This window comes from Rhinichthys klamathensis, unplaced genomic scaffold (assembly GCF_029890125.1).
Source record: "Rhinichthys klamathensis goyatoka isolate OS25496 unplaced genomic scaffold, OSU_Roscu_1.1 h1tg000303l_1, whole genome shotgun sequence".
Taxonomy (NCBI): Eukaryota; Metazoa; Chordata; class Actinopteri; order Cypriniformes; family Leuciscidae; genus Rhinichthys; species Rhinichthys klamathensis.
Window position 1 is genome coordinate 3,164,336 of NW_026606822.1, and position 288,358 is coordinate 3,452,693.

General features: G+C 38.2%; 17 protein-coding genes, 1 long non-coding RNA gene and 1 pseudogene across 30 annotated transcripts; 12 read left to right on the plus strand and 7 right to left on the minus strand.

Moving 5' to 3' along the window:
• Positions 1-8,633: 8,633 nt before the first annotated feature.
• Positions 8,634-11,808, minus strand: oser1 (oxidative stress responsive serine-rich 1). 2 transcript variants are annotated; one of them, XM_056270519.1, is made up of 5 exons: positions 11,678-11,808; positions 11,471-11,586; positions 10,956-11,061; positions 10,727-10,837; positions 8,634-9,776 (listed from the first exon to the last, which is right to left on the minus strand). In XM_056270519.1, exons 3-5 carry the CDS (start codon positions 11,039-11,041, stop codon positions 9,089-9,091), a joined length of 885 nt encoding a protein of 294 aa, XP_056126494.1. In that variant the 5' UTR covers positions 11,042-11,061; positions 11,471-11,586; positions 11,678-11,808; the 3' UTR covers positions 8,634-9,088. The 2 variants fall into 2 exon arrangements, with proteins under 2 accessions (XP_056126494.1, XP_056126493.1); XM_056270518.1 differs by having other exon boundaries at positions 11,471-11,791.
• A 9,383-nt stretch (positions 11,809-21,191) lies between these two features.
• rbpjl (recombination signal binding protein for immunoglobulin kappa J region-like) lies at positions 21,192-38,293 on the minus strand. The gene is made up of 12 exons (XM_056270507.1): positions 38,101-38,293; positions 35,977-36,046; positions 34,019-34,153; positions 33,253-33,323; positions 33,061-33,176; positions 31,455-31,629; positions 30,531-30,668; positions 28,660-28,772; positions 26,134-26,274; positions 25,887-26,042; positions 24,931-25,034; positions 21,192-21,716 (listed from the first exon to the last, which is right to left on the minus strand). The coding sequence occupies exons 1-12, from the start codon at positions 38,132-38,134 to the stop codon at positions 21,443-21,445; spliced, it is 1,527 nt and encodes a 508-aa protein (XP_056126482.1). The 5' UTR covers positions 38,135-38,293; the 3' UTR covers positions 21,192-21,442.
• Positions 35,800-59,184, plus strand: matn4 (matrilin 4). 7 transcript variants are annotated; one of them, XM_056270500.1, is made up of 19 exons: positions 35,802-35,981; positions 40,602-40,718; positions 41,644-42,207; positions 43,335-43,457; positions 43,547-43,669; positions 44,880-45,002; positions 45,286-45,408; positions 46,141-46,263; positions 46,720-46,842; positions 48,007-48,129; positions 48,439-48,561; positions 48,843-48,965; positions 50,028-50,150; positions 50,651-50,773; positions 53,957-54,079; positions 54,623-55,036; positions 55,784-55,936; positions 56,200-56,302; positions 58,760-59,184. In XM_056270500.1, the coding sequence occupies exons 2-19, from the start codon at positions 40,646-40,648 to the stop codon at positions 58,818-58,820; spliced, it is 2,844 nt and encodes a 947-aa protein (XP_056126475.1). In that variant the 5' UTR covers positions 35,802-35,981; positions 40,602-40,645; the 3' UTR covers positions 58,821-59,184. The 7 variants fall into 7 exon arrangements, with proteins under 7 accessions (XP_056126478.1, XP_056126476.1, XP_056126477.1 ...); XM_056270503.1 differs by lacking the exon at positions 50,028-50,150 and having other exon boundaries at positions 35,800-35,981; XM_056270501.1 differs by lacking the exon at positions 46,141-46,263 and having other exon boundaries at positions 35,801-35,981.
• Positions 59,185-62,129: 2,945 nt separating this feature from the next.
• Positions 62,130-63,128, plus strand: LOC130104040 (odorant receptor 131-2-like). The gene has a single exon (XM_056270426.1). It carries the CDS (start codon positions 62,145-62,147, stop codon positions 63,126-63,128), a length of 984 nt encoding a protein of 327 aa, XP_056126401.1. The 5' UTR covers positions 62,130-62,144.
• Positions 63,129-66,204: 3,076 nt separating this feature from the next.
• Positions 66,205-67,304, plus strand: LOC130104121 (odorant receptor 131-2-like). The gene has a single exon (XM_056270538.1). It carries the CDS (start codon positions 66,213-66,215, stop codon positions 67,161-67,163), a length of 951 nt encoding a protein of 316 aa, XP_056126513.1. The 5' UTR covers positions 66,205-66,212; the 3' UTR covers positions 67,164-67,304.
• A 3,684-nt stretch (positions 67,305-70,988) lies between these two features.
• LOC130104041 (odorant receptor 131-2-like) lies at positions 70,989-72,834 on the plus strand. Its single transcript, XM_056270427.1, has 2 exons — positions 70,989-71,249; positions 72,115-72,834. The coding sequence occupies exons 1-2, from the start codon at positions 70,989-70,991 to the stop codon at positions 72,832-72,834; spliced, it is 981 nt and encodes a 326-aa protein (XP_056126402.1).
• Positions 72,835-77,849: 5,015 nt separating this feature from the next.
• Positions 77,850-79,100, plus strand: LOC130104116 (odorant receptor 131-2-like). Its single transcript, XM_056270535.1, has one exon. It carries the CDS (start codon positions 77,886-77,888, stop codon positions 78,933-78,935), a length of 1,050 nt encoding a protein of 349 aa, XP_056126510.1. The 5' UTR covers positions 77,850-77,885; the 3' UTR covers positions 78,936-79,100.
• Positions 79,101-83,814: 4,714 nt separating this feature from the next.
• LOC130104042 (odorant receptor 131-2-like) lies at positions 83,815-84,922 on the plus strand. Its single transcript, XM_056270429.1, has one exon. The coding sequence runs from the start codon at positions 83,987-83,989 to the stop codon at positions 84,920-84,922; it is 936 nt and encodes a 311-aa protein (XP_056126404.1). The 5' UTR covers positions 83,815-83,986.
• Positions 84,923-88,830: 3,908 nt separating this feature from the next.
• On the plus strand, positions 88,831-89,811 carry LOC130104043 (odorant receptor 131-2-like). Its single transcript, XM_056270430.1, has one exon. The coding sequence runs from the start codon at positions 88,831-88,833 to the stop codon at positions 89,809-89,811; it is 981 nt and encodes a 326-aa protein (XP_056126405.1).
• A 4,245-nt stretch (positions 89,812-94,056) lies between these two features.
• LOC130104044 (odorant receptor 131-2-like) lies at positions 94,057-96,483 on the plus strand. The gene is made up of 4 exons (XM_056270431.1): positions 94,057-94,095; positions 94,179-95,120; positions 96,138-96,262; positions 96,304-96,483. The coding sequence occupies exons 2-4, from the start codon at positions 94,196-94,198 to the stop codon at positions 96,481-96,483; spliced, it is 1,230 nt and encodes a 409-aa protein (XP_056126406.1). The 5' UTR covers positions 94,057-94,095; positions 94,179-94,195.
• A 1,678-nt stretch (positions 96,484-98,161) lies between these two features.
• LOC130104119 (uncharacterized) lies at positions 98,162-98,796 on the plus strand. Its single transcript, XR_008809435.1, has 4 exons — positions 98,162-98,303; positions 98,375-98,437; positions 98,513-98,665; positions 98,750-98,796. It is a non-coding gene; the product is annotated as an uncharacterized LOC130104119 (long non-coding RNA).
• A 1,369-nt stretch (positions 98,797-100,165) lies between these two features.
• LOC130104045 (odorant receptor 131-2-like) lies at positions 100,166-101,088 on the plus strand (annotated as a pseudogene).
• A 7,345-nt stretch (positions 101,089-108,433) lies between these two features.
• Positions 108,434-109,381, plus strand: LOC130104046 (odorant receptor 131-2-like). Its single transcript, XM_056270432.1, has one exon. The coding sequence runs from the start codon at positions 108,458-108,460 to the stop codon at positions 109,379-109,381; it is 924 nt and encodes a 307-aa protein (XP_056126407.1). The 5' UTR covers positions 108,434-108,457.
• Positions 109,382-110,632: 1,251 nt separating this feature from the next.
• uba7 (ubiquitin-like modifier activating enzyme 7) lies at positions 110,633-164,296 on the plus strand. The gene is made up of 25 exons (XM_056270529.1): positions 110,633-110,801; positions 111,121-111,168; positions 111,929-112,097; positions 112,664-112,798; positions 112,911-113,017; positions 113,106-113,196; positions 113,629-113,761; positions 113,864-113,961; positions 114,113-114,274; positions 115,076-115,240; positions 115,834-115,944; positions 116,065-116,145; positions 117,160-117,315; positions 117,512-117,677; positions 117,817-118,013; positions 118,561-118,625; positions 119,867-120,062; positions 122,089-122,163; positions 122,826-123,024; positions 123,121-123,212; positions 126,034-126,126; positions 126,438-126,629; positions 162,033-162,134; positions 162,559-162,650; positions 163,854-164,296. Exons 2-25 carry the CDS (start codon positions 111,125-111,127, stop codon positions 163,978-163,980), a joined length of 3,048 nt encoding a protein of 1,015 aa, XP_056126504.1. The 5' UTR covers positions 110,633-110,801; positions 111,121-111,124; the 3' UTR covers positions 163,981-164,296.
• Positions 164,297-165,813: 1,517 nt separating this feature from the next.
• inka1b (inka box actin regulator 1b) lies at positions 165,814-168,818 on the minus strand. The gene is made up of 3 exons (XM_056270536.1): positions 168,721-168,818; positions 168,576-168,634; positions 165,814-166,778 (listed from the first exon to the last, which is right to left on the minus strand). The coding sequence occupies exons 2-3, from the start codon at positions 168,576-168,578 to the stop codon at positions 165,903-165,905; spliced, it is 879 nt and encodes a 292-aa protein (XP_056126511.1). The 5' UTR covers positions 168,579-168,634; positions 168,721-168,818; the 3' UTR covers positions 165,814-165,902.
• An 894-nt stretch (positions 168,819-169,712) lies between these two features.
• On the minus strand, positions 169,713-218,099 carry gnai2b (guanine nucleotide binding protein (G protein), alpha inhibiting activity polypeptide 2b). The gene is made up of 9 exons (XM_056270534.1): positions 217,438-218,099; positions 183,068-183,110; positions 180,040-180,181; positions 179,517-179,677; positions 174,512-174,640; positions 173,208-173,337; positions 172,137-172,290; positions 171,726-171,941; positions 169,713-170,577 (listed from the first exon to the last, which is right to left on the minus strand). The coding sequence occupies exons 1-8, from the start codon at positions 217,553-217,555 to the stop codon at positions 171,751-171,753; spliced, it is 1,068 nt and encodes a 355-aa protein (XP_056126509.1). The 5' UTR covers positions 217,556-218,099; the 3' UTR covers positions 169,713-170,577; positions 171,726-171,750.
• A 3,499-nt stretch (positions 218,100-221,598) lies between these two features.
• On the minus strand, positions 221,599-248,294 carry slc38a3b (solute carrier family 38 member 3b). 3 transcript variants are annotated; one of them, XM_056270533.1, is made up of 17 exons: positions 248,127-248,294; positions 237,849-238,002; positions 236,952-236,972; positions 236,767-236,848; positions 236,492-236,607; positions 232,845-232,918; positions 232,177-232,269; positions 231,373-231,454; positions 228,373-228,455; positions 227,860-227,918; positions 226,611-226,784; positions 225,697-225,776; positions 225,501-225,601; positions 224,855-224,979; positions 223,605-223,749; positions 222,731-222,834; positions 221,599-221,742 (listed from the first exon to the last, which is right to left on the minus strand). In XM_056270533.1, the coding sequence occupies exons 2-17, from the start codon at positions 237,950-237,952 to the stop codon at positions 221,638-221,640; spliced, it is 1,548 nt and encodes a 515-aa protein (XP_056126508.1). In that variant the 5' UTR covers positions 237,953-238,002; positions 248,127-248,294; the 3' UTR covers positions 221,599-221,637. The 3 variants fall into 3 exon arrangements, with proteins under 3 accessions (XP_056126508.1, XP_056126505.1, XP_056126506.1); XM_056270530.1 differs by lacking the exon at positions 248,127-248,294 and adding an exon at positions 240,681-240,741; XM_056270531.1 differs by lacking the exons at positions 236,952-236,972; positions 248,127-248,294 and adding an exon at positions 240,681-240,741.
• Positions 248,295-263,190: 14,896 nt separating this feature from the next.
• On the minus strand, positions 263,191-267,284 carry LOC130104097 (protein rolling stone). The gene is made up of 4 exons (XM_056270510.1): positions 267,211-267,284; positions 266,806-266,901; positions 266,315-266,537; positions 263,191-263,847 (listed from the first exon to the last, which is right to left on the minus strand). Exons 2-4 carry the CDS (start codon positions 266,899-266,901, stop codon positions 263,216-263,218), a joined length of 951 nt encoding a protein of 316 aa, XP_056126485.1. The 5' UTR covers positions 267,211-267,284; the 3' UTR covers positions 263,191-263,215.
• A 5,528-nt stretch (positions 267,285-272,812) lies between these two features.
• Positions 272,813-284,615, minus strand: rbm5 (RNA binding motif protein 5). 4 transcript variants are annotated; one of them, XM_056270347.1, is made up of 25 exons: positions 284,449-284,615; positions 283,748-283,785; positions 282,242-282,434; positions 282,008-282,163; positions 280,556-280,625; positions 279,894-279,967; positions 279,073-279,156; positions 278,276-278,336; positions 277,740-277,805; positions 277,396-277,556; positions 277,133-277,230; positions 276,940-277,027; positions 276,781-276,849; positions 276,605-276,674; positions 276,356-276,435; positions 275,322-275,433; positions 275,123-275,214; positions 274,871-275,035; positions 274,562-274,702; positions 274,408-274,476; positions 274,147-274,320; positions 273,971-274,045; positions 273,765-273,865; positions 273,527-273,656; positions 272,813-273,211 (listed from the first exon to the last, which is right to left on the minus strand). In XM_056270347.1, the coding sequence occupies exons 2-25, from the start codon at positions 283,762-283,764 to the stop codon at positions 273,086-273,088; spliced, it is 2,472 nt and encodes an 823-aa protein (XP_056126322.1). In that variant the 5' UTR covers positions 283,765-283,785; positions 284,449-284,615; the 3' UTR covers positions 272,813-273,085. The 4 variants fall into 4 exon arrangements, with proteins under 4 accessions (XP_056126322.1, XP_056126321.1, XP_056126320.1 ...); XM_056270346.1 differs by having other exon boundaries at positions 274,408-274,479; XM_056270345.1 differs by having other exon boundaries at positions 283,724-283,785.
• Positions 284,616-288,358: the final 3,743 nt, after the last annotated feature.

Genomic DNA, 288,358 nt, shown 5'->3' on the forward strand with positions numbered 1-288,358 from the left:
CAATGACACAATAGCTTGTTTTCATATGACGTCACGCCACTGCGTTGCCATGGCGCGAAATGCAAATGGAGGGCAGGAAGTGATTTGCTGTATTTAGAAAGCACTATAACAAACTCAAAATGCCTATGTTTTGCGTCGTTTATGGTTACTTAAATCGATCAAACCACGAGGAGTTTTTATCGTGTACCAAAAGTTGTTGTTCATAAAGGGGGAAAATTAAAGAAATTGACCGAAAAACTCCGGAAAAACGGCTTGCAAACCTACGTCTGCGGTCGGGAGGAGCCGAATGGGAAAATGCCCGTTTGTGCAGTGATCACTTCGTCAATGGTGAGTTAATACAACTTAAGTGGCTATGTTTGTGTAACGTGTAACATTTACGAACTTTGTAAAGTCAAAGTATGTCTGTAAGACGAGGTAGTTGCTGATATCTACCGCCTCGATGGCAGGAAAATCTTTCAATTCAGTTGAAAATCGCTCCTCTTCATAACGTAAGGATCACGTCCAACATATGTTTGATTTTTTGTTTACATCTTTCTCTTGTAATAGCGTGTAAAGTAGTACAGTACGGACTTTCCTCCATCTCGTCCATTGCGCTCTTCACTCCCCTGCCCTCCATCTGAATTCCGCGCGTCATCATAATCACGTGACTGAAACCCAGCTATTCACGTTTAGAAGATATAAGCATTCAAAACTGGCAGTCTCTCACTTCCGCCAACATGTATCAATGATTTTGATGACATCACTCTGCACTCAGATTTTCTGTCCAATCAAATGCTCTCTAGAATCTAAAGCGTCCCGCCCCCTACATTATAGCCTACATAGCTGCGACTGAAATCGGTCACTTGATCACACATTTACTATTTCCCATATGGTGAATGGCACATAGTGCACTATATAGGAGATAGGGAACGATTCGGACGGTGGAAATATGCTTTCCATTGGGGCGAATGAAGTCTGGTTTACACAGCTCCGGTCCAGAGACACGACAGCACAGAGCGGATCATATGACCGAGTCGACACAGACCACAAAACGTATCAGACCCATTTGAATTCTGCACAGAATGCTGTATTTTAAAGCGATGGATGAGATAGATTAGAAGGAGAAACGTCAGAGATTAGGAGGAAACTGGAGCTTTGCCGAGCTCAACGGCTCTGGACGAGCTGTGATATATAAACTAAACGCTATTGGCTATTTTTAAAAAGGGGAGGAGCTGCTCGATATGTCCCGCCCTGTCTTCTTGAAATTATGTGAACATAACGCTCCACATTTCAAGGCACATCAATTATTTCCTTCAAAATATTTGAAACCCTTCAAAACATATTTTTTTTCCAGATAAAAAAAAATCCCGCAATTAAAACAATGCCTTTGTTTTCTATTCATATCATTTACAATGAAGTTCCAATTTAACCGTTTACGGCACTTTGTTATTCTTCTAGTCATGCTAATTCAGAAGCCACAAACAAGGAAGTGTGAAAAAGGCTAATCGGAAGTCTCGCACATTCAATAAAAAAAGCTTAGTTCCGCATTGCAAAATAAGGTGGATATGTTTCTATGCATTTCTAATTAGGGGGTTTGAGTCTGTGATAATGTGGACATCTGAGGTACAATCAATCGTTCAGATGTTGCTATTTTTTCCTTTGAATTGAGAGAAATGTACTCTTATAAGAGTCAAGAGCTTTAAATGTATTTAATGAGAAATGTTTTTTGACATTGAAAACGGGTCTGAGTCTTTGCAAATCAAGTGTTTCTGACCTTGAAGAAGTTGATACTGATGTTTTGGTCTGCCAGGCAGAACTCGAGTAGATAAGCGATGATGACACTTAAAAAAGGAGCCAGCATCTACCAGCACTGATCTGCAGTCCTGATCATGAAGAAGAAGTGGTTGATGCAATCAATGTTCTGCTAAGCTTCACTGCATATAGCCTCACCTCATCAGTCAGTGAACACAGATTTGTGTTGACTTTACACGTTTCCTCTCACATTAGAAGATAGTTTAGAAAGTAATCAGAACGACTTTATCTTTGATCATAAGCCAGATGAATGCCATCAGCACTCTCATTTGCAAATGAATTGCTGTTAATTAGAACAGAATATGTTAATTCACCTTTTTAATATGCATTCGATTGAAGATCAAAATCAACCAGTGCTTTCATCTGTATTTCATATGCTTATGAAACCTGTAATGGAGTCTTATACATCTAATAATATAGGAACATAATGCATTTTTACATATTTATTTAAAATGGGTTTAAAGATGCCACATGCTCAAATGGAAAGTAATTTAAAGGTATACAGAATAAATAAGGGATTGATTTATGTTACATAAAATGACTATTTTAACCCCCTTTTTGTGTCTGTTGAAACTAAATATGATCAAATATATGTATTTGAAAGATATAAGGACAACAAAATAGATTATTGAGTGTTTTGTTGGCATTATGTTTTAACATTTACTATTAAATATTTAATATATTTGTCTAATATTACAAATGGAATATGAAGATGGGACAATTAAAGTATTTTATTTCAAATGTAGATGAAAAAAGATAAAATGACTGATTACGATTTTTTTTTTGCATAACTCAAACGCGTGTAGTCCTCAAATACTCAAATTGTTGCTTTAATCAGTGATAAAAAGGTCTATTTCGATTAAAAATTATGAGGTAAAAATAAGAACATTTTGCAAAGATGAATTGTTCATCAATAAGATCTATCATGCATTTACAAAATAGATGTGAATTTTCATTTCATAAGAGCTGTAATGCCAATGCAAATGGTTAATATCTAATACGTTATTTTAGATCTATACAATATCATGAGATTTGTTGATGATATTATTATGAACATGCCAGGGTGTTCTATATACATAGAAATATAAAAGCCATGTGATCCATCTTACAAAAAAAGAAAGAAGAATTTGAACATTTCCCAAAATCCAGCTAAAGCAGATAAAAAGGAAAAATGAGAAATAAGTGGTTGAACCCTTCAAAAACACATACCGACTCATCAGAGCGATCTAGAAGGGGTGAGATCTGGATCTTTCCAGTCTCACTCAGCTCTGCTGACCTTTGACCCCCAGTTGCTAGGATCATGCCCCTATGAGGGTGGCTGTGGGTTGAGTGGCGACAGAACCGCGCTGGAGCTGTGCCGTTCTAAACACTTCCATATGACCGTTGGGAAACGGTCATTTCCCTACACCATGGGAAAAAGTAGCTCGGGTCAAAAAGTCCATCTAAACATTGTAAAATGTCTCTTTATATTATTAGTAGGTCTTGCTAAGAAAAGCATCACTGTTACTCGTGCTTACATAGTTAATTCAAAACCCCTAAGTATTCAATTTTGGTGCATAATCTTTTCCACACGGACGTATATTTTCCCCCTACACTTCAATCAAATGTTTCCATAGCATTGCCATATATAAAAGTGGAAATCTGAAAATTAGCCTGCATGTGTTAGAAGATAGTTAGAATCTCATCATCAGGCAATCTGTGCAGCCACCTTTAAAAAAAAGAACGTATTGTATTACATGAAATAAGTCTCCCGAGGGGACGCAACCCCACCAGGATGAACAATGGCGTTCCCTCTCCTGAGCCCGTGATTGAATGAGCCGAGGATTCAAGTACAAGCATTCCAGCGTACAAAAGGAGCAGAGCCAGGAGGGCCGGGAATGAGGGACCGCAGGTGAGGAGACAAGTCTCGACAAAACCAGCACAGTAGCACTACAGGAACCAGTCCGGGCACAAACAGCAGCACTTTTAACCTATAAAGCTTCCTCTATATGATTTGATACGCAAACTAAGCTTTTAAATTATCAACATGATCAAAACTTTGCTGAAAACTTCTATGCTTTCTGTTGACTGACTGATAGTTTTTTAGCAAGTTAAAGGCCTTTTTACAGTGGGCGAGAGAGCTCAACGCGATGCAACTGAAGAAAACACATGCAAATAGAAAAAAACACCCGCAAATTAAGAAAACATCTTTATCAGTTTCACAACACACGTGTGCTCCAAATACTCACAACACAACCAAACACAGAAACACGCTGCAAATAACACAGGACACAATGGAAATGTTTCCAGGGGACCCCAATAAGTGAGGAACCCGGCTGGGACGTGCTTACAGCTCAAAAGTCTACTTTATTTTATTTAAAATTTTTCTTTTTGCAAAACATACAGAGATGACATTTTATGACATACAACTTTGTATACAATATACAAAATGTATTAACAATATGTTCAATGTCATCAGAACACATCTTGAGAAAAGAACAATGAGCTGAAAACTAAAATAAATATTTCTGTGTTTGGTTGTGTTGTGAGTATTTGGAGCACACGTGTGTTGTGAAACTGATGAAGATGTTTTCTTAATTTGCGGGTGTTCTTCAGTTGCAGCGCGTTGAGCTCTCTCGGCCACCGTAGAATTGTAAAAATGTCCACCTTCAGGTCGTGGTTAGTAAGACTTACTAAGACATATTACTGAGAGACATAGAGTGCATTTTATACAAGTACTGTTATACAGATCTCATGAGTAATAATGAGATAAAGAGAATAAAATATCTTGTAAATAATATCTGCACCAAATTGAATATTTTTGCTCAGTAAAACTGAGGGGTTTGTTATGGAAGCTTGTTTCCGCCACAGAATGAAAAATAAAAAAGGTAATTGCGAATTTTTATCTCAATTTTGACTTTTTTTCTCACAATTGCGAGTTTACATCTCGCAATTCTGACTTTATTTCTCACAATTGCGAGACATAAAGTCAGAATTGCGAGATATAAAGTCAGAATTGATTTATATAAAGTCGCAATTGCGTGTTATAAAGTCAGAATTGCGAGATATAAAGTCAGAATTGATTGATATTAAGTCGCAATTGCGTGTTATAAAGTCAGAAATGCATAATATAAAGTCGAAATTGCGTGTTGTAAAGTCAGAATTGTGAGATATAAACTATTCTGAGAGGAAAAAAGTTAGTCTTTTATTTTTCCTTAGAATTGGCCTGATAACTGAGATGGTCCTCACTGCAGAACACGAAATACAGGGGAGGAGTTGGATCCAGATCCAACTCCTCCCACCTTACGTATATCTAAACCTACCCATCTCCGCCCCCTGATCTCTAACCCCACCCCTAATCCTACTCATCTCCACCCCCTGATTTCTAACCCCACCCCTAGTCCTACCCATCTCCACCCCTTAGATCTGGATCCAACTCCTCCCACCTTACGTATATCTAAACCTACCCATCTCTGCCCCCTGATCCCTAACCCCACCCCTAATCCTACCTATCTCCGCCCCCTGATCTCTAACCCCACCCCTAATCCTACTCATCTCCACCCCCTGATCTCTAACCCCACCCCTAATCCTACCCATCTCCACCCCTTAGATCTGGATCCAACTCCTCCCACCTTACGTATATCTAATCCTACCCATCTCCGCCCCCTGATCCCTAACCCCACCCCTAATCCTACTCATCTCCACCCCCTGATCTCTAACCCCACCCCTAATCCTACCCATCTCCACCCCTTAGATCTGGATCCAACTCCTCCCACCTTACGTATATCTAACCCTACCCATCTCCGCCCCCTGATCCCTAACCCCACCCCTAATCCTACCCATCTCCGCCCCCTGATCTCTAACCCCACCCCTAATCCTACTCATCTCCACCCCCTGAGAAAAGATGTCAGAATTTTGAGATATTAACTCGCAATTATGTGTTATAAAGTCAGAATTGCGAGATGTAAACTCGCAATTGTGAGAAAAAAAGTCAGAATTGTGAGATCAAAAGTAAAAACTGCAGTCTGTTTTTCTCGCAATTGCGACTTTATTTCTCAGAATTGCGACTATATCTCGCAATTGGGACTTTATTTCTCACAATTCTGACTTCATATCGCGCAATTGTGAGATAAAAAGTCGCAATTATTTTTTTTATTCAGTGGCGGAAACAAGCTTCCAGTTTGTGCCCCATTTTCTTACTAAATAATTTTTTTATATATAGATTTACGCTTTTAAATTAATAGTTAAATTCTATCAAATTGAATTGAATAATCCTTACATATTATTCATATTATGAATAAAGAATAAATGAGTAAAAAACCTAACGCTTCAAAAAACATTTAGTTTAAATCTTAATGGAACAAGGGAATGGACCGTTTGATTTGTATAGGTTACAAAATGTTTTATTAAGCTCTAGGTTTTTTTTTTTTTTACTAAATAATAATAATGAAAATAATAACGGCAATAATTTGAAAATAAACTGTCTCCTCTAGAGTTTCAGAACCTAAAATAGTCTCAATTTTTATTTTACCGAGACTCAAAAGTCAGAGACCCCAGTATGAACTCAAACATTTCTCCCAAACCATCGGAGCAGCTGCTGTCCACACTCATTTTATAGCTCTGGACTCTTAATAACAAGCGATTCATTCGTCTCCATTTTAATTTCTCTTTAAGCATTTTAATAGAAACATCTGAGACAAAGTTGATGAGCTCTGAGCGAGAGACAACCTCAGAGCAATTTCAGACAAACCAACAACAAACACACCACAACACAAGCAGTGGCACATGTTCTCCCAGCACAATTCCCTGTGTTTCTTCAATCTGGTTGACAAAAGGCTTGATTATTAGGCAAACTGGTTAGCTGGGAAGCTTTTGTTCACTGGCAACATCCAACAGACTCTTTTGTGTGTTTCCATAGCTTTTCTTGGTATGCTTTGATGAGGTTCCCCCTTTGTAAAAAATCCATACAACCTTACAAGTCATTCTCACAGGAGCAGAGAGAGAATTGAAACTATTAAAGCAGAAAAATGTGGATAGTTGAATAAGATTTAGACTTGCATCTAAATACAAAGCAAACATTACAGATAAGTGAGAGATGACTTCTGCCGTGACAGTGAACACATGTTATGATAATGGAGTATCTGTGACGTGGTTGAAACACAATGTATGCTTCACTGGAATGCCCTTTAGGGCGTCTCACCCACTGACAGGAACAGTCACCTGACCGGCCCATGTGCGCAGGGCTAGGGGAAGTAAACACTGGGAACATTCTGGAACAAGTCAATCTATTTACATGGATATTTATTTTCCCTCGCTCTTGTGCTTTCTGTACGTTTACATCTGATAGAAAGAAGAAGATTGTGTAAATCTGAGTTGGTGACCCCGTAACCACCATAAACAGTGAATATGCAGATTATTACTTGACTTTAATTGTGAATTTGACACTTAATAATTCAACAATAGGCTATTGCTGATTTGACTGCACTGACACTATTGGATGAGAACAGAACTGAACTGAACTGGACGATGACATCACTGTTTTCTGCAGAACTGCTTTCTAGATAAAATGAATAATTTAATAATTGATGATTTTCAATGGAACTGAACCAACACTGAGCTGACTTCAGCTCTATTGTAAAAAGCGCTATAGAAATAAAGGTGACTTGACTGTAATGGGGGTTTGAATGGTTGAATATTAATATAATTATCCTACCTTTGGTCTGCCCATCCTTGAGTTGGTTTGGTTACATCGAAACTTGAGGCCCATCAAGACCAAATCCTGTCAATTCAAAAAACAGAAAGACCTAAAATAGAAAATGCTCCATTTATTGCAGAATTTCCCATCAATTTGAAATTGACTACGGAGAAGCTGAGATCCAGATCGAGATTGAACATAATTTTTGTTTCGAGACCCAGTCCCAGACGGGGGAAAAAAGCACATTTATGTGGTCTTAAGATCGAGACTCCATGCAACTCCACATTAAGAAAATAGAAACAGAATCGGTTCATGGAATGTTATGCAGATGTTGTGGTTTGTGTGATGTTTGAGATATCTTTATGTGATTAAGTGAGATCTCCGTTAACCATTTCAGTTTCATTTTGTGTCAAAAAGTAAAACAATGAGCTCCTATCAGCTACTAAACATGTAATTTCATATTATATATTATTAATATGCATGTTGTTGATATTTGAAATCACTGTATGGTCTCTAATGGCTCACAAAATAAAGTTTAAAAACAACTACTTACCGAGTTAAGCAGAAGCTGTGTGTGTGGAGTGAAAGTGAACGAATGGTCCAGTGTCTCCCCCTAGTGTCCATTACAGGAAGATGATTACAATTACGTCAGAAAATTACTCTTTTTTTGAGGATTACACAATCATAGAGTACTAGTTCAATTGTTGAACTAATTGCAAACTGTTTTCTTGCATTAAGAAAAAAAAGAGTACTAGTTACACACTGGATTATCATTCCAGTTTACTTCAGAACAAATGTGTTGTTTTAAAGAGGAAGCCCCTCTCCATGTAACAGCTATCTTTATGTAGTCAAAATAAAGGTTATTTGCATAATGAGCCCATGTTCTTTTACATTATATCCTTTCAATTGTTATAATGCATCATGTTATTTTTACGATAAACTTTTATTCATTTTAATTAATTTTTTTTTAAAGTCATGTATGGGTGAAGACAGCAAAGTAGTGCCAAGGCTTAAAATTGTTTTGACTAAAATTCGACTAGCAATTTATTACTTAAAATACATACAGCAATATAATTGATTATTTCTTTCCTACAGAAATAAAACACCTTGATAACTCAGCCACAAAAGCAGCAGTAAGATACAAAGCAAGATGTCCAAGACAACAAAGTCATGAACAATCCCCAAAATGCGGTTTTATTGAAAATTAAGATGACATCACAGCCTCGGTCACGGTGAACAGAATTATCACATGGCAATGGCATTGTGGAAGTTTGCATATATCAGTGAAATCAAACCTGCAGTCTCTGGGATAGACCTTTGGCAACTTTAAAATGTAAACCAAACATAACAGTTATCAAGAAAAATCAAACAAAAACAAAGGAAAGTTAGCAGTAAATCACAGAATGAGTCATGCTCCCATGATTCTTAGTCAGCACGTGTTGTCCGGATGTTCTGGAGAAAGAACAAACATCATAAATCCTCCATACAAGTAGAACTGCATTTAGATAACATCTTCATTACTATTTTTTATTATTCTTTTTAAATAAATCAATGGTTTTTTCTTAAAAGTACCCATTATCCATCTTTAATGATACTTCAATTTGCTTCGTTAAATTTCATTTTTCAGGTGTACATCATCTCGGCCATGTGCGACATCTTCTTGGGGATGTAAAGGTAATATTCCATGTATCCGGAAAGGTCCTCTATTGTGATGTCATCCACGTAGGCGCGGGCCTGTTCGGAACAAGACCGAGGGGAGCTGGAAGTTCCGTTATTACTCCCAATGGAAGTTCTGCTGTTCGGAAGTTCACATTCGGAGATCACGTCACGAAGGCCGGTGAATGAGTAAACCTCGACCCCCTGCCAACCGGGACACTGGCATTCTCGTTGCCCACACGGGCACTGACCGGCTTCCTGCAACTTGGACAGAGTTTTAAAGTCAGGCGGAACAGCCTTACCTTCGCCCGCCTCCTGAGATCCCGGCCCACATCCTAAAGCGGGCCTGTTTTCGGGAGAGCTCTCGTCATCCGACGGCTTTCTCGGACTGAGGGGCGGCTCCTGACCCTTAGGATAAGGGAGATGGGTTTCATACCCAACGACCCCGAATACAGTGGAGCACGGGGCAGAGAACGCCACTTCTTTCTTGACGCCGCTGGTGTCGTCGGGCTCTGGCGGGGTCTTGTGTTTCAGGTGTCCAGGAGGAGGGGACATTTTGCTGCAGTAGGTAAACTTCGGAGGATGAAGGATCGGAGATTTTGATCGTCTGCGTCGCTGGCTTCTCACAATTCCTCTGGACGACTTTCTCGTGCATCTATAGCAAAAAACAAAGGTGAAAACATATTTTTACTGGTATATTTTTGCTATTATTTCTTTAACCCTGTAAAGCCTACTGTATCAAATTCGATACACGAATTTCAAAGGTCTCTAAATAATTAGCATGATCATAACATTGCTGAAAAACTGTTGCACATGATCTACTACATGCCTTCTGCCCTTATTGTTTGCAAGTAAAAGGCCTTTTAGTATAATTGTAAAAAACCCTTTAAGGTTGTGTTTTACTTGACTTTCTGCTGTGAAATCTTTACATATTCTCATAAATTAAGCACAAGAATACCCTAATATATTATTAGCAATATTTCAAGATAAAAACTTATGTAGATTTACATAACTATCCATACATTGTTAAAAAAAAATTTTTTTAAATGAATGAAACGTGATGCATCAGGCATTTGAGTAACGTTTATTCGTTCATCTCTCAATCGTCATTGTACTGCACTCATTGTATGTTTTGCCTCACAGTTAAAATGACAGAGCTTTGATTATAAAACCAAGCATTTAAAAATCATCTTACTAAAGACATTCTATTGGGAGATATAGAGAGACAATGGATATTTGCATGCTTTTTATGCAAGTAATTTGTAATACAGTTATAAAAATCTTATAGATCTACATTACAAGTTATCAGAATTTCATCTTAACATCTGCACCAAATTGCATATATATGCTCAGTTTGGGCCTCTGAGTAAAATTGATGTTTTTTCTTCCTTGAATACGAGTTCAGTATTCTCAGTATATACTATATATGAGACATATAAATGCCTGATGTATCAAATATGATATCCAAACCTTTATCTTTAGATTTTTAAATAAAATATCATCTTAAGTTTCAATAAACACTATTTTAAAAAACAAAAATTCAAACTGATCATTCATATATCAGGCTTTTTAGGGTTAAATAGGGAATCTTAAAGGGGTTCCTACCCAAGCCAGTTATCTTTCGAGGAGGTCATCTTGGATTTGGCTCCGTCCGGACTGCCTCGAACAACCAATCTGGAAGCCAAAGACTCCGAGACGCGGACTGTGTTTGTGGAACTGGAAAGAAAAACGTGCAATTATTCGCAGAGTACAAAAACCCTCTCTGGCTAAATAGTGAGCATCCACTTCACTTGTCGGACAATCTGGAGCTGAAACAAATGAAAAGGCAACAAACCTTTCAGCATCCACACGCAGTTTCTTAAAAGCGGTCTGCAGGGTCTCCTCCTCACACTCCTTTTCTACTTTCTCCACAGCAGCCATAATGTTAGACAGCCTTAAAACTGAAACCAAAACCATAGAGAATAATACAAGTGAGCAGTTATTATGACAAACCCAAATACTTATATTAGTAGATCTCAATCACATAAACACCCTATTTTAACACACTCGGGTACTTTTAACCATTTACAAAGGTTATAAAAAACCATATTATAAAATATTGACTTTTTTTTCTTTTTTTTTAAATACACTACAACATTGTAATTTCCTTTAACACTAATATTTTTTACCACACTGCAGTAACTTAGTTGACAGGTTTTGTCTCGTGTTATGAAACGCTGATAACATACACAATTCGCATAATGAAGTTTAGCTTAGCATCGAGTCCATCAAGGTGGCGCGGTTTACATTGTCAATTTTGCTTGAACAAAATACATCAACAAAAATGGACCATTAGAGAAATATACTCACGGCCAAAGGACCAAAGCCCGTGTAAAGCCTAGACATATAGGAGCTTGTTTCTCCTGTTATGAGGGTCTGTGTGCTCACAAAGCTAACGTTAGCCAGTCAGCCTGCAGAAACGATATCTGTGAAAAAACTCGCTTTAAATCGACCGATAACAGGCTGTCGTCGGGCATAACTTGACCTAGATACTACGTAAATGTAGTAACTACTCACAATAATTGGAAGTAATCAATAAAGCATACACAATATTCTAGATTTTTCTCTCGCTAGTCTCTTGTTTACACTCAACCCAAGAGTGACTCTGCAACAACGCAGCTCTTGATGACGTAGTACACGTACGCACAAACGTCAGTAGATTACGAAAATGGTCATAGAAGCTTCTCGGGTTGTGCCTTTTTTTTTTGTTAAAGTATGCAATAACATATCTAATATATAAAGTGCAATAATAAAATATGTATGTGCAATAATATAAAGATATTTTTTATAAAGATATACCTGAACCATGACCACTTTCTACACGGCTATCTCAGCCATTATTGTGTTTCTATAATCAAAGCAGTGCGCATTGCTGACTGGTGTCCTCTTGTGGTGATCAAGTGAACTGTCTCAAGGCCTTCATATGGGCTCCTTGCAAAGCCTGCTTGCAGTTGAACAGGAAGCTTTGAGTTGTAAAGAAGCCAGACACAAAGTGTATCATAAAGCTGGAATTTATAGCAAGGTTGCCATGGAAGAACCACTTGTACTACTGTACAAAAAAACATTACCAGATGCAAAGCACATTAAAGCCAGATCCCTGAGGAATGGAAAAAGTTTGGTGAGCTCTTGTTTACTCTTTTCCACACATGTGCAGGAGTTTATGTTTGGAGAAAGCCATAGGAAGCCCTAAAACCCCAATGTCTGCTAAACGTGTCAGGTGTGGGCCGGATCTCACATGCAGACCAAGTGTTGCGCTTGTGGCACAAATACTTTACGTTAAAAAAAAAGAAGGAAAAAAAGAAGCATTTTATCATCCACTTTCCTCATCCTTCTATTCATGATTGGGTTTGATCTTGCAGAAACATAATAATATCTGAAGGGAAATGAGCTGTGAAATTCCCAGCATGTTCAAGCATTTAAATTGTAATTCTGGCAAATGCCAAGACTTTTAGGCCTGGTTTCATTTCACAGACAGGTCTTAAGCCAGGATTAAGCCTTATGTAGTACAATTAGGACATTTAAGTATAGCTTTTATAAACGTGTCATAGAAAAAAGAGGGAATATATATATATATACACGGTACACACACACACACACACACACACACACACACACACATATATACATGTATATATTATAGATCTACATATATTATATCATTCTCTATACTTTGGTCTGTTCAAGAAAAATGTACGCAATTTTATATTTGTAATATTTTATAGTTTATTTGAAAGCATTAAAAGACCAGGTTCATGTCTATCCTTCTATTGTTCAACTGGTGGAGGTTGATATGGGATTTATAAAAGTAACTTAAAGTAATAAGTAATCCAATACTTTAGGGAGAGTAATTAGTACAGCAATCTAATTACACTGTTGAAGATGTAAGTAGTAGCTAGCAATTAATGACTTTTTTAGAGTAACTTATCCAACACTGTGGTTAATATTAGTGTTAGACTGAAAGAACTGGACGACTCCGTTTCTCAAAAGCATGTAAAGCCTAAGTAGATTGTAGAACCACTGGCTCCAATGGTCTCTATGATCAACTTAGCTCAATATGCTTTTGAGAAACGCAGCCCTGATTGATACAATTTGATTATGTGCTTTTTTTTTTGTTTACTCTGCCAATAATATAATGATCGTGTCCGTTTAATAGATTTTGGACAATGCTGCAGTTTCTGGCTATGGCCTACAGATGGCGCTGTAGTGTAGGCCTATGTGTGTGCTTGTGAAGAGCAATGTTTAAATAAAAGAGCCTTTTGCAATCTGTCATGTGTTGAAAAGACGGTCTGTTCTCTGCAGTAATCAGGAACGAGGTTCCTCCTAATAAAAAAAAATTCCTCATCTTATTGAATTTTACCCCACATATCATATTACATTGTTAAACACAAACAGGTATTCTGAGCTTCACAATTACAGCTGATGGAGGACAGTTTATCCGAGCTTGAAAGATTGAAGCCCAAACAGTAGCACTGAAAGCACAGTGATGGGTAATAATGAAGTGTTTAGAGGTTATCTTTCTGTTTAGTCATTTCCACTAGGCCAGGCAAAGACAAACGCTGCATTGTTGAGCTCTTGAGGTTCTTTGAGGAGCCTTCATTCTAGTCCAAATGCTTGTGAAAACAAACGTATAAGCTTTATAAACCATCATTTCTCAATTTATAGAAATGTCAAAGCATGGTGCATATTACAGGCCTCTATTCATTAACACAATGGCAGCCTTTTCTTCCAGCACTTTCACTCTGGCGCCCGTGTGATGGGCTTGCAACGGAGGAGGGATTTTACGCAGCTTTCTTTAAAATCATCAGATTTCAGCTCTCTCATGAGGTTTTTATGGATGTTGAGGTTGTGTGCTGAACGTAAAGGCTTTCCTGCCCACATACTGTAGATTTGAGATTGCTGCTTAAAGACTTATTGATAGTTCAATAATTCTAATGAAAATTCTGTCATTAATTACTCGCCCTCATGTTGTTCCAAACCTTTAAGACTTTCTTTCATCTCAATCAATTTCGACTCAATCACTTTGAATAAAACCCTAAATTAAATCTGTTCATCATTTACATTTAAACATTGATCAGCGAACATAAACAGAAGCTCAACCAAACCTGCTTGACTCGTGAGAACAAACCTCATTGGTTCTTGCAGAAGCTCAAACGTGCTGCGTAACACGAGAACAAACCTCATTGGTTCTTGCAGAAGCTCAAACGTTAACACGAGAACAAACCTCATTGGTTCTTGCGGAAGCTCAAACGTGCTGCGTAACACGAGAACAAACCTCATTGGTTCTTGCAGAAGCTCAAACGTGATGCGTAACACGAGAACAAACCTCATTGGTTCTTGCGGAAGCTCAAACGTGCTGCGTAACACGAGAACAAACCTCATTGGTTCTTGCAGAAGCTCAAACGTGCTGCGTAACACATGAGAATTAACCAGATTTCATCAAAAAGATCTTTATTTGGGTTCCAATAATGATTGAAAGTCTTACGGGTTTGGAACAACGTGAGAGTAGACAGAATTTTCATTTTTGGCTGAACTATCCTTTTAAGAGTCTTGCTGTGGGGTAATTGCTAAGGTGTTCTGGATGGTTGCTAGGTTGTTTGTGGTTGCTAGGGTGTTCTGGGCATTTGTCACGACGTTGCTAGGTGATTGCTAGGGTGTTCTGGATGGTTGCTATAGGGTATTCTGAGTGTTTGTCAAAAGAACCGAACTTCAAGCCCATTTTTAGGGCTCACGTCCCTCCTTCATTGTAAGTTTTTCACCTGTTTTTTTTTTTTTTTTTTTTGTCTGACTTGACAGTAGGAAAACATAATTTTGATTGTTTGTAAAAGTAATAGCACACCTCTCCTTCAACAATATCATACATTTCCAATGTGCCAAGTTCCCTAAGCTTATATGAGCAACAGTGATGTGTGCTTCAGCAAGCACACTAATGAAATGAAATGTAACCCCCAGACACTATTTGGCTGGGTTAGTAGGTTTCCGTCTTTTATCTGGGTGTCTGATGATTCTCAGTTTCTGCATACCTAAATAATTAGGATTTATTAAATAATTTAATTTATAGAATAATAGCTGAGGAAGGTTATGAAAACACCGAAGTAAGATTGTGACTTAACTGCCTTAAATGGACAATTTCAGTGCAAGCGTTCTGCACTAGCTGGAATATTCAGTTATATTATTTTTGGCTATAAGGGGGTATGGGAAATAAACATTAAATGAAAGATTACGTTTTACAAGCTTGTCCTGGGCATAGTCACAATTCACTTGTGACTCTTTATGCTTGGTTCCAAAGTGAATAATATTGATGGTCATGCTTTTCAGATAACAGGAATGGGAAAATATTCACTCTTGGTCCATCCTCTAAAGCTTGAGATCCATATTGTGCGGGTTGGCGGAAAAAGTTACTTTATGAGAGTCGCCAATCCATATTTGTGTGTGTGTGTGTATACATACATATATATATATATATATATAAAATTAACCACCCTGTTTATGTATTTATTAGTGCTGTCCAATCGATTAATCGCCTCTAACATAAAAGACTGTATTGTGTGTGTGTGTGTGTGTGTGTGTGTATGTATGGATGTAAATATGGATGCATATATTTTATATTTATATAAACACATATATTATATTTACAAACTTTTGTTAGATGTGATTAATCACGATTAATCAATTTGACAGCATTAGTATTTATTATCCTCCATTTTTGTCTTGTTTTTTTTGTCTTGATGTTGTAATGTTGTGTCTGCGTCCTCTTGTTTGAGCAAAAAGACAATATTTCATTATTAACTGAAAATCCTGCCCTATGCAAGCTATAAAAAAACATTTAAAGTGTAGTGCTTAGTGTAAAAAAATTGGGTTTTATGTGTCTTGCTGTAAATAAACTAGTTTAATATTTTGCTGCATTTGATAAAATCAAAGATATGTGCTATTATCAAGACAGAAGCAGTAGTAGTTTTATAATAATACAATAGACAAAATATCATACCCTATCTTTTGTAGGAGCAATAATAATGATGCTTGCTTTGTGTTTGATGGCTACATTAATCTGTATAGTTTAAATAATGGAGTATTTTCACTATTCTGTGCTAGAACAAAGCAGTTGATGGTGGAATGTCCTCCAACCCTTCAAACAAGTGGCTCCTGAGAGCCCACACACCCACAGCTGCCGGTCAGGCCTACGCGTACACACTGCTGTACATGTGAGTGCACACGCTGGGCTGGGGTCTGAGCAGAAAGGCTTATTGACTCTGAAAGGAAACCTGCTTCCTGAGAGGAAAGAGATTCCCACAGGAATACCAGCATACTGCCGCAAAGAGGAGGTGCAAGGAAAGGAGAGCCATGCTGAGAGATGAGGTTCTGCTCTGGACTAATAGATGTTTCTCCCTTGAAATCTCATTTCAACCCACAGGAAAGGAAAATCACAAATGGCATCTCATATCTTGTTTCTGCCTGATAGAGTAGCCCCTAAATGTATTTGGACACTTACCAGAAATGATCAGACCAAGTCTGCAATCAGAAGTCAGACAACTCTCATCAAATTCTTCCAAGATATCCACATTCATTTGAATATCTTTACCCTTTTTTTGTACACTCTTAAAAATAAAGGTCCCAAAACGAGTTTTTTTTTTTTTTTACCATTGAAGATCCATTTTTGGTTCCCCAAAGAACCTTTAAGTAAACTTTTCTTATAAAAGGACTTTAGTGTAAAGTACCATTTAATAATCTAAGGAACCCTTTTCCACTATAAAGAACCTTTTGTGCAATTGAAAGGTTCCACTGATATTAAAGGTTCTTCATGGATGCCAATAAAGAACCTTTATTTTTAAGAGTGATGTCAACAGTTGTCTCATTTATGTTTATTTCTTCACATACATTTTTAGAAAAAAATATCTGAGACTTCGTTGATACTTAAATGAGATCTCAAAAGAGCAGACTCTTGTCATGATTACATGGGAATGCTGGTGTTTACACCATATGCTCTTTAACAAAACTTGGATGCTGGAAATATTCTCAATTTGCATGAACAAAGCGGTGTTCTTTACAAAGTTCTGGGCTTTCCGCCCATGTTTTTGATCCAATTGGATTTAAGACATTCTGACAACATGGAACATTTGTGGGATTGCTGTAGGGAGCGATTCAGTTCCGGATGGCGGAAGGATGCGAGGTCAGCTGGTTCCCCTTCAAGTCAGGCATCATTACAAACGTCCTGCGGAGGCAGAGGGGCTTTCTAGAATGGACCGTTTCCAGGTTCTCATGCAGTCAGAACAAAAAGAGACTCCATCTCACACTTAGACCCTCTTTACACCTGCTGTTAAGATGCATTTTGATCGATCGCAAGTTTACGAGGGAGACACATACCCGTTCACACCTGGTGTTTTAATCCGTCTTTGTGCACTTTCAACCACTTCTGTCCTGATTTCTTCAAGGAGGGCGGGTAATTGTATGGGTTTTTCAGATCTTTCCATCTAATGGACAAAATAAGCGCTCACAATTTACATATGAAAATGACTGTAGACGACGGAGAAACACAGAGAGCATCAGCTTTCATTTCTGCTCTGACAGACGCAAGACGAACACTGTGAGTGTGTGTTAGAAAACAGGAATGGTGAGAGAACATTGTGATTGGTACGTTTTTCATCTTCAAACTAAACTTGGGTCTCCAGCCGACAAAGTTTAAATCCCGTCTGGCTGGCGCGCATTAGGTCAGTAGACGGAGAGAAGACTGTCTTTTGTGGCTGTTTGAACGCATTCGACCACATGAGCGTTTACACTACAAAAGCAATCCTGTTGAATGCGTTTTCGACAACCTCTGGAAGTGGAGGAAAGTGAACAAACTCAAAACGTTTTAGACCTCGCTTACACCTCGACCTAAACGCATCTTAATACCAGGAGTAAACAGGGCCTTAGAGAGACATGTGATGTCAAATAAATGCAATTACTAAAAAGCAAACATTAATTCAGTATCCTCTAAAAGTCTTTAAAGTGTGCATTGAAATCACACCATAACCTTTGAAGGCTTTCTCTAAGTTTTCTCCATCTTGTTGGTCTGGCAAATTCTGCCTCATTCTTTGCCTCATTCTTTGCTGTCTAGTCACGTAGTCTGTTTGAAAAATCTGGCAAACATCTGGAATCGGTCACTACATTTGCTAGGGTGTCATGTCAACAAGTAGTATGTTATAGTGAACAGCATGTGGGTCATACATACCAGTCATGCTGATAATTGAAGATAATACTGAATGTATCATATTGAGTTATTCACAGTCAGTCTGCTAATAAAGTAGGGTCATTAACTCGTAATATGTCCTAGCAGGTGCACAAGAATGAGTTATGAATGGGTTAGTTCTTGAGAAAAGTTGCTTTTAATAGACATTGAAGGGATAGTTCACCCAAAAATGTAATTACTCACCCTCCTGTCGTTCCAAACTCGACTTTCGTTCATCTTCGGAACACAAATTAAGATTTTTTTATTTTATTAATCTGAGTGATTTCTTTCCCTCCATTGACAGATACGTAACTACTACGTTGACACTTCAAAAAGTTCAAAAAGAGATCATAAATCTAATCCGTATATATCCAGATTTTCTGAAGAGATATGATTGCTTTATATGATGAACAGATTGAATTTAGGCTTTTATTCTTAATTTGTTTCATTTTTGGGTGAACTAACCCTTTAAAAGCCATAAGAGGCTGTGCATTACAGTGATTTTACAGCAGTACAATGGTAATATCACGGTAACACACAGACTTGAGTGGCTTTTTGAACTTACAAAATTTTGTGGTTTTGTAACACTTTACAATAAGGTTTCATTAGTTACCATGAACTAACAATGAACAATACTTCAACAGCATTTATTAATCTTAGTCAATGTTAGTTAATTCCAACATTTACTAATACATATTTAAGATCATTGCTCCAGTCTTCAGTATCCCATGATCCTTCAGATATCATTCTTATATGCTGATTTGCTGCTGAAGACACATTTCTGATTATTATCAATGATGAAAACCATTTTTCAGGATACTCTGATGAATAGAAAATTGAAAAGAACACCATTGATTTGAAATAGAAATGTTTTGTAATATTATAAATGTCTTTATGGTCACTTTTTAAATATTATTTTGTATGTAGTACTTCACTTCAAAAAATACTTAGGCTGAAATTAGGCTGACTTTCAAGTCTGAACTATCCGTTGCACATGTTTTGCTTTTGAGCAATGTTCAGGAAGAAAAAATATAGAGGAAAAATTCTATGTTGTCAAACATGGCAAATCCTTCAAAGCATTTATAATAATCCATTTCTTACCATAGCAAAGGGTTTGATCTATTCCAAATCTGTCCACTCCGCTGTACTCTACCTTGACGCACTAATTGGCTCACATTTGGCCCCTGAACACACAAGTCCTTCGGAAACAATGAGTACAAACATATTTTTCATACTTCTCCCATCTTCTCTGCCCAGGCACCGGCCTCTCAGACCTTAAAGGGCCCTTCTCAGAGCTGTAAATGAGCTGTCAATCACAGGCTAGATCATTTCACTGATTGGAGCAGAAGGCCGATCGGGGTGGAATGATGGGAGAGTGGTGATATATTAGACAAATGCTTGGCCAAAATAAAGGGACAGAGGTTTCTTTATGCTCCGAGCATAAGGAGACTGTTGATGCGCCACGTACACATGCCCGAAGTTTAAGTTTAAGCCACTCAGAGAGTTTCATTTCAAGCAGGAAGCAAAAGCTGAAAGAAATGTCCTTTTTATGGTATTGAATACTATCCGTCCTGTTACATAAGAGGTGTGAAGAACGGATACAGATAGAAGAATAGGTCCCTTCATATCTCTTGTCTCAGAGCGGAATGGATTGATGTGAAAATAAATTCCAGGGGCCCGTTGGCAATGGTGGACACATGACAAAGATTAGTTGATGTGCCGGTCCCTCTCACGCATATTTTCTTTAGTAATTAGGAGGAAACGAGCCAAAGACCTCTAAGACCCCTAAAAAATATGCGCAGACACGGTTTCACACTTTTCAACACAATTTATAGAGTATGTTCTAAGCTTTCATCCTTTGAAGATGATCTTGGATGTGGTAGTGATGCTGTAGAATAGCCGCTTTGTGTAAAGTTATGTGCTGTGTTGTGTAAAAGATATCAGCAGCAGAGTAAGTCGAGATAGACGACATAATAACATCAAATACAGAACTACATCATTGTTTTTTAGATACTGTATGAGCAATTCTGATCTAATTACTCATCAAAATATGTTTTGTTATAGCTTAAAGTGTCGGGGTCCAAAACCCTGTACACAGTCACAAATTAACAAGTATAATCAAATGTAAAATTGATAAATATTTAGACCCATTTTAAAAGTTATTTTTAAAATGCACTGCCCGGGAAGAAAAGAAAAAGTTGCTGTTTGGATTTAAATAAGCAGTCTATGACTGGATCATTATTGCAGTCGTTATTATGTTTCTACCATGTTATAACAGTAACAGTTCTTCTAACCCTAATTGATAGAGTGTGTAGCTTTTCATTTCTTAAACACCCATGTAGGAATACTCATCATGGCCATATTCCAGGATGACATTGTCAAGATGCATCAGGCTCAAACTGTGAAAGAATGGTTAAGAGGAGGAGAATGAAGAATCATTTTCAGTCCAGACCTTAAAATTCATTGAAAGTGTTTGGGATCTGCTGGAGAGACTTTACAGAGTGCTGGACTCTTGCACTGATGCACTTCTTGATTAAAATAACATAATTTCTCTTATACATCTCATACTTGACGAATTGTACATTCATATACACTACCGTTCCAAGGTCTGGGGGTTAGTGTTTTAAAAAAAAGAAAGAAATGAATACTTAAATTAATCAAAAGAACGGCATTTATTTGAAACCGAAATCGTTTGTTACATTACAAATGTCTTTACTGTCAAGGCATAGAGAACATAAAGGTTTGCTAAAGTGAATTTAAACTATTGCTACAACACACTCTGACATACGCATCCATTGACCGATGAGAAATTCACAGATGTCGTGAAGCTAATGAACTCTATTCCAACTCTATTTCAGACTGACTAGGCTCTCTCCACAGCCTCAATCCATGGATGTTGTGCATTCATACATGTCAAACGCTCCATCAGAGCGGTCTCTAGTGTGTAAGCTCCCTAAAGCACCATGTGATTCCATGCTGGGAGAGTTTTTCTTGTTAGCGCTAGTGTTAACAAGAGAGTAGAGTAATCTGACATAAATATTCGCCTGGATTAATCCTTGGTTCAAAGTGTGTGTGTGTTCTCAGCTCTGCATAAATAGGTGAAAGTTCATCCGAGTGAACTCCTGGTGTATGGTGTCTATGAGCGAGTCCGAGTCTGCGGTTCTCTCCGCTGTGGCGTTTGCTTGAGAGGGGGCGCTGTGTTCTGGTGTGTAAGTAAACGAGTATGAACTCCTGTAGATCAGCCCGTCAAATCGGATCAGAGATAAGGGCACTGTGATTGGTTGTCTCATCCATCTCCACTCGCCACTCAATATAGACACATCAGGAACGACACTCAGCAAAGACCTAGAGGACCTGAGATGGACAAAGTGTCATATTTACATGTTTACTTTGATTAAAATAATCTTCCATTGTGCATTCTGTAAACATATATAGTTATTTAGATAAAAAAAAAAATTTAATTTTTTTTTTAGTTTATTTATTTCAAGTTAATAATTTTAGTGCTCCAACTTATTTCAGTTTATTGCCAAGGCATACAATTTTAATAATATTTATATTTTATTTTATTTAAGATTTATTTCAATTAAAATAGTTTTAGTTAACAATAATAACTATATATTTTGAGTGCAATCACTGTCAAACTTTGAAGTATTAAATGTTTTCCTCCTGAAACTTAAGATGAAGGAAGTTACACCTCACTGATTTGCAGATTTGCGGATCACCCGCTGACCTTCCTGACACTCGACTACAGCTCTAAGAACCTCCCTACAAGGACCTGAGAGAGACCATCATTCCCCTCCAGCCTGCTGAGACAGGAATGTCACACCCCGGCATCCCTGGAGCCTTGGCAAGGTGGACACAACAAACTAAAATGATTGCACAGGGAAAAGTCTAGTATGAGTAGGAAGTTAGTTTTTTGTCTTGCTATGAACCCTCATGCACCTGTGCTGTATTATTTACTACATAGTGACTAATTTCAATTTATAAAATAGATGATAATTCTAAAATAGTTAATGATTGGATGAGCCATGTTCAAAGCCATATAAAATAGTTGCATGCCTGTATCTGCACATGAGTTTATTTCAGTACTAATGTGGCATGTTTTTTTTTTTTAAAAGACATGGAGTGCAAAACCATTGGTTCATCAATGCTGAGTCAGACATCTCCACTTCAGTATTACATACGCCAAACTTTGCAGGTCTATCTTCTAAGGGGTTTGTGCATATACTATTTTTAACAGGACTAAAACAGTATTATTTTTTGATAATAAAAACATTTAACTCTAATATGTCAACAAAAAGAAACGATAATTTTGAACATAGCTTCATCCAATGTTCAGATTTCTGCTCTGTAAATGCATGCAGATTAGTGCAGATTTAATTAGACAATGCCTCATTTACATTTAAACATAACATTTAAGAAAACTTGCAATGCAAAACAATTATCTTGTTCAAATGCGGTGCCTTGCCTTGAAGATTTCAGCCAATGACCTGCAATATTTAGTGAAAACTGAGATAATTACTCCAAATTGTTTATTGAAAACTGTTGTCTTTATTACTTTGCTGTTGCATTGATTTATAAAGGAATAAGCCACCATGGGCAGTGTTTTAAACTGTACACCATGTTTTAAGCACTTAAGCCCCGTTCACACTACACGCGACTTTGTCGCTGCAAGTCGCCAGGCGCTGGCGATGAGATCGCTAGTGGGCGTTCCCACTACTGGTTGACTAGTATGACATCCAAAAGACAGCGAATCAGCTTTCTTGCCATCCATCACTGCAGGCCCAGGGGCTGAGGAGAAGGATCACGTGCGCTCCACTCCTATTGGTTGTCGCTCGCGAAAATCGCTCTTCATTTGCATAAAGTTAAAAATTTCTCAACTTTGTCGCGTCGCTAGACACGCCCCATCTAGTCGCCAACGGTCGCCGGAAGTCGCCCGCTCACCATTGAAATGAATGGTATCGCGTTGCTTGGTCGCGTGTAGTGTGAACGGGGCTTTAGATACCCCTTTACTGTGATAAACTCACTGTATTTATGACCTCAAGTGGTTTATACTGTTTTGGTACAGAAACTAACCTCCAATTAGCACGATATAACAAACATCAACCACATTCTGTAACATCCTGTTGTTTCAGTGTGTATAACTTCCTTCCAAGTGACATTAGTGCTTTATGATAAATGATGAGATCTGTGCTTTGTAGAGGAACACTTCAGACCCTAAACTTGTGTTACACAGGACCTTCTGTGTTTTACAAGCACATGAGGTCATAAACTGAAAAGGGTAGCACATTCACAAAGCATGTCGTATTCTAACTCAAATAGCCTAACTAAGTTTTCCTGTTTTTATGTTCTGTTTGAACAGTTTTGAGGAGTAATGGTGAGGTTTCATTAGGTAACTACATTAGTTAACAAAAACTAATAATGAACTGCACCTCTAGAGCATTAACTAATCTGTTAATGTTAATTTCAACATTTACTAATATTGAAATTAAAAGTTGTATTTTTTAAGTAAGGATAATGTACATCCAGCCGGTTGTTATCTCAGAATAAACCCAGCGGAGGGGACTCGCATCAGCCTGAAGGGGTTTATTCTGACATAACAACCAGCTGGATGTACATTATCCCGCTTATTATACAGCTACTTGCCACATAAGTAAATAATTAGACACAAAATAATGTGGAGTCAAAGTATTTTATTAAAAATAAAAAAAATAATTGGAGTCAAAGTATTTTATTAGCTCTTTAAACGCAAAGCTTCCGCGGATAAAGCAGTTGCAGTGTGGCAAGTTCAAACTAGACGGACATTCAAGGGATCCGGTAAAGTCCTACCACTTATTACACGCCATTTAACCACTCAAGTAATTATGGGGATAAGAGATATTGATTTTAGATTAAACCGTTTTAAAATCGTTCCTGTTTGTATCTTATAATCCAACGGTGTACAAAACAATCGCAAAATAGCAGCAGCTGCTTTTGAATGAGACGAGAGAGCGAGTCTGCGATACTGGATGACTCACAAAATATTGATTTGAATGAGTTTTAATATTTGTTTAGTTCACCAAACGCAAAACTTCCATGAAGAAAAACCGCTCCTAGTAAGCGTATAGCGCTGCTGACTTCAGTGACCCGGATGAGCCTGTGTTCTCTGTTTTCAGCGGTTGTTATCGGGGAATAACATACAGCTGGATGGCGCGATTGACCAATCAGAATCAAGTATTCCACAGAGCTGTGTATTAACATTAGTTAATGCACTGTGAAGTAACATGAACAACTGTATTTTCTTATTAACAAAAATGAACAAATACAGTAACAAATGTATTGCTCATGGTTAGTTCATGTTAGTTAATACATTAACTAATGTTAACAAATGAAACCTTATTGTAAAGTGTTACCGGAATAACAAATAAAAGTAGCAGCAATCTTACCAGCTAAATTGTGTGACAGTAGCTTAGCTGTTTACATAGTGTAGACTTATAAATAAAGATCTTATGCTTTCAAAGCTAGCTCACTATTGCTAGCCTCTCTGCCTACCCTACCTTTAATCCAGCTATTTCTGATAAATTCTTACCTGAACATGGTCTCTGCCTCCATGTCACCGAACCAGACCTTTAAGTGTGGACTGAAGTTTTCTCCGTGAAGCTCCAACATGGCCACATGTCCCCCTCCGTTTAGCTAAATCACAAAAACACTTGTTAGTGTTGTTTAGGTAAGTAACCATATTTTCTTGAATGTACAGCTTATATTTATAGTTTGATATTACATTACACTCTTAGAAAGAACTCGTAAACATTTGATCACTAGAAATAAAAGTATTATGCAATCGTTTAAGACATGTCTCCTGCTATAGAACCTTTTTGGCATAAATACACTACCGTTCAAAAGTTTGGGGTCAGTGAGAATTGTATTTTTATTTTTTGGAGGAAAGAAATCAATACTTTTATTTATCAAGGACAGTAAAGACATTTATAATGTTACAAAAGATTCTATTTCAAACAAATGCTGTTCTTTTGAACTTCCTATTCATCAAAGAATCCTAAAAAAAAAAAAAAAAAAAACTGTACAACTGACAGACCAACAACTGTTTCAACATTGATAATAATAATAAATGTTTCTTGAGCATCAAATCCTCATATTATACTGATTTGTGAAGGATCATTTGACACTGAAGACACTGACACTGGTGATGCTGAAAATTCAGCTTTGATCACAGGAATAAATTACACTTTACTATATATTCACACAGAAAACAGCTGATTTACACTGGAATAATATTTAATACTATAACTGATTTTTGTTGTATTTTTAATCAAATAAGCGCAGCCATGGTTAGCAGAAGAGAATTCTTTTAAAAGTATTTAAAATCGTACCGACCCCAAACTTTTGAACGGTAGTGTAGTTTTATATAGAACCCCAGTGAACACTAAAGACTAAAGTGAACAATTCGATTTTTCTCTTGAATTAACTTTTAAAATTGAGTTGAAGAGGTGTAATGAAGAAACATTTATTGAGTGCTTGATTTCTGACCTCTAGTCCACTGATCGCAGGCACAGGGCTGATGGTGGTCGGGTGACCGGCTAGACTCTCACTGAAGGTGTATTCAACCACCTCTGTTCCAATGATGGCCCAACAGGATCCATCATTCAACAACACCTTATTACTTTCCTTAGGACACGGAGAGGCCTACAAGTTTGGAATCACATGAGGGTAAGTAAATGCCTTTTCATTGTGGGGTGAACTATTCTTTTAATTAAATGTCATGGCCTGTGTTCACCTCGAACTGTATGATTTTCTCATTGGACAGGCAGAGGTACATGTGGTTGCTGTCTCTGAACTGGAAAGCACATTTATGAAGCTGAGAGACGGGCTCATCCACGTCTAGACATGCATGCTGCTTGTTCACCTTACGTATTACCTGCAAAGAAAGAAAAGCGCATCAGGTAGCTATTCACACAGCTGAACGGTTTCCTACATTTGACATGACTTTAATAGAGCAACAGTGATCCTCAACCTTTTCTCATTCTTGCTTCTGAAAGTTTTAGTTTTGTAAAAAAAAAAATTCAGTTTAAAAAGAAATCTTATACGTATGGCTTGGACATATTTAATCATAAGAGATCATGGTAGTTCTCTTTATATGGTTTTGTTAAAAAGCAATTGTTCTGTAAAGAAAAAGAATGAGATGTTACTTCCATTTTTAATTCGATTTTTTTGGCTCACCAAGGCCGTATTTATTTAATCAAAAATACAGCAAAAAACAGTAATATTGTGAAATATTATTACAATTTAAAATAACTGTTTTCTTTTTTAATATAATTTAAAATCTAATTTATTTCTGTGATGCAAATCTGAAATTTCAGCATCATTACTCCAGTCTTCAATGTCACATGATCAAATCATTCTAATATGCTGATTTGCTGCTCAATTATCAATTATTATCGGTGCTCAATTATAAATAATGGTTCTTATTTTTATCAATGTTGAAAAACATTTTTGCTGCTTAATATTTTTGTGGAAACCATGATACATTTTCATCTGGATTCTTTGATGAATAGAAAGTTCAAAAGAACAGCATTGATTTTAAATCAGAAAATCTGTGCCCTTGTTAAATAATAGTATTATTATTTTTTTAACAGTAGTATATTTTAAACCGTTGTTATCCTGATCTCCACAACAACAACAACAAAAAATTAAGCAACAACTGTTTTCATCACTGATAATAAGGAATATTTCTTAAACACTAAATCAGCATATTACAATGATTTCTGAAGGATCATGTGATGCTGAAGACTGGAGTAATGATGCTGAAAATTCAGTTTTGCATCACAAGAATAAATTTAAATTTTCATTATGAAAACAGAAAACAGTTATTTTAAATTGTAAATAATATTTCAAAATATTTCTGTTTTTACTGTATTCTTGGACTTGGTGAGCCTTTTGGCTTATTTAAAAAACATTAAATAAAGGTTCTTTATTTCCATTCCACAAAAGGTTCTTTATAGTGGAAAAGGGTTCTTTAGGCTATTAAAAAAAATTGTTCTTCACATTATTTTAAAAACTGTTCACTGAAAGGTTCTTTGGGGAACCAAAAATGGTTCTCCTATGGCATCATTGTGATTGAAACCTTTATTTTTAAGAGTATAATTGTTTAAAGTCCTCTTCATTTCGTCTCAGAAATCTGATATGAGCAGACCAAAAAAAAAAGATGATTCATCGCCCTTCTATCATGCAACACTGCACCTGGTCTCATTCGACCGGCCCCCGCAACACCTGTGTGCTGCACAATATGCCTGACTGTTCACTCCTCCAAAACTGCAGCTTGGGGATCACAAATCCTGCTGCATGAGGGCTTCAAATACACCCTTGCAAACCAAAACAAACCAGTCAGCAATTTCAAACAACTAAAACAACATTGTGAAGGTCTATTCTGTTTGCTAGTCTGCTAAATGTGGTATTAAACGTTGTCCTTGGCATTTTGATCAAGTGCTTTATCAGCAAATTGTGGCGCAGGCTGGTAGCAGACCAGCTTCCCAAAAACACCACATGGATGGAAATTTGTACAGAACAGACTTCAGAGACATGGGTGAAAAAAAAATATAGATTAAAAATACACAGAACATTCAGATTCAATCCAACAAGGTTTTTAAAATAAAAAAATGCATGGTTTTATTTACACTTTGTTAGCATGCAGTAGAGCACCAATACATTCCAGTAAGATTTTGTTACTGAAAAATAAACACTGGGAAACTGATTAAAATATCTAATCAGATATGTGCAATAGCACCTAACAGAATTGTAAAATTACCTAGATTTTTATATTGTCTGACCTGTACAATACTTGTAGCCATAATGCCAAGTGGCAGCAAGGCTTTTGCACTTAATATTCAGTAATATTATTGATTTGATTGAAATTAAACTATTGAGAACCAAACTTGAATTGAGCTGGAAGAGGACACCAGTTTTATAGCTGAATCAACTGTTATTGAACCATATCGAATCAACACTGAACTGACTCAGAAGTGAAAAACAACACTATTGTCTTCTGTAGTGCTCCTTATAGCTGAATTGAACTTATTTCATTATTTAATTAACAGTTATTGAACTGACCTGAATCAACTCTGAACTGACTTGAGCTGAATAATGATACTATTGTCTTTTTCTAGAGCTGCTTTACAATAGAATTGAATTTTGTTTGCATCATTGATCATTTTCTTGTTTATCACTGCTTTTTTTTAATATAAATTGCTACATAAAAAAAGGTGACGACATGTAATGGAAAGAAAAACGTTATATACTTGCATACCATTGGTGGCAGCGCCACTCCTGAGTCAGTGCATACCAGCTGAACCACACAGCCGTAACAGATGTAGCTGTCACACATGGTGTATTCACTATGAATCGCTTGCATCTCCTCCACTAGGAACAGAGTTGAAACAGAGTGAGTATTAGGGTATAGCTCTGTAGGGGGCGAGAGAGAAAATTAGACCTTACTCAGACCAGGATTTGGCCTTGGGCGCTGTACAGGGGTTAAACCCATTTATGCTACATTTATACCAGCTGCTGAACACATGCTGCTGACATTTACAATTTAAGCTTTTACAATTTCTATTCTTTGGGTGAAGTGTCGTATTCTGGAAAACTGATTTTACTCTCGAATGCAGCGAGGCATTAAGCATTTGTAAGAGTTTATTTACTTATTCACGCTGGACGTCCAGCACCGAGTTTTGTCCAGTTGTTTCTAGACTTGTTTGGGTTTCTTGTGTTTATTTAGCTACTGTGGTGAAGGGTGAATTTGTCCTAACAACATACACTGGGTCTGTGTATACGCATGGGTGAACCCGGGCTAAAGGAAATACTTCCGCAAAAAGGGTTTCCCATGTCATTAGAAGGTGCAGAGTAAGTTGTTATAATAATACTGTTAGGTGTGTAGTACATGCGCCAATTTTTTGAGAAGTCTCTGCATCATTTGCATGCAATTATTACTAAATGAGTCCCAATGTTGGTAACCTTGTTAACATATGAATGGTATAGCCCCATATAATTTTTGTTGTTGTAAACATTTTTTTAATTTTTGAGTTTAAGAAACAAATGGCGAAAAATAATGTGAAATGATATGTCATATAAAGAGGACACCAGGACTCAGTTAATAATAAAATGAAAACAAGAGTCTATAACCAAAACAATGTTGTTGTTGTTGTTTTTTTACATTTTTATATTCAGTATACCAGTCCATTTTGGGTTCCAGGCTATTTTTTTCTATATAATTTTTCCTCTGTAAAACAGATATGAGAATAATGTTGGAAAAATATGTTTAGAAACTGTTTGTATTTTGTATGCATCCAAATATGCACAAAGACTTTTACAAAGATTCTCAACTATGGTATGAAAGATATTAGAGAATGATATGATAAACTATTTTACTTAACACAATATATGTGTAAACCTTTTTACAGTCTATGGTGTAAACATGGTCAAAAATGGGTTTTTCCATTATATACAATGGTGTTCTTTTGGGCAACATGTAAATAAGTAAAGTAGCAGCTATAAAAATGAGAGTAATAACTTGGCAACATTTTCATTATATCTTATATTTCAAACAAATGTTGAAATGAAAAATGTCTTCCCTATTCACTTATTATGTCACTCTAAAATGCCTGATGCCTATGCTGTGAGTCCTGGTGTTGTTTACATATTCTGATTTCAAACCCTGCTAAAGTTGTCCTGATATGTTAATTTACGACAAACAATATGAAAATTAGTCAGATAATTACATGATTATAATTACAAAATATCATCATATTCCCGTAAGAGTGCTGAATTTAGTCATTCAGTCAATGTCAATCATATCTCTGAAAAGACCTAAATGTGCTCTTTACAAGACATCCAGACTTAAAACTGTGGCTCATATGGTCTCAAAGAAATTTGCTAAAATATGGGGAGGAAAAAACTCCATTGCTGGCTCTCAGGAGTATATAAAAGACCATTAACCCAAGGTTCACAAACATGTAGTGTAAAATCTTGACATGATTCATTACTAACCAGTGTGAAAAATGAACCCTGTGAGCAATTTCATGTGTGGTCAATAAACATTGTTTTATTCAGTTATGTGTATGAAGGACTGAGATAATAATGGATTAAAGTAGAATAAAAGAGACAAAGCATTGCATCTCAAACCTAAAGTGACAGTGAATGCCGTCCATCGTCTCGCGCTGGCGACAAAAGCCCCGTCTTCCACCGCCAGGTAACGTGTACTGACTGTCTGTGACCGCAAGCGGTTAAATAACGACACTTTTGAGCCTGAGGAAATACACACTGCAGAAACAAACACACATTTGTACAAAAACTAAAACTATGGGCAAACAAAAGAAACACCATAATATTTAAACACTCACTGACATATATGCATACACATTCATACTGACAGGAAGAAAGCAAACACAAATGACTGATATACTTTGACTAATGCCAGTCTGTTCTTTTTCTAGAACTTTGTCTCATTGTCTGTCTCTCCCACAAGACGGTGAGGAATTCATCGTCACTTGACTGCTGCTCTCAGATGTCAAGCGCCTCTTTCTTCCCCGTAGAACCTCTCTGTGGATCCAATAGTCAATGTCAACAGCAGCTGCCCTCTTAGTGTGTGCTTTAGGATCAAAAGGTTAGAGGTCAAATGTCTGACTTCTGTGGCAATGGCTGCTGGGTGACACTATTTAGCGGCTTGACCTCACTTCTCATACATGAAGACACAGCAACACAAACTTACAGGGGTTCGGTTTCTACACCGGATGACCCTTTTATGTAACGGCACTTAGTCAGTGTAGACGTCATATTTGATTTGATCCAAATGAGGGATAGATCAACAGTCCATTCAATAGGTTGTACTGTTTTGTATTGTCATGTCAACTGTTTAGTTAACAACACAAAACAAAAAATTATAATTTGGGGAAAAAACATGGGAAACTGTGGGCTGTGAAAATTAGTCATGACTTATAACCTTAAAACTGTAAAACTGAATTTCAGTGGACTGAATGTCTATCGATTGCATCAAATTAAATATAGACTTTCAGAATTGCACACAAATACACACATGCACAGACTCACGGTCAGCATTCTTCATGGACTGTCTCTTCTGTGATGGTTTGGAGATGACTTTAATGAGTCTGCTGTTAAACATGCCGATTTCTTGCCCTCCGCTGTGAAACAGGTGTAGAAGCAGGCGGAAGTGCTTTCGTTTGTCAGTATCTGAGATATACAAGGTTTTAGCGCAGGCAAACATCTGAAAGATAGAATGAAATAGACACAAATGAGTCAGTTGTTAACGTTTTCAAAAGTTCAAAAGCTTGGACTTGAAAATAAAAGAAGTCTCTTATGCTCATCAAGGCTGCATTTATTTAATAACATTTTTTGTAAAACTGTAATATTGTGAAATATTATAATTAAATTATAATTTTTTTAAATGTAATTTATTCCTGAATTTTTAGCATCATTATTCGAGTCTTCAGTGTCACATGATTCTTCAGAAATCATTCTAATATGCAAATGTGTTGCTCAAGAAACATTTCTTCTTCTTATCTATGGTGAAACTGCTTAACATTTTTGTGGAAAATGTCATTCATTTCACCCCAGAATTCTTTGCTGAATAAAAAAATCAAGAAAACAGCATTTATTATAAAAATAAATATTTTGTAACATTATACATCTTTACTGACTTCAGTCTTTACTGATCAAATTAATGCATCCATGCTGAATAAAAGTTTTAATTTCTTACTGAGCCCAAACTTTTGAAAAGTAGTGTAACTGTCAGATGTATATACAGTCTTAGAAGAAATACTGTAAAATGTCAGTTCATATTTAGGTCTCCGACTTTTGGTAGCAGACTTTGATTTCTTGGCAAATCTGAACACAGTTTGAGACATTTTTAGTAGAGCAACAGCGCAGCGCTACGTCAGAACGTAGGCTCACTATTGGCCAGCATCACAATCATGACCAGCGTCGGCCAATAGTGAGCCTTTGTTCTGACGTAGCGCTGCGCTGTTACACAACGTGAACTCACTCAGAAGCCCACATAGAAGAAAACGAATAGTTGAATAAAGTGGTTATTTTGGGGGGGTTTTTGCACACAAAAAGTATTCTCGTCGCTTGATAAACTTAAGGTTGAGCCACTGTAGTCACTCGGACTATTTTAACAATGTTTTTACTTACTTTCTGGGCTGGCAGGTTTCAATTACAATAGAAGCATATGAAGGAGTGAGACAGCTCTCAGATTTAATCAAAAATATCTTAATTTGTGTTCCGAAGATGAACGAAAGTCTTACGGGGTTGGAACGACATGAGGGAGAGTAATTACTGACAGAATTTTCATTTTTGGGTGAACTGTCCCTTTAAGAGGAGGCACGTGGGAGTTTTCCACAGAATACAAATCTGAGAACTCAAATAACCATTTAATCTCATTGCTGTTTTTGGAGAGATATTAAAGAGATCTTGTTTATGATTATTATTTCCTGTGGGCAGGAATAAAGCAACTAAAAGATCAAGCCCATATTCTTTGTTCATCCAACTGCTCTTCTTACATAAACCTAGTGGTAATCCAGGTAGAATAAACATATGATCCCAGCTCCAAATCTCTCTGTACACACAGGAGTCATGTTCTCTCATAAGCCTGACAGACTCTCTCCTCTTTGATCGCGGTGTTTTGCCAATGTCTCACCCTCTTGTCTGTCTGCTCCTCAAAGCTCAGCTTGAAACTGTCTGTCCGTGGATCAGTGGAGCTGTCCAGACCCATGTAACCGAAAAGCTGACAACTGGACTCACCTAGACCTGATGCTGAGTGAATATAAATGGGAAAAAATTAGAGTGAATTACAATGGTAAGAATGAAGATGCTCTCACAGGCCACTGACCTTTAAGCTGCTCCTGTCTGAGTTTCCATCCGTGTCCAGTGAGGTACACACAAGGAGGGGGGCAGAAAAACCTATGGAAACACACAAACCATTATTTTTGGAATGAGACATGAAGAAAGAGGTGTGCAATAGTCTTACTTTCTGTAAATTATGTTCCTGTGAGTGATAAAATAACCTGCTGGAAAAATGGCTAAAACAACCATTTGGAACATGGTAGATGGTTTCTAGCTAGGCATAATCTCGTCCAAGCTGGTTAGTCAATCTTTATCAAGCTAGACAGAACTGGTAGACCATCTTGAACCATGAACAAACCAGCTTCCATGTTCCAAAAAAACAGTTTATGCTGCGATGTGATTTGTCCAGCAAAGATTTGGTTTAGACATTTTCCCAAAAGCTAAACCAGCTGATTTTCAGTACATTGTGTGTGTGTGTGTGTGTATGCTGGTAAACCCTGCATAATGTGGACAAAATGTCCCCACAAAGATGGTAATATCTAAAATTCTTGGAGACATTATTTGGTCCCCATGAGGAAAACAGCTTATAAATCCTACTAAGTCATGTTTTTTTTTAAAATGCAGAACGTTTTCTGTGATGGGTAGGTTTAGGGTTAGTGTAGGGGGATAGAATATACAGTTTGTACAGTATAAAATTCACTAGGTCTATGGAAAGTCCCCATAAAACATGAAAACGTGTGTCTGTGTGTGTGTGCATGCATGTATATTTCACTTTTTGAACATGTTAATGCACAGATGTAAATCATTTTTACCTTTTCTCATTCCCATAAGACTTCTGGGCCACTTTGGCATGCAAGATGATCACTGATTGGTCAGGTCTGAATTGAAGGTATTGCCTCACTGAATCTCTGGTTACTTTTTGCAACATGGAGAAATTTTGTTCCTCCCTAGTGATGCACAAAAATATTTCTTTTAAACTGGCATCCTCTCCAAAGTAAACTATCTGTGCTCTTCTCAAATATCCTATCATCTAGGTCTTTATTTTGTGACACAATTTAAACATTAAAATTAATGTAGAAAATTGGGGCATTAACAGCCTTTTTGGCTGTCCTTGACGTTTGTGGTTAGTTTTGCTGAGCTTTCTGACATTAACCACAGCAACAAGCAGTCTGTGATTCAGTAATAGATATTATAAAGTTTTATATACACTGAAATAAATAGTGGGTTGGATGTGTAGACAGTGATGCAGAGACAATAAGAGGACAGACCATGCCACTTTCCAATCATTTTTGAAAAAGAACGTTGTTTTATAGAGCTAGAAAATTTGATACACATATTTGGGGAAATATATTATATATAAAATAAATCCTTTTATCATAGTTTCCCTTTTAAATCATTTTAGGCACAGGAGAAGATTCTTATAATGCTTGTTTTATTAAAACTTTTAGAAAGCATCTTTCATGATCCACACAGGAATAAAAAAGTATCATGGGATAGGATACATGAGTATGTAAATGACAGGTTTTTCATTTTTCAGGTGGACTATTAAGCAATTTGCTCTCCATGTACATTTCTGATGAAATACGATGAGGCCCATAACACTTAATTAACTAAGTTAATATTTAACTTTGATTAATTGTTTCATATGATCTATTTGCAGTTATTCATTTCACTTTTAAGTATCTCGTTTTATTACTCGAAATGGTTTATTTAATTAATATTATGGGAATCTCCTGCCCTAATTTTGTTCAGTATTTTTAACAGTGCATACTTTTCTGATTAGGAGCCCAATGATATAACTGTGGTATTTCCCAGCAGAGTTAAATGTTTTTATTGAAATCTCACATTATTCCCCAGGCTTCGAATGTTTCAGTCTGTCTGCCTGGGTTTTATATTTGAGGCATTCCCAAGAGGATTTGGGGTCAAAGGCAGTAATGTTAGGCTACCTCCTACTTTGAGCGCATTTAGGATGGAGGTCAAATTGGATCCCTGTGTTTGGCTGATATTTTTAAAGAGTGTTGGTAACCACTGATTTCCATAGAAAAGAGGGGAAAAAACTATGAAAGTCAATGGGGACCAGAAACTGTTTGGTTACCAACATTCTACAACATATATTATTTTGTGTTCAACACAAAAAAGAAAAATTAATACAGGCTTGAAACAACTTGAGGGTGAGTGAATGATGACAGAATTTTCATTTTTGGGTGAACTATCCCTTTAAACGACCAGTTAAAGTAGGCCTATCTAAAACACACTTTCCTTTCGTAGCTATAACTGCACTCTAAGATCTTAAACGTTATTTGTCGACTACCCTAATACAGGCACTATTAATGTTTCATAGAACGAATAAGAAAATAGCATCACTGTAAATGAAGTTCAAACTGATAAAGTCAGCTCTGTGTTCACAAATGGCACTTCAAGAGCTCGTGCATCAATCGTGGACTAAAGCAGAACCGCAAGGAATTTCTGAAGGCTCACTAAAAGAAAGCTAATGTTCTCTATCCTGCAGCAAGCAACCCCCCAAAGAAATCCTGCCTGCTCTTCCCATTTCGGACGGGGGTGGGATCTACATTTCAAACGTTCTCTGCAGATTTAATACCTGGCCAATGTCCTGACTGTTCACTCTATCCCCGAATAATCGCCTGGAGAGGTTACTACTGACCTTAAGGAACGGCTTGACACTTTTAATAGGCTTCCTGAACCACTTCAGCGTCGTATTTTTGGATACCGTTGCACACTTCTACAGTAGAGTTTGTACCTGTGAGATTACCTGAGGTGAGTGAAGCACGCGTCTGATGTGTACAGGTGAGGGGCTTCAGTAGAGTCCACGATGGCCAACCCTGGAGAATTAAGAGGAAAATATCGTTGTTTCTTGTTTTTTTACTAGTTTTATTGAGTTGTAAATTAAGCAAAACTACTGAAACTGTTTGTTTAATGACATAGAGACTGACCTTCTTAAAAAAAAAATGTATTACTTATTAGCAGTTTTGAAATGGTTAAACCTATTCAATGTGTGCAACATGCTTAGCTGAGCAATATTTTCGTGCTATTTTTTAAACGGTGCTTTCAGGCTAAACGTCTTCTGCAATTTTCCCTGAGGAAAAAATATTGTTTTATTTAATTAGGCTTTATAATAATAAAAAATACTGCATTTTGAATACACCAACGTTCACGTATAATTTCAATCGATCTCAAATAAGTTAAATGTTTGTATGTAAGTTTTGAGAATGATGACATAGCTACTTGGAAATAAATAAATAATTGTCGCGATATTTAAAAAATACACTCGATTTGTTGAATATATATATAAAATCTAAATGTTATGTGACCCATTTTTCAAGATAATTGTATTGTTATGGTCGCATCTCGTGCTCCTTTTATACCTGCGAAAAGTGAATTTGTTTAAAATAGCATATTAACATACTATTCATACTATTTCTGCAGTATGTAGGCCTATGCTGTGTGTGCACTAACTGTTCTGTATCCATTAAATATGATAGTTTGCAATATAAAAGCGCACTGTGGAATACTGACCTCCCACAATACAATGTTCTCAAATTAGCCTACGATTTCCAAGTATTAGGTCTTTGCAGGAGAGTAATATTTCTGTCAAAGCTGTTAACTGTAAATTTCAACCCATTATTTGTAATCTAAACACAGTTGAATATAAATTGCAACATTTATTTAATGATTGATTGATTGATGACCTGAATCGTTGAATTAAACATGCAACATTAATGGAGTTGACTAATGTTTGAAACTTTTATTCTTGTATATTTTATTCTGTTAAACATAATATTAAAGCAACTGTGACCGTAAATAGTAGCCTATACTGTGCAGTAAGTACTCCATTCTGAACACAACACAGCCAAGAGCTGAACGAATCTAAATATAGATCAGCATGTAACAGACTTTGTCTCAAAACCTAGTGTGCTGTCAAGCTAAACAGCATTTCCACAATGCTGTCTAGATAGGCAGCTCCCTTGGTTTTGGGACACCATCACATGCTTTAGGTGCGCAGTGGTTGGCTGGAGGCGAAACCGCTATTAGTAGCAAAGCATCACATCTGCTTTCAATCCTGCTTTAACAAGAAGCTGCTGTTAGTTAATCTAACTGTGAAGCTGTCAGTCAATCTGCTGCCAAAGAAACCATGCTTGTCATTTTCCTCCATTTGCCCTCTTCCTCTAATGCTCCTGTCTTCTCTCTCACTGCCTCACACTGGGTTTTTCTTTGGTCTGTCTGAGAGAAATGTTTACACTGTGAGGCTTTAACCCATGTAGATCCCTTTGGGCTAGAGCTGGGATCTGGGAAGCAGTCTTCCAAAGATATACTCAGCACACTGAAAGAAATGTGCTGTCACTCTTCTTTTTTTTTACTGTCTGTCACCTTTTCTCACTCCTCTACCATGTTGGGAGGCACTGTCAATCTCTCAAGACTTTTTTTTTTTTTTTTTTATGCTCAGAGATTGCTGAAACGGAAACCTATGATAGGGTCATATTTCACACCAGAATCAAACTTATACTACTTAAATAATATAAAGCATATTTTTGGTACCATTAAGTTTAAGACAGTTTTTAACAATGAAGAACATTTCCCCCACCATGGGGTTTTGTACTGCCTTTAATTTATACTGATATATGATTTATGCTCAGAATTATTTGTTAATTAATTATTTTTAATAATAATAAATATTATTTACAGTAATATAAATACAAATATTATTAATTTTCTTAAAATAATGTCCACCATTGTTAACAAGCATGTTTCTCTTTTAATGTTTTATTTATTTTTAATTAAATAAATAAAAATATTATATAATATAATTTTTTTTATTTTTATTTTTATTTTTTTTGTTTACAAGAATGTCCACCGTTAACATATTTCCCACACTGACCTGTTTCTCTGTCTCCTTTCCTTTGGTCTTGCATGACGCTCAGGTGTACAACAGCCGTTTTGAAATCTTCATAAAGTCCTCTACAGTGCCAGACACTCCACTGTTGTTCATGCTTCCAGGTTTTACTTTATTCTCTCCTTTCGCAATGTGACGACAGTGTAACTGTCAGAGCTCTGTTGTAAGAAGACTTCTCCATCTCCAATTCCAATAACTGTGTTATCAGCCTTATAGGAGTATTTGTAAATCTATATAGATGTTTGTTTTTAGAGATAGTCACCTGTACTCAGGTGCTGAATTCTCACGCCTCCCTCCACGTGGCAAGCAGTTACTGATACAAGTGAACATAGAATGAGCCGTAAAGTCCAAATAGAAATAAATGTGGCTGACATTTATTGCTGATTATGTTGTGGAGAGAAAGCATGGACACCAAACCATCTGGCTTTCCAGTTACAACCAACAAGCAAACAGGATTCATATTGAAAAGGATAAGTGATTTTACACAACTTGGTAGTCACATGGAATTTGCATTATTTCCAGATGCAGGGCCTAACATTTTTAAATATGGGGGGTGTGTGTTCATTAAACCAGCAAACCCCTTTTACAAGGTCCTGCATGTTCTTCAAAGCCAGTTTAATGGAAACATTTGCAAAGTCAAAATTTTAAATCAGTACATGCAAATGGACTGGAATAACTGCACCTCTTTATATGTCTGCTATGCTGTGTGTAGTTAAAGATGACATGGGCTGCCATCCAAAAGTCATGGTGCTATATTCTCTGTAAACATTAAATAACCACTTCAATCTTCTGAATTTATTGGCTCTCTGCCAGCATGATGTGTGTGACCATACAGTGCTGAAATAATCAAAGCTGAGTTAAGGGTCTCCGCAGCTCGTACACACACACTCAAAGCCTATAATGACCACATATAGCACAGAAGGCTTCATTGTATTTGCACACAGGGGGCTGATGTCTGACGTTTACCTGGATGCCACTGAAACCGACAGTTATGTGCAGAGTCTTAATCAAGGCTTGGAGAAACCACAAACCAGCACTGGTCATAGAGGTCACTCTATTTCATGCTTAGAGTAGTATATAGACATGCATGTGCAATATCTTTTCCCGTCTATGTCTTTTTGAAAAATGTATGTCATTATTTACTCGCACACATGTTATTTCAAAACTGTATGATTTTATCTTCCAGATTGACCAAAAATGACCATAAAGATGCATGTTTGAATATGTAATCTGTAGAAGCAGTGTACATTTTTCTAGCACCAATGTTAACAAATGAGAGCGTTCACATCGGAAGCGTGACGGACACTACTGTTGAAATGTTTGATGTCGGTAATTTTAGAAGGTTTTTGAAAGAAGTCTCTTATCCTCACCAAGGCTAAAAAAATATACAGTAAAAACGGTAATATTGTGAAATGTTATTATAAACTTAAATATGTGTTTTTTATTTGAATATATTTTACAATGTTCCTGTGATGGCAAATCTGAATATTCTGCATCATTACTTCAGTCTTCAGTGTCTCATGAGCCTTCAGAAATAATTCTAATATGCTGATTTGCGGCTTAAGATTTAAAAAATATATATATTTTTAATGTTGAAATCAGTTGTGCCTCTTAATATTTTTGTGGAAAATGTGATACATTTTACAGGATTCTTTCTTTTGTAACAATATAAATGTTTTTACTGTCACTTTTGATCAGTTTAAAGTGTCCTTGCGGAAAAAAAACGTATTTAAAAAAGGGTAGCTCTTTATTTTACAGTCCTGTTCCGCATGTACATACTATGTACTTATAGTTATTACAATAACTGGGTAATAACTAGGTACCAACCCTGAACCTATCCCTAAACCTAACCTTAACCCGTGTAGTTATTACCAGTACGGTAACTACACTGTAAGTACACATACTGTAAAATCAAGTGTAGCCAAAAGGGTAGGTAAATGATGACAGAATTTAAAATTTTGTATTAAATCTTTCTGTAAGCATATCAGCTTCAACTCTGCAAATTGTACTGCTGAAAATCCTGTTTTTAATTGAATAGATAGGAATGCAGCACAGCAGTAATCTGTCTGGCTGTTTTATCTGCTGGGTTCAGAGACTGTAAAATTCATGCCAAACCATGCATGACACACTCTAGTGATACCATGACCACTGATAGTGATAACCCTTATCAGGCCCTTGGAGAGGTAGATCCCTTTGCGAAAGTCAAAGTGACTGACAGCACTCTGTTTACAGCGCCAGTGTCCCAGATGCAGTTATTTTCCAGCAATTGCTTCACACAGCGTTTGAACTCTGCCTGTGGTGATGTGATTGGCCCAAAAGTCTATTAACTCTTCCATGTTAACAGTCTGTTTAGAAGTGCTGCTGTGGACCATCTGTTTGGTGTCGCCGGTTTATTGCAAGCTCAGACTGGAATGTATGGCTGCCTTTAAAGCACAGATTTCCCTTGACCTGCAATTTTTCTGTTTCTTTCTCTTCTCCACCTACAGCCAGTGGGATTTTTACGGCGAGATTGGGCCTTTGTCGACGAAACATGACACGTGTGTTGGTGTATGTTGGTGTGCTAATAGCCATAATGGCTGCAACAGAAGCAAGACCTAAATCAGGTTGGTTGAACCGCCGTTATAACACTAATAAATCAATCTTGACAGTAACAGCGGTAGACACTACCTCAGAGTCTGTTTATTACACTAAGCATTTAGTGGTGGCACAATTGTGTTGGTATTGGCAAATCAGATGGCCATTGTAGAGCATGTTTTTTTTTATCAGCTAGATCTGTGGTTCTCAAATGATTCAGGATCCAGATTTTACATGCAAAGATAAACCAAAATGTATGTATTACATGAACTGCATCGGCTCAGTATGCAAAATTAATATTAACATGAGGTTTGGCTGAAAAGTAAAATGGACTGCATAATATTGTCTTTTATAATTTGAGTGTTTGGTTTCTAAATGCCTCTTAAATTCTCTTCAATGCTCTTAGCAGCCATTAATTCACCTAACAAAGCATGTTTATCCTTGCTTTGATGGTGAACCTTTATTTAATGTATACCAGATCTTTTATTTCTGTTCATTTCTTTTTCTTTGTTCATGGTTACCAAGGAGCAGGTCAACCATCTTCCTAATTTGACTACTAAATGACAGATTAATTTGGACCTGAAAAGAGTTTGATTAGACAACATTTAATGTCAGCAGTCAAAGTGTTTCCTACTCCCTTTTAAAATGTATTACAAAAGTCATTAAAACCATTTTGGGGTTCCCTAAAGAATCTTTCAGTGATCAGTTCTTATAAGAACCATTTTTTTTTTCCCTAAGTGTCAAGAATATTTTAGTAATCCATAGAATCTTTTTTCCACTATAAAGAACCTTTTTTGAACCACTGGGAAGGTTCTATGGATGGTAAAGGTTCTTCATGGAACCATCAATGCCAATAAAGAACCTTGTACATGTACTTGCTTTCTCATACTCACTTTAAACAGTGTCAATATTGTCCTATTGTGGTTTTTAATTCTATTTCCCCACATTTTACAGCTGAACCAAAGTGCAAATCTGGTCCGGTTGACCTTGTGTTCATCATCGACGGCTCTCGCAGTGTTCGCCCCCATGAGTTTGAGACTATGCGCAAGTTCATGATTGACATCATCCATGAGATGGACATTGGCCTGGAAGCTACAAGAGTTGGTGTGGTCCAATACTCCAGCCAGGTCCAGAACGTCTTCTCCCTCAAAGCCTTCAGCAAGCCAGCGCAGATGGTCAAAGCTATCAATGAGATCATTCCATTGGCACAGGGCACAATGACCGGCCTGGCCATCCGCTACGCCATGAATGTAGCCTTCTCTGCCGAGGAAGGCGCCCGTCCCAACGTTCCCCACGTAGCTGTTATCGTGACGGATGGTCGCCCTCAGGACCGCGTGGCTGAAGTGGCAGCTGCTGCGAGAGAGTCTGGGATTGAGATCTACGCCATTGGTGTCGCCAGGGCCGATATGACATCACTGCGAGCAATGGCATCACCACCGTTTGAGGATCACGTGTTCCTCGTGGAGAGCTTTGACCTTATTCACCAGTTTGGGCTTCAGTTCCAAGACAAGCTTTGTGGTAAAGTGTTTCTCCATGTGATATAGGCTCAAAAACCACATTGAATGAATCTAGACATTTGTGTTGAACTTTTTAACTTTTCGGATTCTTTTCTACCTCAAACCTCAGCTCAAAGTTGCATGTTTTCCTTCGCAATAACAAAAGATATACAGTACTGTTTGAAAGTTTCGGGTTGGCACAAATTTGAAAGCTCTTGAAAGAAGTTTATTATGCTCACTAAGGCTGCATTTATTTGATCAAAAATGCATTATTATTACTACATTTTATTACAATTAAACATGTCATTTATTTATGTGACTTATTTGAAAATCTTTTGGGTAACAATTTAATTTAGTGTCCAATTCTCACTATTAACTAGTTGCTTATAAGAATGCATATTACAAGGATATTGGTTGTTAATTGGTACTCATAAAGCACATATGAATGCCTTATTCTGCTTGAGTTTATTCTACATCCCTTAATCCACCCCATACCTAAACTTAACAACTACCTTACTAACTATTAATAAACAGCAATTAGGAGTTTATTAAGGCAAAAGTCATAGTTAATAGTTAGTTAATAGTGAGGATTGAACCCTAATCTAAAGTGTGACCATCTGTCACACTTTAGATTAGTTTTATTATTATTATTTTTCTGTCACGCCAAAGTTTTATTATTATTATTATTATTATTATTATTATTATTATACATTTCTTTTAAAAAAAGTATTACTGACCCCAAACTTTTAAATGGTACTGTATACATTTAAGATACATCGTGAAATAAAATATATTTAAATATAAAAATAAATAAATTCTTAATTTTTTATTCTTTATTGTTATTTTTTTCAACAAAAATTGACTAAAGATAGTGGATTTTAAGGAATTGATTAGTTTAAAGGAAATTTTTGTCAAAAGTCAAAACATTGGTCGTGAACATTGGTTCACATTGTCCTTTTGATCTTTAAATCAGTCCCACCTTTAATTGTTTTCTCGTTGAATATCCTAATTCAACAAGGATTCAAATGCTTAAATCTTATGCTGACTTTAAGCATATGAATGCTGTTGCTTTTTTTGCCCTGTGATTGTGACCACTATGATATAGTTTTTCCTGCTTTCGCAGTTCTCATATATGCATTGAATTTGCAGGGATGGACTTGTGTCTGGAGTCAGATCATGGCTGTGAGCACATCTGTGAGAGTTCGCCTGGTTCCTACCACTGTCTGTGTCTGCCTGGATACACACTCAATGAGGACGGCAAGACCTGCACGCGTGTGTACCCTTACAAATTACACATCACAGAAGTATGACATATTTATCATTCCAGTGGTGCTCAACAGGTGTGTGTTTGCTTCTTGCAGCCATTGATTTATGTGCTGAAGGGAAGCATGATTGTCAGCAGATTTGTATCGCTTCCCCTGGGTCATTCACATGCGACTGTAACACGGGATACACACTCAACGACGACAAGAGAACTTGCACAAGTTAGTGATGCACGTGCTTGATGATATTTTTTGTGTTTACGAGCTGCTTTTGTTGTTGTACAGTTTGAGATGACTAGTGAAAATCCTTCTATTTTTATAGTTTAAAAAATAATGATTACAAATTATATCTGCGTAACAATTTGAGTGAATTGTAAAATCTACATAAACTTCTATTTTAGTAGACTATACAGACATGGGTTACGTTCGGAATAGCATACTACCATACTATTCATACTATTTAAGCAGTATTATGTATACTGAATACAGAATGCAAATTTTGTGTATGCATGGAATATCTGGACTGCATTCACTAAAGTGTGCAGTATATAATATATACTGCACAGTACTATATAATATATAATGCACAGTATATAGCATGCAGTGTGTGTACACTAGTATTCCATTCCGAACATCAGCCGAAGGAACATCATACTAAATGTACACCTCTTCTGCAGGTATGCAAGTACAGTATGCTTGCTTACTTGTATACTTAAATCCAAACTTAAAGATCCCAAGAAATCACAGAGTGAATTTCTCTCCTGTATAAACATATTTTCCTATTGAAACTCCTGTTATTGTAGTATTTTTTTAAGTACTGTTTACTATATAAAAAATTGGCTTTTTATTTTAGTTTAAGTTTTAGTAATTTTGTTATGTGATTTTTGTCATTTAGTAGTTTATTTAAAAATATATATATATTTCTATTTAGCTTTAATTTATATTTATTTCAGTTTTAGTAATTTTAGTACTTTAACTGCCAAAGCAACATATCTAATTTTAAGTTTTACATCTAATATTATATTTTATTTAAACTTTATTTTAATTAACAAAAACATGTTTTTATAGTTTGTGGTTAAATTTTTTTTTTTTACAGTACATGTACTAACAGTGTACTTACAGTGTAGTTACCCAAGAAAGTACTGTTTATATAAGGTAACTACATGGGGTTAGGTTTAGGGATTGGTTCAGGGTAAGCACCTAGTTATAACCCAGTTTATTGTAATTACTATAAGTACATAGCATGTACATGTGGAACAGGAATGTAAAATAAAATACTACCGTACTATTTTAGTTATAGTTAACAACACTGAATGAAGCAGGAAGTACACTAGCCTATCGAAACGAATAGACATGGACTAAAATCCAGAAAGCATGGGGTCTTTAACACCTGATTACTCAGACTTCTCTCACTGTTCTCTGCCCGTTCCAGTGATCGACTACTGCTCGTTTGGGAATGATAGCTGTGAGCACCAGTGTGTGAGTGTCCTCAACGGTTTTAATTGTCGCTGTCACGAAGGATACTCACTCAACGATGACCTGAAAACCTGCACAAGTTAGTGAGAGCAACCAGGACACACATAGTTCCTCCCTGCACTTACAACACTTTTTTAAAATGAGTATGCAGTATACAGTATATGCTGTGTAGTATGCAGTATGTGACTCATTAGTATTCTGCACTGCATATTAATATAGTGCAGGTGATTAAAGAGAAACTGACGTTTGTTGGATGTTTGCATAGTAGCTCTGTGCTAGTATAGCCAAATGCAAACTTAGAGATGAATCTTGCCTCTGTTTTCTCATCACCAAAGTTTCATGCTTTTGTATGCTTGTTCCAGTGATCGACTACTGTTCATTTGGGAATGATAGCTGTGAGCACGAGTGTGTGAGCGTGCTTCAGAGCTTTTATTGCCAATGCCGTGAAGGATACTCACTCAATGAGGATGAAACAACGTGCACAAGTCAGTGAGGGCACACACAATTCACATATGAACGTTTTATATACCCACAACACCACAAGCCTATAATCACATGCTAGACATAGACATTATCCTAACTAACATTTTTTCAAGCACATGGAACAGTCTCTAATGCAAAGAGAACGTTTGCAATGTCATCACAGCTTCCGCATGGCTGCTATAAAGCACACGCTTTATACTTATCTATCCATTTCCTTCTGTTACCAGCTGGAACAAAAACAAAGTGTTTTAGTGTTTTAGCTTCTGGTTCTACACAGACTTTATAGTAAACAGTAAAAACTGCCAAACAATCTAGTGCTGCTTATAAGCAGTATGGAGAAGCTAATTGATTAGCCTATTATCTTAGCAAGCTACAATCAAGTTACTTTTTGTTAGCTGTGCTACAGGCTACTATCAAAAAGTAGCAAACTAAATTAAGGCTATTCTTGACAAAAAAGTAGTTATCTGGACTGGAACAAAATGTGTTCACTGCAAATGCTACACTGCAACTTGTAGGCAAAAGTAGCTTGTTACTGGAAAAGCACAACTGTTTTACAGGCAGCTAAGCTAAGTTATCTCTGAAGCTAGTTATTCTCCAGCACCTCTCAAGAGACACATGCACATCGTTTTTGCAGCTTAACTATTCTGAAACACAGCTTGTATGTTTACTTTGATGTGGTTTATTTGCTCTTCCTGCTTTGCCAAAGCTTTCTAACTCTTCTCTGCCCGTTCCAGTGATCGATTACTGCTCATTTGGGAATGATAGCTGCGAGCACGAGTGTGTGAGTGTCCTCAACGGCTTTCACTGCCATTGTAACGATGGATACTCACTCAACGATGACATGAAGACCTGTACAAGTTAGTGAAGGCCATCATCAGTTTTTAAATTCATGGAATCAACGGAATTCCTTCAAAATCTGTTTTCCTTCTATTTTTCTTAATTGTCTATCATTAGTATTGGGGCAACCCATTGCTAAATTGCAAAGATGTTAGATTGAACACCAACAGATGTGGATCCCAAAGGGTCTAAGGATCTAATATGCTTCCTCTCACTGTTGTCTGTTCTTTCTCAAAGCACTTACAGCTTCTGTGAGGGATTTTAGATGGGATTATATATAAAAGTCCCCAATGTGAGCATGTGATGACCAAATCAAGATCATTGATAGACACTTAATAAACATTTAGAAGGAAACTTAAGTTAGAGCATTTAAACGCTGTAAATCACAAGTTATATATGAGATTATTTTGAAAATTGACCACATTCGGCACTGAATGTCATATAATTGTATTCTAATCCATCTAATCCATATTTAGTGATCGATTACTGCTCATTTGGGAATGATAGCTGCGAGCACGAGTGTGTGAGTGTCCTCAAAGGCTTTCACTGCCGCTGTAATGATGGATACACACTCAATGATGACAAGAAGACCTGCACAAGTTAGTGAAGGCAGAATATCATTCTGCTCACAATCTACCTTCCTTAAAGGGATACTCCACCCAAAAATGAAAATTCTGTCATCATTTACTTACCCTCAAGTTGTTGGAAACCCGTATGAGTTTCTTTCTTCTGCTGAACACAAAGGAAGATATTTTGAAGAACGATTGTAACTTTGACTTCCATAGTATTTTTTTTTTCTACTATGGAAGTCAATGGTGCCAAACAACTGTTTTTTGGGTGGAGTATCCCTTTAAGAATCAATTCCCTTCCATTTTTTGTCAATTGTTTAGCATCAATATTTCAGCCATTGATTGGTAACCTTGTAAGAGCTTTTCAAACAAGTGGCGTTTTTCCAGTTTGAACACTTGGTACATTCAAGTCATGTTGGAAAGATCACATTCACGAGTTTAACGCACACGAACTTCACCACAAAGTCATAATTACGAGTGGGGGAAACTGGATTTTCTTTAAGCCCTGAGATTCCAAGTTAGGGGCATGTCAGTGAGAGTCTGTATCTGTATTAATGGTAAATTTGAAACAAATTTGTTTGATTATTGAAAATATTTGTTTTCATTTATAATAAAATCTACGTTGCATGGACAAAATATGATAGTATTGTACAGTTACGGTAGAATATATAATGATTTGTACAATTTACAGGCCATTCAAAAATTTAATAAAAACATAAAGTAAAAACACACACAATGCACATTTTATGCATCATTTTGTAGATTTAGAGTTTAAAAACAAATCTTGTTGAATGTTATGCAGAAGAGGTGCATTGCCATTTTGTTCCAACCAAAGCTATTTGAGATCACCTGACGTTGTAATTACGACTCATAAATACAAACTTCCCAGGAGGACTTGAACGCACTGACTGTTCAAACAGAGATGCTCTTTAGATTGGAAAAAAATCCTTTACTTTTTCTATGTTGATTGAGACCAAAACGTTTCTTTTTAATGCACCATTTGTAGTGGACTTATTTACGCTTTCTAATAATTCATGGTAGACAATTGAGAAATATTGTGAAACATTCGGAAGAAACTTTCCTTTGAAATACCCAAATGCTGAAAAAATGTTAATTAGGGATTCATTAAATATTTACTATATTCTGCACAGCATGTAATATCCTTGAATTCTAATCCATCTAATCCATATTTAGTGATCGATTACTGCTCGTTTGGGAATGATAGCTGCGAGCACGAGTGTGTGAGTGTCCTCAAAGGCTTTCACTGCCGCTGTAATGATGGATACACACTCAACGATGACAAGAAGACCTGCACAAGTTAGTGAAGGCTCACAATCCATTTATACATTCACTCGTCTAATTTCCTCGCTTTTTCCTCAGTTGTTTAGCATTAATATTTGGGCCATCCATCGCTAAACTTATAATACCTTCTCAGAATGAAGTGTTTCCAATGTTCAAGCAAGGGTTTCCAAATTGATCTCCAACAGACTTGGTCACAAAAAGAGCTGTGGTTTTATCTGTTATAATCTAATCATGATTTAAAGAACTGCGGAAATTTTGTTTAATTAAAAGAGACATGTTTATCCTGTTTGGCCAATTCCCTAAATCCATCTAATCCATATTTAGTGATCGATTACTGCTCATTTGGGAATGATAGCTGCGAGCACGAGTGTGTGAGTGTCCTCAAAGGCTTTCACTGCCGCTGTAATGATGGATACTCACTCAACGCTGACAAGAAGACCTGCACAAGTTAGTAAAGGCCTCATGATTCAAATCCACACACACAGCCCAATTTGATACTTAAGTACAAAACCAAAATATTTCATATCTTTTATGATTCCAGTAAGTCCATGCTTAACTCCAAATCCATAAAACAAGCACATCTCAGTAGAAAAATAAATGTAATAAAAAATTCAAGTTTCCTTTCTATGCTTCTTCCTCTTACAAAACATTTTGCTCTTTGCCAACTACTTTGGCTGCTCGTCTTACTCCATATTTTGAGCTTCTCTGCTTCTTTCTGCCCGTTCCAGTGATCGATTACTGCTCATTTGGGAATGATAGCTGCGAGCACGAGTGTGTGAGTGTCCTCAAAGGCTTTCACTGCATTTGTAACGATGGATACTCACTCAACGATGACAAGAAGACCTGCACAAGTTAGTGAGGGCAACATATCATACATGTATACTATTAATTAGAAATAAAATGAGATATACACTACCATTCAAAAGTTTGGGGTCAAGTAAGATTTTTTTTTGTTGTTGAAAGATATTAGCACTTTTATTCAGTAAACATGTACTCAATCGATCAAATATGACAATATTTGTTACAAAAAAATCTATCTCTATTTCCACAAAAATATTAAGCAGCATATTAAGTGATTTGTGAAGGATCATGTGACACTGAAGACTGGAGTAATGATGCTGAAAAATTCAGCTTTGTCATCACAGGAATACATTACATTTTAAAATATATTCAAACTGAAATTTTGTTTAAATTGTAATATTATTTCACAATATTCCTGTTTTTTATCAAATAAATGCAGCATTGGTGACCATAAAAGACTTCTTTCAAAAATGTCCCAAATTTTTGAACAGAAGTGTAAATCTGAAATAATTGGGAGATAAAGTTGCAATTGTAAAAAGTCAAGTCACAAAGTTATTATTTATGTTATTTTTTATTTTATGAGGCAGCAATTGGCTTCCACAGGGTTTGCTGGTAAAAAGCAACCAGTACCAAAACAGGAATTAACAGCAGGGACAAAACAATCAATCAATCAATAAAACATTGCAAGGACAACAAAACAACCATAAACACATATGTTACATTAAGCCAGGTTTCACAGACAGGGCTTGGAGTAGGCCATAGTTAAATTAGGACATTTAAGTAGCTTTTATAAACGTGCCTTAGAAAAAAAACATTACTGATGTGCATCTTCAGACAAAACAATGACACTGACATATTTTAAGATATATCAGTGCAAGTTTGCTTTCAGTTAAACCAGCTAATGCATCCATTTTAGTCTGGGACTAGCTTAAGCCTGGTCTGTGAGACCGGGCAAATGAGCTTTAGCTGTTAAAAGTCTACTTCTTAAGCATTTAACAACAACTTAAAAACAGTAACTTATGGGTGCTTATCTGTGCATACAACTTGTGTATTGCTTGCAGTGTTCTCTGCTTTTGTAAAGTGTGTTTCTTGCCATCCTCTTCCTGTTCCAGTGATCGATTACTGCTCATTTGGGAATGATAGCTGCGAGCATGAGTGTGTGAGTGTCCTCAAAGGCTTTAACTGCCGTTGTAAGGACGGATACACTCTCAATGATGACAAGAAGACCTGCACAAGTTAGTGAGAGTAACTGGTCCACACGATCACTGTTCCAGATCTATGCACACAAAACTAACACAATGCTAATCATGCATGAATTCTCTGTTTAACTTGGCAACAGGCTGCGTAAATCGTGTAGCTCTCATAATGTTGTTTTTTCTTGCCGTAATAATTTCTTAAAATGGACAGCTACCTCATGAACTTGCATGTTTTGTTTTTTAGTCACAACAGGGGGTGCTGTTTATAAAATATTTAGTTCTAATTATGATTTTTTCAGAATCATTAAAATATAATATTTAATACCTTTTTGAAGCAATTGACTTCTGATGGTAGTTAGTTTTGCATGACAGATTTTAAGGAGATATTCTCTACCCTATGCCATTTAAGTATAAATCTTTGCTTATTCTTATGGGGGGGAAATGCTTGCATTATGATCAGACCCCTCAAGGAAAGTCATTTCCAATTTAGTGGATATTTTGCTCACTAAAACACTATTTCCTTTGTTTTTATCTCTTAGTGATCGATTACTGTTCATTTGGGAATCACAGTTGTGATCATCACTGTGTTGGTGTGCTCAATGGTTTCTACTGTCGCTGCAATGAGGGATACACTCTTCAGGAGAACGGAAAGACCTGCCAGTGTATGTATCAAGCACCGCACTGATCCTGTTATATTGACTGCATTAAAGTGGCTTATAGGAGTCCCATTATGCCTTTTTCATGTTCAACTTTCTTTAGTGTGTAATGCTGCTGTTTGAGCATGAAAAAGGTCTGCAAAGTTACAAAGCACAAAGTTACTCCAAAGGAAGTTATTCTCTGAAACGCCTCTTTAGTCGTTCAGTATTCCTAATAGTAAACACTGTATTCCTAATTTAAATAATTCCCACCCAAAGCATATGCAAAAAAAGGGGCGAGGCCTCGTTGATTTGCTTTAGTTAGCCGACCAATCAGAACACACTGTGCAATAGTTGCGAGGTGTGTTGAGACTTATTATTCATTATGATGACATTTCCAAAACACGCTCGAAGTGGCTGACCACTGAGCACACTGCATGTTTTGGAAGGAGGGGCTTCGTAGAGACTGGAACTAAATATTAAGCGTAGCGTCAGTTCTGGCAGGTCACGTTAGTCAACTCGCATCAGCTGACTCTCAGCTGATCCACGTCTACCTTTAGGAATACGACGCCTATCACTGTATACATATACACTCACCTAAAGAATTATTAGGAACACCTGTTCAATTTCTCATTAATGCAATTATCTAATCAACCAATCACATGGCAGTTGCTTCAATGCATTTAGGGGTGTGGTCCTGGTCAAGACAATCTCCTGAACTCCAAACTGAATGTCAGAATGGGAAAGAAAGGTGATTTAAGCAATTTTGAGCGTGGCATGGTTGTTGGTGCCAGACGGGCCGGTCTGAGTATTTCACAATCTGCTCAGTTACTGGGATTTTCACGCACAACCATTTCTAGGGTTTACAAAGAATGGTGTGAAAAGGGAAAAACATCCAGTATGCGGCAGTCCTGTGGGCGAAAATGCCTTGTTGATGCTAGAGGTCAGAGGAGAATGGGCCGACTGATTCAAGCTGATAGAAGAGCAACTTTGACTGAAATAACCACTCGTTACAACCGAGGTATGCAGCAAAGCATTTGTGAAGCAACAACACGCACAACCTTGAGGCGGATGGGCTACAACAGCAGAAGACCCCACCGGGTACCACTCATCTCCACTACAAATAGGAAAAAGAGGCTACAATTTGCAAGAGCTCACCAAAATTGGACAGTTGAAGACTGGAAAAATGTTGCCTGGTCTGATGAGTCTCGATTTCTGTTGAGACATTCAGATGGTAGAGTCAGAATTTGGCGTAAACAGAATGAGAACATGGATCCATCATGCCTTGTTACCACTGTGCAGGCTGGTGGTGGTGGTGTAATGGTGTGGGGGATGTTTTCTTGGCACACTTTAGGCCCCTTAGTGCCAATTGGGCATCGTTTAAATGCCACGGCCTACCTGAGCATTGTTTCTGACCATGTCCATCCCTTTATGGCCACCATGTACCCATCCTCTGATGGCTACTTCCAGCAGGATAATGCACCATGTCACAAAGCTCGAATCATTTCAAATTGGTTTCTTGAACATGACGATGAGTTCACTGTACTAAAATGGCCCCCACAGTCACCAGATCTCAACCCAATAGAGCATCTTTGGGATGTGGTGGAACGGGAGCTTCGTGCCCTGGATGTGCATCCCACAAATCTCCATCAACTGCAAGATGCTATCCTATCAATATGGGCCAACATTTCTAAAGAATGCTTTCAGCACCTTGTTGAATCAATGCCACGTAGAATTAAGGCAGTTCTGAAGGCGAAAGGGGGTCAAACACAGTAATAGTATGGTGTTCCTAATAATCCTTTAGGTGAGTGTATAAGCTCCTTCAGTATTATCAGCAGCTATCGCGTTTCTCAGGAGCCAATTACCCTCCTCCATCCCCAGCTCCTCCTGTCAGTCAGGATTTGGCATTCTGATTCCCCCTGAATCTGACTAAAATTCTCTAATTATGTTGTACATTATAATTAATAATGATATCTGCATATATTCATGTTGGTTCTGTTCTGTTTACCCTACGGGGGGTTATTGCTGCTCTTATCCATGCTAGGCTGCATGGATGCGTGGGGAGTTCTTGCCCAGAACAGAACCATACCGCCAATCCAAACTGTATGCTAACTGTCAATCGTATTTGACGATAGTGGTCCTGACAGAAAAAGCGTTACTGACAGACTGGGAAGAGAGGTGCTGCAACAATGTAAAATATGTGAAAACTAATGTGTGTTTTGAACATTCAAGTATGAAAACCTATTCTAGTAGAGCCCAAAAACAAAATCAAGACTTTGAAAAAGAGCATAATATGTCCCCTTAAAGAAGTTTTGGTATTAATATACTTTCTCTTTTCCCAGTGTAATGCACAGAAACAGCTGTTAGTAGGTTTTCCCAAAAAAATTGCAAAAAATAATAGTAGGTCTAAGCAGTGGTAGAATTAGCTTAGTACATATTAATGTCTATATTTTATTGGTTACAACAACAGCATGCTTTTCAAAAGCAAAACATTTACTTTTCTAACTATCATTCAAGCTTTTTTTGCTTTCACAACATTTGAGTTAAGATAAGATTTATTGACCTTCCGTGATTATCAGATTAATCCACCTCATAAATATAATCTGTTCCCAAACTGCGCTCAAATTGCTCAACACTGTATGGTTAGCTTTAAAACTGTTCAAAATCAGCTGGCAAGGAAGTGAAGCGCCCCCTCTTTAAGCCTGATGGCCTTCCCAGACCTTGGCCTTGAACAGCTGGAAAGGCCAAAAATATCAAGTGTGTCGTTTATCACTTTTTAAGTTTACCTAAAGGCTCTGGACATTTGCTTTAAAGGGTCCAGTCATCTTTTCACCAGATTTCCTCTCTGTCTGCTAACAATGTCATATTTTTATTGTTTTTAATTTTGAATAAGTGTCAAAAACATTTCTTAAAATTATGCATGTATATGCATTTATGCGTTAAATATGCATTCACTCTTTAGTGTCACATGATCCTTCAGAAATCATTCTAATATGCTGATTTGCTGCTCAAGAAACATTTCTTATTATTATCAATGTTGAAAACAGTTGTGCTGCTTAATATTTTGTGGAAACCAAAATATGAATGTCTTTGCGGCCACTGTTGATCAATTTAATGCATCCTTGCTGAAGAAAAGTATTCATTTCTTACTTTCCCTAAATGATTTCGATGTGGTTTAAGACACGCTCTTCATTTTTATGTCTTCTGCAGCGGATAACCTATGCAACACAGTCGAACATGGTTGTGAACACCAGTGTGTGAGCACTCCGGGATCATACCACTGCATATGTCCTGAGGGCCATGTGCTTCAGGACGACGGCAAGACCTGCGGAAGTAAGGAACGCTTTCATTCAGACGACCCATATTACAGATGAGATTGTCCTAAACATTAGTTTAAAAGGGGAAATGCCTAAAGCTGAATTCCTAAAGCTGGAAGAATTTCTATTTGCAATGTATAGATTGGTGTCTGCAAGAACTGCATGCTTTGTTGTTAAAGGTGAAGTATGTAATTTGTTCAGTGTTGAAATACTTTCTTTTATCTCAGTTTAATTTTCAGAGATCACTTTAATTAAGGAAGCTGTATTACCATTAGTATTACTATTGCTCATACTTTTATGAAAACCAACGTATTTGTTTCTAAACCGAGGCTAAATATTAAACTTTGCACATTTCACCAATGAGTTTTGCACAGGGAAGCACCTGGTAGAATATGAAAAATTATTTTTGCAGTTATATTTTGTGGCACAACAATTTTACACAATAAAGACACTTTAAGACACCTTTATAAATCTAAGAAAGTCCCACTTTCTCTGCTTAGCATTACAAATATTTGTCACAGTTCAGAAATACATGTTTTGTTTCTTTGTCCTCTTCAAGCCTGTCGATCCTCCAACATTGACCTAGTCCTCCTCATCGATGGTTCCAAGAGTGTGCGGCCACAGAATTTCGAGCTTGTCAAGCAGTTTGTCAACCAGGTGGTGGATCAGCTGGACGTCTCCCCTAAAGGAACACGCGTGGGTCTCGTCCAGTACTCAAGCCGAGTGCGGACAGAGTTCACGCTCAGCATGTATCAGACAAAAGAAGAGATCAAAAAGGCTGTGATGAATGTGGAATACATGGAGAAGGGAACCATGACAGGCTTGGCTCTCAAACACATGGTGGAGAACAGCTTCACCGAGGCTGATGGAGCTCGTCCTGCTGGGAAGAACATCCCACGGGTCGGCCTGGTCTTTACGGATGGCCGCTCACAGGATGATATTCAAGAGTGGGCCAAGAAGGCCAAGGAAGCAGGTATTATTATTTAGTTAATTATTTTTTATTACAAACACTTTAGAATATTTTTTGTACACAAATTGTAGTTAAAGAATTTATCTTTTATATTAAAAATATTACTTAATTTTTCTTTATTTGTTTACTTCGAAAAAATCACATTTTAGTCTAGTCTAGCTAACATTTAGTTTTTTTGTTGTTGTTGTTTTTGTAAATATTATAATCTTTTATATATTTTTAAATGTTTCATATTTTGTATTTATTTCTAGAACAGATTATAACAAAATAAACAAATTAGATAAATTATTTTTTAATGTAATCAGAAATGTTTAAAATATTTGAATATATATATATAATATATATATAAATGTCCTTTATCAAACTTGAAAAAAAGTCACATTTAGTCTAGTTTAGCTTTTTAAACATTAAGGTTTTTTTTGTAAATATTATATTCATTTATATATTTTGATATATTTTAGATTATTTATTTTTAGGACAGATTGCAAGATATTTTTTTGATCAGATATGTCTCTAATTGTCAAAAACAATTGCGAACCTCCTATAAAATTAATAAAGATATACATTTTGACAAAAATTTACTGTCAAAAAAGCTTAAGCTTAAAGCATAAGCATCTTCTCACTTACCATTTTATTGAAAAATAAAAAATTATATATATATATTTTTTTTTTGCTTAATTTATACCATTTTTTACTCATTTCATGAAAGGTCTGTCCGTTGGAACATTGGATTTGTCTTGTGTGTTTCAGGCATCACCATGTATGCTGTTGGTGTGGGTAAAGCAGTGGAGGATGAGCTGAGAGAGATTGCCTCTGAGCCTGTGGAAAAACACTTCTTCTACAGCGCCGACTTCACTGCCATCAGCCAGATCGCAGAGAACCTCAAACTCAATGTCTGCGCAGGTGCGTGTGAAACACTGAGAATACACACACACATAGATCTGTATTAGATGTTGTTCTTTAGCACCATCTAGAGCCTGATACACACACACACACACACATGCATTATTTACCTAAGAAGGTGTCAATGAGTATCCTATACATACTGTATATTCATTATAAAAAGCATTTCCCTCGCATCTGCATTTCTGCCAATGCAAATGCAAAATTGAGGGAAATTCTTTTCATAATGAAGATTGGTTATTTCATTCTCACACATTTTTCAGCTGAGAGTCAAGGAGAGATCGAGGTGAAGAACCCCTGCGCTTGTGAAAGTCTTGTGGAGTTCCAACAGGTTACGATGTCCACCCTAGACCAGCTCACCCAGAAACATATCCTTTATATATTTATTACAAATCCTTTAAACAATATGCTTTCTTTTCAGCACATGCAACTACACCACACAACTCCTACACAACCTTAACCCTGTTTATTAAGGCCAGCATCATTTCTACTATTTTGAAAAACCCCTAACCTTTAGAATGATTTCTGAAGGATCATGTGACACTGAAGACTGATGCTGAAAATTCAGCTTTGATCTCAGGAATAAATCACATTTTCAAATATATTAAAATAGAAAACAGTTATTTTAAATTAATAATATTCCACTAATATTTACAGTGTTTTTCCATCAAATAAATGCAGCTTTGGTGAGAATAATTGGTGAAAACATAAACATTTTTGCAGACCCCAAACTTTTGACCGCTAGTGTATAACTAGTGGATTTACGCATTATTACAACCAGCTAAAGTGTTTAACAGAAGCCCCTCTGTACGGAGAGAGTCTAGATTGTGTCTGTCCGTCAGATCTGTTCCAGACTGGCCCCTCTGCTTTGGCTCCTGACATAAACCTCTGTGACCACACGCTTCAATGGCTCTTTGTTTCAGATCTCTCACTCAGCATCATTTATCCAAGCTCAAAAGAGCCCTTGTCCGTGTCTGAGGCCAGAAACAGATGTTTCTCAACTACTAGATGCAGATGCACGTCTCCGCTGGATCCATTTAACTAGAATTTGATGAGATTACTAAGGAAGGATGATGCTTCATGGCTCTCATCACAGTTAGATTTTGCTGATAGATGTCCTTCACAGTTGGATGTAGTGGTTTGCATGCTTGCTTTGATACTTTGAGCTTTGTTGCTCTCAAGTGATACCGTTCCCAATCTAATTCCCACATCTTCTCATCGTCTGTCTTTTCTCTCTACTGCATCTATAAATTAAAGTGGCAGAGAGGCCATAAGGCCACTGAACACCGGCAGTGTTGTTTCCAGAAGCATTTTTTCGATTTATTTCTCCCATAGGTCTTTGTTAAAGCGTTATAGGACATGAACCAAGCCAATTAGTTATGAGGTGAATCATAACATCACAAACTTTAATTGGAAGCAAGAAAGTATTTTAAAATCGGACCAAAAATACAAGACTGTGTAGTAGGTGAGTAGTTGGGAGTTGGTGGAGCTAAAGAGCTCATAGGCATGTTTTGCTTTTTGTGACGCTGTGATTGGTGGTATTTTCTGTACAGCATCATGGGTAATGTAGTTTTTCACCACAAATTCTTCTGTCAAGCAAGATTATTTAAAAAGAATAAGTTAAATTAAAATAATGCAAACAGAAGCAAATGTGCATGCTGGCAAAATCAGAATGGGCACATGGGCTGATTACGAGCTACAGGCCAAACAAGTGAAAAATGTCAAATTTGGTCGAATTTTAGGTTTTCACAAAAATTAGTTCATTAAGCCCTCGTGTAGTGATCCCAATGCTCCAAATAGCAATTAAGCATCTAAAAGTATCTATATTTGAAGAGTTCAGATGCAAAAGCCTTTAAGTGCCATTTGAAATTTTCTTCTAGAATGATAATTTTTATCAAGCTTGTATATTTAAGTTCAGTAATTTCACTTAAATGGCAATGAAGATTACCTATTAATTGTCATTTAAGTAAAATTACTGAACTTAAATATACAAGCTTGATAAAAATTATCATTCTAGAAGAAAATTTCAAATGGCACTTAGAGGCTTTTGCATCTGAACTCTTCATTTGTATGTTTTCTGAGAGGTGTACCTTCCTAAATCATTAATAATTGCACTACTCTCTTCTCTCAGCATTCCAACTTTGTGAATATTCATAGCGAATTCTATATGGCATGAGTCTGAACCAATGAAATGTGATTTTCAAATCAAAGCTGATATAAAAAAAAAATAGCTTGTTGCTAATGGTATGGTATCATGGAAGCATCCATCCTCTGAAAACACGAAAAGTAATTTTCAAGCTTTTATTTTAATTTTTCATCAATATATCCCTGTTTTGTAATGGATATGGATGATAGTGAGAGTACTCAATAGATGGCTAATGCTTTAAATGCACTGCTTTCTGAGAATCTTGTCAGAGCAATTGACATGCAACATTTTGCTCAACTTAATGACTACTTCAGTGATAATGTGCCACCACCAAAACAAGATGATTGTGGACATTAATGTGGGAAATCTTGAACAATGGTTGGGCATGGACACAATATGAAACTGTCACGACTGTATTAAAATGAACCTTGCTAGCTGTGCTTCTAAGGAAAAACACCCAGGATGTCCAAACAAGTGATTAGAAACCACCTAGAACACATTAGACTTGTATCAGCAAGTTTTTGCACTGGCAAACATCTCTCACATCTTAAGAAAATGTAAAAAAAAAAAAAAAGAGTTTGAAAAAATGTAACGCCTTCAACAGCCATGCAGAAAGGTAAGATGCTAAGTATGATTATATGATCATTTATTATAGTATATTGCCTTAACTGTATGTCACTGTCAGCTATGACCAAGCGATTGGAAGTGCTGGAGAACCAGTTGCTCACAAGAAAATGAAAGAGCACGTCACACAACCGTCTGGAGGAGGAAGGGGCCCGCTGGGGGTCAAGGGCCCTACAATCAAAAGATCTACAGGTGTAGATGTCTGAGGCATGAGGCCAAATCATTCTGCTGCCATGTTTGGACATGGCTAATGTTGTTCCCTATTTATACATGATCTGTATTGTATGGTTTATAGAGAGGTATGTATTTATGGCAAATTTGATATTAGCATTTATACACTAAAAAGGGAAATTAAGTTTTTGGTACCACTCTGAGATATTGTCATCATTATCATGTTTGCATCTGTTTTTTATCGGCACCAAATTTGTGTGGATCTATAAAACCTTCCGTTTATGCACATGTATATTACAAAAAACAACAACAATTAGTTACAAATGACACTCTTAGAATCATTAGTTTTCAGACAAAATACTGATACCAAAAGAGAGAGACACAATAAGCCAAATGAAGCACTCACTCCATTTTACCAAAGCTGTTTCCCATCAATGTTGTGTCAGAGGAACATGTCTGATATTTGTTAATTGTTTAACTGGACTGCAAACAGATTTTTGACTCAAGAATGGCCTGAATGGTTTGTTAACACTAAAATGAGATTTATGTAAACAGGGTAGTGTGTACAAGTGCCCCTTAAGATTGCAGTTTTTTTTAATATTATTGTTCTTATTGAAATGTAATTTACACATACAGAATCCAGTTAAGATACCTCAGAGTACTCTGGCCTCAGGTTTTTATGTTGCAAAAAGGCCCCATTATAAGGCTCTTATATGTGAATTCTTGTATGTTTTTGGATATTTCCTAATAACACTCTTTTTTAAAACAATTAAAGCGTGTGTGTATTTACTCTTTCACATTGGGAAATAAAAAAGGTATAAAGATGTCTTAGGAAAGAACAAGTTTCATAACTTATATATATATATAAATGTTAAATAATAACCTGGTTATATCGGGATATCAAAAGATGTCAAAAGTCTCAATAGAAGCAACCAAATCAAACCACTTTCACAAATACATTTTGAAACTTCACAAACACAGCACCACTAGTCTTTTTTCAGAAATATTTTTCTTGTAAAGTAAACTTGTGTTATCTATCTTTAAAATAAATGTCACTTGTTTTGACATGTTATGTAGCATTAAAGTGTTTTTAAGGGTGGATTCATTGTCACAATGTTTTATAGGACACTATTAAATAGGATAAAGTTTATTATTACTAGATATGACATGCATCCTCAATTTTTTCAGACTTCCTGATTGATGAACATTTACATCAGAGCCTTAGCATTAACATCTCAAAACAGGATCTCTCTTGATGCCAACAGACCTTTAAACATCTAAAACAATCTCTGTTATTATGTTCCATGATCTTTTCTGCATCTCCCTATAGACGTGTTAATCACTCCCAGGAATACAAGCTTCAGAACAACAAGTGTTCCTGACTGCTCTGACCTTCTGCCTGCGGATCTCAAGGGCGTGAGACGCTCGAGTCTCTCCTGCCATCGCTCTGGCTCAGACTAGACTCGGTGGAGGTTGTGAAATGTCAGAGATTCCCGCTAGTCTCAGTGGAAGCGTTAATTACCCCAAACACACTGCAGCTCAGACGCTGAAAGGACAAATGTCTTGTTATCCCAACAATGCTCCCTTCTGTGAATGATTGGCTGTTTTAGGAACACAAACACATGCTGAGGGAAAGGTCACAGGTTTCCAGAAAGGCTCGAGTTAATTGTTTGTTTTTTAACAGCCGTGTGATATGAAGATGATGTGAAGACACGATGATGCAACTTTACAGCCTCATTGGGATATTCACTAATATGTATTTAACTGATGATAAGACTATATCACAATCATGGATTTGGCTAAACCTGTCAAAGCCAAAAACAAAATAAATCCAATGATATTTCATATTATCATTTATATCATTAAAATTTGCATTTCTTTGAAGGCAAATAAGAAAATGCATAAAAAGACAAGACAAATAAGACCATGCATAATTAGCAGGGATGTTCTTTGTTGCATTCATTATTTATTTTAATTATGATTTATTTATTGTTTCAGTAGTGATAATAGATAGTTAGGTCTACTGGATAGATAGAGGTTACATTGATTTTAAGTTTAGGTGTTTTTATCTATAAAACTACAATAAAAGAAAGGTTCAAATGTCATGTTGGTCTGGATGTTACACTCTAAAAATGCTGGGTTTAAAAATGCATTTTTAGAGTGTAATATCACACCCTAAATTGATCAAAATGCATATTAAAGATTTGAGGAAATAAAGATCTTTAAGGTCTTTATCATGGTGCTTTCTTTGCCACATCAAATGTACTTTTTCTTTATTATTTTTCATATGGCCAAAGGATATTTGCAGCATATTGTGACAAAAGGAGCTTGATTATTAGGTTATCCATATACTCTTCGATTCTGATTCAATCTGTCAATCTGTATAGTGCAGTCACCATCAGCTCAGTGAGGCCTATTGGCTTTCAGTTTAATCAATATTTGCACAGACAGGCTGCAAACTCAAAAGTGCACTGAGATGAAAATGTGTTTGCATGCCGCATCACTATTAAACAAAATAAAACTTTAAAATGTGAAATATGATATTTAATGTTTGCATTTTGAAACCTTGATAAAGAGTGTGATCATTATTCTCTATAATTAGAGACTTATTGTCGCATTTTATTTTCAGTGTTGCTTGCAAACATTGGTCTTGAATATACAGCTACTTTTGAATGGCTGTCGGTGGAGAAAGATGTTTTTTTGTAGCACAATGGTGCAATCACAGAACTTGGAAGAAGAAAAAATGGGCAAAATTTGTACCTTTAGGGGTACAACAGCTTATCACTGGGACAGGAGGAGGACAACTTTGCACCTTATGCAGCCCTTAAAGGGGCATTTGAGTAATATTAAGATAATAAGGTACAAAGATGTCCTTTTAAAAGTACTCTCAAGCATTTTCAAGTCAAAAGTTTGTCCTGAGGTCATGCCATTTTGCTTTAAAATAATTATTTGCTTTAACTCTTCTGACGTCACATGAGGTTAGTCATGCGCAGAGACCATCCTCTATTACCAAGACGAGCATCACTTGATATAAAATGAGACTCCTTTTCGTCAGACTGCTTTATGACAGGCTGGGAAGTCTGCAGAGGTATTACAGTAAAAACATCTGAGCTTTATTTGACTTTTTGATCAATTTAATGTTAATTTGCTGATGCAATTGAATTTTATTTTGAGAAAAACATTGTTCTATAGACATTCTATATCTTGATGCACAATGTTTAACCTTTCGTGTTGTCTATTTTTTCCAGAAAGTTGTGTTATTAAAAGATGAATGTTTCACTGGTGGGTAACATCACCCAACCCAAGATTTTGCGGGACAGCTTTGGCACAGCGGTGGCTAAGAATGTGATAGTGGTTAGTTTGTGCATCTCCATCAACTACATCAACGGCACTCTCATCCACACCTTCATCAAGCACGAGATCTTCAACGGAAACCCTCGGTACATTCTCTTCATTCACATGGTGTTCAACGACATGATTCAGCTGATGATTTCAGTCCTTCTTCATGTGTTGAGCTACATTGTGTTTACCATCAATGTCTCTTTCTGCTGTGTTCTATTGATGAGCGCTATATTCACAACGCTCAACACACCGCTGAACCTGGCCGCCATGGCTATAGAGCGCTACATCGCTATCTGCAACCCTTTGCGTCATGCTCAGATCTGCACCGTACCTAAAACATACATCCTTATCGGCCTAATCTGGAGCCTGAATGCCATCCAGGCTCTACCAGACCTGTTCGTCCTGTTGGGTACACAACCGCGAAGCTTCTTCTACAGCAACATCTTCTGCTACAGAGATTATCTGTTCAATAACCCATATATGATAGAGAAGAGAAAATTTGTGTATATCATTTACCTGGCATTTGTTGGGCTGACTATAGTGTATACTTACATAAAGATCATGTTTGTTGCAAAGGCCACAAGCTTGGATGCCGGCAAAGCTCGAAGTACCATCATCCTACATGGGATCCAGCTTCTGATGTGCTTGCTAACGTTTGTCGGGCCCTTCCTGGACAATCTGCTGCCGGGAATGTTTCCTATGCATATTCTGGAGATGAGATTTTTTAATTATTTAGTCATCCAGATAATGCCCAGGTTTGTCAGTCCTATTGTGTATGGCTTGAGAGATCAAACATTTTGTAAGTACCTGAAAAGATACTTACTGTGTACAATGTTTGAGGTGAGGAGTACAATAAAAACTCCCCAACCCAAAAGGAATTTGGCGAAAGTTTCCGATAAATCCATATGAAGAATCACTAAATCGCAATATTGTAAAAAAAAGCAACATTTGTGAATTAATCTGATTTAGACATGTGTGGATGAAAATAATAAATATATACTGGTCTACATATGCAGTGATTACTGATTAAAGCATATAAAAAGCAAATGATAATTTGAGTGTATGCATGGCAGCTGTATGTGGCACTTTACAGACATAAAAATTGTCAATGGTAAAAGTCCCTTTATGAAAAAGAAAACACACATATAATACATGTCTAAATCTGCAGTGTTTCATCTATATAAATGTTTCATTCACGGTAACTGCCTTTCACAAAGCTCTTACTATAAAACTTTTTCTTTGCATCTCTTCTCGTTCAGTTGAATACATTTGTCTAATATTTAATGCATCTGAACTTAATGGTTAATCAATGAATCATTTGGTACAGATTTCTATAGATATTGATTCTATAGACAGTTTCTGTACAACTTGTTTACAATTTCCGATATGGATAACTAAATGTAATGAATTCTTTTTACATAAGTGATTTATAATAACCAGGAAACAGTCGATGACTGTGTAACATCAGATTGATCAAAGATGCATCAGGGGAGACAAATACATCAAATACAGCATTTTACATAACGGCATAGATATTCCACATTACTGTAACTCACACATATAATGTTCAGCTCCAGTATAGATTCAGTCATATGCCACAGTGTATTTACTGTATTGGCAGCAAACTCTGTTCTAGCACAAAACCTCATAGCAGTTTCATAACCTCATCACAACTTTTGATAGATACTATTACAAACATTATGGATTCAATTACATAAGTTAATGTAAGTGTATTTTCTAATGTGGCAACTGTAGCCTGTATTACTGTAATTATTTCAGTAATAATTAATTATTACTGAAATATTGATTTGAAAAAGGTGATTTGAAAAATGTATCTTGCATTGTTTGCTGTTGAATGAACTGATTGTTAAAAGTACTAAATTGAAAGAAGATCATACTGTTGTGTTTCCGTGATTAAACCAAAGTACCAAAGCGAATAAAAAACTGCAATAATCTGTAATTCTCTCATCACATATCAGATCACATAATGTTTTTTGTTTTTTTTCATTAATATGATCTGTAATGTTGGTTACACCAGATGACAACAAAAACATTACTGACCTATCCTTGCTGATATTACCTCCATTTGTGTGTGTTATATGTCAAAGGTTTTTTTGAAGGATCATGTGACACTGAAGACTGGAGTAATGGCTGATGAAAATTCAGCTTTGCATCACAGGAATAAATTATATTTGAAGTATATTAAAACAGAAAACAATTATTTTAAGTTTTACAATTTCACAATATTACTGCTTTCTGATCAAATGGATGCAGGCATGATGAGCATATGAGACTTTCAAAAACATTCAAAATTGTAATGTTTCCAAACTTTTGACAGATAGATATAGAAAAATGGCCTATTATTGTCACAGTACAGAAGGAATCAACACAGGTCAGTAGCGGAACGCAGATGTTTTATTTGCAGGAACTGGAAGCGTGAGCAGGAGAGTGAGAAGGTTGAGTATAACTGCAGTCAGGTAACTTAGCTGGATGGTAACAGGGATCTCGATGTGATTAAAGATGGCTGAACGAGCTAAAGGAGAGTGACTGACGACTGAACTGTGGTGTGGATGGTGACTGCTAATAGGGTGCGATATCTAGCGTGATTGCTCCCAGGTACGGGTGATGGTGGAGTGTGTGCAGGTGGTGAGCAGGGAGGATTCTGGGAAGTGTAGTGCGCACAGAGGTGATGGACTGGTGACTGAGGATGTGACAATTATAAGGCCATTTTTCCATGGCCTCCAAATTGTTCTACTCCTCTGATTAACCTTTGTCTATATATGGAGGCAAAAATGGCCTTTTCCATATGAAGTGCAGTAGATTCAGATGTGTATTTATATCTGGCTTGATCCTGCTGTAGAATAAACCATGATGAATTACTGAAAGAACCGTCTGAATTCTTCCAATATACATTTTTCTACGCCTTTGTGTTTTCCCCCTTTATTTCCCCCAGTGACATAGGGCCTAACTGATGTCATCATCTACAATCAGAGTGTGTGAGCATTTAAAAAGCTGCCATGTCTTCACCGGTGCTGGTGCTTGCCAGACAGGGGCGAGTGCTGGACAAGGGTGAGTACTGGGGTCTGACTAGTTACCTTTGCAGGTCTTTTTTCCATTCATTCGCTCTATTTCTATTCATTCATTCTGTGCTAACTATGAATGATATGCTACTGACATCTTGACTGAATAGTGATTTATTCTACATAGTTACATTACATGTAGCAGATTTCTGCTACTTAGTTGATGGTTTTTATCTACATCATAAACCCAAAATACAAAATCATACAAATTCTTTGCTTAAAGGACCTGGAAGCATGCAGAATTTAGCTGATTTATGCATAATTCATTATTTGTGTCTTATACAAGAATGTTATAGGAATATTTTCTTCTTCTGCTTTTTAAAAACATGTGATAACATTAATATTGAATGTTTTAATGCTATATGTTTTTCAGTGGTTTATTTGGTGCACCACCATTCATGTGTGTTCTAGATATGATCAAATATGTATCTTGAATGCATGTCACTTTGGATTAAAGCATCAACCAACTGAAAAATGTATGTATAAAACCCCCAAACAATACATTGAAATATTAACTGTTGTTCTTAAACTCCTTAATTTTTTTTAAATGTATTTATTTATATTTAAAAATATAAATATTTATACGTAAAACCCCCTAAATATATTAAAATATGAATGGTTGTTAATTAAAAAAAATATATATATATTTAAAAATACTAATATATTTGTATTTATAAATTATGTAAACCCCCAAATAATATCTTGAAATATTAATCATTGTTTAATTTTTTTTATTTATATTTAAAAATTTAAATATATTTGTATTTCTAAATATAAATATGTATGTCTAAAACCCCACAAACAATATCTTGAAATATTAAAAGTTGTTAAAAAATGCTTTACCTTTTTTTTATGATTGGCAATCTTATCATGCACTTATGTTTTTTTTTTTTTTTTTAGACTCGAGCCCTGAATGATGAATTCAACAGTGGGCCAACAACTCCTCGTGCGAGACACGTTCACTGCGGCCTTCATGAAGAACTTCATCGTGGTCCTGGTGTGGTTCCTCCTCAGCTACATCAACGGCAGCGTAGTGGCCACGTTCTTCAGACACCAAGTCTTTTACGAGGACCCTCGCTATATTCTCTTCATACATATGGTCATTAATGACGCAGTGCAGCTCACTGTAACCATTGCTCTGTTTGTGGTCAGTTACGCCTTGTACACTATCACTGTAGGAGTGTGTTGTTTCTTTATCCTGGTGGCAGTGTTCACCACCCGCAGCACACCTGTGAACCTGGCCGGCATGGCCCTCGAGCGCTACATCGCCATCTGCCATCCTCTACGCCATGCCCAGATCTGCACCGTGCGCCGTGCCTACATGCTCATAGGGGCCATTTGGTTCGTATCTGTGGTTCCTGACATCACTGACCTATTCGTGACCTTAGCCACAGAACCTCTGAGTTTCTTCCAAACCGCTGTTTTTTGTCTCAGGCCGAATGTGTTCAAAGACCCGGTGCTGCTGTATAAGCGGCAGGCGTTCGATGGGATTTATTTCTCTCTGGTGTTCCTCACGCTGCTGTGCACGTATCTGCGGGTCGTGTTCGCGGCTCGTGCGCTCTCCACCGAGAGAACGTCCGCCAAGCGGGCCACCAACACCATCTTGCTCCACGGGGTGCAGTTGCTCATGTGCCTGCTCTCTTACGTGTCTCCCAGTGTGGAGGGCGTTTTACACATCATCTTCCCGGGACGCATCCTAGAAATCCGCTTTGCCAACTATCTAATTGTCTATATTTTGCCACGCTTTTTGAGTCCAATCATATATGGAGTACGGGATAAAAAGTTCCGCAAGTATCTAAAGAGGTATTTTGTGTGTGGTCGCCCTGTAGACACAAGAGTAGAATGCAAAGGTGAAGAAGATTAAATGGATGGTTAGTTTTCTAATATTACAATGTGCCAAGGGTTTGGAATCTGATATGTGACACATTGTGTTTCTGTCTTGGCAAATGTTTAGTTTTAAATGATTCCCCATGTATTGTTTAGCAATTCCCAGATATTCAGAAAATGTTCACTCCTAATTATTTTGAATAAATCTGAGCTTTATGTATACATTTATTTATATATTATAATAAGACATGCATATAGACCATCATTGTTTTTAAAGTGTCGATTTGTGATATTGTTTTATTTATTTATTTGTTTGTTTAATGGTAGCCTAAAATGGTAACATAATATTAACAGTTTTTATTCATGTCAAAAATATTATTTAGCATCACTGAGTCACTCTAAATACATGAATGTATACCAACAAAACACATTTTTATTTTTAAATCAGGTGGAATAGTTTAAGGTAACAACTGCAGGTTACCACTTTTTAAAGTGTCTCATTGGTTTTATCTTATATTCTACAAATAGAATATTAAATGTTAAAAAAACTAACTTTTTCACTTTAAGACTAGCAATAGCAAGCTAGCTTTAAAAACATAAGATCCCAGACTCTTTTCACCATCTCCAAAGCCACACCTCCTTCAAAACACATGAACACGTACAGCAGGGAGCAAACAAAAGAGTCACGAAAGACGGCGTTAAACTTTCTCATGTCTCAAAGCACATAACATTACAATAATAATGAACATAAACACCTTAAAGAGCACTGACCTGTACCACCTGACTGCTGCAGATTCATTTTGCCGTTGATAGTGTAAATTCAAGTCACAAACCGCTCCGAGTAACGTCACAGGTTTCCATCTCTTCCAAATGACAGTAGTTATGGTGTGAGCGCAGCATAAGCTGTTGTTTTGGTTCAGGAACTGTAAAAGGCGGCTGCTGTTTCGTTTGTGGTGCTCGGTGACTGACGTCTGTCTAACTCTGCAGAGCATGAAACACGCTGATGACGTGTGATGTCTGCGCTAGCAGGTGCGCGGAGGAATGAATGCAATGATTGGATGAACAGTTTATGGTCCTACGCCTTCCACAGAAGATATATATACATATATACACTCACCGGCCACTTTATTAGGTACCCCATGCTAGTAACGGGTTGGACCCCCTTTTGCCTTCAGAACTGCCTCAATTCTTCGTGGCATAGATTCAACAAGGTGCTGGAAGCATTCCTCAGGGAGTTTGGTCCATATTGACATGATGGCATCACACAGTTGCCGCAGATTTGTCGGCTGCACATCCATGATGCGAATCTCCCGTTCCACCACATCCCAAAGATGCTCTATTGGGTTGAGATCTGGTGACTGTGGAGGCCATTTTAGTACAGTGAACTCATTGTCATGTTCAAGAAACCAATTTGAAATGATTAGAGCTTTGTGACATGGTGGAAGTAGCCATCAGAGGATGGGTACATGGTGGCCATAAAGGGATGGACATGGTCAGAAACAATGCTCAGGTAGGCCGTGGCATTTAAACGATGCCCAATTGGCACTAAGGGGCCCAAAGTGTGCCAGGAAAACATCCCCCACACCATTACACCACCACCACCAGCCTGCACAGTGGTAACAAGGCATGATGGTTCCATGTTCTCATTCTGTTTACGCCAAATTCTGACTCTAACATCTGAATGTCTCAACAGAAATCGAGACTCATCAGACCAGGCAACATTTTTCCAGTCTTCAACTGTTCAATTTTGGTGAGCTCTTGCAAATTGTAGCCTCTTTTTCCTATTTGTAGTGGAGATGAGTGGTACCCGGTGGAGTCTTCTGCTGTTGTAGCCCATCCGCCTCAAGGTTGTGCGTGTTGTGGCTTCACAAATGCTTTGCTGCATACCTCGGTTGTAACGAGTGGTTATTTCAGTCACTGTTGCCCTTCTATCAGCTCGAACCAATCTGGCCATTCTCCTCTGACCTCTGGCATCAACAAGGCATTTCCGCCCACAGAACTGCCGCTCACTGGATGTTTTTTCTTTTTCGGACCATTCTCTGTAAACCCTAGAGATGGTTGTGCGTGAAAATCCCAGTAGATTAGCAGTTTCTGAAATACTCAGACCAGCCCTTCTGGCACCAACAATCATGCCACGTTCAAAGTCACTCAAATCACCTTTCTTCCCCATACTGATGCTTGGTTTGAACTGCAGGAGATTGTCTTGACCATGTCTACATGCCTAAATGCACTGAGTTGCCGCCATGTGATTGGCTGCTTAGAAATTAAGTGTTAAAGAGCAGTTGGACAGGTGTACCTAATAAAGTGGCCGGTGAGTGTATATATATATATATTCAGACCTATTAACTTAGTGATTGCTATCAGGATGTGAAGAGACTTTCAATCAGCATAACAAAAAAATTTTATGGAACAAATTGCCTACCCTGCCTTTAACTAAGCAAAACAATTCATTTTCTTTGTTTTGTACGTCACGTTAGAAAATTGTGGCCTATATGGAAGGAAGACATTATGGCCTTTACAAGAACCAACCTGATCTCATTAGAATTTGTAAGATTTTGTTAGAATTTTAATACAAACTTGTATGAAAACATATGATTTGGAGGCAAGACGTTGCACAGACTCAAACTCAGACTCAGATCTCACTTTTTCCAATTAAGATCGCTATCTTTTTTTTTTTTTACTTTTGCAGAGTTTGAGAGAGTGATACATGCATTTGACTACTGCAATTCTCTTTATATTGGAATAAGTAAATCTAATATTAATAGTCTACAATTGACCGGCTCCCAGAAATTTGACTTTTTGTATTTAAAGCTCTGACCGGATCGGTACCTCAATACCTCTCTGACCTTCTTAATCCAAATACATCTGCTAGATTTCTGAGGTTGTCTGATCTGAGCAAAGTTAACCCTTCCAAGATCCAGACTAAGATTGAGGGGTGATCGTGCCCCATTTCCATTGCTGGGCCAAAACTGTGGAATAGTCTCCCGGTTTCTCTCAGATTAGTTTGATCAAAATCTGAATGTCAATCAAGGTTAAAAAATATTTTACCCAGGCTTATAACTGCTCTCATAGTCTAAGAGTCTAAGTCTCTTATCAATGTTTTAATTTCTTTTCACTCTTTCTTGTGCTTTATAGTGTTTATGCACTTTTAATGTTTTGATGTCTATTTTAGTATGGCTGTAGGCACAGTGGTCAACTACTGTGCTTTATAAATAAAAACTTTGATTTGGCAGACAAAAAAAATCATATTTAAAAGCTAACTTAACTTGTGTTGGTTTACACCTCTGTTTACATCCTTTTACCCCTGCATGGGAAAAACAAACCAGTGCTATGGAGTAAAATGTCAAACCCCTGAAGAGTTTTCAGGGCATTCTCCAATCAACCACCTTCATCTATATCACATCCATATATGTATACAGTATATAAGATTCAACACAGACTGGGACTGTCAGGGAAGGGCAGGGGGCATTTTAGGTGAGAGGGGACTTGACTAACCAACATCGCTTTACTCTAGTTAGCATTCTTAAAATGAAGCAATTTGGATAATACCTATTACACTGGGATATATTTTGCCACAAGACTGGTTAATGACATTCATTCTTTCAGGAAACAAAAACATGTCTATTATGTGTTCTTATTTAATTGTGCAGCAGTAGCTCTAGCAATAGAAATGTGTTTTTTTGTTGTTGGTACTTGCTTATAAGGTACTAGTAAATCATTATCATGCATGTCTTTTAATATGGCTTTTTCTGTATTTAGCTTTACTTACTGATTAAAAGATGCAGAATGTATAGCCTATAATATTGAGTTGCACACATGCACTGTGTCTATAATATGTGCTTTATCATGTCAGGTTGAGAACATGAACTCCAGTGCTGTCTCAGAGTACGGTAACTCTACTTTACTCCTTCTGAATGTCATACCGCGAGACAGCTTCAGCGCTGCTCTCACTAAAAACATCGTGGCCATGCTTGTATGGCTGGCGCTCAGTGGCCTTAATTGCAGTATGGTGTCCACTTTCCGCAAGCACAGTTTCTTCTATGAAGATCCACGTTATATCATGTTTATCTGCATGGTCATTAATGATGCCGTACAACTGACACTGGTAACCGCCTTGTATGTGGTAAGTATTAAGATTAAATATGTGGCCAAAAATGAGTTAAAAGACACTTAAGCTACACTTATAAATGCCGGAATGTCATTGCATTGGAAGCAAAATCAAAGCTTGTATTTTGTTTAGCCAGTTTAAAGTATGCTGCCATTCAAATGAGTCACTTATACTCACCAAGCCTGAATTTATGGTCAAAAATATTGTGAATATTCTGAAGTTTATTCCAATTTAAAATTAATGTTTTTTATTTGAATATATTGTAAAATGTATTGTATTCCAATGATGCAAAGCTGAATTTTAAAGTCTTCAGTGTCACATGATTCTTCAGAAATCATTCTAATATGCTGATTTGCTGATCAAGAAATATTTATTATTATTGTTATTATCAATGTTGCGCTATAAACCATGAAGCCTTTTTTTCCAGGATTCTTTGATGAATTGAAAGTTCAAAAGAACGGCATTTTTGTAACATTATAAATGTCTTTACTGATATCAATTGAATGCATTGTTGCAGAATAAAAGTATTAATTTCTTTCCAAAAAAATCCATAATTACCCAAACTTTTGAACACTATAGTGTAAGTGTTTTTTAAAAAAGCAATAAAATTCTATAAAATGAATATACCCTGTCTAACTTGTGAAATAATTATTTTGTTTTGATATTGTCTGTTTTTAGAAAGCTAAATACAAATGTTCATTTTACTTTTTTTTTTGGTTTAAGTTTACTTACTAATGAAGAAAATCAAGTTGAAACTCTGAAAACTCTGAGTAGAAGTTTAATGGATGAAAACTAAGATGCTTAAACATAATGAGTGTATAAAGAAACAATGTCAGTGTCTAATATGTATGTTGTTTGTGGCCCTTTCCTCCTGTTGTAGGTGAGTTATGCCTTCTCAAAGATCTTGGTGTCTGCCTGCTGCCCGCTGGTCATGACCGCTGTGACGACCACCCGCTCCACACCGCTCATCCTGGCCGGCATGGCCCTGGAGCGCTACATCTCCATCTGCTTCCCGCTCCACTACAGCCACATCTGCACAGTCACACGCACCGTGTGGATCATCGGGGGGATCTTCCTCCTGAGCTTCACTCCTCCGCTCACCGATCTTCTCATCACTGTCGCCAAAGAACCACCACTCTTCTTCCAAACGTCCATTTTCTGCGATCAATCGCTCCTATTCCGAGACCGCTCGATCTATTACAAGAACTGCGCGTTTGATAGTGTGTATTTCTCTTTTGTCTTCTTGTCTTTACTTTATACGTACTGTAAGATCGTGTTGACGGCCCGTGCGGTCTCCACTGACCAGGTGTTGGCCAAGAAGGCCCGTAACACAGTCCTGCTCCATGGGGTTCAGCTGCTATTGTGCATGTTGGCGTTTGTCGTGCCGTCCATGCAGGCTCAGCTCATACAACTGTTTCCGATGTATAGCCTAGAGATACGCTATGTTAATTTTCTTCTGGTCTACATCATTCCACGATTTCTCAGTCCAATGATATATGGATTCAGGGATGAGAAGTTTCGCAAGTATTGGCTCAGATTCTTTATCTCTAAAGCACAGAGAGTCAAACCAGTCAGCCATTTCTCTCAAAAGCTTGGATGATATTCCATGAATGATTTGTGGGTGACGCCGATTTCTGGATGGAGTTCATGTGTAGGAGACATTTTAACATCCAACAGGACATTAGAAGCAAGGGCTGATATTATTGAAAGGACATTATTTTTCAGTGGAACAAATACATATAATCATGCACTGAAGTAATGAAAAATAACTGTTTGAAAAGAAAACAAACTGTTAATCATGTTCCCTGCACATTGTGTAACTGTTGAACAAAGTTTTGGCACCATCAACATTTGATTTGAAGATTTGAATATATAAGGAAAACATTTCACGGGTAGTTAACACCATGTCCATAAATTCTCGATTTTAATGCAATATAGGCCTATATGCATTTGTACCTGTATATGAGCAAATTATATTGCTATTTTAGTTGCTACAAGGTGAACGTGATTTCACCAAGTACAACATCATTGTTGATCCTGAAACAACATTCCAATCAACCAATCAGATTTAAGGGACAAAGTTTACAGTTTATGTCAAGTTTAGGCTCACAACCAAGGTTATAGGTGCTTCTACATCAGTGTTATTCACTTATCATTTCCGTCTGGTTTTATGGAGAACTTATGGGTAGGGTTTTAATACAGGAATGTTGTTCCTGAAACAATATATGTTAATCCAGGAACATCTTATTTGGCAAAATCAAGTGTTGGCATTGTCTTGTATAAAAGTCTTCATGTAAGTTTTTTTTACCATTTACTTAAATAGTCTTGCAGTGTAACAAATTCATTTTAAAACTACAATATTCCATGTAGTTTCTCAAGTAGTATGAGGTTACTCACATTACATTTAGATTTATGCATTTATCCAAAGCGACTTACAATAGAGTTACAAAAGCAATCATCAATGAGCCAAAAATACTCGTAATTCAAAATACAGGTCACGTGCACATTACTAAACCAACTACATGAACGCAAAAAATACATAGACAGGGCATGCATCTTGATTAATCTCACATCATCTTAAAGAAGCTCATTAATTCAGCCCAAATCCTCCGTTGTGCAGTTTGCCCTTGTGAGAGCACAGCAATTGCATTATCATTAGTATATATAGGGTATCATACATTGCTTTGAGGTTAGGGGCCAGGAATACGGAAGGTTTGTTTATGCATTCTTTGTCTTGAAATTTGTAAAGTTTTACCACTGTCTTACAAAATGTGAATGTATTTTCTCTTCATCTTTAAATTATTAATTGTGCTTTTATAATTCTTACGTATTATTATCTATACTTCAAGTGAGCTAGTACAACTTTATACTGATAATTGAATTGTTAGTGAGTTTTGAGACTTTACAACTATATGTCAGTGTACTTAAATAAGTAGTTTAGCCACCAGAATTCTTCAGCTATTGGGATCATAACAATGAACAGCACCATTCCAGTGAATCAGTTTTATGACATGTTCATCCAACGCTATCTCACGACCAATTCGTCCGAATTTGACGAGTGATTAAAAGATGGCTAATTCGTACGAATTCGTACGACCTCACTCGTACGAATTTGTACGATTTGTCTAAACCCACGTGATGGGTAGGTTTAGGGGCGGGGTCAGGGGTAGGTCATTCGTACGAATTCATACGAATTGGGCAACTCGTCAAATATGTACGATTTAGCAAAAATCGTACGAGTGAGGTCGTACGAATTGTTACGAATTAGCCATCTTTTAATCACTCGTCAAATTCGGACGAATTAGTCGTGAGATCGGGTTGGTTCATCAAGAATTTCATGGCCATTGAGCGTTACATTACCATTTGCAAACCCCTACATCACTCACAAATATGTACAGTTCAGAGGACCTACATGCTCGTCAGCAGAGGCAGCTCTGAGTGATATATTCATTGCATTATCAAATCGACCAGCAAGCTTTTTTCAACTGCCATTTTATGCCACATGTTTATGGGATCAAAATCCCGCCAAATGTATTGCGGCCACGGATCAAAAAATAATAAGCGTGATTCAAAAATGTAAAAACACATGTAAAAATATATTGCACAAACTGAAAAAAATAATGCAAAATTGTCAGAAAAGCAAACAACGTGGTCACGGGTCAAAATATAATAAGCGTGAATCAAAAAATAACAAGCATGAATAAAAACTTTAAACACATTAAAAACTATTTTGCACGACACTTAAATTTATGTTCATGTTTTTCGCTCTTCTTTCCGTGTTCTGCGTTTGCTCTTCCAAATGTTGCAGTTCGAGTTTCATGTAAATTAGGGCGGGCTTAAGCGTCACCATTGGTCCACTAGTTCTAGATTGACAGCTCCTCCTCTAGCCAATCAATCGAAGAGGGGAGTTGACGTCACTCCAATGTGACTCACGCTACTGACCTTTGCGCTCATGCGGAAGCGTCGAGTATAAACAATGCTTTACGTTTTAACCAGCTCAGCCACAGTAACAGCTCATATTAGCCAGCTAAACTTTTACTACCCTGTTAGAAAAAATATGTAGTTGGATAGTTTCATGTGGTTCTTCTCCCTCGCTGTATCATGGGTTTGCTATGTGGGGAGAAATGTGTTGGTTACGTTCGTGAGACAATCAGCTGATTACTATTATTATATTATAAAGACCCTTTTATTAAGACCCTTGATCCTCACCTGACTATGGCTTTGTAAACTTTATCCATGATGTGGTTTATAATGGACTGTGGTACAGAAACTTGGCTTACTCTGGCTATTCTCTGCTGTCTCAGACGACGATATGTTTGTCCCGTTTTAGGAACTGCAGCTTCTTCGAAAGGGAGTGTGAGCAGTGGGCTGAGCCGTTAGTGCAACTCGCAACCGAACCACTAGATGCCGCTAAAATCTACACACTGCACCTTTAAACTTTGAGGGATGGGAGTACCCACCCCCATCTACCAGTGGCGGCTGGTGGGTTTTAAAGGGGTGATTGATTATGATTTTACTTTCCTAACATTAGTTAGTGTGTAATGTTGCTGTTTAAGCATAAACATCTGCAAAGTTACAAAACTCAAAGTTGAAAGCAAAGGGAGATATTTGACAAAAATCACTTTTTAAGGACTACAACAAATGACTGATTGGGACTACAAGACATTCCTCCAGGGTTAGTGACATCACAAACCCTAAACTTTACATAAACCCCACCTCGCAACAAAGGACTCTATATGGCCGAGCTGTTGAAGCTCCACCCTGTGTGCCTGCCGGGAGCAGCAGCTCATTTGCATTTAAAGAGCCCACACATAAAACAATGCATTTTTGCTCACCCTCAAAAAAGGACAATTTTAATATGCTATAAAAATGATCTGTGGGGTATTTTTAACTAAACTTGCAGATACACGCAGATATATCCAACTTAGGCATGTGGTCTTCCTTCATTTTTAATTTGTAGCTGTTGTTTGAATGGTAGTTTAGTAAATTAGTTTGCGATCAAATATTCAATATCTACTCTGCATAATTACATCAGCGGTAGCAGTTCAAACTAATATCACGTAATTTACGTCTCGTCGATGATTGGTTGATATACCAAGGGAAGCTATAGCCTCCTCTACCATGTTACTTTTCTCAACACTCCTAATCGCTGAAATGAAATACTCGATGGTGATTGGCAATTTTCCAGAAAAAATTCCAGCTATGGATTTGCCTCCCCCTACCTTTCTCTATCCCCTCAGACTCGCGGTTCGCAGATTTGGCACATTCGGGCAGAGCGCGGTGGTTACACTTACAGAGGTGAAATGACTAACAATAAATACATTCTGAGACATGAAATTAATAACTGGGAATTTTATTAACATTAAATCATCCTTCAAAATTTTGGGTTGGCTGGGCCTCCCTTGCCTCCCCTGATGAGCCGCCACCGCCATCTACAACGTCACCGAGGCTCGCCCCAGCAATCAAATCGCTCAGCTTAACCGTTAGTCACAGACTCAAGTGTCTTATATCGTCCTTGGTCCAAGACGAACAAAACGCACGTTGGTGGAATTTTGGGGTATTTTGAACTTTTTGAAAAACCTACTTTTGTGAAATAGTCCTGGAGTTTTCGCCTGACCGGAACCAAACCAGCGCAGAAAGATTCTCTGGAGTCTGGTTGTTAATAATTATCAAAGTAACAAAAAATAATTTATTCACATCCACGATTGGATGCCGAAGTGGTCAAGGCCACTTTTATTAAAATGGCTATCACGCTTGAACAGAATGAGCTAATTTCACAAAACTCGATACACCTATGTACAGGCACAGTCTGTGGTCGCGTGGAAAAGGATACGGCGACTGGCCACTTGGTGGCGCTATAAAATGAACAAACAAACACGAAAACGGTTATAGCTAAACAACAGTCAGGTGCAAGGTGCAGTTTTTGTCCAAAGTGCCGTGATTGTCTATGAGGACATTTGTGGATCTCGAAAAATACTGCCGCCGTCAGCCAATGAAGTTTGAGCACATATCGGACAAGGTTAACGGAGGCCAATCGGAACGAAACTTGGTGGGCCTGTTTGACTCATGGACATAAAGGTCTGTGCAAAATTTGAAAGAAATTGGCCAGCAGGTGGCGCTATAGGGTTTTAAGCCTCATTTGTCACACTGTTTCACACATACACACAATTTATATCATATGTTAGAATTTCCTCGTTCTGAACAACTTTGACTCAAAAGCCACGACTCTCGATCAAATCGTAAGTTAAATATTTGAGATTATTTAAAAAACCTACTTTTCACCTTTAATTTCACTGTATTCCTGTTTTATGCCTGTCTCAATATTACCAGCGTGCTCGCTCTTTCTCCCTCTCCCTCTCCCTTTCCCTCTCCCTCTCCCTCTCCCTCCCCACTCCCTTTCTTACTCCTTCACTGTCTCCTCTTCCTCATCTAAAGTATTTAAACTTGTCAGTTTTTACATCTCGAAGCAAATCAGTCGACCATGCAAGGTGGGAAGGTAAGCGCTCTATGTTTAACACATATTTAATATATATAATATGTTGTGTTCATGTGTTGCTAATAGCTTCTCACTCTTAAATATTCTGTTAAAAGTGTATTTATTTAATTTTCAGATCAGATGACACAGATGGAAAATATTCATCTTACTGCTTGATGGACAGAAAGTTGGGGACATCATTTGGAGGGAAAAAAACAACAACCAAAAAGCCAAGAAAAAATATTTTCACACATAAGAGTCACAGACCTTCATGCCAGTGCAAAAGAATAATGAATTCTACAATGTTTCAGTACACCACAGAAGACAGATATGCAGAAGCTTTTGCAAAAAATTTCACCACTGTTCTTGTCGGGCTCATAGTCAACTGCGTCAATGGAATAATTGTTTTCACGTTCTTCAAGAGTTCAATTTTCTACAATGATCCAAGATATATATTATATATTCACATGGTCATCAATGATATGCTCATGGTTTTTTTCAGTGTAAGTCTTGTTGTGATGGCTTATGCATGGCCAAAGGTTCCTGTCCCGTTCTGCATTACACTGCTAATAATAGCCTCAACAACTCATAAGAACACTCCTCTGACTTTGGCCGGTATGGCCGTTGAGCGTTACATCGCAATCTGCAAACCATTGCATCATCATCAGATTTGCACAGTGCGCAGGACATACATCCTTATCTCTCTGATTTGGGGTGTAGGAGTTTTACCTGGATTGGCTGACTTGATTCTCCTTTCAATTGTTCGTCCTTTATCTGTTTTTACAACAAGTAGTCTCTGTAGTACAACTAATGTGTATAGCACACCATACCATGAAGACCAAAGCAAAATTACACATGGGCTTTATACATCTGTTGTGTGGGTAATTCTTGTATTCACATATTGTCGAGTGCTTATTGCGGCCAGAAGAGCCTCCGCTGATAAATCCTCAGCAAAAAAGGCCCAAAACACCATCCTGTTACATGGAGTACAGCTTCTGCTCTGTATGTTGTCCATCATTACTCCTATCATAGACAAGATTTATAGCCAACTTGTACCTACTCTACGGTCAAAAATCACCTTTTTCAATTATCTTCTTACAAACTTATTACCAAGACTACTTAGCCCCCTCATTTATGGTGTTCGAGATAAACAATTTTTTAAATACATGAAAGGACTTTTTTCATGTAGGTTACTTAATGTAAAAGTTGAATCAACTAAGCAGTGAGCTAAAAAGGTATCATCATATAAGCATAATTAGTAATTATTTTATTATTCTCCCTATGCAAAATATATTTTTAATATGTGCTTTTCTCTTAGTTATTTTCTTATTCTGATTTTGTAATTATAACTTCTTGGCCAAGTGGAATTTAGAGAAAAAGTGTTAAGGAATATTAAGAATTATGTTTGTAGCATTTAAAAAACTGTTGTACGTTTTACAAATAAACACATGCATTGAATTCAAATACAGACTTATGTTTTATGGAATATATCACAATTGTGAAATTACATTTCTTAATGGCTTTATTTCTTATTTTACTGTATAGCTTTTTTTTTGGATTTCATTTGAAAAGTCAATACAGGCTAATTTTCTTCTCTGTAACTCTTACAACATAAATAAAAATGCCAAAAAACACTTTTTATTCATTTTATTTTTGTATGCACACTGTACATATGCTTTAATAGCCTGATTAAATACACAATTTGTATACACTGTGTCTTCCCAACATTATGGTGCCAACATTTTGTACAAAAATACATTAACTTGTCAAAGTTTCATATGAGGACAAAAATTATTCTTGTAAAATAATTAAGAATCATAATGTGCTGTGAAGACTCACCCAACATTTTCCCAAAATGTTTATTCGACAATTGATAATTGGAAAATAATATGCTTAATTCTTCTTGCTCAAATTTTTTTCTCATTTACCTTAGGAAATTTAAACCCAAACATAAGCTTTATATGGAAGTGTAGATTGTTCATTGTATTGTTCATTGTTTCAGTTTTGCTCAGAAAGTTGATGTGGCTGTGGCTATGTGGGGAGCAGGAGGAGGTCGAGGGACGTGAGAGAACGACGCGAGGCCGGTGGCATGGTTAATGATGAAGGACACCTGTGAGACGCACGCACCGGTCTCGTATCTCTCACGGAGGAGCGGAAGCATAAAGGAGGAGCGACGCCAGTGAAGATCAAGAGAGGAACAGGCCTGATTTTATGTTGTGTTGTTTTATGATGTGTGGCGGCAGTCGACCGTGAGGGACTGTCGTCTTTACTTTCGTTTTTGTATTTGTTTATTATTAAAATTGTTGAACGTTCGCCGGTTCCGCCTCCTTCTTCCCATAACATCTGAACCTCCTCCTGCTCGCCACAGGCTATATCTTATTGGACTTTTATCATTTTGATTCATACTTAAATTTACAATAACTGATCTGTATTGCATGCTCTACAAAAATCATATCCTTTGTATTTCTATATCAGGTGACACATCTTTGGGATATTTTAACATAAAATTATTTGATTGTATTGAATTAAAAACCCAAAAATGCAGTGGGTCCACCAGACCCACGAACACTGGCTGAATAACAAAAATATGAACACCACACAAGGGTTAAATGAAAGTGGATGTCAAGTGAATGAATGTAAATAAAATTAAAAAAACTGCCATGGTTTTCTGTCACAAATTGACCAAATGCACTCAACCCACTTGCAACCTTGGGGCGTGACCTCTAGTCTTCCTTCAAGACAGACTTACCATACAATGAAGGTCACTTCAGGTGCCTTTTCTGCTGAATATTTATGTACAGCTGAGGACTGTACATAATGTCAATGTTTTCGTATGTGAAGAATACATCCTATAGATTTACCGGAGGTAGTACAACATAGAGAAGTCTCTGTGGAGTGCTTCACCTAAGGGGGAGAAACTAACAACCACAGTGACTGGTGACGGAACGAAGCTCTGTCCAAGGGAAGACACAGGGTTCAAGCCAGGGAACCGAACAGTGGACAATACACATATGGGACCACCATTAGGGAGTCACTACATATGGAGCACTAACCCAAGGGCTCACCTGAAAGGGGTATATATCAAAGCTAATGGGTCTGGTGAGTAGTTCCTCGTCAAAAACTCATCTACCAAAATGTGCTTAAATGATGCAAGGTTGGTCCAAGGTTCAACATTATAGGAAACTTTAACTTGAAACTAAACGTGCATGATATCGCCTTAGCGAAGGGAAAGGCGCTGATGTAAGAACTACACCCTCCCAGTCGTCTGAGTTCCCAGAACACTGGACGGAACTGGTTCCATGCGTCGATTATTAAATATTGCAAAAGTGTTGGGTGTAACCCAGCCTGCAGCTTTAAAGATGTCTACTAGTGAGGCACCGTTCGCTAAAGCCGAAAAAGCAGCGACAACTCTGGTGGAGTGAGCCCTCTTTCCTAAGGGAAATGGTAAGCCTTGAGAAGCCAGGAGAAATGCATCCACAATCCAGCGGCCCATTCTTTGTTTAGAGACAGCCTTTACCTTCTGCTGTTCTCCAAAGCAGACAAAGAGCTGGTCTGATCTTCTAAAGCTATCCAGATAAATGCGCAAAGTGCGCGCTGGACAACAGAGATAGGGCTGGTTCTCCCTTATCAGGAGGGAATGCTTGCAAGGTTATCACTTGATCCCTGAAAGGGGTAGTGTGAACCTTAGGCACATAGCCGCGCTGGGGTCTCAGGATCACGTGACAATATACCAGTCTGAACTCAAGGCTTGTATCATCAACAGAGAGGGCTTGAAGGTCCCCCACCCTCTTGACCGAAGTGAGCGCAGTCAGGAGGGTCGTCTTCATAGAGAGGGCACTGAGCTTGACTGACTGTAAGGGCTCAAATGGATCTTTCTGTAAGGCCTGTAAGACCACTAAGAGATCCCAAGAGGGGACAAGGTGTGGCCCTTGGAGGATTCAACCTCAGAGCACCTTATAGGAACCTAATAATTAGGTTGTGTTTTCCCACTGACCTGCCATCAACGTGTTGTGATTGGCTGCTATAGCAGCCACAAACACCTTCAAGGTGGAGGCGGATAGGTGTCTCGCATCCCCGTTAGGTTCAGCCAAAGGTGTCGTTCCTAGACCACCAAAGTGGATATTGCCCTTGGTGTTTCGGGACGCAACGGTTTCCAGCAAGCTCATGCCTCAGGCACAAGACATTGCGTCAGTGCATCTGAGTCAGTCCCTTGACATTACGTCGTTGGGACTCTCGCATCCTCTGAGGAGGGAAATAGACGAATCAGCAGAGTTGTTCCCTGCCAGTTTGCTTCAGCTGACTACTTGAAGAACACCAGAGGCCAGTCTTGAGAGGCTATGTCGACGATTGGCAAACGGATGGTGGTTCGGCATCGAGATGTCATCCTCGCCATTATGAAAAAGTTAGGGTGAAGGCTGAATGCCAAGAAGAGTGTGCTTTCTCCAGCACAGAGAACCACTTTTCTAGGTGTGGTGTGGGACTCAACGTCAATGCAGGCACGTCTGTCTCCTGCTCGTATTGATTTGATTCTCACTGCCATAAACAAGATAAAGCTAGGCCAGTCACTCACTGCCAAACAGTTTCCGAGACTGTTGGGTCTGATGGTAGCTGTGTCCAAAGTGATATCTTTTGGCCTGCTGTACAAGAGACCCTTGCAGTGGTGGCTTAAGACCAAGGGGGTTTTCCCAGAGGGAAACCCACTCCACATGATGATATGGAGGAAGCCTTGGTTCTTGTCCCAACGTCCCATGTTAGGAGCCCATTGTCATTGCTTCATGCTAATGACAGATGCTTCCCTCAAGGGCTGGGGAGCGGTTATGGAAGTCCACTCAGCTCAGGGTCTTTGGAGGAGTCATCATCTCTAATGGCACATAAATTGCCTGGAAATGATGGCTGTCTTCACAGCATTGAAGCATTTCCTCCCAGACCTGAGAGGCCATCATGTGCTTGTTCGCACAGACAACACATCAGTGGTCTCATATATAAAGCATTAGTGGTTATGTGTCTGTGCCGCTATGCAAATTGGCAGATCCTCCTGTGGTCCCAAGGAAAACGGTATACATTCTAGGGTACCAAAACTTATGAGCAGACATCCTGTCCAGGCAGGGGCTGAGGCCCGGGGAATGGAGACTTCACTGCGAGGTGGTGAAGTGTATATGGGAGTTTTTTGGCCAAGCGTAAGTGGATCTGTCCGCATCTAAGGATATGACAAACCCAGCTCTCTTGGGGATGGATGTTATGGTACAGACATGGCTGAGGCTACGTCTGTACGCTTTCCCCCCGAATGCTCTGGAACCTGTGGGTTTGGCCTCTGAGGGGCAGAGGTTGTGGAGACCATACTTTATTTCTTTACCACAAATTCTTTTCCATGTCACATCAAAATCTAAATGCTGTATTATAATCAGATGGACCCATTATTACACCATGAGAGCAATATACTGTAATAAAAATATACTCTTTCTTTCCTTCCCTTACTCCCATCATCATCCCCCCCATCCCCCCGCACCCCCCCCCCCCCCCCCCCCCCCTTGCTGTCTCGTGCTCTTTTTTGCTCCTCCCACTTTTACATCTTAAGTGAGCATATAAACTTGTCCGTTTACATCTGGAGCCAAAACTATTTACTAAGCAAACGGTAAATTCACTCTTTCAGCAATGTCTTTAATTTTGTATGTATATTCTTCATATACAGGTGAAACTCGAAAAATTACAATATGTAATTTTCAGTAATTTCAGTAATTTAACTTAAAAGGTGAAACTAATATATTATATAGACTCATTACATGCAAAGTGAGATATTTCAAGCCTTTATTTGTTATAATTTTGATGATTATGTCTTACAGCTTATGAAAACCCCAAATTCAAAATTAGAATATTGTGAAAAGGTTTTCATATCTGTAAGCCATATAATCATCAAAATTATAACAAATAAAGGCTTGAAATATCTCACTTTGCATGTAATGAGTCTATATAATATATTAGTTTCACCTTTTAAGTCGAATTACTGAAATAAATGAACTTTTGCACCATATTCTAATTTTTCGAGTTTCACCTGTAATTGTTAACCTGCTAATTTTTTCTTCATTTAATTTTCCTATCAGGTTAAATAAATGGAAAAATCCTCAGGATAAAAAAGATTGTATTACAGCTTGATGTTCTTTGGACAGCCATAAAGACATTTTTAAGGAAAAGAAAGGGACAACAACTGTCAAAAATCTTACTTTCCAAGAAAAAAAGGACTGTCATATTAAACTGAACTTGACACCAGTGCAAAAGCGGAATGAACTCTTCAATGCTTTTATATAGTCTACAAGAAAAATATGCAGATGCTTTTGCAAAAAATTTTACCATTGTTTTTCTTGCAGTCATAATTATCTCCATAAATGGAGTGTTTGTATTCATATTCTTTAGGAGTTCAATTTTCTACAATGATCCGAGATATATATTATACATTCACTTGGTTATCAATGATATGCTCATGGTGTGTTTCAGTGTAATTCTATTTGTGATGACTTTTGCATGGCAAAATGTCCCTCTCCCGTTCTGCATTACACTGCTAATAATAGCCTCAACAACTCATAAGAACACTCCTCTGACTTTGGCCGGTATGGCCGTTGAGCGTTACATTGCAATCTGCAAACCACTGCATCATCATCAGATTTGCACAGTGCGCAGGACATACATCCTTATCTCTCTGATTTGGGGTGTAGGAGTTTTACCTGGATTGGCTGACTTGATTCTTCTTTCAATTGTTCGTCCTTTATCTATCTTTACAACAGGTACTTTCTGTAGTTCAGCATCTCTTTATAACACTGCGTATCATGGAGAACTAAGCAAATTGATGAATGGCCTTTACTCATCTGTTGTGTGGGTAATTCTTGTATTCACATATTGTCGAGTGCTGACTGTGGCCGGAAGAGCCTCCGCTGATAAATCCTCAGCAAAAAAGGCCCAAAACACCATCCTGTTACATGGAGTACAGCTTCTGCTCTGTATGTTGTCCTACATTACTCCTGTGTTAGACAAAATTTTTCTCCAAATTGTTACTGATCAGCAGAAGAAAATCTTATTTTTCAATTATCTTTTAACAAACATTGTACCAAGACTTCTTACACCTCTGATTTATGGTGTTCGGGATAAACATGTTTATAAACATATAAAGGGACCTTTTTCATGTAAATTACCTATTGCAAAGGTTGAATCAACCAAATATTGAGCAAAAATTACTTTATCTTGCTAGTTTGCTTTCTTAGTTTACTCTGCGGAAAACAAAGACATTTTCATGGGTTCACTACTTTTTTGTGAACACAGATAAAAAAAAATTTTTTTACACTCCAGCTAAAAATTATATGGGGTTTAAACTATGGTTGAATAAGGGAATAGCTAGATTGATGGACTTATATGAAGACAATATTTTAATGTAATTTGACAATCTGGTATCAAAGTTTCATATACTCCGGAAACATTTTTTTAAAAACCTGCAGCTTAGTACTTTTATTTTTTTTTAAACTAAATAATTCTGTGCAACTCCTTTCATTATCCACACTGGAAACCTTTTCCACACAAGACTGTTTCAGTAAAGGGCGAATTACCCAATTATATAATATACTCGTACAGAATCATAAAGAAAATTCTGAAAATAAAAGACGAGCATGGATGCAGGATTTAAATAAAGACATTTCATTAGATGAGTGGGGTACAATATGTGTAAAAGCACAAACTCAAACTATAAATACTAGTTTGAGGCTCTTACAATATAATTGGATAATGATAACTTATTTCACTCCAGTTAAATACATGTAACCCTAGTATTCCTGACTTATGTTTTAAATGCAATAATTTCCAAGGCACATTATTTCATTGTGTGTGGGAATGTGGTGGTGCAAAAGTTTTGGAGGAAAGTGACTCAGTATGTATCTCAATTTACTACTACTCCTATTAAGCCCGGTAATATGTATATTGGGGGTCTATGTGGACAATTGCTCTCTGCCCGTCAAAGAAAAAAAAACTGGTGGATTTGTGGATTTGTAGATTTTTACAAGCCAGGCGTTCAATTGCCCTTTGCTGGAAGAATACAAGTTTTCCTTCCCTTGACTGAAAAACTTGATATCCAGTTTGGCCCTTGAGAAGCTTACATTTATGCATTTGGCAGACGCTTTTATCCATAGCAACTTACATTGCATTTCAAGGTACACATTTACATTCATATCAGTTCTTGCTTTCCCTGGGAATCAAACCCATGACCTTGACGTTGCAAGCGCCAACGCTCTACTGTTTGAGCTACAGGAAAGCTACATATTACCCCTTTTCCACCAAAGCATTTTGAGAGCCGGTTCGGAGTCGGTGCCTACTCGAGAACCAGTTCTTTGTGTTTCGACAGCCAAAGAACCGGTTCTCGGCCAGGAAAATTGGTTCCAAAGCGGCACCAACTCTTTGCTGGACTAGAACCGTTCTTTTACCACGTCATACTTATGTCGTGGACTGGGGGCGGGTTACTGTGAACAACAACACGATGGGAATGGGAAAGCTAAGACGTATGGCGACGTACACAGTGACGTAACGACGTCGTTGCTGGGCTCTCTAGTCAGTGGAAAAACAAACTGAGAAGGTTCGCAAGTTGAACCAACTTTGAACCAGCACCAGTTCCGAACCAGTTCTTTTTTGGTGGAAACGAGGTGACCAAGGGGAAGTCTTCAGAATTTTACGAAATTTGGGAGATGTTCTTGAGATTTGATAAAGGAGGAGATATTGAAGAGGCTATAGATGTGTGAAGTTGTAGTATATGCTTAATGCTTAACAGGAGTGTGTGATATAAAGCCCTGTATGTTTAAGGATTTTTTTATTTAAGTTCCTCTTTGTTCTCAGTTAAGTTGTCCGTGTCAAGTCAACATGCTGTTTCATTGCCTTCTTTGTACCTGTGGATTACCTGAGTATGTGTGTTCAATAAATACTTTTGTTTTGGAACATTCTGCATCTTTTTTTAATCTTCATCGGACCTATACGTGACAGGTGTCATGTACAGTATATCATTTCAACTAAACTTCCCGGCAGTTCCCCGCAAAAAAAAAAAAAACATTCGGGGCTAGACTAAATTCTTTCGAGGCTAGAAAGATTCTTATTTTCTAAATTCTCATTCCCATAGCCATACTAAACACTCCGAGAGTTGTTATGAAATAAATACAAAGTTCTGTTATGAAACAGGAGCAGACTGATAGGTCCTTAAAGGACAAGTTCGGTATTTTACACTTAAAGCCCTGTTTCAAGATCGTTTCTGATGAAATAGAACGGTTAAGATTAAAATTTGGACACATGCTGCTGTCCCGAGAATTTTCGGTTTCTGTGGTTTCGGTTTCTGTGGTCTACATTGTGCAGCAACAGCATGTCTTACATGCTCACAGTAGCGTGTCTATGTATTTGCAGTAGCAAATGCTGCTGTAGTCCGTCCGTGTTACCAGTATTACACAGTTTTGAGTTCTCGAGTCCTCGCCCCGGACAGCACGCCAAAAACGCATCACCTTTACTGCACTTTTTACATGTAAGTGTGAACTCGTGAATCACGTGACGAGAGTAATGCCTGCTACAAACTGTGCAATTTCGGCAATCCTATAAGATCATTACAAATCACACTGTTTCCGTTGTTTATAACATTCATCTGGGAAAGCCATTTGTGCCAGATTGGTAAGGACGTAAGGTAAATCATTTATATCTACGCCAACACAGGAGAATAGTCTACATCAATTTCTTTCTAAATATGCTAACTGTTCATTGTGATTTTGCATTGTGACCCTCGCACTGAGTTTGCATGTTTTGATGTCCACATATTCTTGTTCAAGAAATTACAGTGGCTGTAGCATTTCTATTGTAAAGAAGTGCCCCAATATTAAATATTAAGTGGACATTTGAATGAAATTTTGTTTGACCAATATTAAACAAGGATTTGATCTATTATGTATACTACATTATGTATTTTAGTAGTGTTGTTCAAAACCATATTATTTCTTGCTTTTGATTGCCCCATTATATGTATTTTAAGTCATTTTAAAGGCTATTGTTTGCCTTAGGTCTAAATTTATTACCACAAAAAAAAAATCTGATTACTTGATTAATCGTCGAAATAATAGACGATTACTCGATTACCAAATTAATTATTAGTGACAGCCCTACAAGTAAGTATAGAAGAACAAAACATCAGCATGGACTAGTGGTAAACAAATAGAGCAAAATGAACTTTGGCAATTGTGGTTTTTATGTGCGCTGAAAAAAAGAGGAGGAAGCGAAAGAGAATATGGACACTGTCATGGCTAGGGAAATGAGGCCAACTTGGCATGCCAATTTTGCAAATGGAGCTTGAGGTAATTAAGATTTAGCGTTGATCAATACGCCATTTCATGTTGCATTTTTATTGGCTATTCAGTGGACGTAGGTCGTAGCAGCAAACACACTGTGAGTTTGACGTCAGAAAATATTCGCTGGCTATCTTTGGTCGCAAGAACGTAACAATGGCCGTCTTTGAACCTCTCACACTGTATGACGTAGGACTACCGGTTAGGAGCCACGACCACAGAAATCGCAAAGATTTGTCATCTTTTGTCTGGGACAGCCCAAAATCGAACAATGTGTGCCGTGCATAAGGAGAGATGACTGACAAGATGATGGCGCCATGGCAGAGAATATGGTGCACAGCAGATCCTAAGCGTCATTGACAAATATCTTATTTTGTGAAAAATGTGCGGTCAGTACACAGCTCCCTATACACAGTGTGCAGAAATCATCACTCTCTTTCCTTCCCTCCCTTCCTTTTCCCTTGTGTTGCTTTTTTTCCTCCCCCCTCTTTTACATCTTATCTGAGTTTATAAACTGGTCCGTTTTCATCTGTAGCCAAAACTATTTACTAAGCAAACTGAAAAGAGTAAGTTGTCTTTATTATTATTTTTGTATAATCTTCATAACTTATAATTGTTAATCTACAAAATGTTTCTCCTTTTTTCATTTCTATATCAGATTAAATCAATTTAAAAATCTTTCGGATAAATAAGCTACCATCGTATTAGCTGGATGTACTTTTGACAGTCATCAAGATCGTTGGTGAAAAGAACATCAACCGTAAAACCTTTACACCTGTGCATGAGGACAATGAACTCTACAATGTTTCTATATAGTGTACAAGAAAGATATGCAGATGCTTTTGCTAAAAATTTCACCACTGTTCTTCTTGCAGTCATAATTCTGTCCATTAATGGAGTGTTTGTATTGACATTTTTCAGGAGTTCAATTTTCTACAATAATCCAAGATACATATTATACATTCACTTGGTTATCAATGATATGCTCATGGTTTTTTTCACTGTAATTCTTTTTGTGATGGCTTATGTATGGCAAAATGTCCCTCTCCCGTTCTGTGTTACACTGCTAATAATAGCCTCAACAACTCATAAGAACACTCCTCTGACTTTGGCCGGTATGGCCATTGAGCGTTACATCGCAATCTGCAAACCACTGCATCATCATCAGATTTGCACAGTGCGCAGGACATGCATCCTTATCTCTCTGATTTGGGGTGTAGGAGTTATACCTGGATTAGCTGACTTGATTCTCCTTTTAATTGTTCGTCCTTTATCTACTTCTTCAAAAGTTACTTCTTGTGGTGCATCAATTCTGTACAGCACAGCATACCATGAAGTACAGTCCAGATTTATAAATGGCCTTTACTCATCTGTTGTGTGGGTAATTCTTGTATTCACATATTGTCGAGTGCTTATTGCGGCCAGGAGATCCACCACTGATAAATCCTCAGCAAAAAAGGCCCAAAGCACCATCCTGTTACATGGAGTACAGCTTCTGCTCTGTATGTTGTCCTACATTACTGCTGTCATAGACAAGATGTTTATCCCACTTCTTCCAGTTGACCGGGCAAGACTAACCTTTTTAAATTATCTTCTAACAAACATTTTGCCACGACTACTTACTCCCCTGATTTATGGTGTTCGAGATAAGCATTTTTACAAACACATGAAGGAACTTTTTTCATACAGATTATTCATTGTAAAAGTTGAATCAATCAAAAATGAGCAAAAAAGGACAACCAGGCATTCAGATGTTTCATAAAAATGCATCACAATTGTTGGTAAAGCATGCATACTGTAATTCTTCATGTAAGTGAACCAGATGAATGTTTTGCCACACAGATGTAAATGTTAAACCTAAGAAAATGTACTGCCATGCTGTTATGCAATAAATTAACAGTGTTCTTTAATTGTAAACAATACTTTTCCATGATTTTTAAAGTGACATAATGAATTTATGTGTTAAAATGGCACTTTAGAAAGTAAAGAAATGTAATAAATGTTTATATTAAAACATACAGTAAATGATTATGAGCAGGCGGACCATAATTACCTGTACACTCCTAAAAATCTTGTGTGGTTTATTTCCTATACAGTTGTATTACCGAAATGTTTCAGCTTAGCTGTGTACAATGAAAATAGTGCAAAGATGTTAGACAAAGTAAAACTATAATCATGCTTCTGTAGTAAATGCAAAATTATCATCAAACGTCAAAAGTACAAAATAAAGTGTAGACAATTCTTTCTTTTTTTTTTTTTTTTGTCTGGTATTTGGTTTTAATAAAATGAATTGTGGAGACCGCTGACTTGCAGCAGTATGTGGAACTAAACATGGTCAGGATGTGTTGTACCGTTTTGTTTAGAACAGGGAAATAGGCTGCAGGCATCATCTTTCCTAAGAAAGTGTCAGGGTCACAATTACCAACCTGATCTTTCAGAGCCATTTCTTGCAATTTAATCAACTCCATTTTGTGATGCAACATTTGCCCACCCGAAGATCTGTTTTGCTTCCTCTGAAAACTTTAAAAACATTTGTGACCAAGAATGGGTTCAGGGCCCGTATTTATCAAGCCTTTCTGAGAATTACTCACAAGAACACTGCTGAGAATTGACCTAAGAGTAAAAAAATTATTGCCTCAAAATCTGCACTTAACAGTTTTCAAGCATTTCAGTTGTAATTTAAGTGAAGTGTAGGACTAGATCTCAAGTCACAATCTTAGAGATGATTCACAATAGCTTGCTGTGCCACAAACAGGATTTTGGATGACGACATTGGCATGGACCAATCATTGAATAGATTTAAGAATATTCTAAGATAAATTCACATTGAATGCTGAAGTTTGGAGGAGTTTACATTCAACACACATTTGACAATAAATAATTTTCAAGAGAATACTGTGGTGAGGGGGGCGTGGTTCAGCGGGAGAGAGAGAAAGGAGGCAAGCAGTACGTAAGTAGGTCAAGTGCAAATGACGAACACCTGTGTCTTGTTGCAGTAAATGGCGTGGAGAGACAGGATATAAGCCGCTGTCGACTGAGAGACGAGAGAGAGGAGGACTGAGGACTCGTACAACGCAACAAGTGGAAAGAGTGATTGCCTGAGTGGAAAGAGTTTGAGAGCTGGTTTAAGCGGAAAGAGTGTTATTGTGATTATAGTTGTTATTGTTGTTGCTGTAGCGAGGCTACGATGAATGCGCTGTGTGTGCGCCTTTTGTTTATTTTTGTTTGGAAAAGTATGAGTTCCAGTCACGCCAACCCCGTCTTCTTCTTCCCATAAAATCATCACACTTGTGCCGAAACCCGGGAGGAAGAAGATTGTCGGGGGCGCCGCCGTCATGCAGTCACCATCGCTGGTAACGGCATTTGCGGACATCATCCATTCGCTCGCAAGTCTGCATCAAGAACACCATGAAGCACTGGTGGGTATAAGGGACGACCAGGAACGACAGTTCCAAGCCCTGGTCCAAGCCCAGCAGGATGACTGCAAGCTGTTCCGGATCTGGATTGACCGGGAGGTTCGGGCCAACACATTGCCAACCTTCACGGCCACTCACGTGCCTCTCAACAAGATGGGGGCGCTGGATGATCCGGAAGCTTTCATCGAGCTATTTGAGAGGTCGGCAGAGGCATGTAGGTGGGCCATCGCTGACTGGTCTGTGCGGCTTATCCCTTTGCTCTCAGGAGAGGCGCAGGTGGCCGCACAGCAATTGCCAGTCCAGAACCTCCTGGTCTATGAAGATCTGAAGCGCGCCATCCTGCAGAGGGTCGGTTGGACTCCGGAACAACACAGACAAAGGTTCCAATCACTGGATCTAGGAGAAACCGGCTGACCCTTCGTGATGGCGCAAAAGCTCCGGGACTCCCTGCCGCAAATGGCTGATGGCCGGGGGAAGCGACGTCACCGAGGTCATCGATAAGGTGGTGCTGGAGCAGTTTGTGGCGCGGCTTCCAAAGAAGACCGCGCAGTGGGTCCAGTGCCACCGCCCGACGTCGCTGAACCAGGCCATCCAACTGGCGGAGGACCAGATGGTGCCGTGCCCCGGGGTCGGCAAACCCCTACCAGCAGCTTCTCTCTCTCTTTCTCTCTTCCCCTGTGTCTTCCTCCACTCCTTCCCCCTCTAAACCTGTCCCACTCCCTAGGTCTCGAGGGGGTTTTCCGCCCCGACCGATACCCCGATGGAGGAGTGGGCCAGCCACAGAGCCGACAGCTAGTCCCAGACCCCTGCCCAGGGGCGGGGATGACATCCAGCTGTGCAGCCACACCTCCCCTTCCTCCACTCTCTCCACACCATCAAAGCCTGATTCAACCAGAGGCATTGGATAATAGCTACATGGTTAAGGTACGGTGCATACACGGGGAGGTGGTGAACTATGCCTTAATGTCGATGGCTATTCAATTTCGGGGACAAAAGCATAATGTAGATGTGGCAGTTAGTCCGCACCTCCGACATGCACTAATTTTGGGGACAAATTGGCCAGGTTTTAGTATATTACTGGGGTATTTATGTGCGGATGTCTCTTGGACAAAAAGGGAGTGGGGAAGGGGTGCGGTCGGTCAGGTGGGAGAACCTGAGCCGGGACCTCTGGGAGCTGAACCAGGGGACCAGAGCGCTCTTGAAAGGAGGATCCTTACGGAGCGTGATGATTTTCCCCTGGAACAGTCCCAGGACGAAACGCTCAAATGCTTTTGAACAGGTCCATACCATCGACGGACAGCTTCTCCAACCTGGTCGACCGCTCTCTTATCCTTATTTTGCTATTTTAAAAGATAAGTTGTATCGAGTGACCCAAGACACTCAGTCAAATCAGGATACAACCCAGCTGTTGATACCAAAAAGCCGTCGGGAAATGATTTTCCAGGCGGCGCATTGTAATCCTATGGCCGGGCATTTAGGACAAGCAGCAACACTTAATCGTCTAATGACCCGATTTTTCTGGCCAGGCATTCATGAGAACGTGCGCAGGTGGTGCGCGTCTTGTCTTGAATGTCAATTGGTGAATCCGCCGGCCAATCCAAAAGCACCATTGTGCCCACTCCCCCTTATGCAGGTCCCCTCCGAACGAATTGGCATGGACCTCATCGGGCCATTAGAACGATCTGCACGGGGGCATCGCTTTGCAGTAGTCCTGGTGGATTATGCAACCCGATACCCAGAGGCAGTGCCCCTCCGCAATATTTCCGCAAAGAGCGTTGCCGGCGCGCTGTTTCAATTAATCTCCAGGGTGGGAATCCCGAAAGAGATTCTCACCGATCAAGGCACAACGTTCATGTCACAGACAATTCGCAAACTTTACGAATTATTGGGCATTAAATCGATCCGTACTAGCGTCTATCACCCACAATCAGACGGTCTGGTGGATCGATTTAATCGCAATATTTACTAACTTTGCATTATGATTTGTTCTCACACATTTTGCAATGCAATGCAAAGACTCTAAAATACTACCACAAACTAGTTAATAAAATATGTAATTAATGGTGAAGTTTCAGACAAACCTTCAATAAACTGCACTGATTTGTCAATTAGTTATAATATTCTCTGTGTTGCTTTGCATTGCAAACATTCCACTGTCATAAAAGTAACAGCAAATGTTGGATCGATGTTTAATACTGAAAAGCTAGTGCGATCTAAGGGCTAATAATTCAAGCACGCCATTAACGTATATTGGTTGATTATTGAGTTATTTAAATGTGTAATTGGATGTTTGTGAATGTAAAAATGTCCATTATATTTTGTGAATCACTTTGTAATTTGTATCTTTTATGTTTCTTTCAGTTTTACAGTAAAGTAAGCACAAAGAAGAACGTGTGAGGGAGCTTTATTATTTCTGTTAACTATCTGTCAACGCTTGGTTTAGAACACCATTGCCAGGACAGAATAATAGCCAAATTTACAGTGACCCAGGGGCAATGACCAACGTACTAAATATTTATAATCTGTGACCTTTCCACAAGCCATAAATAACACATGAGTATCACTGTACCGATTAAACCTCGTATGAGCTTCAGACTGCCCTCAATCCAGAACGGTTCTTCTGCTCAAAGGTAAGTCTAAGACTTCTTAAAAAGGAATAAGCTAAGCCTAGAATAGTTCACTTCTTAAACACTTTCTCCTCTTTCTGATCCAGATCAAAAGAACCGGAAAATGAACTCAACGATCTGGATTGTGGATAGTTTTGAAGAAGCTCTTGCCAAAAACATTGTGATTGTTAGTCTTGGTTTTATCATTAATTTCATCAACGGAATGTTAGTAGTGACCTTTTTTTCTAATCTAATGTTTACAAGAGACTCCAGATACATTTTATACATTCACCTGGTAATCAATGACATGCTCATGATATGTATATCAGTAACTTTATATGTGTTGACCTACACTTCACTTGTTAATGTTTCGTTGTGTTGCATATTGATTGCTCTTGGTTCAACCACCTTTATGATCACTCCTTTGAATCTGGCTGGTATGGCCATAGAACGGTTCATTGCTATCTGTAAACCACTGCATCACTCTCAGATTTGCACTCCACAAAGAACCTACATCTTTATATGCTTGCTATGGGTTTTAGGAGCTATACCTTCTCTGGCAGATATCATTATTTTATTTTCAATCCAGCCCATATCTTTCTTCAGGTCTGTTGTACTTTGCTACCCATTCAATTTGTTCCCTTCCAAAGCCCACAAGGATCGCACCACTGCTTCACAAATTATCTATATGTCTTTGGTGTGGATAATTCTCATTTACACTTATTGCAGAGTCATGTTCACTGCTAGAAAGGCGGCTTCAAAGGGTTCAGCAAAAAAGGCTCGGAGTACGATATTGTTGCATGGCGTCCAGTTACTTCTTTGTATGCTTTCCTATGTCACCCCTGTTTTGGATATGATTGTCACTCCTTTCTTTCCTTTTCACAGAACTAAGATCACTTTCTTTAATTATCTAATCACAAATATTATGCCTAGATTACTGAGCCCATTGATTTATGGGGTGCGAGACCAAAAGTTTATGAAACAAATGAAGGAATACTTTACATGCAGAGTTATTATTGTAAAAATTGTGCCATCAAAATTATTAATTGGCAACATTTTATTTAATAAATAAAATTATTTTTAATTATGACATTTGTTTTATTTGAGATTTGAAAATCTATAAAATGTTTAATGACACTTAAACTTGAAAGTGTATGAAAGCAACTAAATAAGATAAAATATCAAACCATGTGGCATATACAAATAAATGATGAACGAACTTTGCTCAGAACTAACTTCAAATCTCTGAGTCATTTTCCTCAATGTCTTTTAATGAGCCGGTGTTTTGGTGATTTTTAGTGGATGTATAAAATCAGTTCTTCTGAAGTTCACAGTTAATCCCATTAACTATGGGAATTATCCCTTAAGAAATCACAACTACAAATGTTGTCTTTATATTGGACTGTATTGTTTTATCAATTAAAATGTCTTCATAACCAAACTACAATATGTGAAAGCTGCTTCTTAATGTTGATGATAAATAGTAGCCTACTGTATTATGATTATTACTTTTAATAAAATATTGGAGTGTGAATTCTGATCCTTTGTGTTTTAAGTTTACAGTTTTATTGTAGGCTACTATTTTTAACTGATTACTTTCATTTTGTGCTGAGGTTAACAATAGTTTAACGTAGGCCTACACTGTCAGGGTCTTGCTCTGGCAGCTTTGTCTGTGTTGTCTTTGTTTCATGTCTCTATGTTTGTGTTGTGCTTGAACATATGGTTGTGTTTGTGTTGGCCATGTGCTCCTCTGTTCCTGCCTCCTTGTTTCCCTGTACCACGCCCTCTTGTCTTGAGTCCTCGTTTGTCTGAGTGTTGTCACCTGTTCCTCATGTTCTCTGCTCCCTTGTTCCAGTCCTCGTTTACGTGAGTGTGTTCACCTGTTCCTTGTCTAAGTGTTCTCACCTGTTACTCTTGTTAACTCCCCTCATGTGTTGCCAGTTCGTTAGATGCTGTACTACATAGTTTGTTTCATGTGACTAAAGTCTACAGTGTTTTATTTGTAGAAGTATTTTGTGCTTTAGTTCTGCCATCGGTCCTGTCTGTCTTGTCTTCTGTGTCTCTAGTTACAGTCCTGCTAGCAGTGTCCCTGACTGCTTACACTCTTGGCTTTGGAGGAAGCCTGGTGCTGAGCCTGAGATCCCTGAGTGCCTTGCTGGAGTACTTACAAGTTCCTGTCTGGCTACTGCTAGTATTGAGGTCTCATTCTGCTCAGCCATTTCTACTCTCCAGCTTCCAGTCATCTTGCTAGTTACAAGTGCTGCTCGGCTAGTTGCTACGGCAGTCATTGTGTCTCATCCCTGCCTATTGGACTGTTCACCTCTCCCACCACGTTCTGTCATCTGTCTGCTGTTTGTCAATAAACCTGTTAACACTCGTTCTGCATTTGAGTCCTCCTTCATAGACCCGTGACATACACTTGGTTGAGATTTATCTGACAAAATTGTTTTGCAAAAAAGGGGTAAAGCTGCAGGTTTTATTTTACTGTGCAAACAATGCATAGAAAAACAAATAGCTCAGGAAAAAAAGCATTCCTTAAATACAACATAATCAGCTATTAATATTTAGTTGGTAGTGTTTTTGCATGTGTTCATAATTTCTTTGTGTGACAGCCTGGGCAAAAATTATGTCTGCACAATTTGACATTTTTCAGTCATGTAACTGCTCTAAAACACACAGTTTGTGGATCCAAATGCATTGTTTATATAAGGGGTAGTCCAAAATCAAAAATCCATATAACAGGCATAGGGTCAAACACACAAGCAAACAATCCAAATAGACAACAGCACAGCAGGAAAACACAGACAAAGTAATGGGGAAAAAAACAGGCAAACGAGTCAAAACTATAAATACGAGACTGAAAAAACAGGGGTGTATTCCAGAAAGCAAGGTTAACTTACCGTCAGATAAACCTTGAACTCTTGGTTGGTTAACCCCAAACTTGCTTACTCTGGGTATGTCGGTTCCAAAACACCTATGTTGAGTTAGTTTAATCAACCTCCTATTGGTAACCCAGAGTTAATGCGCGCGCACGACGAGTACATAAAGACATTTTCAATGGATCGCCGATTTCAGGAGTCACCATGGAAACCAAGGGAGAAAAAAAGCGAGCTACATACGATACTTCGGTGAAACTGAGTTGGAGGTTTTAATGCTTGCTTATGAAGACTATAGCCTAAGCCCATTATAAAAAAAAGCAATACTGCTGCATCAGCAAAAGAAAGTTGGCTTGGCAAATAATAATGGACAGAGTAAATGCTTGAGTTTAGAAAATTATAAATTGGGAATTTTCCCTTTGTGAGTCACAATGAAAGGGGAAAATAGCCTACCCCATTTATAATTTGTGACGCAAAAATTCTTTGGGGGCATGTAGTAAAAATAGACAAGTATTTACTTGTTGGCCTCCATACATTTCTTAATATTACAGTAGTAATGCACATAATTGGCTAGTTATATGTTGGCTTCTAGTTTTATCAGGTGTAATCCTTCTGGAGCCAGAAGAAGTGTGAGCCAAGTCAAAATGAAACACAAAAACATTCTCCAGCAAGGTAATATTTTCTAAACTTACTAAACTTGTTACTGACATTTAATACTAATTTAGTATTGAATGTAATTTAGTTTTCTATGTAGCCAATAGAAAGAAGGGAGCTGAGGAGCTGGCACTGTCCCTTAATAAAGGGCGACCTGTGGTCGATGGGATTCCAGGGGGCAGTTCGTCAGACTCAGCTACCAAGACAAGTGGCTTAGTAAAATGTAGGTGTACCATATTAATACTTATGATTTATTGATGTTTACACTGTTTTTGTCAGTGTTTTAATAAATAAAATCATCAACACTGTCACCATTTTAAAAAGGCATTTTGAATTCATTTTACAGTCATTGATTCACTTGTGCAGTATGCATGCTGCTTTTACTGCATATGCTGTATACTGTAATCGTATTACTAGTACTTAGATGCTCCTAATGTCCTTCTTTATTAGTTGTATTTGCTTAAGAATATACATTGAGAATTGAATATGCATGATTATCATGGTTTAATTATCTTGCAGTTGCTGATGGCCACATTGTTGGATCCTCCTGCAACACCACACTCTGTCACAGTTGTAAGTGATTATTGTCTTTAGGTTTCTGTTTGCTAGACCAAGCATCCTTCCTTATTTTCACTGTAGGATGATGATGAAGAGACCACTTCTGCTGTGACAGAAACAGAAAATGTGGGGAGGCCCATAGAGGTATGATGCATAAAATGCATTCCCCCTTTTTTACACAAGAGAATAAATAAATTGTCATTGTCATTTTACAGAATATGGCAGGAGATTTTAATACAGATGAGGGTCCATCTACCTCCACACAGAATCTTAGCAGTGTAAAAAATGTTCTGCAGTTCTCCTTCCTCATTTAAATATTTGGTTTGTATTACAGACTTTTTCAGTCTTGCTAGTTGCCTGCCAAAAAGCTGTATAAGGTCCACCTTTAAAAGCAAATCAGAAAAAGTGACATGGAGATGGACCTTATACAGCTTCAAATGGAGGAGAAAAGGCTTAACCTAAAAAAGGCCAGACTTGAAATTGAATTGCTGGAGCACCAGCTTAAGGTGGGAAACAGCATGTGAACATTAATCTGTCATTTGTTGTTGAATGAAATCTAAAGCAATAAATACAAATGTCTTTTGTTACAGGAAATAAAGAAACAATGAACAACACTTGACTGTTAACTGGTTTTAATTCAAGTGATTTTGGCAAATCATGTCTTGTACCACCCTGCCATCTCTTTGGTCTACTGGGTTCACTGGGGGTTCCTCTTGGCCACATATTACCTAGTTAGTGGGGACCAGTGATGAGGGTGATTTAATGGTTTAAACACCCAAACATTTAGCATCCAAAAAATCTATTGTCACCTGCACATTGATGCTATGCATTGACTTCCTATATACATAGTCTCCTTCATTGATGGAAGGAGCTTTCATGTGAATGTGGGTTCCATCAATGCACCCAATCAAATTTGGGAACCCTGAAATTGAAAGTTATATAATTAGAAACATTTAAAATTCTTGTGACTGTATAAAGTAGGGTTAGATTAAGTAGTGCTATATGTAACTAAAATGGTCAGGGGACGCCATGCTCTGTCACCTCTCTGAAACAAACTAACCCTGGAACATAACCTGCTCCGGAGCAGGTTAAGTTCAGAGAGTGAGTTGCTATGACTACTAACATACCCTGAAAGTTACCTCCGTTTTTGGAACCGAAAGTTGAGGTTATCCGCTTACTTACTCTTAAACATACCCGGGTATGTCACATAACCTGCTTTCTGGAATACACCCCAGGCGTATAGGGTGAGTAAAGGGAAATGCAGTTCTTGATTGAATGACAATGGTCCAGGGAGGAGTGCCCTCTAGTGAATATCAAGGGCTTATTCATTGTGTTATTATCACAAATAAAACAACTGACTCCAAGCACAACTATGCATGCAATATGCTTACAAAATCTTTATAAAAAAAAATATATATATATATATTTAAATTAAAGGATGAAGATGTCAATTTTCCTTAGGTGGCCACTTTTGTGCTACAATTTAGGCTGAAAAAAAAATTAATCAACCTCCTGTCACTGTTTTTGATGAGATCAGTCTGCATAAACAAACATGTAAAACCACTGACAACACCATAGAAACTCCATAGCAATGTGCTAAAACAGTTTGCATGTCAGATGCGATTTCAAATGCTTGCTGTTATATTGCATTGATGTCATGAATGCAAATAGATGATCCTTGTGGGTAACTAACAGGCTTAATATTCATGATCTCTGCCCTTTCCAAAAACCATAAATAAAGTAGCACTCTACTAATTAAAACTGATGTGAGCTTCATTCTTCCCACAGTCCAGAACCGTTTTTTCAGCTCAAGGTAAGTCAAAACAGTTTAGGTGTAATTTAAATGGTTAAAAATTTTAGGGGAATTACAAATTAGGGGGGTATTGATTATGAGATAAGCTCCTGGAAAATGTAAACCTCAGTTATCATTAGTTATTTCTATCATCTGCTTGGACTAGATACAATATGTGCACTTTTTAACCACTGTCCTGTTTTCTCTCTCAGAAATGAACTCAACGATCTGGTTTGTGGATAGTTTTGAAGAAGCTCTTGCCAAAAACATTGTGATTGTTAGTCTTGGTTTTATCATTAATTTCATCAACGGAATGTTAGTAGTGACCTTTTTTTCTAATCTAATGTTTACAAGAGACTCCAGATACATTTTGTACATTCACCTGGTAATCAATGACATGCTCATGATATGTATATCAGTAACTTTTATGTGTTGTCCTACGCTTTACCATTTATTAATGTTTCGTGGTGCTGCATATTGATGACTCTTGGTTCAACCACCTTTATGATCACTCCTTTGAATCTGGCTGGTATGGCCATAGAACGGTTCATTGCTATCTGTAAACCACTGCATCACTCTCAGATTTGCACTCCACAAAGAACCTACATCTTTATATGCTTGCTATGGGTTTTAGGAGCTATACCTTCTCTGGCAGATATCATTATTTTATTTTCAATCCAGCCCATATCTTTCTTCAGGTCTGTTGTACTTTGCTACCCATTCAATTTGTTCCCTTCCAAAGCCCACAAGGACAACACCACTGTATCACAAATCATCTATATGTCTTTGGTGTGGATAATTCTCATATTTACTTATTGCAGAGTCATGTTCACTGCTAGAAAGGCGGCTTCAAAGGGTTCAGCAAATAAGGCTCAGAGTACGATATTGTTGCATGGTGTCCAGTTACTTCTTTGTATGCTTTCCTATGTCACTCCTTTTATGTACATATTTATTACTCCTTTTTTCCCTGTACACAGAACTAAGATCACTTTCTGTATTTATCTGCTCACAAATATTATGCCTAGATTACTGAGCCCATTGATTTATGGGGTCCGAGACCAGAAGTTTATGAAACAAATGAAGGAATACTTTACATGCAGAGTTATTATTGTAAAAATTGTGCCATCAAAATTCTGATTATATATAGGCCCTATGGGCATGATCGATTAGTCAACTAAAAGAGACTGTTGCTGTTAGTCGACATAGTCATTTAATTTTTTCTTGTTGCACATAGTATATGTTTTGAAGAGTGTATATCTGGAGCGGAAAACAAAATAATTTAATTTTACCTCAGACTTTGCGATCGTTTATTTCCGTGTCACTCGCGGACTCAGAGAAATGTCCATACGGAAGACAGAGGTAGCATTTTCACTTAAAACAGAAAAGTTTTGTTTTGGCAGATAACAATTAAGCTTGCTAATAGGCTATCCAATATCAATATTGTTAAAATATTGACTAGGCCTATGGTCCTGCACTGCCCATTGATTTTGTTGATTTTAATATATTGATGTATGTTGATTAAATGAATGCTTAAGTAGAAAGTTCAATGATCATAATAGGAGACAAGCACATGCAGCACATGGGGCTTATTTTTTTTATTTTTTTTTATGATTCATAAATTGCTATTTCGACTAGTTGGCAACAAAATTTTCTTTTAAAAGTTATGGAAATTAGTTGTGGCCTAATACAGGCCTAATACGTCTTTCTATGAAGCTACATGACATATTGTTGAATGCAATGACTTAAGTGTGTGGCTTAAAAGTGCAAATAGTTTATTTTAAAATGTTTTAAATAGTGCATTTTGAGGGCTCCAGTATATATGTATCCAAAAATTATTTTTACTGCATGAAACAACATGTTCCTCTTTAACAATCTGTTTATCCCCCATTTATAATAGGCTAAATATTGTTAGGGTATACAGTCAAAGACCCAGAACCAGATATGAAGAATGAAGACCCGGAGTCAGAATTATAAAAAATTAAAGAAAAGTTTTACTGAAGATAGTTTGCAGTTTCATCAGCAGAAGTCAGCTTCAAGACTCACACAGGAGTTCGTAGGCCGGAAGGAAATATACTGGAAAGAATACATTTTAATACAACAATTAAAGTTCGATATAGTAACGCTCATAGCTTGACCATATGTCCAGCGAAGGATCATATGTGTTGGACATATGTGTTCACGACGCCTTTAGGATCCATAAACCTTTCTTCTGATACCAGAGAAAGAGACAAATGGCCTTGTGTAGTACGTGGTGGTTTACGTGTCAGATGTGTCCTGCTCGTGGCAGGACTGGAATGCACCTAAAAGAAGCTGGTTACATCAGCATGCATTTAAGAATATAATTTTCACAAGCATAAGTAATATACATATATAGATAAATGATTAGGTGATATTGAATATACTTGATTACTGATTTTATAAAAGAAATATATAAGCATTCAAAAGGATATATGATTATATATATATATATATATATATATATATCGTTGAAGAGGCAAGGGATTTTGACCACCCCTTCAATATGACCAGATCATTTCACTTAAATCAGAGATCAAGAAAGTATTGTGCTATAAATCTGAATGAATTATCCTACAGAAAGCATGCCTGTATAAATCAAATGGATGTGTATATCTGTAAAATATTGGACGTTGTTTTATTGAGCTAGGCCATAAAGTAACTGCAGACTCCAATCACTGTTAGTGGCCTAATCTTGAGAAAACGTCAAATGGTATAAAAAACATAATTATTCATATAATTAATAAATATACCTTACTGCCCGACATATTAATAGAGATGTGTTCTTTTTTTTTATCACAAAAGATTGTGCATGGCCCGCATGGAGGTAAGCGCTGTTAAAAAAGTATCAGTTTTCACGTGACAGGGAACGTCGACACCACCTTGGATGATATTTTAAACCTGATAAATGGCAGAGTAAAACTTTATCTACGAAAATTTGGAGAATTATTTAGATTCATCTTATCTGACCAATTTGACATAAACGCCTGGTAGCTGTTCAATTCTAGCCGCATATTCCAATATTATCTTAGCAGCGCCGTCGTGATGTTTTTCTGAGGGATATGTTATGTTGACCTCACCTGAGGAATCTCATCGTCAAGTGACAAGAGCTTTCGAAGAGACAATAAACAATTAATAATTATCTTTAAAATAACTCATTATGTCCGAATGTGCGCGAGAGCCCAACTTGGCCCACAATGTCAGGAACACAACAAAAACAGAAACGAAAGTGAAACCCACTCCTCTAATAATAATAATACTAACAGTACTTTTAGAATGTAACTTGTAAATAATAAATTCCACTATCATTTAACTTCATCACAGTGGTAGTGAAGAATTGGATGTTTAAAATGGGACCACCCTACCATACATGACCATGAGAAACACTTGAGACCAGATGTACCATTCGCACTTGCTGACATGAACCCATTTATTGTTTTTTTTTGTTTTGTTGCATTATGTGTTCCTATGCATTTCCTTACGGCCTTAAGTTCAGTGTTCAATCGTGAAGTGGCCATTTAAGATGCTTTTCAGGTGTCTCACACAAGTGTGAAACCAAGGAGAACCCCTTCATCCATTGCAATCTGTCCAGACACCATTGGAGGTGACAGGATTGGTGAAGAAGGGACAGATTATGGGGAAGGTGCCACAGAAGCAGAAGATTCTCCATGAAGGAATGACATGTCAACTGACCAAGTCACAAAGGCCCAGATTGACTATGAACTCTGCTCACATTCTACATTGAACAACCGGTAGAATACCTTAATGCATTCATCCACCTGCTGAACTCAAACTACAAACACCTGGTGTGACTGGGTGTTCTGCGGGTAAACACAGCCCTCTGAAGGTTTCTAACGCTGCTAACATTGCAAAACGACAATTTTTGAGCTACATCTCAAAGACTACAACAAACGTCTAACAGAGTGATCATCAGTAAGGGCTCATCTGAATTTGACCCACGGCGTCAAGGAGGGATTAACTGTAAGACTTGAGAAATTAGAAAATACCGGACAGTCTGGTTGAGGAGCAACCACTCCCCGAAAAGACAAAGGAAACTTAACATTTAAACTCTCACTTGAGAAACTAGCATCCCGAGTCAATCACCTCCCCCACCTCGTCTCTCTCTCATGCTGAGATCACCAGAAATTCACCCAAAAACCTATATGGTTTTATGTGAATCATTATCATACAGTATTATACATATTTGGTATCATTTGAAATGTTTCAGTGCAACAAGTACAAAGGTCTCATTCTCCACAGAAGCAAACCAAAAGGTAATAAAGTTTTTAAGAAATATCTTGCTTACAGAGGAGGGTGTGTCTTCCAGGCAAATGGCATCCTGCTTCCAAAAGGTGTAAACTCAGAATGCAAATTCCCATTGTTAGCAAATGTTTCCATGTGAAAGAGGTTTCTGTCTCGGTCTGCATTTGTAATGAGATCGGTCCATAGTGTCTTTCATGTATGTATTTCTTGAGTCAGGTACATCTTTTACTCTTTATCTCTGAGAATTTGATGTTATTGTATTGATTATTTTTGAACTGATTATGAAATTACATACATAATAAATTGTAACATTTTATTTTATTCTGACTTACGAATCCTTTTAATCTACTTGGGAAAATAATTTTAGAGTATGTTGCCGCAAATCTGCATTGGATTAGTGACAGATTCCAGTTTTGAGTGGAGCATAGGGCACACCAACTGCGATTTTAGAGTTCAGTCTAATATTTGGCACTAATTCAAGTGTAGGTTTGTAAAGGCCTCTATCATACACCCGGCGCAATGCAGAGTTATGTGCGAGGTTGCGAGTGTGTTTTGCTAGTTTCAGCCCGACGCAGTTATCATTTTCACGTCCTGCGCCACGTTGTTTAAATAGCTAATGCATTTGTGCCCATTTGTGCGCCCATGGGCGTGCTGGTCTGAAAACGAGGTGTGTTCAGGCGCATTGTTGGCGTGTTGCTATTTTGAGGCAACTGAAATAGACTGCTCCATTGACAAACTGAAACCTGGTCTAAAGTCAATGCCACAATAATTTTTTGTTATTTAAAGAGCGTGTTAGTAATGTGCGCCTATAGGCGGGTCCACAACGCACGTTCACTCTGCTTATTAAACAAACAGGGACGCGCAGCAGAACACAAACATGCCAAATAATAGAAATAAATGATTGTGTACATAAAGATATGGTGGAATCTGGCTTGTCCCATAGATGGTCTGCTTGCACACTTTAACCTCGCGCACGAGCAGATCAAAGTCTGTCATGTAAATAGCAAACCGCCATGGCGCGAACGCAACTGGCATTTGAAGGGAATGAAAGATTAGACTCTGATTGGTTTATTGCATGTAAAGCCTAAAACACACCAATTACTCATTAAGAGAATAGGGACAACCATTTTAGACCATGCGCCTGGTGCACCGACCATTTTTCCCATCGTTAAATTAGCAAAAGTTGATTCGGACACGCCCTAAGTGCACTTACGCCCTGTGCTTTAGACCATGCGCTTAGATCATTAAAATAGGGGCCTAAAAGGGAATTTCCGTTTAGGACAGCAAAATGCTGCTCAACCAACCTAAATAGGGTGAGTATTACCTCTGTTCAATGTAATGTTACTTTAGTTAAGTGTACGTGGGAAACCATGGCATGACCAAACCAAAGCTACTATCAGAGAAGTAATCTTGGTTGCCTTATATCTGTTAGTAGTGGTCATGACCTCTATCTAAAGAAAACGTTACTTTAATTCAAGTGTATAGAACCAAGGGGGCTATACAAAATATCTTTGATTGTGTAAGCATGGTCACACAGGAAAAGAAGTAGAACGAACTGGCTTCAAACACTTTGTTCCCTTCAGAAAACTACAAACAGGGAGCCCTATAAGGGAAGCACCAGCAACCGGGAAGCAGATATGGCAGCAACATAAACTTTTAAAGAGGAGGTTGCCATGTTGTCATCTAATAGATGCTGCAAGAAACTCAATACTGTTGGCACAGTACAGTGAACTGGGTCAATTCCTTGATCCCCGCACCAAGAAGAAAATATCCTCCAACGAGCAGCATAAAGCTTTCGTGTTGAAGGAGCCCTAGCTTTGCCGATAGTGTTCACTACTGCTGGTTCACAATCCATTAACTGTGATCTGGACACAGGGGCCAAACCCAGAGCTGAAGACGAGTTGAATCCGGGTGCCAAACACGGCCATGGATCTGAGAAAGAAGATCCCATCTGATGGGAAGCTGCCATGGTTTGCCTTGTAACAGACTCAGAAGGAGAGGAAACCATTGCCTGGCTGGCCAGAGGTGCCACTAAAAGCACCCTGTGTGGTTACACCTATACAGTGTAATGTTTCCCACAGAAGTGGAAATGGAGGGAACGCATACAACAGGCAACTCGGCCTCTCGTGGACCACCAGCGGCAATGAGTGGTCATTTCCGATGCAAACAGGTCGATCTCTGCCTTGCCAAACCGTTGCCAAATCAACTGTACTACATCCGGGTAAAGTCTCCATTCCCCCGGGAGCAGTAGATCCCTGGACAGAGCACCCGCCACTTGATTGTAGAATCCCGTAAAATTAACTGTCCTTAATGAAGCCAGCCGGCCCTGAGACCATGTGTGGATCTTGCGAGTTACCTGTAAAGACGCAAGAGACCTGGTGCTGCCTTGATGATTCAAATTAAAGACCATCGACGTGTTGTAGGACCGGACAAGCACATGACGACCCATCAGGTTTGGTAAGAAGTGTTGTAGAGCTAAGTACACTGCCTTCAACTCCAGTGCTGCGTTCCAGTCCAATATTTTCACACCCTTCACTTGCTAACTTCCCTCTGTCTCATTCACTCGGATGTACGTCATGCTTACGTTGCATGAGTGCCCACTACTGGCGGAAACTGCAATGGGCTGAACGTCCTAAGCCCTTGATCCCTTGGGATCAGCTATGGAGTTGATTTATTATTAAAACATTTTTTGCCCTTTAAGGATTTGTTTAATGCAGCATCCTAATGTATATAGATGTGTTTGGGTTGTTTTAAATAAACAAATAATATATCAAAGAGTTGTTTGTGGTGGTGGTGATTAGACAAGATCTGCTGTGACGTCACAATCGTGTTGAATTGTGGTATATGGAGCTGCCAGAAGTGCACATATGAAGTAGACTCGCTCCCTCGGTCAAAATCGAGGGAGCGAGGGTCTGTCCATATAAACTTCCCTCGTCCACTTCACGAAGTGGAGCACACTTCAAAATGGCGGCAGGGATTCCCCCGAGGGGAAGTGCTTAGGGAAGTTCGCAAGTGCGTGTCTAAACGTGGACTGGAACACAGCACATGGACTTTGATATGTTCTAAGGCCTTCCTGGGTGACCAGTGACCACCAATTCCCCTCTGGTTCCACATTGCCCACCATCCTGTTAGTGAAGCATCAGTAGTGATCACTTCCTGATGAGAGGACACCAACCCTAGTGGCACTCCAGCTCTCAGAAATGTTACTCAGACATTGATTAGCTTGCTCAGGTGTGTTTAATTAGGGTTGGCGCTAAACTCTGCAGGACGGCACTCCAGGATCGACGTTGCCTATCCCTGCACTACTGCCTCTGGCGGTCAGTAGAGATGAAACAGAACCAGAATAGCACTCAGAATTGCAGAAAGACAACAAACTAGATTTTGAAATGAGAGACTGAACAAACCAGGCTTATATAGGGTGAGTAAACAAGGTAATGAGCAGCAGCTGAATGCAATCACACATGAGTCCGGGCAAAGGATTATGGGAAATGCAGTTCTTGATTGAATGACAATGGTCCAGGGAGGAGTGCCCTCTATTGGATATCAATGGATTATTCATTGCATTATTATCACACAAAAAAACAACTGACTCTAAGCACAACAATGCATGCAATCTGCTTACAATATCTTCAACTAATTTTTACTAATATTTGAATAAAGGATGAAGATGTCAATTTTCCTGAGCCGGACATAACTTCTGGCGACTATTGTGCTTCGTGAATAAAATCAATCTCCTGTCACTGTTTTTCATGAGATCAGTCTGCATAAACAAACATGTACATTTAATTCCTGCTTTGAAACCACTGAGAACACCCTAGAAACTCCATAGCAATGTGCTAAAACAGTTTGCATGTCAGATGCGTTTTCAAATGCTTGCTGTTATTCTGCAATGACGTCATGAATGCAAATATTAGATGATCCTTGTGGGTAATAGGCTTAATATTCATGATATTTGCCCTTTCCACAAACCATAAATAGCAAAGTAGCACTCGACTAATTAAAACTCATGTGAGCTTCATTCTTCCCACAGTCCAGAACCGGTTTTTCAGCTCAAGGTAGGCCAAAACAGGTTTAAGTGTAATTTGAATTAGAAATTAGGGGGGTTTTGTTTATGAGATAAGCTCCCGGAAAATGTAAACCTCAGTTATCATTAGTTATTTCTATCATCTGCTTGGACTAGATACAATATGTGCACTTTTTAACCACTGTCCTGTTTTCTCTCTCAGAAATGAACTCAACGATCTGGATTGTGGATAGTTATGAAGAAGCTCTTGCCAAAAACTTTGTGATTGTTAGTCTTGGTTTTATCATTAATTTCATCAACGGAATGTTAGTAGTGACCTTTTTTTCTAATCTAATGTTTACAAGAGACTCCAGATACATTTTATACATTCACCTGGTAATCAATGACATGCTCATGATATGTATATCAGTAACTTTATATGTGTTGACCTACGCTTTACCATTTGTTAATGTTTCGTGGTGTTGCACATTGATTGCTCTTGGTTCAACCACCTTTATGATCACTCCTTTGAATCTGGCTGGTATGGCCATAGAACGGTTCATTGCTATCTGTAAACCACTGCATCACTCTCAGATTTGCACTCCACAAAGAACCTACATCTTTATATGCTTGCTATGGGTTTTAGGAGCTATACCTTCTATGGCAGATATCATTATTTTATTTTCAATCCAGCCCATATCTTTCTTCAGGTCTGTTGTACTTTGCTACCCATTCAATTTGTTTACTTCCAAAGCCCACAAGGACAACACCACTGTATCACAAATCATCTATATGTCTTTGGTGTGGATAATTCTCATATTTACTTATTGCAGAGTCATGTTCACTGCTAGAAAGGCGGCTTCAAAGGGTTCAGCAAATAAGGCTCAGAGTACGATATTGTTGCATGGTGTCCAGTTACTTTTTTGTATGCTTTCCTATGTCACCCCTTTTATGTACTTATTTATTAATGCTTTTTTCCCTGTACACAGAACTAAGATCACTTTCTGTATTTATCTGCTCACAAATATTATGCCTAGAATACTGAGCCCATTGATTTATGGGGTCCGAGACCAGAAGTTTATGAAACAAATGAAGGAATACTTTACATGCAGAGTTTTTATTGTAAAAATTGTGCCATCAAAATTCTGATTATATATAGGCCCTATGGGCATGATCGATTAGTCAACTAAAAGAGACTGTTGCTGCAGCTAGTCGACATTGGAAATAGTCATTAACATTTTTCTTGTTGCACATTTTGTTTTGAAGAGTGTATATCTGGAGTGGAAATCAAAATAATTTCATTTTACCTCAGACTTTGCGTTTATTTCCTTGTCACTCGCGGGTTGACTAACGTTAATAAAGTGAACGCTTAAGTTGAATGAATGATCATACTGCGAGTCGAGACAAGCACATGCAGCACATGGGACCTGTTTTTTTTATGATTTATGAATTATTTAGGGTATTTCAACTAGTCAGCTACAAAAAAAAAATCCAAACATTAGGGAAATAAGTTGTGGCCTAATACAGGCCTAATACATTGTGTCTGATACATTACATATTGTTGAATGCAATGACTTTTAAGTGTGTGGCTTAAAAGTGCAATTGGTCCTACATTTTGAGGGGCCTAGATATGTATCCAAAAAAGATTTTTACTTTGTCTCATGTTGCATGTTGCATGAAACAACATGTTCCTCTTTAACAATCTGTTTATCCCTTTTATAATAGGTTAAATATTACCAGATAAATTAATTTAAAGCAGAGATCAAGATAGTATTGTTCTACATCTGAATTAATTATCCTACACAAAGCATGCCTGTATAAATCAAATCGATGTGTAGGTCTATATCTGTAAAATATTGGACGTTGCTTTATTGAGCCAGGCCATAAAGTAGCCTACTGCAGACTCTATATCACTGTTAGAGGCCTAATCTTGAGAAAGCTTCAAATGTTATAAAAACACATTATTCATATAAATTAATAAATATACCCTACTGCCCGACATACTGATTGAATATATATATTTTTTTAATCACAAACGATTGTGAATGGTCCATCCAGGTAAGCGCTGACTGAAACTGAACACGTGACAGGGAACGTCGGCATCGCTTTGGATGATATTTTATACCTGATAAATGGCAGAGTGAAACTTTATCTACGAAAATTCGGAATATTACTTAGAATCGTCTTGACCAATTTGAGATAAATGCCAGGTCGCTTAGCCAGCCCTGTCACTTGTTTCTTGTGCATTCTTCCATTCTAGCCACATATTCAGTTATTTCAATGGATTAGCAGCGCCGTCGTGTGGTTATTCTGAGGTAGATATGTTATGTTGACCTCACCCGAGGAATCTCATTCTCATCATCTAGTGACAGGAGCTTTCGAAGATACAATAAACAATTAATAATTCTCTTTTTAATAACTCAATATGGATGAATGTGCGCGACAGGCCAAGTTTCACAATGTCAGGAACACAACAAAAAGAGAAACGAAAGTGAAAGCCATTACTCTGAATCATATTAGGCGACTTTCTGTTTTGACAGAGGAAGCAAACGGCAAACTCCGCTGAAAGGTAAATTATTGAAAATGTTCCTTACTCGTTACAATAGCTCGTTATAGAATTATTCAGTTGTCATATTTATGAGTTCGTCACTGGTCACATTGCTGTTTGCTAATTTATCCTTGAAACTGTCAATGCATTGTTTACACCCAGTGTTTAACATTTATTTTTACAACATATTGGACACGCACCATAATAATACTAAGTTTTAGAATGTAATATGCATGGTACATGAATATGGAACTCAATTAGTAGCTACCATGGTATCTGACACATTACTTCCTTGTAAATATAGTAGCCTACCACTGATAATGATTTGTCATTCTTACAGAAAAATGGCTCAGGCTGATATTGACGAGGGATTATATTCTCGACAGCTGTAAGTGCATTGTAAAATATTCTTACGTGATTCCTTATCTTGGTTTCCCCATATTGATTTATTGATTTTTTTGTGTGTTTTTTTACTTTATCGTTGGAAGTTTCAGTTTACTTTAGTAATCATACTGAAATACTAAATGAAGGGTTCTTGAAACTGAATGCTTGTATTATACTTCCAGTGAAAAAAAAAAGTGCATTGTACTTCTTACAATTTCATTTAGACATTAAAGATTTATATTTTTGCAGATCCCTCGGATTTCAGAAATTTGTTTAATGGAATGGACACCTAATGTATCAGCTGTAATGTTGTCTAAATCGTTTTTTTGAGGTCAGGTTACTTAGTTAGTTTGAGGAATTCCAGTTCTGTATTTTCGGTTGCTTTATGAAAAGTTACACCTATTCCAACTAGAAGGGGGGGGGGGGGGGGGGGGGGGGGCGGGGGGGGGGGGGGGGGGGGGGGTTGGGTTGTATTCCTATAAGCAGCTGTGTCTTGTTAATAAAAAAGAAACATTTTCTCCAATTCTAAGTTGCTTACTTTCATGTGAAAAAAATCTCATACATTATTTAAATGTGCAAAATATACACATTGTTGCAGTATTTGTTATATTTAATTTATGCTTATTTTAATTTAGATTAAAAACCCTATAAACATATATATGTATTTACTCTGTTACACAAAATAAGTTCATTTTAAATGGCAACCTCAAATGTTTTAAATAATAAATCAGCATGTAAGGAAATTTCACTTTATCTCACAACAGGTATGTGATTGACCATGATGCAATGCGTCGCATGGGAAAGGCTGATATCCTCATTGCTGGAATGCGAGGTCTTGGCGTGGAAATTGCCAAGAATGTGATTCTGGCTGGAGTTCGATCAGTCACCGTTCAGGATGAGGGTGTGGTGGAGTGGAGAGATCTGTCTTCTCAGGTAATGACCTTTTAATGCAATTAAATGAAAAGTTCATCCAAAAACTAAGTAGTCTGACAAACCATCAAAGAAGACGCTTCAAAGATGCTCAGAGATGCTGTTTTTTTATGCAATGAAAATGAACGGTGATGTGTGCATTCAGACATGGTCCCTCAAGAACCATTTTGCCAAATGTAATGTAAACGTTGTCAAACGTTATTTGTTTTTGCGTGTCGTGTGACCAATAACCGTGTGATGCATTTGTGATGCATTCGCAATTAAATGCAACTGCAAATGAGATTTGAGAGCTTAGTGCAGCGGTTGATTCATTTTTATTTCCTACAAAAGAGCCACTCCCCTTTTGTGTTCCATGGAAAAAAGCTAGTCATATTTGCAAATATGCCATTCATTCATCCATCTTCTTCCGCTTATCTGGGGCCGGGTCGCGGGGGCAGTAGTCTAAGCAGAGATGCCCAGACTTTCCTCTCCCTAGACACTTTGCAATTTGCACATATGTAAATGCTTAATTTAGTTGTTATTGTAAGACCTTTACAAAGGATAAATTATATAATCTCTTTTGTCTTCAGTTTTACCTAAAAGATGCTGATCTGGGTCAGAACAGGGCCTTGTGTTCTGAGAAGCAGCTCTCTAGTCTGAACGTCTACGTTCGAGTGTCTGCGTGGACTAACAAACTCAACGAGGACTTCCTCAGCAAGTTCCAGGTGAGTTATGATCCTGTCTCATATGTCCATGCAATAATAATAATAATAATAATAATAATTGACTTTGAACCTATTTCTCATTTTGTCTTATTTTATGTGTTTATTACAATAGGTAGTGGTGCTCACAAATTCACCTTTAGAAGAGCAGCTACGTGTGGGAGCGTTTTGTCACTCAAACAATATAAAGTTTATTGTGGCTGACACCAGAGGGCTTTGTGGGTAGGCTGGATCCCGTTATTAAATAAAATATGTCAAAATGGTTAAAATAGTGCTTAATCATATTCTGATTTCTGTGTTTGGTTTGCAGGCAGTTGTTCTGTGACTTTGGCGAATCGTTTGAGGTCAGAGACACAAATGGAGAAACTCCAGTCTCAGCCATGATTGCTCATATCAGCAAGGTGACACGTGACTAAAATCACATTTTCACTTTCAGTTTGGTCCTCTTAAAAGGATACTCACACTCACGTTCCAAATCTATAATACTTTCATTTATCTTCGAAATACAAATAAAGTCATCTTTAATGCAATCTGAGAGATTTCTGTCCCTCCAATGAAAGCAAAATTTTGACAGAAGGGACAGAAATTTAATTAAAAATATCTTCACATGTTTCAAAGATGAACAAATTCTTATGGATTTGTAAGACATGACAGCGAGAAATTTATGGCAGATTTTCACTTTTTCATTTTCAAAACAAGTTGACCAAAATTTATTATTTTTTATTTAATTATTATTATTACAATTGACCTGTCAATAATTCTTTTTTTTCTTCCTTTTTACTATCCTTTAATTAATTAATTTGAGCTTTAAAATGTAACATTTTCCATCATAGGAGAATCCAGGCATAGTGACATGCACAGATGAAGAGAGGCATGAGTTCACTGATGGCATGTTTGTGACGTTTTCTGAGGTTCAAGGCATGACCGAACTCAACAGTTGTGGTCCCATTGAGATCAAAGTGAGGGGTAGGTGCTATGTGAAATATGGAAAATGTCTAGAGCTGAGAATGGAAATGGTGGATAGCATGCAGTTCATTTAATTACAAAGATATATGTCAATGTTTTTAGACAGCTACTCCTTCACTATTTGTGACACTTCAAACTTTTCCGAGTATGTGAAGGGTGGAGTTGCAACTGAAGTGAAACAGCCTGAAATCCTCAACTTTGTAAGTGTAACCTGCTATTGATTTATTCCATATTTAAGATGCTGTTGTCATGATGTACAGTTAGTATGCTTTTGAAACCTGGAAGTGTGTGGTGTCAACGTACAGCATTATAGCAAGGCAACTTCCTCAGGTAATGTTTAAATGCTTGCAGAAACCTCTGGATGTGGCTCTGGATGAAGCGCTCAGCGATCCTGAGCTTGTGGAGATGACAGACTATGGCAAGAGACAAAGACACCTGTCTCTGCACCTGGCCTTCCAGGCCCTGCATAAATTCACTCAGAAATACAACCGGACACCCCATCCTAGATCTCAGGTCAGTCATACCATGACACCTTTATCCTGGAAATGTGTTTTGAAGTACACACATTGTATCAAAATTTTCCATATTGAGACAAAGTATTGTAGGTTTAAGAAAGGTAATATTACTGTTCCACTCTGGAAAAACGGACTCTTTGATAATTATTGCCATATTTCAATCTTCAACAATTAAATGAAAAAAAAAAGTATTATTATACGATTCTTTTTTTTTATTTGCATGTGCAAATACTTGACAATTCAATTGCAATTATGTAAATGCAATGCATTAAGAAATCAAAAATGTTTTACTAGGTGATTTGATTACTTTACTAATCACTATGATTCATAACTATTTTCAAAGAACAATTTACATCATTATGAAATATTAACAAAAACATTTTTACTACTAAAAATAGGCCAGTAATTGTATTTTGAAATAATAAGCACCTAAAACTACAGTATATTATAATAGTAATGCAATCCATTGATCTGCATCATCACGTTTTTACACCCTTTAGGCTTGGTTTCACAGACAGGGTTTAGGTTAAGCCAGGATTAGGCCTTAGTTCAATTAGGACATTTAAGTGGCTTTTATAAATGTGCTTTAGAAAAAAAACAGTACTGGTGTGCATCTAGAGACAAAACAATGTCACTGACATATTTTAAGATGTCAGTGCATGTTGCTTTAAGTTAAAACAGCTCAAGCATGCATTTTAGTCTGGGACTAGATTTAAGCCTTGTCTGTGAAACTGGGGGTTAATGTAATGGTTCAGTAGCCAGACTACAGTTCATCTCTGTGTTTTGCTGCCCTCTGTAGGCTGATGCTGAAGTGCTGGTTACTATCACAAAAGAGCTTTGTACAGATGCAAAGTTTAAAGAGCTTGATGAAGATGCTGTAAGGGATTTATCTCTGGTTGCCAGCGGTGACCTGGCACCTGTCAATGCCTTCATTGGAGGGCTGGCTGCTCAGGAGGTGGTGAAGGTGAGTTTGATCATTTATCTTTACCCGACATTGATGGAATTTTCCATAATTTATGACACAACACTTCCCCGTCATTGATAGAATTTTTCTGCAATCCATGTTTTCACTGTTATACAGTAGGCGGCGCTATTAGTCATCTTCTGAAAGAGTACAGAATATCAAGATCAAAACACAGGCTAAGAAGCAGAAACAAGTGATAAACGCATTTTTAATGCACATTTCTAATTTCACTTTCCCCAGCTTTTTGTTCAAAATGTAGCTTTTTTTAATGAAATTTCACCACATTCAAGTGTTGATTAAAAATAATGCATTAAGGAAGCTATAATAGCATGTTTTTGATTAAAAGCAGAGGCTCTGTTCTTTCTTTTTATATATTGCATGTTCAGATATTCATACAACAAAATAATCTGGTGGTGCCATGAAAGTTTTGTGAAAATGATCAAAAATGCTAAGAGTGGCTAGCAACTTTTTTGAAAAATCACTGGCGGGGAAAGTGTTTATGCTAATTTACACCAGGATCACCAGTTGATGGACACATAATTTGAGTTTGTGAACATGGTCTATCTATATAAGCTATCTTTGAAATCTTTCAGGCGTGCAGTGGTAAATTCACTCCTCTCAGGCAGTGGCTGTATTTCGATGCCCTGGAATGCCTGCCTCTAAAGGAGGATGGAGTTGTCCTTACTGAAGATGCCTGTGCTCCTGTAAGCAGCAAGCAAGCTCATTCGCAGTATTTAGAAAATACAAAAGTCTCATTTCGGATTGTTTCTGAAGAACATACTCACTTACTTCTGATAAAGTGATCTTTATCCTCTGTGCTGCAGAGAGACAGCCGATATGATGGGCAGATTGCTGTGTTTGGATCTGATTTTCAAGACAAGCTGAAGAAACAGAACTATTTTCTGGTGAGTGTGTTTCTCCTGCTTCACCAGCAGAGGAGGTCATTACCCTTTTTGTGTTTCAGTAAACCCTGTTGGACGACTGTCAGTTATTGTTGATCTGTTATGCAGGGCAGTGAGCAGATCAGTGAGTCAGTGGTGCAGAATGCACAGGAAATATTTGATGTGTCGTGTGATATTTCCTGTTGAGCACTAAGGATATGTTGGTCAGAGTTTCCTCTGTGAATCAACCTAATATTCCAGATTTTTTTCAGGGGATAATTTTTTTTTTTTATTACTTTGGTGTCTCTGAATGTTACTAAAACCTGGACTTCTTTATTTTAGCACATAGTTTGTTTATGTAAGTTTTATGCTAATAAAGTAGTAATAAAGTAGTATTTTTGCTTTTAGCATACGCTACTGTTCAAAAGTTTGGGGTCTGTAAATACTTTTATTCAGCAAGAATATATTAAATTGATCAAAAGGGACTATAAAGACATTTATAATGTTACAAAAGATTTTTATTTCAAATAAATGTTGTACTTTTGAACGTTCTATTCATCAAAGAATCCTAAAAAAAACTATAACAACCATTTTAACATTGGGTTAATTGATAATAAGAATAATTTCTTGAGCAGCAAATCAGCATATTATAATGATTTCTGAATAATCATGTGACTGAAGACTGTAGTAATAATGCTGAAAGCCATCACAGGATTAAATTGCATTTTAAATATATTCAAATAGAAAACATTTATTTTAAAATGTCATAGTATTACTGTTTTTATGGTATGTTTGATCAAATAAATGCAGCTCTGGTGGTGAGCATAAGAAACTTATTTTAAAATAAAACATTCAAAAATCTTTTTTATGCGACCCTAAACTTTTGAACGGTTGTGTACATTTATGCTATAAAGTACATCACATGTAAACATAGTCCTTCCATATTTAACCTCTCCTTAAGTCCTGCTCCATCTCTCAGTCTTGGAGATTATTAATCAATATTATTCATCAATTCTCATCTAATGTCTATGTGATCAGGTTGGAGCTGGAGCAATTGGTTGTGAGCTGCTGAAGAACTTTGCTCTGATTGGTCTGGGTGCGGGAGATGGTGGAAAAATTACAGTGACTGACATGGACTCTATTGAGCGATCAAATCTGAATCGACAGTTTCTGTTCCGCTCTCAGGACATCGGGGTAAGAAGAGTTGGCACAGAATAGCTACACTGTTGATTTGAACTTCAGAAAATGGTTTTAGTACAATATCAATGACCGTAATCTAAAACAGGTCCATCTCTGAAATATGATTGATTGAGTCATGTCCACTTCACGTGCCTTAACTGTTGTGAAATCACTGTAATGCATTTACATTTATTCTTTTTATCTTTCTCAGAGGCTGAAGTCCGAGGTGGCGGCGGAGTCTGTTAAAGAGATGAACCCTTACATGAACATCATCTCTCACCAGAACCGTGTGTGTGCAGAGACAGAGGAGGTCTACACATATTCGTTCTACAGTCACCTTGATGGCGTAGCAGCTGCGCTGGATAATGTGGATGCACGTGAGTGCTGACTTTGCTAGTCCCATGATACACCATCAGTGTTTATCAGCCAGAAGTTTGTGTTTCCTTACACCTCATTCAAAATGAGAACGTAATATTGAGGCTACATGTCTAACACTTTACTTTCCCTGTCCATTAGGAGTCTATCTTGACCAGTGCTGTGTGCGAAACAAAAAGCCCATGCTGGAGGGAGGAACTCTAGGTAGTAAAGGCCACACTTTGGTGGTAGTACCACATCTGACGGAATCGTATGGACCCTCCACATCTGGAGGACAGAAAGCCATTCCCATCTGCACCCTCAAGAACTTCCCGCACCGTATAGAGCACACACTACAGGTAAGAAGCCATTTGTAATGGTGGACAGTTTATTTTATCATATTTTCTGTTTAACAGATTTACAGGTTGTTGTATTGACAAATATAGCAGCCGTTTAAGCAGCAAATTATCATTTCTCTCATTTTGCTTTCACAAACACTTCTGTTTGTTCCATTTTTAGGAGTTAAACTGTCCTGTGTTACTCCAAATATTGATTAAAAAATATTCTGAAAATGATTCCAACGATATTGTTCCTCTTTGTTGTTATCGTTATAGTTGTGGTGTGGACCTGAATGGTTATTAAAGCTTTATTTTTATATTTATAGTTATCGTCCTTGGTGAGAATGGCCCTTAACTTAAGTGGAAATATCCAGGCATAATATATAAAACAAACAAATAAATACATAAAAGAAATTTAAAAAACATTATGTAATATATCCTTTTATGGATCTTTTATGGCTTTTATGATCAAAATATTTCTGAATATTTGCAAATACACATAGTGACCATTTTAATGCAAAAATGAGGCTGTGTGTGTGAATCACAAATTATTTTTTATCATTTTCAGTGGGCCAGAGACCAGTTTGAAGGGCTTTTCAAGCAAACGGCAGAGAATGTGAACCACTTTCTCAGGTAGAGATAAATACATTTTAACTAGTCAATAGTCTAGAAGAGAAAAAAAATATCAAATGTGTGCAGGAAACATAAGCCCCTTTCACACAGCGCTTTGAACCCGGCAAATTGCCGGCAAATTGCCAGAGTGCCTTCTGTGTGAACGTAAACACGACCCGGGATTGATGCCGGGATCGATGCCGGGTTGGGGACCTAGTAACATTGCCGTGTTCAGACCCGGAACGCGCGCTGTGTGAACAAAAGCCAGAACCAATGCCGTATAAGTGGTGTGTCGTAGTGATGATTTACGAGCCTTTGCAATGATGTTATCGTGCGACTCAGTTACTCTAGAAGAAAGTTTGTGTTCGTCATCGATACAAGAAAGAACGAAAAAATGTCTGCAAACTGGACTGAAGTAGAGACCCGTCACATCCAACGTCACGCGTCTTTCCGGAACATACACGGGTTGTGTGTGAACGCGCTCTCTGATTCCGGCAAATCACTGGCAGTGTGAATGAAGCAAAATCAAACGAACCCGGGTCAAATCCCGGGTCACTTTAGCCGTGTATTTTCCGGAATCTCTGTGTGAAAGGGGCTTAGGGTGAAGAGGCACAACTGTTATCAGCAGATGCAGATATTGTGTCAGAGATTCTGTTCAACATTGTACTCCTTAAATGTGACCCAATCCTCAGCTATTCATTATTAGTGCAACCCTTGGCTGCTCCCTGGCTTCCTGCCACAAGTGTCAACTGTAGTCAGATCTCTTTTCCATCTGAAACGAAGTGAAGGATGTTTATAAAAAGGCGAGTGTGCAGGAAGTTGAGGTGCTGTGTGCTGCAGACAGATACCGCAAAGGGAAGGCAGCAGCATAACTGCCTCAATCTCAACTACCTCCTGTGTGCTGTCAGCAAAGGAGGGACCCCACCCAACTCAACAGCTTTTTTGTTATTGTAGTATCATTAATACACTATTACAGTTGTTTATTCATATTTTGAATTTGTTTGTACTGTTGTATTTTTCATTTTAGGTCAAATTTGGGTAATTCTGCTGTATGTTTTTGACACTTTTATTAATATTTTTAAAAAAGTTCTATATGATTTTTATCGAATTTATTTTTTTGAGTAATGAAATGTTTTGAATGGCTTTGGGGCCATATAAAGTTTAGCCTAAACGATTGATGTTGAAAAAATTAAAACAAAAAAGCTACTGATACTGCATAGCATACTGATAGATCTACACCGTTTTTCCATCTTTGTCTGCAGTGACCCAACCTTTGTAGATCGCACAGTCGCCCGTGGGGATGTGGAGGCTGTGGAAATGCTGGAGGGCGTCTATAGGTGTCTGAGCGAGGAATGGCCTCAGAACTGGGCTGACTGTATCAGCTGGGCCCGCAAACAGTGGGAAACGCTTTACAACCATCACATTAGACAACTACTGCACTGCTTTCCCCCTGACCAGGTAACATAGACAGCCAAATATACAAGGACGTGTCATAGTGGCTAAAGCTTATGGTTCCTAGGCTGTAATGCAATATATATATATATATATATATATATATATATATATATATATATATATATATATATATATATATATATGTATGTATACTATCACATGGGAGAATGGGGGGGAAATGTGCTAAATTGATATAAAAAATTGGGTCATTCTTAATAGTTCTATAAAAAAAAAATTATTTTACCAAATTATTATTCAAATTAAATTCTTTCTTTTTTATACATTTTTTTGGGATGAAATAAAAACCAAATGGTTGTGTCATGTTTTGTGAGATTCTCCCCAAAACTGTACAGTAAAACGCTTTGAAAGTATAAAAAAAGACCTACTAAAATGACTACGTACTAGTCTTATCAATATATGCATTAGACATTTTGATTATGAGTATGTTAAAAAAGTGAGTAGGCATTAGTTTTTGGATCACAAGAGTGATTGAATGTGTTAGGTTCACTTTGACCAGCAGTACCAGCAGGTGGCGCTGTTGTCTATAACAACAGTGGGCTCGGACCATGATTAGAGAGATGGCATGACAAAGTCACAATACCTTTAATAAATATTTATGAAATCCTTCACATCAAAATCAATCATTCATGTCATTATCTGAGGACTTATTATAAATCCAAAAGTCTTCATTATGTGAATTGCAGCATATTACAATAATTTCTTTATAATTATATGAGATTCTTATTCAGTGAAAAATATCATTTCTACCAATCATTTCTACTAGGAGTTTGTGCGTATATGGTTGTGTAACAGTATGGAGGTGGAGAGGTCTAATCCATAGCATCAGTGCCTGCACACAGAGATAAACATTCATTCAGAGGAGGGGTGATATGGGCAAGAAAACAGAGTTTTGAAACTCTGAAATGTCCTTTATCTTGCATGTCCAGATATAACAGTTGCAAACCCTGAAGTCGCAGATGTGTAGACCACAGTTTAGTTTCAAGGGTTTGTGCATGAATTTACTGAACAAGAATCAATCATGAAGTTCTCCTGAGGTTTGGATGAGCTTGGCATAAAAATTTCTCATTGTCAAGTCTTTCCTGCTGAAAAAAGAGGTATAAGCATTATACCTGAGGTATAAGCATTGGAAAAAAGAGGTATAAGCATTGGAAAGATCAACACAAACAATTCTTTCTGTTAAACTAGTGAAATAAGCTTTGTGTTACTGCTCTGTTGGTCTCCCTTTGTTCTTTTCAACAGTCTCTTCTGTTTTTTGTTAAAACACAAATTGTATTGAACACACACACACTTACACATGATAAACTCATTACTCTGTCTCTCTAAGCAAAAGGCTTGGAGACATGGGCTTTATGGTGACCAATCACGTCCACTTCACATCACCATGTGACTGGTGTGGCTGCAGGGCTTCCATTTGGTTCACAACACATGTAGACGTTTTCCATTCTTGTTTTCTGGAGCTGACTATATTGCGCTTTTAACAATATTTTTATATATTTAAATGAACAACATTAAGTAAATCAATGTATATACAAATATTTTTTAAATGAAAAATAGACAAGCATTTAATCATAATTATAATAAAAAAGTAAATAAATAAAAATAGAATTATTTAAAAAGTATATATAAAGTATTTTAAACTGTAATTAATTGATCCTACATAAACGTAATATTTTTTTTAGATATAATAATAATAGAACTATATCTTTAACAGTATCTTTTATATATTAAATGAACAACAATACATAATGCTTATACCTCTTTTTAAAAAATAGACAAACATCTAATAATACAGATAATAAAAATATTATTAATATTAAATAATATTAAAATTATATATATATATATATATATATATAAAATTGTACATGTATAATAAATATACATGTATATACATTTACATGTATAATAAACAATGAAATAAATAATATATTTAAAAACATTAAAAGAAAATGTAAACACTTTTCAAAAACACTTTTTCTCCTCTCCTTCCCCCTCCGGTCCTCACTAGGTAACAAGCTCTGGACTTCCGTTCTGGATGGGCGCAAAGAGATGTCCACATCCTTTGACCTTTGACACAAACAATGTAAGTTTTTACTGAGTAAATTCCCATACACAGTCTCTGGAATCTCCCATCATCCCCTGCAGACAGGAATGCCTAACTTTACGACTCACGGTTTTTCTCCTGGTGTGAATTATCTGATATTGATCACCTGAGATTAACAAAGCAAAGTGAAAACATGTTAAACCCCCGAGCCCTCACACAGAGACACACTCACACAGGTAAACACAGAGGCACATTAGCAAACAGGTCATGCTTTTCACAGAAACCCTTTCAGACAAACTCCTACATATTTTAATTAGGCTAGATATGCAAATGGTTCCGCTCTACAACCATTATTCAATTTTATGGCCCATTGTTTCCATTGTCTTGGTTCTTTATAAATGTTATCATCATTTGGTAAGATTTGTTTTCCCCTAAACTAAGGAATTCTCTTTTCACAGTCAATTTGAATTCTATATAACCCATTTTGGGAAGTGTTGTTTTTTCAATGCACACACTTTCCTCTCATCATTTCCTGTTAACCACTGCAGTTCTGTTTCTCTGCATGTGTGTTTGTGATTCATGGCATGTTTTCCACCCTTCAGCCCAAAATCAAACACAAACACGCAGTTTCACTTTAGTTTTGCCAGCTTTAATAAAAGTATTTTGATTTGAGATGATTACCTTTTTCTCTTGTTTTATAGACCACCCATATGGACTTCATTGTGGCAGCGGCCAATTTATACGGCCAGATCTATGGGATTACAGGCTCAAAAAATCGTGCTGACATTCAGAGCGTTCTGCAGGGAGTAAAAGTCCCCGAGTTCACCCCTAAATCTAGTGTAAAGATAGCAGAGAACGACCAGCAGCTGAAAGAGGAAAATGAGGAGAGGAAAGAGGAAGGTGAGATGTTAGGCTTAATATGAAATTATACAGTATAATACATTTAAATAAGTCTGGAAAGAACTCTCTTTTAATATCCCTCACTGCATCGCTTAGATAAAGTCAAGCTGGAGATGTTAAAGGAGAAGCTGTCCAAACTCCAGCTGACGAACCAAAACTTCCGGATGCATCCACAAGAGTTTGAGAAGGTACCCATGTTTGTCAAGTCAATATCTATTTGAATAGCATTTTCACAATACATGTTGTTTTGTGATGCACGCCTTGATGAAACTAAATACCTTGTATCATTTGTATAAAGCACAGAATGACAAAGATAACAGACCATTACAATAATAGTAAATAAAACATAATAAGAAAATAGTTCCTTAGTATTTAACTTAGTATACTAAGTGTGTGTGTGTGTGTGTGTGTGTGTGTGTGTGTGTGTGTGTGTGTGTGTGTGTGTGTGTGTGTGTGTGTGTGTGTGTGTGTGTGTGTGTGTGTGTGTGTGATTTGACATCATAACTTTACATTCTTTTACATTTGTCAAAACTTTCTGTTTATTTTCTGGCTTTCAGAATCAAAAAAATAACTTTTGGATTCCTCTGTGTTATTTAAAAACATTTTTTTTTATGTTTTTTTTTTTTTTTGTCATTTTGTTCATAGAACAAAGTAGCTTAGACATTCTGCAAAACATCTTTGTTTTACTTTACACTTAAAAGAAAACAATATGGGTTTGGAATGACATAAGGAAGAGACAATTATGACAGTTTTATTTTTGTGTGAATTATTCCTTTAGTGGCTTTAAACATAAAATGAGTCTAAAAGTTAGCATGTTAACTTTGGCATTCCCAGTAAACACACACATTTGGTGTGTGCACTGGGCCTGTCAGACTTGTTGGCGTCCACTCTCAGGTAGGAGGTCTCAGTGGACCACAAAATTGGCCCTGAAACATCCAACCCCGACTGCAGTTTCCATCGACCCTTAACCAGCTCCGTCCATAACAGACGAGAGAAAACAGTCATCCTTTCTGTTGAGACAGATCTTCTTCATAGTACCTCAACGCTGTGACATACTTCTCAAATAGAGGGTGTCCAACGGACAGACAGGTCTTATGAAAAGCGTTGGATGCATGCTGGTTTAGTCAGTGTCCGCTTTGTCGTTTGTCGTGACTGCATGACACATGGGCGTCCTGGGCTTCCACACACACATACAGTACATAGACTGAATGGGCAGCAGTGTCCGAACTACATCTCAGTTGTGTGTTCTGTTAGGAAGAGGATTAGTCTCAGTCTATGTGTTTCTCTGTATGTATCTGTCTTTGATTTTCACAATCTCTTCAGTCTTTAAATCACTCCTGGACTATCTATTCTCCATTTCTCTTTCTCTGGCTGCTTCTAGTCTTGCTTTCTTTGAAGATTAAGCGTCCTGGTATCTGTTTGGAAAAATGTTCATATGGCAACAGTTAGACAAAGGTTTCTGTATACTGCAGGTCCAAAAGTCTAAAACCACATAGAAAATCTGGGATTCAAATAAAGTTTTAGGATTTTAAAACAAACAAAATATATGATGAAGAAGAAATATTTAATATTCTGCTCTCTTTTCTAGGTCACTAATCAAATGTAAGTGAATGAGTGACATCATTTGACTCTTTGAACCAATGGTCAGGTTTTTTTTTTTTTTTTGCTTACACTAAAGCTCAAGACAGTGTTTTAATATCATGGATATACTGTTTTTGTTTATTGAATTATATTTTATTTTTTTATGTTTCCTGTTATAAAAATTGAATAAAATTATAAAAATGTCTCTTTTGTCCCTTAGACCTTTGGGCCCCAGTGTTTGTATCGTATGTCCGTATGCATGTGCAAGTGTGTGCTCGCACTTTTAGCAATGACACATTCTTTGCCAGATTTTTCCAGTGGAATGTGTGTTTGGGGGATTCTGATGGCATCAGGTTGCCAAATTATATACTATGCTCAAACACCCCCGCAGTTACCCTCAACACACCCAATACTTGACAGGCTTTGTAGTGCTGCGGTGCCTGGGGCGTAAGCAGAGTGGCAAAACCTCAACACCAGGGTATCTTAGCATTCCTGCAATATCTAATATCACGCCAAATTTCTTGAGTTATGAATTATGCTTAATGGCTTTTTGGGGTTTTTATTTGCCTTATCTTTAAAAAAGATCACTACGTTTATAAGTATAAGATTTGCAGTTTACACCAGTTGAATCTGGAGCAATTATGGTCCTAAACAAAAAGAGGGGAAATTACATACGAATACAATAGGAGACTGGAAACTATCAATGTTTAAATATGACGCGGTATGATGTTACATCTTTATCTAGTACCTGTTGTACCAAAGTGCACAAACATACCTGTGGGCCAAACAATTTTGTTCCTGTTTTTAAATTCTTCTTATTTTTAATAGAAGACTAAAAGATAACATTCAGCATCACGTTTAAAACACAACAGGTCTTTTCCTCTTTGTGTTTGCCCTATGGTAACAAATGAACAGATGGTAAGTAGGTGTAGATTTGCTGATGGACAAATCAAACTGTGTTTTCCATCCTTGAAAGGAAATTAAAATCAACAGTAAATGATGCTCTTCTATAAATGTCCACACTGCACTGAAAAAATATATTTTTAATGAATATTTTTGTAATTTTTTTACTAAAAATGTCTAAACATCCCTAAAACAGTATTAAATATGAGAAAATATATATAAAATAAATATTAAGTAAATTTACCTAAAGCAAAATTGCAGATGATATTAAGACTTGTTTTAAGAGAATATTTATTGAAGAACATCTTTTAGAGTTTATTTTTCTTTACCCATTTGCAAATCTTGTTTTAAGCAGAACCATCTCTAAATTTAAAAACGAGGAAAAACAATTAGCAGTCTCCAATTATGATTCATGTGTACATAAAAAAAAACAAGATCGAATGCAAGAATGTCCCATTATTAGTGCTTGTAATAATGAAATTGTTTGTGCATTACCATATGCTCTTTTTTATTCTTGTGTTCCAGGATGATGATAGTAATTTCCACATGGATTATATAGTTGCAACATCCAACCTGAGGGCAGAGAACTATGATATACCAACAGCCGACCGCCACAAGGTGAATTTTTGTCTTTGTCAAACAACTCTGCGGTGCTTTTGTTTGCGAGACAAGGTCTAAAGTGATCAACATTCCCCTCTGGGCGTTTGTGTCCTCAGTTTCAGTACATATACAGAACACCCTGAGGAAAGACCTTTTCATTCAACCATAGATTCCATTCCATTTACTTGTACTACTTACCATTAATAGTTTGCATGACATTTTTGCACCCGTGTGAACATGTATTTGTAATTCACGAAGCATGTACCATGTGTATGTAGAAACGTGCATATTTATGTAAATAATATCCCAAACCTTTTTCTCATCTGCAGAGCAAGTTAATTGCTGGCCGCATCATTCCAGCAATCGCCACTACAACAGCTGCGATCGCCGGACTGATGTGTTTGGAGCTCTATAAGCTTGTCCAGGGTCACCGGAAAATCACGTCCTACCGCAACGCATATTTACACTTGGGCACCCAATACTTTGTCTTCTCACAGCCTTGTGCGGCCCCGACAATTACAGTAAGTGACAAAGCTACTCACTTATCACCATCTAACTGTTGTCCAAATGAGTGTGTATTGCTTTTTGTCCTAATTAAGTAACAAACAAGCACAGAGAGGTAGAAGTAGCTCTTAGCTGTTGAATACAGCGTATCATAATGGTTGTACAGCATGTGTATATTGACTATAGGTCTGTATTGGCCCTCCATCTCCAACATAATGGATTTAATTTTACCATGGTTGAGGATTAGCTAAAGCCTATATTAACTATAGTAAAATCACTGTAATGGTTTCATCTAGCTTATTGCTATTTTAAAACAGCAATATAATAAAATAACATTATGTGCTTTATTATTATTATTATTAAATAGCTGATAAAATATGAAATATTAAATATATAATAACATAAAAAAACATGAAATATGAATTAAAAAAAGAATCTAGTTCCTTTTTATAAAGTTAATAGTAATAATAATTTAGAGCTAGAATTATCTGTTTTATTATTACAATGTTTTTACATGCATCACTGTGTTTATGGTCTTTGTTTATTAAAACAATTTGTTCTCTAGACTGATATTTGAACAAAGACTAATATGTTGTTAGTTAGAGTAAGCGTGCTAGTTAAAAGACTTCTGTTCCCAATAATCACTCTTGTGCAGTGAATAAAAGGGAATGTTTCCTGTGGTTGAGTTCTGTTATGGGGGCTTGGGGTTATGGCTGGGGTGAAAGGGTACAGCATCAGTCTTCTGTCTGGGTCTAGATCACTGCAGGCTTTAGTTAACTTATTTTCATCCTCAGGGGCTTAAACCACTTAGTAACTGTACACTCACCCCCGCAGACCCCTCACCTGCCAACCTGGTGAGTTTGCTCAGTTTAGGGGACTTCCACTTTCAAAGGGAACACGTTCCAATTTAGAGTTTTTGGACAGACACATGCATGTATTAAAGCAGCAAACCCTCGAAAGTGTTGCATGCAAAATCTGGTGTTTGTGTTTGAGCTGGTGCGCTTATGGGTTTATAACTGTGATCAAGATCTTAGAGACAAAAACATAAGTGAATGGTTCAAGATTTGTGCAGAAAGACTTCAGATGAGGTAATGCAACCCCAGACATGGCCGTCCACACATGGGGGGAGTGTTGTTTCTGCCAACATGTGCAGGGTCAGAGTTGAGGGTAATTTTCACCCAAGGGGACAAGCGGTGAAATGATCTTTGAAACACACAAGCTCAGGTTACTTGTGTGATGTCACCATTTTCTGGAGTGCTCCTTTCTCAAAACACTCAGCAGAACCAATAATTTTTGGATTACAAGAACATGCAGTTGCCCTGAAAAGTATTTGGACACTAAAGCCCACATATGTATGAATGTCATTGCATTAAATATAACCTGACAAGTCAATTCGGCGATTTTTGGTGGATGATGTATGAAGTCAGTTCACCTCAAGTTCACACAGGTGTCCTATAGCAGAGGAACCACAGGTGTAGTTCTTCACTTTAACCAACAACATGTTCCACTAACTTTCACAACCACAAAGTGTCACAATGATTTTTCTCTTTATTTTGAAGAGTATGTCTATTGCTTTATCATTTAAAACCTAACCATTTTTGTGATGCAATACCATTCAAATTTTTGGGGTCGGTTGCGATTTTTAAGAAGTCTCTGCATTCATTTGATTAAAAAAAATATGGTAATAAAACAGTAATATTGTGAAATAATGTTAAAATTTGCCATAACTATTTGCATTAAATTATAATACATTTTTAAAATGCAATTTATTCCTGTGATGCAAAGCTGAATTTTCAGTATCATTACTCCAGTCTTCAGTGTCACATGATCCTTCAGAAATCATTCTAATATGATGATTTGCTGCTCAAGAAACATTAACTATTATTATTATTAATGTTGAAAACGGTTGTACTGATTAATATTTTTGTGGAAACTGCTACATTTTTACTGTCTTTACTATCACTTTTGGTCAATTTAATGCATCCTTGCTGAATAAACAATTAATAAAACGACAGCAACATTTGAATGGTAGTCTATATTTTGAGTGGTAGTCTTTATTTTGCTTAGCGTGGATGTGCTAACTTCCTTAATTTTAAGTGTGACATTTTTGGAACCACTGAGTTGGAAAATGTTGGTGTCTAGAAGTTTAAACTTTCAGCTTTTTACTTTTTCCATCCTTTTTGTTTTGTTTGCATACCTTTTTCATATGACTGGCACAGTTTTCACTAGTCTTTTCCAAGTCCAGGATGTGCAAAAAGTTTCCACACACGGGACGAGTTAAGAGTGTGCTAGAGCATGCTTTATTTTGTAATACTGATACGTGGTGGAAAACAAATTATTGAGTCGATTGGTTAGCATTTCCATTTTAGACTGGTAGTGATATGGTAGTTGCCAAATGGGGTTTTGTCAGCTGTCAGTGTATTAAATTGAGCTGTGGAAATATCTATTAGTATCTTTTCCAGCAATGTGGCTTCCATTTGGATTTTGTTATGGATTTAGAAGAAAGATAACAGGAAAGACACACTTATTCAGATGGATCAGAAATGCATAATAGTCAGTTGCTTGATTAAAAATAACATTTAAGTCACATTGTCACAAAAAAAAACATACAAATTATGGAAATTTGACATGCCACATACTAAGAGGGTTCTAAATCTTGTCTTAGGCAAGACTGATATACTCGAGGCTTCCTGTTTTCTATCAAGGACATCCTCTTCAACTGCCTCCACTATTGTTACTCTCTCAGTCTCAAGACAGTTTCAGAGAACTCGTTTATCAATCTTTTTTGTCATGAGAATGACTTGGATTAGTATTACAGACATTATTTTGGACTGAATAATTTTTGTCTTTTATAAAACTAATTTACACTACTCACAATAGCAGTTTTTATATTTGATTCATTAAAAGTGTAAAGCCCATGTAATATCTTAAGTCCACATTGATTGTGGAAAGCAGTCCATTTAGCCCAGTTTTTCTGACTATGCATCAGTATTTTACCTTGGCATTTTTGTTTTCCAGCATTCTGTGTGCAGTGCTACCATGTGAACTGTGCCTTCATCAGAAATGATACTAGAAAGGGCTCTGCCTGGGGTTCTTGCTGTGCATGCTTCAGGTCCTTATTAGCAGCCTCTCAAGGCAGTTTATGAGCCTCATGTGTCTGTCGTAAACCTGCAGAAAAGACCAGCATGTGTTTTCTTTTAGATGCTGGTCGTCAGCATGGGATGCTGGTGTGCTTGTGTCTCCACTGATCGCTTGTGTGAGTCTAGTTCCTCTGAAGTGTCTTTCCCTCTACTTCCTAAACACCTTTTTGTCCTTTCCACATTCGCCTTTGGCTTGCTTAATGGGACTTAAACCCACAATTCTCTTTAAAGAGCACTAAACAAATACAAGGACTTGCTATAGATTTGATAGGTTTCATTCGAAGGTTTTGTATACTGTAGATTTCATCATTGAATGTCATTGCAGCAAAACCACTTTTTTTCTTAAAACCTATTGGTTTGGACATTCATCAAGTACAGGGTTAATCAGTGCTTATATTTTAAAGTAAATGGGCCTTCATGTTTTAACCTGCTTCTGTTAATAAATCGATTTCTGGCAGCTTGGCTTTTCACCTGTAGGCATTAATATGAGGGTTCTTATAGATGAAGCAAACATCTGGCAGTGCTTGTAACTCTTTAGATGATTAGATTTCTCCTTATAGTCACAGTGAATACATTTTTGTCTTGTTGAGTCATCTTGTGCTATTCATGACTTACAGGGATTCAGTAATATTCATTATTATGATATATAATGCAGTTCAAAAGTTTACTCTCAGTAAGTTTTTATTTGTATTGTTTCAAACAAGTCTCTTATGCTCACCAAGACTGCATTTACAGTATGTGATAATAAAAAAACAGTAAAAACAATAACATTTTGAAATATTATTACAATTTTAAAGAACTGTTTTCTATTTTAAAATGTAATTTATTCCTGTGATCAAATCTGAACTTTCAGCTTCATTACTCCAGTCTTCAGTGTCACATGAGCCTTCAGAAATCATTCTAATATGATGCTCAAGAAACATTTCTTATTATTATCAATGTTGAAAACAGTTGTGCTACTTTTTTTGTGGAAACAGTGAAACTTTTTTCAGGATTCTTAAATTAACAGAAAGTTTAAAAGAACAGCAATTATTTGAAATAGAATCCTTTTGTAACATTATAAATCCCTTTACTGTAACTTTTTATCCTTGCTGAATAAAAATATTAATTTCATTAATATAAAATCTTCATGTAGTCTTCAAGTTTTCATGTAGGTTTCTTTCATATGATTCTATTCTATGGGTTTTACTTAATATTTCCCTTTGTCAAGTGTTGAAGCATATAATGAATAGTTTATTGTGGTCTAGTTTTGCTATCCATCTTTGCATAATCTAAAAGCGTTTTGGTACAGTACTTGATCTAAATACCTCTCTAGGGTGCAGGTGCAAGGTGAGGAATCTGAGATGTACTTTTAAATGTGACAATCATGCAGGTGAAATGCTTAAAAGAACAGCAAAATAGAATGCAATGACCAAAGATGTCCATCTGATGCATGTCTAACAATTTAAAAACAGCACAAATTGAACTTTTTCCCTCTCACTTACATAATGTATTAGTTGTGTCTGCTGGTCTTGTAGACCAAATGGAGCAGAGAGCTATGAGGTGAGAGCATTTATTTGGATATGACCTGTGGGCCACCTTATTTGGCCATTGATGAATTACGGCTGGTTGGAAAGAGAGAGAACGAAAGAAGAAAATAGTGAGGAGGCAGAAAGAGAAGCCTGCAGTAATGACAGCTATTTCCTGCCATCGCAGGAAGCTCCTCTATTAGAACCAGATTTCCTTGAGCTCCTATGAGACTGCCTTTTTATTCCTTTAATCATTCACAGCTTCTTAAAGAGAGAGCAAGTAAGAAAGAAGGGGGCTGTGGGGAGAAATGGAGGTTTCAAAGCCCATCTGCTCAACCCCAAAGCTTCTCTCCATTTCTTTGTTCTCAAGCATTCCCTTTTTGATGGAGTTTCAAAACTTTACTTGTTCATTCACTCTTAGTCTTTCTGTGTTTACTGTAGAGCGCACTCACTTGTATAATCAGCTCATACAATAGAGCTGTGCTGTGTCATCAGTGAGCAATTGGTCTTGGTTAAAGCTTTCTCTAGTTAGCGATGCACAAACAGAGCATTCTAACCACTTCACATGAGGACGTCTTGAAGTTTTAAGGAGGATCATGCACATGTTTAATGTATTACAAAATTTGAGCTCATGCACAATTTAAAGATATGGATTTAGCATAAAATACACCGATTAATGCTTCCTGTAATGTCTATTGGAGTTCGCTTTCTTTAGGTATATGTTTTTGCAGCGATGTTGAATAGAATGGAAACTTTTCATTAACCACAAGAATTGATTACAAGAATATATTTACACTTATAGTAAATTTTAGAAATAAATAAATACTTTTATTCAGCATGGATGCATTGGATTGATCAAAAGTGACAATAAAGAAATGTATAATGTTACAAAAATTATTAAGCAGAAAAACGTCTCAGGTTACGTATGTAACCCTGGTTCCCTGAGAGGGAACGAGACGCTGCGTTTGAGACGCGGTGGGAACGCTCTGCGTGATTGCGTCATGAAGCACGTGTAAAATCAGTCCAATGGAAGCCCGATACGTCATAGGTGACGTCATAGACCAGGAAACTATAAAGCACCCTTGAAAACAGACCGCGACAGCTTCTGAAAAGTCTGAAGTAAGTCGATCAGGGTATGCAGGAAGTATGGCAGGCAAACGCAGCGTCTCGTTCCCTCTCAGGGAACCAGGGTTACATACGTAACCTGAGACGTTCCCTTTCAAGGGAACTTCGAGCTGCGTTTGAGACGCGGTGGGAACCCCATACCCACTACGCCATAGTGACAAATGCCCGTTCTGTGTGAAGTCCTTGCGCACACTAAGAAGCAAGCAACCTCGCCCCAGGAGTGGAGAGGTCAAGGTCATAAAACCTGACAAATGTATGTGGAGAGGACCAACCTGCCGCATTACAAATGTCAAGAAGGGAAACACCCGAAATTAAGGCCGTAGAGGCCGCCATACTCCTTGTAGAATGGGCCCGTACAGCCATAGGTGAAGGCTGACCGGCCGCTTCATAAGCCAATGATATAGCCTCAACTATCCATTTGCTCATAACCTGTTTAGATGCAGGGCACCCTCTTCTGAGTGACCCAAAACATACAAATAACTGCTCTGACTTACGCCACAGGGCAGCTCTGTGAACGTAGGCATCCAATGCCCAAACTGGACATAACAGGTTCAGTTGTTCCTGATCTGGGGTATTAAAAGGTGGAGGATAAAAGGCCTGCAACACTATTGGGCCCCTAACATTAACTGGGACCTTAGGAATATAACCCGGTCTAGGGTATAGAAATGCTTTCACCATACCAGGTGCAAATTCCAGACATGACGGAGCAACCGACAGGGCATGCAAATCTCCAATTCTCTTGATAGATGAAATAGCAAGGAGAAATAAAGCTTTCAAAGTGAGGAATTTTTCTGAAACCTCTTCAATAGGCTCGAAGGGAGCCAGAGCCAGACCCTCAAGTACAATGGCTAAATCCCAAGCCGGTGCTCTAGAGTGCAGTGCAGGTCTCAACCTCAATGTACCACGGAGAAAACGAGTAATCAGAGGATCTCTCCCAAAAGAAGTACCCCCCAGAGGGGTATGATAGGCCGAAATAGCCGCCACATAAACTTTTAAGGTGGAAGGAGATAATCCAGCAGAGAAACGGTCTTGCCGAAAATCGAGAACTGAACCAACAGGGCAGTTAACAGGATCTAACTGACGCTCACCACACCAGGTGGAGAATAATTTCCATTTCAGTGCATACAGTCTTCTCGTGGAAGGAGCTCTGGAATGGAGAATGTCTCAACGACCTCAGTCGAGAGACTGGATTCTATGAGCCTGGCCCCCTCAGAGGCCAGGCCCACAGTTTCCACAACTCCGGTCGAAGGTGAAATATCGTGCCCCCTGCCTGGGACAGCAGGTCCCTCCTGAACGGAATCTCCATGGGAGAGCCGTCCAGAAGAGACAAAGTCCGAGAACCAAACTCGAGTCGGCCAGTACGGGGCTACTAGTAGCAGATGAGCCCCTTCCCGGCGAACCCTCTCCAGAACCTCCGGGAGCATAGATATCGGGGGAAATGCGTACAGGTGCAGCCTCGGCCACACCTGCACCATCGCATCCAGTCTGAGAAGAGCTGGCTGCGTGAGGGGGAACCATATAGAGCAATGCGTTGTACAAACGATGTGAAAGGTCGACTTGACTTTAGTTAGACCAAAGTTCTCCCTAAGAAGCTCCACCACCTCGGGGTGAAGTCTCCAATCCCCTGGGCCTCAGCCCCTGCCTCAACAGGATATCTGCTCTGATATACGAGACCACCAGTGTGTTGTCCGCCATTCGCCGAGCAACCACTCATGATCGCCCCCACTTGTGAGGGAAGCATCCGTCGATAGCAATATGCGTCGACAAGAAGCCCCCAACACTGGGCCTGGGCGAGGAACCAAGGTTCTTCCACATGACCGAAGCACGAAGGCATAGCCGCGTGACTTTGATCATGCGAAAACGTATTTCCCCTCGGAGAAAAACCCCTTGGTCCTGAGCCACCACTGCAGGGGTCTCATGAACAGAAGGCCAAAAGTAATACGTTGGACGCAACTGCCATGAGACCCACCCGTCTGAAACTGTTTCACAGTGAGTGACTGGCCTAGATATACCCCATTACGGCTGTAAGAATTGCTACACCTAGAAAAGTGGTCCTCAGAGCACACTCTTCTTGGCGTTGAGAGGCAACTCCAACATCCTTAATGAGACAGAACGACATCTCGATGCCGAACTGCCATAAACTCAGATTGAGCTAGGAACAACCAATCATTGATGTAGTATAATACGCGAATGCCCTGGAGTCTCAGAAGAGCCAGAGCTGCATCCACGCATACTGTAAAGGTGTGGGGTAATAAACCTAGGCCGAATGGAAGAACCCGATAATGGTATGCTTCGCCCCCGAAAGCAAACCTCGGGAACCTCCCTCATCCTCTTTCGGAAACAATGAAGTAATGGCTGTCTGCTGGGAGGAGGAACCCCTTCTACAGCTCCTTTTGCAGAAGTGACAGTACTTCCTGCTCCATAACCAAAGCCTGCTCGGGGTCCACCAATGAGAGGAGGACCCCTAGAAATCTGGGCGAACGAGAACCGAACTGAATTCTGAAACCCTTTTCTATAGTGTGCAGGACCCACTGAGAAATATGTGGCAGTAGTTTCCACGCTGCCAGAAATTTACTAGGGGAACCAGTCTCTCAAGACTGGCCTCTGGATTTGTTTGAACAGTCACTACGGCGCCCTGAAGCGGCGAACCGGCAGGGAACAACCGAACTGACCATTCTACGACCCTCCTCAGAGGATCGTATGGGGATGCTGACACCTCGGTGCCCTGAACGGCGAACCGGCAGGGAACAACCGAACTGGCAGCGCTGCAACCCTCCTCAAAGAGTTGCACCCCAGAGGAAAAACGATTTCTCAAAACCGTCCCTTGGTTGAACAGTCACTACGGTGCCCTGAAGCGGCGAACCGGCAGGGAACAACCGAACTGACCGCTCTACGATCCTCCTCGAAGGATCGTATGGGGACGCTGACACCTCGGTGCCCTGAACGGCGAACCGGCAGGGAACAACCGAACTGGCAGCGCTGCGACCCTCCTCAGAGAGTCGCACCCCAGAGGTCGCCGAGGAGAAACGATTTCTCAAAACCGTCCCTGCCCCGGAGGAGCCCTCAGAAGCCTGATAGCCTCGTTTTCTTGCGACAGGACTTCTTGTCTAAGCTTTATTAGAGATGATGACAGTCCTCAGATCTTGCCTACCTCTAACTAGCTTAGTTCCTACGACCCTCCTCGGAGGATCGTTGAAAAAAGCAGGCACTTCGGCGCCCTGAAACGGCGAACCGGCAGGGAAACCGAACTGACTGCTCTTCTTTTATTTGAAGGCTCGTTTGGGGACACTGACACCTTGGTGCCCTGAAACGGCGAACCGGCAGGGAAACCGAACTGGCAGTACTGCGACCCTCCTCAGAGAGTCGCACCCCAAAGGGTGCTGAGGAGAAACGATTTCTCAAAACCGTCCCTACCCCAGAGGGGACCACCCTTAGAAGCCAGATCGCCTCGGCGTCAGGGCTTCTCCTTTGTCAAAGCTATTTTAGAGATAAAACAGTCCTCAGATCTTGCATGTCTCTAACTGGCTAGACTGCGACCGCCACCCAGGTACCCCTCAATTGCGGAGGAGCCCGAATGGCGACGCTCTGTTTTGCACTTTGTGCTGAGAGGAGCATAATAGTTCTCAGGAACATTAGATTGGTGAGGAAGAAACCTCTGGAACGCCGCTGAATGGTTTATTTCTTAGTTTTCTTGAAAGCGGAGCGTCCAGAAGAACAGACATAATTATATCTTTATTTTCCTTTATCTTTATATCAGAAAAACTTACATATATATATATACATATATATCACTCTGCGGCCACCAGCAGGAAACAACCGAACTGGCAGCGCTGCGACCCTCCTCAGAGAGTCGCCCCTCACATTCATCCATGTCCTTATATACTCTACCCACCAGCGCTGCCCAATAAAAATGTACTCATTATTAAGATGGCTGGTGGGTAACGTCGGGGTTAATAACGATAACGCCGACTCGGGAGAGAGAAAGCTCGCAAGCGTCTCTTTAACCCGAGGCAATGTCATACTATGATACTTAATACCCAAACATTACTATAGTCAGACATCTGGGGATTAAACACATAAAATACAAACCGGTTTATTCCACGATCTCGACACCTCAGTGTGGAGATAGGGAAAAACCACAGTCCCCGACGAGGAGGCTGAGATACAGAGTTTTCCTGTTTTAAGATACAGTTCATCTAACAAACTCTTCTTTATTTTCAATCTCATAATGTTCAGCTGGCCAGTAAATATTTAACTGGCAACAGCACTAGATAAAACCTCCTTTTTTTCTTTAAAAAAGCTCCTCTTTATTCAACAGAGTTATGAGCTGGAAAATGTATTCATTGAAAACTCAAACATCTGCCTTTTTAAAAAGATTTGTATTTGTTTTCTTTCTTTTTAAACAAAACACTAACGATACCAATTCCTCGGAACTGGAAATCGCAGCACACTAGTGAAGGGTTGGTCAAAATCCCTTGCCTCTTCAAATACATATATAATCATATATCATTTTGAATGGTTATATACTTCCTTTATAAAAATCAATAATCAAATATATTCATTATCACATAATAATTTTTATATTCTTGTGCTTGTGAAATTATATTTTCTTAAATGCATGGATGCAAGTAACCAGTTTCTTTTAGGTGCATTCCAATCTTACTTTGAGATTGCACTTAGTACACGCAGGACACGAAGGCCACGTAACCCACAAGGCCGTTTGTCTCTTTCTCTGGGATCAGTAGAAAGGTTAGAGGGTCCTAAAGGCAGCGTGGACACATATGATCCTTCGTTGGACATATGGTCAAGCTATATTGAGCGTTACTATCAAACTTTAATTGTTGTATTAAAATGTATTCTTTGCAGTATATTTCCTTCCTTGGGAGTAAATGTCAGTGATCTGTTTTTCTCCCAAACGAGTGAATGTTTTAGCATTATGTTTTGGTATACTTAACTGATAATAGGGAGCTCAGACTCTCTTCAGCCTTGATGGGAGCTGTTATTTGCTAGTGTCTGTTATTTGTGTGTGTGTGCGTATGACATTCTATGTAGGTTCTGGACGGTCGGACCAGACACCCCGGCGCCCTTCTCTAACCTGCGAGGCCACCACAGACCTAAATCCAATGAGTGGACGACAACTATCTTACTAATGGCGATAGGCACCCCTATCTCCTCACATGTGTTAAATTGTTTAGGCTCTTAATGTTTCTTAGCCAATGAGAATCATTCAGCCTGTAAGCAATGACGTAGCTTAGACCTTGGAAATGGTATAACTGCTGTGATCTTTGTAACTGTAAGCGGGGCGGCCTACGAACTCCTGTGTGAGTCTTGAAGCTGACTTCTGCTGATGAAAATGCAAACTATCTTCAGTAAAACTTTTCTTTAATTTTTTATAATTCTGACTCCGGGTCTTCATTCCTCATATCTGGTTCTGGGTCTTTGACTGTATACCCCTTACAGTTATGGTGGAGGATGCGCTGGCAATTATTCTCGGTGACACCCCTGGCAAATCAACAAACAAGGTAGTAAGCTTTTGTTAATTGTTAGGGCTGTCTGACTGGAGGAGATTTTGAAGGAGAGCGGGAGAGCTTCACTCCGATGAGGCGAGTGAAGCTTCACTCCGATGAGGCGAGTGAAGGAGTAAGTTAATTATACTGCTGACAGTATAAGAAGTCGCTGAGAGCGTCGTTAAGGGTAACGGCAGCAGACAGCGCAAGCGAAGCGTGCTCTGTGGGGGCCCCGCTGGGCATTACTGGTGTAGCACCACCCCAGCAGAGCACGTCCCTGGGCTAGAGGTCCAGTGGCACCGTAAACCTGCTCAATCTCTTCCATCTCAGATAGGGGATCCCCGAACTTAGTGAAGTGAATCAGGCAGTTAGGGATACTAACAATAATAGGGTTGTTTGCCAGGGATGCATCAGGAACAATTCCGAGAGAAAAATTTAAAAAGTTGTGACCCAAATTGGCATGGACCAGTATATGTAACTGTGATTTTGGAGTATACTTTGCAGTTTCATCACGCAGAAGCCAAGCTGTGTTGTTCAAAGATCGCCGCCTCCATTTCTGCAATAACTTCAGGTGAGTATGAACCATGATTAAGATATGGCAGGAAAATGTAATAACTTAATCAGTAACCTGAAGAGTCCTGAAACAAATAGTGAGACAGGAAAAGCAAACGCTGTAAGCAGCTGTGCTCTAAAGCCCTCACTTTAAATAAATTTGCAGAAATGATTAAGTAAATGGTAGTCAGGATTTTGATTCTGATTGGAAATTTAAACAACTTGACTGGCTACAAACAAACAAAGAAACAGAAAAATTAAAATGTTTAGCCTCGTATTGCTTACGATGATTACAAGAAGCAAGTGAAAGAAATTCTGGGTCAGGGATAATTTCCCTCGACAAGCGACTAAAGTTAAACAGACACTTTGTGAAAACAATATTTTGCAGCTTATGAAAATTAATGTTCTGCCAATAATAATGATGAAGATTATGATTGGGCTATTATGATTAAATCCGCCACTGGTGGACTGTAAAAGAATACAGAGAACTGCTTAATCAGTGGCTCTGTTTACATTCCTGAATGGGACACACTGCTTCAAGGGTGTGATACTGTAGTTGAGGCTGAAACAAATTCACCAGATGACAGAGAGTGTTTTAATGGTGGTCATCAGGAGGACCATTTAATACGTAACTGTAAATTCCCACCGAGAAGGTGTTTAAAAATGTGATAAAATGACAACACATTTCTGGTAATAATATTGGTTTGAAAGTAGATCAGTGTTTAAATGACGACAGTGACATTTTTCGTCTGAGAAATAAGAGATAAAACAAGGTCAAAAGATTGAAGTCTTAAAGTGAATCCTTTTGAAGAAAAGATCTATAATAGTAATTTTTATAAGTTGATGTAAAATTAATGACTCCAACAAATGTGAGTTGCAGAATATATAAAAGTAACTAAAAGGATGATTGTGTTGCCATTAAAATTTTTAAAAAGGTTTTAGATGATATAGAGAGACTAATCTCACAGATGATTTACAATAACTGCAAAAGTATCACAAGCAGAGAGTGCTTGCCTCGTCAAACTTAGTGTGAATCCTAATTGGAGATTGATAAACTCCAAGAGAAAACTTAAGTCAAATATTAAGTTATGGTAATTGAGAACTTGACAACTAAAATTGAGATTGAGAAATGTGAAACGTTATTGAGAACTAAAATAATTATTTTTATGTAAGAACAAATAAGCAAAAGCAGTACTGGATTAACAGTTGCTAAATGCTGATTAAACAAACAGCTTGAAAAGTTGACCATGAAAGAACTAGAAGCTGATGTTTTGCTTTCAAAAGATAAGTTTGTTATTGGCTGTAATGAAACAGTTTGCTTATCTGAATCTGATGTGTGCTGTGGCTGAAACTGCCAGTGCAACAGACTCAATCTGAGTGGAAATTTGTAATGCCTAAATTTCCTGATGTGTGGGCAAAAGACAAATATAAATAATATGTTTATTTGAAACCGTATGTAATTTCTGGCAAAGATGCCTTAAGCTGGGATAGAGTTAAAAGATGATAGATAAATGTTTGATGTTAGAAGTATATGAGAGAGCAGTGTACCATCCAATAGAGTCTCAGAGTCTCTCTCATTCAATGAGTCAGCTAAAAGCTGGTATCTGTGATAATGTGTAAAGCACAGTGTTTCAGTTGAAGGATCATAGACACAGAGATGTTTTAAAAATAAAACTGAATGACTTTAAAGAAGTATTTAAAATAATAATACAGATAGAGATGACATTTTGATTAGGTTAATTTAGGACCAGTAACTTCTTTGTCTGATCTTAGTCCCCACCATGAAACGGGGGAGGGGCCGACGGAAATGTACACTGAATGTACGGTTGTGATCTGAATTCAATGAGTATAATCCAAGTAGCTAGGTTGCTGCTTTTAAGATAGTTAATGGATTTAAGTGATTAAATACTGTTGTTCTGACCTGTCTCCCTATGTGAACACTATTAGGCAATCCGAATGGCTCTGGTGACTCTTGAACGTGCCTTTCCTAAGCTCTAGAAAACAGCTGAGTTCTGTTGAAGCAAACAGCCTGTGATGGGAAAGAGCGGTCACCAGTGGGCACGAGTGGCTACTCAATGACGGGTAAGACCTTCTATTGGCCAGACAGGGGGCAACCCAAGCCAGAGTGGATCACGTAAAGTCACTGGGCATCTCAAGATGGAGGTGTGTTATGTGAGAAAGGTATGAGAGTGGAGCGGATGACTGTGAGGCCAGCAGCATCCTTTATCGTTAGGGCGGATGAGCTGTGAGGAGTTACAGACAGTCTGACCCAGAAACGTGATGTTCCTCTAATACCAATCACCAGAAACCGCATTCATTGTATGGCTTGTTTTTTTTATTGTGACAAGCGTCTGCAAATATGCCAGGGGAAAACACCCTGATGGAGATTATAGATAAAGGGCTAACAGAAATGGGCTTTCAAGAGCCAGCTGAGGCCATGAAGTGATTCCCATTAGTTGTTGTGGAGACAGTAGCAAAACTTTTTATGTACTGGTTTGCCTTATGGGCAAGGAAAATCATAGTGATGATTTTGAACTAATAGGTCTATGACATAGTTTTAACTCCTGAAGGTCGTTAGACATGGTGGTGGCTAAAGATGAAGACAGCTTTTGTAGATTTGAGAAAAGTCTGGATAACAAGGTGAATGGTCAAAGGTTATTGTAATTAATTTAATATTACATTATGTCTAAGTTACAGCCTTAGAAGGCTGTTGAAAAAGATTATTTATTTATAGTGAGAGAGACTGCTTGAGCAGAGGAAGGGATGGTAACTGTGTCTGTCTTTCCATTATTGGCCTGCTAGAGCAAGCTGAAGCAAAATAATGATAATGAAACAAAACAACCCAGCTGACCTTGTTAAATTCTAATGAATAATGAACAAGACATGCTTTGAAACTGGTTGGGAGACCATGTAAAATTAGGTAGAAGCTACCGGAAAATGGGAAGTTTAAAATCTTATTTAAAATTTAAATCTTTTAGCAATAATATAAAGAAAAATTAACATTGAAAATGAACAGTTAACATATGTGTGTCTAGTATGAGTGCGTATGATGGTGACAGCACTTTATGTCTTGTATGTATTAGTTTGGGGTACTATTATTTCCTGATTTTGAGGATATTGTGTCATTAACCTCTGGAATTAGTGTTTTATCATTACAGATGGGTTAAGTGAAATGACCAACTTTAGAAAAGTTGATAATTCTAAGTCAATCTGATGAAAAGACAATGCAGAACATGGGACGAGCTTTAATTGGAGTGGTTTTCCAGCTCTGTCTGCTATTGGTAATTATGAATGCTTTTGTCATTTATGATATTGAACTGAATTACTCTCTGGATTAGTATTTTATATAAATTGGAATTGTAAAGAAGATTGCCGTCCATTATGGGGTAAAACTCTTGTCTAAATTCAACTGAGGGTCTAAATTTAAATAGACAACTAGGTGGGATCATAAGGATAAACGTAGGAAAAAATATATATATATATAGACTTGACGGCAGAGAGACAAAGTGACACATTGGCTAAGTCACTATCCAAATTATCCAGAGTGAGCTCCCTCATTTTTATTGAAAGGCCGGAGGGCGAACAAAGAAGGAGTGAATATAACTTCTAAAAAGAAAAGGTTTTATTTCTCAATCCATTAAATGTATGTATGACATTAGATGTCTAAGAAAACTACAATTTAATAAAGGTAAAAAGAGAAAGCAGCTATATGGCTGGCTGGGATCTGAGTAACATAATATTTTGGTTTCTGTAAAACTGTAAAGATAAGCGGAACTGAGACAAATACTGTGAGAAGTAGTTATAATGAAAAATATAGTAGAAGTTGAAGTTAATGATAAGAAAACAAGAGTATTGAAGAATTAATAAAATACCATGATTCCCCTAACGAGGGAACTTTAAGTGTCACTAGGCTGACAGTGGTGAGAGACTCGGATGCAGAAGGAACTGGCATTTAGGGCAAGATGGAAGAAATATAGTAAAAGAAAATGTATGTTATGAAAATACAATTTCTGATAGGATTTATGGAAGTCAAATTAAGTTTAAATGGTATGAAAAAGGTTAGGGTTAGACATTGTATGATTGACAGGGATTCAAGTGATATAAGGATAAGGAATGAACAAAAGCTTTATTAAGCAAAATGGGGAACGATCCTATATTTTAGTGGTAAAATAATGACTGAAATGATGATGTGAATTTGTTTTATTTTATTTCTATTTTTGAAACAAACAAAAAAGCGTATAAGATGTTATACAATTAAAATGGTACATGCTATGTGACTGTAAACTGAAGGATGATTTCAGTAAAGACTTAAAGTGCTTCGATTATTATGGGTCTTAATTATTAATATTTTATTGTTTGTTGTTTATTTTTAGTGAGACAACCATTGTGTTTTAAACCTAAAGGGTCTATAAAAGGGGTAGTGAAAATAATGGATTAACCATCCAACTTTGTTTATAATAAAAGGATTTGGAAATCATAATTTTATAAATAAAAAAAACTAGTGCATATATTCTGGTATTCATGATTATAGACAATGTCTTTATTTAGGATCTGAGTAGTGACTGTGGATCTAGCCCATGCTAGTAGGAATACAGCAATAGTGCTTGCTTATTTAGCCTGGCTTCCAAAGAAAAAATATGTACTTGTTTCGTAATCAGTTATGTGTTTTATAAAAATTTTAACCTGACTGATAAACTGAGGAAGAATGACATTGATGTCCTGTTGTGAGTGGAAGGTGGGAGAGCCTCTTAATGGGGACTGGAATTTTTAGTATCCAGCATGTCCGTGACGAGGTGAAGAGACAAGTGTGACCCGGCAGGGAAGCATGCGTCACCACTCCTCCCTTCCGTAGTGACCTCACTGGTTAGACCAGACGTGGCGGTATTGGACCCCACATTGGTCTAAAACGGGGGACTGAAGGGTTGGTCAAAATCCCTTGCCTCTTCAAATACATATATAATCATATATCATTTTGAATGGTTATATACTTCCTTTATAAAAATCAATAATCAAATATATTCATTATCACATAATAATTTTTATATTCTTGTGCTTGTGAAATTATATTTTCTTAAATGCATGGATGCAAGTAACCAGTTTCTTTTAGGTGCATTCCAATCTTACTTTGAGATTGCACTTAGTACACGCAGGACACGAAGGCCACGTAACCCACAAGGCCGTTTGTCTCTTTCTCTGGGATCAGTAGAAAGGTTAGAGGGTCCTAAAGGCAGCGTGGACACATATGATCCTTCGTTGGACATATGGTCAAGCTATATTGAGCGTTACTATCAAACTTTAATTGTTGTATTAAAATGTATTCTTTGCAGTATATTTCCTTCCTTGGGAGTAAATGTCAGTGATCTGTTTTTCTCCCAAACGAGTGAATGTTTTAGCATTATGTTTTGGTATACTTAACTGATAATAGGGAGCTCAGACTCTCTTCAGCCTTGATGGGAGCTGTTATTTGCTAGTGTCTGTTATTTGTGTGTGTGTGCGTATGACATTCTATGTAGGTTCTGGACGGTCGGACCAGACACCCCGGCGCCCTTCTCTAACCTGCGAGGCCACCACAGACCTAAATCCAATGAGTGGACGACAACTATCTTACTAATGGCGATAGGCACCCCTATCTCCTCACATGTGTTAAATTGTTTAGGCTCTTAATGTTTCTTAGCCAATGAGAATCATTCAGCCTGTAAGCAATGACGTAGCTTAGACCTTGGAAATGGTATAACTGCTGTGATCTTTGTAACTGTAAGCGGGGCGGCCTACGAACTCCTGTGTGAGTCTTGAAGCTGACTTCTGCTGATGAAAATGCAAACTATCTTCAGTAAAACTTTTCTTTAATTTTTTATAATTCTGACTCCGGGTCTTCATTCCTCATATCTGGTTCTGGGTCTTTGACTGTATACCCCTTACACTAGATCTGGCATGTGAAAGCTGAGAAAGGGCGGAGCCCGTCCCAACCCCCGCTGTCAGATCCGTTTTCGAACCCCGAAATACGAGCCGTCTCCGAGCCTCGGCAACAGAGAGACCCGCTCGGGGAACGCGAACCGAACCGTCCTCCTCGAAGAACGCCCGGCGAGAGCGGAGCGTCCTCACGGACAGCTTCTCGCAATGCACAGTCAGATCCCTCGAGAAATGACTGTTGCATGCTCCACTCCCAAACAGAAACAAAAAGCTGATGTGTGTCCCCACCCGTGATGTAACGAGGGCAGGGAACAACACAACGTCTATAATATTGCTTTGCTCGCCATAATGATAGATAGTGATATATATATTGGGCTTGACAAACAACAATAAATAGACAAGGACAGAATCACAGAGAGCGCTTGCTGAAGACTACAGAAGCTGTCGCGGTCTGTTTTCAAGGGTGCTTTATAGTTTCCTGGTCTATGACGTCACCTATGACGTATCGGGCTTCCATTGGACTGATTTTACACGTGCTTCATGACGCAATCACGCAGAGCGTTCCCACCGCGTCTCAAACGCAGCTCGAAGTTCCCTTGAAAGGGAAGCTGTTTTCATCATTGATAATAATCAGAAATGTTTCTTGAGCAGCAAATCAGCATATTAGAATGATTTCTGAAGGATCATATGACACTGAAGACTTGAGAAATGATGCTGAAAATTCAGCTTTGCATCACAGGAATAAATTATATTGCAAAATATATTCAAATAGAAAACAGTTATTTTACATTGTAAAAATGTTTCACAATATTACTGTTTTTATACTGTGTTTTTGATCCAGTAAATGCAACCTTGGTGTGCAGAAGAGACCTCTTTCAAAAACATTCAATCTTACTGACCCCAAACTTTTCAATTTAAATGATAGTTCCGAAATTGTAGTGTGCAATGATTGATCAGGCCTGACAACACGTGGCTTTTGCAGCTTTGTGCCTTTCTGTTGACAAACTCTAGTGCTCTCCTACTTAGCAAGAGTCATAATTAAAATTGTATTGTAATTGCATAAATAAATAGTATTGCCATTAGTACTTGAGCTTTGATCTTTACCCACTTTGGCCTTTAGTCTTTCTTCTTTTCTGATCTTCAAAAATGTTCTTTTTATAACAATCGTATGGCTGAGTGAGTACAAAAAATTCCTCTGGTTTTCATTCAAATAAAATGGTAATTTTTCATAGGCATGCTCCAGAATGATTGCCAAAAAATGTGTGTGGCCTTCTAAAGTAAGCCGTTGCTTTAGAAGTAACAGCATGCTGCAAACTTTCCATATGTCTGCATGGTGAAGTCATTAAGTCATACTTCATACGGAACATATAGTAGAGTCGTGCATCCTGGCCTGACATCACAAGAGAGTTCAATCATATGAACTATTCCTGGTGGTAAGACATGGATGGATAGTTGGAAAGCAGTTATTTCATTTTTCAAGCTATTATTGTGGTATCAGCTATTTCACCCAGATTAGCCAGTTAAATGTCTTTCAAATGCTCTTTTTCTGTTTAAGTGAGTGGTTCTTGACCAGAAAAAGCTGAAAAGAGGACCAGACGTTATGACGAAATACACCCATATAGTGATTTCAATCGTTTTTTGGCTCTGAACTCTTTCTCTCAGCAGTGATTTTCAGTTGGTAGTTAGGATCAATCAGACCACAGGCCGTGTTATTTTCATTACCCACAGTGTTGAGTGCAGGAACGACGAGTTTTCCCATAATTCTCCCTCCATGTGCAGCAGTGGTTCTGGAATCAGTCTTTAAATTAGATGGGAAAGTTCTGGTTTGTATTAGCACATCTTAAACTAAAAACCCATGTGTGTACCTGATGGAAAAAGCTGAGAGAATACGTGCACTGTGCAGATCATCTATAGTATAACATCATTAGATTGATCATGAAATTAATGTATAATCCTTGTCCAGTTTTTATGTTTTAGAGATCCCAAGCAACATACTGTACAGTATGATACACTGTATTGACTTTAATCTTTTCTTTAGAATAACATGCACTAATAAATAATGCCCAATAAGACCAGGAATTATTAAGAAAGTAAATAGGGAATGTGTACTCAACATCCCTAATTATATGTTTTTAGGTCTGCTTAATCAACAGATTTAATTCGAGTTTCAAAGTCCAGAATGTTTTGTTGTCGGGTGGCATGATCTTTGTGTTATAAGTAGAATTTGGTGAGAATGTCTTATGAGGGTAAAGTAAACAACCTATGTTTAGTTTACTGCAATTTGTGTTTGTTTCTATGATGCTCATCAACATGAATGCAATATGATGCCATTTGATGAACATAGAGCAATGTGCCTGTAAAAAGACACATGAAAACACTTATTCAATTAAGATGTTTTCCATGCAAACATATCCCCCAGGAATCCAAGCTCGGCCGTAAAAGCCGCAGTATGCTTAATTGGCAGGGCTAGTGTGAAAATAACAAAACATAGGTCAATTTCACACTTTTCACCAGCTTTAGTCCCTTCAAGGTAAAAAATAATAGTAATAAAATCATCAATACGTATGCCAAAATATGTTTTCCATAACTCTTTAACATTATTTAATCAACTTCTTTTTTTCAAGTTATGAGATTCAACTAGATTTCTTAGTCAGTTTAATATAATTTACATTTAAATGACTTACTCAGCCAATTTAATTTTACTTAAAACTTCAAGGCACTTAAGTTTTAAGTTTAAAAATAGGTGTCATTTTGTTTTTACAATGGTGTGATATGGAGACTACAATGAAATATATGGGATTTCAAAAGTGCTGCTCAGTATATGAAATGTGAATCTACCAACACTTGCAACATGTTCTCTTTCATAGGTTCACTCAACGCTGCGGAAAGCGCAGTGGGATATCCTCTGGATGTGCCGATTGTCTGAAGCCCTATAGAATCACGCCAATCCATTGGCTGATGGCGCTCGCGCAAAGCTGGCTCCGCCCCGACGCTCTTACGTCGTAGCATGATGTACGCGCGCGCGCCATCTTCTCCTCAGATTTCTCTGCCTTCACGAAGCGGTCACATCTCGCCCTTCGTGCGGTTTTTCTGAGCCCGAATTCTTCAATTCAACTTCAGCTTTCGTCTCGACACTTCAGCGACTGGTATAAGTGGAACTCTGTTCTCCTTACAGTGAAGTGTCATGGATTATCGACGCTGCTCTCCGCCATGCGTTCGTTTCATCTCGAACGACGACCCTCACAGTAAGTGTGTTAAATGTATGGGTTTTTCGCATGCGCGTGAGGCTGTATTAGGATTGTCGAAATGTAAATTTTGTGACAATCTCCTTCTCAAAACCCTCCGCTCTAGACTCGCGGTTTTTGAGAAGGAGACATTCGTTTCCCCCCGTCGCGCTCCCGAGACTGCTGAGGCCTCTCGTGGATCCGCGGCCTGGGGTTCGGATGTTGAGCTCGAGGATATTGAGTATGAGCAGACGGGCCTCGCCCTTTCTCTCCCTCCCTCTCCCGAGCACGCACGCGGCGCGGTTGAATTCGCGCATGATTATTTATGTCCCAGCCCGGGAGCCCGCGAATCGGTTTCTTTCGGTCTGGATGACGTTATTTACACTGCAGCCTCCGACTCCGAGGATTTCGGGCCTGCTCTGGCTGATGACGTTAACCCGCCTAGCGGCCAGGACGCGCGGCCTACTCCGGCCTACACTGAGCTTATTGAGGTGCTGTCGCGCGCTACAGAGAAGCTCTCTATTGACTGGCCTGATGAGCCCCGCGAGTCTCAATCGTCCAAACTCGACGAGAGGTTCCTACGTGGCCCTAATTCTAGGCCAGAGCGAAGAAAGCTGCCCTTTTTCAGCGATCTGCATCACGAGATCTCCAGATCCTGGAAGCAGCCATTCTCCGCACGCCTAACTAATGCGGCAGCCGCTGACTTCACCAACCTTGTTGGTTTTGTGGAGCAGGGTTATTCCGCTATTCCAGCGGTCGAGGACACGCTGGCTAACCACCTCGCCCCGTCGTCTGCACCGTCTTGGAAGGCGCGTCCCCTTCTTCCTTCCAAGGCTTGTAGGACTACTTCCTCCCTTATTGGGAAGTCTTACATGGCGGCTGGTCAGGCAGGCATGGCCCTGCATACCATGGCCATCCTTCAAGCCTACCAAGCGGACGTCTTGAAGGACATGGATGAAGGAGAGGGACTGACGCCCGAAGCTGTCAAAGAGCTTCGCAAAGCCACAGATCTGGCCCTAAGAGCCACCAAGCACACTGCTCGGGCTGTAGGTCGCTCTATGGCGGGCTCGGTTGCTGCAGAGCGCCACCTCTGGTTGAATCTCACGGAGATCCGAGACAAGGATATGAGTTTCCTCCTGGATGCCCCTATCTCCCACTCAGGTCTTTTCGGGGAGGCGGTCAACACGGTGGTTGACAAGTTCCGCGCCGCTAAGTCTCAGTCGGCCGCGTTCAGGCAGTTTATGCCCAGGAGGGTCAGAGGGCCCAGTGACTCCAACCCTCCCCCTTCTCAAACCCGAGAACGCTCTGCTCATAGGGCTGAGTTCCCTACTAGCAGGAGTGACCCGGCTCGCCACCCACCAACTACTGTCTGGGGAGCCCGAGGTCGTCCATTTCCTCGCCAGCGCCCTCACAAGCGCCTTCAGCTGAAGCGGTCCAACAAATCGGCCGCTCCAGCCTCCTCGAGCCGTTCCTGACCCGCAGGGCAGGAAGAGGAGAGCCTCATCAGATCTACGAGGTTGGGACAGACCGCGCAAGCGTTTCTGCCCTCCTCCAGCCGGCTCTCCTCATCCAACCCTGTCACCTTCGCCACCCAGCGTGTTTCGAAGTGCAGGTCCTGTTTCACTCTCTTCACCCAGTCCGGCGCAGGAGGAAGGAGACGCATCTTGCTTTCTCCCCTCGCTCCCGGTGCACGTTACACCCGCCAATCGCTTCCTCAGAGGCACAGTTCTTTTTCCTCTGGAGCAGGCGGACCCAGTTACTTCTATCCAGGTGGTGGTACCCCCCAATACGTGTCAGGACGCCAAGCGCTCTCCTCCACGGTCAACCGCGCCTCCCCATGGAAACCAGCGCGACACCCTACCTCAGGTATGTCCCTTGCACTGCAACACTCCTCTGCCTCTATCACATTTCGTTCAAGAATGGGAGCGTTTACCAGGGGTATCGCCTTGGATCCTTCGCACAGTTCGGCTCGGCTACACGCTTCAGTTTTGTCGCAACCCCCCCTGCTTCAACGGGGTCTTTCCTACTGTAGTCGACAGCGCCGCTCAGGCTTCTGTACTACAGCAGGAGATTTCATCCCTTCTGCTGAAGGGGGCGATAGAAGAGATTCCTTCGGGGGAAGTCGAACAGGGCTTCTACAGCCGTTACTTCCTGGTCCCGAAGAAGGGGGGCGGCCTGCGGCCGATACTAGATCTTCGCCGGTTGAATTTCTCTCTTTACAAAGGAAAATTCAAAATGTTGACGCTGAAGGCCATCATATCTCATATCCGGCGGGGGGACTGGTTCGTGACGGTAGACCTCAAGGATGCTTATTTCCACATCCAGGTCGTACGGCGACACAGGAAGTTCCTCAGGTTCGCCTTTGGAGGGAAAGCGTACCAGTACAGGGTCCTCCCCTTTGGCCTCGCTCTAGCGCCAAGGACGTTCACAAAGTGTATGGATGCTGCTCTGGCCCCGCTGCGGCTCCAGGGCATCCATATACTCAACTACCTGGACGATTGGCTCCTTTTAGCCCACTCCAGAGAGTTGGTGACTCACCACAGGGACATTGTCCTCCGTCATATTCAGTCTCTCGGTTTGAGGCTGAATACGGAGAAGAGCGTTCTTACTCCAGCTCAGAACACGGTTTTCTTGGGGGTATGCATGGACTCCGTTCTTATGCAGGCCCGTTTGGCTCCTGCACGGATTTCCAGTCTGGTGACATGTCTGTCCCGTTTCGCACTAGGCCAGCATGTTTCCGTGAGCACCTGCCGCAGACTTCTGGGCCTTATGGCCGCGGCCTCCCCTGTGCTACCTCTGGGGCTGCTCCACATGAGACCTTTTCTGTGGTGGATGAAGCTCTCAGGGGCTCGGCCCACGGGGCCAGCCTTTCGCCTATTGAAGGTGTCGCGCAGTTGCTTTCGCGCCCTGTCAATCTGGCGGGACCCCCTCTTCCTTCAGAAAGGAGTCGGTATGGGTGCGGTATTCCGTCGCCAGATGGTTACGACGGATGCCTCTCTGACCGGCTGGGGAGCGGTTTTCGAGGGCAGGCCAGCGTGTGGGGTTTGGACTGGCGAGACCCTCTCGTGGCACATAAACAGCTTGGAGCTGAGGGCTGTCTTCCTGGCTCTTTGCCACTTTCTCCCTTTCCTCGAAGGACACCATGTCATTGTCAGAACGGACAATATGGCAGTAGTGTCCCATGTAAACAGACAGGGGGGTTCACGATCGCGCACCCTAGACAGGCATGCGCGTCACCTTCTCCTGTGGTCCCAGGACAAGTTCCTCTCTCTGAGAGCAGTTCATGTCCCAGGGATTCTGAACCTCGCAGCAGATTTTCTGTCGAGGCAGAAGCTCAGGTCTGGGGAATGGATGTTGAACCGCCAGTCGGTGGCCCTGATCTGGGAGGTGTTCGGAAAAGCGGAAGTGGACCTCTTTGCATCTCAGGAGTCGTCCCAATGCCCGCTTTGGTTCTCTCTGAGCCCTCCAGCTCCATTGGGGATAGATGCGTTCGCCCACCCTTGGCCGATGCAGAAACTCTATGCCTTCCCGCCCATCAAGCTGATCCAGGCGGTTCTGTCCAGAGTGAGGGAGAGCGGAGTCCGCCTCCTTCTGGTAGCCCCATTCTGGCAGTCCCAGCCATGGTTTTCGGAGCTGATCCCTCTGTTGGAATCCTCCCCCTGGGAGATACCGGTCAGGGAGGACCTGCTTTCCCAGCTTCAGGGCAGGATATGGCATCCTCGCCCCGACATTTGGAAGCTGTACGTTTGGCCTATCAGAGGCCGTTAGCTTTAAGCTTTGATCTCCCAACCGACGTTCAGGAGACTATTGCGAATGCTAGAGCCCCTTCGACGAGGAGGCTATATTCCTCCAAGTGGAGGGTGTTCGAGGCGTGGTGCTTAGCACATGATAGGAACCCAGTTAGCTGCCCAGTAGGCTCAGTGCTGGAATTCCTGCAGGAAAAGTTTGCTTCCGGAGCGGCCGCTACCACTCTCAGAGTGTATGTCGCAGCTATTGCTGCTCATAGAGAATCGGATGAGATTCCCTTGGGGAAACTGAGGTTAGTTTCGGCCTTCATGCGTGGGGTTAGGCGCCTGAAACCGGCTCGCCCCCCTAGTGTTCCCTCGTGGGACCTGTCAGTCGTCCTGGAGGGTTTGACAGAGGCTCCCTTCGAGCCCTTGGAGTCAGCTCCTGAGCGGATTCTGACTCTTAAGGTTGCTCTTTTGTTAGCTTTATCTTCACTGAAGCGGATAGGGGATTTGCAGGCTCTCTCTATTAGTGAGTCATGCTTGGACTTCGCTCCTGGCCTGGTTAGGGTTACCTTGAGGCCGAGGTCGGGGTATGTACCCAAGGTTCTTTCCACGGCGTTCCGCTCTCAGGTTGTTAACCTTAATGCTTTCCACCCTCCTCCTTTTGCCTCTGAGGAAGAAAGGAAACTTAACTTGCTCTGCCCGGTCCGTTCTTTGAAGTTGTATGTAGATCGCTCAAGCGGTTGGAGGAAATCAAACCAGCTCTTGGTATGTTTTGATGCTGGCCGCCGCGGGCTTGCAGCATCAAAGCAGAGGATTTCCCACTGGGTAACGGACGCTATTTCGCTGGCTTATGAGGTGCGTGGTTTGCCTTCACCTCTTAGCATCAGAGCGCATTCCACCAGAAGTGTGGCTTCCTCTCAAGCTCTCTTTAGAGGGGCCCTCTTGGAAGACATTTGTGTGGCGGCAGGTTGGTCCTCTCCGCACACCTTTGTGAGGTTCTATAATTTGGATCTTGACATGACTCCAGGTTCCCAGGTTCTATCTGCTTGAACCTATCATGGTTGTTATTATTTGGTCTGGTACCGGTTATGGCAGCGCTTAGCTTGGCGAGTTTGGTATTTCGTTCCCACTGCGCTTTCCGCAGCGTTGAGTGAACCTATGAAAGAGAACGTCTCTGGTTACTTACGTAACCTATGTTCTCTGAATAGGGAACGAGACGCTGCGTTCGCTGCCAAGCTCCTCGCGCTGCCGACAGTTTTTCTTTTCGGCAGAGAAATCTGAGGAGAAGATGGCGCGCGCGCGTACATCATGCTACGACGTAAGAGCGTCGGGGCGGAGCCAGCTTTGCGCGAGCGCCATCAGCCAATGGATTGGCGTGATTCTATAGGGCTTCAGACAATCGGCACATCCAGAGGATATCCCACTGCGCTTTCCGCAGCGTCTCGTTCCCTATTCAGAGAACATAGGTTACGTAAGTAACCAGAGACGTTTTCAAGAATAACTGTGAGCGGTTTGCTGGTTTCTTGGATGACTTGGAGAATGCCAAACCACTTGGCATGCTCCATAATAACAGATTCTGTAGTAAAACTCAGGCTTTTACATTCATTCCTGCATGGCAAATATCTCAAGCTACTAAGTGCTCTGTTACTCTAGCTAGGCCATGGCATATACCATGTCAAAAAAGCATCCAAGATGATAAATCTGATCTCATCAGAGCCTCTGTACTACATTTTGTGGCTTTTTGTGACATTTGTCCAAAGATACCATTTTTTTCTTTCTTTTTTTTTTTTTACTTACAAAAGTGAATAACTCCCTACTCATGTTACGTCATCATTGATCACTATCATTAATCATTGGTCACAAGTGATCATTGGAAACGCATTTGAGACCTGCAAGCACTGGTAATGGGGTCTTGGAAGGGATTTGGCACGGTCACATAGATGAATGCCCTGTCCATAAATGAAAAGTGGTTAATCAGCTGAACAATCAAAAAATAATCAGCTGAGGAAATTAAGAGTGTTTCCTTGCTGTGCAAATTCACTGTAATTCTATCAGATAACTGGAGTTCCTTGGAATGCTATGGACTATATATCTTATTGTTCATGAAATGAATGCATCATTTTTGTCCAGTTAGTATGTTTTAGAGATCCCAAGCAATATATCGTACACTTTATTGACTTTATTGATAGTCAAATATTTTTTCATAATGCACAATAAGACCAGGAATGTGTCTTAAGAAAGCAAATAGGGGTGTGTCCACAACAGCGTCAATTATGTTTTTTAGGCTTTTGTTAATGAACAAATTCAATTCGAGTTTTAAAGTCCAGACTGTTTTGTTGCAGGGCGGCAGGATCTTTGTGCTATTAGTAGAATTTGCTGATAATGCTTTATGAGGGGAAAATAAACAACCTGTTAGTGATAATATAATACTATGGATGATTTATGTCATTTCATTTTTCAAGACTATGAAATCCAGGTTTCCAGAAAGCATGTTTCACATGTTGTTGAGAGCTGCATGTGTTTAGTGGCTCTTGAATTGACTGCCAACTCACATGAATATATATTCAAGGCAGCTGCTATCTCACACAAATGGATTAGACCATGTGTTGCTTCATCTGCTATTCATTCCTAGTTCTCTACCCATGCTTTATGTAAAGTTAAGTTGGAAAGATCACATCATGTTAATTTTCGGAACATGGGAAGTGTTTTTTAGCACTATCTGTGATCGCATTTAAAAACAGTCTCCATCAACATCATGGAAAGCAGAACTGTAACTCATGAGAGAGGGGAACAGAATTTAACTGTGGCTATAGTCTCTGTCCAATTACTCATGTTCCTAGTTTTTTATCACAAAATATGTGGGTCAGTTACACACAGTAGGTCATGAATCTGTACACAAACAAATGTTTTGATTGGGATTGTATTTTTATTCTATTGCACTTATGATACTCTTTGTTAATGTGAGCATGCCCCACAAAAATGGCAGAAATCTTCCAAAAACAAAAATGCAAGGCAGCTGGAATTTTATTGTTTAATCTTGACATTTTAACGTCATTCTGTTAGCCTTAGGCATGAAAACATCAAGCTGCAGAAAAGTCCCTGCTGAACATTGAGTTGTCTGCATGCATGCGTCCAGACACCTCCAGACCTCACGGCTTCATTTCCCGTCTGTTTGTCTGCTCTCCTCTTCATCCTCATCTTTCTCTCAGCCGAGGGCAAACAGTAGCACCATTTTGTGTAATTATAGCCTCTGTGCAATTACATAGGTATGCATAATGATTTTTTCCCTTTGCTCGCAGTTTTGTTTGAGACATAAAAGTGGAGATTTAAAAAAAAAAAAAAAAACGTTTTGTACTTCATCTGATAGTTTATATGGTTATACAGTTTAATGGTTGTTGTACATGTACAAAAATATTTTACCTCAGAATTCCACAAAATAGTGCACTTGAAAAAAAAGATGTGGTGTTTAGTTTTACTCAGAAATTGCTTGTAAATTTCACAAATCATTACAAAGAAACGGCAAGTAGCACATTTAATTAAACATGACATATTGAAGTTTTGAATTATCTTGTAATACTCCAAGCAATAATATTTGTTTTATTTACACATTTTTTTTACAGTGCATTGTACTTCCAAGAATACCATGGTAGTACTTGTTTTCTGTTTTTCGTGAAATATTAAAACATCCTGATATTACAATTTTATACCATCACTGAACTGTCAGTATTTTTTTGTAAAATTAACACTTTTTAATGAAGCTTCTGTGATTCCAAATGAACAGCTGCCCTTGCTGTGCCCGTGTGTGACCAGTCTAATGCAATTGTGTTACATTTCATAACATGATGACACCCATGACCCCTGGTCTGGCTAATAGAAGCCAATCAATGATATTGATGTACACAAAAACAATTATTGATCACAATCAGTGGGCTATTCAGATGTATTCATTGCACTGGCGAGTCGAACAAGGAAAAACTGTAAAAACACACTGAACTCAAAGCATGTTGTCATGTACTTGTGCGACAATAGTAATTAGGCTTCTGAATTTATGGCCCAAGTGATTACACCAAGGAGAATTATACCCTTTCAGCACAGGGGTGTGTGTGTGTGTGTGTGTGTGTGTGTGTGTGTGTGTGTGTGTGTGTGTGTGTGTGTGTGTGTGTGTGTGTGTGTGTGTGTGTGTGTGTGTGTGTGTGTGTGTGTGTGTGTGTGTGTGTGTGTGTGTGTGTGTGTGTGTGTGTGTGTGTGTGTGTGTGTGTGTTTGTGTGTGTGTGTCATTCAAAGGGACACTCAAACAAAATGCACCATTTGTAGGAAACAAACTCTATTGACTGACTCCTTCTGGCACGAGCCGTCAGTCAGGTGGGGAGCGCCTCATTGGCAGGACAATGAGCCGGACTTCTGTTTACTCTTTAACACGTCAATGGATCTTTTGTAAGAAGGCCTATAGTTGGAGTGTAAGTGTCAAACCCTCTGGAGACTGCATGCCATGCTGTCACCCCTCTCCATCCTTTGTTACCCCACTCTGTTCAAGCAGGGGATATGCATGAGTTTAAGGAAATTAAAGGGAGAAAGGGCTAAAGTATTCAATCTGGAAGGTGGATATCTGATTTTGCTATACAGTGGACTAAAAAATATTGGAACATTTAAGTTACACTTGAAAATGTAATTAGATAACTTGCATGTTTTTGCTACAACTAACACTTTTTTCCATCATTTTCGCGCACTGTCTTTCAATCAGCTGGTGTTTTAGAGACTTATATTGGACGTATGAAGGTTTTCATGAAATAGTTTGCTTGAAACTTGCGCTTAAGCCATCTTTCTTTAACATAAATGCAATTTTCTTTGATATTTTGTGATCCAATGCAATGACGTTCATGCATTTTTAAGTGTGACTTAAATGTCCAAATACTTTTTGTGGCCATTGTGTGTGTTAAACACATCACTCTGACATCTTGTCTTGTGGTCAAACATCCAGAAAGGTCCTTCAGAAGAGTTTCGGTGATGGCCATCTGTCCCTCAGTTGTTCTCCCCGGGGGGCTTCTGTACGGCAGATCAATAATCATTTCCTAACGACAGACACACTTTCAACTGTCTCACTTTTTCTGAAGCTCCTTCAGTAGAGTAAAGCAATCAGTCTTGTTTTTGTTGATGAGACAGCTAAAGGTATCTAAAGTAATGTTTTAAACATTATAAATGTGAATGCAATGCAACATAAACACTATTCAAAAGTTTTGATTTGTTAATGTATTGTATGTTTATAAAAATGCTCCTGAAATTTTGAATTTGCATACATTTTCTCCACTTATCGTTAATGCAAATCTGTGTTGACAAAAACATTTACACCATAGACCATGCATAATATTTTTTCTAATTTAATTTGACAAAAAAACGATGAAAGGTTCCCAGTTCCCAGGCAAGTCCCAATCTCTAGTGCCCATATGTGTTTATCAGCAGTGTTTTGGCTGAGCATTGTGGATCAGCTGGCTTTGCCCCTCAGGCCACATATTGACTTTAGGAGATACCAGTTGCGTCAGAGGACCCATTTCATCTCTCGAATTCCCTGTCATGACGTTAAAGTAGTGGCATGGGCAAATCAGCTGATCGTTTTTATACTGTAGCAACAGAGTTAAGCAGAACCAGAGGAAATGGATTGTTCATCTGTTTGTTTGTGGCCAGAGGGGCCATGTGTTTCCTGAGTTACGCCTTTCAGCTTGCATATACTGGACTTTTGTGGGTGATTCAACACATTGAAGTTTGGAATTTCATAGACTGTCATAAGACAGATTGTAGTTTCCCAAACATCCTACAGAAAACCATTAGCACACTTGGAAAGATGACTGTAGACTTATCTACTCATAAAAATGAACAGACACTAATCTTACACAGCCAGACTATCATGATAAAGTTTAATTTGTCATCTTATTCTGGCCAAGAACTGTCTGACTGATATGCAAGGCGGCCAATCAGTTAATTTAATTTTTAAATGCCATTTATAGTTGGGTTTATCTGAAGCATTTGATAACACAGTACTAAACTATCATTGAAAAGATTTTAGTTCCCCCAACAAAAAACCCCATGTTTTTATTCTACATTTTTCTTATGGCATTGAAAACCTCCGGAGTGTCTAGAGATTAAAACGAACTCTAAAAACAGCTGTATAGGTTATGAGAATGAGTCCATTGTTATAGTCTTGGCGGTGATTCTTTCTACCCCAAACCTTAGAGGACGTGAGCAGTTTCTGCGTTCCATTTTTATTCCACAGGAAGGGGCGACTTGTCATGCTGCACCATTTGCGTCAGGTTTCCTGTCTCTGAGAATCAACCATTGTGTTGCAGGCCCTATCGAGCAGTTGCTTAACAATTGCTTTCAACCCTTCACTCAGCTCCTAGTGGTTTGTCCATCACTAAATACAAGATCATTTGTATGTACTCCCTTTAACATTTTGCTTTTGCAGGAGTCGCGTTTTCTAAAGTTGTTTTTAAAGTTGTGATTTAAAGCCTCTGTTTTAGATTATATGGTAAGTGCATTCATCATACAATCCTCAAGACATGTTGCTTAACAGTTGTGTGTTCCCTCAAATGTTTCTCTCTGGCATGGGCACTGCAGAGACACGTGTTGAAGGGAGAAAAACCCCAGTTTACAATGTAGCCTGTGATACAGTTTATGAAGAACAGATGAGAATGTTGGCAGTGCTCCATTCTGAGAGTGATGACCTCACATGTTTGGCCCAGGTCTTCATAGTTTCATCCTCCATGGACTGTAGCAACAGAACCGTGCTCTGTGAAAGATATACTGCATTTCAAAAATAAAAATGATTTCATTGAAACGGCTAGAATATAAGTGCTAGAAAAGCTATTTTACATAGATCAATCCCTTAAAGTGATTGTTCAGTCAGGACCACTATCGTCAAATACGATTGACAGTTAGCATACAGTTTGGATTGGCGGTGTGGTTCTGTTCACTCCCCGCGCATCCATGCAGCCTAGCATGGATAAGAGCAGGAGAGCAGCGATAACCCCCCTTAGGGTGAACAGAACAGAACCAACATGTATGTATTGCAGATATCATTAATTCAAGATTTTAAAGTAGGCTACAACATAATTCGAGAATTTATTCTGATTCAAGGGGAATCAGAATGCCAAATCCTGACTGACAGGAGGAGCTGGGGATGGAGGAGGGTAATTGGCTCCTGAGAAACGTGATAGCTGCTGATAATACTGAAGGAGCTTATATATGTATACAGTGATAGGCGTCGTATTCCTAAAGGTAGACGTGGATCAGCTGAGAGTCACTGATGCAAGCTTGACTAACGTGACCTGCCAGAACTGACGCTACACTTGATTTCACCGTAAAAATAAAAATTCTATCAATTACTTAGCCTCATGTCATTCTAAACCCGTAAGAGTTTAGCTCAACTTCGAAACACTAAGATATTTTGAATGAAATCTGAGAGAATTTCTGTCCCTCCAATGAAAGTCTCTTCACCCACGCTTCAAACCGTTCATTAAGAGATTGTTAAATAAATCCATACAACTCGAGTGCTTTAAGTCTTCTGAAGGGACATGTTCGCTTTAAATGATGAACAGATTTAATTTAGGCTTTTACAAGCTCAAATGGCAAGCTTTTACCTTATTAAAGCTAGCCATATTAGACTTTATTTGTCATTTTGCAGCTTGACCTTTTGGAGTCTTCACTCTCTTTCATTATATTAAAAAGAATGGTCAGGGTATTTAAAATATATTTTGTGTTCTACAAAAGAAAGAAACTGTTTTTTTATGTTGTTTTGGATAAAAGCAGGAGATAAATGACTACTTTGTGAAGATTTGGAGTCTATTTGATGAATGGTTTAGAATTATGGCTAAGAATTAAGGCCCCGATATACGAAGAACAAACTGATGAACAAAGTTAGAACAAAATCAGGCCAAAATGAAGTTCGTTTGGAGTTCGTTTCAGGAGTTTAAAGCAGCTTGCCAAAGCGAACCTTCCGAAAAAGTTTACTTCAGCTGGTAAACACCTTCGTACTAGATGGCGATTATGTAATAGGTAGATGTGGCTCTGGCTCTTTGACGTGGAAATCTTCTCCAGTTCATTTTCTCTGCTCTGTTAAGTCCGTCGAGGTCAGATGTACGTGAGTGAAAACAAACACTGAGGAGCTGCTTTACAGTAGAAATTGAATCCTAATTAAAAGCAACATTTAATACTGTAACGCTGTTTGGTTTAAAGCAATCTATTGTATAAATAATAATTTTAAAATTACTGTATTTTATTTGAATATATTTTTAAATGTAATTTATCCCTGTGTTGCAAAGCTGAATTTTCAGCATCATTACTCCAGTCTTCAGTGTCACATGGTCCTTCAGAAATCATTCTAATATGATGATTTGCTGCTCAAGAAACATTTCTGATTATTATCAATTTTGAAAAACAGTTGTGGAGCTTCTTTTGTGGAAACCGTGATACATTTTTTTCAGGATTCTTTGATTAATAGAAAGTTGAAAAGAACAGCATTTATTTGAAATAGAAATGTTTTGTAACATTATATCTTTACTGTCACTTTTTAACACAATTGAATGTATCCTTGCTGAATAAAAATATTAATTTCTTTTAAAAAAAAAATCTTAAAACTTTTAAAAGGACAAGTCAAACGATTGAGACGTGTGGCTCCGCAACCAAGTGATGGGATTATGAGGGTTCATGGCGAAAAACGCCTGGATCTGAGGAGGCTTTCTAGAAGCTTAGAAGTCTTCAAATAGGATTTGCCTTTTTCCCAGACACTAAAGGGTTTCCATATTACTTGCTTTTGTTTTTTAACCCTCCCACAGAGCGCTATCATCATTCCCTTTTCATGTGTGGTTAGACTGACCCATGTGTATTAGTTAAGAAGCCTTAGCATGCACTGATCTTTTCTTGAGATGCTTTTATATGTATGTGTTGTATATGGTGTCTTTATACAACCTTGATATTAACCACACGACAGTAACCATGCAAAGACATCACAGTCTACAGCACATGTACAGTGTGAGGGAAATTCTAACTTCTAAAAGTGAAGTTATGGTCGCAGATTGGGTGGAGTAGATGTATCTAGTGAATGCCTTGCAATGTGGTCGGTGTCGCCACAGCATGACAAATTGATTGGTTTTGAAATTACTGTGGTTGAAAACATATGCTAGCCTTACTATTTACAGGACTGTATTGGGAACTTGACCCCTACCACTTTTGGACAGCGAGAGCTGTCCTGACAACATTTATGAAGACTTAGCACATAAATTATACATGTATATCAACTGTTGCTACTTTTTTTTTTTTTTTTATACTGGGTTAGATAACTTTGTTTTACACTATACCGTTAAAGTTTGAGGTCAGCAAGATTGTTTTTTAAAGAAATTAATACTTTTATTCAGCAGGGATGCATTAGATTGATCAAAAGTGATATTAGACATTTAAAACGTTATAAAATATTTCTATTTCAAATATTCTATTCATAAAAGATTTCTGAAAAAAAAAACAGTTTCCACAAAATTATTAAGCTTCTCAACTGTTTTCAACATTGATAATAATAATTAGAATCATCAAATAGTCAAATCATCATATTAGAATGATTTCTGAAGGATCATGTGACACTGAAGACTGGAGTAATGATTTGCTTATCTGCTTTACATTATGAGCCCAGGAAGAACAACGTTTTTAAACAAATGAAGTCCAAGTAATTCACACACCGGTACAAGTCTAGTGGAGGTGAAATAGCAGATTAGCATGTCTACAGCAAACAGGTGTTGTGTCTCAGGTCAAATGAACTAACTAACCCAGAGGACAATTTTACTGCTCAATTGTAGCTTTCATAGCTGTGGAGATTTAATGGAGTTCTCAAGTATGTGTCTCCTTATACACAAAGTATAGAGCTATAAAAATCATGCAAGCGCATTTGCTCCTGCAGAATTTGAGGCTTGGCTTTGGGAACTGTATATAGTGCTATACTTGAGCAGTTTATTTTTAGGTGAAGGTTTATACATACTTGCACATGCCTTATGTTTGAAATGCTGTCAGCAAGATCAAGTCAAGACACAGACCTATTTTATTAAGCAGGACTGCACTTCCACTTTCCAAGGCAGTCATAAAACCTCGTCTCCTTACATTTCCACGCGCTGCACCTCAGGCAAACCTTTTGCACGGATGAAAGAAGTTTTTGAATTGATCATTCATAATTTATAAGCAGGGTAAAAATGGTTGTAAATGAGTTTGTAGAGCGTTCTCTTTGAATTTTTTATTAGTATGCCAGATGGCACAGAATAATCCATTTTTGTGCAAATGGACACAGAATTTACTGTAATGTATTTGTTAAGTCCTTTTAAGCAAGTCAGTTCATGTGGGATGCAGCTTTTCTGTAGGCAAGTCAGTACAGCTTCTGTAGTGAGGACAGACCAAAACATTCAAACCTTCAATCTACAATAAAAACAGACAAAATATTGTAATATTATAATACAGTTTATCTGTTTTCTTCTACTTACCCTATCTCTGGTATCACATGTCCTGCATGACCTCTGACCTGAAGTGGACCTTTTGAGTCCAAGACATGAGCTGCAAATGTGTCAGCAGGGTTTACAAGATCTATATCAGCTGCATGCATACTCAGCTTAATGAACTAGATGTAGTATGCATGGGCAACTGAGAGCACAAATGTGTGTTCATGTTTCTTAAGCCGGTGTGTCGTGTCTGTCGGCAGGTTGCGGGGCGGCGGTACTCTCTCTGGGACGACTTCCTGGTGCAGGGCCGGCATGAGGGTCAAAAGGAAATGACCTTGGAGGAACTGCTGAAACACATTAAGGTTAAAGCACACACGCTGTCAACATCACACACTTTAGAGACATCAGATACCGTTCACACTCAGTCTCACACCAGCTTTTTTTTCTACAGGTTGAAATCTTTTCTCTGGCACCAGAACTGCTTTTTCTGAAATATAACAGCATTTATTTGTAACTGAAATCTTTTGTAACATTATAAATAGCTGCATTATAAATAGTCTGTTTAATGCATCATTGCTGAATAAAAGTATTACTGACCTCCAATTTTTAAAATGGTAGTTTGGTACGGTCAACTAGACGTAAATCAATCAATTATACAGTTACAAATGCTCCAAAAATCATACATTCTAGATGAAAACACACATTGAATACACATCTTAGGGAGATACGTGTGGGTGGCTGGATGTGTGTCGAATTGGTTGATTTGATACTTATTTCTCATTTCAGGAAAAGCATAAGTTGAACATCACAGGCTTGTATTATGGTACTGCTATATTGTACAGCGATTCCTCCGATCATACTGGTCGCCTGAAGCTAAGGTGTGTATGCTGATATACAGCTGTTATAAACAGAAATACTCCACACAGCATTAATGCCTTATCTTTTGTATACTATATTGAATGCTTACCTGCATTATATTCACTTAAATTCTACAGCTATATATCATTAGATTTGTCTAGACTAAGAGATTTTGAGACTTTGGTCCCTTAGTGTTTATTTTTGGGATAATGGATATTTTCCCAAGGCATGGACACACAGTCTTCCAGCATGACAGTCATTTGAAGCCACATGCCTTCATTAACCCCTCACTCCCCTCTTTCTGCATGTGTGCACCTAACTTCAATCTGTTGATAGACTTCAAGGTCCTTCCTGGGTCTCTAACCAAAATTAGTCTCCAAATTAGAAAACAAATACATTTATTACCCTGTCAGGTGCTGTTCCTTCCTGACGTTTCTTCATCTACATTTCTTTGAAACGTTTGGCATGATATAAAAGCATGTGAAAGGAAGTATGCATGTACAGCATGTTGTAGACTACCAGTCAAAATGTAATTAAATGTGATCAAATCTGAATTTTCAGCATCATTACTCCAGTCTTCAGTGTCACATGATCCTTCAGAAATCATTCTAATATGATGATTAAAAACAAAAAATGAATAAAATCTTAATTATTCCAAACTTTTGACAGACAGTGCATATTGTGCACAATATGCAAATGTTTTGTATGTACTCAATATATGCATGACCTACTACATTTGACAAAATGTGCAGTATACAACCAGAGCAAACTGCATTGTTTACCGGATCTCAATGCAGTGCACTCAACTTGAACTTCTATTTCTAAAGTGAGGAATGAAGTAGAAGAGGTCATGTGACATTTGAAACTGTTATTGTATGTTGCATTTCACATACAGTACTTCTATACTATTCTAATTATTTTTATTTTTTTTAATAGTTAAATGTGCAGTAAGCTAGTACTTCATTCTGAACATAACCAGTGTTTGTTAGGCATAAGAGTGACCTTCCTGTTCCTCTCTAATTATGAGATACAGACCATACCACACCCTCACATAAATAAACACTCTCATACATTCATTCACAGCAGCCATTCTTATGTAACTGTATCTTATGTAAAGAAGTACACTGATGGTAATGCGGGTTTAAAAGGTTTGGTGGTACTTTGATTTAGCCTAACAAGTGAAAATGGATTTGTATTAATTGATTAACTTATCATTTATGCAGCATAACTGATTTGGTACGCTCTGCAACCAAGCGTGAGATTCCAGATCACCAGCAGATGTTGGAGATCATTCCCTCATTTAAAGAGGATGAGGACTGCATGATGCCCATCAGATACCTCCTCAGGTGAAGCTGGAAAAGAGAGCCTTCCATGTAGCAACTTCACCTTAATAAGATTATTCTCTCCATTAACTTTGAGTTTATATGCTAAACAGTCATAAAAATCATGGGAATATGTACACTGCAAAAATCACTGTTAAAAAAAACATGATGCATTTAATGAGGTTAATCCTGAGAACAAATAAAAAATATTGCCTTTAAAACAAAACAAAATAAATGTATATTTAAGACTCTTATATAACATTCTGGTAACATTTTACAATAAGGTCTCTAACATCAGTAAAATATTAAAGGGATCATGATGTGGATTTTTTAAATTATTTTAAAATGTTGGTTCACTTATAATGTTAAAGTTTTTTGCGCGCGCACACACACACACACACACACACACACACACACACACGCACGCACTGTGTGGAAAAACTACATTCTGACCCCTATGTCTGAAATGATCAGGTTTTAATGGACAGCTCCTTTCAGGCTTGTCAGTAAATGGAAACAGTTTCAATACCCACTCTCTATTGCACACGAGTAAGTGTTTCGAAAACATTATCCATATAAAACCGTCATTTATTTATGGTTTGTGATTCAGCTACTGTCAGATCCAATACAGCTGACTGCTTCATCTGCCATCAAAAGTTTCTTTGCACTTTTCAATACACTGTGCCTCGTTTATAAAACAATCTTTGGTCAAATTATCTGAACAAACATATAATCCTCAGACGAGGTCCAGGATGCCATTAAAAATAAACCAACCATCCACTTGATCCTGATGCTGGGTGACTACTGTAGTTAACCAATTTTAACAAACATATGAAACCTTACTGTAAAGTGTTGCCAAAATGATTTTGAAAAAGCCTTAATATCTTCTCGAGAATCAAAATAAAAAAATGATTACGGTTGGCTATGTTGCAGTGTCACATTTGAACTGGAAAGAGTCTCTAATTCTGATCTTTTACAGTCTATAAGTGAAATAGCTTTTCTGTTAATTCTTTTAAACACGGTGTATCCGGGATGAATGCGACCCCTGTGGTTTCTTAATTCCCTCCCTCATCCCTTTGTTATGCAGCCATGACCACCCACCACCCCTCACCTCACTATTATCATGTATGAAAACAGCTCCAGACCAGAGCCAAATGAGCTGCGTCTGCTCCAGTTAATTTCATCACCTTTAAACATGTTTGTGTGCATTCAGACCTAATCACATTACAGCACTGTGTTTCATTCACAAGAAAGATTTGACAGCTGGATCTTTATCTTTCTATTCTATTCTGGTTATAAGTCTTAGTTTATAAATTCTTAGCCTACTGCATCTATATACCATTCTGTTAGTAAAGTCTTATTTTAAAAATAATTCCATATTTTACTCAATTACTGCCTGTTTCTTAAAAATAAAGAGTAATAAGTGCACAGTATACTGTATGAGATATTCAGTGTTGTGTTGAAACCATAAATTGTATTTGCATGAGTAGCAAACTTCTCAGAGAAAAGTTGTCATTCATGCGATGGCTGCAAACCAAATGAAACTTAGAACGTTAAACTTGGGCAAGCTAAACATGAATATTGTTGGTTAACTGACAAGGCAAAAAACTATTGCTTTGCAAAAAAAAAATTATTCGGATTCTAATAAATGTGTTAAACATTGGTGTGTTATATTTCTATTGCAACCAATTAACTAAAGCAACAATGGCATACATTTTTTCTTTAAAATGGGCTGAATGAAATATATTACCCGTACATAACCCAAACTATGCTGTTCAATTTTTCACAATGCCATCAAGTATTTTTGATCATGACATCAGTTTTTCATAAAAATAGGTCAGAATATTCTCTTTTATATAAAAAAAACATTTATTGCAATATTTATTAATACATAGAACAATATTAAAAGACATTTTCAGAAATAAAATCCAGTTAGTTTTCAGAAACACATCAGATGTATCCAATGATGTCATTGCATATGATAGGCTGTCGACTCCCAGTCTTCATGACAGCTCTAAACTGGTAAAAGTCTGGTCCCATTTGGTGCAAACTTGTGTGGGACTGGTGAAAGAAGGGTTTCGGGGCTTGGAATCCCACAGGACAAGACATCCGTTTACTGCGTTTAGTCTCCTCAACTCCAACTCCCTTTGACATGCCTGCAATTTTCCGCCGCATGTTGACCAGAAAGTCCTTGGCTATTTTGCGGCTGGCGTTCGGCTTCAGTTCTGCAGAATCTGGGCATTCTGGAAGGTCCATCCAGTTTTTAATAAGATCTGCAAAGCTGTTGTCTCCAAGAACCAGCGGTTGCCTGTTACGCCCTCTAGTTAACAAAGACGTGGTCCAGTCCGTTGGGTCGCTGGCCTCGAACGACGTCCAGCGCTCCAGGCATGCGTCTGATGTGGATTTGGGACGGGTTCGGTTGGTGCGGACACACGCGGAAGATGAAACGCGTACATTCCTCGTGCGGCGCAACACTACCCCCTCATCCTGCCACGATGCTTCGGAGTACCCAGAATCAAAGTCCAGACTTTTCAAGCTGCTGGGGGAGCCCTGAGGCAGACGGCCAACACCGGCCTCCTCATCCTCCTCTTCTTCCAGTGGGCTGGCCAGGCAGCAGGCGGAGTCGTAGGTGCTGGCGTCACTAACGTCAGATATCCGCAGGCGACTGAGTAGCTCCCGCTTTTGTGCCCTCTTTTGACAGGCTCGAGTGGCGTATGAGCACTTTGATTGATTGTCGGGTTCTCGTATCTGCTTCAGATCCTGCAGAGACCTCATCATGTATCGCATCTGGTCCCGAAAACAGTCGCCTGAATTGCGAGCGCACAGCTAGAGAAAGAAAAAGAAGAGGTTAGAGCTTGACTGCATGCTGAAGTTTCCACATCACTCACAAGGGCACTAGATGCACCACACTGATCACCAGCTGTATGCATTTTTCATGGCATGTCCATCACTGTATCAATGTAGTAACAACCATGCACTGTACCATGGTACCGCCAAAGTACTTGCTAAAGGGCAAGATGAGTCAGTTCCTCTTTTTCTGAATAAAAACTGCAGATCCATTGCCAGACTGATGTGTCCAGGATCTATAATCGCCTTGGAAAACAATTCTTGGACCAGGCCAAACAAGACATAAATGTGCCTGAGCTCTCCTTCAGATGAAAGCAATCCAGAGTTTAATCCAGCAGCATTAAATCAACAACATGATGAGTGGGAGAGAAACAAACACAATCCATTTGGATTGTCTCTGGGGAGAAGAGTCAGAATATGATGCATGCCGATACATCCGCACTGATTGTGGGAACGGGAAAGAGTCCCTTCCTGCACCGCTTCTGGGAGAAAGACAGGCCACACTTCTCCCAACTCAAGTTTCATGATTAATGCACGGGTTGTTGTGGTCGAAAAGGGAATGATGTCATTTTTTGGGACAATGCTGAATTATGTTAGCCATAGATCCGGGATCAGACTAATTGTGTATATCAGTCTATTTGGGATCGTCCAAAAAAATAAAAAATAAGTAATGCACTTATAATTGGTAATTATATCAGTAATACATGATTAGATACTCACCTACTTAGAACAACAGCGCCATTGCTAAATGATGAATTGAATAATAATAATCTGAATAAAATATGATTATAAAATACATGTACATAAAAAAAAAAACTAAATGAAAAATAGAGGAACATTTATCCTTTTAAACCCTCCAGAATGTCTTGCGATAGACATCCATTGTTCATTCTTTAAAACAACAAAATTCCCCTTGACCAGGCTTATCAAATAGATTTCATTCCATCCAGGGTCCACACCTCTCTCATAAAGCAAAAAGTCCCTGTTTTCCAGTGATAACAGCCCCCTACTCTCAAGTGATTTACTTTACTTTCACTTCCAGCTCTGCAGTAGCCGTTAAGCATTTGGAATTTTTTGGGAATGCTTTTGAAAGGCAGAAAAACACAGCCATCTATGTGAACCGGCTCTTAAACTCAGCTGCTCTGCAGCCCTCAGACTGGTTTAAGCTACAGGACCAGTGACCACTCGATGATGTTATCACAGCTGTGAGAACTTAGCCATTTGGCTCGAAGATGCAAATGTGTGTGTGCTTGGAAAGCCAGCGGTTGCCAGAGGCCATGAAAAATGCATAGAGTTGGGTAGCGGTTAACCTCCATCGCTGCTGAAAATGTACATTTCATTTCACAACCCAGATTACAGTTCAAGATATAGATTTATAATGCCTGAGGGAGGCACAAGATACACCAGTGCATGCGTCACATTCATATTGGAGTTAAAACTATAGAAAAATACAGCATATTAACAAATATATTCAACGGACTACTATTTACAGCTTTTGAGGCTCTGAAAATGACATTTTAGTGGAAGTGCTCACAGCAAGAAAATAAATACAGTACTACTATGGTTGTGACTACTGTAAAATCATAACTTAATATGGGATCTACATTCAAAAGCTTTATAAATTGTAATTTGTTCATATAGTTTTGTTTTATTTTAGTTTAGTATTCACTTATTCTTCTTTGCTTGAGTACAGACTGCTTTTTACAATAATATTTTTTAGACAATAATATCGTCTCCAGATGAACAAGAACAAAGCAAGCAAAACAAAACACTTACCATGTTTATTTTTCCGTTTGCCGAGTTAGTCCTCTCTTTGATATATTTTCCTGTTTCCTCTGCAAAAAGAAAAGATGTGGCATAAGTATTTTAAATAATGCACAATAGTGTTTATATGTGACCTAAGTGCGTTTAAGACACTTACCAAACTGTACACAAAAAATATGGCAGGTTTGTAAAGTAGTCCAGAACGCTATAACCGCTTCAGCGTGTCATCAGTCAATGCGCGTTTGGAATGAGAGCTGAGAGCTTTTGAGCGCGCCGTCTGTTTCCTCCGGACAATCTCAGCCAATCAGCGCTACGCGTCAGGCTGACATCCAATCAGAAAGCCAAATGTGAGCGAAGAACAAGCGCTTCACACCTGATAGACTGATTGATACAGCTTAATGATTAACGATACATTATAAATAATTACTTGATCAATTAATCGTACTACTTCTACTGATAATACTATTTTGTTATGTAATAAAGTATACATTAACAAGATAAAATAATGAAATAAAATAACATGATAGGAATTTTTTTATTTTATGACAAAAAAACGTAAGGTAATCAATGAAAACCATACACCGCTACCAAAAAAGTATCAATGGCAGTGTATTTTTTTTTTACATGTACAACTTATCATGGAATTCTTTTAAGTACTTAAGTACTATGACTCTGGGCTTGACTCTGAAGCCAATGACAAAGTCCAAAAATATGCCCAAAAAATATGGAATTTACTCAATACCATGATATTACCATCATCGCTGTACCATGGTACCACCAGAGTACTTTCTGTAAGATTGTACAAAACATTTTGTTCTAATAGAAAACAAACGATTTCCTTTTTTTATTTGCCCAATTTTAGTTTGGGGCTTGCATTTTTGCTGTTGTTATTAAAATGGTTTGGCATGTAGAACACAAAACGCTTTCAGGAAATAGTTTAGAGTAGACTTCTGGATTGTCAGTTCATTTATTTACTAAGTGTTCCTCTAGCGCCTCCTTGGGGTGATGGAGTGAAACTGCAGAAGTGTATAATGAATATTAATAAAAATAGCATGAAATAAAATACATGCAACATTGCCTGGCAGTTGAACAAAAACACATTTACTGCATACAGTGTTATAAGAGACATAAAAGACAAAGTAGCACAGGTCTATCTTACATAACTTTTATTTCCAACGAAATCTTTTATGGCATTTAGATATTAACCCAAAGACTGTAGTCTAAGTTTTATTTAGCTCTTAAAATGTGCTCAACACTTTTACACTTTTCATTTGATAGCGTGAATAAAAACAGCCCTATGATCTACAGACAGTGAAAACAAGGCACAGACATCGCGAGGAAAAAAAAAAGGGATGGTACAGCAACAGGAAGGAGAAATGTGAGGTCGGATATAAATATTTTACAAGTTAGTCGATTTTGGACAGTGTCACAGTCAAGCTAGTAGAGAGTGTCCAGATATATCAGTGGCTGAGGGAATGTCACGTCGAGGTTTAGAGAGAGCGAGCCATTTCATATGGTCCGTCATCATGCAACAATATACAGTTGAGCCTGGGATGAAGATTCGGTGCTAAAGGTTTACAAAAGAGATGTCTCATTTCCTTTCTGTGCTCACATTAACTTTACAAAAGAAGCATTTTGCCATTGAGTTGAATAAAACTAGCACATCCATAATAGAAGTCCTCACCCACCCCATTGGTAACCCTTCAAAAAAAACAAAAGCTCAATAGAAACAAATATCAGAATATAATCCTGATTCTCCACTTGGTTTATTTTTTTTGGCAGAAAATAACTGCAAAATTAAATATTTACACATTGAGAACCAATTTAAAATTCAAGATTCTGGAAAGAAGGATGGTGTTCTGGAATTCTGTGAAGTTTCTCTTTTCCTGGTTCACAAGTCTTTTTCAGGTTATCAAAAAACAAAAACAAAACACGATTCTTATAGGTAGCTGAAGGCAGTCTAGCATGTGGTGTGCAACCCGTTGACCAGCTCCATCAAACACTTTACACTTTCCTGAGGAATAAATCACAACAAAATCAACAAGGTTAATAATAGTTTCTCACATTAACTATGTGACTTAAATCATTTCAAACCTAACATGTTAAATGCTTTGAAAAGTGTGCTTGTGCCATCGTTAAAATAAATGAAATTTAGTTCGATATTTTAAAATCTAATGCTACAACATTGAGGAATACACTATCGTTCAAAAAGTTTGGGGTCAGTATGAAAGAGATCATTTTATTCAGCAAGGATGCATTAAATTGATCAAAAAGGGACAGTAAAGACATTTATAATGTTTCAAAAGATTTTGAAAAGAAAATGAAGCAGTACAGCGGTGCAATGAGCTTGATAAGTTATTAAAAGCGCAATAAATTCGGTGCTCACACCCAAAGCGAGAATGAAAATGAAAAACAAATTTAGGGTGAGTAAATGATGCCAGATTTTTCATTTTTGCGTGAACTATCCCTTTGACACAGTCGCTTGTTAAACAAACATAAACAGTAGGGAAAGAAAACTGATGTGTAAATTAGATCTGTGCTTTAGGTGTTTAAGTGACAGCAGCCTAATAAAACTAGTATTTATACTTGAATACTAGGCTAGATCCACCTGAAAAACTCTTACTATTTCATGTGTCTTTGCTCTTTTGTGTTTATTTGTCCTATTGCTTTTCATTGTAATTTGCTTCTTTCTTATTTTATTACTGATCGTTTAATTTAATAATTGCTTAAAAACTTTTTACATGTATTAAGCTAGGTTTGCTGTGGTAAGTAAATTGTTTATGTCTGGAGTTTGTGTGTGTGTGTGTGTGTGTGTGTGTGTGTGTGTGTGTGTGTGTGTGTGTGTGTGTGTGTGTGTGTGTGTGGGGGGGGGGGGGGGGGGGGGACGACATCGTGTACTTTGTGTCTGAAGGGAGGCTTTGAAAACCCCAAATTCTAATAATACTATCACAAATTTTGCAGTTGATACTGTATTTTTGATCAAATAAATGCAGCCTTGGTCAGCCTTCTTTCAAAAAATGTTTTTTTTTTTTAAATCTTACCAAACCCCAACTTTTGAACGTTTGCAATTATAAGATGCTTTTTGAGCAACTATATCTGAACACAGGTCTGTTTTATATGCATGAATGGTGTGTGTGTGTGTGTGTGTGTGTGTGTATTAACCTGGTCATTCTCTTGGCCACCTTCATTAAAAGAGGCCGCAGTCCTTCAGGTTGTTTTTGATGATGACATCAGTGACGGCGTCAAACACAAACTGCACGTTCTTAGTGTCAGTAGCACAGGTAAAGTGGGTGTAAATTTCCTTTGTGTCCTTTTTCTTGTTGAGGTCCTCAAACTTGGTCTGGATGTAACTGGCAGCCTCGTCATATTTATTGGCTCCTGTATGAAACCGATACAGAAAATATTGTCAGCAGATTTGAACTTGTCCGTCCTATAACATTTACTTACTTAAAAATAACCACATGCTAAATCACGTTCCACATGGCAAATTAAATCAAAGTGAAGTCAAATAAATGTTCTTTTCCTGTTCAAGCCTCATATTTCAGTAAAAAAAAAAAAGAAAAAGTCAAAGACCTGGGTATTCAGGAAAGCAGATGGTGAGAGGACTGCGTGTGATCTTCTCCTCAAACAAATCCTTCTTGTTGAGGAAGAGGATGATGGAGGTCTCGGTGAACCACTTGTTGTTGCAGATGGAGTCGAACAGTTTCATGCTTTCATGCATGCGGTTCTGAAAAAGAGGAGTGTGATTCTTGAGAGGGCAGTAACTCGACAGCAGAGGGCGCTGGCGGCTCACTTTGCCCCGTGGACAGATGCAGTCTGTATACTAGTGACAAGGATCTTGGGGGGTTGCTTATAAATTAGTTTAGAATTACACAAAATACATCAGCCTTACTAAGAACTACTTAGAACATTAGTAACAATTTATCAAATAAAACAATTAATTAATTAAAAATGTGACGTAACTAATGAAGATCATTAAAAAATACTTTGTGTTTTCTGTGATTTTGGCCAAATGTCCTGTGCAATTTTAATTTATAATAAAATGGTCGATGTGCTCTAAAAGTGCAGCTTTCGACAATTTTTTAATTTGTCCAAACATTTTTATTAAAATGTGAGGTAACACTTTATTTTAAGGTGCTTGTAATAAGCAGTAATTAACAGTTAATAAGACACTTATAAGACCTTATACGATACATATAAGATGCATATAAGCATTAACTAATGATAATAAATAAATTAAATAATAAATTTCTCAAGTATCAATACATTGCACTTTTAGAACAGCCGAACAAACATAAATGGTAACACAAACTCCCAGTCCCTTAAAAATTGACCTTCCCAAGAGGGAGTAGTTTCGCTGATCTCTTCAGGGCCTGGAGCTTTAATTAACCCTTATATGAAGTAGTTAATGGTTATATGCATCTTATAAGGTCTTATAAGTGTCTTATTAACTGTTAATTACTCCTTATTACAAGCACCTTAAAATAAAGTGTTACCAAATGTGAAAATGCTTGGAGAGGTTTGCAAAACTAATCACATAATGGCAGATTCACAATTCAGGTTTATTGTTTGGACAATTGAGATTTTTTTCCATGACTTTTGCAGTGGTTCTGAGCACAGGATAGGGGTTTTCCCGAGTCTCACCATCTCCTCATCCTCTGCGAGCACCAGGTCATAAGCGCTCAGAGCCACACAGAAGATTATGGCTGTTACTCCCTCAAAGCAATGGATCCATTTCTTCCTCTCCGACCTCTGACCTCCCACATCAAACATCCTGAAGAGAAAGGAGAATTAGAGCGGGAGAATGTTTTATGTTGGAGACACTGAGAAACCGAGGAAGGTTAAGATTTCATGAGGGTCTCGGAAGAACGAATACAAGCGGACGATAATGAGAAAACACTTTCTACCAGAAACCTTTTCATATATAGTTAAGTCACCATGAAATCAAAACTGACAATTCTTGTTTTGTATGGAATATTGCACAATTTATTATAAATGATTTATCCATGCATCATTATTTTTTCATGTGCCTCATCAACTTTAATCAACATATTTCCCCTCCCTCTTGCAGACAGTGTTAGATAAGCTACTATTTATATCATCAACAGTGTAATTAGATTACTGTACAAATTACTCTCGAAAGCCTTACTTATAAATCTCATATCAACCTCTACCAGTTAAACAATACAAGGATAGACACACAACATGCCATTTTAATTATTTGAAAGAATTAAAAGTGCAAAGATATACTTGAACTGACCAAAGTATTCAAAGGGAGATGGTTAGATGAAAAACATACATTTGAACATTAGATGTTAAATCCACTATTGTTTTATACAGTAATTAATCCAATTACATCAGAACTAATTCAATTACAGAAAAATTAAGAGTAATCCCTTACTTTACTTTTTCAAGGGAAAAGCAATTAAATTACAGTAATTAATTCCTTCATAACGGCACATTGCACCTAACACTGCTAACAGCTCATCTCTCTTCTCTGATGATGTGTTAACTGACACGAGGGCGGGGCAACCTGTCACTCACATGAGATCCACCAATAGCAAACCACAACCAGCCAATCAATTCCTCACTACGCCTTTCATTTTTTCTCCTTTCACTCAAATATACGTCACAATAGGGTAGAAAACACTATCGCAACTTCCATTTCATGCCGACTTTACCCAATTCAATAATAAACTCCTCTACACATCGAGAACTCTTATTTTCCCACTGATTTTTGCCCATGCATGTAATATTGATTTATATATATATATATATATATATATATATATATAAATAAATACCCTTTCAAGCCATTTCAGCACAAACACACACACATATACATGCATCTCAAGATTCGTGCTGAACTCTATCAGCTAAGGTACGTGTTATTTATAGCTCATTGATTTGTGTACATGCAGACACACAGCACTGAATGTGTTTCTCACTTGAAGTGCAGATCTTTAAAAGTGAAATGTGTCTCCACGATCCCAGTGGTCTTCACTCTGGTCCTCAAGACGTCCTGCTGCGTGGGAACGTAGTCTGCCCGTCCTATCCTATCCATATCCTTCAGATAACTACACACACACAAACACACACAAGCATGTAATTAGGTCATTAAACTGTCATTAAAAGATCATTAATGCATTGGAAAGGCTTTATTCTCTGTGAGCTGCGGAGTGCGCATGTCCCACAGTCATATGAGGGCAGAGTGTTTGTATTCGGCGGGTCTGCGCTCGTCTTGAGATTCGACACCTGCATTAGTGCCTGATAAGGTGTGTTTACAGTGGGGGGTTTGACACTGAACACTAGGGTATTGCTTACTACAGGGCTTCACAACATTTTAATTCAGCAAAACCCCTCTGGAATCTGCATTATTTACTTCACACAGTGCTTGAGAATATAATGCTTACATTTCAATAAATATAACACCATCCCCCAGTTTCACAGACAAGGCTTAAGCTAGTCCCAGACTACACTGCATGTTTGAGCAGGTTTAACTGAAAGAGACCTGCACTGACATCTTAAAATATGTCAGTGACATTGTTTTGTCTCAAGATGAACACCAGAAATTGAACGAAGGCCTAATCCTGGCTTAATCTAAGCCCTGTCTGTGAAAACAGGCCAATATTTAGAGTAAAATGTTATATATTATATTATGTTATATGTAAAATGTCGCATCTAACATAAGGGTTTGTGTTTATATAATGTATATGTGTACATTTATATATATATATATATGTGTGTGTATGTTATATTATATATTAGTGGGCGTGTCTGTGTGTGTGTGTGTGTGTGTGTGTGTGTATATATATAATATATTACTGTGTGTGTCTCTGTGTGTGTACACGTGTATATATATATATATATATATATATATATACAAACAAACTATATAATAAAATTAATATAATATAATATGCGTATTGCATAGTATATACTGTATGCATGGTAGTCAGTTTACAGATATACAGTAGTAAAGTATTTTAAACATTTAAACATGATAAACATTTTAAAAAGTAGTATACTACACTGCTGACCTCATGCATGTTTAATTGTTTTAATTTTGTGTAAAAATAATAATAATAATAATAACTAAATAATAAATGAAGGAGCTTAAAGATCACGGTTGATATTGCTTCGGATTGATTCAACACACAGGTCAAGCACATTGCATTGTGGGATACAGTATTCAACGCCGTGTATTCTGGTTGCACACTGCACACTTTAGCTAATGTAGTAGGTCATCTGCATATTTCATGCATACAGTAAACCTGCCTACTGTGTACAGTACACACACACACACACACACAGCGATCAGAGTGAAGTTTGATCTGAGTCCAGTCTTCAGAGGTTTCCGCAACACAACAGCTGCTTGTGTGTGAAGTAGACTTTGACTGGAAGCCATAAATAGTCGTATTAGCTCAGTGAGCCGTCGCTGTTGGCCGGACCACAGGCCTGTGCGCTTCGCTAACTGACAGCATTTCTATGGCAACCCCGACTGACACTGACCTTTCAGACATAATGATCCAGGCTGAAAAATCAGGTCATACTTTCGCAACATGTAATTGGTAAAATATACAATTTCACTTTCATAATAATAGTCCTAATAATTTCATCTATGATGTTTTTTTTGACACTTTAGACAGTTGAAATTCAACCTTTTTCTCCTTTTATGGCCGAATATTACAATGCCTGTCAATAACTAGCCATAATTCACCCCAAAATCCAAAGAAGAAACAAAAATGAAGCCTAGTAAAGGTCTATCCATCAATCCATCTTTCTATCTTTCTATCTTTCTATCTATCTATCTATCTATCTATCTATCTATCTATCTATCTATCTATCTATCTAATTAGATTAATAAATTAGTGATAATTATATGCAAAATCTTACTGGTCCAACCAAAATTGGACATAACTTTTTTTTTTGCTCAAAATGAATACAATTTAAATAAAGAGTCAATATATCACTAGAAGATGTTCCAGTTCATGTGGTCATATACCTCTTCGGTTCAAGATTTAAAAGTGCAACGTACAGTATTACAATGCCAACATAGACAGCACATTAATTCTATTAAATAAGCAAACAAATAAAATGATTATTTCTTGATGTAGGCATCTACTATAAAAAGCTTTTTAAAAACATCACACAATGAGTAAAATATTCAAGAATTGCATTGTTTAAAATTAAATTGTTTAGCTCAGAGTCATTTATAATCAAAATCAAAAATGAAAAACAGAACTCGTCTATTGTGAGATGAACCGAAATGTCCTAGTATCATCCTTTAGCTTCTCGTTTTAGGCTTTGAGAGTTTATTTCCTAGAATGCGCTGGGTTTAACGGGCGGCACTTCAGAAGGTTTCAGGAAGATCATATGATGGACAGAGGACACACTCCGTCGTCTTTCACTACTGCAGGATGGAGTCGGAGATGTGGGATGAAGGGAATGCGAGGACTTCGTTCTCTTTCAATACACTGAGGTAAAAGCAGGTCTTAATTTTACTTCTGATCTTGGTTAAGCGATTATGCTGACGTAGTAGTGGCTATTAACCATCCAACAAATGCAGCGTTCTTAAAATCTCACATTTGAATTCTGGGCCTAAAATGTGTTTACCAGTAACCATGCATACAACCTCAACCATACATGGGTTTCATCTAGATCAGTTCATTTTAGGGAAAGCACATGAAACTACATTTTATCGAAAATTTAAACACTTGAACTTGCAGTCTAAAAGTGAACGTATAAAGAAAAAGCATGCGTTGGTCCTGGTAAACCCTACATTGTGGGGACCACATGTTTCCTCAAACATTTGTTGGTCCCCCGAGGAAAATCGCTTAGAAATCATACTAAGTGATGCTTTTTGAACACAAAAATGCAAAAAGTTTTCTGTGATGGGTAGGTATAGGAGTATGGGGATAAACTATGCAGTTTGTACAGTATAAAAAAATCATTATTTCTATGGAAAGTCCCCATAAAACATGGAAACCCACCACGAGCGTGTGTGTGTGTGTGTGTGTTCAATGAAGGTCCAAATGTGTCAACATCATCAGGGCTCGACATTAAGGCTTGTCCGCTTGTCCGGGACAAGTGGATTTTTTGTAGGACAAGTAGAAGAGAAAATTAGTTGTCCGACCGGACAAGTTAAATTTCAATCAAAATAAAATGCCATGTTACTTCACGTTATGTGCCACTCGTTACGTCTATTTTACAGATTTAATTTTACCGATTTGAAACGAACACATTTTTTCGCGCTGCCTGTGAATGTCCTGAATGTGACTCACAGAAAGACGCGCGCCAGTATAATGCGCATGCACAGACCGCGCGCCAGAAGTTCTCTTTCGCGCTTGAACGAACATCAACAACACACACAATTAAGCCAAAATGTCATTTGTCGAGTATCTTCATAACATAAGAACAGTCTTATGATGGACATAAAGAGTTGTGACTCGTGAGAGAATGTGAGGCGCGTGTGATATCCGCGTCTCTGTCCACAGCGGCTGCTCTTAAAGGGCCAGCTACCAATAAAGCGTTCTGTCAGTAAAGTTACTGAAAGAACAAAGGGAACAGAGAAAATTACTCACTGCTCTTGACTAAAGAACTTGTGTAGCTTCAATAAGTAGTAGTCTATATATAATTTATAATTTATGCAGCCCAGACTGTTTGATAACTTTATCCAATTTCTGCATATGTCCTGCCTGTTAGACAGTGAATTTTTATCCAGACATCAATGGCTTATTGATCATTATAGGTGTTATCAATCATTTAGTTGTTATTGCTAATTTCAGAATTATCACTAATCTGTGTGTGCATTTGGTTTAGAACCAAACAAGTTGACTCATGAAACCATTTGTTTATTATATCGCAATCGCATATCACAACCGCAATATTGAACTCAATAATTGCAATATGACATTTTCCCCAAATCGTGCAGCCCTAGATAAAATTATAAATCTTTACCCGGACAAGTGACTTTTGTGCATGGACAAGAGAAACATAAATTTACTTGTCCGAAGGACAAGTGCCTCAAAAAGTTAATGTCAAGCCCTGATCATGACCTCATTAAAGGCAGGACATGTTTCTGCTAACAACAACAGATGGAGTTGGCAATGAGTTTCCTTCTTGAACCTGGCTCCCATCATGCATCAGTGTGTGTGTGTGCGCTAAAAAACCATTAAAGTCACGTTCTGTTTCGAGGAGATATGTAATAATTTAATATTCTACTGCCACACCTGGCACAATTCTGTTACTCAAGTGTTTGTGTTTATGCAGCTCTGAAGTACATGGATGAAATATAATTAAACAACAAGTCACTTGAGGCTGTGCGCTGCAGTGATTTTACACAGGTTAAGAGGTGTTGGGGCACAACATGAAGTGGGAGGATTTAACGGTTGCCAAATGACTGTAACACACAGCCTCGGGTGGCTTGCTGCATTCATAAACCATATACAAAATGATAAAAGACACCAACGAGTGCTTTGAGATGCACAACCCATTATGTCTAAACTGACAATATACACAACCATTCAAAAATGTATTCAATAATCTCAGGAATAAAACACATTATATTATATTAAATTACAATAGAAAAATGTAATAATATTTCACAATATTATGGTTTTCACTGGATTTTTGATGCAGCCATGGTGATGCAACCAAAAAAAATTGATGAGCAAAAAAAAAAAAAAAGTAATTCTAATTTTAGCCTGTTATGAGTGTATATGAACTAATTTGGAATTCAATTTATAAGCAGTCACCAGCTGTTAACATCTCACCCAATCAGATTTGATAATGCTGCAATTAGGGTTCCCACACCTTTACACCAATTCATTTCCATGCCTTGATTTTGTGATATGCTATGCTGAAACATATTCATTATAGATTAATTGGACTCATTTGCAGGTGGAGCCCGTGTATGAGTGTGTCAGATGTACAGTAAGCGCAGACACTCACTAAGCAGCCGAGTCGTTGAGCTGGTATTCTCTGGAGCGGGTGAAGCAGCCCTGCACCCCGCTGTCGGCCCACAGTCTGCGGATCACATTGGCCAGGTCGTCAGTTAAGATTCCCTGCTCCTCCGCTGCTGCAGACAGAGCAAACAGCTGCCGTGCGTCATCCTGCACAAACACACACACACGTGCTGAGGGAGCGAGCGATTACAACACCTTGAGCACGGTTTACTGCACAATTACTGTCGCTCCAAACATATTACAATGGAATATTTGTAATGGCAATAGTTCAGATTAAAATAAACACAAAACTGCTCATATTTCCTGCTTTTATTGTGAATGATTCATCTGTGCACAAAATAACAACTCGCTCCGCCTGATGGATTTGACATTGTGCGCAAAACATTAAACCTGTACATCAGAAATGTGAAGTTGTGACAGGGTACGGGACTCTCTGAATTATTTACTGAATCTAAGCATGACCTACATGGCAGTCCCAGACATTCTCACAGGTGTGCAGGAGCTCTTACCACTCGGGCCGCCTCTCCGTAGTCGATCTTGAGGTTGCTCATGGCTTTAATAATGGCCATTATGGACTGGATGGTGTTGCTGTAGACCACGGCTCTGTACTGCTTACACTCGTCTTCTGAGTAGCCATCTTCATGGATGATTCTAAACAGAGGGTGAAATGTAACAATTAAAAAAAAAATGTAAGCAGAGAATGCTAAATAAAATAAAAGATATCTGGGAATGCTCAGTAAAATAAAATAAATATTGAATTCATAAAAAATTTAAACAATATATATATATATTTGTAATAATATTTGATCATATTAAGATACAACAAGTTATAATCCACATTTTAAACCTGCATTACATTTATTACAAAGCTTTCAGGAATCATATAGTTTAATTGGTCTAATTGCATCAAACACTCCAATCAGGCAAATATTGGAAGCATATAATATTAGACCTTAATTTTCCAAATTTAAAATGTACAGTTTTTTTACCAACTAAAATTATTACATTTATTGTGGCCATGATAATATATCAGCCATCATATCAGTTATATCAGCCATAAAACTAATTATCAGCCACCATTTTAGCCCAGAATGTGTATTGGTGTCTCTCTGGGTCACACAAGTCAGTTTTCAGCGGTGGATCTGAACCTGCATCATTTAGGAACTCCAGATTCACTGACGTCAGCAGATCTTCACGTCTTCTCTCTGTTCAAGAGTCAGCTGATATAAAATAGTCCAGTGGGGCTTTATTCACATGATGTTTGAGATCACACCTTTATTAAATCATTACATTGTACTTGACTTGACTTAAAAAAAATGAAATTGTCAGTAAGGAAAACATTAGAAATATATTAAACAATTTTTCCTTTCTTTCTGCAGCTCAGAATGGAGGAAGCTCAGGCTAATGGATCTTAAAAGGTTTGATAAAATAAAGCTAAATGTTCTTACACTTACTTGGTAACTGAATAGAAGAAATGTGGGACACATGACAGCTTCAGGACTGTTACTCTGGGTTATAAACTAGCAGAATTCCCCGTGTTTTAAACACCCCGTCTGGTGCTGGTAACAGTTACTGTCATTGTAACACTGTTTCTGCTTAAACCTGTATTAATGATCTGAGTGTGAAACTGTGTGTTGCTGTCCTCATGAGAAATAGATTTACTTACACAAAGATATTTAGAGCCCAATAAAATACATTTATAGCACACCTTTCATCAGAGCTTGCAAAGATGTTCAATGATGCTCCAACCCAAACATCTCAATACATAAAACGTACATTTATCTTACAAAACAGTGAACTGTTATTTCTATCTTAAAAAATATATACATGTTCTTTTTAACGTATGATTCAATGAAGAATACTGAAAAAAAATGCATGATGGTTTTAACAAAAATATGAAGCAGCACAACTGTTTTCAACATTGATAATAAAAAAAATGTTTCTTGTGCAGCAAATCAGCATATTAGAATGATTTCGGAAGGATCATGTTATTTAAAATTGTATTTATTTAAAAAACATTTTTTTACTGTATTTTTGATCAAAATTTTAGTGTACATGCAGTATGTGACTGAATAAAGCATAAAAACACAGGTATAAATTAACCCAACCTTTTCAAAACCAGTTAAACTGTTAGCGGTTTTATTATTATTCTGAAAAATCGATATAAATGCACAGTTACTGTTATTGTATAGATGCCAAGAGAAACCAGCCAATCGCTAATCCTCATACTATATTCTCATATAATAAATAGTATGCCAGATTAGGATTAGTGCCTTTAAATATTGCCAGATATTGAAAATAGTATTCAGTATTTGTATTAAAAATGTTAAATATACTATGCTAAAGTATGCAAAAGGTGTTTATGAAGCGTGAATCCAGACACGCTTGCAGACTGAGGATTATTATGGAGACACGACTGCCCAGAGCAGAGCCGCACATAGAAAGTAGTGCAACAATTTGGTATCACGAGGAGATGGATGGTGTCTATTAATCATGAACAGGATGAGGACGTTTCAAGAAAAGGAACCAGCACTACATCACAGGGTCTGTAAGGTGGTTTCGCTCGTGTAGAAATGTGACTCCATCACGGAAATGAAACTCGTAACAGCAGCTAGAGCCGGTTTCTGCAAACACCTACGTTAGCACTCCATGATGTCATTTGTTCAAAGTGCTGTTGCTGCAAATAAATGTGTGACAGATGAAGCATGGCTTTATTACTGAATATAAATAGTGTGCACGCACTTGTCTGTCAGCAGCTGCAATGAGCTCATTTACTGTCAATGTGTGCGATTTATCAGACTTAAAGCAGCGCGACGCTCCCGAGTGAGGACTTTAAGATCGTTACAGGTACATGGACATGCATGTAGACTTTACGAAGATGACACCTGTATTGAATCGTAAGCTACGACTCAAGTTAGTATAGAAGAATAAAACGTCATCAGCATGCGCTAGTGGTAAACAAATAGAGCTAGATTCATTTTACGTATTCACTTTGGCAATTGTGGTTTTTATGTGCGTTGAAAAAAAGAGGAGGAAGCGAAAGAGAATATGGATGTGGTCATGACTGGGGAAAAGAGGGCAACTTGGCATGCCAATTTTGTAAATGGAGCTTGAGGCAATAGGTTTAAGTTATAGCACCATATCGCATTGATCGATACACAGCTGTGAGCTGCTTTGTTCACTTACTGTGAATCGAGCCACTCTGAGACAGGGTTATTATTATTAAACACAGATTTGACTGTTCGCTGTGATCGTACTTGTCAAAGGTTTAATAGACAGAGCCAAATTGTTTGGTTTTTTTTATTTAGCAATAAGTTCGCGCGGGTGTTTGAATCGAGATTGCGTTCTTTTAACGATTGATCATGCAGCTCTACGCTATCAAAAGAAAAACAAAATAACGTAATGTCAGTTTTTTTATTTTATTTTTTTATATCGTGCAGCCCTACCGTATGCACACAGTAAATGGGACTGGATGAAAAAATAAATAAATAAATAAATAAAAAACACTAAAGAGACAGGAACCCTTTTTCTACTTACTTCATCTGTTTCACAATGGTGCTCTTCCCTGATTCACCTGCACCTGAAGAGAGAAGAAAACAGTTTGAATGACAATGAATGCAGAGCAAGCAGTCAAACAAATAAAAACTCAAAGGTGAAAAAATCAATTCAAAACCGGAAAGCATCAAGTTCAATAAAACTGCGCAGCTCCAACTGCATTTTGTCAATTTCACTGAAAAGCAGAGTCCTGTTTTACATCAGGGGTTACATCATCATCTCAGCCGTTCATACCTTATTGTTTACATTTCAGGGACTTTTATATGCTTTATAGTACATTCATGACATACAGGGTCTCTGCCCGACGGCTGGCCATGAGTACAGATTCAGAATAGAGCACGTTCTCAAATATTCTGTGCATGATGCATCATATCTGAAGGGCCGAGGCTGTGTGTCTGCTTATTCTGAGGGATTGTGCACTTCCTTCACTCCCGGAGATGATTTTAGCCTAATACTGCTCACTGAAGCTGCGCCAAAACATCTACTGTCAAAACTCGGCTTCTTGTTGACGTAGCCTGGCCGTGGCGCTCCGCTTGTTGTTATTTCCAATGCATGAAAGCCTGATGTTCTTAGAGGCAGCTCACAAGTTCACAGATGTATACAGAAAAAGGTCTGGGAACAGTTTGGATTATTCCTGCATAAAGTAATGAGTCTAAATCATAAAAGCACAGCTCTGGACAAAACGCTGAGAGAACAAAAACCTCTTCCAGTCCAGCTTTGAGTGGAAGACGTAGAGAGGTCATTCAATTATTTTGAGTGGAAAGATATGATACCTAATCATTCTGAGTTATTCTGAGGGGAGATGAACAACTATATCAAAAGGCTTTCAGTGAAGTGTAAAGTTTTTAATCCGATCATATTAGATGGTAGAAATCAAAATCTGCCAGAGTTCTGCCAAATGCACAGACACAGAATCATTTTAGTTTATCATGCATGCTACAAGAAGTATCGCTAGTATTTGTCATTTTTAACGTTAGGGATGTTTCAACATTTAGTATCCATCAAAATACCATAGCATTAATGTCTGCATTAGGGTTCAGCCACAGCATTTTTTTTGTGTATGGAAAAAGCCAGAAAGCACACAAAAAACCTTCTCCATTTCATTTTCTTTTAACATGTTTTAATTCAGTAGGAGTTGTAAATGGAGACGCAGCATCTGCACAGTCGTGTCGTCAGAAGCCCCTACAGCGGCGTGTGAAACGCGTCTCCTCAGCCATCTGCTGAATCATTCAAACACAGCTACCTCTACCAAACACACTGATTTACTGCACAGTCCCACACTCCAATTACTAACTCACACTCTCATCTTTTAACAAGCATCTGAACAAATTTGACTTTTTAACCTATTATATATTTTATATATTCAAACCACACGCAAAAAGTGATTAAATTTTTTTTTATTTAAAATAAAATAATAAAATATAACATAATATAAAATTGTATTTAAAAAGTTTGACAACTGACAACAAAAATCCATTTAATTGGAAATGTGTAATTTCTTAAATAAGGGTTAAAACAAATCTGAAAAACTTCAAATAACATCTTAATTTTATTGAGGTAGTGATCAATCAATCAAAAATATTAAAAATAAATATTAATTAAAATAAAATAAATACTAATATATATATATATATATATATATATGTAATTTTTTTATTAAATATTACACACATACATATATATATATCTTGTATGAACAGTTGCATTTCCTGTCCTCATCTGGATTAATAATTGACTTTTGTTACCTTTGACCTCCTATAGTGTAATGACTGCACTGAATTTATTGTCCACTGTACTTTGTACAAAGAAAAAAAAAGGTCTTAGGAAAAGAGGAACAGAACAGCACACCTAAACAGTGTAAGAGACCTAAACCCAGAGCAGAGACCCAAGAGACAGTAACACAGCGTCCCCCGAGCCCTGCTACAGTACTTACAGCTCATGGGATATACCGTTATACCAACTCTACCATATTACTACAATACTTACTAATGCCTAATCGAGAAAAATAATTGATACTTACGAGACTTCAAGAATAACAAATGAATTGTTTATTCACAAACCCAAAGAGGGTAAAACAGTGTAATTGGAGAATTGGAGAGACTCATAAACAGTGTTTTGGAGCTTGTTCCTTTGGTGAGGCTTAACTTAAAAGTTGAGAATAATATCAGGTAGCAAAAGATACGATGAACAATTACTTAATATAACAACAGAGTAACATGTAATTAAATAAGTACTTTACTGATTATAAAGCAGCTGTTGTTAATGACCTGTTTACAATATTTCTATTGTTTGCAAGCATTAATATTACTATTGCTCAAAGTTGGGATTTGGGATTAGTATGCATAACTCGCCATACCTCAGGGACATTAGATAGATTAAAGCTGCAATCCGTAGTTTTTCCTCTGTCGCCATCTCTGTTTGAAATCTGCAATTGCAGTTATTCGTGGAATTATCAACTTTACGTGGGTTGTGCCTCGGCACGGCACATCGCGGATGAATCCAATGTTTTGAGGAGAATGTGCGGCTGTCGATCACCACGCCGGTGTGGATACTGGCATTCAGAATCACAGATTTTTTTTTGGAAGTATAAGAATAGACATAAGAATTTGTCATCTGAACAAGTAACATCCACTTTTGTTCTGACCAACTAAGGGAAAAAAAGCATTGCGGTAAATCACGCTGATTAAATCTAACGATCGCTTATCATATCACGTCAAACCGTGCAAATTATACTTTGTTCTCAAATTTTTAATGTTAACAACATTAGCAGCATTGCGTGATTACATTTAATGTGTATTAGGGCTACCTGTAGTTCAGTTTCCATTTCTGTGCAGTCTAATTTCTAATTATCATACCAACTAATTAATGTTCCTTAGAACTGGTTCTCTTTGAAATACAAACATGCGTATCTGTAATCAGCTGCATATTTATTGCATTATTCAATATTCGATGCACGGAAAAAAAGCCATCTCTTCCCCTTTAACCCCTTCAAAACACAGTGTTCACGCCATCTTTCAAAAGCCCTTCCGATATTATCCTTGTTTTCGCATGGGCCGGTTGAAGTCTCTTTTTTTTCTGTAGCCACTCCGAAGTCCAAAGTCTTTTGCATTATACAACGGGTGAATCTCTAGTTGTAACTGGAGATTGTCGTTTGAACCTTTCTGGATCCGCATTCAAATTGCTAAGTTTAATTACATCAAGTGCTGTGAGAAAAGGCTATAAATCTCCACCTCCACCATAAGCAATATTGCTTATACTAATCGAGACTCCTTCTTTATGTGGACAGATGTGACGTAATGACGCAAAGACATGCTCGAATCTCACGCGGAAATCCACCAGTACCACTGGAATTAAAAACATTATTACAAGCTTACCGTTTAGAATCGAGCTACGGCAAGCAGAGAGTGTTGAACACTGGCTGGTTATGTACTTGCTCACACATTTATTTGGGATACATTTTTAACCCAAAAAAGTTACAGACTTGCAGCTTTAAACAAAAAAAAAAAGCATAAAAGATAAAAAAGTTATTTCCTGGCATTTATGGTTCCATAAAGAACATTTAACAGTTGAATGGAATCTTTCCATTCCGGGAAAATTTGTTATAGTGAAAAAAAGGTTCTTTAATTTATTGAAATGTTCTTCACACTAAGAAAACAAAACGGTAAGTATTGATCAATGAAAGGTTCTTTGAGGAACCAAAAATGATTCTTCAATAGCATCACTGCAAAACTCCCCATTTGTATCTTTATGTATAATGTTATGTGTAATAAAAATAAAAGAATGAGAGAAATAGAGAGAAGCAAAGAGATGTGCGATTATCAGGTCCTCTTGTCTAACAAAGGGCTCTGTGTGCGTTTGGCTGGCAGAGAGGATAGGCCGCCTCTGTTTGCTATCATTTGGGCAAACATCAATGCATCTGAATGAGACCCTCACTGGCCTCATGGCAATTAGTAAGCGGAGGGGAACATGGTGTCCTCATTCACAGAGAGAAATGACAGACTCTGTTAAAAAAAACTGTCATCATCGTATGTGGCATGCAAAAACAGGACTAATGCAATGATTCTGTCCAACCCAGTATGCATGCATACGATAACCTTGCAACATCTGGAGAACATTCCCCCAGTTTCACAGACAAGGCTTAAGCTAGTCCCAGACTACACTGCATGTTTGAGCAGGTTTAACTGAAAGAGACTTGCACTGACATCTTAAAATATGTCAGTGACATTGTTTTGTCTCAAGATGAACACCAGTAATGTTTTTTTCTAAGGCACGTTTATGAAAGCTACTACAGAATGTCCTAATTGAACAAGGCCTAATCCTTACTTAGTCTAAGCCCCGTCTGTGAAACCGGGCCATTGTGTTTGATTAAATGTCATTAGCTATGTTTACATCCACCTGTTTTATGTGCATTTTGGAAAATTGTGTGTAATTGGATAACTGGACTAACCCGGTGAAACAATTTCATTGGACAGCATCTCAAATGTTGGTTGGATCATCCTGAAATGCCTGAGCCAAAGTCTGTCATCAGAATGATTAGCATAATGCCCTCCCAGAAGCTTCTCACACGAGTGCATTCCCAAACACCAGGCAAGATAACCATCCGAACGCAAGACGACATGGCGCTGTTTGTTGCGTTTCGCCTGCGCAATCTGATACGCAAGTCATTTATGATGTAGGACAAAAGAGGCACAGTGGCTTGGGGACAATTAGAGCTTCCATTTTTATTACAGATATTTTGCGCCAATTGCCCAGGAAGTGACGATTTTGTTCTCTTGAACATGCTTTAATCGCAAATGTTTTGTGCCATATTCCAATTTTGCGCACAGGTTAAATTCACAACTTTGGATGGAAACATATCTATTGTGTACAAACATCATAAAAAGTGCCATGGCAATTAGTAATTAGTAACACTAATTCTTAGTAATTCTTCTAGCATCCAACCGGAACATTTTCTCAAATATTTTAGTCAATGCAACATGTGCTATCAGGGAACATCGAGCTTCATTCATGAAACATGAACAAAACAACAAATTCATGTTAACTGCTGAATTCAACGTAACAATTGCATTCAATTCCAATAGATTGAACTGTTTTCCAGGAAAACTCATAAAATATATACTTTAAATGCAATGTAAATCGTTTTGGATAAAAGTGTCTGCTAAATGCATAAATATGAATGAATTACATAAGAATGGTTTTACGATTTACACAAATTGATTCTGTTCATCATGAACTAGTCTCAATTTTCACTGTAATAAATGATATATCTGTAATCTAATTATTAAAAGGACAAACTCCCATTATGAATCTCCATCAATGTCATCAGCCAGTACACACCTCGCATTTCTATTTGGCATGCCATGCTACCTTCACCTGATTAACACCACTTCTGCTCATCCAATTTATCTGGAAGAATAAAGAATCTTCTATTTGCAAGCTCTTAAAAAAGTATTGCTCTCCCAGGCCAGACCATTGATTCAGGAAAAATAGCAGAGCAACCCTGCTGTCATGCTAACACTTGTTAGCGAGCCGTTATTGGTGGGCCTGCAGGGAATCTGTGACCACAGAAAGCTCCAGTGAATTTAAACAGCCAAAGCTGACAAAATTCAACACATTCCCAACACCCTGAAGGATCACTTATTCGACATTGGGGGCAATTTCATAAATACTAAAAATTTCAGTTGCATCTCCATTTAACACATTTGATCATAATTATCCCGAACATTGGAAAAAAAAGGGGGACTATGTGGACTATTGTTGTGGTCTAACATCATAATTCTCTTATACCTTTTTATTTCAATTTTGACCCATAAATCAAAACTTAATGTGCTGGGATGTCCAAACATTGAGAGATTTTTTTTCCATAATGAAAAAATGACTGAAGGAAAGTAAAGAGGCAGACGAAATAATAAAGGGTAGCATTGATGGGTAGTGGACTAAGAGAAAGGACAGTGGGAAAAGAAATGTATATGACCCAAAAGTAATGGTAAACTGATTTTAATTGCAAAATTACAGAATTGCTTGATATTGATGGTTATTTAATAGGGCTGTGCTGACCTGAACTGATACAGGACTGTCAGTACATATCACACAATGACATGAACCAATACATCTTGGTATGTAAAGAATATTAAATATTAAAAGACATTTTGGACATGGTAAAATATCTTGGACAGAAGGGTGGCGTTATATAACTACTTATATAATTCACAGTTGCCATGCCCAAATTGACAAAATGAGGCTGAAAAAAAAAATGTGTATATTTTGCTTACTGAAAATAAAACCTTTTCAATTTGATATCTTGAAACTTTAAAAATATGATTTGTAGAAAAAAAAAAAAAAAGGTAAATGCAAATGAAGTAAATCTAAGTGAAGTGTGACATGAACTGCTTGAATCAGAAAATGTTCTCTCCACTAACATAAATATAAAATCTTTCTCCCACTAATATAATTCAGATGTGTCATGTTTATCTAATTTAGCTACATTATAACTGGCAATTCTAGCTGAAGCTTTACAGAGTAAGATCTGCTGACTATCTAACAATTGAACTCTATAATTAACGGAGGACGTTGCAGACAGGCGGTAGAGTAATGGTAAAGTTTGAATTATCATGACTTATGGTCTTTAGCGGGTAAGATCACCACCACCACCAATGAAGCTTACTTTAAAAAATATGCCAAGTAAGATCAGTCTGCATGTGCATCCCAATCCACCTGTGTCAGAAATATGAGGCATTTCTTTTCATTGAAGCCAAAAACTATATTTAGACCGCATTGAGCATTTACTGTAGATCGGCAGAGAGCCAAACATGATACCGCAGCACTTGATCTTATTAAAAAAGGAAAAACACTCTTTTACTATTGCTCTGCCACACCCACCTCTTTTTACAAGCTCGTTTCTGGCCACCTTTGGAAGCTTGTATTGCTTATGCAATACGTTACATTACGTTTAATACAAGTCAACAGGATTAGTAAGAGAGCAAAACATCTTAAAAATGCGGTTATAGTAAAAGTACTGAAGATTAATATTTAGAGTTATCAATCTGAACAAAACCCTAAACCTTAAACTTTAGAGGCCATAAGAAGCTTTTCCTTCGGTGTGTAATGTATCAGTGTGTGCATGTTTAACATCTGCCAAGTTACAAAGCTCATAGTCTCCCACTAAAGGGATTTATTATTTATTTTATTATCCAACAGAGAATATTGCTCCAGACCTGCCTAAAACACCTCGATCGAAGTCTAGATATTACTTCAGCCAACGTCTACATCACAAAGCGACACATTAGAATAATGTTTGGCCAAAGGCATTCGCAGAGAGAGAGGACGAGGCTTCAGTGAATTGTAGTGTTGTTGCCATGTTGTGAAGCTGAAAATCGCAATTATGGTAAGGGGCGTTTCATTTCCAACACACGCTTGAGGTGTTTAGCCAATCACAACGCACTGGGTCAGCTGGCCAATCAGAGCAATCTGGGCTTTTTTGGAAGGAGGGGCTTTGTAGAAACCGGAATAATCAACACAAAAATCAATCAACCATATCTCTCGGTTTACACCACCTCTCAGAGTAAATAAAGAGCAAACGTGTCATCTTTTATGGTGCAATCCATAAAAACGAAACTCTCTGTCTTTTCTCACCAGCCGCCCGGAAGAAACACTAAATCCTATAGGATGCATCTACTAGAGAAACTGCCTTTCATGTTGTCTCCATAAGTAACATCAGCTTTCAAGCAGACATATAGTTGTAGGAACTAGAATGGCTATTGCTCAGGTCAGGACTAATGGTTTGATCTCTGCTGGCCCACGTAATTTGAGAAAGATTAATCCCTTTGCTACGTCATAGGTTTGAACTTTGCTTAAGCTGGACCGGAGAAAACACATCAATAGAGACCTGGTTTTCAGAGGCAGAACAAACAACATGTGGTCGATATTAAACAAGCAACGATAAAACGAGTCATTTGAAAGATTTCTTTGAACTGCTTTACTTCTTTAACAAACATAAAGTTTGGGGTCGGTAAGATGTTTTTGAGAGAAGTCTCTTCTGCTCAGCAAGACTGCATTTCCTTGATTTGATTGAGTAAAAAAATCGTTTTAGTGTGAAATATTATTGCAATTTCTCTTTTAATATTTCTTTGATGACAAAGCTAAATTTTCAGCATCATTAGTCGAGTCTTCAATCATTCGAAATCTAATATGTTGATGTGTGGCTCAAGAAACTTCTCTTCTTTTTTTTTTTTTACACAAAATATTTATTCCAATTTCACTAAAAGACTGAAAACAAAATGCAAGTGATCGATCAGAACGCAAAGCAAATTTGATGCACACTGACAGAAACGCACGTACGGCTTGTACAAGTCTTTAGGTGAGCCTGTTGTTGCCGATAGAGGAAGTTCAGGTGTCCCTGTAGAGCAGGACCGTAATGATGTCTGCAGGGAATCCAAATCAGATAACTTAAATCAAGCCTCAGGGAAAGCTTAATTACAACTGCTGTTCTTGTTTTCTAACTCTCAATGAGACTTTATTTTCCTTTTATTCCAGCATTAAGCCTGTCGGGGCTCTCAGCACCTCCTCTCGCTCTCCCGGGCCCCAGCGCTCTCTTCCTGCACTAGTTTTTCTCTCCTTTGATCACTTTTTGCAGTGTAACGAACAGTCAGTCAGAGAGTTCTGCAGACAGCAGACAACTTCACCTGTCTCCTGAGGGTCCTGGCTCCCGCTTCTTCATCTTTGCCATCCATTACATTTTTCTAATGCAGATTTGTTGTTTTCTGATGACTAAATTATGGCTTTGCATGCAGTGACCAACAAGTGCAAACACACACATTACACACCCCGACATAAACACACAGTTGCTACATGAAAAAATGATCTATTCTAATAACACTCAAAATGGCACAAGCCTGTGAATTATATCCCTATAATTAAATACAGTGTCATATATCCTATGATCAACGCTCAGTCATATTTAAATGCTGAATCATGCACTTAATGAATGTACTGACCACAGGAGGGTCATTTCTGCTGTGCAATACATTTTCATGCGCACATCATATAGGTATTATGGGATAAAATATTAAACTAATATGATTTCCATCTTTTAAAGTGGTTAAGCATATTTGGATTTATGCATTTGGCAGATGCTTTCATCCAAAGCGACTTGCATTGCATTTCAATGTACACATTTACATTCTTATCAGTTCTTGCTTTCCCTGGGAATCAAACCCATGACTTTAGCGTTGCAAGTGCCAATGCTCTACTGTTTGAGCTACAGGAAAGCCTGTATAGATTGATGGTATAAGTTTAAGTATTGTTGTAGACATTTATAACGTTAAAAAAGATTTCTTCAAATGAATGCTGTTCTTTTGAACTTTAAAGTATCAAGGTTTCCACAAAAATATGAAGCAATACAACTGTTTTCAACATTGATAATATTCACAAATGTTTAAGCAAATCATCATATTAGAATGATTTCTGAAGGATCATGTGACACTGAAGACTGGAGTAATGAAGCTGAAAATTCAGCTTTGATCACAAGAAAAGTTCTGCCCTCATGCAATGTAGATCAGGTTTCTGCTCCAAGTGAAAGCGATTACTGCAACAAACACATTCTCTGGATTCATCCTAGACAGGGCTCCAGAGAAAAAAAATAACTTGAGGAGCCATTGGCTCCAGTAAGAAAAAAATCGGCGCCAAATTACTTTAAGTGCCACATAAGAATGAACATAACCCAGTTTTACACACGTTAGTCATCCTGTCATGAGTTTACGTCCGCCCTCCTTTTACGGCATCAGCATTTATATCCATCTTGTGGATGTCCTGGGAACTAAGGTTCACAAAGTGGGAACTGAACATCTTTTCCCACTCAAGAACTACTTCAGTCACAAAGAATCGTTCTTTACACAGAATCTGAGCCAGTATCATGATTCACGAACCATAATAATGTCAGCATCACTTGGCCATTGAGTGTAGCTTGGCCTACTCCTTACGTCATACTCCACTATCATAAGTCTTGCACATCCAGTCCATCTTTCTTCATTAGTAATATCTGAGAGGTCTGAGGCATCTCTTCACATGTAATCATAATGCAATGGCGGTGTTGAATTTTATTTTTTAGCTCCTTCCATTCTCTTATGTAGACAACAGGTTAAGTAAACATATAATGAATATGTAATATGGTGCATAAATTTATAAAATTGTAAGTAAAACTTCAGTTATTTTTTTCTAGCTGACTAACGAGTCAGTCACATTTACTTTGGAAAAGTCATTCATTGTTTGCGAGCGGTTTGATTATTGACGTCTTTCTGCGGTTGAAACACTGATTGAGTGATTATAGAGGACATTTCAGAAGTACTGCATCTTTCACCATACCTTCTGATGTTCATTCGTGTTTATTTCGTTCTGTAACTAGAAGTTAAGAGAATAAGATGATCGATCCTCTTTTCCCCGTGAGTATTTTGGCACTCAAACTCATTTTTAAATCATAACATGTAAATCAAAATTGTCACCACTGGTGATCAAAGCAAAAATATCACTAGTCGCAGTCTGGAGACCTGCTAAATAAATGTAGATGTTTACCTAAAAGTAATTCTATTCCACATTTCCACAGCTCAGAGACCAAGGATAAGCCTTCAAATCCAGCAGAACTGCTCAACAAGCATTTATGATAGAGATGCACAAAGAAAATCTGAAATCATCAAATTTAAATGCAATAGGAAGATTTCTGGAACTTCACCGTTATTGACATGAGATATAAGTTGAGCAATAAACAAAAAAACGCTGTTCACAAAATTCTGAGAAACCTCTAGGTAGAGCCAAAGGGCCAAGTGCTTTCCATGCGTTCATCTACTGTAAATGGCGTAGATGTGTGTGTTTCTCCAGTGCTGTGAGGAATTCATAATACCACCAGCAATATAAAGGTCAGATGCTCCACTCTGTTTCCTATTATAAAAACACATACATCTTCCAGAACGCTGATGACTAAGAACCTTTGCGTCTCCATATCTATTATTCATCCTAATACAATGTCAGCTTCCTCTTTGTGTGTCTGATTCAGACAGACAGCTTCCAACTGTCTCATGTCGTAGCTGTTGAGGAAGTGAGCAGAAATGGCAAACTAGAGCTGGCATTCAAATCCAGACCCTGTGACCTGGGTTACAGGTAGGCCTAATTATTAATTATAATTATAATTAAATGACATTTGTTTTATAATATTGGGTTGACTAAAATGAGGAAGAAAAAAACTCATTTCAAGGTTTAGGCTACATTTAAATCAGTGAGATTTTTCTTTTTTTTCTTCAAGACCAATTAAACTCTAGCGCAGTCAAAGAAGAAAAGGAACACAAACCCGTAAACTTCAATCAAATCTATATACATATTGAACCTAAATTTGATTAAAAATTAGAAAAACACATGCCCTTATATCATCTGCTTTCAGTGCGTGTGATAAATATAATGAAATAAATGCCAACATTTATTTTACAATAAATAGCATTATGAATAGGCTATTATATAGGCCATCGGCCATTGAAGAACCCATGCTAATCGAGCACTAATCCCAACCGAATCAGATTCTGCACAGGACAAATATTTAAGTCAATTTGTAATACTTTCGTAACTCCATCTGCACTATACAGTATATGCACTGATAACAAAATGCATTTTGTTTGTCATTCATAATGCGTGCTGGTATTGTCTTGTAGAACCTGCTCTGCTTAGTGGCTAAACCCATCCATACTCAAGCCTCAAGATGAAATACGACCGTCAACGATTACATCCAGCGTCATTTTTCCAACACAAAACCCCTCATTTCTACAGATCCTCTTTTCTATCAACGTGAAAGGCCCGACAGACTATTCTTGTCGTTCAAACACACTCTTGAGTTGTGCCACCGGGTATAGCCTGTGAAATGAATCCTGAAGTGGAACAAATGAAAGACGGGGAAAAAGTGGGTCAGAAAGCCAGAGCGGCTCAGCAGTTCTGCATGCTGCACTGCAGTGGTGCGCGCGCGAGCACGTCAACTCCCACTTCCACAGCACGCAGACCGTCAAACCAACATTCCCTTAGACCACATTTGAGTTTGAATCGAGCCGAGACACGCTGAGCTGAGGCATTAGGACAGGCATCTGAAGGTGTACAGGGTAAATCACAGTGGATTTCCTTCATTTTTGCAGCTGTCAGGCTCAATAGCCCATGCTCATGTTTGTTTAGACAAACAGATTGAGCCGATAAAGAAAAAAAAAAATCTAATTGTTATTGAATGGCGAAGAGACAGATAACCAAAGGCAAAGCTTAATCCAAATGGAAGCGTTTGTTTACGGAGGATCAGCTGTGTTACTGCAGTATTGTGATGCTGTACTGATAGATGTAATGGGAACTAGTATAACTTAAAAAAATTTTATATAAATATGCATTGGCATCCTATTTTGCATTCATTTCCGGGTTGAATATGAACGGGAGAATATGCTAGTCTGTTATAATGCACACACACACACATTTAAAATATTTGATTTGCATAATTGGATATAGAAGGGTATTTATGGCAATAAAAACCACAGAAACAGTAAATTTTGCAATACTTTTCATTTAACCGGAAATGGCATTTTAATCCAATTTTGCATTCATAATGTGATTTACATTTGCATTAGAAATGTAAAATAGATGCAACTGCCATTTCTGGTTAACGTGTGTTGCATAAATTCTAGTACAATTAGCTTCCTTCATATAGTGATAAGTTAAGGCATAGGTAAATAATGTGGCAAGTAAACACTAGGTTAACAACACTTTATTTCCATAGTCCACACATTCTACTAACTTTGCAACTACATGTCAACTAACTCTCATTAGAGTATTAGTAAACTGTTAGGGGTTCATGTTAATAGAATTAGTAGACAATATAGACATATAGCTGTTATAGAATGTCTGTTGGGAGCATCAAAATAAAGCAGATATTAAACAGACGGTCTACTAATACTTGTTGTTGTAAAGTTACTTATAGTTAGTAGAATGTCTAAAGTGGAAACATAGAAATAAAGTTTTACCAACACTACCTGTGAAATCCATCTAAAGTATGGCAAAATATTCTCTTTTATTGGCATACATTTATATACATTTACTTTCATCTAAAGTGACTTAGGAGAAGTAAAAAGACAGTAACCCATGCTAACATTTTATCCTCCATTGTTAATTTAGAACAGTTATACACACACACACACACACACATTTAAAATCTCTGATTTGCACAATTGGGTATGTGGAATATAGGCTAATTTTTTCTCAAACACGGTTCACTAAAGTAAATAACAAACACGAGCAAAAAAAGTCTGAGGTTTTAGCTACAGCCATTTCAAAGCATCTATGTGTGCTGTGGTTGCATACTACGCTTGGAAACACTATTGGTGTGGCGCTTCCGAAATGTCCTTTTCTTGTCTGCTCTTGCAGACAGGGGCTAAAAACAGCAGCACACTATCACATCTCCCCAGGGGAGATCAGGCTTAAACCCAGCATCTCTGATCTCAGCTTACCCCCTTAATCCACACTAGCCATCAAATCTCTGACACACGATTCTTATATTAGACCTGAAACGTGAATGTGTTTAAAAAAACATGTAAGTAATATGTCCTTAACCCACTATTCACTTGTTCACTGTAGACTCCTCAATACACACGCTCGGTCTTATTGAGCACAAAATGAAATGTTTGTCTTCATAATCTTTCATCAAAAATGTAATAACTTGCTTCAATTCTGAAACTGTTCCTTTCCCGCTGACATACAGGCAAACCAATTCCCGACAGAAAATCAAATCACACTTTTACCCAACATTTGTACTCGTTTATCCTGTTTTATCTACTTGGAAATACATCAATTATTAAGAACGTAAAATGAGCTACGAATGCTGTTCCATGTTGAGAATAGTAACAGATTTTCTAAAACTCAAAAACGCATGCATTCAATGTTCGCAGATACCTCTTTATATTTGATTTAGCCAATGAAATTCTGCAGAACAGATTATTAGAGATGAATCCATGTGAACACACCATTCGAATGAGATTATAATTTTGCATCTTAAATTATAGAATCATCTCCACCAAAAGAGAAAAACAGCTGATACTTGGGGTTAATACACACTATTATTGATTTATCATCTTAAACATTTGAGGTATTAGTGATCTAAACCCAACATCCAAAACATTACAAACTAATATTACGATCTTTCTAAGACATTTGTCACGACCGGCTCAAAGCCGTGGCAAATGAAATGGAGGAGGACACAGTGATTGGATTGCAAAAGAAAATAACTTGTATTCACATAATTAGAAAAATGTATAAAACAATAAAACGTGGTCGTCTGTAATGCCTGACAAAGGGCATGGGTGTAAATGTATCAGCCAGAGCAAACCAAAATAAACCAAAGAAACTAACCGAGCCCAAATCAAACATAAATCGAACACAAAGTAAACCGGAGGAAAGACTTGTCTGTACACCAGTCAGTCTAAACATTTATAGAGGGATGAACAGGTGGACATCGTTCCGTTGATGAGTCTCCTAGCCACACCCACTAGCTCGCCGTAACAGGAAGAGAAGAGACTTGTCACACATTATTGATTTTTTTATTTATCTTAGGTGAAACCTTCTGTCACATGAGAATAATACAAGCGTAAGACTTTAAAGCATGGAAGAAAACAGAGGACTAGTGCCATTTTGCCACACACACTAGAATATTAAAGCGTGAATTCAATGAGCATATACCACAAATAGTCCAACATTAATCTAAAGCGACTTTAAAGAGAAGTAAAAAGCAGACAGTAACATTAGAAATGAGAAGCGAATGCTAACATGTGTGGATTTAAAACCTTGAAGACACGCTAGAGTCTGTTAGACCACAATGGAAACGCTTGAGTTTAATAACAGCGTGTTTTAATATAATCTGAATGTTCTTTCTTAAACCGCACTGATCTTCCTGTTTTTGCCAACAGGAAACTGGTGCAAATGTTCCTCTGCAAGGTATCAGCATATGCGTGTGAGTGATCTGCATGTTTCATTATGAAAACGGAACCGGTTGATCACTCCCTTGTTCAAACTAAATCCAGACAACAAATCTCTGCCTTTGTTTCTGAAGTATGCTCAATTTAAACCAAATGTCAAGGTATTGCAGTTCAAACTGTAGCACTAAGAGAAACAATATCATATAAAACTGCACTGCCGTGTGCCTTTCTATTCTCCCTTTCCTTCTACTGTCTTTGTTACTTTCTCTCTCTCTCAATTCACCACAACATGAAATATTTCCACCGCAAGTATTTGTTGATGCACTGCAGTTGTTCAGAAAAAGAAGTTGAGTTTCCATCTCAGGGTTTTGCACTCGCACGTACATCAAGTGCTGGCAAGCATGTGCACACACACACACATGACACCAGCCGCCAATTAATACAAATATACCATTGACAATCTGCAATATATCATCAATAATCATGCCTCCAGTTTCAGCACGATCATCATACTGAATTAAACTAAACGGATCACCGCGACCGGCACTGGCTAAAAAAATTCAGCTATTCCCTTAATCATATCAAGACAAGTCCCATTAATTAAGGGCCAGATGGATAATCTCAGTGCACAAAAAGGATGCCAGTAACTGAGGGAGTGCTGCTTCCGGCTGTTCCTGGCCCGCAGGGAACCAAAAAAACAGATTCACAAAAAGATTGAGGTTGAAAGGTTGAAAGAAAGAGTCTTTAATTCACTGCACAAACTGATAGAGGATGGCATGAAGATAGAGAGAGAAAAACACGAGTAAAACTAATATGCCGCTTTCAAGTTCTCGTCAAGCCCATTAAAGCCATAACTTTAGACAAGGTCCGATCCGATTTCATACTGAAGTATTTGTGGAACACAGAGAACAGAGTAGTGCTTCCTGCACTGCAAAGGATATTGTTGGTAGTAGAAGGAATTGAATATGATAAGATAGAATTACTGGACACCACAAAAGCAATTTCAAAAGACAAAATTCACAAGAAAACATCTTACTGTTGCATTGTCCTCTCAGACATATAGCACAACCAGTGTAGTCCAATTAACGAACAGCTGACTCTTATGAACCGGTTCTTTTTAATGAATTGATCAAGAAAACTCAGACTCGTTTGTTTTCTTGAGTTACTTCGAACTTAGAATGAACCAAACTGTTGCTCTACTTAAGGCTCATGAGACTTAAATCAGAACTGGTTGTTAAAGATCCACATTTAGAACTAAATTTTGTCTTATTAAAATGGAACTTTAATCTTAAAAAGTATATTATTTACAGTGGCCTTTACAAATATTGGCATCCTTGGTAAATACTGTATGTTTTTAAAATCACCTCAGCGATTAGGAGCACTTAACGGGATAGTTCACCCAAAAATGAAATTTCAGTCATTAATTACTCACCCTCATGTCGTTCCAAACCCGTAAGACCTTGTTCATCTTCGGAACACAAATTAAGATATTTTTGAAGAAATCCAAGAGGTTTCCCCACATAGGCAGCAACGTCATTGCAACTTTCAAGGTCCAGAAAGTTAGTAAAGAGTAAAGACATCATTAAAATAGTCCGTGTGACTACAGTGGTTCAACCTTAATAAATAATAACTTTATTCAAAAATCTCTTCTCTTCTACGTCCTTATCCTACGCTGTTGGCGTAGTGTAAACAGCACATCAGAACGGCGCCTCACTATTGGTCGACGCTGGTCACGTGAGAACTAATGCCGCGTTCCAGGCAACCTGTAACCCGTGTTTTTCCAACTCGTAACTGGGAGTACATCGTTCCAGGCAACCTGTAACCCGTGTTTTTCCAACTCGTAACTGGGAGTACATCGTTCCAGGCAACCTGTAACCCGTGTTTTTCCAACCTTATACCCGTGAAAGTGCACTGGAACGGCAGTCAAACCTGTGACTTCCCACCCGTGAATTCGTACTAGATCGATGTACTCCCAGTTACGAGTTGAAAAAACACGGGTTACAGGTTGCCTGGAACGCGGCATAAGACATATGCGTGCCAATAGTGAGGCGGCGTTCTGACGTAGAACCAGGAAGCGGTGTACTGTTTACACTACGTATCCCCACTGTGAAGTATGGTGGTGGATCTTTAATGCTGAGAGGCTAGTTTTCATCCAAAGGCCCTGGACAACTTGTCAGGATACATGGTATCATAAACTCCATCAAGTACTAGCAGATATTAAATCAAAACCTGACTGACCCTGCCAGGAACCATAAAATTGTCCATGGTTCCATCTTTCAGCAGGACAATGATCCAAAACACACCTCAAAATCAACAACAACAAAAAAGGTTCACTCCCCGCAGAATGAAGGTTATGCCATGAACATAACAGACCCTTAACCAGAACCCCATAGAAACCCTGCAAGTAGAAGAAGAGTACACAACCATGGTCCTCTGAATCTGAAGAGATTCTGTATGGAGGAATGGACTTGCTATATGTTCATCAACAACCTTATCCGATAGTTTCAGTACAGTAGTGTCCGATAGTGTCAGTACAGTAAAAAACGTAATATTGCTGAATATTTTGTGTCCGCAACTAAGCAAGCCAAAAGCGACAATGGCAGGGAACCCAAACTCCATCTGTGACAGAAATGTAGAAAAAAAAAACCTTGGAAGAAACCAGGCTCAGTCGGGCAATCAGTTCTCCTCTGGCCAAATGAATCAACATGGTGTGGTTATGATTCCAGGCTCCATCACAAGAAAGATTGTAGATTCCTATCATTCAGAATATTTCATCCAGACACCAAACCCCATAAAAACCAAAGATATTTTTCTATGGTCTGTTTTGCTCATATTTATGGAGGGTGCCAATATGTGTGGAGTCCACAGTATAAGACACAACTGTTCTAAATGTCTGTCTGTCTATCCATCTATCTGACAACAATACCACTTTTAAAAGGATAGTTCACACATACAATGAAATTCAATGGGATTCAATGCTGTTTAGACCCTTTTTAACAAAAAAACCTTTTGTTTTCCACAGAAGAAAGTAAGTCATAAGAGTTTGGAAAGACAAGTGTGTGAGTTTTTGGGTGAACTACCGTACACACAGTTAGGACCAATTGTTCTTTATATGAAAAAGAATCATTAACTGGGATTTAGGAATTCAGAGCCATTAAATAATCATAATTCCTTAATATTCCCATCCCCAGTGGAAAATTGGGAAGGTGGCTCTAGCTAGGCTAAAGTAAGGAAGCAAGGAATGCCACGTAGAATGGATTGGGGTGGTGGAAGTCTAGGGAGGAAACGCAGTATTTTTCCTGAGGCAGGGAACTAGTCTACACTCACCCACGGCTGTCTGCCCGTCTTTCTCTCTCTCTCTCCGACTCAGATTAAAGAGAATTTCTGTCTTTATGAAGTAGCTACTGGCCACATGTGCTGAACAGCTGCCCCGATAAACACCGGATTCAGCTGCTTTTCATTTGCTTATTCTTCCATTAAACCACCTTACATCATCTCCTCTGGCAAAAAAAAAGAAAAGTAGCAGGTCTGCAGCAATGGGGATTTTAATGCAACATAGTGGTATTGTAAAAAACCCAAGGTGTGAAATAATTGGTGGTGGGGAGAAGAATGTGTGAATACCTGTAGAGAGACATGCTATAACATGAAAGAACAAGATTCCTAAAAAGAGCACAGAAAAATTCTGTGGCACAAACACATTTTGAATACTTTCGTTAAATCCAAATAGAACAATACAACGATAGGTAGACAGATACACAAATAGATAGAACGATAGACAGAATGATAGACAGAACGATGGATAGAAAGAAAAATTTGATATTTGATATGCGATACGATATTGCTGAAAGTGTGTAAAATAAAATTATGTTTAAAATGAAATAACCTGAATACATGTTTCACATTCTTTTTGTCAGAAAAAAGCATTCCTACAACTTCTGAAAGTGAACAGCAGTGTTTTACAGTAGCATAAGAAGTGTAATTTTAACATCAGTTTAAACCAGGGGGTTTAGGGGTTCAGGCCTACATTAGGTTTATTTAACACAGAAACTAAATTATCAAATGTAAAAATAAAACACTGCTTAGTCTTCACTGTATGAATTAAAAACATACTGATTCTTATTAAAGCTACAAAAGTTATTCACATTCAGTCAAGAGCAGTGAGTGATTTTCTCGTCTTGTTTTTTGTTCATGACCCCAGTTATTGCAAGCAGTTGCGATATGCATATTGCGATATGTACATTCGCTATATTTCAATAATTTGTATATATTGCGCAGCCCTAATATATAGATAGAAACTAAAGTAAATAGTGTCTGCAATAAGTATTAATTGATTGCAACACCTTCGATCTTTTAATTAAAATATCTAAATATCAGCATCCGCCATTGAAAAACCTTTAAATCATAAAAACTCTTGTATTGCTCAAACCTAACAGCCAAATCTCATGCTATAACCTCACCAGATAGAGCCTAAATATTCATCCATACAATTTTAACACTTCAATTCTGATGCACTAACACATGAACACTCTTACGACGAGCACAGAACATAATGAATTGTGTGTTTATATTGTATTGTAAGTTATGGCTGAATTAGAGGAGGTACACTGATGTCTGGCCTGTACTGAACTCATATTGAGGAAAAACACTACAGTCTGCTACAGACAGAAACATGTCTCCATAGCGACTCGGACACAAGCTAACAGCCTGTGTTCTGAGGAACCGCTGTGTGATTATGAAAGCTAAATGATCACAAATAAGCAGCAAACACCCCAACTCGCTACAAATCTATTGTCTCTGTAACAATTTGTGCCCGACTTGATTTCAATTATACTAAATCTTTAAAATAACTACTATCATATTTTGTGTGATTATCGCCATTTGTGTTATAGTGGGCTTTCAGCTTGGGATGACTGCACACTAAAATAATTCATTAAGATTACAATTACAGCTGCAACAATTAGCTAATAGTGAAAAATGTCAAGTGCAGTAATCCAGTATAGTTGAGCAATCACAGACACGCATGCTTTGTGTACAATTTACTGAGAAATAAAAGAGCAATAAAGTAATCCAGAAACATAAGGAATAAGACCAAGATGAATTGGAATTATTACTGTTTGAGTTAGAATTCGCCTTTGGCTAAGCCACACCCTAGAATGTAGATTGACCAATCACAGCGCAGCCAAGAACGAGCTCCCACAGAGGTCCGACACTTTTTCACAGCGCTCCATTAACTTTAACACAGGTGTCTCATATTTTTGGTCTCGGCGGGCTATTACCGTCATAATTTTATGAAAAATATGGTTAAACGTTGTGCCTGGGGCATTTGTAACACAGATACACGTTTCCCAGAGAGGTTGGAGGGGGGTGTCCGTTTTTTCCCCTTCCCAAACCGAAGTCAAATCCTGACAAGTGTCGTCTAGCACACGCTGCTAATAAATACAACGTTATACTCGCGTAGTCAGTTTGCTTTGTAATAACGATTATAGAAGTGAATAGAGACCTACCCAGCTTTGCATGAACAGTGTTGCTCCTTGATATTGTTAGTCCCAGCCTCCGTCTCCATTAGTAGGATATGCGGTGGTTCATTTTTTAAATGTGACCGGTATGCTTTTGCCTCTATTTGGATGCCTTGTTGTTCCTTGCGTTTCACCTGTATGTCGTGAATATAGTCTTCGAACGTATATTGCAGCCCTTTTGCCTACTTCTATCGGACACTTTATTTGCTGCTTTATAAAAGTTTGATCAAATTTCAGCAGGAAGAGCTGTCACAGCATAAGCCATGTTAATACCAGAGCCCAGATGAAGTTTGTTTGTCGGACGTAGCAACCGTAACTAAGGGGGGCGGGGCTTAGCCAAAGGCGAATTAAAATAAACTATTGGTCTTCCATAGTATTTGGATCATGTTAACAACTAAATCCACGGACCGCACCTCACTGTTTACATTGCTACCTTTACACCATGGTAAAACGTAACTATATTGATTCTGTGGTATTTTTTATGAAAAACAGTAGCCTAAAGACATTTAGTATAATGTAAATGCACAAAAACAGTTTAATAACAGAAAATACTATCATTATATTCTCTACTCCTTTAATGTCTACATTAATAATAATAATAATAATGCCATTTGAGTTGAATTTCCCACCTTTCTGCCACATAATCCTTGGTAAGTGTTGGTGATTTGTGGATTGAAAAGCTTCTAACTGGATCATTTTGGGCTCAATGTTTATCCTGTTTTCCGAGTCAGTGTTGTTGAGAATGTCAGCACGTTTTCATCTGGCTTTAAACTAGTTTATATCACGAGGCATTTGATTTGTGGTTTGTAATGGAAGAACTCTGCACTGATCTCAAACGTTTTTCACTGGATCTCACTGCGCTGTTTAGTGGCCGCGTGATGAAATGGCAGCGCTTATCAGTTATTAGCACCAGTGCAACTCTCTGCAACACACATGCACAGCATTATTTGCATAGTGCATAAACATTATATTAAACATTTGTCAAACTTTTGTTATAATTTTATCGAGGAACACCCAGTCCTATGTTCAAGTATTTGCTCTGATATTTCTCAACACGGTGCTTTCAAAGTTAAAATCAGCCATTTGCAACTAGTGAATTACAAAATACAAACACAAACAAATCGACTGACACCAGTCTTGGATCAGTTGGGTCAACCAGGTCTGATTAGAGCAGAGGGATCCAAGCAGTTTTGCAGATTTGTCCTGATCCACTGAGAATGATAGAAATCAAAAGAAGTCTAAATCTCAAACAGACTTTTAGAATTGGATGCACACTGCTCTATTTAATTGAACCAAATCTTCATTAGGCACCCTGCACAAAAGACAAGCCAGAAGAGTTGCAGATAACGTTTGTTTGTAAACAGTAATTTCGTCTATAGAGATCAGGCCAACACAACACACAGCGGCTCAATGCAGAAGCACAATCAGACACATTCTACTGTGAACTTTTTCACTCATGCCAAGGGGAAAACAACGTAATAAACCTTTCTTTGACTTGCTAGTTTGCTACTGGCTGGCAAATCCCTTCAATATGGTAATTAATACAAAATAACATTTGATGAGGTTACGCCACATCAAATCATGTTCTGCTCTAGTTGCCCAATGCTTATTGCTTACTATGGTGTTTCTTATTGGCCAGAGTCAAAAAGAAACGCAAAGTTTGATATTCTGCAATTCTGGTAAAAAAAAAAACTAAAAAAAACACACAGCTCAGTATCCACCTCTAAAAATGTAAAACATGAGGATGGATCAATTCCATCTGACACATAAGCGTCTATGACCAGTCATATTGTTCAATGTACTTGTTCCATGTTAATTATTAGCTTTTTTCTGTCCACATCAAATGATCTCATTGTAAGCAGCAGGAGGCTTGTTTCAAGATAAAGAACGAAACCAAAACATGACATGAAATGAAAGACAGAAACTAGAGATCACTGCGTGATGAGCTTGGGAAATGTACAGCACACAATGTACTGGGGAAATTGGCTGGGATTTACAGGGAAATGCACTCAGAATGCGCAATGCAATCAGTCTTATCACAAATCACATGTGGATGGAGTTTTAGACTGCAGTTTGACCAGGGATCCGTTTACAGAACACAAAAATATTAGCTCCAAAAAGGATTAAACCATTCTGAATAATTGAGCACCAATAATACGCCTAATATATAAACAAGTTTTTCAATGTCTTTCCAGCAAATATAGTTATAGTGTTCGATATATGACTTTGTTCAAACTGCCTAACGCTAATTGAATAGTAATAGTCAAAAGGACAGACAATGGAAGGAGAGGATTGAGTAATGGTGCAAAATAGACTTGAACTCACACTGCCAGCATGACCAAGTGTCAAATTCTGCGTTCAGCAACAACTCAAGCAGCAGTTTACTTTCAAAAACAGTTTTACATTTCATCTACTTTTTTTTACAGATGGCAAGTATACTCCTTGCATGTCCGTAGTGTCCTCCGCAAGAAAAGAATGCTCTTGAGACGCTGAGAAGGGCGTCCATAATGACACCATTCACTACTGTGATCAATTATTCCAATTTAGAGCCTTGGCGTCTAAAGAGTCTTTGTCCGCAGCGTTTCCAGTGTCTTTGATCTCCAGTGCGGCTCTACACTGCCACCCGTCAAGTGGCCTAATCAGAGCCTGAGCCCAATTTACATCTCTGAGCAGTGCTTCAAAAAGAGGAGAGCTTCACAAAGAGCACTCCTACAGAGCCATGTTCAAACCCTCCACCGGAGGGCTGACGGCATTGTGTCAGATGGGTTTCGCAGTTCCCTTCATTCCGCCTGGCAAGACGAGAAGTCAGCAAATGAAGATACACCAACGCCAATTATGGTCAAGAATTACTGAAGAAAAAAGCACTGAGACTTTGTCAAATGAACTGCTGCTTTACAAGGAAATTTAAAGGAAAATTTGGTGTAACACCAGGGGCTGGTTGAATAAACTTGCTAAAACAAGATAAGGGCCTTTCACACTGTTCGTCGCGATGGTGCTCTTGATTCAGAACAATAGATCTCTATGGAGCTATTCACACCGGGCGTGATCAATCGTAGGCGAGACGAAGAGAGATTTCTTTTCCCCGACCAGTGTCTTACGCAGCACGTTTGAGCTTCCATAAGAACCAATGAGGTTCATTCTCGTGTTACGCATCACGTTTGAGCTTCCATAAGAACCAATGAGGTTCAATCTCGTGTTACGCATCACGTTTGAGCTTCCATAAGAACCAATGAGGTTCAATCTCGGGTTACGCATCACGTTTGAGCTTCCATAAGAACCAATGAGGTTCATTCTCGTGTTACGCATCACGTTTGAGCTTCCATAAGAACCAATGAGGTTCATTCTCGTGTTACGCAGCACGTTTGAGCTTCCATAAGAACCAATGAGGTTCATTCTCGTGTTACGCATCACGTTTGAGCTTCCATAAGAACCAGTGAGGTTCAATCTCGTGTTACGCATCACGTTTGAGCTTCCATAAGAACCAATGAGGTTCAATCTCGTGTTACGCATCACGTTTGAGCTTCCATAAGAACCAATGAGGTTCATTCTCGTGTTACGCATCACGTTTGAGCTTCCATAAGAACCAATGAGGTTCAATCTCGTGTTACGCATCACGTTTGAGCTTCCATAAGAACCAATGAGGTTCAATCTCGTGTTACGCATCACGTTTGAGCTTCCATAAGAACCAATGAGGTTCAATCTCGTGTTACGCATCACGTTTGAGCTTCCATAAGAACCAATGAGGTTCAATCTCGTGTTACGCATCACGTTTGAGCTTCCATAAAAACCAATGAGGTTCATTCTCGTGTTACGCAGCACGTTTGAGCTTCCATAAGAACCAATGAGGTTCATTCTCGTGTTACGCATCACGTTTGAGCTTCCATAAGAACCAATGAGGTTCAATCTCGTGTTACGCATCACGTTTGAGCTTCCATAAGAACCAATGAGGTTCAATCTCGTGTTACGCATCACGTTTGAGCTTCCATAAAAACCAATGAGGTTCATTCTCGTGTTACGCATCACGTTTGAGCTTCCATAAGAACCAATGAGGTTCAATCTCGTGTTACGCATCACATTTGAGCTTCCATAAGAACCAATGAGGTTCAATCTCGTGTTACGCATCACGTTTGAGCTTCCATAAGAACCAATGAGGTTCAATCTCGTGTTACGCATCACATTTGAGCTTCCATAAGAACCAATGAGGTTCATTCTCGTGTTACGCATCACGTTTGAGCTTCCATAAGAACCAATGAGGTTCATTCTCGTGTTACGCATCACGTTTGAGCTTCCATAAGAACCAATGAGGTTCATTTTCATGTTACGCAGCACGTTTGAGCTTCCATAAGAACCAATGAGGTTCAATCTCGTGTTACGCATCACGTTTGAGCTTCCATAAGAACCAATGAGGTTCATTCTCATGTTACACAGTACGTTTGAGCTTCCATAAGAACCAATGAGGTTCATTTTCATGTTACGCAGCACGTTTGAGCTTCCATAAGAACCAATGAGGTTCAATCTCGTGTTACGCATCACGTTTGAGCTTCCATAAGAACCAATGAGGTTCAATCGTGTGTTACGCAGCACGTTTGAGCTTCCATAAGAACCAATGAGGTTCAATTTCGTGTTACGCATCACGTTTGAGCTTCCATAAGAACCAATGAGGTTCAATCTTGTTACGCATCACGTTTGAGCTTCCATAAGAACCAATGAGGTTCAATCTCGTGTTACGCATCACGTTTGAGCTTCCATAAGAACCAATGAGGTTCAATCTCGTGTTACGCAGCACGTTTGAGATTCCATAAGAACCAATGAGGTTCTTTCTCGTGTTACGCATCACGTTTGAGCTTCCATAAGAACCAATGAGGTTCTTTCTCGTGTTACGCATCACGTTTGAGCTTTCATAAGAACCAATGAGGTTCTTTCTCGTGTTACGCATCACGTTTGAGCTTCCATAAGAACCAATGAGGTTCTTTCTCGTGTTACGCATCACGTTTGAGCTTCCATAAGAACCAATGAGGTTCTTTCTCGCGTTACGCATCACGTTTGAGCTTCCATAAGAACCAATGAGGTTCTTTCTCGTGTTACGCATCACGTTTGAGCTTCCATAAGAACCAATGAGGTTCTTTCTCGTGTTACGCATCACGTTTGAGCTTCCATAAGAACCAATGAGGTTCTTTCTCGTGTTACGCATCACGTTTCAGCATACTTTGCGATCACATGTGAAATGTGTGAGAAGTGAATTATGTTACAAAAGATTTCCATTTCAAATCAATGCTGTTCTTTTGAACTTTCTATTCATTAAAGAATCCTGAACAAAAAGCATCACCATTTCCACAAAAATATTAAGCGGCACAACTGTCACAATATTACTCTTTTTTTTTTTTACATTATTTTTGGTCAAATAAATTTAGCCTGGGTGGGCATAAGAAAATTCTTTCAAAATCCTTAAAAAAATCTAACCAACCCCACCATCTTGAACGGACGGTAGTACATATACGCCAAGTCAATCTTCTTTGTGTTAAGATTTCTTCTCGATTTTGCATGCTCTCAACTTCACTGCACAGATTATAATACGGCCTGCAGGAGGTTCCGTCTATTTTCTGAGCTTTGCAGGAATGAAAATGGACTGACAATGAGTGTGAGAGAAACTGGCAAACCAGCTGATGTATTCAGCCTATAATGACAGAAACAGCACAGTAGGTCGCTGGTAAATGGCTGCAAGCATTTTAGCCCCAACAGGCTGAGATCAATAAATGCACCACATCCCAAATAATAATACCCAAATCCCAAATACGCACGACCAAAGGAACAACTATTGTAGAGCCGCCATAAACAACTAAACAAGAGAAAACATCTTCTGTGAATTATCTCAGCACACCTCCTCGAACAACAACATGAAAACAAAATCGACCCATTTTGCACAATTCGTCAGTCCTGAAAACATCTTTTCTGTTGACGTAACAGGTTTGATGTTAATGGTGCCAATGGCCAGTGTCTTATGACCGATCAATGCATTAAGTTTTAATATGTGCATACACAAATTAGATTCGTGGCAACGATTTTCAGTAAATATCAACTTAAGCATTGCTCTGTTCATCACACAAAGCTATCGTATGGCTTCTGAGTCAGATAAATTATTTTTTCATAAAACATTAAGCAAACAAAAAGCACAACATAGCCATAAAACTCTAGGTTTCTTCAAGTTTTAAAGGACCCCTTGCAACACCAACATTTGGTATATTTCTGGCATGCTGAGACTTGAAGATCTGACATCATTCTATGAAAGAACAGGAGACACTTTCAAGTTGGGCAAGGTTGATGTAAGACCTATGAGACGAGCTGAAATAGGAAACCTAGAAGCCAGACGTCTGTTTTCAAATGTGTTTGTGCAATGTGCACAAATCACAGAGGTGGTTTTGGAGGACACACTCTCATTCTGAAGTCAAGTGTGTGTGTGTGAATTTTGAAGATGTAAGTGTGTGCAGGAAGCTGTCACCTGTTCTGCGAGGAGTCACCTTGGCGAGCTGTTTTTGCACTCTATCTGAAGGTAAAAGGAGAAGGTGCCGTTTTATCACTGTCTGGGACTGTCGCTGTTTGCTGGATATCTCCCGACAGGAAGTATCCGACTCTGACCTCTGCTCTTTCCTAGCCCTCAGAACATGAGCCAAAGTTACACAGACACAACACAATGACTCACAACACTCCAAATGTAAACAGTGCAGTTGATAAATCACTGAACCCACTTGCCTTCAAGGTTTTTAACAACAGATACACCAGCTTTTATTCCAAAACACCACACACCTCTCAGTGTGCTGTCAAGCTTAATGTGAAATTACAAGTATGTGGTTCTTGATGATCATTACAACAAAAAAACAGCTTATCTGACCACATCAAATTTCACTGTATTGTACATTAATTTAATCAGCAACAATGGCTGTGTGGTTGAATTATTGGTTCCTCTGATTATATACACTGTCGTTCAGAAGTTTGGGATTGGTAAAAATGTTATGTTTTTGAAATAAGTCTTATGAAAACCAAGCTGAATTTATTGGAATCAAAAATACAGCAAAAACAGTAATATTGTATAACAATTTAAAATAACTTGTATTTGAATATATTTTCAGCATCATTACTCAAGTCTTCAGTGTCACATGATCCTTCAGAAATCATTCTAATATACTGATTTGATGTTGAAAACAGTTGTGCTGCTTCATATTTTTGTGGAAAACATGATAAATTTTTTCAGAATTCATCGAATAGAAAGTTAAAAAAATAAATCTTTTCTACGATTATGAACATCTTTACTGGCACCTTTGATCAAAATGTGACCTTCCTAAATAAAAGTACTACTTTCTTTTTTTAAAGGGATAGTTCACTTTGAAATTAATTTTTGATATGTTTTAGCTTACCTCAAGGGCATCCAAGATGTAGGTGTCTTTGTGTCCACAGTATTTTCAATTTTGTTATTTTTAGGTCAAACCGTTCTTGTCTGTCAGTCATATAATGCAGGCCTATGGGGGTCCACCTCAAAGAGCATGCACAGAGAAGTCCAAATTAAACATGATTTAATGACTCGTAAATGTAAGTACACATTGATGGCCTAAGACACAAAACGAGCGGTTTGTGTGAGAAAACTAACAGTATTTATATCGTTTTTACCTCTTGTAATCACAGTCACGTCCAAGTACTCTGATGGCGCGGGCGCCTCTGTCTGCGCAAGCGCCGGAAAGCCCCGGAAGTGATCTCTCGCGCGTGTACGTCACTCATTGTTTACACAGAGATTTCGGAAGTTTTACCCAGAGCTGTTTTTCAACGGCTCTGGTTTTACATTTCACTGTGAAGATCTAAACATATTTAGATATACAGGAAATAGCAATGGAAGACGATTTCGGAAAGAAATTAGAAAAAAGAGAGATTTTACGTCCGAAATCTCTGTGTAAACAATGAGTGACATACACGCGCGAGAGATCACTTCCGGGGCTTTCCGGCGCTTTCGCAGACAGAGGCGCCCGCGCCATCAGAGTACTTGGACGTGACTGTGATTACAAGAGGTAAAAACTATATAAATACTGTTCGTTTTCTCACACAAACCGCTCGTTTCGTGTCTTAGGCCATCAATGTGTACTTACATTTACGAGTCATTAAATCATGTTTAATTTGGACTTCTCTGTGCATGCTCTTTGAGGTGGACCCCATAGGCCTGCATTATATGACTGACAGACAAGAACGGTTTGACATAAAAATAACAAAATTGAAAATACTGTGCACACAAAGACACCTACATCTTGGATGCCCTTGAGGTAAGCTAAAACATAGCCTATCAAAAATTAATTTCAAAGTGAACTATCCCTTTAATATTAATTTAAACTGTAGAGTAGAAATTGTATTTTTTTTTATTAATATGAATACAATGTTTTTTCAACCATTATTCCAACCCAACAGCCACTGAGAGATGATTTTGATAAAAAATATTTACATATAATTCTAGCTAGGCTATATTTCCCAACCCTTTGTCTGTTGTTAAAAGAAGTGCTGCTAAAACCTTGCAAATTCCACTTCCTCAGGGATTTCCAACATATACATAGAAATGTCTCAAAAAAGGACCTGGATAAAAGAGTCCAGAATATCCCCTCAAAATGAGTGTCTACAACAGTAGCTTCCAGCACATGAACCCTCCTGATTCTGTGGCACAATTCCATTAGTTATGTGATGTAACTGCCGCCGCTGGCCATCCTTTCAAAAAAGCTAAACCCAAAGAAAGTGCTCGTCATTCTTGTCCTCAAAGCTTTTGTCTTTTGGAATTTCCTTGAGTTTTGCCAACCTAGTACACTTGAAATGTTCAGGCATGATGAGGAAAGAGTTTAAGAAGCTCGGTTTACATAAACACAAGACCACGAAGTACTTCCCGCTTGGAGACTGTGACATGACCTTGACTTCACAATTGTTTGGGGATTCAACACTTGCAGTCCATGTCGTGGGAGGATTCTGGAGGGTAAAAACAAAACTTGACTCAGGGATATTCCTGGCAGCCAACTTTTTAAATGAAACCCAACTGATAAGAGTCTGGAGTATGACCACCAGACATGTGTCATAATGGTGAGTTGCTCATAAACAGCAGAGACATGAAGAGGAGGCAAGGTCAATAATTCTGACCAGCGCGGTTTCAAACATGTGACGCATACTGAGTAAGGAGTGAAAGAGGCTATTAGGAAAAATGATTATGAAAAGCCTGTCTGAACCACAGTTCTGTTACAAAACCTAGTGAGATTCCCACCAAGACAACGTTTGAAGGCGTCATATCATATCATAGGTGTGGTTCTCAATTTGTAGACGAAAAATTACACTATTGTAAAATGCTTCATATTGGAAAAACTGAGAAAATGTTCAATATCCAGATAAAGCAATCCCACAATGCACAGCAATGAGAGACTATTCTTATACTTAAACATATACTCAATTAGCCTCTAATGATTTCATTTGAATTATCTCTGTCTTTCAAACCAGATTGAATTATACAGAAACATTGCTATATTGAACAGAACATGGAGTGCCTTCAATGCATGATTGTATTCTGATTACGGTCAATTTTCAGGCAACATAAAGCATGTAAACGTAAATGCATTTTAAGTGCATCATCATATTTAGATAATAGTTGTTCTCCATTTCTACATTGCTAGTGCTAGAGTTGTTTTCATGCTAATGTGAAATGTTTAAACCGACTACCTGAACAACCCAAGACAGGTGATTGATTTGAGTCAGTAAACAATGGAAAGTAACCAGGCCAGCATCATTTTCACATCCAGAATGTTTCAAACTGATGATGTTGATGTACGTTTAGCAATATTGTGAAAACGCTGAATAAGGCAGAATGGTGCTGACGAGAAATTGCACTGTGTTTACAGGATATAACAGCATGAGATTATTGCTGTGGTCATCTATCATTTTCAGACCTGACCGTATGAAGTCATTAGTGGGAGCTCAGTAAACACTGGTGTGTGGAAATCCCTATTTACTGTACTAGTCAGGGCTTGAGTGCGTCTCATTTCTGATTTAACACTATAAGCCCGAGACCTAAATAATGTAGCATATGTGCTTTCTAGAGTGCTTTTATTTATTTACATAGAGATATTTGAACATCATGTTATAAGTTACCGAGAGGGAATCAGTGTCAAGCTAAGTTCATCCAATTTTTTGATTACATCTAAAGTCATTCTCCCCTATTCCCCAGGCATGTTCTCCCAGTATACTCACTCCTGCTTGCTCTCTCCGTAGGGTAAAGCCTGTTGAGGAGAGCGCTGCTGTCACACCTGTCCCCACGCTGTCAGCATCAGAGCACACATGCTGCGCCACTAACAGGATATGACATACAGGACACAAACGCTCCAGCTCAGGGTGGCGTGGCGGCACTGAAGTGTGAGGATAGAGACTCGATGCAGAATTAGGCCACAGTGTAAGCAGCTACACTAACTTTAAGAGATTAATGGTCTCATAATCAGTTTTATGACAAACTCTGATACTTCCAAACTCAAGCGAAATGTCCAGATTGGTCATAAATTCAGGCTCAAGGTTTACTAAGGCAGCAACTTACTGTTGTGAGTAACGTTATCCAGACTACATGTCATTTTAAACATGGTAAATATTCTGAATTTCTGATATATCAGGCAGGCTAATGAATCAGACAATATTTGGAAAATTTGAGATAACTTTGCCTCCCCTTGTTAGCCTGGTAATACCAGACTCTGCTACTTCACTTTGCTTCGTAGACAGAGTCTGGAATGGCATAATAGAGAAGTGTTTTCTCTCTCGCTAGGGGGCGCTTGTCTGAAGTTTAAAATCATTGGTTACCCGTAAGCCAATCAGATAAGTTTATGTATGACGTATGTTATGCGCCGACACAGTTGCATCGAACCACAGACATCATGCATCGAACTCAAATCTATGATCGAACTTCCACTGTAAACACTTGATGATGCGAGCGAAATACCGGAGTGAACATGGCTGTAAATGACTTTTGCAGATTATGCGAAGTTAATCTACGCATCCACGGTACAATCAGGGCCTCTAAACTGATATTTGACAGTAGAGAGAAACAAAAAAATATTTGCAGCCAACTGTCAAAGTTAGGATTAGTTCTGTTAAACACAGCTCTTTGTTCATCTCGAGTCTGTCGGAAATGCTGCAACTTAATTGCAAGATTACAGCATGTCATGGCAATATTTAAGACCTGGAAAAGAAAGGATACACTGACCTGTCAAAAGCCTCCCCAGTTTCTCGCTGACGATCGGTAATAGTTGATAAATTAAACTTTTCCCAAAGGGAGCAGGGCCACAACATCACCTCCATTCAAAATGTTTAATACACACTCTTCTTGTCCGGGCTTCAGTTTGCTAATGCCGGGAATATTCTCCACAACTGAGCGAATTGCATCCGCGTCTCCATATCCGCGGTCGTTTTCGATTTCCCTGACCTAATCTTAAACTCGGCGCTTAGCGACTACGTCACGGCTTTCAGCCCGCCCTCTGTTCGTTGATTGGCCGGCTGTTTTCAGGCCGGAGGAAAACGGATAGATAGGCCGCTGTCTCAGACTGAGTACAGAAGCGAAATGAAATTGAGCGGAAGTACGAAGTCTGACGTAGTCAGGCTATCCCCTTGTACCCCTGCAAAAAAATCAACAGACATCCTTGTCTATAAACAGTAGAGCTGCGTGATTAATCATAAAAAGATTGCGATCTCGATTCAAACACCCACGATTTCATTCCTAAATGACCGCGATTCGGCTGTCTATTAAACCTTTGACAAGTCCAAACACAGCAAATATTCAAATCCGCATTCACGCTGTCGCTGAACCAGAGCATTTGTCATGTAGAAGTATGAAACCGCTTCACACACAATCAATTCAACAACACACAATATTATTATTTCTATGTTACAAATGTTCAAATAATATCAGAAGTACTGGGATAAAAGTTTATAGTTCGGATATAAACACTAATGTATTACTATGGTAGCGATCAAAATAGAGCAAATAGAGCAAAAAAAATTACGCCACTAGGTGTCGACAAGTGACTGTTAAAACAAATGTATGTCATTCATTGAATCATTCATTCAAGAGATGTGTTCAAAAATGCTGATTCATCCAGTAAATGAAACAAATGACGTATTAGTAACTAAGTCAGTGGACAAAAACTTCATAAAACAATTTTGAAAGTTGTGAAAATGACATGAGGACCTTTATATAGTGCTGGTAAGTCAGCCTCGTTTTCATCCATGTTAAATCTAACCTAAGGTCTATGGGCCACAAAAAACCCACTGCGATTGCGAACAGCACTCATACACACTGCAGCATATCTAATGCATTGTAAAGTCTGTTTTTGTACTAATCATTTTGTTGATCCAGGTATTTTACTAGAACATCCTCTGACTTTTAAACAGGCGTGTATCAATCAACATACATTAACTACAGAATCGTACAGTACCCCCCACGACAAAGTCATTTTCAGAATCCAACACGCTTTCATTTACCACCAATGGACCTGACAGAATACAAATGGATTGGTTACAGCGGGAGAACTCTTTAATGAAGTATAATTGAATGGTGAAGTCTTTTGTTTAGAGCTGTACTCATCTGATTCTCACAGCAGGGTTCCTCGACAAGTGCTCTACCTGCAGGCTCTTGTCTATTCCTAACCTGGTGGTCTTGCTAAACGCCAAACAGCATTGTATCTTGGATGCCCGTTTACTTCATTTAATACCAAGCTTTTGATACAAAATAGCAATAGAACAAGAGAGCTGAGATTATTTATGGCAAGGCCTAAACACATGAACATAAGGGACAATGCAGCATCCATGGAAACCACATAATTAAACATTGATAAGTGTTTTTTTCTCCAATGCAGAGGTGAGTATAGCTAATGGACGTATAGCAGAAGAGTTACATAATGCATTATTGCAGGTGGTTACATTAGAGAACATCTGCAATTGACCTGAATAAGCTAAACGATACTAAATGAAACAACAGCATAAAAACTTCACTGATAATGATGATATAACTAGATGGCACAAAATATGCATCACTTATCCACTCTACAAATGTATATTTAATGTCACATAACAGAAGCACTGAGATATTGGTGGGTTGGTTTTTCATGCACCCCCATACAAAAGCAAGCCTAAAAATGTGTCATGAGCATGGTAAAGATGTATTTTATATAATTTACACACACAAAAAATGCCATAATACGTTTGGAAGTACCTTGCTTGGAGTACCATGAATTTTCTGCACCATAGTATCACCATCTAATATCATCACTATACCATGGCACTTTCATACCATACTGCTACCATGGTATATCCAAACACCATGGTACTCCAATGTGCTTCGATGATTACCACGGAATGTATGTGCATGTGCGCACATGTCTTATCACTGATCATACAAAATGCCAAGAAAACACGGTAATATTTATATCTTATATGGAAAGCAAAAGTGCTTTGAGGTATGCTCTGGTATTTTCGCGGTACATGTCCACAAACATTACATTTCTTACTGCTTGATTAATTTTTTTATTTTTATTTTTGTAAATAATATTGTGTCTCAAATGAAAGACAGCAGCAGTGCATTAGACGGGTGCTGGTGTGTTTGCATCCATCACCAATCGAATCGAACACATCATATCCGCAACCTCAATTTCATATTAAATATATGTATCTCCTCCAAACGAGTAGCAAAGTACTGGCATGTTGTTTTTATGGAAGCATGTGACAAATAGAAAACGAAATCTTTCGCGGGAGCCTTCTGAACACACAGACCTGCTGAAAATGACACACACACACACACACACACACACGACGTGCCATGACTTACCGAGCAGGAGCAGTTTCACCTCCCTCGCCGCCTTCTCTCCATCCTCCCGCAGGTTTTTGTCGATCATCTTCGATCTCTCGGCGGCCGCCTTGTCTTCAGCGCTCACCGTGCAGCCCATGATCGAACCGTGCGCGCGTCAAACTTCAGAGAACGGGTCAGATCAGTTCGGTCCGTACCGCTCAAGAACTGTCAACTATAAAGACGCCGCGTGGATTGGCAGATGTGATTTAAAGGTGCAAAGTGTCACAATGAAATGGTTTGATTCCGAAAATGCTCGTCCTGTGACTCTCCATCAATCAGGAGGGTTGGAATATGTTTAGACGAGATTAAAAAGTTGCTTTAGCTTTCCACCAAATCAATCAATAAATCTTCCTTTAGCGCCTCCTTTCAGATCAAAGAGCAGCCGCGGTGTCGGCGCTTTCATCTACCGCTCACAGTTCTTGAAATCAAAATCATTCGCTTGCACTGAGTCAGGTGCCTTTCTTTACACGCGAAAATATATACAACTCTTGAGAAATTCTGCCGCCAAACAGCTCTGGTATTTTTCTTCCCCTATTTTTATTTCAAATTCAAACGTTCTGCATATCGAGCCTGGCGCAGGGAAATTCTAAATATTAAAAAATTCAAATTCAGAACGTTGCAGCGTTCGGCGCGGCGCTCCACTCGCGCTGGTTTCTTCTGAGGAATAAACAGAGCGTAAGAATGTGAAAAAAGCCCAAGCGTGCAGCACCCACCCACTGATGAACTACTGCCCGTGAATTGTGGGAAATGCAGTAGTTTTCTGCTGCTGATTCAATCAAGAGAGAATCGGTTTGCTCAATTGGTTCAATGAACTAGTTAAAAATGATTCATTGATTCTTTGAAATTATCACTCGTCAACAAACATTATTTATTATTAACACACTGACAATATGATAAGAAACATTTCACTGAAAAGATACAAAAATCTAGTTAGTGAAATCAATTCAGTCTTACTGTTGGTTTACAAAAAGATATCATTTAATACGAATAATAACATTATCATATCTATGTAATACTCTTTTCATAATTAAAAAAATATTACTTTCATAACACAAATAAATATAACAAGTAACCTGGGTAGGCTACTAGCATAGCCCTTAATTTGCCACTTTGTTTACAACTGCACTACGTTGAATAAGCTTTACTTAAATGTAAATATAGAGATATTTTCATATTAAAATCATTTAATTTTCACTACCTCCAGGATGTAAGGAAATGGCAAATAGCCTAAACTTGAATCAATTCAGTGGCATTTTATTCAGTAAAATAGCCTAAATTTAACACGGGTTACATTTATTTCTCTAACTTGTCACTCACCTCACGGTTCTCTCCAAAGACTGAGTGATAAACAATAGGCGCTGTGCGAATCAGTTCGAATGAAACGTTAAAAAAGAACCGACTCAGAAGAACGACTCGTTCGCGAATTGAACATCATGAATTGAAAGCACGTTTGTGCCACGGAGAAACCTATTAAAATATTCAACAATAAGCGCACCATGTTATGCAGATAAATAGTCGTTAAGAATAATATGATACATGTAAAATGCACTTAATGCAAGTTTAGGTTATTATATCTGACATTTGTCATTTGGATCTGCAAACATCGCCCTCAAGTGTTAGAAAAACTAATCACAGTACAAGCTAGTCAAGTAAAAGTATAATCTAGTTTTGATATTGACCCACAATAACCATAAGAAAGTCATAATGTTATTTTTGGCAGGGTAGTAAATACAAAACTCAAATACAGGTTTAAAAACAGCTTTTTTATTGTCAATTGGTTCTGCTATTTACACATATACAAGCTAAATATGCATCACAAAAGCGATTCACCTTTATATACAATATACGAATGAACTAAACAATCTTGAACCCAACTGTATAGATTAAATAAGTGTAGTATGCTTTGAAAAACAAACTGTGGTTTGTGTTTTCCAGATGATCTGTACCAGATTAAATAGAACAAATATTAGCAATACTTGTTTGAATATATCAACTGTGCAGCACTGAGACAAAATAACATTTACGGAATTTCAGTCATTATGATTTTTGCATTACATACCATATGAATCACAATATTCACCCTTGACTTTATCTTCAATCTAATGCTACTTTGGTTGAAGCAAATATAATATACCAAGCAAAGCTATAACTTAACTAAAATAGTGTTTCAAATAGAGTTAAGTATAATAATAAAATTACAAATCTTATTATTAATAAAATAGTCAAATATAACAATAAAATTCATTGTAACCAGGATAAAAAAGTTAAAGTATTTAACCAGCACCTATATGGTGACCAGTGGCAAAATAAAAAATTAGGTAGTATCTAAAGGGCATTTAAGGTAGCTGGTTGTAATCTGAGGCACTTTGTCTTTAGGATATTAAGATTTATAAAACTTCAAAAATTACAAATAAGAATCAAATGATCAGATTAAGGAAAATAAAGCAAGAGTTGCATAACAAACATCCTTGCCATGTTAAATGGTGACAATTGGGGACCACTGGCATTGTACTTCAATCTCCAGCATAAAGTTCAGTTTGTTTTTTGTTGACAGTGCAAACTGAACAACCATGTGAGCGTCAATGCCATGTGAAGTCTGTTTCTCATCGAATTATTTCTGTCATTAATGTGGCGATATTAAAGACATACTCAGAATAGCTCATGTTTGCTCATGGTTTACCAATATCTGCCACTACCAACCCAGCTAGTCATCAGTCGGCACATCATATTAGCACAACTTACTGTACACCAGGATTGCACAGCACAGTATTTTGGCAGAATCTGAACACATTACAGTTTTGAAAGCACCGCATGAACCACCGAATAAGAGCAAGAGATTTCAAACACAGAATAATCATACGGTTTCCTTCAAACTAACAAAAAATACCGTTTCTACATTTCAGCTAGTTCATCATCTACCGCTAATACCGAAAGCAGGGTCCATAAATACTCAGATTACAAGAAAATGAACTGTAAAACAAGGTAAACACAGATGTGAAAAAATAAAACATTTACAACCCTTTTCATGTGAGATATTTCTTCCAAAGCAGCTTCCAAACTAAATCACTTAAACTTCACTGCAGTGAAATGCTTAATATGATCGTTTGAATTCTAATACAGGGGATATTACGTCTGTTTCAAGTAAAATATAGTTTTGTGTATGTATATGAAGTCCTTATCTAGCTTTTGCGTAAATGGCGTCGAGTATGCCATTAAGATCTTCAACGCGATACACACAAAAACGATAAAGGACACGGTTATTGTACACGTCAATACTAGAACACACTAATACTCATCCAGTGAACTGCAAAATATATTCGATACATTTAAATAAATACATTTCTCACTGTTTAAATCTCCATGTGATCAAGGCAAGCCTTGCATTCTATGGCTACTGTGCATACTTTAGGAAAACAGAAAATATACATTATGATAGTTTGATTATGGAAATCCTTTGCTTTGGCACACTGAAATCGTGCAGTATCTGAAATAGGTGGTGATGTGACTCGTTGATTGTCCAAAGCCCGCTGGAGAGTAAACCATCTACCGACCCATCTTTACTAAAACTAGCTGGCTTAACTTCTACAATCTACTTGTTCCATGGGCGAAGTAATACACGGATTACAATCTGATATATAGGTCACTATTGTACAAAGCATTTGCTGTCACTTCAAAGAAATCTAGAAGGGTGCGATTATGTGTTTCTACAGAACAGTCCTGTCAAGTATAAGGGATCGGGGATTGATAAAACAGAGCGTGAGAGTCAATAAAAATTATGACAAGCAATTTGAGTCATAACAGCATATTTCATATTCCTAAGTGAGTATGTACTAAACCTTGAATAAATAATTGAAATGGTCAGCATGTTTGACCTTTACGTGGTTTAAAACATACATAACATCAGTCTGAATTTATCAAAAAGTGTTTAAAAATAAAGCCATTTTCCCCCATTGTCTGATGGCAGGTTATCTGTGGAAAATGGGATGTTGTTTTGGGTCCCCCACACCTTTCCCTTTCAACAGTGGGACGGTGTATTCTCTGCGTCATAACAGGCAGAAAAATACAGATAAAAATAAATCAGATCATCTTCCAGTATGTTACATCACTAACTATACGTGCGCCACGCACTCTCATACATACAAAGCCATGTACAAACACACATTCATCAGAGTTTGTCTCCTAGTGGCCACCCAGAGCACTGCTGCTGCCTGTTGTCCAATCAATGATGATGAAGCTCAAGCTCATTATCATAAACAACACGCCCAGTCCAGCGAAACAGGCAGCCTGAGGAAAGGAGAAAAACATTCAGTCATTAACCAAATAAAATGTATTTTATAAACTGACCTTGTGAACTGATTTGAAATGTTGAAAAAGTTAAACAAGTTAAGAAAGAGTATTTTAGAAATATTCCAAAAAAGTATAGCAACATCTGTATTATCTCCTATTTCCAGTAGGAGAGAGATAAATGCTATGTAATGTGATGATATAGAGCCGAAGAAAACAACTCAGCTGGGCCGTATCAGAAGCTATGTTTTCATCCACCTATTTTTATGCAATTTTTGGGATATCGCATAAAAACACACTGGATGGAAATGCCAAGATGCACATAAATTCTAAAAATGCACTTAAAAAAACCAATGTGCTCAATTGCGGCTGATTATGGAATTTATGGAATACGTTCATACTCCATGATGGAAACACATTTACCGAATAAATCCCTTGATGTGCAACAACAACAAAAAACGCACATGATTTTGCCTCAACAGAGGATGTGATTGGATAACTGGACTAACCAGCGGCCAATCTCATCGCACAGCACCTCAAATGTTGGTAATGCCTGAGCCAAAGTCTGTCATCAGATTGATTTGGTACAATGACCTCCGAGAAGTGTCTCACGCAATTGCGTCCACAAACACCAGGCATCCGAACGCAAAATAACATGATCTAAGGCGCAAATCATTTTGGCTTCGCCGATCGCAGGAACTTCCATTATTGATAAAGATATTTAATTTCCCATGAAGTGATGATTTTGTTCTCTTGAACGCATGGGATGGAAACGGTGCTTATTCGCAAATGTTTTAGGCAATATTCCAATTTTCACACACAAGTTAAATTCGCAGCTTTGGATGGAAACATAGCTAGAGTCTAACTGGTATAAAGTGGCATAAACCTTGGATAAGTGTGATGCAAACACCTGGCGATGCATGAACAGTTTTGGAAATGTTCTCCTCTCTCCTACTGGGTAGCCATTAATCACACAAGCATAACTTACAAAGATTTTGGGGGTAGAACGCATTGGCTCCTTATCCTTCGGAACAATACGGATGTAGAAGACAGCAGGAAAGATGAAGATAAGGCATGGAGCGGATGTTGCACCTGGAGAAGGAAGAAGAGGACTCATGTAGATTAGCTAATCAGCTGAATCCAATCAAATCTGACACTGACGACAATTAAACACGATGACAATTACAATTCCAGAGACGTTGTCTTTGCTGATGAAAATGAGAATAGAAAAGTTAAACAAGTACCCTATGTTGGACAAACATCATTTGAGTCATTTTATGAGCATCAGAGTAAGACTCATTAGTTAATATCTGAAAAGAAAAATCTTTCAAATTACTCACACTTTACTTATACCTTGGATAAACTTGAGCGAAACATTTTCAAAGGACGTAAAACATATTAGACGATAATAAAAGATTATGCCTAAACATTGTTTTTTCAAGTATTTTAGCCTTTCAATTAGATTATTTTGCGCCATCAAACATTTTTAGAATTGAAAAAAACCTGGACAAAAAAAGAGTTTAATATCATTGATCTGTTTTGTTTTCCTCTTCATTATGATCAAATGGAACCTTGACACTCACCTTCTTCCCAATAATATGAGATAAACACAAAAAATATTGATTTAACAGCACAACATTATCTGTTCAAACAAGCAACGGAGACATTTGAAGCTGTACTCAAGGCCAGAGACAGTGTCAGTGTCCCTTAATCATACTGAGAAAGCAAGACTAACAAGTGAGTCTCTGCTTTGGCATTTCAGACACATGTTTGAACACAGAATTGTTTCCCTCTTTCTCAGAGAGCACTTTTGACCGGTCTGGATTTTGAGCTCTTGAGCCAGCGAGGATTGAAGGACTCACCTATGATGCCAAAGATGCCCAGGATGTTTGGGGCAAAGATGACCAGCATGTTGATGAAAGTCAGGAGAATGACGGCTATGGCGACGTGTCGGATCCAGTTGAAGGTCTTATTAGGAAACACCATCTCTTGAATGGCTCTCCGTACCTTTGAGAAGAAGTAACAGATCATTTTTAATGACTTTAAGCAACATTTGATCACATGTACACCTATATTCTGAACAGCAAGCTGAATCTCTCTATTATTTCCAATATGTCTCTTTAGAGTGGGCAGCATGAGTCATTTTATATAACAATAAAGGTATATGTCACAATATGGTTATTTTTGCTGTATTATTCAACCCAAAATGGTCCATATATTACGTCAGTGGTTCTCAACGTTTCTGACTACTTCCTTTATTTACAGAAACTAGGTGTGGCAATATATTAAAATAAATAAAATAATTATAATTCAAATTGAAATAATTGAATTTCATAATTCCAGTAGTTTCAAGCCATTTGTGATTACAGGTGATTTGAAAGATTACAAGGGGTTTTTATACAAATAGCTGTGTCTCAGCTATTTTTACCTGATCAAATATTTTAGAGCTTGACGTAACTAGAATAACTAGTAATTTCCATGACTTTTTAAGATTTTATTCATTTGCATGACTTTTCAAAATTCCTTTTAAAATTGGGAACCTCATGGTTCTTAAATAAAAAATGACAAGTGGGAACAAGTTAAATTAAGAAATATGATGTGTGTTTATATCTTGATTTTTAGCTGCTTTCTCTTAAAACTTATTTTAAAGCCTTTTACAGCAGCCATGGAAGTGTGCTGAGGCCCCCTAGTGCGTCCTGACCCCTGACCCCCTGTATTTTGTTTTATGCTTTGCTTTTGGCAGAAGCTTTTATCCAAAGCAATAGACATTTACATTTTATCAGTACTTGCATTCCCTGGGAATCGAACCCATGACCTTGGCGTTGCTAGCGCCATGCTCTAATGTTTGAGCTACAGGAATGCATAACCTTGTAGTATTGGTTTTGATAATCAAGTGAATGAAATGCTTCACAACCGAAAGGAAGTTCTTGGTTGAATGGGCATTAGTGGCACATCGCAAAGGTTCAAAATGACCTTCACTCTTGTTATAATCAAAGAATTGCCCACCTGCATTACAGTTTACAGAGCAGGCTAGGGCTTTTGCTTTTCACACTATTGTGGCAAACACAGTATAGCACAATCTCTATGTAAGATATGAACATGTGAAACTCACTGGGAATAGAACGATGGGCACGGTCAGGGTGACGGCGGTGAGCACAGCCAAACGCACACAGAGGATGAGAGTGTCGTAGGGGTCGATCCTGCTGTAGGTGTGCAGAAGCTCGGGCTCAACGTTAGCTAAGGAAAAATAGAGGAAATTGTCAACTTAGTTTGCAGGTTTTACATTTACATTACATCTGATTAGAATATTTCAAAACGATCTCATCTGAATGTTCAAACATTGAGTTAATAATCATGTTTATGTTACACAGCACCTTAAAAGTAAGCTCTTCTCAAGGCTCTTATACACAAAAACAGGGGAAACGATTAAACAAAGAAAGTATGCATAATCAGACGATAAAATCTAGTAAAATCTATATTAAAAAAAAGTGAATGTTCCTGCATTCAAAAACAGCAATATGGAGCAAAATGATTTTTAATAGCATTTATTTTTTACAGCCGCTGTCTTTAGGGTCTGACTCATTTAGGAACTATGCAAATCAGATAATGATCTGTGTTGCACTGCCTAACAAAAACACAGCCTGTTTTTAATTTAACATGATGCATCCATAAAATTCAGTGCAAACATGGACCAAATACAAGCACTGCCAGGTAAGCAAAGCACTAGTAATGGGCAAATGTAAAAGTGTTAAACTTACTGTAAAATGTTAGGTACCCAAAGAGAGCAGCTAGGAAGTACATAGTGTACATGATCAGGATGGAAATGTTGGAAACGTGCTGCATCTTCTTCTGAGTTGGGCTGCAGGGAGAAAAGTATGAGATTCATTTTCAATCTATTTGCACAAAATAACCCAGAATCCAGTTACAAGTGTTGCTTTAATGCAGTCGACTTACTTGCGAAGCTCAGTGTAGATGGGTAGGACCTCAGGGTGGCAGACGAAAGCAAAGGCCAGAATGGGGATGGTGTATGCAGTCTGTTGAACACACAGTGTTGTTTTAGTGCATTCTGATACGCCTTTGCTATGTTTCACCCGTTTCACATGATGAAAATTAATAAAAATGCCCCCAGAATCCAAGATATGGGGTGAAAAATGTCCCTGTATGAGTTCTTGTTTTTAATTTGTAACAGGATATAGTTAAGCAATACCATACGAGCAAGAATATTACCATGATTGCAAATGTGATATTGATATTTTTCTACAGTTCAATAGACAAGAAATTAATATTAGTTGAAGGACATTTTACATTGAGAATGAAATTTTTTTTTTGCTCTATTTCCTCAACAAAAATAGTTCCAAACAAATCCACAAATGCGCGTCTACAGAGCAACGCAGTGACGTTTCGTTACTGAATGAATCTGTGTTTTTTGAACAAATTTTTAAAAAACTCGCACCTTATTGGGGATGTATGAATGTAATCTGGACGTACTACATTTGCCATGTTGTCACTGTCATGTGACCTACCAGCGTCAGTTGCATCTCTTCACTGCCATTCACAAATCCTCTCCCGTGGCCTCATGGGATAGTAAAGTGTCCATTGTATGCACACTTCAGAATCTCACCGGAAGTATTAAGCCATCAGGGTACTTTTAGCCTACTCTTTTATGAGAATTTTGTGAATGTGAATTCAGACATACTTTTTTGGTCACAAACTGTTTTTCTCCTATTATATAGTAGAGATTTTGGATGCAGCCAATGATTTACCACCGCCTGCTGGTTTTCTTTGAAACAGGCCTCTGGATTGTCTGAATGTAAAGGCACAAACAAAAATGTGCTATTCTTTCTGTGTGATATTGAACTATACAATACCTGTGAGTTCACAGTGAACATCTGCGGGCTGCAGTTGGCGTCATCCGCCATCACATGTCCGTTATGGTAACTGTGGGCGTGGTTAACGGATACGTTTGTGTGTGCGTGAGCCAGCGTGCTATTGGCCGAGAACTCCTCGAATGGGCACAGGATCTGGAACTTCTTATACATGACCTAAAAATAAAGAAAGGGACAAAGGGATGGAGTTGTTGTCACATGTTGTCTGTTTTGTTTGGACTATTAAAGTCTGTTTTCTCTGTTAGTTTTGTAGTTTTTTTTTTTTTTTGGTCCCCCGTGATGTTCTTCCCAGGTGTACATTGTTCTTTTATTGTTACTATTATTATTCTTAAAGTGTATCCGCCATTGGATCCTACTCTCCTTCATCTCTGAGTTCACCTCAACATTATAGAAGTGAAAATGGAAAATACACATGGGCATTTTGGCTATTTTGTGTACACGAGTACTCAACTTGTAATTAATCCGAGAACATGCGTATGACCAGTGTGTATTACTCTAATTGCATCAAATCAAACGGACTACAAAAATGACAACAAAATGAATTTAAAAAAGGAATTTTGATATTGTGATCAATGTTTTGAAGTTGAAAAAATCCATGCAATTATTGTGTTACATGATTGACAGATTGTCATTTCTTAATACTCTGGCGCATCCCTAACAGCTATATGTCTTGTCGGCTAAAATTTCCAAGGACATATAGACAAATAAAGCCACAATGGGTTAAAAATAATTATCCCTAATAGCAGCTCAAAGAGCAAAAACAGAAAACATTAATATTTGAACACCCCTTGACAAATTATACTTGTGAAACATCATAGAACATATTTATCCCGAGAGAATATAACCAATTGCAATCAATTAAAAGCCTCAGTCATCTTATTCTGAAGTCAGTCTGAGTCAGTATTTCAGTAATCAGCATAGCTTTGTACATATGATATAATATTCCATCCTCTAAAATACCTCTGGGAAAAGTGTGTGGGCGAACTGTTATGCGCATCTGTGAATCAACACGCTCTGAAATATGTTTAGAAGTATAAGATACAGGGACAGGATGGTAGTGAGTTTTTGTATATTTTTTGGTACCAAATAATTGATTTATGAATGTCATGATACCTTTTTTTCTTTAGAATTACATGCATTGATGAATAAGACGGGGTGAATTTTGTTTTCATATTGACTCGAATAATATCGGATGACGATAACGATGATAACGATGATGGCAAATACTTACTGCACTAAGGAAGAAGACCATGCAGCTGAGTGAAAAGCCACTGGAATAACCAAGGTAACCTGAAAATATAAATATAGCGAAGCGCGTCAATATGCCGTCACAGTGCTATTGTCAATCGACATGTTGCTTACATGCATTCAATCCTGAATCCCTGCATGTGCTAAGAAAAGCGCAGTGAGTTATCACTCATCTCAGAAGCTAATCTCTGCTGACAGAGCTTACCAGACAGAAATACTGACAAGGTCAACTTGATTCAATTACTAAAACAACTGTGCACGGTAAAAACACTTTTGCTCTCAGAAAAAACGATTTGCTGTTACTTTGGTTATTTATTGGTTTGACTTATTGCTTCATATGAAAACAGAATGTCCTTTTAAAGTGCTTGAACTTGTGCTCTGTAATATGAACAGTCCTTTCAACTGGGTCAAACGTACACGCAGTGGGCTGATGAAACCCACTTTCAGGAGGTGAAGAGAGAGATGAGATAGATTGAAGTAGAAGTGATCGACTCACCCAGCTGTTTCATTAGAGCCAAAGGCAGGATGACAGAGAAAGACACGAGCACCACCAAGTAGTTGCCATTGAGATACCAATCCCTGCAGAAACAGAGACAGAGAGTTCAAAAAATGTCCAAAACTTCATTTTCAGTCAAATCAGTTCAGGCAAGGTTATTTTATGTGGTAAGGCCAGATGACTGTAAAACATCAAGATTTGGCATAATACTGTAAATACTTTTGTCAGCTTTATGGTGATTGGTGTTTGGTTTGATTGTGAATTCAAACCTTATTTGCTTTTAAAACTTTAACCCCCGGTTTCACAGACCAGGCTTAAGCTAGTACCAGAAGTGTAACAGTGTTAAGGAGCGTCACTGATTTCACTGTTACATGAAAGATAAACGGACTCTTTGTCTGGTCATAACTTGCAATCTTAACTATATGTGGCAATTTTAAAATACAGAAACAATATCCTCTTTTATTAATAATTGAAATGTGCATTTATTTGCTCATCATAAAAGTTACAAAAAGAAAAATGGGATATATGATACTTTGAAAAGTTTTTTGAATTTTGAAAGAAATCATTTTATTAAGCAAAAATGCGTTACATTTATCAAAAGTGACAGTAAAGATGTTATAATGTTATAAGGGATTTCTATTTTAAATAAATGCTGTTTTTTAAACTTTCTATTAAATAATAAATGCATAACGTTTTCCACATAAATGTTAAGCTGAACGACTGTTAAAACCAAAACCAAATGTTTCTAAAGCATCAAATCAGCATATTAGAATGATTTCTGAGGGATCATGTGACACTGAAGACTGGATCAATGATGCTGAAAATCCAGCTTTGATCACAGGAATAAATTATATTTTAACATATATTTAATTGTAAAACAGTTATTTTAAATGGTAATAAAATTTCTGTATTTTTTGGTTAAATAAATGCAGCTTTGGTGAGCATTGAAGACTCTTTTTAAAACCATGGGGGAAAAATTCTCCAAACTGACAACAAAACAAATCCAAGGAAAATCCTGAGTGCACCTTTAAGAGATGTGATATGTTTTTATTGCTGGTGAAATGAGAGATTATGCTTTCTGGTTTAGTGGGAGCTGTAAATAAAGCATGCACAAGTAACTAAAACCAGCAAATAGTACAAAATGCAACTACATTTATTCTTAACTTTCTGTGCCTATTTTAAAGCCAGTCATTCTTCTGGTCTCCTATTCTGCTGCTCTGCCTGTCTGACAAGCCAACTTGAGCAACTTCACATGTGCCGCTGTAGAAAACATCTACACTATTCCAGAGTCAACCTGTCTAACTCCATCCGATTTCCGACCGAGTCTGCAATTCGTGTGATTTATGAGAAGGTTTATGTTGTGTTTGCTGAAGCCGCTAGCGACACAGATCATCTAAATAGTTGAAAGCTGACTGCAACATGGCACAGTTCCCACTCCTGGACTCAAGTAACCGCCACACTGTGAACACGAGGACACACACACGGAGTCACAAGGTGTTGCGCAGTATGTCAAGTCCAGACCTTGTTTGAGACTGCTCTATTTCCAGACCCTCTCCACTCCTTCCCAGTATAGACAACTATACGTGGGAATGAAACATCATAAACGCATTATATAAGATGAGCTATCTATCGTTAGGGGCATAAAGATTCCTCTGCAGTAGAAGTGGCTGCTTTTCAGAATGTGCAGATGTAAATGAATTCATTTACATGTCGGCTTTTGCATAGCAACAAGCAAGAACCAAAATATCAATATATATCAACACAGATATGCAGTAGAGAAGTGTACTTTCCAATATACTGGTAAAGGAAATGCATATCCACACAATTGTAATTTATTTTATTTATATATTTATGCATTTACATAAAATATTATATTTAAGGCATGTATTTACGTAAAATAAGGTATATATGTATACATACAGTACACGCGCGCACATACACACATGCATATATATCTGTGTGTGTGTGTGTGTGTGTGTGTGTGTGTGTGTGTGTGTGTACATATAGCAGCGTCACTTCATGCTGCACCTGGTCCTGAAATTATGCAAAAGCTCTCAGTCAATGCATAATGTTAACAGTGAAGCACACGCCTCCATCTTTGCTGGGTTTCTAACACTGCTGACGTGTTCAGTATACAGATCTGAAAAGCCGCTGGAACCAAAGCCTGTGTGAGTTTAACACTGGTCATATAAATAAATCACCTTGCCCATCTACACTTTCACTCTGTTAAATGGAAGCCTTCAAACTAATCCAGTAATTTTGAAATACACATTACATGACAGAATATTTTGATGTTTAAACTTCTAGCTAATTAACCATTTTCAGGGGATTAAAAATAAAATGTGGCTTTGTTGTGCATAGAATTTAAACAACGACACTCACAGGCCTAGTAATGAAGATGACGTCTCTTCTTACTATAAACTCAAAATGCATTTATGTGCTTCTTACGAACACTATGATGCGTCTGTTTTCAACACAATAATTAAACTTGATAAAACAGATGCCAAACTAGGATTTAACCTGAGAACACAAGCAGCTGAATAAAGTTATAACCAAGCGCTTGTTTTCAGATGCGAGAAACGAGTTATGTCTACTGACATCAGCACGTTAAGCAGTTGCCATGACAGTATGCTTGTTTAAAGAAGCCGTCACGCTCAGGAGGACAGAGGTGTGGTGGGAAAGAGACAGCATCAGCCAATCAGCCTTCGTTCTCTTATTAACTGGCCAATCACAGTTAACAGCAGCCACCACACCTCCCCTTGATGCAAGGTTGAGATTTTTCAGTGTTTGCCCCAGTGGAGCGCAGGACTTTGACCTCAACGGACCGTGACATCGTCAGCTGATAGTGACAGTACATGTCAATACCGGTGGCTGGAGTAACCGAGTCAGTGAAGAACTATCAATTCATTCACATTTAACTGGCAAAATTGCAGGTTGAGGGAAGGTCGAGATTTTCTCATTTCATTTCAGCATTCTACAATCACACTCTAAAGTACTTACCCTGAAGTGGTATCTGTTTTCAAAAACGCCTGCAGGACCAGTGGGAACTCTGACTTGATGATGTATAAGTAACTGGACATGGCTATAGGAAATATAAAAAATGACTAAATTAGAAGAAACACAATCAAAAGAAACTAACCTTCATTATGATTTTATGCTCATTTTGCTTGTTGCACCCTGCTGGAACAGGGTTTGAACTCAGGATGCAAACCGATTGTTGAACTATTAAAAAAAATAGATAAATATATCTTGCTTTTTAACTTTTGGAAAAAAGTTAACTTTGCAATATATATATATAACTTATCTTGGTATCTGTATCTATTTATATTACTTTTATATCCATTACTAATTTTGTGTGTATTTTATATGCATAATATTAATCTGAGTCGGTGTGATTAATGTGATTGTTATGTAATTCTTAGGGGGAAAAATACTTTTAATCTAGAATTAATTCTACTATTAATCTAAATTTGAAAAAAAAAATAAGTCATCAAAATTCAATTTAAGACTTTTTACACAAATTAAATATAAAAAGTCACAGTTAAGTCCAAAGAAACCTGAAGAACAGGCAGCATTAATAATTTGGGGATTAAATAACATGGAAACACAGTGTTAAATATCAGCATAAAGCAAGTTTTGTCATTTTGCCAATTCAAAAAAGTGTGTAAAGAATAGTACATGGGTGGAAATTAACTGGCAAAACCAGACAGGAAAATATAGAGATGAATAAAGGATAAAAAAAAAAGATCTATCAAATTATATTGGGCAAATATTAATGTCTCATTCACATCAGGTTTTCTTTACCTCCAATGTTTTGAAGAGTGATGGCAATTCCGGCCGCCATCTTCCCTGTCATTCCGAAGGCCCTGAATCCCAGCTGTTCGTATGATCTGATTCCTGGAAATGAAAGTCAGTAAAACATGAAGAGAGAGACAAATCTCACCACCAGAGCCAAGTTTCCACAAACCCTATCGCATGTTATGATTATCTTTGCCTGCGGTGACCGCTGAGTTAACATGGAAACTCAGTAAGCCCTAAAATGGAAGCTGAATTGTGTTTTCAGAAAGGAAATGACATCACAACAACACACTGAAAATGCCAACAATTGCATTACAAGAAATGGCTCTTAAAATGCTTTAAAAAACACATTTCTCTTTCTTACAATGTTTAGTATTGAACAATAATTTTCAGTATACTAAACTATATGTATATATGCATTGATTAATTGGCCTGTCCGATTCAAACAGTTAATAATTCAAACTATTATTAGTTATTACATATTAAAATTCCTTCCTCCAGTCTCACAAATTTTCTCCACTATATTTAACAATTTCAGGCAATTCCTGGTCAGATTACAAAAATAAAAAATGCAGATTGTTATTCCGTGACTGTGTTAACTTTAAGGCATCTGTCCACCAGATTAGGAAACGACAATACAACAAACCGATCAAGAAAAATACAGTTCTTCTTACCAACAATACCAGAAGACTTCAGCAGCAGGTGAATAGAATAGCAGGACAGACCAGCTACAGCCGTGAGGAGAAACCTGAAGACAAAATACAACCATCGCATCACTTCAAATCTGTACAACATCTGCATTCTGCACATGCTAGACTTAATATATGGCTTTTCTAGAAGTTCGCCCAAGTAATCTTGCAAGAAGTAGAAAGAAAGTTCCTCTACTGGAGATTAATGAACTACCAAACTGACATTTAGCTGACCTTTTATCTGAAATGACCTTCAGTACACACATTACAGGGACAATCCCTTTGGAGCAGCATGTGATTAGGAGTCCAGCACAGATACTAAGATTACAAACTATTAAAACCACTCAAATGTAATGTAAAGTCTTTAGCTGGAGTTCTAAGTGCATTGCATACATTCTTTCTAAAGTGTACAGTACTTTTTTCAGATGGTCTTCGGGTCATTTTGACCCGGAGAAGATTTTCTTTTCCCCAAAAATACTAGTTAATGTTATCGCATTGGACTGAAACTTAGTGACTTTGTTCCCAAAGGGTATAACTACTTCTCAAATGTTTTTTGAAAATTTTCTTACTTTTTTAGGGGGGGTTTGTTACCTTGTTACACTTGTGGTCTTCCCGGGTCAAAATGACCGGCCTATAAAAAATAGCTTATAAATCACTCATTATACCATATTTTCACCCAATCTTGGATTCAATCTTTTTGTCAACTTGTTCTCTTTCAATTAGGACTGGTTTTGTATTTCCATTTGCATCTAATTAATCGTGGGCCTCATTTATCTAAGAGTAGGCATCTCATTTTTTGAGTAAAAAAAACTTTATTTTTGAATAATTTTGGATTTTTATTTTATTTTATTTTTTTAGAAAATTGGTACTGTTGATCACACTAGTCTACTGTAAGTGTGTGTGTGTGTGTGTGTGTGATAATGTCAGATAGATGAATGGATATTAGATGCAGTTCAGGGTAGGATCAATTTCATCACTGTGAAAAAGAATGTGTCATTCAGAAAATAGTTTATGTGTGTGTGTGTGTGTATGTGTGTGTGTGTGTGTGTGTGTGTGTGTGTGTGTGTGTGTGTGTGTGTGTGTGTGTGTGTGTGTGTGTGTGTGTGTGTGTGTGTGTGTGTGTGTGTGTGTGTGTGTGTGTGTGTGTGTGTGTGTGTGCATGTATCCACGCATGCACATGTCCAATGGCTCTATGTCTTCAAGCACACGTATACATATGTGAACATGAACATGAACATGCTCCTGACAACTACATTTTTCTCTAATTTTTAGTCTCCCCCATTCACTTTCAATGACCGGGAACACCACAAGTGTGACTCTGTGTCATTTTGTGCAAAAAAAACCACACATTTCAAAACAAACTGTGTCATTAAATATTTAAGTAGACAAGTGTGATCAACAGTGCAATATATTTTCATATTTTACTCAATATTGCCAAAATTATTAACAAATAATGCTTTTTTCACTCAAAAACTGAAGTGCATAAGCTCGGATAAATGACTCCTACAATTAAACCGTTTGAAAATTAAATACAAAACCAGCCCTAATTGAAAGAGAACAAGTTGACAAAAGGATTGAATCCAAGATTGGGTGAAAATATGGTATAATGAGTGATTTATAAGCTATTTTTTATAGGCCGGTCATTTTGACCCGGGAAGACCACAAGTGTGACTATGTGCCATTTTTTACAAAATAAAAGTTTTTCAAAACAAACTTCCTGATGAAACATTAAAGTAGACTAGTGTGATCAACACTGCCAACTTTTTAAAATATTTTATTTAATATTTCCAAAATTATTCAAAAATATTAAAAAATAATGCTTTTTTTACAAATAAAATGAGATGCCTACTCTTAGATAAATGAGGCCCACGATTAATCAGATGCAAATAGAAATATAAAACCAGTCCTAATTGAAAGAGAACAAGTTGACAAAAAGATTGAATCCAAGATTGGGTGAAAATATGGTATAATGAGTGATTTATAAGCTATTTTTTATAGGCCGGTCATTTTGACCCGGGAAGACCACAGGTGTTATAGGGTTTTGAACACAACATGAGTTAATGTTGTTGAGTAAGAATTACTGCTGAATGAATCTTGGGAAAGCGCCAGTATTTGTGTTGGAACCAAAAATGTACGTCTGGTAAACTGTTACATGAAACCCCATGATCAAACACACCACTAATCAATTTGACTGATTCATCCAGCTCTTTTCTTTTAGCTTATGTCATGGAAAGCCAACTTTCAGAAAGGCAAATAGCTGATAGAAGCTTTAGCTACACAATAGTGGAATTCTCTTGCAAAGCGATTATTGTACTTTCAGGATACGTTCACAATGCTTCACCGCAGGAGGCAGACTGTCCTTGAATTTAGTCTACTGCAAGTCCATTTGGATGACAAGTACCTGATAAATGGCAAGTAATTAACAATGGCTAAGGGATGAGCTCTGAAACGACTGTACTCAAACGAGATGGATGTTCTCAACAGCTGCCTAACAATTCAGCACGCATTGACCAGAGGAAGTGATCTCAGTACACCTGTGCTCTGCAATCGACACATCTACAATAGAATTATGTGAATTTGCATCGACCGATTCTGTTGTGATGCATTTGTTTGCCATTCATAAGGTTAATTTATTGTTATATGTCTGGAAATAAGACTATCTTTGGAGGAAGCAGTCTTGGCCTGTTAGGTCATTTGATCAGTAGTATTTAATTCCCTGTAACCTGACAGGAGCAGAGGACGCCTCAGACGTCTCCCCGCTCTCCTCCCCCAGTCAGACCAAGACAGGCTGCGAGAGGAAACCAAATATAACAACTATATTTGGATGGGGGCAGGGTGATCCTGAAAAGAAGGATGTGTCTGGCGAACAGAGGAGGCGTGTCCAGCCCAGGTCATGGCCTTTCTGGGGCCGTGGATAGGCGAGAGGGGTGGAGCTAACGAGTGGAAAATTTTCAGAAGGTGGGAAATAAACATTAAATGGGAGGTCGCACAAACGCATGTGTTAGCTTTCCTCCTCTACTCTTTGGAAAAATACTCTAACTACTGCTAGTCAACTTAAAGCATTCTTCAGTTGTGCATACATATAGCTATAGGAGGTATGGTAGAAGCGAGAATGTTTAGTATAAATATATCTAAACTTAACTTAACCATCTAAAATATTTTACTGGCTTGAGTTGAGTTGTTCATAATTTTAAAATTTTAAGTAAAACTCTTGAAACAAGGGCTGAGGTTTTTTAAAAAAAAAAGGCCAAACGGAGTTTTGCATGTACTTTAACAGAATGCAATCAGTGTGTGGATCTTTTCCATAGAAAATCCTGTCTGGTACACCCATGTTCATGAACATTAACAGCCTCCAAAAGGAAACACTCAATTATTCAAGAGCATGTCTGGAAAAATAACAGATGTAAAACCTATACTTTAATTACCATGGCAATTAGACAGCCAATGGGCAGCCAAATGCTTGACATTTAGATGACGTTAAAGTGCTGATTCATTGAGGGCTGGAAGTGACAGGTTCATTTGGATGACTATGAGATGATTCAGTGATTCTTTACATAAGAACAAACATAGAACAATGGATTACTTTTAAAGCCAATTTGTCATTAAGAGGGTAATGAAGGTATTTCACTTACAAGAAAAGCAGTATGCCAGTATTGGCCATAGCGTAGGCCAATCCCAAAATCCCACTGCCCATAATGGCATTGCCCAAATTGAAGACTGACATGCCAAAAGAGGTCTTCCCCTCAAACTGAGATAGGAAATAAGATTGATAAGCAACTAAAACAGACAAAAACACCAGCAGTAGTGCTACATAGACTAACATCAACACATCGTTTAGTTTCTACGAGCTATTCGTGATATGCTATTGGTTACTTGGAAGTTCACGGCAAATGTTGCACATACTTACATCAGTAAAACGTGGCTTCTTGCCATCGCCGTTGGGCAGGAACTCAATGTTCTCAGCGAGTGTGCTCTCAGGATCATCAAATCTGTTGGATGGAACACAGCGGACATTTAATTGACAATGACCTTGATCATCAACTCACTTCATCTTCGTCTAGTAACGTCCTCTGTTTTCTGTTATTGACATACCTGCCGTGATGGGTACCATTTCTGAGGGTTGATAGAGAGTGTGAGAGGGTCCATCATCGAGCAAGAGCAGAAAAGAGGGTAAACATGCACTTAGACAAGCCCACAAGTCAACACACCATGCCAGAAGGTAAACGTGCATTGAGAAATATACAAATGTAAGCTACAAATAAAGTTTGCATTGACCTCAGTACAGAAGCACACAATGAACATGATATAAGTCAGGTACGTTGCAAGTCTGTTCTGATTGAGAAAGCAGGGAAAACATGCTAAAAACCATAAAGCAAAACCAGTTGAAAACCACAATTTAAAGTGGCCTGGTTCTCCATGCAGGTGGTAAATGAGAAAGCACTTCCTGTCACATGCAATTAACTTATCTTACTGCCGCAAGACAATGAAAGTCAAAATGTTCAGCGTTTGTACATAAAGTCAAACTCCCTATAAGACAAGTCATTTCACTCGGCGGCCATCTTTGAAACGCCTCTCGGGCAGCTATTTCAGCTATTACTCTCTTTGAATGGGAAAGCTTCAAATTCTCCAAAGCTGTTTACCATATTTTAGGATTAAATTTCATATTTGAAATCATCAATGAAATCTGACAACAACTGTCTTATAAATTTAGCTTCTAAATGCTCAAATCATGACAAAAACTGCATTTTTCAGGCTGGACCAGCACATGTGTCAAAACAGAGACTGTTTCAATTGCAACCGGAGCTTCTAACGGCAGCTGCAGTGAGGCAATCGCTTTACCAATCAGCGGTTGGCTCTTTTTCTTAGAAGGCGGGACTTATTCCGCCATATTGCGCATTGCACTTTCTTCCATTCAAAGTAATGCACCATCTTTGTAAATCTAAAGTCTTTGATAAAACTGAATGATTGGAGTGATGCAAAAGTGCTTACTGTTCTTCCTCCATCATAGTCTTCATCGGCACGCACATTTCCTCTCCGAGGTCGTGACCTTTCCCATTGGGTAGGATACTCATATCTGATCTGGCAGGTTCCATGGAGGAAGCCGTCGATATCCCACAGTTCTGTGTGTGAGTTGTCAAAGTTGCTGCAAAGGATAAACAATTTTACAACAATTAAATATATGTATATATTATTAACTTTATGCATACAAATCTGTCTCATAATGCCCAGGGTTGTTACTGTTAACTAAAACTTATTAAAAATCATTTTCACTAACTGAAATCAAATAAAATGTAAATATTATTTGAGAAAGTTACATGAAAAATAGAAATGTTGCCTTGGAAATTAAATGAAATAAATAAGGTTAAGGTTAAGAACTAAAAATAAAAATAAATATGAAATAAAGCCAATTAGAAAAATCTAATAAAATGAAGAAAAATAAAGTTAAATTAAAATCAAAACAGAAAATGTAAAACTAAAATCTAATGGAATATATTATAGCATTAATAAAAACATTAATGGATTAGTATTAAAAAATACCATTATAGTTTATAAATAATACTAAAATAATACTGCATATGTCCCAATCTGTTTATACTATACTATATAATAAAAGTGTAATGGGGCCAGATGGTAATAATGTGGTACTTTTATGTATACCATGATGATACTACATAATTCAAATAGTCATGTGCCAAGGTATTAGCATTGTACTTCAAAGTACTGGTAGTATTGGTGTACATGTCCAAAAACAATCTATATGTTAATATAGTCTGTTTATTATGTTAATTAAGTCTGATGGAAAATTTCATTTCTTCTTATTTTGATTCTTCTTTACATCATTATTGCATTGTGTAACACCTGTCAGTAATGCACAAAATCACTCTAGAAATCCTCTCAAATCAGCCTGATGGATTACATCACCACCACTCGGCTGTTCAGTTAAAGCAGTGCGGCCACCTAAAGAAAGTAAACCACCAGGATTATCCAGCGATTTAGTGACTGGCCTTTCACCAGTTTCCCCTGAGACCTAATTTCCATTTATGCATCCCATTAAGTCGTCCGTTTTCAACGACAACAATGAGACGCAGCGTACCAGGGTGTAATTTTAGACCAGCAGATGTTCTCGCTCTTCAGCGAACAGTGTCTTCACGTTCCCTGGAAAAATGGAGGCTCAATAACATTTACCACGTCACTGTTTATTTTATGATCGAGGTTTTCAGTCCACTGAATAGTAGGGCCATTGAGACGCCCAGCTGTCACGATAAATTTAACACACACACTGTTCGCAATAACAACTGTCTGCGAGGGAAAGAAGAACTGTACGAGTGTGTTCATTTACGGTCTGATAATTGAGGAAAGTCCATTTCCAAATGAGACTGATGCAGACATGAGATTGGATTCCAGAACTATTAACATTTAAAACTACTACTAGCAACTAGGGCTGCAACGATTAGTCGACGTTGTCGACAACGTCGACAATAAAAATTTGTCGACAAATATCTTTGTTGTCGAGTAGTCGTTTGATCTCACGTGACCTAATGTAAGGGCCTGCAATATCGCGATTTGACCGCTACGGCACTGTAGCGCTAGAGTGTAGTGCAGCCCTTACAAATGCTATTGCGGTAGAAGAAAACACAGCGCGAATTATGACAGTGCAAACGAATCCGAACTAGCAAGGTTTAGGTTTGGGAAAGTTTCACAAAACTTCAAATCAAGAATGCTGTCGTGTGCAATAATTGCAAGGCGCAACTTGCTTTTCTCCCGTGAAAAAGCACAACATGCATGTTGGAGTGCAAGAGGAAACATCCCGGCAAAAGAGGAGCTGGTGAGAAGTGAGTGTTCTCCAGCTGGAGCTTACTAACCAGCGGTAAATCTCTCTTTATTAGAGAATGCAATACTACTAATAATAGTAATAATATTATCAATAGTAATATAATTACAGTAATGTGATGACTTATTTTGCATAGAATAAAGCTTGATCGAGCTTAGGAGTCAGGGCTGTTTTTATTATTGTAACACTATTAGTATATTAGGTATTATTATAGTCTTATCACTTGCCTGTATTTTGTTCAATAATCATGAAGACTTACAAAACGAGATGTTATATCCTTCCTATGATATAGGAAGAATATCATGGCAGTTACTTTATCATACTATAAATTAAAAGGTGAATGAGAACGTCTCTGTCAGCTCAATTGTCATGTAAAAAAAGATTGTAAATTTATACTTATAATAATTGTTTGCAGATTAATATTTTACCATTCTTTGTGACCTGAAGTTAATGTCCCTTTTTCTGTTTCAGTTCTAAGAAAAGCAGTGGGCCTATTAAACAATGCTTAGAGAGCATTTGAGTGTGATTTGAGTTGGACCGAAATCTGAAAACTTAAAGAGAATGACCTGTTTAGTTGGCTCAAAGTTCATTAAAACAACTATTTCAAAAGCTGAAGTGATTTTCTTTTTTTATATTATAGTTAGATAATATGTATAGAATATGTTAGATATGTATAACTCAATGTTTTAACTAATTGTAAAAGCTGAATAATCGTTCCAAACTTACTGATTAGTCTGCGAAATAATCGACGATTAGTCGATTAATCGTTCTAATAATCGTTAGATTAATCGATTATCAAAATAATCGTTTGTTGCAGCCCTACTAGCAACATGTTGTGTCAGAGTGCAATTCATTATTGCAAAACAAACCCCTCCAAATAAACCCCATCACCCTGCCAGGGTTCATTGTGCAATAATGACCAGCTGAATGTACATTATGCCTTACATTTTATCCTCACTGAGGTATTGTTCAATTAGCACTGTACTTACATGAACAGACTAGACATGATAACGTGACAAGCTTTTGATTAGGCATTGCGAACAGCAGCTCTTCTTTGGGGTCCAAAGGGACTCTAAATTCTAACAGGAGCTTGAATTTCACATGAGGATGATATGTGAGGTATGGAGGCTGCCTGCAATATACGTTTTTGTCAGCCTTAACACAGCTTAATGCAATATTTGACCCGCAAAGATTGAGCTCAAGGTTATTAAATATGTCGGATCTGATCAATTTAGCTCCAACTTTTTGACAGACACAGGATGGTCAGTAGAGTGCTAGTCTCGCGTAGCCAGACCTTCAGACTGACGGCTGAAGGTCTGGAATTCATAGCAGCTTTCTTTGGCCAAGGCCCGCCCATAAGGCCGTTTGACCGACATGTCAAACAACCAATTACAGTTCGTTTCGTTCAGCGTCACGTTTCGGGCGTGGAAATGTCCCCACAACAACAGACCGGCGTGCAACAAGTCAGTCAGCATAAAAAATCAAAGAAGGAGAAGAAAACTTCAAGAGTCTATGCCGTGAACCTCGCATACTTTTGAGAATCCTACGTTTAGCTGATCTTGATAAATGCTCATTGTCACTCATGTAAACACAACAGTTAGTCTTCCGCAATCACACGCCTGCGCTTTGTTTCCCGGCGGACCGAAAATAAACGCGACACTCGCGCCCCCCGGAAATCCGATAAAATTCAACCAATCAGATGACGACTTCGACATTCATGAAGTGTTTCCAGTTAAGTGTACCATATGCATCAGACGTTTAGCCAACGTTCCGTGGGCGTGACACGTCTGAGGCTGAGACTAGTAGAGTGCCAACAAAGTGGATAAAAGGCAATTATGGGGTTAATATACAAAGACTAACTACTTTTCAAGATGAACAAAAGACGATAACTCAGGTATAAAGCGCAGTATTAAAGGGTTAGTTCACCCAAAAATGAAAATTCTGTCAGTAATTACTCTCCCTCATGTTGTTCCAACCCCGTAAGACTTTCGTTCATCTTCGGAACACAAATTAAGATATTTTTGATTAAATCTGAGAGCTGGATCACTCCTCCAGGCTTCTTAAGGGATCGAAACTGGCCAGCCCAGAAAAGTTATGAAAGACATCGTTAAAATAGTCCGAGTGACTACAGTGGCTCAATCTTAAGTTTATCAAGCGACGAGAATACTTTTTGTGTGCAAAAAAACAAACAAAAATAACAACTTTATTCAACTAATCATATCCTTCTCTGTTCGGCCGTGATATTTCACGTTGTGAAATTACGCAAAGCTTCTAGGTTGTACGTCACGCATCACACACATGACCAGCGTCGGCCAATAGTGAGCTTACGTGTGACGTGCAACCTAGAAGCTTTGCGCAATATTACTACGTGAAATATCACGGCCGTATAGAGAAGGAAATGATTAGTTGAATAAAGTCGTTATTTTTGTTTGTTTTTTGCGCACAAAAAGTATTCTCGTCGCTTGATAAACTTAAAGGGATACTCCACTTTTTTTGGAAATGGGCTTATTTTACAACTCCCCCAGAGTTAAACTGTTGAGTTTTACCGTTTTTGAATCCATTCAGCCGATCTCCGGTTCTGGCGGTACCACTTGCGTCATATCATTACGCCTGCTGCACTCATGGTACGGCAGTGAAGTTTCTTGATTACTACGCAGGAATGAGAGTATAGTTCCTAGCCATATCAGCCTAGAAAATCGCAACTTTACATTTTCCGTCGGTCTTAGTGCACGATGTAACTACAGAAGAGTCAAGTTTTAAATAGGAAAAATATCGAAACTCTTTGGTCATTTTTTTTTGAGAAATGCTAATGGTCTTGTCCACTTCAATGATCTATGCTAAGCTATGCTAAAAGTGGTACCGCCAGAACCGGAGATCGGCTGAATGGATTCAAAAACGGTAAAACTCAACAGTTTACCTCTGGGGGAGTTGTAAAATAAGCCTATTTCCAAAAAAAGTGGAGTATCCCTTTAAGGTTGAGCCACTGTAGTCACTCGGACTATTTTAACGATGTCTTTCATAACTTTTGGGCCGGTCAGTTTCGATCCCTTAAGAAGCCTATGAAGGAGTGATCCAGCTCTCAGATTTAATCAAAAATATCTTAATTTGTGTTACGAAGATGAACGAAAGTCTTACGGGGTTGGAACAACATGAGGGAGAGTAATTACTGACAGAGTTTTCATTTTTGGGTGAACTATCCCTTTAAGACCTATCACGCTTTTGTCTTTTTTATTATCCCTCGCATCTGTTTCACACAATGCACTGTCCTTGATGTACATTCAGCAATGTGCTGCTTTATCAAAAGGGCTTTACATTCACAATAATACAGACGTTACACTGACCAACACCTCAAACTAGGGTCAAGAAACAGGACAAGATTAACTATAGTCAAAATCTACAAAAACGCCTCGTGCAAAACGAGTGAAACAGTCGCCATTTACAAACTGACTTTATTATTCTTTTTTCCTCTAGTCAAATGCTTTTTCCCACACAACAAGAGCAAATGTTATGGGTCTGGATCTTTATTTACAAGGTATAAGTCTGCCCTGGCCAGTTTGTTACATGTTCCTTCAAAACTTGATGTCAGTAGTAGAGCGAACACAACCTCTGCTCTGATTGGTCGGCAGGCTCAGCTCCTGAAGTGGAAGGTCTGGGACTTTACATGCAGAACGGACCATGTTTAGATGTTCCCTTTTGAACAGTAGAGCAAATATGACTCATCTGAAAACATTTTGGGTTTGAACATGGTCCCAGCATCATGATTTTTCCCTGAGGACTTTTCTAGGGATAAATGATGAGAATTTATGAACAGAAATGTAAGAAACATTTTTATAGAACTATGAATACAAATGTTTCTTACATTCTTTTTCATATATATACATACATAGTACATATATATATATAATAAAATATATTACATTTAATCTATATTTTTAGATTATATATATATACTATGTTTATATATATATATTTACTTTTTAAAATTTGACATTTGAAATGTATATAATTATAAATTATCCTACAAATTATAACTTTTATTTTAAGATAAAACTGTTATAACTTTTTTATAAAATAAATTGTTTTATAAATGTAAAACACACACACACACACACACACATATATATCCAGTGTATATATATGCACACACACACACACATTTAAAATATGTTATATGATTTTTTTAATCAAATTAAATATTACATAAAATATTAAAAAGTATGAAAATATAAATAACGCGAACCTATTGAAATTATTGACTAACACTTTTACTGTAAGAATCAAATGTGTGATTAACAAAGTAATTTTGTGGGGCGTGTGCGTGTGTGTGTGTGTGTGTGTGTGTGTGTGTGTGTGTGCATGCAGGAGGCAGATAACAGGCTTTAACCACTTAAAATGCTTAACAGGTTGTGCATGGTTGGGTAGCAAGTGTGGCTGTCAACATCTGCAGAAAGTGACATCAAGCTATTGAATGTGATTTGACCGTGGTGATGATGAGTATAGGAAACCATTTGAATGTGGATAATGTCAATTAAACTCATGCTTGCACAAGGGAGCTTTTAATTAGGCAGGCTGAACTGTTTCACAAACAGTGAGTGAATCACATATAATTGACACCCTGAGAATAAATGCCTCCTGTCGTGAGCGTCAGATTAATAGATGAGGGTGTCTGTACTCTGTACCTTTAAATTGGTCCTAACTAAAGTAATTCAACATTCAAAGAGGAACGTTTCGCATAGCACAATATTGTGGTTTTAAATTCGCCACTACAAACCAGACTTTGCTTTTTTTAAACTATTTTAAAAAGCAATCTAAAGCAAGTGTTTCAGTGTAGCACATCTACATTCATTCTTCTCTTTATGAGCGAGCCCGAGGTTCACCAAGTGTCAGTTTGTGTGCCAAAAGGCCACCTGCCCACCGCTTTACATGAACGCCCCTGAGGCTCAACACTGAGGTTCAAACAAAGTCCTGCTAGCCCTGATGTTAACTACACCAAGCACTTGGTAACTGTACACCAAAAAAATAAATAATGTGGTGGTGCTACTATGATACTGTCGCCTCTGGCTTGCTTTTAGTTGCGGACACTTAATATTCAACAGTTTTACTGATTTGACTACTGACACTATTGAATGACAACTGAGCTGAGCTGGACGATGACATCACTGTTTTTCTGCAGAACTGCTCATAGATGAAAATATGAACTAATTTAATAATTGATGATCTTTACAATGGAACTGAATCAACACTGAATGACTTCAGCTGAACAACGACACTATTTTCTTTTAGAGCTGCTGTATGTTTGTATCATTGAATTTTTCCTGTTATTACTGTAACTGCTTTGATACAATCTGTACTATTGAATAAAGCGCTATAGAAATAAAGGTGACTTGACTTGACTTAATAATACCATGTTCATGCAACGTGATATTAGCTCCAAGGTACTTCATAGAATACCACGCTTGTACCATGTTTTGGCACACATTTGTCGGGATTGATTCAACCTCTTTCAGGTTAAAAGGACCTGCCCTGTGCAATGATTGCTCTTTACCAGACTGCTAACTGAGGTTTATTTTACCGATAAAGATCAGTGACGTACTCTGTCTGTATTATGTTTGTTTCTATCCATCTATCAACTCACTGTATCCACCTGTCTGGATTCTGGTACATAACACCCACTTTTCAAAATACAATCAATTCCTAATAAATCTATCCAACCCAATCAATCTCATGAGAAAACTATGGAAGCTTGTTTCCGCCACTGAATAAATAAAATAAAAAAATAACTGCGACTTTTTATCTCACAATTGCGAGATCAGAATTGTGAGAAATAAAGTCGCAATTGCGAGATATAAAGTCGCAATTACGAGAAATAAAGTCGCAATTGCGAGAAAAAAAGACAGAATTGAGACTTTTTATCTCACATTTGCGAGTTTACATCTCGCAATTCTGACTTTATAACACATAATTGCGAGTTTATATATCGAAATTCTGACATCTTTTCTCAGAATTGTGAGATATAAACTCGCAATTGCGAGTTATCAGGCCAATTCTAAGGAAAAAAAAGACTAACTTTTTTCCCCTCAGAATAGTTTATATCTCACAATTCTGACTTTACAACACGCAATTTCGACTTTATATCTCGCAATTCTGACTTTATAACACGCAATTGCGACTTTATATCAATCAATTCTGACTTTATATCTCGCAATTCTGACTTTATAACACGCAATTGCGACTTTATATCACGCAATTCTGCCTTTATAACCTGCAATTGCGACTTTATATCAATAAATTCTGCCTTTATATCTCGCAATTCTGACTTTATATCACGCAATTCTGACTTTATATCTCGCAATTCTGACTTTATATCACGCAATTCTGAGAAATAAAGTCAGAATTGCGAGCTGTAAACTCGCAATTGTGAGAAAAAAAGTCAGAATTGTGACATATAAAGTCGCAATTACCTTTTTTATTTTTCATTCTGTGACGGAAACAAGCTTCCATAGAAAACAGAACTACTTTAACTCAACTCAACTTTTTTTAGAGCACTTTCAAAAACCACAATGGGTACCAAAGTGCTGTACATGAGAATAACAAAAATAAACAAGGATAAAAAAAAAAAATTAATTACCACGAGGCGATTTTGAATGAATTCATAAAATGTAATTTGTATGGAAACAAAAGAAAAAATGCAAACATGAATGTCCACCCCTAAACCTAACCATCAGTGGGACGTAAGCAGATTATACAAAAATGTACGAACAAGACTGAGAATTCAACAAATTCACATGTGATCTTGGTCCTGTGACTCAAAAGCATCAATACAAATGTCAGACTCAAGCGTACAGAGAATAACAGCAACATAAATGAACTCCTCACTCAAATCAGACATGACTGCTATCCTACGAAATCATACGCTCATCTCTGGCCTTGGGCTTGAGGTCAGTGACCTCTCATCTGTCAGCACCAACTCAAGCTCTGACCTCACTGGATGCAAACGTTTACATCCAGGACAAAGTTTGAGGAAGGGATATGATTGGTCAGGCACGTTCAGCTGATGTCACGTTTTGTCTCTAGAAAATTCTGGGACATTCTTGTTTACTCATGTTCATTGATTGCAAAGGTCTCCCAATGAAGTTCACTGAAAAACAGATTTTTGCCTCATCACATGGTCACACCTCTTCTGATATCGGCTACCGTGTCAACTATTGATTGGTCGTTACTGTCCATTCACATTCAATGTGCGTCATACTGTATTGCCACATCCATTAATCCAATATAAAATGAACTCCAAATCTGACTTTTGTGACAGTTTTAGTCTGCTTGTGTTAGCTTTAAGGTTTACACAACTGTCCATCTAACATGTCCCAACCATTCAAAGTTTTACAGAGTACCTTCTACTGATCAACTCAAAGGGGATTTCTCACTTTCTCCCTGACCTGACCCCCCATTCCCTGACTGATGAGCATAAGGTCCAGAGAACCCAGAGATTCAGAGATGACATCCTTACAGGCCATCTGGCATGTCAATATTCAATACACCGCCATGAACTAAAACCCAATACACTCTCTTAAGCTGAGCCAAGGAGACAAACCCCATTTGGAGAGGTAACTGAAGGATTCAACACGTGGTAATAGATCCTGTTAAAACCATGCAGCAGATATGGAATATAACATGCAAATAAGTGTTAGCTACTTCTGCATCTGTATACACATCATTTTCAACACTAATAAAAAGGATTGGCCTCAATTATAAGCCTTAATCAGTCAAGGAGAATGCACCTTAGACTCTTAATGTGCTTCAATGAGGACAGCAATAGATGAAATTACTTGAGCAAATTAACCAAAGTTAATAATAAGTCTGCTTTTGAAATTAATATTATCACTAATAATAAAATTCATTAATATTATTGCCAAACTACTCATATTTATTTTATTTATTTCAGCTTTTTAATTAACTTTACCTTTTTAATGAAGCTTTTTTTCTTTTTTAACTTTTAAGACAACACAAAAAATATATAATTCACTTTAAATCAGAAATTGACAGCATGTTCATCATAAGAGGTGTGCATTCAAGACATTGTCTGTATGAACTGAATTTTTTATGTATTTCTGTCTGAATAGCAATATATCTGGACAAAAAACAACGTGACGTCACTGATCCATATACAAAGTAAATTAAAGAAGCTAAACATATACTTAACATAGCTATAATACAGTCTCCTCAGGACCATCACAAAGGGAATCAAAATCGTTACATTTGAGTCCATAACAACTTAAATATTCACAATTTGTCCATTTTCCACAACAATTAAAATTAACCGAAGTATTTTCTTTCACTTATTTTCGTTTTCTAATCTTACAGATTATGCATCTCAAAAGTAGCCAACTTTATAAAAAAAAAGAAAAAAAGAATAGATCACACATTGTATTACTTACTATAGTCAATGAGCTCCTGGTCTAAAGATCTTTGCGACTATAATGAAAAATGATGTTTTCGGTTTAAGTTTCCAGTGTTTCGGATGCTTTATGTTCCTGTGGTTCTTCACCTCGTGTGGTTTGATCACAATAGAGACAAAGCGCCTTGAGAAATGAAGTGAATCGGTGAAGGCTGTATGATGAGTAGTGGGGGTTGTTTAGGTCCCGCCTTCTGTGGAGCTCGTCCAATAGCAGCCGACAAGACCCTCCAGTGGCCCCTCCCACTTCTTCCAAGAGATCCATGAAGAAGAATTGTATTGATAACCTGTCAGAGGAAAGAAAAATGAATTGGTAGGCCTACATAATAAAAGAAAACTGGAAACACTCAAATCAAATAATTATGAGAAGTAATATAAGAATATTGTACATCTCTAAGCATAATTCATCCCTTAAATTAATACAATTTACCATTTAGTAAGTCAATTATAGAGTTAGTTAGTTAGTTAGTAAATGATGAAAGTAAAACATCACATGGTCAAACTTTAAAAGGTATTTGATTTAATCTAAATACCATAGTTTATCTTATTCTAGTCATACTGGATTCTCAGAGGACTCTTATTTAAAACAGTTAAAGTAAAATAACAAAATAAAAATAAATATTTTTATAAAATAAAAAAATTATAAAATAATAAGAATGTATTAAATAAAACAACTAATACAATTAAATAACAATTCAATTTAATTAAATTATAAAACTGTAATTTGTAGTTATTAAACAGCACAACATTATCAAATCAATCAGGACCCTGGCTAAAGTACATTGCAATAGTGTTTTTAGAGCTGAGAATATTGCCAATGCGCCCCTAGACCCTCGTATGTCCCTCTGTGTGTGTGAACGAGTGTCCATTTTCACATTAGATAGGGATGATCCATTATACTGGCGTTCAGCAGATGTCCAGTGTCCTGTTGTCTCCATTAGGTTTAAATATAGTGCTTGAAGTGTGTGTGTACGCGAGTGTCTGGGGTCAGCGGAGGTTAGATGGATAGACCTCCGCCACTGCAGCTGTTCACCAACACTCCATCTATTTGTGCCATGGAATGCACCTGAATTTAGCAGTGCCTGAACGCCATGGGAGAGAAACCATTGGCTGTCTGCTAAATCCACAGACATGCAGTGCTGTATAAATGTTATTGACCTGTTAATTAATCAGTAAAGATTATTAATGATTATGATAAACATCAATTTTACTTTCAGAAGAATTTATGAGTCATGCTTGACGGCCCCACCCCCAGTCTGATGGGGAAAATACATTTAATTAAAAAAAAACCTCCTGAACAGAAACGGTCTAAAGGAAGCTGAAATGTATGCATTATTATTTTTTTATAAAGTCATTTGTCACTTACGCTACAACCCCCATATTAGCGACATGATGGGGCACGCCCCATCAACAGTGCAAGACATTACGTGCCTGCATTTTGACAGCGCTTAATGGAGACTAGCAGCTAACCACTGAATACCACTGTAACTAACAGGTGAGTAGCCTAAGTTGGTGATACTTGAAAGCATAATTGAAATAAGATCATATAGTTATCTTCTAGGGGTGGAACGGTAGCCTACATGTATTCGTATTGAACGGTATACGCGTCGACGGTTCGGTGCACAAATTTGCACGGAGAATAAAAATAAATAAATCTCTAAATGGCAATACATTTCGCTCTATTCACGTTTGGTGTGAACGTAGCATAATGAACAGGTTGCGATGTCAAGATTGCAATGCTGGAGTGTGAGTGTGTGTGTGTGTGTGTGTGTGCGCGCGCGCGCGGGCGCGATCGACAATGTGCTTTTGTCACACTCTAAACTCTTGTCAAACTGTACCTACAACTGTCACCCAACCAAACACACAAGCAAAGAGTGCCCCTTCTAGACCTGGTTTGTCGGTTTGTCAGTGTGTCAGAGCTGTCTAGTGCTGTGTTATCATTCTGCATCAATCTCTTTGATGCAGTATGCAAAATCGATATCATGCAGTAAGCTAGTGATAATGTTCATTGTTTGTGATACTGTTGTAATCTACTACTGTTTGTAGTGATACTGTTCACTTTACATTGTACATATTATTGATATTTTTTTCTTCTTCTAGTTTTTCTTGCCTACTTAGAGTGTATTATGGGGCATGAGCCTGCAATGTTATTAAATGTGTGTTCTATTTAGACATACTATCTGCTCTTGTTATTTATTTGTGATGTAATGTTTTTTTCTTTTCTCTCTCTCTTTAAATATGTTAAATTATCACAAATAAATTGAATATTGCACTTAAAATGCTATGGTTTACCTAAATAAATTATCGCCTAAAATGACAATTCATATTGTAACTTTCTGTCATTTGCACTAAAAACATCCCCGTCTCATGTTAACATCTCTAACCCCTCACATAATCATGACGGATCGCACTCACACATTATCTAAGCACCCATCCCATAACATGGATTATCAATAAGACATTAATTTAGTGTCCATAAGGAAGTTCAATCCATTGTTTATGGCCTGACGAGCCGCGAGAATACCACTACTCTGAGTGACGCGGTGCGTGTGTTTTAAAATAGTAGTTTTTGACAATCAAGTGCCACCCCAAATAAAAGACTGGCCCAAGCTTTTGAACTCTTGGCTTTGAGCTCTTTCATCGTGACTCGTCCCCGGCTCTCGTAGCCTATACACTTCTGTACAGCTGAGCTACCGAGCAAGCTTAATACGTCAGTATCGAACATATGGAGCTGGTGAAGTGATGCAAACTTAAAATATATCCGTTTACAAATCATGCACCATGGTAAAAAAGTGTTTAGAGGTCATAACATAATTCTGCAAAGAGTCGCATAAAAACAAATCTTTATTAATCCATATGCCCCTGTAGCTAATCATAATTGTGTGTGAAAACGATTAAAACGTGCTTGCTGTTTTACTGAGATGGTCCTCACTGCAGAACACGAAATCCAGGGGGAGGAGTTGGATCCAGATCCAACTCCTCCCACCTTACATATACCTAAACCTACCCACCTCCGCCCCCTGATCCCTAACCCCACCCCTAATCCTACCCATCTTCACCCCTTAGATCTGGATCCAACTCCGCCCCCTGGATCTCGTGTTCTGCAATGAGATGCTACTGGTTTTACTGCCTCTAGTGTTCATTTCTGCAGGTGTCAAGTAACGAAGTACAAATACTTCCTTACCTTACTTACTTGAAGGGATACTCCACCCAAAAATGACAAATCTGTCATCATTTACTCACCCTCAAGTTGTTGCAAACCTGTATGAGTTTCTGTCTTCTGCTGAACACAAAGGAAGATATTTTGAAGAACGATTGGAACCAAACAGTTGTTTGGCACCATTGACTTCCATAGTAGAAAAAAATAATACTATGGAAGTCAATGGTACCAAAGTTCCAATCGTTCTTCAAAATATCTTCGTTTGTGTTCAGCAGAAGAAAGAAACTCATACAGGTTTGCAACAACTTGAGGGTGAGTAAATGATGACAGATTTTACATTTTTGGGTGGAGTATCCCTTTAAGTAGAAATTTTGGGTAGAATATCTATACTTTACTGGAGTAATTATTTTTCAGCCGACTTTTTACTTCTAGCTACATTTTCACGCACTTATCTGTACTTTCTACTCCTTACAAAAATAGCCTCGTTACTCCTATTTAATTTCGGCTTGTTTTCATTCCGGCTTGTCATCGTTAAAAAAAACCTATCCCATCGCACCTGCAATGTGACATTGTTGCCATATAATTGATCAAAGTACATACCAGGAAGGTATCAATCAGGATTATGAGTAATTTTTATTTTTTGATTAATCACTTGGATTAATCATTCATTTCGACAGCACTAATGTTTAGTGTATAGATAGACAACCATACAAGGGTATTAGTTACTAAGCTTGCCCTGGGTACACCAATTGTATTGTCTGTTGCCCTCACAGATTCCTGCAGCTAAGCTTATGTACATTTACACTCACCGGCCACTTTATTAGGTACCCCATGCTAGTAACGGGTTGGACCCTCTTTTGCCTTCAGAACTGCCTCATGCCACTTCTTCGTGGCATAGATTCAACAAGGTGCTGGAAGCATTCCTCAGGGAGTTTGGTCCATATTGACATGATGGCATCACACAGTTGCCGCAGATTTGTCGGCTGCACATCCATGATGCGAATCTCCCGTTCCACCACATCCCAAAGATGCTCTATTGGGTTGAGATCTGGTGACTGTGGAGGCCATTTTAGTACAGTGAACTCATTGTCATGTTCAAGAAACCAATTTGAAATGATTAGAGCTTTGTGACATGGTGGAAGTAGCCATCAGAGGATGGGTACATGGTGGCCATAAAGGGATGGACATGGTCAGAAACAATGCGCAGGTAGGCCGTGGCATTTAAACGATGCCCAATTGGCACTAAGGGGCCTAAAGTGTGCCAGGAAAACATCCCCCACACCATTACACCACCACCACCACCAGCCTGCACAGTGGTAACAAGGCATGATGGTTCCATGTTCTCATTCTGTTTACGCCAAATTCTGACTCTAACATCTGAATGTCTCAACAGAAATCGAGACTCATCAGACCAGGCAACATTTTTCCAGTCTTCAACTGTTCAATTTTGGTGAGCTCTTGCAAATTGTAGCCTCTTTTTCCTATTTGTAGTGGAGATGAGTGGTACCCGGTGGAGTCTTCTGCTGTTGTAGCCCATCCGCCTCAAGGTTGTGCGTGTTGTGGCTTCACAAATGCTTTGCTGCATACCTCGGTTGTAACGAGTGGTTATTTCAGTCACTGTTGCCCTTCTATCAGCTCGAACCAGTCTGGCCATTCTCCTCTGACCTCTGGCATCAACAAGGCATTTCCGCCCACAGAACTGCCGCTCACTGGATGTTTTTTCTTTTTCGGACCATTCTCTGTAAACCCTAGAGATGGTTGTGCGTGAAAATCCCAGTAGATTAGCAGTTTCTGAAATACTCAGACCAGCCCTTCTGGCACCAACAATCATGCCACGTTCAAAGTAACTCAAATCACCTTTCTTCCCCATACTGATGCTCGGTTTGAACTGCAGGAGATTGTCTTGACCATGTCTACATGCCTAAATGCACTGAGTTGCCGCCATGTGATTGGCTGCTTAGAAATTAAGTGTTAACGAGCAGTTGGACAGGTGTACCTAATAAAGTGGCCGGTGAGTGTATATTCCAATAAAGGTTATTGATAACATGCCTCTAAAGTTTGACTTTTTGCACCATTACAATACTTCTAGGCAACTAATCATATCTTCCGCTCCATGAAACACATGTTAATGCTCAGTACACACATATGGTTCTTTAATGTATTTGCATTGTACTAAAATGCGTTCATTTTAAATGGGCATATATGCGGCTGAAACAAGTAGCCTATAGTGCATCCCAAATTTTTCAACATTAACATTTTAATATAACATTATGGCCTTTAGAAAAATGTTTTTTTGAGGAGGTGGTAGTGCACTATAGGCCCCTGTGGCGAGGCCTAAGCTTTTGTCCTTAATGGCATTTTCTTCCTTACATTACTTTTATACTTTAAGTAGTTTTGAAACCAGTACTTTTACACTTTTACTTGAGTAAAAAGCTTGAGTTGATACTTCAACTTCTACAGAAGTCTTTTTAAACCCTAGTATAGGCCTAGTTCTACCTGAGTAATGAATGTGAATACTTTTGACACCTCTGCATTTCTGTATGTATTGGTACGTATTTAGCTTTTTGCAAAATGTTGCCACAGGTAGGCCTACGTATTCCCAATGAGCCTGTGTTCCTCACCCTTCCCACGAATGGAAGACTGAGCAGCTTCCTTTCCATCACAGAAAACAACACACTGGGCTTTTGCATGTGTGTCACAGTGAGCGGTAAATTAGCATCTGCCAGTGCTGTCAAAAGCACTGCACAGTTCCGCTCGACCAGACTAATGACTTTAATGGAATGTTTCCGTGGGTAAATGTGAGGGTAAACGTGCCCTCCTGACTCCACGGCCGAGCCTCACTGCAGGTCCTCGGCCAGAAGACTGGATGAGTCTCAGAGAACACTCACTACTGATGTGAGAGAGCGAAGACTGTTGCATTGTTTGAATGATTAATGCATTCATAGAATTAACATTTAAATTCACAAAAGTATTTGTCAAAATTGTTTTAGGGTAAAGATAAGCACTTTATGTCTAAATATGTTATAAAACTGTTTTGTGTGGTTTCATAATTTTCATGCAATAAATTGTGAATAAATGTAAAAAAGATACGCCATGCGGAATGGGTAACAGGGAATATCGCTAAATATATCACTAACATAGTAATGTAGTAGCGTGTACGTCACATTAAAAGTGTTGCCAAAAACTCTTTGCCCAAGTTACTTAGGTACTAATCCTAGTAATTACAGTAAACCATGCATAATTACAAATAACTAAACCAAACCCAAACCCTAAACGTAGCTCTATACCGAGACAACAATATTTGGTACGTGATTGTGGATTCCACGCGTACCAGATGTGGGCCGGATCTGGGTCGACACTATGTTGCTGTCTGGGTAGTGAGTACATGTAATTAATATTACTCAGTACTCAAAGCACCACTCACTGTAGTTTATACATACACTCACCTAAAGGATTATTAGGAACACAATACTAATACTGTGTTTGACCCCCTTTCGCCTTCAGAACTGCCTTAATTCTACGTGGCATTGATTCTACGTGGCAACAAGGTGCTGAAAGCATTCTTTAGAAATGTTGGCCCATATTGATAGGATAGCATCTTGCAGTTGATGGAGATTTGTGGGATGCACATCCAGGGTACGAAGCTCCCGTTCCACCACATCCCAAAGATGCTCTATTGGGTTGAGAACTGGTGACTGTGGGGGCCATTTTAGTACAGTGAACTCATTGTCATGTTCAAGAAACCAATTTGAAATGATTCGAGCTTTGTGACATGGTGCATTATCCTGCTGGAAGTAGCCATCAGAGGATGGGTACATGGTGGCCATAAAGGGATGGACATGGTCAGAAACAATGCTCAGGTAGGCCGTGGCATTTAAACGATGCCCAATTGGCACTAAGGGGCCTAAAGTGTGCCAAGAAAACATCCCCCACACCATTACACCACCACCACCACCAGCCTGCACAGTGGTAACAAGGCATGATGGATCCATGTTCTCATTCTGTTTACGCCAAATTCTGACTCTACCATCTGAATGTCTCAACAGAAATCGAGACTCATCAGACCAGGCAACATTTTTCCAGTCTTCAACTGTCCAATTTTGGTGAGCTCTTGCAAATTGTAGCCTCTTTTTCCTATTTGTAGTGGAGATGAGTGGTACCCGGTGGGGTCTTCTGCTGTTGTAGCCCATCCGCCTCAAGGTTGTGCGTGTTGTGGCTTCACAAATGCTTTGCTGCATACCTCGGTTGTAACGAGTGGTTATTTCAGTCAAAGTTGCTCTTCTATCAGCTTGAATCAGTCGGCCCATTCTCCTCTGACCTCTAGCATCAACAAGGCATTTTCGCCCACAGGACTGCCGCATACTGGATGTTTTTCCCTTTTCACACCATTCTTTGTAAACCCTAGAAATGGTTGTGCGTGAAAATCCCAGTAACTGAGCAGATTGTGAAATACTCAGACCGGCCCATCTGGCACCAACAACCATGCCACGCTCAAAATTGCTTAAATCACCTTTCTTTCCCATTCTAACATTCAGTTTGGAGTTCAGGAGATTGTCTTGACCAGGACCATACCCCTAAATGCATTGAAGCAACTGCCATGTGATTGGTTGATTAGATAATTGCATTAATGAGAAATTGAACAGGTGTTCCTAATAATCCTTTAGGTGAGTGTATATTCTGCTTGCTTAATTTGGATCAATCAGTTCAAATTTTCTCATTGAACCTTAGTAAACTACTTAGAAAATCTCCTTGAAACAGCCTGTATTCTTTAAAAAAATTAAGATGTAAAATGTACTGTGTTTTTTAAAGAGTGATGAACAAATAGGTCAGTAAGTTATTGTAGAATAGAAATCAAACAATAGCACAACTGATGCCATCAGTACAAGGTCAGTTTAACATGATCAGCCAAACACGGAAAGCATGTTCTTACCATTTATTGCAAGTCTGATGTGTCATTAGTCAACAACAAAAAACAAATGTTGGTTTCTGTGCTGGTACATCAGTGCTGTTTTGAAACATCTTTTGATGTCAACACTTTTTTCTTCTGTGATGCAACAAATGGATTATTTTTCTTAGACAAAATGTTCACCTTACGTAAAATCCAATCACCCTACAGGAAACCTAATAGCACCTCATATTAATGCTGACCTCCTCTTCCTCACAGGTTCAGCAGGTTCATGTGTACTCAACTGAGGTGTGCAGGCTGGAGGAAACTCGTCTTCCTAATATCATGAGGATTGTGACCGAGGTCGAGAACCACAAATGCATCAAATCATGTCTGCATATGCAGTGTCATGTTATCCATCACCTGCCCTTTGCAACTGCTGTGCTGAGCGTAACCATGGCGATGTATTGTTGGGTGGCTGGCTTATTTTAATGGCAAGGCATTCATTGATTTTGGCCGAGCTCCTAACTGTGTTATCAAACCTGTGCCAGTGCCATCACTCAGATATACTGGAGAGAAACCACTGCAGAGAAAAGGAAACCAAAGTTCTTGTCCAAAGCCTATAAGCCTAAACTTGACATAAACTGTAAACTTGTCCCTTATATATGATCGGTTGATTAGAATGTTGTTCTAGGATCAACAAAGATCTTCTGTGCTCAGCATCAGTCTGTAAAATGCAGCTTTTACAGGTTTGAAGAAGAACTTTTGACCAACACAGTCCATCCCCTCCTTTGATTGTGAAACTAATTTCGCAACTGGCTATTTTTTCTTAGAGTTACAGGTTCGATACGTAACGTACTGTTTGCAAGGTGGGCGGACGCTAAAATGGACTCCTGACTGGGTGACCTGTTTAAAATCCGGACAACAACCTATTAACATCCCCACAACAAAACACTGATAATGTCCCCAGCATGTAAAACAGCACGTTTCTTCTATGCGAGAGGATCACGTCATCTGCTCAATATTACAAGCATCTCTTTTTCAGTCTTACAGTGTTACATTTAAGTCACAAAAAAGTACTTTTTAATTACCATAAAAAAATTAACAGAAGAGAACTCTTTTATACCTTACAGTATACCATGCAGGCCTGCATGGCGCCATGAGGGGCCAAAAGGGGGCGTTTCATTTTATACATATGTTTATTACATATGTATATGGAAGTTAAATGTGACATTACTATTATCGAGACTCCAGCTGTATCTAGAAGAATGAAATAATCATAAAGCATAAAATTAATGAGCGTATCACACAATCAGACATCTCTAATCAGCGGCAAAAGTTATAAACCCAAAGGAAAAATAAGGACTAACAAGCTTACCTTTATTAATCAGCATCTCTCGTCAACTTACAGTTCATTAAACAACAATGTGCTGAACTTCAGCAGGGTCTCCGTCACAAGCTCAGTGGACTCACACAGTGATGGGAATGCATAGGAAGGCCAAGGAACACTGAGTCCAAACTGAAGACAATTTGGTGAAGAGTTTACCTATGTGAAACCAACATTTGTGCAACAGGCAGAAGGATAGATCTGAGCCACAGAAATTTGAGTGATTGGATGTCATTGTTTTCATCGTTCATCACCTGGAAAAAAATCGTTCTGAAACTGACTCCAACGATATCGTTCCTCTCTGCCATTACCGTTAAAGTTTTGCTGAGCACTCGGCTATTCTGTTATAGAACGATTTATAGAACTATCTTTATCGTTATAGTTATCGTCCTTGGTGTGAACGGGCCTTTAGGCAGGTAACAAACACGCAACGCACAAAGATCAGGTTCTGTTTCCCTGAAGCAACTGCTCTGAAGTGTTTTGCTCAAGCGGATAATGGCGAAGGAAACACAGTATGTCCTCAGATTATAAAGCATACTGGGGTTTGAACCTGCTAACTTTAAGTTGTCAGAACTAATCATTATCACTATGCCGCCACCACCACCACAGAAAAACACTTAATAGGTCATTTGTGCATGAAATGAAAACTGGAAAGCTTATATAATATATATATAAAAACATAATACATAAACTGTATACATTTATATATTAACATTATTAGCATTAAGTCAAGTCACCTTTATTTCTATAGCGCTTTATTCAACACAGATTGTATCAAAGCAGTTACAGTAATAACAGGAAAATGATTCAATGATGCAAACATGCAGCAGCTCTAAAAGAAAATAGTGTCGTTGTTCAGCTGAAGTCAGTTCAGTGTTGATTCAGTTCCATTGTAACGATCATCAATTATTACATTTTTCATTTTATGTATAAAGCAGTTCTGTAGAAAACAGTGACGTCATCGTCCAGTTCAGTTCTCATCCAATAGTGTCAGTGCAGTCAAATCAGTAATATTGCTGAGTATTAAAGGGTTAGTTCACCCAAAAATGAACATTCTGTCATTAATGACTCACCCTCATGTTGTTCCAACGCCGTAAGACTTTCGTTCATCTTCGGAACATAAATTAAGATATTTTTGATGAAATCTGAGAGCTGTCTCACTACTTTATAGGCTTCTAGGTAATTTCATCTGCAGGCCCAGAAAAGTTAGTAAAGACATCGTTAAAATAGTCCGAGTGACTACAGTGGCTCAACCTTAAGTTTATCAAGCGACGAGAATACTTTTTGTGCGCAAAAAAAAAAACGTATTCAACTATTCATTTTCTTCTGTGTGGGCCTCTGATGTGAGTTCACGAGAGCGCCACGACGCATGCGTGAGAACTGAGAAAATGATGCAGACGGGTCTCGATGTAGTGTTTCAAATTTAAAATGCTTCTAAAGTGTGCATTTCCTGGATGTCCGAATTGTGAGAAACCAACGACAAAACGTAAAAGTGCCTTACCAATGCCGCAAAATTAATGGCTTACCTTTCACACTTTCCCATCAAATGATTGTGAGCGTCATCTTCTCAGTTTTCGCGCATGCGTCGCGGCGCTCTCGTGAACTCACATCAGAGGCCCACACGGAAGAACATGAAGGGTTGAATAAAGTCGTTAGTTTGTTTGTTTTTTGCGCAGAAAAAGTATTCTCGTCGCTTACTCAAACTTAAAGGGGTGGGTCAGAATTTTGGACATCGGGCCTCATTTCCAAGTTAGCCTTAGTGTTATTTATCAGTGGAGAAAGTTTTCAAAAAATTTCATCCAGCCGTTCCAGTTGCATAGTTCGCCGGCGCTATAGCGCGAGTCAACGGTAACTGCTAGTCTGCCATTAAAAATAGTTTTACCCACTCCACAGTAGACCAAAAGCAAATCAATTATGACGCCAGACTATCGATGTAAATGTCTGTTGAGAGAATAATGTTAAAAATCAAACTACTCTTGCATCTCAATGATCGCATGACATTTACAGGAACTAGTTTCTCAGCAGCGGCGGAATTTTACGTTGGTCCGGTTAGTAGTACTGCGCCGAAAAGTAAACACAGAACCGAAGCGCACTACAGTCGGAACTACCTGCACTACCTCTCTCTACCTCTCTCTCAGTTGCCAAGGTAACTAGATATCACTCCGCCGCTGCTGTAGACTGTGCTAATAAATACAGACAAAGTATAACTATTGCAATGCAATGAAAGAGTAGTTTGATTTCTAACATTATTCTCTCAACAGACATTTACATGGATAGTCTGGCGTTATAATTTATTTGCTTTTAGTGTACTGTGGAGTGGGTAAAACTGTTTTTAATGGCAGGCTAGCAGTTACCGTTGACTCGCGCTAGCCTAGCACCGGCGAACTATGCAACTGGAACGACTGGATGAACATTTTTTAAAACTGTCTCCACTGATAAATAACACTAAGGCTAACTTGGAAATGAGGCCCGATGTCCAAAATTCTGAACCACCCCTTTAAGGTTGAGCCACTGTAGTCACTTGGACTATTTTAACGATGTCTTAACTAACTTTTCTGGGCCGATATCAATTACCTAGGAGCCTATGAAGGAGTGAGACAGCTCTCAGAATTCATCAAAAATATCTTAATTTTGTTCCGAAGATGAACGAAAGTCTTACGGGGTTGAAACAACATGAGGGTTTACCCTTTAAGTGTCCCCAATTAAGCAAGCCAGAGGCGACAGTGGCAATGAACCCAAACTCCATCAGGTGACTGACAGGATGGAGAAAAAAAACCTTTGGGAGAAACCAGGCTTAGTCGGGGAGCCGGTTCTCCTCTGGTCATGTGATTATGATTCAGGCTGCATCACAAGTCAGAAATCCGATTATGGATCAGTTGCATTTAAATATTTTATCCAGTTCCTTTTACTTGAAGATCAGATTCATCACGCCATGGAGACGAAGCTGGTCTGGTCGGCTGACGACGGTAACCTCGGGATAAACAGAGGGACCAATATTAGCGTAGATGCCATTCAAGTACATCTGGTGGTATGGAAAGTGTTCCCGGTTCCGGTTGACCTCATTCATGCAGCCTAACAATCCTTTAACAGATATGAATTATAGAAATGTGATAATGTGTTATGTGTATGCCAGGTTAGGATGCGTTTTTAGTCTAGATTTAAACTGACAGAGTGTGTCTGCTTTCCGAACAAGGCTAGGAATACTGTTCCAGAGTTTGGATGCTAAATAGGAAAAGGATCTACAGCCTGCAGTTGATTTTGATATTCTATGTATCAACTGGCCAGAATTTTAAGATCATATCTTTCTGCTAGAAGAACTAGTAGGCCTACTGACATGTAAACTAAGGTAAATAGTTGGTCTGTAGGTTCAGTGCTGTCAAATATACAGTAGCTAACAGATGTTTTGTGTCACAACTGTTACATCATGTATTTTATCATTACAGGAAGTAGATACAGTATTTTATAGAAACATGTAACTATCCATATCAGACCACTAAAAAAAACAAATAAATGTCAAAGGGAAACTAAGCGATATGATTCTTGGAAATCTGGAGGGCTTCTAGGTCAGTTCAAAAAGTTTGAGTAAATACACCTTTCACTCGGTGACTGCAACAAAAAGCTTATTTCAAACCAACAAATCTGAACATAGGAAGAACTTTAGAGAGACTTCAATTTCTCACAATTTTCCCAACAACAATAAAAAAAGATTCTCCAAAGTCTAATCAGCTCCAAAGGCTGGATCTGAAACAATGTTGTTTTATAAGAGAATCTCTCTTTGGTGTTCAGTATGGTAGAGCTCCTTTCACTGGATATGAACTATGAGGTTAAGCCTATAGTTGTATCATTCATCGGTGACATTTCAAATCAATCAAGACTGATAGAAAACAACAACAAGAAAGTAGAACCGAACAAAACCGGTGTTAGATGCTTTCCTAAAGAGTTCACCTCTCATCCTCACCTCTCATCTAAAACAAACTCACATGTACACAGACCTTGGTCTTGTGGGTCTTGGTCCACAGATCAATGCTCTTTAAAAGGACTCTCTTCAAAGGATCCACACTGGAAAACAAACCCTGAGTGATAAACACTACGTCCCGAAAATACATGTCATCTGAAAAGAATGTTACGTGTGCTTATTTGAATTCATTTATAGGAGTCTTGGTGTGTTATCAATTATCAGTTTAGAGATAAAAAGGATTTTGTGTGTGTGTCTGTGTGTCCTGATTACAATGATCCAATTCAAAAACACTGGGGAAGTATGTGTGAATTTGTAAAGGCTGCATAACAACAAGTCAAGACAAGCAGTTTGTTACAGAACCCAAGAGACGGACTCAGAACACAAGAGAAACGTGTCTAAACTATAAATGGGAACATCAGGGAGAAAACTTTTTGCATGTCAAGAGAAATCAATCATTCCTAATGTATATGAACTTTTATTGGAATTTCAGGAGCATGCATAAGTTGATGTTTTAACATCTAATGACAATTCCAGGGATATAATATGAATTACATTATAATGTACATTATAATATTTGAGCAAATGTGATTCTATAATGAATCATAAAAGCAGACACACAAATGCACACACATAAGAAACAGTAGCGTCATCTCTGACTTTCTGAATCACACAGACAGATACTGAACTCTTTGATTCACTGAGGGTCACGATGATGCCAAACATGAGAGACCAAAAACAGCTAGAGTGACTCAGGCTAAAGACTGTTGTGTGCCGCTGCCACGACCCCTCTCAACACAGCACACACACACACTCCACCACACTTCTCCTCGCGAGACCAGACGAGGGGATCAACACTGATGCATTCAACTATACAATCAGAAATGCATTTGCTTTGACCTAGAGAGTAACTTAATCTCAAATACATGTCATAAAACTTGTCATAAACACATCAGTGTCACATTTTAGAATCATTTAAATGTTTTGTTGAGAATTATGATATAATTTCTATGATAATTAAAAACCAGAAATTAAGCAGATACAGAAAAAATATATTACAGTAATGAGAATTTATTCTCAAATTATGACTTCACCCAAGACCAATTGAATTCTGAACTCTAAAAGTGGTCTTTCACGTCCATTTAAATATATAATGTGGTTCAAAAGTCCTCAAAATGTGGACTTTTACTTTAATAAAAAAACATTTTAGTTACATTTAAACTAAAAAAAATCAACCTAAACTGATTAATCTTAAGCATTCTTTTTGATGTTGCATCAAATTTCTTTGTTAAAATCATTCAAAACTAGAATTACATTTTGAATTTATATTGGACTTATATTTCTAAGAGGACACTGCTGACATCTAGTGCTTGATATCAACATAACTGCTGAAAATTCAGTTTGGCCATCACAGAAATAAATTCCATTTACCATAAGATTTCACATATCTTTTTTTCTCCTTTTTTTTAACGGTGTGGGTTGATTTCCAAGAAAAGTGTAAACACTTCAAGCAAATGTCAAAGTATTTGAGGGCATTTCAGATCTCAACAAGCAACCAACCACATTTGGATCAACAAGTCCACTAAAGAGCTTTGAGTGTTTGAGTTTTGAGAGCGTTTGCGAGATATTACAGGAAAATCAAGATATGTTGGCTAAATTCAGATTCAGACAGGCCAGAAACTCCTTCAAACAAGAGTAATGGATTGTGACTGCTGGTCCTCCATCATGGCTCTAGCCTCAAACACAGAGGCTGCTGGATCCAATGAAGGCACGATGTCAAAGGTCGCTCCTGACACCTTCACCCACCACCAAACATCTCTCTTCAGAGCCATTCTCCTGACTTTCTCCCTGCTCACCACCCACTCCCTCAGCAACTGCATGTTCCACAGCACAAAGTGGCAGGATGGTAAACAAAGCAGAGAAACTCCCAGAATGCAAAGTGTCGCCACTAGGGGGCGCTCACTGAAATCAAGAATGCTGTAAATGTAGGGTTTACCATACAGGTTGGTGCAGCCCATTAGCCAATAAACAACAACAAATATGATATAAAGGACTCCTTCCAGCACAGCGTAGAAGAGGTGGGTGAGATGAACGGGTGTAGAGGACAACAGCAGATCCACGGTGGTCTGGATGCTGTTGATGGCATGGATGTTGATGCTGAGGGCTGTGAGGGAGCTCTGGTCCGAGGTGTGGATTAGGGTCCAGTAGACAATGGTGACGGTTAATGAAGAGCAGCCCATCATAGAATGCAGGAACCACTGCAGACAGAGAGAAGCGACCGGAGGAGAGAGGAGGGTCTCACACTCCCTACTGTCCCCTACTGGAGGAAAGGACTCCATTAAAGCATGCAGCATTTGAACGCAGATGACATTTAGCTCTGGTTTCACAGACAGGGCTTAGATTAAGTCAGGATTAGGCCTTAGTTTAATTATGACATCTAAGTAGCTTTTATAGTTTTATACTGGTGTGCATCTTGAGACAAAAAATGTCACTGACATATTTTAAGATATATCAGTGCAAGTTGCTTTCGATTAAAACAGCTCTAACATGGATTTTTGTCTGGGACTAGATTTAAGACTTGTCTGTGAAAACGGGGGTTAATGCTTAATATTGTGATCTAATCAGGACTCAACAATACATTTTATTGTTTAATAAAGTAGTAGCCTACAGTTCTTTTTTTTTTTCTTGCTCTTTCGCTGGTTCCACCAAAAAAAAATGATCTGCTTTTTTACAATGCATTTTTATATTTGCAAGAAATAATATTTATATATTTAATTAAAAGTTAAGTTATCTTTATTTTTTTTATTTTTTTTGAGAAATATTTAATTGCAGCAAGCTGAAACTTATACAGCTAATGTAACTCCCTGAAGTCATAAACACAACTTTGCTGGAAAATGCATTGCAAAACATTAATAACAGTTTTGTAGTTTTTAATAGCTACATTCTAGATGCTTTTGTTAGATGTCACTTTCATGCTGTATTTCCTGTTTCCTGTGACCGTTTGTAGTCCCTTATTGTCATCGGTTCCCTTGATTAGCTGGTGTTTCTTGTTGTTTACCTTTGTTACAGTTTCCCTGTGTGTGTGTGTGTGTGTGTGTGTGTGTGTGTGTGTGTGTGTGTGTGTGTGTGTGTGTGTGTGTGTGTGTGTGTGTGTGTGTGTGTGTGTGTATAAAGCCCGGTGTTTTAGAGTCTCGCGCTGCCGTTTACGCGGATCTCACGATCACAAACTCGCCAGTCTAATCGAAAAGCAGAGGTTATGGCTAAAGCAGTTCAACAATGCCGCACACGCTTTCTATTGTTAAAAAAAAGTAGGCCTACCCACAGTAGCCCCCTACAGTCGCCCATATAACCATAGATATCCATAATAAAGGCTAGATGTCTGTCCGCGCTGCTGGCCAATGGAAGTCGACGTCCACACCTGGCGGCCATCTTGTCACAGGCAGCTCGCTCATTGTGTTTTAATGGTGCGTGTACTTTTTAAATAACCATAACTTGCTCAATTTTCTTCCGATTTTCAAACGTTTTGGTTTGTTATAAACGTCAGAGGTGTAGTTATGACACTGCATGCTTATGAATAATAAGTTTATAATAAATAATCATCCAGAATTATAGCCACGTTAATAACGTTTTTAAGAAACCAAACCGTTTGTAAATCCGTCAAGATTTCAACGAGATAAGAGTATTTGTGTTCGTGCTGATCACTCATCTTACATCAGGTACCACAGAGCCCGCCAGAAAGCTTGCCTGTGACAAGATGGCCGCCGGTGATGACGATAGAGACTCCGCCATAAGACATCGACTGCATAACAACTTAGTTAAAGTCAAGCAGTTAGTCAGAAATCTAGAATCCCACCAGATGTGCCTGAGTCACGCTCCATGTAAACTGGGATCTACAGTAGTATGTACTTAACCCTGGACGCAGATTAGCGGAAACATAAGACTTCACTTAATACTTGAGAAAATAATTTAAGAGTAATTCAGAATAAAATCAAATGTAACAATTTATTATGTCAGGTAAATTTATCATGCCAATTTCATACTCAGAGATAAAGAGTAAAAGATGTACCTGACTCAACATTATGGGCCAATCTCATTACAAATCGCCCTGAGCCTCTTGTTGCTTTTCTTTATATAGACAGAAACTATTTCACATGAAAACATTTGCTAACAATGGGAATTTGCATTCTGAGTTTACACCTTTTGGGAGTAGGATGCCATTTTCCTGGAAGACACACCCTCCTCTGTGCACAATTATCTCTAAACTCTTAAAAACTTTATTACCTTTTGGTTTACTTCTGTGGAGAATGAGACCTTTGTACCAGTCGCACTGAGACATTTCAAACTATACCAAACATGTATAATACTGTATGATAATTATTCACATTAAACCAGAATTTTTGTGATCTCAGCATGAGAGAGAAGGAATGGGGGAAGAGGGAAAGAGATGTAGGACGATTCTGAGGTGAGACTTGCGTTTCAAATGGTGATGCTAACTTCACAAGAGAGAGTTCAAATGTTAATTTTCTTTCGTTTTCTCAGAGAGTTGCTCTCTCTTCCAGTTCTTCCAGTTTTTCCAGTCTTACAAAACCTTCTGCACTTGGATCCAACCCAGGGTGGTTGAGTTCGCCTATGTAACAGCTTTTACAGCTCACATGTAATTTAAGTTGAGCCCTATTAATATAGTGACATTCAGATAGTGTGTTCAGATGCTTCATGGGGTCATTGTGCGTTTCTCAGATCAATTGGGTATCAGTGATCAGTGGTGCATTGTGCAACAACATTACCTCTTTTCATTCTGTGAGAGGAGCATCTGACCTTCAAGAAAGCCCAGGCCAGATTACAGAAAGCAACCAGATAGTAGATCACCATGAGACAGTATGAGATATGGCTGAAATAAATGAGGAATTTAGGTGTGTTGAAGAGAAGAGCCATGTAGATCAACCAGCTGACGGTGTAGACCAGCATAAAACCTCTGTACAGAAGCCACATCAATGGAGGAATATCCCACTGGCAACAAGAGACAAGTTATTTCAGCCTCAAATTTCACTCCTCATTATAATGGATTCTTGACATTGACGTTTAATACACATATGCATTCAATGTCTTCAGCATCATCGTATTGCTGATAGATCTAACATGGTTTCTAACTCCAGGCTAGTTATTTATGTTCATTAGCTGATCCAAGCTGGTCTAGAAGGCTGGTAGATCTCCTTGGACCAGCAGCTAACCATCTACCATGTTGCAAAACCTTTGTATAGTCAGTGCTCAAACTCACCCGTGGCTGAAGCAAAAGCTCTGGTTTAGAAGTGAGAAGGTGGAGTTTGTGAAATTTGAACTCCTCCCTCCAGATGTGTGTCCAACTAGCACCCATCTGTCACCAATAAACAGAAACATTCCTCTGAATCACTTCAGTGCCTTTGCTTACTTGGAATTCATTTTATTTGTTTAGAATTAGAATGCAAAAATTCTGCACATTCTGTCTGCATTAGTTGGTTTTTTAAAAAGACTTTCACCTCGAATACAAACCAGTCTTTCTGGTCTGAAGTAATGATGTACTTGTCAAACAATTCAGACCTGCCCTGTTAAATTATAGGCTTACTTGCATACATTTTAGTAAAAGTTTGAGTTTCATGCAACTCAGATACTAAGGAATAAATAATGTACGATGATTCTGACTAACCTTCGCAAGAATGCATCCACTGTGAACAGCTACAATGATGCTGCATTCACCAGAAACAAAGAAATCTGAGGCTGAAAAAACATACACACTGATGCAGATGCATCACGTGTCCTGTGGTGGGACACACACTGCACTGATTGTGAAACATTTTAATTAAAAAACTGGAGCTAAAAAGGGCAAGAGTGAACATGTGAATCTCTTATTCATCCCAACAAGATTAACACTGAGTCTATGAGATGTGGCTGAATATCAAAATGATATTGCAAAAAAAGGTTACACTTTATTTAACATTTTAAGGTGTTCTTGTTACAGTGTAATTTTACATTTCCTACTGATTAACAATAATTAACAACATGTACTTAGCCTACTATAGGGTTAGAATTTGGGTTTCAACTGAATTAGAGAGCTCTCTAATTGTAATAATTGAAATAGAGAGCTCTCTAATTGTTATTCTTACTAGTAAGAATTTAATTGTAGAGTTCCGTAATTAAAAATGAATGGAAGTCAATGGAGACATATTTGTAGAGCTCTCTAATTGGAATTGTTACTAAGAATTGAATTAGAGAGCTCTGTAATTGTAATTCTTACTAGTAGGCCTAATAATTGAATTAGAGAGCTCAAATTTAAAACTGTTAAAAGAAAACTCTCAATTAAACTGTTGAATGCTGAATGGAGAATGACTGAGGAGAGATGAGTTTCCATTAACTTTAACTTAACGACTTAAATATTAATATTATACATTATGCTATTGAATGACTTTAGAAGTCTTGGAATATAGTGCGAAAACTTTATTGTGCTTTACAAGTGAAGAGTCTTGGGAGATGGTACTATGGGGATCTAAAGGACACAGTTCGAGTGGGAGAAGTTAGACGACAAGCAGTGGAAGGGTTGAAGAGCATAAACAGCTGTGCTCTACCAGGCAAACTAAAACTCTGGTGCTTTCAGTTTGGTCTACTGCCGAGGTTGCTGTGGCCACTGACCGTGTACGACGTTTCTTTGACAACAGTGGATAAGCTGGAAGCTTTAATAAGTTCATACATCAGGAAATGGTTGGAATTCCACACTGCCTCAGCAGAGTGGGACTTTATAGTAAAGGAATATTGCAGCTGCCAGTCTCTGCTTTAACCGAGGAGTTCAAGTGTGCCAAGGTCAGACTGGAAATGACCTTAGTAGAGTCACGCGATAAATGTGTAAGGAAGGCAGCCCCTGTGTTAAAAACTGGTAGAAAGTGGTCATCAAAGAAAGCTGTAGAGGCAAAGGCTGACCTTCAAATTGGGGATATCGTGGGACAGGTACAGCATGGAAGAGGGGGTTTTAGGCTCAGTTTAGCTCCTCCTAAATGGCACAAGGCAGGCCCAGCTCAAAGGAGGAAGCTAGTAGTCAACGAGATGCGAAAGCAGGAGGAGAGGATGAGGTGTATAAAGGCCATTTCCCAGGCCAAGCAGGGAGAGTGAATGAGATGGGAGAGTGTGGAACAACGCAAGATGGGCTGGCAAGACCTTTGGTCAATGGAAGAGAGTAGGATCAGTTTCCTTATTAGGTCAACATATGATGTTCTCCCATCACCGCAGAACCTAAACCTCTGGGTAGGAGAGGATCCCTCTTGTCCTTTGTGTTCATCACCTGCCACATTAAGGCACATTTTGACAGGATGTAAGGTGGCTCTTAGCCAAGGTCGGTTTACTTGGCGCCATGACCAAGTACTGCGATGTTTGGCTTTAGCATTGGAAGGCAAGCGTAGTATGACCAATAAGTTGCCGCCTGTTCTAGCAAAACATTACACGCAGAAGACAATATTCCTCCGCCCAGGCGAGCAACCACCAAGAAAAGGTGTTAACACCAATTCTCGCCCAGGACAACTGGAAGTTGCTAGGGACTGGAAGATGCTGGCTGATCTTGATCAACGGCTTATTGTTCCACCTGAGATTGCCACCACTAACCTACGACCAGATATTGTTTTGTGGTCTGGATCAGCACGCATTGTTCAACTGAAACCCAGCAGAAAGGAGCAGCAACTGGCTGTGGTTGAGACGGAAAGATTCTAGCTGGCTGTGTACAGGCCGCCACGCTACGGTTTCGTAGAATTATTGAAAAACTTGAAGAGTCTGTTGGTTTATTTGTATACGTTGTATAGTATTTACAGTCATTACGTTCCTGTGTATATTGCGTGTATGACGGGTGGTTGGGCAGATATTGTGTTTTGCGGTAGATGGTATGCCATACGGAACCGTTGCCACTGAAACTGCATATTAACGCACCAGTGGGGCTCGACAGCCTTAGTCAAACGGGTTGGCGCGTATGGTCGGGTTGCAGAGAGATTGTGAGATTGTGGTTAGGTCTCAGCAGCAGGAGGGATGTAGAGGTCAGTAAGCTGGGCTGAGTTGAGTGGGGGACGGAGGGGGGTGACTCTGGGACGCCAGAGTCACTGTCGAGCCCTCTTGAGGTGTCGTGGGCTAGTCGACGAAACACTGAGGACGGAAGGCTCCCACTTGAAGACCCTAGAGATGTCCCCTACTCGGCTCAATCCAGACGGTTGTCGTGCTGGTCCACTAGGGAGACCACACTGTAGTTGCAGCCGTCGCGTGTGCTGACGCGCCAAGTACACTGCAGCCGTTAACGCCGGACAGAAGGGGAGTCACACCACCATATGGAAAGAAGCGTAAATGGATGCAGAAGCATAGTTTACTGTAAATCTACGTCTCAGTGTTGCTTATCTTGGCGAAAGCAGAGTACAAATCAGCATGAAGTTTTAACATCTACTCTCGTGTAATGGAAATCATTTATGCCTTTAGTGGGGCTTAACAAATAACACAATAGTAGGCTATGCACAATATCGGGCCTCACTGAGAAGCTGCAGTCGTAGCGGGATCATGATTTTAGGTGTGGCGGCCATCAGCCATAGACAGTAAAGGTGATGATACACAGTGCAACTTTTTGAGCAATGTTGCTGGGCAATGTTGCCGTCAACAGGCAACCAGATGAGACACAGGCCCCACAACCGACCTAAAGTATCCAGATAGAAATGTATTGCCCATTTTCAATGGGAAAGTGCCCAAGCAACAATCGCTCAGCAAGATTGCCCAGCAACATTGCTCAAAAAGTTGCCCTGTGTATCATCACCTTAAAAGAAGGGTGGCGGCCCACCACGGCAGAGTGAATGTAACGTTAAGTTAGCGGAAACACACAAATAACTTTCTAATACTCGTTTGCATTGGTGGATGTTTGTTGGTGACATGTCAAGTTTCTCCACCCTGTCTGTCAGTCACATAACAGACAAGTTGTTCTCCCGAAAGAGGTCGATTCCTGTGAACTAGGCGTTGTTCCAACATCTCATGATAAAAAACAATGCCACAGGCAACACATGTATGAAACCAGTTAAACAGATGTGCGTTCATGTTCAAACACGCAGGAGTTTTACAAGAAGCTAAACCCTTATGAGCAAAAAGAGAGAGAATAAGAAATAAGCAAGTGAGAAACCATGCTACAATATGAATAGTCACTTCAATATCCCTGCATCTTCTCAACCGTAACTACATTCCCAATGTAGCAGAGACTCGCCTTTATTAAAAAGTTTACTTTTGAATCTTATTGAATAAATGTAAGATGTGTTTAACCCTCTGGTAATGTTATTGTGTCCATCAAAATGAACAATTTCTTTATTTCAATGAAATGATTGTACTATATTTTAGTTTGAGGTTTTTTATTTCATGTTTTAGGAGATTTTATGGTTCTAAATTATATTTATGCAGTAGTAATAATCCATTTATTCACTTTTCGATCATAGACCTGAAAATGAATTTTCAACTTAATCCGGGTCATACATCTTGAATGCTTTGGAGCACAGACTTCAGTTTGGTCCCTTTTTAAAGTCGACAGATTATTGCTGAAGTGGAAAAAGCTTAAAAAAGTGAATTTGAAATAAAGGGGAAAAAAGAGTTATAAAACGTTATATTTCTTATGAAAAATGCCATTTTCAATTTTTACATGGAATATATACACTCACCGGCCACTTTATTAGGTACCCCATGCTAGTAACGGGTTGGACCCCCTTTTGCCTTCAGAACTGCCTCAATTCTTCGTGGCATAGATTTAACAAGGTGCTGGAAGCATTCCTCAGGGAGTTTGGTCCATATTGACATGATGGCATCACACAGTTGCCGCAGATTTGTCGGCTGCACATCCATGATGCGAATCTCCCGTTCCACCACATCCCAAATATGCTCTATTGGGTTGAGATCTGGTGACTGTGGAGGCCATTTTAGTACAGTGAACTCATTGTCATGTTCAAGAAACCAATTTGAAATGATTAGAGCTTTGTGACATGGTGGAAGTAGCCATCAGAGGATGGGTACATGGTGGCCATAAAGGGATGGACATGGTCAGAAACAATGCTCAGGTAGGCCGTGGCATTTAAACGATGCCTAATTGGCACTAAGGGGCCTAAAGTGTGCCAGGAAAACATCCCCCACACCATTACACCACCACCACCAGCCTGCACAGTGGTAACAAGGCATGATGGTTCCATGTTCTCATTCTGTTTACGCCAAATTCTGACTCTAACATCTGAATGTCTCAACAGAAATCAAGACTCATCAGACCAGGCAACATTTTTCCAGTCTTCAACTGTTCAATTTTGGTGAGCTCTTGCAAATTGTAGCCTCTTTTTCCTATTTGTAGTGGAGATGAGTGGTACCCGGTGGAGTCTTCTGCTGTTGTAGCCCATCCGCCTCAAGGTTGTGCGTGTTGTGGCTTCACAAATGCTTTGCTGCATACCTCGGTTGTAACGAGTGGTTATTTCAGTCACTGTTGCCCTTCTATCAGCTTGAACCAGTCTGGCCATTCTCCTCTGACCTCTGGCATCAACAAGGCATTTCCGCCCACAGAACTGCCGCTTACTGGATGTTTTTTCTTTTTCGGACCATTCTCTGTAAACCCTAGAGATGGTTGTGCGTGAAAATCCCAGTAGATTAGCAGTTTCTGAAATACTCAGACCAGCCCTTCTGGCACCAACAATCATGCCACGTTCAAAGTCACTCAAATCAACTTTCTTCCCCATACTGATGCTCGGTTTGAACTGCAGGAGATTGTCTTGACCATGTCTACATGCCTAAATGCACTGAGTTGCCGCCATGTGATTGGCTGCTTTGAAATTAAGTGTTAACGAGCAGTTGGACAGGTGTACCTAATAAAGTGGCCGGTGAGTGTATATTTTCCAAAACACATTTTACTCAAAACAGCACAACTAGGTCAGCCTGCAAGTCGCTTGGGATAGAATCTGCTAAATTAATAATGTTGATGGCATTCTTTGGTCAACAGGCATCATAGACATTTGCAATGAAACCAAAACATTCTCAACTTTTGGTAGCATGACAGAACATCACTTTCACAAACCCTGTCATGCCTTTAGTAGTAAAAGGTGTGGTAAAGAAAAACAGGAAAGTCTTCCCTACAGAATATTTTAGCTTTCAGCACACAATACATTTCAGATTTGCCTTGTAAATATTTGATGGGTCTCAAACCAAACAACCCAACCTAATCTCATGAAAGAAGATTACACCAATTTTCTGTAAAAAACTAAAACAAAAAAACACTCAAATTCAAATCAGGTCGTCTCATTTATTTTTTCTTATGTACAAAAATGAGATCATATATAAACTTTACACCGTTCAAGATCTATTTTGGAAAAATCAAATAACCAAAAACGCGTTTCACATTTCTCTAGGACTTTGTACATTATGTACACATTCTTCTAGTCACATATCTTATGTTCATCAAGAGAGTTTCTGAAGTCAAAATAAATACATGACACTCCTCAGCACAGAGGATGAAAGTCACTAATATTTTTCTTTGCCAAACTGACAAAACAGATCCTCATTCACTCAATTTCTGTGAAGCGTGCAAACATGGCTTTTCGGACAGCATCCTTGTAGGTATCTGAGGCTGAGAGGCTGTAGCTGCTTCCTTTAGTTCCCAAACCGGCTCCCTTCGTTCTCAACTGAGCCTGCAGGCAAGATGACAGATTCATGTCGAAAACATCAGTCATGTCAGCTATGTGCACACATCAGTCAGCTACTGAGGTTGAGAACAGGGTTCAAAATTAACCTTATATGGAGCATGAGTTGACAAATTCATGACAAAGGAAATGTTTTCAAATTTTAAATGTTAGACCATGCATGCATGTTTTTCATAAACGATCATACTCCACCTACATTCACAAATACATTCATGCTAATCATACAAGATACATTTGTGTTAAAATGCTTACTAAATACTAAACGTAGCATGATAACATGACAGGTAGAATAATGAGTCGTACCTCAATAGGTGTTGTGATGCCCTGCTGGTTTCTACCCAGACCTTTGCCTTCCTTCCAGCCCATGGCCTGCAGCATCTTATTGCCGATATTATCGCTGTTCAATCCGTCCTTTGTGGGCTGTTCGTAATTTCTGCAAAATCGAATGGTGCAACGTGCATCTTAATATTGATAATGCACTTGTATTGTCATCGTAAACACCTCAAAACATATTGTGATCAAATAAAACACTTAAACTTACACTACAGGTGTTGGCTGGGTAAATTTCCTTTTCTTGGGTGCAGGGGGTTCAGGGATACCGTATTTCTCTCGTCTCTCGGCAGCCCTGTCTCTGTACTTCATCTGTTCAGAAAGAGGTAAAAGCGACATGCGTGTCAGCAAATTCCAGGAAATACTCTTTTAAAAGAAGGAAGTTTGGCTGCGTGTATTTGTAATGAGGTTTCACACCTCTGTCTCTTTCCTCTCCAACTCTTCCAGTTCTGCTTCGCTCAGTTTGGATCTCCTGAGAACCTCCAAGTTTTGCTGGAAAACAGACATATGATTATATAAATATGGCAAAGTAGATTTTCATATTTTCAGAAGCGACGGAAACGATAAAGACTCAAATGGCCCAGAGTAAGTACCTTGTGCAGGTCTGAGAGCTGCTGATGGCGGATCAGACCTTCTTTATTGGGGAACTGCCTCCGGCACAGCAGGCACGCCATCTTCTTCCAGTCGGTCAACTTGTCCTCCCTGTCATCTCCCTCCATGCACTCCTCCGGCTCACTGTCGCCGCTGTACGCTGCCACCAGCCCCACCTGTGGCGCAGCAAAGGGAGGTGAACAAATAAGCTCACGCGACTTGATAATCTGACATGTTTTGTAGTGGTGCGGTGCATTTGGCACCTTTGATGAGGAGCTCTCTTCTTCTGTTGCTTTGGACGCCTCTGTTACAAGCCTCTCCAGTGCCCCTGCCTGCTAATGTGCAAAGAAAAACACATTATGACTTATGACAAAACCACCATCATCATCAGAGAATGCAATGGGTCTTCAACAATACCTTCTTCTCGAAGAGTGTGAAACCAGCATCAGCTGCCGCCGCCTCCTTCCTCTCCTCCTGACTGATGGGCTGGAAGCTGCCCTTGAAGTTTTCTTTCTGTTTGTTCAGACTCTTGGCCCAGCGCTCCATGTCCTTCGCAATCTGACGCACAGAGAAAGAGGGATTTTTGAGCAAAATGAAGGACTGAAATCAAACTAAATTTTCTACATTTTTCAAACATTTTTCTCGCCGGCATGTTAGGGTGTCAAATAGTTGCTAGGACATTCCTAAAATGTTGGTATTCTGAGTGAGTTAGCAAACTTTTATTACCTGCTGAGCCGTTTTGCTCTTAGGTTTCTCTTTCTTCTCTTTGCCCTCTTTCTGAGGAGTGGAGGCAGCGTTCTGAGCCGCATTGTTGGCGTCCACCGCCGGCACGTAGGCCTGCTTCTCCCCGTCCCAGTACAGATACTGCTGAGTCTGGGAGTTGTAATAGTACTACAGACAGAAACAATGTTCAGAACCCTCTACAAGTTTTCAGATGAAATATAGCATCATCTTGCCAAAAAAGCATGGAACACATACATGCGTGTTGGGGTCGTAGTACAGGCCAGTGCTGGGGTCATAATAATACCCAGACGACTCATCGTACTGATATGATGAAGTGTCTGGGACAGCTAGAGGAAATGGGAAAATGGCAGAAGAATCAGAAAACAACCTGTAGCATCATGTCTGTCTCATGTCTGTATTATTGGATGGTGTGAATTTAATGATCTGATCTTACTGGCTTGGTTTTCCTGAGAGGTAGCAGTTGCTGTGCTGGTTGCTGAGACTGCTGGGGTGGAAATGGTGGAAGCGGCTGTGATGGGTTGTGTTTTGCCATCAATCTGTAATGTCTGAATAGAAAATGGGTTATAATGACATTAGAACGATCATTACACTAGGACAGTGGTTCTCAACCTTTTTTTTACTCCGAGGCCCCCATTGTCAAAGACAATATTTGAAGGATTCCAGCGATATTTCTGGTAATTTCGCTGTAATGACAAAGCTGCTTGTTCTCAAACTTTTTTTATTTACAGAAACTAGGAATGGCAATACATTAAAACAATGAAATAAATTATACATTTAATTACAGACATTAATGCCCAGTTTCACAGGCAAGGCTCAAGTCTAGCAACCTGCATTGATCTTAAAATATGTTAGTGACATTGTTTTGTCTCAAGATGCACACCAGCAATGTTTTTTTAAGCACATTTATAAAAGCTACTTAAATGTCTTAATTGACCTAATAAAATAATTACATTTAATTACAGAAGTTTCAATAACTGAATGGTTTTTCTAGTGGTTCGTGATTACTTGTTTTTATTTTTTTACAAATATTTCTCACAAATGGGAATTTCAACCCAATAAAATAACTTTCAGGTTGACATACCTAGAAATGTATTCTTGTTATAAAAAAATACCATCACTGTAAGATTTTATTTATATCCACGACTTTTTCCATGTCTAGAAATCACACTTTAAAATTCCCTCATATATCCAGGTTGATAAACTTGATAATTTGCCAGTTGTTGAGGGACTGGATTAAAAAATAAATAAATAAAAATGATTGAAAGTTACAGATTTTTTTTTAGCCATTTAAACTTAGTTCAATGCTTGTTTCGTCTTATTTGAAATGTTTTTAATACGATTTGGAAGGGCTGCTAGTGGGTCTGGGCTGCCTGGTTAGCAACTGATATATATATATATATATATATATATATATATATATATATAAAAAAAAAATAGCCAATTCATAGCATTAAAAAAAAAAGTTACCGTAGTAGGTTGATAGACCTGCGCAGTCTGAGAGATCACCACTCCTGTAGCAGCAGGAAGCACCTTCACACCTGGAGCCGCTGTAAATAAAAAAAATATCACAGGTTTTCACGTTGTAAACAGCAAGCACCACTAATCCTTTTATTTTTTATACAAAAGATCATGTTGATCTGGGAAAATGTCGACCTCTAACCACCCATTATGATTCACAAATTAAACTGGAAAGAGACAAAGCCAGGCAAACGTTACCTCCAAGTATGCCATTCGCCTGGGAAGGGTCCACAGCTCCAGCCTGCTGCTGATAGTACGCCTGGTACTCCTAAACACAACAACCCATCTTAGCTCAGTACTTCAATGTAAAACTGATTCACATAAATGGTGTACTGCACATATTTGTGTTGTTTAAGATGGTGCAGTCAGCTGACCTGTGAATAGGATACATATCCCTCTTGTAGGTAGCTGTATTCTGATGTCGGCTCCACACTCTGCTGAGGCTGTAAAGTGAAATGTAGTCAATTAAATCAGTCATGCATGCATAATTCTGCTTTAACATTGATGCATGGTTACTATAAAGTTGTTCGTACCTGACTAGAGGACCACTGAGCAGCTGCTATGGCTGTGCTGGCGACTGAAAAGGCACTAACACGGTTCCCATCTGGTAATAACAGATCCCTGAGGAGTGGAAAAAAGGCTTTTTAGTGAACTGAATTATTAATCAAGCTTCTGAGCAAGACAACTACAGATAACAGCATGAGGATATGAGTGAGAGGTACGTACTTTCGAGCACTCTTGGCATAGTCGACTCCAATATTCTTCCCATCCAGCTTGAGAGGGGGCTGTAAGCCTTGTAGGATGGTTAGGAGCTGTGATGCTTCCTGCAAAACCACAAACATTATCAGAATGTGCTAAAAACAAGCAAAAGTACTTATCAGAGCTTTCAGCACTGCAAAAAACACTGGTTTCACTTAAAGGAACAAAGACTATTTGATCTTTAGAACAGAAGAGATTTGTATAGACTGAAGAAGGGAGAAGATAGGTACCAAAGGAGAGGCAAGTTGGACGAAGGCAAACCCTCTATTCTGGCCCGTCTGTTTGTCCTTAATGAGGCGGATGTTGCCAGGCGAGAGGTTGGCGAAAGGGGCGAGTGCCGACAGTATGGTTTCAACAGTGGACTGAGGGGGGATGTTCCTCAGGATGATTGCTGTCAAAACATGCAAACATGTCAACGTGAATGCAAAAAAATGTACTGGTGGTTATACCAGTATCAACCAACATTGCTATTTAAATGTCAGTCTAGAAATTGGGCAATTTTGGAGGCTGACAATATGCAATTGATATTTCAGATATTTATTATGCATCCCTAACTCAATGGAAATGTCCTTACTATCGCCATAGTAATCTCCACTGGGTTGGGTTTCTGTGGTTCCTGTAGTGCTGCTGGACTCAGAATCTGAAAATAAACAAAGAACAAAAGCACATTGAGTTTCTTTAAACACAGTAGTCTGATTCAAACCACATCACTGCCCCATAAAAAGCTTTGGGAACATCATGAATCAATCCCTACAATGACAAAGTTATCGGCTGTTTTTAAATGATTGGCATTGATGAGGCAGATACTGTAAACGATAATATAAGGGGTTATTGTGTTTTATTTTTTTGATGCCTGATTTGACCAACAAGCATATACACCTCTGAAAATGAGCCATATTATCAGGTACTAGCTACAAAAAAAGCAAACACCAGCAATTATGAGAGATATAAATATTCATCACCATCATGTTTTAGTTAAGAAAACTGTAGATGACAACAACTGCACATACATCTTAGTAAAAAATAAATAAAAAAAATAAACATGACAGTGTTTGACTGGACCATCCGGGTGGGTGCAGACAGCGGTTTCCTTCTCCGGGATCTACTTACCCACTTTAGCTGCGCCACACCTGAAGCACTTCAGCCTTCTCCGGAAATTGTACAGGCCACACTGCAAGCAACCGGTCATATTGTTTTAATTGACACTTCTGCTATGGGGCATCAGGTAACAAGCACACTACAGTGGCTTGAACACTTACCGTGGTGGACAGCATTTAAGATCTTAGCTTGAGTCACTTATTTTCTACAATATTCATCATTTATTTTAAATGCCGTATCTGCATCAAAGGCTATCTTCATAGGAAAAAATATATAATATACAATAACTTTACCTTGTATACACACACTACCGTTCAAAAGTTAGGGGTAAATAAGACTTCTTAATGTTTTAGAAAAACATGTCTCATGCTCACCGGGGCTGCACTTTTTTAAATTAAAAATATAGTATAAACCGTAATATTGTGAAACAATCCAATTTAAAATTATTTTCTATTTCAATATATTAAAATTAATTTTATTTCAGTGATGGCAAAGCTGAAGACTTCAGAAATCATTCTAATATGCTGCTGAAGTTTTTATTATAGTTTATTTATTTGAAACATGAATCTTTTGTAACATTATAAATGTCTTTACGGTCACTTTTGATCAATTCAATGCATCTCTTAAAAAAAAAGGTTTCTTTCAAAAATACAAGGCTGACGGCAAACATCTGAACGATAGTGTAGAGAAATATATCTCCTTTTATACTGGTTTTAATATCCAATAAATTTCCTGAATGAGACCATTACAATATCATCATCATGAAACAGCAATTTTAACTTTAGTTTTGGGAAGCCCATGTAACTTACTGAGTTGCAGAGCCAGTCCTCAAACTTGTGCCGGTTGTTGCTGTAGTGCACGGCAACACTCTTGCCTTGAACAGTCAGCAGTTTCTGGAAAAGGAAGAAAGGGTTTGGTTATTTCCTCTCTTGCAAAGGCTTGATCTCAGCCCAAGAACAACCACATTAGCCACGAGGGTTTAGGGTGAGGATCGCCCGGGAGGGTTTAATGTGTAAGATGGTGTGTGTTTGGGACCCGAGTGTCCGGATGGGGCCGGAACAGAGTGTAAAAAAAAGGCACTCCTTTCTTAAACGGGATGTGGGGGGGGGGGACTTTCTAGACGAGGCATTTATTTTCTCTGCGCAAAAGAACAAATTACTTTTTATTTTAATGCTGAGGTCCATGAAATGGGATGTTAAATATAGCACCACACTTCACTTCTACTTCTAGACTTGAACAACTTCACACAAAAAAAAAATCAACTATGAAAAACACATTTTTCAATGCACTGACCATTTTTAGCTTAAAACCCATTTGAGTCATTCAAGTCACACCTGAACTTTATTATTTATCGCTGTCCCTCTTAAAAATCAGTGCTTTTTTTTTAACCCGTTTTAACAGTTCTGGTAAAAAGTTAATAACATGACTTAGGAGAAAAGCCAGCGTTTCCATCAAATGGCTCTTCTATGTTTTGGTCACACCTTGCCTTCAAAAACAAGAGCTCTGGTCCATTTCTGTCCATATAGTCTGCTGGGGCAGCAACTTTGCTTTTTTCCCTCAGTTTGTCTTTTTGTAATCAAATTGCATTAATCCCCAGGGCAAAAGCTAGACTTGGTGATTAGGAAGCAACCTGATTGGTCTCCATCCATCGGGTAGCAGCTTGCAAGTGATAAAACTCCACGAAGGCGAAACCTCGGCTTATACCTAGAGAGGCATTCAGATATACAGACGGGAGGCGTGTTAGTTTAAATGGTTCAGTTGTACAACATTCAAACTCTGTCACAAACTGCTTCGTGACCCCCTTGACCCAGAGAGGCCAAAGAGATGTAGGGGGGTTGCCTGGAAACTTTTACCATAGCAACAGCACCTTATAATATTCTAGCTGTTGGTCTAACGATGATAAAGTAGGTTGAATCAATAATCAAAGCAAACAGTCATAAACAGGTGAATCTTAAAATAATCTTTATGAGACAGATGCTGCCATCAGATAAACTTGGACGATCTTTTATATGCGTGTACCTACTTAAACAAGATAAAGAAGATACATGACTGCTTCTACGTTCATGTAACTTAAATTGGCACAAATAAAACTCTGCCAATTTTGCGCCACACAAAAACTTACCTCCAAAACATGTATCTAATGTGCAACAAATTTCTTAACTCAGTAGCCTGAAGGGTAAACCTGGTCAGATAACATGTTGCTATGGCAAAAGGCGTTTGAGCGGAAGCAGGTTGGCCCAGCGGACACAGGTTTGTTTGGGAGGGGAAGGATCCACGGTACATCAGTCTCACCTGTTCTCTTTTTCATCAGCCTCACGTCCATCGGCTTTGGCCCCTCCAGCTGGTCAATGGCTGCTCGAATCTGTGGATTACAAGGCGAAGTCAGATAAAGTTTGTTCAAGACCAAGTCAATTTCATTTAGATTTTCACAGTGAAGTCCTGGATAAAAAAATAATAGTTAAAACAAACTAATTATTGTAATATTTAAAATTATATTTTACTTAATTTATTTGAGTTTTATTCTTATTTCATACATTCATTAAATCTTAAAAGATTGCCAACGATTCAAACACCCATTCGATCTTATTCCTAAATGAGAATTCACCTGTGTCTATTAAACCTTTGACGAAGACAATCACAGCGAACATACTTCAACTCAACTTCAATCAACTTTATTAATCCCACAAGGGGCAATTAGTTTTAGAGCAGCATGTTTGCAACAATACATAACACAATCAGTACTCACATACTGTCAGTCAGTTATGTGCACATTTACCTCAACCTCAAAAAACCCTACCTAGAGTTAAATATTTTAATCGCAGAAGAGAGAGCAGTTGTCATGTACAGGTATTGTTATTTCTGTTACAACAATTCAAAATATCACAGAAGTACCGGGATAAAAGTTTATAGTTTGGATATAAACACTGCTGTGTACAGAGTGATCAAAATAGTGTAAAACACCTTTTGCACGCAACTTCACGCTTCAAATAAACATTTTAATAACAAATAAACATACGTTACGCTTGTTTACGTTACACACCACCACTATGCTACTAGCCTACTACACGAAACATGTCTTTTTTCTGCCTCCCGGTTGCGTGCTCAAGCAGCGATGATGTTGCAAAGAAATCCATGTATTGCAAGTCCACAAGAGCATATGAAGTGTGCCTTTTGGGACAGGGCCATTGAATCATTCATTCAAGAGATTCGTTCAAAAACAGATTCATCTAGTAATGAAACAAGTGAAGTCTTAATGAGCGAGTCATTGAAACATTCATTCAAACAGATTTTTTAAAACCACTAATAAAAGTTTTAAATTGACTTAACATTTTTCCAGAACTTCTAGTAAATTACATTTTATTTTGTTAGTCTATTCAGACATCTTGATCTCTATTTTAAATAAACAAAATTGTGATTCTCAATTGATCATGCAGCTTTATCACTGCAGACATTTCCATGATAAGCTTTTATTAGTTCAGGGCCTGGAATATTTAATAATAATAATAATAACAAAATAAATGTCATAAATATTCTAGGCCCTATTTTAAAAAATCTTATCACAGAAATGTGTGAATATACTTAATAGTAATAAAAAAAAAAATACATTTTAATATTGGCTATACTCAATGCAGAATTTTCCATTATACGATTGTATTAATTACGGCTTTTTAAAGATTTTATTTCAATGGAAACTTCATATGACACTGTTTCTGACCGTTTGGGGAAAAAAGACAAAGGACTTACATCTGCTTCTGTGGTGTTCATGGGCAGACCCCGGAGCATGATGGTCTTGCTCTCCTTCTCGTCAGCTGGGTCTCCTCTGTAGTCATGCTCAGAGTAATCACCATCCGAGTGGTGTCCGTCGTCAGACCCGTCGCTGCTGCGCCGTTTCCTTCCTCTCTGTAACACGGATGAGAATTAGTAAAGTGAGCATCATGTCAAAACATCAAATAAGCATTCATATTGGTAAGTCCTCACCTCAGGACTGTCCCTGCTCCAGTATCGATCGCCTCTGTCACCACGTTCACCATCGTAACGGTCACTACTACGACGATCATCACTCCAGCGATGAGAGTCGTATCCGCGATCGTCTCGATCTCGACGGTCCCTGCGGTCGTCGTCGCGAGACTGTTCAGAGCCGTACCTGCCACTGCGTTCTGTACGGCTAACCCTAGAGTTACATTAAGAGATTATGATATTATGACGTTCAATTTAAGTTGCGAGTAGGGATGTGTCCGAAGCCAAATACTATGTTTGGAAAGGAAATTACGCATTCTACGGAGCCCCTAAAGGGACATGTTGAAGAAAGAAAGAAAAGATAACGCCTGGCAAATAAAAAAATTCAGTTTGGATTTAAATATGCAAATGCTTAAGAGTCCATGATTTGGATCAGTATTGCAGTGATTATTATGTTTATAGTATGTTATATGTTTGGCAACAGTTCTTCTAACCCTAATTGATGGAGTGTGTAGCTTTTCATTTCTTAAACAACCATGTAGGAAGACACACCATGGCCATTGTCCAGGATGACATTGTCAAGATACATCAGGCTCAAATTGTGAAAGAATGGTTGAGGAGGAGCATGAAGAATAGTCAATAGAAGATCTTGACCAAAAATGTATGCACCTCTTGATGGAAATAACATCACAACATCTATTTCCATCATAGTCCAGCACTCTGTAAAGTATCCTCCAGCACATCCCAGACTTTCAATTAATTTATGGTCTGGACTGAAGAGGTGTCAATTCATGTGTGAAAATGATTCTTCATGCTCCCTCACAACCATTCTTTCAGTTTGTTTGAGCCTGATGAATCTCGGCATTGTCATCTTGGAATATGGCCATGATGTGTCTTCCTACACGGTTGTTCAAGAAATGAAAAGCTACACACTCCATCAATTAGGGTTAGAAGAACTGCTGCCAAACATATACATGGTAGAAACATAGTAATCACTGCAATAATGATCCAATCACATACTCTTTTTAGGCGTTTGCCTATTTAAATCCAAACAGCGACTTTTTTTAGCGCAGTGTGTATATTTCGCTTTAATTTCTATAATTGGGTAATTATATTATAATTTGAGGGCATCATGGAGCCGCTATCAATATGGGGGTATTGAAATTGCTTTTGAATGCAGGCTCACTTTTTACTTTCCAATTTGCAATCACGCATGCAGTGAATATAGGGAGCAGCGGTACTGGCCACATATTTTACAAGATAATATGTGTCAATGATGCTTAGGACCTGTTGCGCACCAAATCCTCCGACATGGTCCTGTCAGTCATCTCTTCTTTCTATCTTCATTCTTCACATAAGTAAAATTTGATGTAATGTAACCGACTACCGCAGCAAGCCTAACCATGTCCCTTCCTGGGCTTCGTAGAATGCGTTTTCATTTTTAGTGCCTTTCCAAATGCGGATTTGGGCTTCAGGCACATCCCTAGTTGTGAGAATATTTACCTCATCAAGTCATAAAACACTGACCGTTTATCTGCACCCATCTTCGTTTCTCAATACAAGGCCTATTAAAAACGTACAGAACAAATTGTTATAGTACAATGTTAATGTTGCACATATCATAAAGACAAATTATATGACATGACAAAGCCTTGTGTTAGAACCACAAACGTATTTGCTATTGGTTCAATTATATAAAGTAACATGGTACTACTGTGTTTTCTATTGTACATGTCATGTACCATGGTATTCTTAATACCATGTCAGTTACGTAACAATTACCATAATATCACCATTTAATAAGACCACAGCACTTGTTATAAGTAAAACACTACGATACTTTCTCACACACACACACACACACATCCATACATACATATATATATGTAGAGAGAGAGGGAGAGGGGAGATAGAACTGAATGCATTTTAATAACACGGTATTTAACTTACATGGCAATTCAATGTAACGTTAACGTACTTAAAAGAATACCATAGTAACGTTACATGCCCGTTAAACAATATAATTACCAATATATGTCGGAAAAACATGCTATTTCAATGGTACATGGCTAAAAAGCCAGTGGTAGTAGTTTTTGTTCGTGTGGTATTAATTTTCGTTATGTGATAAGTTTAGTAAGCTAACAGGAAGGCACATCAAAATGGAGACTGTGTCGTCGTGTTGTCGTTGAAAAAGGCGCAAAGAACGCCACGAAACAACGAAAACTTACCAAATATATTTCAACGAAACACTGAAGTAAAATATTTCTCAAATATTGAGAAGTGCAATGACTGCCAACAGATCACCTCTCTCCAAAAGATCACACTCTTGGTCAGATCATTCGATGTCATCCGCAGCTAAAATGGTCTACAAGCTTCTCCTTCCCAGAATGCATTTAGATGGGAAGGTGACGTATTGTTCTTGCTGTTGCATGATGGGAAATATAGTTTCTTTCAGCCGTTTGGCAGATCGCTCCTCCTCTAATGTCCATCTATGACATTTGATCAAAGGATAACAAACTATTTGACTAACTGAGAACCTAGAAGTACATCATTTATTATATAATATAGGCTATAGGCTATTCTTCTCGTTTTTGTTGTGATGTAGGCCTATGCTATGATGGTGGTTGTTTATTATCAAGATTGTTTAAATACCATATTTTTGGACATAGGCTACTCCTCTAATGTCCATCTATGACGTTTGATCAGAAGATAAGCTATTTGACTAACTGAAAAACTAGAAGTATATAAATTATTATTTATACTATGTAGAATTTTTTCTTCTCGGTTTTGCTGTTAGTTTTTACACATATTTATGATAACAAAATTATTGAAATACAATATTTTTGGACATCCTCTAACGTTCTGTGACTTTGACTAACTGAAAACCTAGAAGTTGTTTTATGGTTCTTTTTGCATAACAAGCCTAACAACAATATGTTTTATTACGAATATATTTAGATTTATTAAGAATATTATTAAGAATGTGCTTTAAGATAATACAATTATTTTCTTATAGCCACATGATAAAAAAATTATTTAAATGTCCTATATTTGGTCATGTAAAGGGAATTGGGCAATTATGCTACGTACTACGGAGCCCCTAAAGGGACGTGGTGGTGGAAATTTTTTTAGGATGGGATAATTTTTTTTTTTTCAAATCTTTTGCGTTCCCCCAAGAAACTTTGCGTTCCCTCGCAAAACTTTTGCGTTCCCTCGCAAACATATTTGCGTTCCCACGCAAAACCTGTTGACAGCTCGGACAGACACTTCCTGTTTAATGCCCCGCTGGCTGTGTTTCAGAGCTCCGTACGTTAATGGAGGGTTTCATAGTGTTTGAACTTGGACTCAAATATAAAGAAATGCGGTCAGTGCTTAACTCAAGGTGTTCAGTGAATTTGCTGGCAATATATTCACATGCTGCTCAATGAGTCAAAATCGGAAGTGCTTATATTTGGTCCACCTAAGTTAGCTTAACAGGTTACTTTACATCTTGATCCCTTAGCCATTAAGGTGAATACCCAAGCAAGGAACCTTGGTGTAATTTTTGATTCAGAACTGAAATTTGACAAACAAGTTAATGCTGTGGTTAAAAGTAGCTTTTATCAGCTAAGGAGCATTGCCAAATTAAAGAGTATTTTGTCATTTAAGGACATGGAAATTGTCATTCATGCTTTTATCTCATCCAGATTGGATTACTGCAACTCGTTATATTTGGGACTGTCTAGGAAATTGTTATCAAGGCTGCAACTGGTGCAAAATGCAGCAGCCAGATTATTGACTGGCACACACAAATGGTCTAGGATTTCTCCGGTATTGGCCTCTTTGCACTGGCTTCCAGTCGAATTTAGAATCCAATATAAAGTTCTGTCCATGGTTTTCAAAGGTCTGCATGGACTGGCTCCGGAATATGTGGCACGTCTGATACACAGACAGCATCACTTTTCTTCTCGACCACTTAGATCATCCCAGAGCTTGTCCCTACATGTTCCGAAATCAAGGTTAAAAACCAAGGGAGATCGTGCATTTTCTGTGGCAGCCCCGCGTCTTTGGAACAGTCTTCCTTTGCATATCCGATCCTGTGACTCGCTAGAATGTTTTAAATCTATGCTGAAAACACACCTATACGCTGTGGCCTACAATGGCCCCGAGGCTTCTGGTTACTGATCAGGGTCGGATATTAACCCAGTGTTTTGTGTGAGTACTGTCTGAGTGTTTGAGTAATTTTTAGATCTGTACAGCACTTTGGCCAACTTGTGTTGTTTTTAAATGTGCTTGACAAATAAAGGTTGATTGATTGATTGATGCTATTCGAACTTCCCGGATCAATATTCTTGAGCTAAACGTTGTTAAAACACAGACGACACCTATTTACAATCACAGTAACCTAGACAACGAGCTACAACCCAATTCTCCTCAAAAGAGCTTTATAATATAAATGTCTTTAACCGGCCGATTGTGAGACAAGTCCGAATTAGGGACCGTCTGCAAAGTGCAAATCCCAAAAACCTTCTGCACATTTTATATTATTTAACATATTCAATAGCTTCACTGTGATACAATGTACGCTACTGTCACCAAATTCAGTTCCAATAACTTTACCCTTTTTAGAAAAAATTATCAGTAACTTCACACTGTTATACAGTGTAATGCCATCAAATTCAGTAAGCAAATATAATGCAAAAGCTATAGTTGTAACTATTATGTTAGCTGCGTACAGTAGGGGAGAGCCGGGACGGTTGAAGCACTTTTCGGATAAACGTCATTTTCTAAGATAAGATTACAAATAGATTTTTTTTGTTTTTGTAATCAACAACTCACATAGTGTTCTCTTAGTATCATGTGTTATTCAGTACAAATATAGAATGATTTAAGTAAAAATTGACTTTGAACGGGAGTTGTGCTTTGTTTCAAACACAGGGGTGGGAAAGATGAAACATTACAGTTTAAACAGCAACTGTTCATCTAATGTTTGTTTTTATGAACAATACCTAACAAGTTAATTATGTACATAATTGTTACAAACATGTTTTGTTATTTATTTTAATTTAAAGGTTCATATTAACCATTTTATTCTGTCGCCCAATAAACAATAGGCGATAAGCCGTGCGCATTTTGCGTGCTCTTTCTAATATGCTATTTTGACGAATCCGTTTACAATTCATATTCTTACATTTCTTCCTTAAATCATATTGAGTGTTTGCTAGTTGAATAGCCTGTTATTATGAAGAAAACAAGGTCAACCGGTATATGATAAATGAAATTTATTGAAAATGGGACAATTATTATTAAAGAGATAACATGGACCAGTAGCCTATATGAATTTATTAACAGTAGGCTATAGGCTGAATAAACAAATATGAAGAGTAGCCTATAGGTTAAAAAACGAATAATATATATATATAGGTTTTCCTATGTAAGAGGCGCCTCCTGCCAGTTAAACCCGTTTTACACTTAAACTAAAAAACTCTGATATTACACACTTAAGGATGTGTTGCAGTACTAATACACCTTCCATATTATTATTACAATGGCACATGAAAACATAAATACAACTTGTCAGTAAAAAAAAAGTGCTGCACGAAGGAATTCACTAACCGCACTCAAAAACAGCTTTCCGGCTCTAACTTTAAAACGGCATGACGTAAAGAAGGCATTGCGTGCTGTACGTGTTGACGAAATTTGACGTAAATGACGTGAGTTGTTTTCGAGGAAATCGTTCTGTTTCATCCGTCCCGCGTTTCAATCGTCCCGGCTCTCCCCTACCAATAATTTGTGTAAAGAATAGCCCTACTTATTTTTTTATGTGCGATTACTTCCCAAACTAAGTGTTGTATAACCAACATTAGAGCAGTGATGTGTGAACTAAATTTTTGTGTGTTACAGTGAAGTTATTAAAAAAATTTTTTATATATAATATAAAATGTGCAGAAGCACTGCAGTATGACCAGTGAGTTTACCATTGATGTGTAAACTGAATTGGGTGGTTTGTAACATTGAAGTTAATGACTATTTTTTTTATATATTTTTGACTATGAGTTGATGCTGTAGTCGTTTTTTGGGTTATATTGCACTTTGCAGATGGTCCCTTCGGACTCAGCCGCCTGCGTGTTTTGAGGAGAATTGGGTTGTAGCTCGTTG

Excerpts from the sequence above, each read along its gene's own strand:
- oser1 (XM_056270519.1), bottom strand. The coding sequence starts at position 11,041 with ATGGCTGCTGTGGAGAAAGTAGAAAAGGAGTGTGAGGAGGAGACCCTG. Across the intron at positions 10,838-10,955 it reads CTGCGTGTGGATGCTGAAAG|TTCCACAAACACAGTCCGCG; the intron begins GTTTGTTGCCTT and ends TTTTCTTTCCAG. Across the intron at positions 9,777-10,726 it reads TCGAAAGATAACTGGCTTGG|ATGCACGAGAAAGTCGTCCA; the intron begins GTAGGAACCCCT and ends TTTTTGCTATAG.
- rbpjl (XM_056270507.1), bottom strand. The coding sequence starts at position 38,134 with ATGCAAGACCAAAGGAAAGGAGACAGAGAAACAG. Across the intron at positions 26,043-26,133 it reads AGAAAATCATACAGTTCGAG|GCCTCTCCGTGTCCTAAGGA; the intron begins GTGAACACAGGC and ends CCAAACTTGTAG. Across the intron at positions 21,717-24,930 it reads GAGGCAGAGACCATGTTCAG|GTCCTCTAGGTCTTTGCTGA; the intron begins GTAAGAATTTAT and ends TGTCCATCTCAG.
- matn4 (XM_056270500.1), top strand. The coding sequence starts at position 40,646 with ATGACACGTGTGTTGGTGTATGTTGGTGTGCTAATAGCCATAATGGCT. Across the intron at positions 43,458-43,546 it reads GGACGGCAAGACCTGCACGC|CCATTGATTTATGTGCTGAA; the intron begins GTGTGTACCCTT and ends TGCTTCTTGCAG. Across the intron at positions 55,037-55,783 it reads CAAGAAGGCCAAGGAAGCAG|GCATCACCATGTATGCTGTT; the intron begins GTATTATTATTT and ends TGTGTGTTTCAG.
- LOC130104040 (XM_056270426.1), top strand. The coding sequence starts at position 62,145 with ATGAATGTTTCACTGGTGGGTAACATCACCCAACCCAAGATTTTGCGG.
- LOC130104121 (XM_056270538.1), top strand. The coding sequence starts at position 66,213 with ATGATGAATTCAACAGTGGGCCAACAACTCCTCGTGCGAGACACGTTC.
- LOC130104041 (XM_056270427.1), top strand. The coding sequence starts at position 70,989 with ATGAACTCCAGTGCTGTCTCAGAGTACGGTAACTCTACTTTACTCCTT. Across the intron at positions 71,250-72,114 it reads TGGTAACCGCCTTGTATGTG|GTGAGTTATGCCTTCTCAAA; the intron begins GTAAGTATTAAG and ends CTCCTGTTGTAG.
- LOC130104116 (XM_056270535.1), top strand. The coding sequence starts at position 77,886 with ATGGACAGAAAGTTGGGGACATCATTTGGAGGGAAAAAAACAACAACC.
- LOC130104042 (XM_056270429.1), top strand. The coding sequence starts at position 83,987 with ATGAACTCTTCAATGCTTTTATATAGTCTACAAGAAAAATATGCAGAT.
- LOC130104043 (XM_056270430.1), top strand. The coding sequence starts at position 88,831 with ATGAGGACAATGAACTCTACAATGTTTCTATATAGTGTACAAGAAAGA.
- LOC130104044 (XM_056270431.1), top strand. The coding sequence starts at position 94,196 with ATGAACTCAACGATCTGGATTGTGGATAGTTTTGAAGAAGCTCTTGCC. Across the intron at positions 95,121-96,137 it reads GCCATCAAAATTATTAATTG|TTACAGTCCTGCTAGCAGTG; the intron begins GCAACATTTTAT and ends CTGTGTCTCTAG. Across the intron at positions 96,263-96,303 it reads TTCCTGTCTGGCTACTGCTA|CTTCCAGTCATCTTGCTAGT; the intron begins GTATTGAGGTCT and ends TCTACTCTCCAG.
- LOC130104046 (XM_056270432.1), top strand. The coding sequence starts at position 108,458 with ATGAACTCAACGATCTGGATTGTGGATAGTTATGAAGAAGCTCTTGCC.
- uba7 (XM_056270529.1), top strand. The coding sequence starts at position 111,125 with ATGGCTCAGGCTGATATTGACGAGGGATTATATTCTCGACAGCT. Across the intron at positions 113,197-113,628 it reads TGATTGCTCATATCAGCAAG|GAGAATCCAGGCATAGTGAC; the intron begins GTGACACGTGAC and ends TTTCCATCATAG. Across the intron at positions 114,275-115,075 it reads CACCCCATCCTAGATCTCAG|GCTGATGCTGAAGTGCTGGT; the intron begins GTCAGTCATACC and ends TGCCCTCTGTAG.
- gnai2b (XM_056270534.1), bottom strand. The coding sequence starts at position 217,555 with ATGGGCTGCACGGTGAGCGCTGAAGACAAGGCGGCCGCCGAGAGATCG. Across the intron at positions 183,111-217,437 it reads GGTGAAACTGCTCCTGCTCG|GTGCAGGTGAATCAGGGAAG; the intron begins GTAAGTCATGGC and ends TTCTCTCTTCAG. Across the intron at positions 171,942-172,136 it reads CTGCTTTCCTGAATACCCAG|GAGCCAATAAATATGACGAG; the intron begins GTCTTTGACTTT and ends GGTTTCATACAG.
- slc38a3b (XM_056270530.1), bottom strand. The coding sequence starts at position 240,726 with ATGCCTAATCAAAAGCTTGTCACGTTATCATGTCTAGTCTGTTCAT. Across the intron at positions 236,849-236,951 it reads AATGGTACCCATCACGGCAG|ATTTGATGATCCTGAGAGCA; the intron begins GTATGTCAATAA and ends TCCATCCAACAG. Across the intron at positions 223,750-224,854 it reads TGCCCATCGTTCTATTCCCA|GTACGGAGAGCCATTCAAGA; the intron begins GTGAGTTTCACA and ends TTCTTCTCAAAG.
- LOC130104097 (XM_056270510.1), bottom strand. The coding sequence starts at position 266,901 with ATGGGTGCTAGTTGGACACACATCTGGAGGGAGGAGTTCAAATTTCAC. Across the intron at positions 266,538-266,805 it reads AGCTTTTGCTTCAGCCACGG|TGGGATATTCCTCCATTGAT; the intron begins GTGAGTTTGAGC and ends TCTTGTTGCCAG. Across the intron at positions 263,848-266,314 it reads CTCTCACAGAATGAAAAGAG|GGGACAGTAGGGAGTGTGAG; the intron begins GTAATGTTGTTG and ends TTCCTCCAGTAG.
- rbm5 (XM_056270344.1), bottom strand. The coding sequence starts at position 283,764 with ATGGGTGCAGATAAACGGTCAGTGTTTTATGACTTGATGAG. Across the intron at positions 277,806-278,275 it reads GTGTGGCGCAGCTAAAGTGG|ATTCTGAGTCCAGCAGCACT; the intron begins GTAAGTAGATCC and ends GTTTATTTTCAG. Across the intron at positions 273,657-273,764 it reads ACCCAGCCAACACCTGTAGT|AAATTACGAACAGCCCACAA; the intron begins GTAAGTTTAAGT and ends TCGATTTTGCAG.